This window comes from Falco biarmicus, chromosome Z (assembly GCF_023638135.1).
Source record: "Falco biarmicus isolate bFalBia1 chromosome Z, bFalBia1.pri, whole genome shotgun sequence".
Taxonomy (NCBI): domain Eukaryota; kingdom Metazoa; phylum Chordata; class Aves; order Falconiformes; family Falconidae; genus Falco; species Falco biarmicus.
In genome coordinates, this window is record NC_079311.1 from 81,588,519 (window position 1) to 81,802,767 (window position 214,249).

The window sequence follows — 214,249 nt, forward strand, 5'->3', positions numbered from 1 at the left end:
AAATATAGTCACCCAGTGCATACAAATGAAACAGTTTAAGACTGAGGATATGAGCACAAAAAGTCCTGCTGTAATTGTTACATACACAAAACACTGTAAAAAAGGGACCTTGAGTATTTCTGCTGGCCACTTAAGTGGGAATTTATTGACAAATACTGAAATCATAAACACAAGCTCCTGCTATTTTGCACCCATAGACCCAAACGGTCCAAAATCACCAGAAAGCGAAGGCAACGGAAACCTTGTAGCAGTTGAACTACTTCACGTAGATCATAGATAGAGCAAGAATCAAAACCCACAGGTGTTTTGCTGGTAGGAGAGTGTATGAGGCCTGAAAAAGTTTGTTGTTTCTCGTGGGGTGTTTTTCTTTTATCATTTGGCTTTGTCCAGGATGAACCCTGGTGTGCACCCCAATACCCCACCAGAACAGGAAGGTAGTGAGAATGCAGCGCTCGCTCTGCAGGGCTGCGGCTCGTCCTGCGGCTCCACCTGCATGAGGAGAAGCAGAAAAGGCAATGGGTGTGCTAGCAGGGCTTTATATACATTTCCACTCCTCGCTATTCAAGATTAAAATCCTTTTCATGGTGATCGTATACATTTATTTCCCCAAATAAGATTAAAGAACTCTTTCCTCACCTTATCTTCAAAAGCTGTAGCCAGAACGCTTAATGAATATGCTACTATGCTTATTAGAGTTGTTGTTTGTTTGCATTTAGCTAAAATAAATTTGAAGAAAGGCTTGCCAGATGCTTTAAAAAAAAACAAAAACACTTGAGCATGGATGTTTTGGAAAGAATTTTATTTGCATGCCTTAATTTATTTTTGTTTCCAGCTTGCTTTTACAAATCTTTAAAATTGCAAAGAAATCTGACTTTGCTAGGGCTCCTTCTCCAACAAGCAACACTGTGCTGAGAGGTACATAATACTTCAGCTTTGCATGTCACCATGACAGCTAGTTATAAACCACAATAAAAAGTGCATTTATAAGGAATACTTGAGCTATTCCAAAGCAGACACTGCTCTCTACCTGAACATGGAGTTTGGAAGTGCTCCTTCAGTAATCGTGTAGCAAAACCAGAATAACTGCTTGGAAATAGCAGGTAAGAACCCCTGTGAAATACTTGTGGTCAAGTGGGGTGTGATCTAGCTTGCCTTACCAGTCATCCCACTCGCATGGGCACGGGAAAGTGCAGTCTTGCCACCGTGGCAACAGGACTGGAGTCTGCACTAGCCAAGCCATGCTGGACGGCGGCCTGGCTCCTGCCAGTCATATCTAACAGCTGGGAACTGGGGGCACCTGCCCGCCTGCCCCCAGCATGTCCCCAGCTTCTGCTCCTCAGACCACTGCTGGCCCGTGGACAGCAGGGTGGCAACCTTCCTTGAAAACCTGAACCTCCCAGATTGGACGTGAAGAAGCATTTCTTTAACAAGAGGGTGCTCGAACCCTGGGACAGGCTTCCTGGAGAGGTGGTCCATGCCCCACACCTGTCAGCGTTTAAGAGATATTTGGACAATGCCCTTGACAGCGTGCTTTAACTTTTGGTCAGCCCTGGAGGGGCCAGGCAGTTGGGCTAGACCACCGTTGTGGGTCCCTTCCAGCCGAAAGAGTCTATTTATTCCATTTCATTCCATTCTGTTCCATTCCATTTCATTCCTTTGGACACCTGCCAGATGTTTTGAAGGAGGTGACAGTGGCCATGCTGCCCGCCCTGCTGTGTGTGGCAGAGGCTGCTGCTTCTTCCTTCCCTTCTCTAGTCCAGGAGATGCAGGAGACAAGCAGCAGCAGGGGCTTCATCTCCCAAACAGGGCAAATCGAGGGCACCCATCCCTCCGGGGTGCCCAGGCAGCCTCGCAGATGCAGAGTGATCGGAAAGGTCAGGAGCAAACATTAAACCTGCCTCCTGGCCACCTTGACACGTGCTGGTGGATCCTTTGCGGCTGGGAACCTCAGGCAAAACTGACCTGGCAGCCGGGACCTGCCACGTCCCCTTGACTCACCCCTGACCCACCTGCAGGGTGATACCAAGCGGGAAACTGGAGCATCAGCCTTCCTGGGTGGGGGAAAACCATGCATTTTCCTGAGATGGTGTTAGGAAAAGTGATGGGAAACAACAGCAACAGAGACAGGAGTCGGTCCTGACTGACTGTGATGGTTGATCATTTGCTAGTACCCAGATAGAATGCTGCCTACGAGATTCATCAGACTGCTAGGTCAGCACATAAATATTAAAGAGAAAAGACTAAATTGAGTTACTGTTTGATAGAGAGGATTATTATCAGTGAAGTGCGAGCAGCCCCACGTTGCAGTTCAGCTGTGTGGGGCAGGACCCGCATACATGGGGAGCCGCGCCAGCCCTCCAGCAGCCCCAGGCACAACTGCCCCTGGAAGAAGATGCCAGGAAGCAGGGCTGACCTGCGCTGGGGGGTCCGCAGCAGTTTTAGGATCGACAAATCACCGTACAAGGCTGCGAGGCCACATCAATGCCAGTCAGCGCTGGCTCAGCCATCCTGGAGCAGCTCCCTCACCCAGAGGGGCTGTAGCTTGCAAGCACGGTCCACAGTGGGGAACGAGACCCCTTCAGCCCCGGTGCCAGGAGGGCCAGGCACTGGCATAGGACACTGGAAAGGACACAGGGCAGAGCAAGGCAGAGCATCACAGCACACAGCCATCCCCTCAGTCTCAGGAAGCCCCAGGTCTTGGCTGCTGGATGTGGGCAGCCCTGGGGGGAGCACCGCCGCCTGCTCGCCCACCTCTCACGCTGTAGCAGCGTCAGCCATTGTCAGAGGCAGGTTACTAAACTGAATGCACTGCTGGCCCAGCCCTTTACAGGGTCTCCCCGTGCTCTTGCAAAGAGCAGCAATGCTATGAGCAGCCCCAGCTGCCATCACCAGGGAGCAAGTGGAAGGAAAGGGACCCAGGATGGTGCCCACAGCACCCTCTGGCCAGCACAGCAAACGTGTTTCTTCCTCAGAGATGCACTTAAGCTGCAAAATGTTTTTTTTCTCCAGAAGCCACAAGACTGGCTTAAAACTCCAGAGGCTGCTGAACTGCCCTTTGGAGAGGAGATCTATTTGTAACTGTTCTCCTGCTGTTTGAGCCTCCGTGGCTCAGCCCCTAGAAATGCTGCTGGCCATCCCCACAGTGGAGCAGAGCTCCGAGCAGTCATCTTCCCACACCCGGTGGGCACTGCGCCCTGCCCCTGCTGGGCTCCCCCTGAAAAAGCACCTGCAGCCCGAGGAGAGGGCAGACACCCCTCCTAGGACCCCCCAGTGCTGCCTCATAGCAGAGGTGGTGGTGGCACTGATTGGAGGAGAAAGGCCATTGCAGACAACTGCCAGCACTGTGGAGGGAGAAGCAAAACTGTAACACACAGCAAGAACTGCAGTCAGTGTGTGGGGGGACAGGAAAGCAGCTTTGAAAATGAAAAATTTTCATTTAACAAGAAATAAGAGCTCTAGATCCTGCTGCTAGCTATCACTGTGCAGCCTCGCTGAATTCACCGAGGGTGCAAGGGTTAAGAGAGAGCAGAATTTGGCCAGTGGCTGAAATAGATAAGCCATATGTCTGCACACTCCTGAATGCGGAACAGAAATAATGATGTGATATTCCCACTGATAGTAAACTACTGTATTATCACCAGAAATTACAGTTTTTCACAGTATTTATGTTTTCAATAAAACACATTGCAAGAAAATGGATATTACATTTAAGTTTTTGTTTCATAAAGAAAATGCAAATAAATTGCCACTGCAATGTTCATCGGCTCTAAAGACAGTTGAACTGGATGGCACGGTGGGCACTCTGCCGATGTCTCGGCATCGAGTTGGAGCCAGACAGCAAGAGAGGGGCTCCGGGGGAGGGGGGCTGTGCTCTGAGATGTGGTCACAGCCATGGCCAGCCCTGCCTGATCCCCAGGGCCTGGCGCCCAACCAGGGCGAGGGCTGGGCATGCAGGTGCATGGTTTGCTGCAGGGGTGCCTGGCTGGACTGCGGTGGACTGCTCGCACACAACGGCGAGAGCATCCTCAGACCGACACTGCAGAGGCTCTTTGTGCGCGGCGAGCCACGCACCAGCCATCACCAGCTATACGTGTTTACATTCCTTCTGCTTAATATTTCTGTAATCTTCTCTGGCATCATACACTCGTAATTTTTCTCCTCCTACTTCACACTTTTGATAAGCCTTCTGGTCCCGCAGCAGATGCATTGTGAATCTTCTCCTTCTAAGTATCTTGCATATGTTTCATTAAAAGTGTTTGTTTCTTTGATCAGCTTGAAGTTCTGATGTGAAAAAAGAAAAAAAAAGAGAATAAAAACCCCACCAAACTTTTTGGACTTTGCTTGGCAGCACCCGGCCCTGAGATGAATAGCAGCGTCTCGGTACTAATGTCACTCGGTCCTAATGTCAGTCATTTGCTCTTTGCCAATTGGTTTGCCTGTCCTCCCGACGATGGCTACATTGTGCACTGGCACCCAAAGATAGAAAATGGGCTTTTTATTTGCCACACTGTGCAACTGCACATGAAAGAACATGGTGGGAGGTGCCAAATGGGAGCAGCAGAAATCGGGATATATTTCACCCACTGTTGCTTAGTGATGGGAAGCACAGGCAGGCTGGCATCTCCCACAGAGGGGGCACCAGCCCCTGTGCTCCCACCCGGGGTGGGCCAGTCCCAGGCATGGGGGAAAGGATGCCTAGAGGGGAGGGCAGGCGCAGGGTGCCCCGGACCCCAGCAAGCGCCCACGGGGAGGGCTGCACAGCAAACTGAGGCACTGCCTGTGCTGGGGACCACCCTGCCCGTGCGCAGGTGAAAGTGCTGGCAATGCATGGCACGTGTGCTGTCACCCTGCACAAGGGGGGCACACGCGTCCCCCTGCTCCTCACGGGTGCCTGGTGCCCTCAGGGCTGCAAGGAGCTGCGGGACAAGTCTCAAGGACTGGGATAGTCAAGGTGCATCCAGCGTGGGGAAGAGACAGGAGAGCAGCTCTGCAGCACGCACCCCGTCGTGCTCAGGAGAGCAGCAGCTTACAGAGGGCAGCCCAGACCCCACATCACCACCGCCACCACCAATGCCACCGCCAATGCCACTGCCACCACTGCTACCACCAACAGCACTGCCAATGCCACTGCCACTGCCTCCCTGCAGAGCGCAAAGAAGCTGCCCAGATGAGGGGGTCTCACCCAGCCCACTCACGCTGTTTCTGAGTGCCAGTGTAGCATGTGGTCAGACCCCAGAAGTCGGCCCATCTCCCTGCTGGGCTTTGGGCTGCACTGGCAGCTGCCCTCCCTGCAGCGTTTGATCTGATCCCCGTGCAGGTACGATACCCAAGCGTTCACAGCCTGCCCTGCAGCCAGCTCAGCAGCTGGTGCCAGCTCCCTTGAGCTGCACCGTACCTCAGCACAGAGCCTGCAGAGCACACTGCCAGACCGAAGGCCAGCCTGCAACAGGTGCAGGACTTGCAAAGACCCTCTCATGCTGCAGGTCTGGGGGCTTGTGAGGATGCAGCCCCATGCCAAGGAGGACGGGAGCTCGCTGTCCCTGCTGCACATTGCAGTGGGGCATTGCTGCCAGTCCTCCAGGAGCAGCCATGGCTGAGTGGCATTGTCAAGGCAGCACCTTTCCCGCTGCCAGCATCGCCCTGCCAGGTGGGAAGCGCAGCTGTGCTTGCGTTGTGGGTGCTCACCTCGGCACCACCAGCCCCGTGGGGGAAGTGCTGCCGGCACAGCATGATGGTGGGGGACAGGGCAGCACTGCCCCATGGGGCTAGGGGCACAGCTGGGGCACCCACAGACCCTCTCCCCATCCCCTCCTGCAGCTTTCAGGGCACCTCGTGGAGGTCCTGCCCCATCCCAGGCTGTGCCAGCAGCCTGGCTGGGCTGTCGGGCAGGGCCCTGGGGACGGGGTCTGCAGGGTGGGGGACCACCCTCTGCCTGCCACACAGAGGCACAGAAACTCACCCCCCACAGGTTTCCAACCGCACCATGAAGCTGTCACCTGGGGCTTCACGCCTTTGCTCCCCAGCAGGAAATGGGAGTAATAATTACAATAATAACAGCCACAACAACAATAATAATATTTTCCTTTATGCCTGTACCACTCTAACGAGTGTGGCGCATGCAGGTGCAACAGCCACACTGCTATTAGCCTTAATACGACTGCCTGCTACTTGCCCCACGTGATTTATTTATTGCCATTGCTATTACCATCCCTTTCACGTGGTGCAGACATAAGTTATTTCCAAGACAAACTAACTGTAAAAATCAGTTCTTCCAATTACTGCTAAAAAAGGCACAATTTAAAGATGGAAAAGGGTGAGCATCTTTTTTCTGACTCACTGGCAGAGACCAATGTCTCCCCATACCTTCAACTAGGAAGAGTCAAAACACTTTCGCAAACCTCCCCTCAGCAGTGGGAGACCAGATGGTCCCACGGGTTTCTGCAAGGATGCGGTCCAGCTAATGCACTGTGAAAACAGCCCCCTTAAATATTCCCGGCATGTCAGGAAAGCCCGGCCGAGTTCCGGCTCGTTCTGAAGGCCAGTGAGACACAGGCTCGTGCAGCGTGAGTGCTGAGGGCTTCAGCTCCACTCCAGACACCCTGCACAGCGCCAGCAAAATTCCTGCCTGGATTAATAGCACCATGCACACATTTTTATTGAATCACTCTTGACACAGCTGCCATTCATAAAATACCTAAGCCTGTACTTTTATTCCTGTTAGAAAACATATTTAGTTACAATTCCTACAAACGTGTGGATGTTAAAAATAATATAGTATCCTGCAAGCCCTAACACATACGGTATTTTAACTTCCACTAAACCACGTAAGACTACCCTAGATTATCTAATTCTGCATCCCTTTATAAAAGCAGTACTGCACATAATTTTGGGATGCCCAAGGTGAGGAGCGTGGGGCTCAGCCGCAGAGCTCAGGGCTGGCAATGCCCCAAGCCCTGCAGCAGCCTCCTCTCCTGCCCCATGTCCCTGCAGAGAGTTGCTGCATGGGGGAGTTCATGGTTTCTCACTGCTCTGATTAACTTTGCACGGCCTTGTGTAGCACTACAGAGCAGTATGGAAAAGGAAGCGCAGAGCACCTCACACAATCTCCCCTCTGTTTTTAAGCCCTCCAGTGCCCTGTGGCTGGCCAGCAGAGGATGCCTGCCTTCCACAAGACTGGCAGCATGGGTGTAAGGCAGGAACGCTCCTGTGGCAGATGACCCTACACCCACAGCAAGGTAGTGCAGACCCAGAGCAGCCAGGCATGCAGGCAAAACCCTGCCTGGCACAGGCAGCCAGGGCCAGGAGAGGAGCTCGCTGCCTCCCACTCCTCTGCTCAGCCCTCTACGGGGCAGGGGGCTTCCCTCTGGGGAGCAAGGGCCTTAGTCCTCTGTTTGCCACGGGAGAGGACATGTACTTGCATTTTTCCCACTTGAATCCAGAACCGCACCTGGCAAAACCCTGCCCTTCACCCAGTCCCTACCAAACCAGTTGAGAGACCCCACCAGTTTTGGCGGGCGTTGCACCAAGCCGTGACTCCCAGCAGCTCTCTTTGGGGCAAAGCAGAGCCTGCAAACCACCGCCCCGCTCCTGTCCCCAGGCAGGCAGCCCCGCCAGCGTGGCCATTTTTTACATCAACTCAATCTCACCTTGGCTTCCAGACAGCAAGAAGTTAGGAGGGAGCTCCATTCTTGGCAGTCCATCATCGTGGCTCTGGCAGGGAGGAACAGATGCTACTTGCTGCTCACGCTGTCCTGGAGGTTGCTGAACAATTTGGGCATGATGGATGTGGCACTTGGAGCTGATTTCCAGCCGTGCCGTGGGCAGCTCCAGGAAAGGGCTCTGTACCCGCTGGGCCACTGCCTGCTGCAGGCTCCCCCAGCATTTCCAGCCAAAGGCCCCTGGACACCGCTCCAGAGTGGACCCAGTGGTGGTCCTCACTCGGTCCCAGCAGCAGATCTAGAGTCTACGGCTGCTCCTTGGTGCAAAGACCACAGTCTCCTTTGAGCTGTCTGTCCCTGTTGAGGCTGTCCAGCAGCAGCTCCAGTAAGGGCTGCCCCATCCCCTTCCCAGCTCCACTGCCCACTGGAAATGACTGCTTTCGGATAAGGCTGGCTCTGTATTTAAAAACCAACCAAACAAAAAAAATCAAAACCAAAACCCAGATATACTTACCTCACAATATTTAAGACCCAATACAATACTCAAGCTTAAAATTAACTGCAATTATTTGCACAGAAGTCAACTTCTCTATTCCCATCCCTAAACATGTGAGAAAATCCTTTTTAGAAGCAAGGCCTTCATTTGTGCAGCACTTTTTGCCTGTCTCTGGTTTTCAGCTGCCCATTTTTAACATGTGCCTGGTACAGCTACAGGTGGTTTATGCCGTGAAATGTCTCCTGCCTGTAGCTATCCCATTTACACCCCGGACTGGGTGTTAACGAAATGCTGTGCCCGTGACTCAAAGCCCAAATGGCCAAGGAAAAGGCAGGAGAGAGCAGTTTGACACTTGCCAACTGCTCAGATAGAGCCCTCCTTGTCACTGAAAGTCATCATGCCCCCAACTGTTCAGAAGTTTCACATTTACTTTTTCTGATGCCTTTCATGAAAAATGATATTTCCTTACCCATCACAGAAGATATTTTCCCCGGCAGGTATGCTGTCAAGCATGTTGTATTCACAACATGACACAAAGTCTAAAAATCACAGAGAGACTAATTACTGGAGGAAAATTACACCAAAAGACCAATTTCCTGGTGATGGAGATGACAGCCTGGCGCCTGGCCCCCTGGCCAGTTTGGGCAGCTTGCCCACGAGATGCTGTCACACCCTGATGCCCTTGCACTGCTGTGGAGCAGGGCCCAGCACCTGAGAGCACCCCGCAAGCCCCCGCAGCCGCACTGCACCCATCGCTGCTCCCCAATGCCTTTGAAGCAGGAGGTCACGCTGGGATGGCTCCTGCTCCACCAAGCACCTCAGAAACTGGATTTTCCTAGTACCTGCACCCAAGGGCACTGCCGCGGCTGTGCTCCCCCCGCCCCCCTCACACAAAGAGTTTTCAATTTCCTTGTGTTTTCCCACCTTTTACCTCTTGAATTCCAGTGATGGAAAATGAGCGGTGACCTCAAGTGAGCACCAGTCCCCACGTAGCTCTTCCAGCGCCATGGCCTCGTTGGCAGTCCTGCCCCAGGCTCAGCGTTCCCCACAGATCCATGAACTGGGAATCCCTGGGAAACCCAGTGGCACCAGCATGACCAGCGGGTTGAATACATCGGGGTCTCTGTGGCAGAGGAAAGCACAAGGATTCAGGCTCCCCAGAGGGAGACCGCAGCTCCGCCACCACCTGCAACATCCAGTCACCCAAAATAAATCTAAAAATAGTCAAAATTAAAACCTGCCATACCTCCTTTCTCTCTGCTTTCCATACTTCTTATCATAATTTTAAATCTTATGTAGAAGTGCAATTAAATTAATGCTGCAATAGTTACAAATATAGTCAAATAACCCTTCAACTGTAAGACTTTTATAGGAAAGCAAAAATGCCACAAAGATAATTTATATGAAAGCTGAGGTATGGCTGATGAATTAGTTCATATTTACCTAGATTATGTATAATAAATGTAATGTATATCATTTATATCTATATAGTTCTAATTTCGTTGGAATAAGAAAATAATGCAACAGGAATTCATATGAAAACCAATTTTGTACAGGAAAATTAAAATGGTAGAGCATATTGTTTTATATGAAATATTGAGCTGTGCAATCATATTTGTTATATGCTTTAAGCAGACTTCAGTAGGAAAAACATATTTGTTCCCTTTGGAGCTTCTTTATAAGTGTATAAAAGCTTTAATTTCATATGGTCATAAACGGGTGGAATTTCACAAAAATGCCATCAACTTTTTTCTCCCTTTCTCCATCAACATTAAAATGTGATAAACAGATATTCAGAAATCCACACCACCCTGAACGTTGTTTCTTTGGCATGAAGTTATTCAGAGAGCTATTCTCACTTGCTAATAAACAGTAATTATTAAAAACTACTGACAATGCCTAACAATCACTTTCATAAAAAATCCCAAACCCATGCATTTTGCATGCTCTGCCATTGCACCTGAGGTTTAGAACCCACATCCATGCACTTCGGCATGCCTTTGGCCACGAAGAAGCGAGGAGCAGGTTGCACCCACCACCGCTGCAGGGCTGCAGCCCTCAGGACACGGTGAGGCTCCGCGCCCCCGCAGCCCTGTGCCCCCTGCCCCTGGCTGCATTGCTGTCTCGTGCTGCCACACGGCCAGGAGACCCACGGCTTGGGAAAGGGGGGGCCCAACAGAGACGGGCACCTTTTGAACTGGATTACACGGCTAGTTCTCAGGGGGTTCTGCTAGCTCCATTAAAGCAAACGCATCCTTCTGCCCTGTACACGTGCACTGCATCATTCCAATGCTCCACTCCATGAGATGCCTGTGGCCGTGAAGCTGCTGCAGAGCACGCTGTGCCCCTCGCAAGCCTCGTCAGATGCTCCTCAGGGCAACCCCCTCCCTGGCTGCATGAACAAGCAAGAAGCTGCTGGTCACCATCGGCCACCTCGCAGAGCTACCACCAGAGATCAGAAAGAGCCCACAGAGCCTGGAAAAATTTTGGAAGTTGAACCTGGGGTTTTTAAAATTTGATAGGGAAACTATGGCAATATTGCTGGTTTCTGGTCTGCTTGCAGTTGAACAGAAAATAACTGGAACCACCTGAGCTCCACACGCCCACCAGTGCTTTGGGCAGACAGAGCCCACCTGGCCACGTTCAGGCTGGCCATGGACATAGGGAATAGCTGTGCTATGGACCAGCCTGTGCTGGGGACACCACGGTACTGAGGCACCGGGGGATTTGAGGGCAAGGGGAGCTTCTGCTGGGGCTGCAACTGATACCAGGGCTGGCATGAGCACTTCTAATCCAACCCAACCTCCACACAGTGCTGGGTCTGGCTGCACAAACCCAACAGAACAGCCCACGTAAGCAGTCCCTGCAGGACTTAGCTTTGAGACTAACACTATTTAAAGAAATACTCGGATCACCTAGCTGTTCACCCTGCAGTCACGGCACCTGGGACAGCTTGCACGTGTGGGCAGTTCCCAGGACATCACCAGACCCTGATAACCAAACCCAGCCCCTGCAAAGAGACAAAGCAAAAGCCACCCCTGTGAAGGACACCAGCTATGGAAACCCAACAACTAACAAAACTGCCAAGGTACAGCCAGAGCCTTCACTACTGCAGATCGGTGGGACAAAGCCAGTGAAAGAAACTGCCAGGAGAAGGATTTTCCCCATAAACTCCATTTTGAGACCTCACCTTTTCCCCTATTGCCCTCAGGGAATATTGCAAGTATTTTAGAAACAAGGTACTCGGATGTTGGTGAGATAAGGGGTGGCTTCCAGTATTATGTGGTATAAAAAAAATACTAGAAAGAGCGAGCTAAATCAAACTGCAGGCCAAAATAACACACGAAAGTCCCTAATAGGACCCAGCGATTTGACTTGTTGGTCCCATGCACACCCTGTCAGGCAGCCTTTGGTTGTCTCTGGCCAAGGCACATTTCTCAAGCGTTGGAGGTAAATGCACCTCTCTGCTCCCTACAGGGGACAGGGGCAGCCCAGGGCACCAGACACCCAGGACAATGTTGTTCCTCTCCCCGGGGTGCAACATCTCACCCTAGCCGGCCAGCAGCCCCCCGCACACGGGGCAGCAGGTGTGAGGCGTACCCAGGGGAAACGCTGACTTCTAGTAGATTTTCATGAATTCTTGGTAACATAGTATTTAAACACAGGGGGAAAGGGAGCTGGTGTCATTGTTACAGCGCGGTGTGCCAAGTTGCCAGGATGCTGCCAAAGATAACGGAGTCTTTAAGATATCTTTAAAAACTCATGGTATTACGAGGTGCAGAACTAGCCCTGTGCAGAGGTAGAAAGTAATTATGCAATTCTTCTGTAAAATATGCCAGCTTATTTTCCAGGAATGATGCATAGCCTTAAGATGACATCTTGATTTCTTCCCATTCTAGAGTGCACCGGAGATGTCTCACTCTTCCAGCTCTCCAGGGCTAGAGTTGGCTTTTTCCACCACTGAAAACCAGAGCCAGGAGGACTTGTCAGAGGGAAAAAAAAAGTAACTCTTAAACCTGCATATCTGTGTGCAGTGCGTACAGCCGATCAAAAACGTGTGTGTGTACACATAACACATAAGATGAACTTGAAAAAGAATAGTTCCATATTAAAAAAAAAAAAAAAAAAAGGATTAACACAGATGAAGTGTTAAGACACTGAAAGAGCACTGAGTTCAGAAGTGCCACGACCAAGGGCCCAGGCTGCTGAAGCACAGGCACTGTAGCTGCTGTGGGAAGCAGCACAACACCTGTTCCGCATGAAATGGCCGGTGCCCCCGTTGGCGGAGGGCACTGTACACCCTTTACCTTTGCTGGTGCCACAGCGATATGCTTGACTCCTCACGTCCAGGCTGTGATGGGTTCCCAGCCACCAGATTGAACTCCCATGCTCACAGCCTGGCGTTGTTCTGTTGAGCCCACACACCTCATCCTTCTGCTGGGGTTGTGGTCTCTGCCTGGACAAACACTGTCCCATGCGCATCCACACACATCCTCCATCCCTTCAGAGCCCTCCCTGGCCCTGACACAGGCTGTAACCTCTCAACGCAATCCAGTGTTCCACTCCTCCTCTCTGTCCGCCCTTTGGGCTGTTGCTGTGGACATGGGGTAGCGGCTGTCCCAAGGTAGGGTCGGGTGGACACAGGGCATCGCCGCATTCACGTTTTTCAAGCCCTTCAGGAGCAGCATCAGACAGGTCAATAGCTCCTTAATGCTGTCTGGCAAGAAATGGGGAAAAGAAGTGATGTAAGGTACAACTCACCATGGAAATATGTGCTGAACCTGCCCTGGGATCTTTCACAGAAAGTGTATTCCCAAGCTATCACTTGGTATTTTAGACCATAAATAACATATGACCTGATTGTGAAGAACACAGTTTAGCACAAGGCACTAACCAGAGTCACACGGTAAACTAAAACAATGTATGAAACCTGTTTCAGTGGGAGTTGCAATAAAGATTACTTACAGTTGCAACCTCTTCAGAAAAATGGACTAATAAAATACATATTTTAGATTTCCAAACAGATCTTGCCAGCTCTCAAAATAGTCCACAAATTAATCCCACAATTATGAATCCCCTCTTTTCTTTGATTTAGCACCATCCCCTTCAGGAAAAATATTCCCCAGGTTAAAACATTTCAGAAAATACTCCACATACATGCTCACACAATTATTTTTTGCTCTCACCAGTGCCTCCTTCATCCAATCAGTTCTCCTCACTTCTCCAGGTTAGGTACTTTCCTCTGTCAAATATCCCTTTGAAATCCATTTCATCTGAAACACCAACACTTTTTAATGGAGTAACAAGGGAAGGATTGGAGCAGGGAGACGGGTGCAGCAAGGGCAAGGCACAGCAGGTTAAGGTGCTGTGAGAGGACCTGACCATATGCAGGGTCCTCCGCCCAAGTCACAAAGGTCTGCAGAGAGATCTCACAGCCATGCAGAGCAAACCCCACTGCAAGTGGGCACAGGAGTGGGGGCTTTGAGTCCCACGTTGGGACATCAGTGGCCATGCTCTCCTCACCCCCTTCAGGAGCCTGTCGCATCAGCACATCTTGGCAGGCTGCAGTGTAGCCAAGGGGTACTCAGCAACTACAACAGATGGTTGAGAAAGGGCAAACACAGCAAAACCTCTATTAAGAAAATTAATAAAATTAACAAACATTTGTTTTAAAAAGTTACTTGCGGCTTTCACATTTAAAGTTAGCTACTCAAATAAAAATCCTAAATTGTTCTGCTACACCATCTCCTCCTCTTGCTAACTGCCATTTGTAAGAAGTTTCTTCTTGTTCCTTCTCCACTTGCCACTACTCACAGTTTTGCAAGGAGAGAACACAACCTGTATTGTTTCTTGCTGGTGTAAACACTGAATATAAGCAAAAATTATTTCCACATGCCTCCTAAGTGAAGCAATACAATAATAGTCATAACTGTAATATGCTCCATGGAACAGTATTTCCATTCTGAATGGAGCAGAATGAAAACTAACATTTTCTTTTTTTCAGTTGTAAACCATCCTCTTCCAAACTCATTGTTTTTGTTTTGTCTCATAGACAACTTTTTAGCTGCCAGGTTTCTGTATCATTAAAGTCATATGCCCTGTCCCAGCCCTAGGACGAAGATTCTTTGCCCATCAGTGGGATGCTGACACTTCTGTTTATTGACCTTTTCTGGCTCAAGAAGCAGCCCCCAGACATTAGACTTCCGTAATAATCAATTTTGCAACCAAGTGCAAACTGCCTTTAAGTAAGAGCCCAGTGGCAAGGTGGGCCATGGAAGGAAGCCAGGTGGGACAGGCAGTCACACAGTTGGGGTCGTTGTGCTTGCGTTCAGCTAGTTAAACTTCACTTTTTGCAGGATACAAAGCATGTCTGCACTTTGGTGATCTGATCAATGATCAGCTGTTCATCCCATGGCCACACTTGCCTTGACACCTACATCCCCACGCAGGGCTTCAGACTTAGGAAGATATTAATGATGAGAAATGAAAGACCAAAAGATTAAAAATGTGAGAAAGAAAAAAAATCAATATTTCCTGAAAGTTTACTTGAGGAAAGGAAAAAAAAAAAAAAAAGAAAAGGCATTTTCCCAGTGAATGGCATACTTATAATCTCTCTGTTTCACTGCCTGAGACCGCAAAGTGGAGAGGCAGTGGTCTTGGTGAGTAAAATACATGTTACAAAGGTTAGAAAAAGTCACCAAGCAATTTTTATTGTCTGTTTTTTTGTCCAGATGCTGAAAGTTGAAAATTTCCCTCAGTGTTAATAATACAGTATTAGTTACACATGACTGCTTTGCTGGAGTTAAACCACCATGACTCCTGCTCACTCAGACCTGCATTTCTCCAGCGGGCAGCTATTTCAGAAAACAAAAGCCTTCACCATCTGCAATATAGGTCAGTACTTCGTATGACAGGAGCCTTAATGCAGACCAAGCGCTGTTTGAACTCTGAGTATTTGCAAAACATACCACAGGAGTATCTGCTCCGAGGGGGTACATTTGGGAAAGCGTGACTTTTTATAAAACGTGACTCAAATAAAACTCTTAAAGAATTCCTGCTTGAAAATAAACCACATCCCAGTAGCAGACTGGCATCCTAATGCACAGATACTCATCTATAAACCAACGCAGCTCAGGCAGATTCAGATCATTTGTTTTGATGATCTGGGGGTTCACGAGTGAAAATCCACTGCTGAGGCTTTGTCCTGCTGGCAAAACAGGGCCAGGAGTTTTACTCGTAATGATGCCAGAGCTCTGCTTTGCTGACCTGGGATTTGGGAGCATTTACGGACAAGAGGCGGGAGCTTTGATGCTCAGAAGTCATCTGTTTTCATCCCTTCACCATACACCGGCATTTGCACCCGGTAAAACTCTAAAAACACATTTGCTCATCATTAGCCCTGCTAGTCCGCATGGAATCCCATAAATTACAGCTGCTGCTAGAAAATTAAGATGTATATAGGGAAATAATTCACAAACCCTGTATCTGTTGCATCTGGAGGTTCTGGAGTGTTGATTAGTTAAATACATAATTATGAGATAGCCTTAAAGGCAAAAATTGTAAGCAGTGACTTTTGCTAAGGAGTCTCCTGTTGGTGTTATCATACAAAATATAAAATGGTGCAAGTCTAAAGAAGAAATTTATCTTAAAGAAAAAAGTTGAAAGGCTTGTGCTGAAGATACAACTTCTTCAGAACATTTCTTCACAAGTTAGATAATAATTAAAAACAAATTAATTACTCCCACAAAGCATGTCATTTAGGCAAAAGCCTGCATTTTTGAGGACTGTTAGCATCTTGTTCTGCAATTACACAGCTTGGAAGCACAGAGTTTGTTTTCATTTTTGTACTAACACATCTCGACTCTATACGTTCACAGGGGTTTCAAAAGAAACCATTCCTTTCCACATGTAACGTGTCAGCAATGAAAGTAACATGTTGGCACAAGACAGACCAAGAGGGACTGAAAAGCGGCAATCCAGTTTGAGCATTGAGAAGTGATCAGAAAGCCAGTGTAATTGAGACGAATCTGCCAGCTCCCCAGTATGGGCCAGCACTTACCCAGGTACGATGATGGAGCCCCATCAAGGGCAGCAGGATGACTGACCAGCTTGATGTTACATCCATGCTTACACACTCCCTCAGACAGAAACCTAAAGCAGCAACATCAGTTGTTTTTAAAGTCTTTCTTGATTATTTTTTTTTAATAAAAAGCATACTAGGAAGACAGATTTTTTATTTTTCCTAAGAGTGCTTGCAGAGCAGGGGTCAGTAACCACGTAATGGCAGTCCACCTTGCGTTAGCCTTCAAAGCATCAAGCCAAGCAAGACTCACACAATGTGTGCATGAAGGGTAGGCAGTGTGACACCATAATAAATAAGTGCATCCAGAAAAAGTGACACTTTTGCCTTTAGAAGAATTCCTCCATGGCAAAATTTAGCTTTGCATGGAATCAGGAAAATCGAAATACTAAAACTATTTGTGTCATGGAAACTGCCAAATATTTCAGTTTGAAAATATCAACATGACCTTATGGAAATGAAGCACTTTAACCATTATACGTTATTTTAGATAGCAGAAAATGCAATCCTAAAATCAATCAGAAAGGTAATTTTCCATTTTGTGAGTCCTTTCGAAATTCTTTCCCTGAAAATTTTATGAGAAGTGCAATGTTCCCATAAACTATTTCAGTTTCATCAAAAGTGTATTTTCCAATGAAAAATTGTTCAAATTATTTCTTTTCTGCCAGCTTTAACTGCTCTGACTTGCTGAAAAAAGCTCTGGGAATTTCTTGGGGATAATCGTTTTAACCATTCAGCCTCACAGCTCATTATCATGAGTTCTTTATGTAGAGGAAAATCTCTGCTAAAACGAGGAGTCACCGGGAACTCTCAGGTGCTTTGTGCCTTTGAAAAATCAAGCTGTTTGATTGAATTTCTGAATTTAGCTTTTCTTTTTTCCCCTCTGCCTCCTGTACTGGAAGCAGAAATATATTTAATTACATCACATGGTAATTTATTGTTTATGCATGATATTGCAAGTGCTGATTGAATATCCAAAGTATGACATCTGAAATCACATCTTTATTTCACTCCACAATAATAAAGGACTACTGTACCCTGACACACTTACAGCCTTCAACGGAGGATTCTGTGATGTGCCAGGTAATTGTTTATCAGCCCAATCCACAGGCCCTGAGACTTACAAGCCCGAAGCAAGACGCGTGGATTAATGCAAAGCATGACCCGTACCTCACATCAGCAGACTTCGGTGGCTGCTCCAGCACCAGCCCTCGCTGCTCTCAGCCCCTGGCTTCCACCTCCCTGCCAGCACCTGGGGGAACGGTGGCTGTTGGCGTGAGCATCCCAGCAGCAACCCCCCGCCCCACACACACCTCTGGGCGCTGCGGAGAGCATCACCTAGCCTATGGCAGAGGAGCATTGCTCCATTGCATCGAAACAGTACAAAGTGGACATGAGCAGGAGGTTCTTGCCAAACAAATGAAATCACTGCTGAAAGCTTATTCAGTTAAACGAAAGACTCACAAAATGGAAGTACTTTCCTGTCTGTATTCTTCTTTCTTTCAGGGATAACTGACATTTTCAGCTTTTCCAAGCCAACAGCTTTTCAAGACATATTTAGTTAATTTTTTTTTTTCTCTAAAAGTCAAAATTCAAATTAAGTGTGACAGGGTTAATACAGGCACATTTTGATAGCTTTCAAGATTTTTCTTCTTCAGTTTATTGATTCATAGGAAATTTTTTTGCCCTGATTTGGGCTAACAGCATTGTTGGAACCTGGAAAACCGCAGTGGGACCAGAAGCATGTTCCCTGCCCAGGTCTGAAAAAAATTCACAGCTTACACCTGCAGCCAGGCCTGTAAAGGCACTCACTAGAGCACAGAGACAGGCAACAAGGCAGGTACCTCCTACCTTGTATTGAAAAGAGAGGGACCGCACGGACAGTGACCAAGGTTGCTACAGCTGACATGGGGCGGCAATAATCCCCCACCCTGGCACCACCAGAGCACCCCACGCTGCCTCCCTGGAGGTGAAAGGGGGGCTGAGCCCTGCTGCCCCCATGCCTCACCAGCCACCCCTGCAGAAGGATGAGACGCTTCCATGGGCAGAGATGCTCCTGCAGTGCTTGACATGCAAGTGGATGTGAAGAATTCGATGAAGTGCTAGATTAGGGCTTTTAAAATAATTGTGATAAATGATAGCATCTGCATGCACTAATTTCCCTCAAGATGTGTTAGATTAATTTTATGAAATTAACGTCCAGAATAGCAAACATTAGCCATTTGCATGACCAAGGCTTCAAATCCATTTGAGCTCTTGCAGTTTTGCTTGGGCTGTCAAACATTGTGAATCCAAGGAAAAACTCAGATTTAGGGGGAACACACAGAGGGAGCCCAAAGCTGGCCTCCTGAACAGCTACTTGGGAAATTCACGTCACGTGTGTAAACCAGTAACTTGGGCACTTCAGTGTCTACTGGAGCTGAACTGATGATCTAACCAGGACACCCACATTTCAGGGCTTGGCACTAATATATTGTAATATTATTCCTGTGTATTAGCAGACTGCAGGTTGTATGCCATCCTGCTCACACAGAGGGGTGAAGGATCTTTTAATCATGTTGGCTGGATCCTGTGAGCAATTCATGGCTGAGGACAGGCAGTTCTCAGAGCTAAATGGGACCTGACCTGGGCTTTTCAGCACCATGCCTATTACTTATTCCCACATAAGACACAGCTGAAGAGGATGGTTCGGTTCACTTCCCTTTTGACAGACTGCAGGGAACAGAAGATGATTTTTACTGTCCAGAGACGTGTGAAGTGCTGCAGTCCCCTGCTCCTCCTCCTTCTCAAGATCTGGGACTAAATCTCCAATGCCACCAAGTTGACATGGGTGTTTGAATACACACCATCTTCTCATCTGGTTCAACGAGTTTCATCACAAGTAACGAGATGTCTGTGAGATACGAGCATCTGGAGGAAGAAAGCTGAGCTGAAACTCAGCCCAGAGGAAATGGAAGTTGGAAGAAATATGGTAACACTTAGCAGAGCAAGCCAAGACCACGACTCTCTCCTCTGCTGAGGGAATCCACACTCCTGCTGCCAAAACCTAGTTACTGCAGGCAGCCTACTCTGCTGGTAGAGCTCGACTATCAAGGAACAAAGAGATGATCTGCATATTAGCCCCATCCCTTCCAGACCCACCAACCCTGGCAACTCACCCAACATCTATGGGATGAATTCCAGCCGGTCCTTCTACCTGAACATCAAACCCGCCAGGCCTCTGCTGAACGGCAAGCACAAGGGAAGCAGAGCAGAAGGTAACTTTACCAAAGAGGTGACCAAGGCCTCTTTCCCTGTCCTGCTTCTGGACCCTGCCAGATCCTCTCAGATCCCTCCAAGGAGGCATTTCAGTGCAGCGACTCGGACAAGGAGGGGCTGCAGGGCAGCCACAGTCAGGGCTTCCCACGAGAAGACAGGGAGCTTTCAGCAAGAGGCCAAAAAGTGGTTTCTCTGAAGAACCCCACATTTACCCCATTACCCTTTGAAGTGCTCCTGTCCCTGTGTATATCAGCACTCAGGTTAAAACCAAAGTTACCAGGAGCTCACCTGCACAGGTACCTGCTGCTGGCTCTGTGGGTCGCTGAGCATTACTGCGTGCCCTACAGCCAGCCGCTTTACCACCACTTCCACATAACTCCTCCAGAACCAAGGACACAGAAAACTTAGAGGAAAGGGAAAAGAGTGAAAAATATGAAAAGACACATTGACACACCAAGATGAGAGACATACTACAGCCTTAACTGCATACTGCAGATGCACATACACCTAGAAGCAGCTCCACGTTCCACACATTTGGCGTTGAAGGGGTTATGGCCACAGCCGCCTCCTGAATCACTGAAGACTTTCCAGCTGGACACTTTGTTCTGAGAAAGAAAACACACAAGGTACCAGGATCATTTCATCTGCACTCACATTCACACCTCCAACACAGACCCAACACGACATGCCTCGGATTCAACATGCTTGTTTTTTCCTGCCTGCTCTGTATTACAAAACTCAAGATGAAGGAGACTGCTTGCTCAGGCAGAACTCACCACCAGTGCAGGAGAGCCACAGCGTTCAAAAAATAATGCTTAACTAAGATTATTGGTGTCTGATAACTGTATTGAATGCATTTGGGTTTATTCATGATTTTCAAGTATTTCTGTAACTTGACCATAGGGATTTTTGTTCTGTATATATATTACACACACATAAGCATTTATATAGATACGTGTGTATATATATGTGTACACACACATGACTCTCACACCTGTGTGAGCGCATTATTGAGGTTGCGCTATGATCGTTGTCAGCTCTTGCTTCAGTTCCTGGTTGGGATCTGAGGCCCTGACCTCTCCCAGAAATGTCCCCATATGGTCCCCAACAGCTGCAGGGGTGTCTATTCAGCAGAACTCCCTGCATCCAGAAACATTTGCTAATAAATGTTGTGGTTTATCTGTTGTATCAGCACCACACAAGTACTCTGCTCTTCACAAACTCACGCATATGTACCAAGTTAATTTTCATTTTGCTAATTTTGAGGAAAGGAAGGCTGACTTCTATTGGAAGAACTTGGGTCTGGGAATGGGAAGTAACAGGAGTAATACAGGTTTGTGAAGTTTTGGGGGTTTCTGGCTGGATTCAGCTAAGAACACACTGATGGCACAACACAGTGACACAGGGACCTGACCAGCCCCACTGAACACATTTGTTTGGAATCTGGCTCAGAGACGGCCTGACTGGATGGACAATTTGCTGTTAGCAGTGACAGCGTGTGGCAGTGAGCTGCTGGGACGGGATCCAGTGAGGGCCAGGCATCCAAACCAGCAGGTCATTTCACAAGGGAAGAGGCCTGTGTGCAGCACAAAGCACTGACACGGTATCTGCCAGCCCGTTTGCTCCATGGCCGGCAGCGCTCGGACTGACAGGAAGGCAAGTTTGCTTTTCCCCTGCTAGCCTGGGCACGAGAGGAGCTGCAGGGGAGAGAAATCCCCTAACAAAACTGCACGGGTAGCCGTGCTAACCAGGGAGATACGTGGAGGGTGCAGACAGCTCCTGGGGAGCAGGAAGGATAGAAAGCTGCAGCCTATGGAATTAATCCTCAGCTTTTGGGACACTTGGAGTTTTTTAACAAAATATGTACTTTGCTGAAGCATCTATGACTGTGGTTAAAAGTGCATTAGGACAGGAGATGCAGAGACAGAATTCAGAGTGCCCTGACCAGGCAGAAGGATGAGGGTTTCACAGAGGCAGTAGCCTAAGTGCATCAGAACAGCCACTGCCTGCCTGGGTTTTTAACCTTCCCTTCACAGGCTGCGGTGCAGGAAGCACACGAGTCCAGCATTGGTCACTTGTGCTGCAGTCTAGTATTTGGTGGCCCTTTACAGCCCCAGCTGCTCCCATCAACTGATCTTTAATATGTGCTCACGGCACAAAGAGAAAACATTTAAAAATGGAAGCTTGTTCTACAGGGCCAAATACAACAGAGCACGTGGGTTTTAAATGCTACCTATTATTTATCAACCTATTGCTTTCTAGGGAGTGCCTCTAACTCAGTTTTTGAATGCTGGGAGCAGCAATACCACAGCAAAGAGCTTTCCTGCTTGGCCAAGGAACAGCTTTCCCTTCTCCAATGCAATTACGATGCCGACACCAGCAACATCTCTCTGACAGCCTTGGACACACCAGCTTTCAGCACTGGAGCCAGGAAGGTGTTGCCAGGAACCCAGGAAGACCTTCCCCACCCCAACATTGGTATCAAGGCACAGAGCAAGTTACACACCTACCATCAGTGCTCCGGCTGCCACGGAGCCTGCGGAGCACGGGAGTGGCAAGCGGGAGAGGCTGGCTGCACAGGCAGTCACCCTTCAGAGGAACGTGCCAGGATTAAGCTGTCAGTCTTGCAGGGGTCTGTTCAAAACAGAGGTGCAGCCTGCAAAACAAAAGGCAACAGGCAGGCTGGAAGGGATCAGTGGGGAGAGCTGCTCTTCATGGCTACGTGTACAGAGGAATAAAAAGAAAGTTATTCCCACCTCCACCTCACACCAGAGGTCCTGCCAACAGCAGGCAGGTTTTGGGTAATCCATCTAAATGTAGATTCACACTGGCAGTTACAGATCTGAATGACAAAAAACAATTAGGCAATCTGTCAGAGCACCCAATAGAGACACATAGTTCAGACACCTCTGAAATTCCGGTGAATTAATTTAAAACAACATGGACATGCAAAATCATACAAGTTAACCTTCTTACTGGATATGTATCATTTGCTCTCCTTTTCATGTCTCCAAACAGAGCAGAAATTTGGGGGATCAAATGTAGCTGCTACAGCACGGCTGAAAGGAAATACTATGGTAATCAAGCCAGAGCTAGTCACATTCATTCACTGATAGCAACTCTGGCTTTCCCTGTGCCGTATTTTTGAGGACTTCCATAGATTTACCTGCACCTCCCACTGTCTTCACCCCTGCACAGAACGCAGGCCCTGAATAAAGCACCTCTGCCATCTCCCTCTCCTAAACCGGGTCCTTGTTCTGTTGGAACAGCAGTGTCAGCCCCTTCTGTATGCTGAGAATACTGGCAACACAAATCAAAAAACAACATTTTACAGGTGTGGAAGGACACTGACGATGCAGTCAGCTGGGGGTCTGTGTGTGCCATCCTTTCAGTCCCAGTGGAACCCAGCCCGGCTAGAACCCAGCACACATTTTGGTTTTGTCTCTGTGTTGTTTTCAATTAGAGGCATTTTTTTGCATGTGATGCACCAAGGGAAAAACAACACTTAGAGTTAGAACCAAGGTACTCCTGGAGAAAAATATGATTAATGGGATAATCTTGTAGATTACAATAGTTAGAGGCAGTTCCTGCCATTTCCCACTCTCCAAGGACTGGTTCTACTCGCATCCAATACAGACAGCTGCAGATTCCTCAGCATCATTAGTATCCAACATAGGACTACGTTTGACATTTTAAAACTCCTGTAATGTGCATCCTCTATAATTGTGTATTGTCTAGACTGAGTTTTATGAATTTAATCTTACGCAGCATAATTTCTTGATCGCAAGAATTTTTGTGGAGCCAGTTGCATATGTGCTCACCTTTGCATAAATATATGCACACACACATCCACAGCGCTCACACCCATTGTGAATAATGTCCTTAAGTTAATCGCATCCTAATTAAACAATGATCAAATCTTATTTAATAACCCCATTGCCACTGAGAAGAGGTGTACCTGATGGGTAACAGCAGCGATGGCTCCTGACTTCCATCTGCATCTCCATTCAAGCAGAGGGCTGCAAACAGGTGGCAGGAGGCACCTGCTGAACTTCAGGGCAAGTTTCGTAAGCTGTACAAGTGGACACCATGGGAAGGATTAACTGGGATAGCTTCTGTTTAATTAAAACTCAGGTTTCTACTAAAAGAAATACAGGCAAAACCTTCTGCTACTGAATTCAGGTTGGTTTTCTCCAGACCTTTACATTCTGCAGCACTCTGAAAATAAATGACAAAAGATAGAACACGCTTTATCAGGGAAAAATAATTTTGGCAAGTATCTGGCAAACCTCCAATTTCTGATTCTGGCATAAGAATACAAGACTAATATTTCCAGTAAGGTGATCAGCAAGAAAAATCTCTCTGTAAACACTGGCACACCAATTATCTGTGCTGGGCTTCAGTCAGCAGCACAGCAGCAAGGACTGAAGCAGAGCGTTTGTTTCAGAGGTTTGTTTCTGATCATAACAACGCCAGCAGTATCACCCACACATAGTCACTTGGTGGGACGGGTTTGGGGCTTTTTTTTTTTCCTTTTAAGTGTTCATATTCCACCACTGGCAGTAGTGGGAAAAGGAAACAACAAACCAGTGCAAAACTCAACACAAAAGACAAACTGAAGACCAAATTTCACACTTGCCAAGTTCCAGAACATACAAGGTTCAGATTATATATTTTAAGGTTGCATAATTAATTGAACTTAAATTAATCACCTAAGCCTTTGCAACACCCTGCTGTTCCAACTGAATGCAACAGGAACATGATTTATGCACAAGCCTGGCAGGATGCTGAGCAACTTCCAGCCTTGTCCCAGCCCCTGCTTGACAGGGAAGCACTACACGGTACGTATTTTTCAAATCTGAGCACTGAGTGCTAATTTGGGGTATTTTGATTATTTTTTTTATTTGATCAGCTTGCGTAAACTACTTATTCCAGTTGACTATAATTCACCTAAAGCTTTTTTTTTTTTAAATTATATATGCAGACGGAACCTTCACGTGGCGCTAGACAAGTCACACGTTGTCCTGCACCATCCGTCACTTTCTGTGACTGTCCCTCTCAAATCAGAGTGCAGAACCATCGTGGATCTCGAGCTGGGAAGGATCCACAGGGCCCGCTGAGCCCTGCTCCATGTGTGACCCCCTAAACCAGCCTGGTGCACAGCTTCAGCCCAGCACCGGCAAGGGGTGCCGGAGCACAGGGGTGCCCGCACACAGACGGTAACAGCTCTGGGTTTCCTCCACCTCCCCTGCAAAAATTGGTGGGGTGCTAGCTAAAGTTTCACTTGAAGTTATTCACCTGCACGTAGGGTCTTCTGGCTTTCACCGTTATTTATTTTTAATCAACGTACTTTTCTTTTTCCCCCATCTTTTTTCTTACTGTTTTAGAGCATCGAGTATCAGGAACCACGGGGTCGCTGAGATCCCAGCAGCAGTGCCCAGACAGGAACTCTGCCCGGTGGCCCTGGGATCACAGCAGGGCTCGGGCCGGGAAGCACCTCTAAGGCCCCCCGGCCACCCCCTGCCCCAGGCAGGGCCACCTCCCCCCAGCCCAGGTGGCTCCAAGCCCCAGCCTGGCCTTGGGCACTGCTGGGGACGGGGCACCCACAGCTGCCCCGGGCAGCCGGTGCCGCGCCGCCCCCTCGCTGGGCGCTCCCGGTGAGCGCTCCCTTCCCAGAGCCCGGCCTCGCCGGGAGTCCCCGCAGCCCCTGCCGGGAGCCTCCGCCGACCGTCGGGGCGCAGGCGGCCGCCACACGGCGGCTCACTGGCCGCTCCGCCCGCCCGCGCCCGCACTCCGGCGCCTCAGCACCGCTCCCGGGCCCAGCGGAGTCCGCCGCCCGCCTCAGCAATTAGGGAATTTTTCTTGATTGCCTTTTCCTGGGGTCCGTTCGGAACAAGCCCCAGCAGCACCTCCCGCTGTCCCCCCTCCGCCGGGCCTCAGGCCCGCAGGCTCCGCCGGGCCGGCAGCGCCACCTGCTGGGGGTGGGCGGCACAGCCGCGACGCGGCCTCGGGCCGGCGGGGAGGGCAGGACAGGGGCCTCCACGTCCACCGGAACGGGTCCATCCCGGCGCCGCTGGCCAAGGCTGCCTTACCACAGCAGGGCTCGGGCCGGGAGGGACCCTAAAGCCCCCCCGGGCCCACCCCCTGCCCCGGGCAGGGCCACCTCCCCCCAGCCCAGGTGGCTCCAAGCCCCAGCCTGGCCGTGGGCACTGCCGGGGACGGGGCACCCACAGCTGCCCCGGGCAGCCAGTGCCAGTGTGTCACTGCCTTCACAGGGAACAATTTCTTCCTAAGATCCAGTCTAAATGTCCCGTTCCACTTTGACCCATCGCCCTTGTCCCGTCGCTACAGCCCCTGCTAAAAACTCTGTCCCCAGACAACACGGCAGGGGCACGGGCCCAGGCAGGCCCAGCTGCGGGGCGGTGGGGCTGTGGGACCGGCACCCAGGGGACCCGGAGCACCCCGGGGCACCCACATCTGCCAGCAGAGCTGCCCCCAGCTGCTACCCAGCAGCCAGCGTGCTGTGGAATAGTCTGCTGCTGCAAACAGATTTCTGGTAAGAAAAAACCCGCTGCTTTTCACATTTGAACGAGGCCAGCTGCAGTACAAAAAGCTGTAGCCACTGGACTGAGACCAGCAGCACCAACCCAGCACCATGCATGGAGAAGTAAGACCCCCTTCTAGGCCAGCCACAGCCGCAGGTAGCTGTGCTCATGCAACATTTCACCAACGCAGCAACAAGCGGTGCTGTGGCACGTTATCCCTGCACCTTCCCTGCGCATGTTTCAGCAATACCCTGCATCTCAACAAAGAAAGACCAAGTGAAAAACTTTCAAAACTCTACCAATATTCAAAGAAAACCAAAACCAACTAAAAAACACCCACAAACCAAAAAACAACAAAATTTTGAAGATTACCAAAAGTTAATGAAGAGGCAGAAGTACCACTCAACACAGATTTGTAAAAAATATGATCTTATCACATAAACTTATTACGGGGGAAAAAAAGTTTATATATACACATTTTTAGCAAGGTTCCATATTCAGAAAGGTAATTTAGGTTACTTATTTCCGCTATTCTGCTCAGCTTTCTGATAACAGTAAAACAAGTACTTTTACAAAGGAGACCAGAAGTGGCTGCAATAAGCCTCCCTGCACCCTGCACATGCTGGCGGCAGCTCCCCAGGACGGGGCCTGTACGCTGGCCCTGCTCTGTGCCCGGCAGTTCAGAGCTCAGCGTGGGGTCAGCCTGCACCACAACACCCAGGTAGCAAACAGCAGCACAAGAAAAGCACCTAAGGATAAAGCACAGAACGATCCATGCTGCTTAGTATCCAACCACTGCAGCAAAATGCTTCCTTATACAGCCGACTGATCAAACTTTCTCCAGGCATAGTTCTGTACATGTGTTTTTTAATAACACCCTTCCTTCTTTATTTCAGGCATAAAGCATGCCAAGCCTTGAAGGTGGCAGTGAGGAAGAGCAGAGGGCAGGGGAAGAACAGTGCATCCACAATGTCGTTTACACAACATAATTCTCCCATTCAGCACTGAAAAAGAAACCTTATTCCTTCCTTGAACATTTTCACACGCAATTCTTCAAGGGAGCTTTATCGGAAATTCAGTATCAAGACAACCATTCTGTAACTAAAGGCTCCAGGAAAAAAGAAGTTACACGTAATTCTGTGTTCTAAACCACCTTCGCAACATGCTGACATCAAGCAGGGGAATGCTCTCCTGCACTTTAGAAGAAATACTTGTTTTGAGAATTACACATAGAACAAATCACTTCATTTTCACTGCATGCAAAAATGCATGGTGTGAAGGCACTTTATTAACAAATAGCCAAGTAAAAAAGACCCTTCAAAGTGTCAGCCACAGGAAAAGATCTGTTTGGTATCACAGAGCCAAATCTTTAAGAAACCTAGAAGTGAGTAATTAAGATGCACAGAATGCACCTGCCTTCATGCCAAACTAAGCTAGGAATTAAATTTAGCGATAAATACTCATGTTCCATAACACAAGTTAATTTTATACTATGCAAAGGGCTGATATTTGAGTCAGTACCTAAATATTTTATTGGCATATCTCAAAAATACTCTTCTAAATCCAGTTACAAGCTGGCAGTTAAAAGAAAACACCAACCTGTAACTTTCTCAGAAGTGGAGTTTGCTGCAGGTGAAGTTGTTAGTTAATCCTCTGGACATAGGAAGTCTTCTCATTTTACTACTTCTGACATTCCTTGTACGCACATAGTATTTCGAATGCCATACCTAAAAAAGCACCACGGCCACAAAAGCAGCTATGCCAATTCCATCAGGGTGTTTCCCCCACGCAGGATTTAACCAGCACCAGACATCTGCCCCCAAGCCAAGCCTATATAAGACGTTCCTACAGAAGTGTGACAGGAAAGCAGCCACGGGTTCCTGGCCTACAAATTCCACTACGCAGCCGTTTCACTGCTCCCAGCACTGCAAAACCAACCAAAGGAAAAAAAAAAAATCCACACATTTCTGCTTCCTTGCCACCTCCAACCATACTCCTAATTTCCTCTTCACCACGTTTGAAAAGTCTCCTATTGCCTACAAAAACATCACAAGCATCTTTGGCTAGCTGTGAAGACGACAAAAGTAGGAAACATGGTATTTTGAAGGAATCGGGCAGATTGAAGATGCATCTCCTTGACCACAAGCACTTTTTCAGGCTTTAACTTCTAACCATAGTTATTTCTTATACTTTCTCCCTTAATTTAGAAGCCAAATGCTATTTGGAGGTTAGTCTTCTAATACCTCAAACTCTTATCAGAAATAAAAACATTGAGAACTACAAACATGAAAATAAACAACTTCCCTAGTGCTGTATTTGCTCTCTCTAGCAGTCTTTAGATCAAGCCCAGCAGCTCTCTAGTAATGTATACACTTAATAATCTCAATACACAAGTACCATAAAGGATGAAGACAAGCCTGTATCAAATGCTCCCAGCATACAGTATCTGCTCAGAATTCAAGTTCCCCTTCTCATTCTCCTTAATGCACCCACACAGAACACTTTGCACTACAACACTCATTAAGGTATCACACAGCGAATTAGTTTTGCGAATTGTTATGCAGCCCCCAACCTGATATCCCGGCCAAAGTGCTCAGTCCTTGGGAACCCCACGATAAATGAGCCTTCTGGCATGTAAAAGACACTAAGCAGATCTCACAGCCCGCTCACCAACCCCAAAGGAAGCGAGAGAAGGTGCCAGCTAAAGCTGTTCTTTAAGCTACTGGTTGAACTACGATGTTTGCTATAAAATACACGTGCATCCAGATTTTCGGCAACCTTACAGTATTTCACTGAAAATTCAACAGATCAGCCTTTGCTAGAAACAAAGCAGCAAGGGGTGGACCTGCTGAAGGGGACAAGGGGACAGGACTGTGGTCAAAGCCACGCCAGACCTTGCTTGTCCATCAAAGCACATAAATAATTTCACCCACCTATCCCAAACAAACACAAGCCTTAGGATATATAAAAAGTAGTGAACTGAGCAGGAAACCTATTTAACCTAAGGACAGTGATGTTAAGTCATCAGCAGCTTGGACCTCCAACAAATCCCAATTACCACAGCCCCCACATCACTTGACCACAAGCGCATTCTGGTCCCCTTTTAGGATGCCTACCCAGTTATGAAACTGATCAACTTGCCAGCATGACTTTCCCCCCACCCACTCCCCCCCCCCAAAAAAAAAAAAAAAAGCCTCAGGGTAAACAGTTGCCTTGCAAGCACTCATCTGTTGAGATCCACCTGCACCTGAGAACACTGTGCAAGGGTAACACCACTTAAAGACATTTTAGTATTGCATCATAACTTCAGTTTTGTGATTTTTAGCTCCTTGTGCATAATTCTACCCTCTTCTCCATTAAGTGAAACATGTGACAGTTACCTCTAAACATTTATTTAGATCTATGTACACAGTATTGTTACGGAAGGTATGCATCATGCAACCAAGGAAATCACAGAACACTCTCATAAACAATGTAAATTTGACTAATCTTTTACAAAGATGAGAATCACTAGGTTATCAAATCTCTCAGGTACAAATATTATGAGGTAAGCAATACTTAAGATGAGGCACTTAACCCAAAAGGTAAACAGTGTACAAAATTATAAACAGGAAGTTATTCATATTGCCCTCTATTATATTTTAAAAATTATCTATATTCTATATACAGTGTTATATGCCTTATGCCCCCCAATGAAACAAAACATTGAGAAAGTATGAAAGAGACCAAGTCATCATCACATGCCATCAACTGTAACGTAAGTAAGATGAGTGTCCTAAAGCACGCAGTGATACAGTGATGAAAAAAACATGGTGCCTCTCAAAGCATGTTTTTCTAGCCAATACCCAGTTTTCTGTTTGGGAAAAAATATCTGTGCTAACAGAAAGTTAACTTGGTATTAACACACAAATCTGCCATGCCAGAAGAGAACCACCCTACTGTGTTCAAGGAGGGAATGCCAATTAGGATGGGATTTAAGCCTTAGTAGGATTTATGGTAATTAGAAATGTAACAAATTTAACTTTACAAAGAAATTAATTATGCCAATTAAAATACTTAGCAAGTTTTACTGGGAATTTATACAGTATTATATGTATATGGTGCTGATCAATGCCTGATTTATTAAAATTACTTGGGGCACACTTCCAAGAAAATTTACCAAAGTAGCATAGGAATTCCAATTAAGATCTAAAATTAATATTTGCATTAAACATTTCCTTATCAAGATCCAGAGACAGAGAAAAACACCCAATAAAAGAAGTAAGGAATTTATGTTCAGGTGGAGTGCACAAACATCTAAATCTCCATAACTGCACAGCTTGCTAGAGTCTGCCCAGGAAATGAGGTCAGTATTTTCTAATAATATTAAAAAACCTGAACACTTTCAAAAGACTCAAGAATTCTCAGTACCAAACAGCTTGCATCAGCGTGCTGTTTGTGACAAAGCTGCAAGTTAATGGAACAGTAACTTAAAAACTGCTTCCTCTTCCTATGCTTTTTGAGGTGGGGAAGGAAATGGAAATTTCCAACAGAACAAGTAGTTATTCCTGTCTTGAGATATAACTGTGTTTTGTGGGAACAATGATCCTAAGTTCCCTCAGTCATATAACAAAGTAGCTCAGATTTTATTTTTAGATGGCCTCTAAAGGCCACCTATGCTTTACTTTTATTTGACATTTAAACTCCCTGAATGAATGCAAGCTACATTATGTCTTCCGTTTCTAAAGATAAGCCAGTTGAGTTTTTAATTTAAATGGAACAAAAGGAGAGCCACAGTTACTAGAAAACAACATTAAACTTGGCAAAAGTAATGAATTTTATTTACAAATACACGTACGAGGATTACAACAGAAACACTAGGGAAACTCCATCTCAACAAAAGCAATGGTTTATTGGTAATGGTATTAAATGAAACAGATTGACGTCTCTGGTTATGGTCAAGCAATTATCCAGGAGTTGTAGATAAAAGTGAAGATCTCTTTGATTGCGATAAGGCCTTCCAGTGTCTTTTGCATCCTAGTGGCTTTCTCCCTTTTTGCCAACTACCTGATAAGAGAAAAAACCACAGAAATAAAGTTTAACCAAAAAAAGTCCTGTCACGTATTTTAAGTCAGTCTCAAAATAAACAAGTGCAACTGAATTTTCAACTAAGTTATTGCATTTAAGCATGCATTATTGTAGCACTTGCAGAGGCTGTGAATCCCTCTAAATGGTTAAGAGGGACGGCAAGACACAAGAAACCTTGTACTTTTACAGACAGCAAAACACCAGTCTCATTTTGAGAGGAGTTAGAAGACAAGTAACTGCAACAGAACAGACCACACTTAAAAATGTTATATACCAAACATTTAAGCTTAATATACTATATAAAATAGTACAGTAGGAAGAACCACTGGGTGCTCAACTATCAGTTTGCTCATTTCCTTTGGTATCCTTGCCACATACCTCACTGAGAGCATTTACCTTATAATGCAGCTCAAACCCATAAAGAATCTGGAAGTCATCTGATTTTCAGTTATTCCTTGTCAAAACAGTATTCCTTACCAAGTCTCCTTCCAATCTCCAATCCTGTAAACTCCACCTGGAATCAGAGTCAGCTTACTGCTTCCCTTTTCTGAAAAGATCACCACTGCAACCAGACTTTGGTGAGTCGATTTGCCAGCCAACAGCAAGTGCAACTCCAGCACTCTGCAATGCTGCTACGCAGGTTTAAAGTTAGCGTAGTTCACTGCAGAAGGGTATCCAGTCCCCTTCGTTAAGAAAACTGAACGCAAAATCCTGAGAGCAGAAAATGATGCCATTTTAGTCACTTTTCTGAAAAGATTCAGATATAATTCTAGGGCTCTTGTGGAAAAAAAAAATCATTTATATGCCAAACCAAAATAAAAAGAAAGTCTTAAAGTTTAATACCTCAAACTGCAGGAAGGACCTTGAGCAAGGCACTAATTCCCAAGTCATTGCCATCTAACTAGAGAGCAGCACTTACGGCTCTGACAAGGAGAATTCTTTGGAACAGGGGTTTGGAGATCACACTAACGGAGCACAGAATTTCCCAGTACTACTCATAATAGGGCTGAAAACGAAAAAATAAAACCTTTCTTGTATTCCAACCAACTGAATGCTATGGTAAATGTGTTAAGCATCAATTACCTCTGCAGTTAAGTGACAATATATCCCCCAAGATTCATAAAGTCAGTAGTGAAATATAGAACTGGGGGGAAAAACACAACAACAACAACAACAAAAAAAACCCTGAAACACCCACAGTCCTGACTTAAGAAATCTCATTGACCCTCTGGAAGTATTCTTCCTCATGCCCCCCACCCCCATTTTTTGATTTATTTTCAAACTTCAAGAGGTAGAATTTTTTACTGTCCAGCTGCTTTTGGTCAGCTGAACTACTACTGTCACAAAGCAACTGAAATCTACTGATGAAAAATACTTTTAAAGATCATTTTCACCTCCAAGGAACCCCTGAGCAGGTGTATTTCACAAGCTGTAAATTCAACCTAATGTTTAAGGTCAGAAAAATTCCAATTTTACAACATGAGGAAGGAAGAAAAAATAAAAAACAGAAGCCCAAATACTCACATTAAGATCTAATTAATCAAGTTAAAAAAAATACAGTTAAACTTGTCAAGAAGCAATATTTACTCTTTGTGTGTTTCCAAAGCACCAAACTGTGTTCACACACAGATTAAGCACAGAAAAAAAGGAAGAAAAAACACAGTTAAAAGATTAAAGATTAGTGTTAGCAAGTGTGGAACATCAATGAAAAATATTGCTGTACCAGTCTGAGGCAGAAATTGACAACTCGCCCATGTGAATTATCTGTGAAAATTGATCACACCGATATGGACACTTTGTTACTACAGGCCAAAGAAACACTTGCTGACCATCCCACTCCACCTTCCCAAAAGGAAACAGGCTATTTACACTTAAACCAAACAATTGTCATTTTTCTCTTCTCAGAAGTAGATCCATTTTCCTTCCTTTCATAGAAACAACTGCCATGCAGTGCATTTGAAGGTAGTGGTTACAGCCTGTAATTCCCACGCCAAAGATGATGCGTTTGGAGCAGGCTTTTCTTCATCTGTTTGGCTTTTTCCTAAGCATCAGCCCAGAATCTGACAGTGACAAAAACACAACCACCTCTGCGGTTCATTACCAAGAGTAGCACTGGGAACACTTTATTATGAACCTTCTGGAGCAGAGTTGGTTTTGTTTGTTTTAAATACATACAAAGAGGTTTAGCAAGTAAAATTAGGAGGATGCTGTCAGAGAACCCTAATCAGGCCACATGTACAAACACTCACCAGCTCCTTACAGTGTCTTCCCTGAGCAGGTGCCCAGTGCCACTAGAGTGAAAATGAGAGTGCAGTACTTTGCAGCCCATTCTTGCTTCCCTGCTACTTACTGAAGGGTCACAACAAATAAGAACACTAAGCTCCACGAAGACACTAAAGAGTCAAGTCTTGGTAGTGCATTTCACAAGATGCATCTCAAACAGCTTTACAAAATGCAACAGAGGCTGAAAAATTAAGTTACAGAAAATAATTTGTGAAAGTACTGCATGGTATGCCTTTAAAATGTCAAGTTCAGCTAACAGGGGGACAGAAATTTGGTAAGACTGAAAGGTACATAGAACTGTTTAAGGTAAGATTTGGAGCAGGGAGTGGAGTGGAAAGATGATTTGATGAGTCAGAAGGCAGGGAAGGCTCTTCCTGATGGTAGAAGGTGCAGAGAAGGCAGCTCTTGCATCAGTGCTGAGATTGTGCAAAGGGTGAAAGAGATACTAAATGAGCAGAGGGAGCAAGGAAGGGAATAGTGCAAAACCACTTCAATCTGATTATTACTTTTTAATTTCTTCTGCCTTTTTAGTTCTTTAGAAATGGGAAGTTAAGCTGAAAAACAAACAAACAAAATGTTACTAGAAAAAAAAAGCAGTGGCATGTAGTGCAAATAAGCAGTTCTGAGTAGAAAGCAAGCATTCATTTGAGAGAGCACCAAAAAATATCCCACAACCTGTCAATATTCATCTATGCCTCAACCTCAAAACTGAGAAGCAGTATATTTCTGGTATTAATGAATAAAACAAACAAGAACTATATTGAACACCAACAGCTGCATGCTCTTCCAAAAACAAAAGCATGTTTACAACTTCACAAGATTCACAGGAACCTACACACACTAAGCTATCATCAATAGTAAAAATACCCACAGATCTTGCACCTTTACTCCACATTAACTGTCTGCCCAGCAAAGTAGATGAGCACCAGAAACAAATCTCAAATGCAATCTATTACAACTCAAATGCAGTCTACTGTAGTAGTTTGCATGATCAGTTATGCCTTAAGTCAGACAGACCCTGTGTGGCCAAGAAACAGCAGTATAAACACTTCAAGTGTTAAGAATATTTTTTAGAAGACAGACTACTTTAAACTTTTCCAAACACATTTCAGAATATATTAAATACATATAGGAAGGGAATATTCATCCCAGTCCTCTACTGTTGAGAGCCTCTTCATTTAAACAGGGTAAAAATAGGTCTGCCTACTACTCTCTGTGCTTGTCATGACACTGCAGTCAGTTCCAAGCAGAAATTTTTCCCTTGGTCCCCCTTTTCCACCAATCCAAAGACTTCCCTCCTCCCCAGAGAGAAAAAAAATCAAGCTGTGCAAGGAGCAGGATACACACAACCTATTAGAACAAGCCTGAAAGCAGCTTTTATAACTTCACCCACTCAGTCCAGCAATACCAACTACATGCAAGAAAATGAAATACACTTTTTTTTACAGCAAGACCAATCACTGGAACAACCTCCACAGGGATGTGGCTGAGTCCCCATTGCTGGAAGTTTTCAAGCTGCAACTGGACAGGGTGCTAGACAATCTCACCTAGGCTCTCCTTTGTATGTAAGGATGGATCAGGTGATTTTGTGAGGGCCCTTCCAGCTTGGGCTGTTCTGTGATTCTACGTCTGTCTAAACCAACTTGAGACCAAAATCACTAATGAAGGACTGCCCTCACTACACCCACTTAGTAGTTCTGTTATTTTTCAGAGTAGATCAATTACAGCTTTCTGTTTGACAGTGTAGGTACCAGAAACAATTCCTATTTATACTAAACATGTGAACTGACTCCCTGATCAAGAAGAGGTGATTCTCCTTACAGCCTGATTGGTGTCTGCAGAGCACCACACGAGCAAACATGAGTTTTCCTCAACTGTCTGAAGGACACAGGACCTGCAGTTATGCACCTTAATACTCAACTGCTGAGTGGTAAGTTCTCTAGCTAAAAGCATTCATTCCAATTGCACCCCAGTTGGGAAACAAAACACATTAGCCTGATCCCTCACAGAAGTGATTCAAACCAACGCGTTGGTTTTATTTTTTACTTCGAAGCTGAACACGTATACAGTCAACTGATCAGTGATGTGACTAATCAAAAACATGACTGGAATCACATTCATGTCCACTTCTTTATTCAAGCCCTTCAAATAAGATATTCAACAGATTCTTACACACACTTCTCAAACTCCAGGAAAAAAGCATTCCCCCATCTTGTTAATCATATTGCAATACTCTTTCTATCATAATTAGAAGAGAAATATGAACAGCAGAGACAGACTGAGATGAGGGAGTGAGACAGATGAAAGCGGTAAGGAGTAGTGTGGGTAACTACTCAAGGAGATGAAAAGAAAAATAAGGTTTCCCCAATTAATCTACAAACCTAACTATAATTAATGCTCAACGCTATATTAAGGTTTCGTAACTGACAAGATCACGGGAAGATAGAAACAAAAGTTAAAATTCCTGAGAGCACTGTAACTCTGCCAGACTACACATCCCATTTGTTATGATGAAATATTTTAACAGCCTAATATTAAAACTACATGTTCAGGAAGCAAAATAGGAATATTACATATCTGAATTGAGACAGGATTAGCCACTTCATAACCCAGTAACTCCTCCATCTAAGGCCATTCTGACCAGATCCTTAACATCCTGATTACCAGCACAACACTAACACCATGGGACTGTGTGGTCTATACATATTCTTGCAGGTTTGCACACCCTTCCCTTCCATTTAAACGGATGTCACAACACAAAGGCACACTCCTTGATGGTGCCAAACATTCACCTGCAAACTTTAAGGAAAACAGAATTTTTAACTGGCAATTGTATTTACCAGGCCATACAGCAGCTTCCAAGCAGCCACACTGCATCTAGAACTGAGAGATCTGTAAATCCTCTCTGACTACAGTAGAGGGATGAGATGCTTGGAGACCCACGCTAGTTTTAATGCCTTTATAGGATTGTGTGAGGGCATGTGTATATTAAAAAACCCACTCCCCACACAAATGCTGACCAGAGCTCAGATTGTTACAGCAGTCAGTTTCAGGCCAAGGCAGTACTTCAGAACTCTGTTCATGAAACTAACATTTTATCCACACAACTTGAAATACTGTAGGAAACACATAGTGCAGGTTCAACGTTGGTGTCAAATTCATGTAACATTCTACAAAACACCTGAATTACTTTACCAAATGCACCCCAATCAGGATTATAAATTAAAAAAAAAAATATCACTGTTTTAAACCTGACCTTCCGATAGTTAAAGAGTGGACTTGTTGAAAATGAATTTTCAGTACTTTTGAAAGCAAAACTAATATACAAAGTTTACAAAGTGAGGCAGAGATCAAATGCTCAGTCAGAATCCCACTCCCACTCAATACCAGAAAGTACTGCAGATTAAACAAAGTTAAAATAGTAATTGCACAAGTAACGGTATTAGGGAATCCCCTGCAATAAGTACTGACAAAATAGCTGCATAAAACAAAATATGTAAGCAGAATGTAAGTCAATTAACATATTTCTAGTTTTGGGAGAACTGGAAGCACTATATTAGGGAAGTCTAAATTGATAACCAGTTAATTTTAGTACATTAGAACAAATTTTGGAATGACTTCAAGTTTCACTGAAAGGCAGCAAAACCTGTTAAATTTCTATTAACTTAATTACTACCTGTAAAGGTAGTAAGTTTTACATGTATAAGTTAAGATCGTAGACAGGTTACAGCAGTATTTGCCCTTTTACAAAAGCTGCTAAGTTTTAAAGCAGTTTACTGCAAAAAGACTTACTACATATTTGAAAAAGTTGCAAGTAGCTTTAAAGTTTCAATCCTTTCAAACCCATTTCACATTCTCAAAACCACAACAACAAAAAAATCACAAATTGAGAATGCCTTATTGCCCAAACTCATACTGTAACAAGTTGTTTGCTTAATTTCCTCTTTAAAAACCAGATGTTTAATGTAACAGACACCTTGTGACCAAGTATTTTTCAAGCCTCAAGCTTACTTGATGTTGCCCAGTGAAAAAAAATCCTTCAAAGTAGAAGTCAGTCACAAGGCATCTAATCTGTACATGCAATTGCTTCTCTACTTCCTCAACACCATCAGAAAGCAAGTTCCAAAATCAAGACATAAGTCACAGCTGTTTAAAAAAAAACAACATTGTCTATAGCATATGCAACTTGACAGACACTTAGGTTCTCATATATACATTCTTACCGGTTATTTTTAGAAAGTTCATGAACAAAAACTTGTAAGCAAGACCAAAGATCTTAAGATAAAGCTACATATTTTCTTTTGGATGCCAAAACTACCAATAATTTGTGGAACTGTAGTTACAACCAAGTGTACTTGTTCCGTCAACACATTTTTAAGTAGGTTTAAAACATTCAAAAGTACTTTTAAGAAAAAGGACTCACTCGCTTGAAGTCATTCATATTTGTCGCTTGGACCGGAGTTCCAATAAACGTGAAGTATGTAATTCTTGTTGTTTCTTCATCACCATGATTGGATTGGACAAACAACTGAAGAAAAAAAACACCCAAACACAAGAGTTAAGGTAAACTGTCCATCTCTGAATTAATACATGAAGTGTTAGATACCTGAAGTTTTTGAACTAACCAAATTAATGCTTATTTCAATTATAAAGGCCCCTAACCCTTAGGGAAGCTACTGTCCTTACTTAAAATGATTATATAGAATGCTTTTATTCTCCTGATAGTTTGTTAAAAAACCCACACAGCTTGTATTTTTCCAGCTTCTACTTTTGACCCAAGATCACATTCCACAAAAACAACAGGATCTAAGAAGTCACAGTTCACTGAAATCTGACTTGAAATGAAGTTAAATATCAATTTAATTATGCTTGCTGAAGCCCCCAAGACTACTCATGTTTAATTTACTACTACAGCTTGCATAATTATATGTTTACAGCATGAATACTAGATCTATGAAATTATTTTAGCGTTTCAAACAAATATAAAGCCTCTTTTGAAATATAAGCTAAGGAATCATTGCTGGAACCACTACACTTTTTCAAGTGGACAAATGAAAGAACAATTTTTTTTTGCATAAAGTAGTATTAGTAAGGAAACTGGAGTCAGAAGAGCAACAAGGTATTCGTGGATCTTTCCACACTTTGTAAGCATGGAAAAAGGAGGAATGAGAAAGACAGTAGTGACATCAGACACAGAGGAAAGGAAGGAGAGAGAGGACAACAGGTTGGCAAGGGACAGCACACATCACGCCTTTTCCATAAGGCCTAGGCAGTTATCTCCGAGACACCCCTTCTGCCTCAGAAATTGCCTGTGCCACAGACCACCAAATGCTGGAGGTCACCAGCACACATGACTGCATGCTTGCCCTATACTTATCAATTTTTTTTTGTGACAGCACCGGAGGCTTGCAGGTATTTGATAAGCAAGATGGGCTGCTGATCTAAACCAGTACAGATATTCACCCCTCCAAGCAGCTTCCCTGTAGTTGGAAGACACTGCATTTTCCTGTACGAACAAGATATATGCAAGGTGAGGGTTGAAATGCTGAAGAAAGTACTCTTCTGACAGAAAAAAAACCCGGAAGAGCATTGTCAAGGACTGTCTTTTGTTGAAGTCCACAACAGACATTCTATCTCAGTAATGATTTGAAAAATTCAGCAAGTACAGAGAAAAACAAAAGCCACTAAAGTAGCAGTAATGAAGTGAGTCACAACAAATGGGGAAAACCAGCATTAGATATGCTGAATTACATGGATTAGAAACTACAGGGTATAGAATTAATAAACCAGGTAAGTTAAAACTAACAAACATAGCAGGGATATGTATGTATGTATATATATGAATAAATGAAGTATGAACTTGCCAGCACTGAGACTGAAATGTACAGTAAGTGTTTCTGATTAAGCATAGCAGAAAAGCAGGACAACCTGTATATGACAACTATGCCTCCTCCAGGAGGAGCCAAATGGAAGACTATTATCCACAGGAACATGTAAGCAAGCAGAACTTCATCACCTGCGCCAAAAAGCCAGGTGGTGGACAAAATGACTGGCCATCTCATTTCTAGGAAGTCTTAAATACAGAATTCAGGTTTAGCGAGGGAATTAGGGGAGCGCTATCGCAGTGCCCATGTACAAAGAGTGCAAACAAGCAGAACGTTTAATCATCTTATCACTTGTCCAGTGTTTGTACATCATCCTGCCTAAAACTGACATAAGATTTTATTAAATAACAAAGACGTAACTTGTATTTGTCAGCATAGCTTTCTAGAATATAAGCCTATGTGACCAATCTCTATTTCATTTGGGGGAGGATAAAGCTGGTCCAAAGCTTTACACAAAGGTAAATCCATAGAAACAGACATAAAAAGGAGTGATTTAGGCTCATCTCCCATTACCTTTAAAACAATTGCTAGTAAAGCATTGCTAAACAAGAAAGTAGCTGACTGATCTAAAATGCAGTCCACAAACAGTGATTTAGAAATTTACTATGTGATGAAAAGACAGAGTGGACCAATGTTTTGGAGTTACCTGCAATTCATAAAGAGCCGGCAATTTCTGCAGCCAGCACACTAAAACATAGTTTAATACAATCACCTATGAAGTCCCTATATTTGCAAATGCATAATTCAGGCTGTGAAAAGCATTCTTACAGAAAAGAATTCAGGGGTCACATTGGAAAAAAACGTTCAACACAATACTGCAGGAAGCAGGACTAGCACAGTACCAGGACGATGCCAAGCACAAAGCAATTCCAGCATCATTTGTCATGACATATATTGCTCTAGAACCTGTATTTTTAAAATGGAAGAGGACAAACAGCACCTGCATTTGAGTCAAAAACCCTACCCAAAGCCTGTGGAAGGTCTCTTACAGCAAGAGAATTAGAGGGCTCATTAAAAGACACAGGTGATCCGATTACAGCATTTAAGAACCCTCACAGCAAGCAGACACTGAGTTTAAAGACGCTGCAAGTACTTCACCTGATACTCAGAAATCTCTCATTTCTGCAGATTACTGAGAAACTGGATTCCTTTAACTTTTCACATGAAGATGCCCTTCAAGAAGGTATGTTAGTGAAAACGCAAGTTGTGTTAAACTATATGCTAGCTCATGAAGAGGTGAAAGCCAACTGTCTCATATTAGGTCAAAAGAGACATTGCATGCACATGGCCTTGTCACACCTTAAATTCCTTCAATACTTTTAGCATAAACATACAGTATGTGATCAGCAGACAGAAACTTGCAACATCTGCAATGAAATCAAACATGCCCAGTGCTTTAAAAGCCTATAAAGTTGTCAGTCTGCGCAGATCTCAGAACAGAAACTTTACTTACAGTTACACTGTTAACATTCTGAAATTTTACATAGCGAAGCTGGACGATACCATCATCTTTAATATCATCTGGTGTCAGCTCCAGGGCTTGAGTTGGTTCACTTCTTTCTGCTTCTTCAAAATCCATAGATCGAGGAAGGTTGATAAAGATTTTTATGTATTTTGGACCTTGCCCTATGTTAAAAAACAGGAGTGGTGTTCCATTATTTAAATACATTTTCAAAATGTTGCTTGAGAAGCCCTTGCTTATTACAGTCTCTAGACACCGCTCAAGGAAAGCATGAGCTTTTATAGTTCTATTACCTTATCTGACAATCCTACCACACCACCCTGGCTATAAGAAGGACATTCAAAGTTTCGCTACTTGTCTACATGTCAGAGAGTGAATTCCACATTAATTTTCTCTTAGCAGCATATCAAGCTATAGTATGATATCACATTTTATCACACCAAATACCTACATATGACATCAGTGAAAAATGAGGTAATTTATCACATAATTCATTTACAACAAATTCACTGAAGCTGCTGTGGGATTCTCAGAAGGTTCCAGGGAAAGTGTCATTTTTAGAAAATTCAGCTAAACATGGGCAAAGCTTTGGTTGAAAATATAAAAAGACAATTCACTCACCATTATCTGGCCCCTGAAGTTTCATAGAATAAAGCTTGACAGGCTGACTAAAAGCTACAGTAATGAGCAGCTGTGGAATTAAAAAAAAAGTTCTGTTAAACACTTGTTTTCTTTCATAAAAACAAACATAGCACAATAACTAGAAAGAAGTATGAGTTTTGAAATAAAATAAAGTATTTACTTTCACTATATTCTACACATGCACTAGTCTGTCACTTCAAAGCACCAAACGCTACTCCACTTGGAATTTTTTCCATACATAAACGGATGTGAAACTGGAAAAGACTACAACAATCTTTGTGTATTAATTTTACTTACATCCTACTATCATCTCCCTCCTCTTATACCACCCATAAGAAGTAGACAAGTTAAGTAGACAAGTTCTTAAAATAGTGCTTGCAGACCAGGCCATCACTGAAAATATCTCACTTAAAAGTATCTACTGTACCTGCTCGTCACAGTCTGATTCCAAGTAAGTAGAGTCTTTACGTAAACAATTATCAAATCCATGCTCATCACTCTCATTAAGACATTCACAGCCAGCTTTATTGATAAATGGCATTAAATCCATCTGAAAGTAAAAGCAAGAGCGTTGCTGAGTGCACGATAAGTGTGGCATGAACTTATCTGGGATTAGTAAACATTGGAATGAATGAAATTCTTCATTCAACAGATTAAAACAATGAGACAGAAAACCTCAGGGGTTTATAACAAAAGACATTACAAACAAACTACAAATACTATAGTACTCTGATGCACCCTGTTCATAACTGAACGACATTCTTCCCCTCCATTCAAAATCATGCACCCACCCCTGGAACACATGCTTGCCATTCTGAGAGTAAGAAATTGGGCACAGGGAGAATTTTCAGATACACCTTTGATAAACAAGACTGCAGCACTGTAGGTCACACTACAACACAGCCAAACTGACATTAGCGTGGAGCTACGATCAGCTTAAGGGGGGGGGGGGGGAAGGGGGGGGAACAGGACACCCCTAAACCAGAAGTGGGCCTCCCTGAAAATTACTATATATTACAGAACAAATTAAAAGACCACTATAGTTCTTACCAGGCTTTATATGCAAAGCTATTCTTATTTTACTTCTTCAGCACTGTATACAAACTAACTTTATGAAACCTTTTCCTGCTCCTTTCTCCATATATTTTGGTAAAAACAGAGCAACAGAAAACAGAAACTACACTATTCTCCACAAACCAGTCTGTCTCACTGCTCAGCTCTTTTGTAAAGACAACTAAAAACTTTAAAAGACATATTCTTAGATTAAAGCATATCACTACCCATGCTCTAAGCCATAAAAAAGGTGGTATTATTGCAGAGGCATTATTTATTGATTTCCAGATAACCAGAATTTTTTGCTCGCAACTAAAACAAACTAAGTCTAACTGAAGCACAATAAGCCAGGCCAAAAATTAAGTGTTTCATATCTTAAGGCCTAAAGGCAGAGTATCAACATCTCAAACCATACCACCAAAAATTCAAGATCAGTGTACAGTCCAGACATAACACACCAAAGGAACTCTTAGGATGACAACCTGAAATACCCTTCTTAAAGGCATATATTAGGTCCCAAAGGATAATATACCACTCTTGGAAAAAAAGCACACGCTAGCTTAAAAATTACTGCATACAATAACTCAGGCTATAGCCTTGTGGTGCAAACGGAATCCAAAAAACAAGCTGCTGAGAGAATACGACTCATTTCCTGTATGTCACTTCCCTTAGCTCTTCCAACTATATGTTATTCTGAGCAAGAAAATACTTATCCTCCTGCCAAAATCTATACAAAGGCTTCACTTGAAACTCATGTGCTCAGCTACAATATAAGAAACAAGAAGGAACATGCAGCTGCGCCAGAGAATAAGGATACTTTACTGAAGCCAACAGCAGCCCAGTTTGGGTCAAGCATATCCTAAAACAACATTTCAGCCTACCACATACAGGTAAACTGGAATTCCTGCTTGGTTCATACAGCCCTCAACAAACTCAGGACTTGATTTGTAGGGTAAGACACCACCTCCTACAAGATTAACTTTTAAAAGACAGTGCATTCAACTCAAAACCAACCTAACTTGCCACATGAATGATTTTCAGTGTGTTAGGACTCCAAAGCTAACAAGCTGAACCTTAATCTTTTGACGTTCCCATAGTTCCACACAGAATTTCACAACAATTATAAATGTAAGTGTTCATATATGAAGTGAAGTATAATGCATGGAGCAGTTAGCAAGTAGCTGAACTACTAGAAATTCAAGTGACCTGCACCCTTGCAGTTTATTTAAATGATAAATATTCAGCTAAATTTGCAGCCTGCCTACATTCGCCTAACAGGATACAGCTAGCTAAGATTTTAAAATATTTAACCTCCAAAAAGCCTGGTTTTGCATTTAACAACATAGTTTTGGGTTCTACAGACTCATCACTGCTAAGTTTAACGTATTAAGATTTGCTAATGCAAGTAGTGTGCATACTACAGTAACTAGCTAAGCACTGAACTGTGACATATGATTTAGGAAAATGTAGTAACACCACTTAACTGTGTTTATACTTTTGGTAGAACAATAGACAATCTCATTTAAGGAGTAATATTACACCAAGGATTGCTTGGAGAATACCACAAAAGACAACAGCTCTAGGAGAGTGTTTTGTCACATTAGAGTTCTCATTTACATGTGTTTGTTAGTACAACTGTCAGACAGGCCTATCATTTGCAACACACAATTGCCTTGAGGTAACATGAGAACACACAAAGCGTGGTGAAAATAATTTCCTGAGAGCACCAATATTTCTAAGCACATTGCTCCCTTACTGAATATTGGCCAAAAATTCAGGTATTCCTACCAAGTTTTAATTTACCTTGAAGACGCGGCAAATCAATGCAATGATAAAAAAAATATATGTGAATACAAACTTTTAGATTCTTCAGAAGAAAACACTGAAGTCACATTTTAGTTATGAGAGATTTTGATGCAAGGTTTAAAAAACATTGAGAACATATTAGAAATGTACACTTCTCTTCTTTACAAATTGCTAGAGTTACAAGTTATTTAGTTCGTTTCTGTTATCTGTGAATGCCTGATCAGCAATTACTGGAGTGATATGCAGTACCCCTACAGAAGCAAAATGATACACATTAAGCATTAAATTGAAAGCAAATTTGCAATCAGAAAGTAGTAAATCTTGTATGCCACTCAGACCAGGCACATAATCTTTTCCAAGTACTCCTGTGAAATTTTCCTTGTCATTCTTTTACAGGCAAGAAGAAATCTAAAGAGAACACCATAGTACCATTCACTTTTGCAAACATTAGCAATTAAGCAAAAGTAAATATGAGACATCATTTAGCTAGCAATACCCTCCCAAAGGCATCCAGTTTCCAGGGCAAACTGCTACAGAGGAAGGTGGAGCTGAACTGTTATGAAGGTTAACTGCTTTGGCAAAAGAATCTCTCCCTCTATTTAATTTCTTTAAAAAAAAAATACTAAAGAAAGAAGGGTAGGGAGCAAGAAGAAAAGAATGAAAAGCCCAAACAAACCTACCACCACAAACAGAGAAGATTTCTTAAGGAACAACTAGAGCAACTTTTCAACATTTCTGACAACCACGTCTAATAATATCTTTTCCCATGGACATTTTTGCACTTTAAAAAACGTTTTGGGAGGACAGATTGGGATATTCAAGAAGAAGAAAAAAGCAGAACAAGCAGCTGCAGCAAGCAGTTAATCATAAAAATTAGAATTCATTATTTTAATGCCTAAGGGCTATGGCATGGAGATATTTCTTAAAACATTTTACAATTCTATAACCATGCTTACTAAGTACCTACATGCTAATCTTTTGTCTGAAAAAGGAAACCCAGACAAGTGACCCTCTCAAAGCCATGGGGAACTTGGAGTTTTACCTAAAGTAGTATTATTTGACTGAAGAGTATATTTACAAAACAACAGGTGTTTGGTTTTTTTAAACACTCAAGTTACATAAACATTTAAAAAATTAACATAAGAGATGCATACATATCCTTTTGGGATATCTGTATCTTCACTGTTTCCAGGATCATTCTCCAGGTGCTGTTTAATTTTTTCTTCTAAACCTACAGCATCTGCTCCTTGATATTGGTCGATTCGCACTTTGTTTCGGAAAAACAGAAATGTCGGTGTTGCTGATATATTATTGGTAGCAGCTGTTCCCTAGAATGCATAAATTAGTTACAAGCATTACCGATATCAGACAGAAACATCAGCTTGCTTCACCTAGATAACAATGCACACACTAGGTATTAATCAAGCTACTGTGATTATCACCTCAAACATCAAAACAGTATTTGGTATTGTATGAACAGCTTTAACTTGGACAATTTTAAGTTAATTTAAATCCTTCAGATCCTCCTAATCCTTTACAAGTTTGGGCATTCTTTGAACCAACTTCACATCATCAGCAGATTAGTTGGTAGACCATAAAAATCGTATTACTTATTTGCTCTTGAAAGTGGCAGATTGCTTAATTTAACACTTATTTTACAAGCTTTCTTTACACCAGCATTCCTTCCTCTCCCAAGACACATTCATGCACACCCAGGAATTGCAGCCTGCTGCTGTAGAAAGTGAATTCCATTTGATTTCCACCTGTATTCACACCTGTTATGCACCCATAGTAGCTTTCCAAAATTTTTTTGTAATTTAGCATCATAAGCAAACATTGTTACCACTTTGATGTTCAACCCTCTCCATTACAATCTGTAGTAGTTCCAAGACATTTCTTTCAACACATCATTGTTATTTTTCATTAACGACCCTTAAGTCAATCAGTAGCTCACCTGCAGCACCGTTGTCTGTTAAAAACAGCTGAGTAGTACTTGAGAGGAATCTAGTCCCACTAGTCATATCAGTTTACTGCATTTTTCATTTTGCTCAATAATTACACCAATATTTGTTTGGAAAATTTAAGTCTTTTTAATTCATACTGGTGCTACCTTTTACATTTAACAGTATTATCTAAGTAGCACAAGCAGCAGGAACAACAAGCAGGAACAGTTAAATTGTCTGTACACTGCTTAAATGAAGGACATCAGTGGTAGCTGCAAGTATACTTTTTTTAAGTAAAAGTGTTGGTTGTTAACATCTTTGTGTGTATCCTAATTTTGAAGGATTTCACAACAGGCTTGTTTGTGATTCACCAAAACCGTCAACAGCCACAGGATACTACTGTTAATATACTGTGCACAGTTTTTCTTCAAAGTTTCCCATTCAGTACGTTATCTGCTCTTTCTCTTACAACTGAAAGAGATGTCTTTGAATACGAACCTGGCATTGATGCACATCTACTTCCAAAAATGTTGCCTGGGGATATTTGTTACTCAGAGCATTGAAAGCTGGAGCTATCCTTAAACAAGGGCCACATCTGTGAAAACAACATACAGTTGAACTTAACCCATCTTTTTTTTTTAAAATGTCTGCCCCAAATAGACTTAGCACATTCATGTTCTTACTGATATCCTTGGTATATGTAAAAATAATCTTCCTACCTGGCTGACAGATGGTAAGCAATCCTAGTGATACAATTAAGAATGACATTCAGAAACACATCATGAAGTGTTAATTCCCACTTCCTCGGACAGCTTCAATGTCACATGATGAGCTTCACCTATTAATTAATACTAACTTCATATTTTCCATCTAATGGGTTTAGATTTAGCATCTTCTACCACAGGCCAAATCCTGTTAACTGAAGTGACATTAGGTAGGGCAAAGAGCTGCCTGCTTTTCCTAAAACAGCAAAAACCACTCTGAAACAATAAAAAACACTCTTAACAGAAAACTAGTACTACTACTCCACAGTACCTCCTGTGAAAAACATAGTATCTATAGTAAAATCTACTCTATTTAACACTAATAATGTATCAGACCTTAAGCAGGAATCGTAAGATTCTTACTACAATAAATCTCATTTACTAGAACTGTAATCAGCTGCTACCATAATTATTTGGCCCTGCTAGAACAGATCTGACTTCTGCCAACTTACCCACGTCGCCTTGGCTAAAAATATGTATTTGTTAATTATTATATCATTGCTGGCATATATGAAATGTACAGATGCAACTATTCGTGCAAAGGAATATTCTCACAACTCAGCTCACTGTGAAAGAAGCAATTAAAAAGTAAAACAGCAAAAAAAAACCAGTAGAAACCCCCTCTAAAAGCATACCAACATAGGCTGTATCTGAACCAGGGAGCTCTGTCAGCGTGAATCTGCCAACACATATAGCTGTAAAACAGCACAGGTGAGATCCGCTTCATCTTTCCTACTCTCTCCTGACAAAAAGGGTATGGATCCACAGCAGCACAGCAAGGCAAACTCACGTATTTATACACCAAGGCATCAAGCCATTAATCGAACTGGAACCTAACATATTGGGCTGTCTGAAACCAAAACATTTTCCTGGGCACACGGGTAGGCGGTATTACCAAGATCACCAACACCCCTACAGTTACAGGTGAAGTTAACTTACCTAAAAAAACCCAAAACCCAACCCCCTCATTAAGCAGCAGCAATTGGACATCAGATGCATCTGTATCAATGTTTTTTTCAGTATCCATTCAGATACACAGCTAACGATTCTCAGGACCTCTTCCAAGTATAAGAACTTCCACACCACTAGACCTGAAGTCTTTTGAGCTCCAAACAGCCATTGGAAGTGGAATGGTTCAACTGTACATTTAAATAAGAAGTGGAAAGATGAAGGAAAAAAACAAAACACAACCACCCCAAAACCCAGTACAGGCACTAAAAACTACGACTTTGACAATAACAAGGTGCACTTTGAATCCCAAGTCCCTCAACATTATTTCTATTTGCCCTAATTCCACAGACTGCTGTGAATAACTAAACTGTTGAGATTTCCTTTGGTCGCCAATTCAATCAGATTACACCACAGTTTGTACTTCAAATCCCTGCTGAGCAGGGGGAAAAGGACATCTGCTTGCCCTGGGCAAAAAGGATGAGGATCCAGTTAAGTTTTATTAAGGCGGAAGATATTTTCCACAGAAACCAAGCAAGATGCAGTGTTAACAGTGGCTTCCTGACCTGCAGGCGGGTTTTAAACCAGCACAGCATCTGATCTCCTCAGAGCACCTTAAGAATGGCAGGTTCAGAGGGCAGGGGAAGTTGGCTCAGCTGCAAAAAGGTAAATCTAACACCAGAGATAGGAAATACCATTCTGATATCGTGACTATATTTACATGCTACAGATAAGGAGCGTCACCAATGCGAAAAAAAACTTCCAAACAATTAGCTCGCAGCTCTGACCCGCAGCAGCTGGCTAGCGACCAAAATGATACGCATTTCGCTAGCTAACTGCGCTTCTCAAGCCTGAAGCCTCACCTTACCGTAAAACTTAATAAAACCACCAAAGGCCCACCGGTTGTCTGGGCCCCGGACAGCCCCCCAGCCCCGGGCCGGGCGCAGCCACCTCCCAAGGGTCAGTCCCAGCTCCCGCTCCCCGCCACCCCAGCGGGGGCGAGGCCGCGGCTGGGGGCCCGGGCGGCCCTGCCCACCGCCAAGGGCCCCGGCAGCCCACGCCCCCCCACTCACTCACCCCCGCATGGTGAACTTCACCACGGTCAGGCGGGAGCCGGCAGCGCTGAGCTCAGGCTGGAACTCGGTGTCGTTCGCGATCACCTTCACACCCACCATCCTCGCCGGGCGGCGGCGGAGCCCGCGCTGACGGGTGACGGCAGTGGCGCCGGCCTGCTATCTGCAGCGTCACGGCGGGAAGGCGCGCCCGGCATGCACCGCTCGGCCCAGCGCGCAGGCGCGCCCACCCCGCCCCGCGGGAGGACATCTTGAGGCCGCCGCCATTTTGGAAGAGGGCAGCGGGCGTACGGATGAAGCCGCCACCAGGCCGGCAGCCGTTTTAATTATGGGCAGGTGCGGCGCACCATCTTGGTCGAGGGCAGAGGCGGCTCAGGGGCCGCAAGGGGCGGGCACCATGCCCTTTTCAGAAGCGGGGAGGAGAGCCTTCGCGCAGCCTTCCGGGTTTGTTCAGGACTGGTTCTAGAAACGTGGAATTGAAAATATGCCGTGTTTTATCTTGTAAGCCTTCCGTTAACAAGAGTTGAAAGAGAGGGAAGTGGGTATTCCTGTGGTTTTTGAGGGTGGGTAGAGCAGCGCTCTGACCAATACCAGCTGTGGGAGCTGCTGCAGACTGCTAGTGCCAGGTGCACAAAATCTGCAAGGAAACCCTCTTCGTTGTCAAAACACTCCATCCCACCTCCCCAACAGGCATCATCTGCTGCTCCTGGAGCTTGCTAAACTGTGTTGGGTACTACAAAAACCTCAAACAGAGGAACTGCTGTAGCTAGAAGGCACCCTGGCAGGCAGGCTCCTGCCCTGACAGCTACAGGCCTGCTCAGCTGGTTCCAAGCACCTCCAGGGATGGAGGCCTCTCTCTGGAAAACCTGTCCCAGTCTTTGACCACCCTCCAGGTAAACAGGTTCCCCGTCAGTAAAGGTCTCCCTGAGCCTTTTCATTAACGTGCACATTGGTGACAGATGAAGTGGTACAACTAATGTTTAAAGGAACAAAATGTTTAACATTTTTATTAGCACCTTATTTTAAGAAAACTTAATACTTGTGTAACTCAGAAAACATCCTTGAGCCTTTTATAGCAGCTAGCTTAAAACCTTAAAAAAAACTCAACTCTCTAACCATGAGAACAAGATACCTACTCCTGTTGTGATATAATGCTGCACGACTGACCAACATTGGCTTCAGGAATTCATTATTATAGGACAACTAGAGCATCTCTACTCTCCCAGCTGAAAGTAATTCACATGCTAAATAGGCTGCTGTTACAGGCAGGCATCTGCTTTTCTTGGATGACGGGGTATGCATACTCACTTGCCAGGAGTCACATGGCTGTATGTAATTTGCATATCTCTTTACAGATACATTGATGTATCTCAGCATTACTTTTATCATCAAAAATATACCAACATAGTAACAATGTTTATCCATACTTTTATATTCAGCAGTTGAACTGTAATTGCTTACTAATTCAACAGCAATAAAAATTCAGAGTTGCTTGGTCTTTAGGGAACTGGTGGCATGGAATGTATCTGATACCAAGTCCCCATATAGGTAATGTTTTATGTGCCAACATACAGTAATGCAAGTTGTGTGCTGTTTTCACTACTTTAATTACTTCTGGCCAAGATAAAATGGTCTCTCTAGTTTCAGCTGCGGAAATAATTTTCCCTCTCTGTCCTTAACAGCTGTGATGTATTGATGTACACTGTTAAACAGCTGATAAGAAAAAGAAAACCCCCACTGAACTGCCTTTAGTATCAGCATCTTTGATGATCTGTACATAACTAAAACCAGTTATTCACATGTACAGAAAGCTAACAGTAAAAACATTGTTTTGGTTGCAAAGGAAATAGAATAAATTCAATAACCTACCACACCTTCTTAACATAGTCCGTTGACAAGACCCAGCACACAAATCCAGCTTATGTAGGTTGCTATTTGCCAGACCTCTGCTTTATTTCCCCTAGAAGCTGGAAAACGCGTAAGGTAGGAATTCCCACAAAACATCCTAACTTAAAAATTATCCTAGTTTTGTTATTGGCTAGTTTTTGTGACATTATGGGAGTGGCGCTTCTTTTCTGCAGGCAGAAATAATGTAAGTTTTTTTCAGTTTCCTGATACTATGTTTTTTTATAAAGCAAAGTGAATGTGGTAACAAAAAAATAGGAGGCATAAACAGTCAGAAGCAGTAAGGGGGAAAAATAAAGAGGGATTAGTGAAATGTTTGTATTAACCATGTTCCAGGATAAACTAAGTAAAAGTAGAAATTAACCCAGAACCTTGTCCACCCTGTTTTGCAATGTCATTGCTGACAACTTCTCCACACGCTTTATATTCCCTGCATATTAAGTTTAATCTTGAGCAGGTACCAGAAACAGCCTTTTTCACGCTCTGTACTAGAAGTATTTCCACCGTGGTGCCTTACAGCTTCCGTTATTTATGAAGCCCTCCAATAACTGCTAAATGTAAGTCATTCCTCACAGCTGTTCCCTTAAGTGGAATTAAGACAGACCTCCAGGAACGTGTCTCATCAGCTGCCCCCTGCCAGCCCTCCACGGGCCTGGGGAAGCGGCGGCCCCGGTTTTCCCCTCAGCGGGGCGGGAAGCGGGCCCACACCCTCGCGGGCTGGCGCTGGGGCAGGGGCGAGACCGCCGCCCACCGGCACCTGGCCCGGGCTCTCCCTGCCTGCCGCCGCCGCGCTCCCCTCACGCAGCGGTCGCTACACAACCGGGCCGCTCCGCCGCTCGGTTTCCATGGCGACGCCGGCTGCCTCTGCCTGCCGTCAGTGACGACGGCCGGGGGCTTTGCGACAGTGGTGGTAGGAGTCACGGCAGCCGGCGGTGTCAGCTGGTTGCCGCACCGGGCGAGGGTGGGGGAGCGCGGCGGGGGCGCGGCGCCCGGGGACACCTCCCCACCATCCCGGCGGGGACAGGTGAGTGCCCGCCGGCTGCCGGCAGCCTCCGGGCAGAGGGCATCCCGTCCCGCCGGCGGGCGGTGGCGGCGCCCCGCAGGGCTCGCCGCCGGGTCCCGCGCCGCCCCGGCCCCCGGCGAGCTGGCGGTGGCCCTTCGGGTCCCCCCGTGCGGCGGGGCGGTGGCGCGGGCCGCCATGTTGTGCGGGAGGGGGCGGCCGCACCTGCCTGCGGGCGGCGCCGGCCGGCGTCCCGGGGGGCGGCAGCAGGTGGCGGCCCCGCGGCGGCCTGCCGGCTTCCGCTGAGCGGCGGCGGGCCTGGCCGCAGGGCTCGGCCTGCTGTGCCCAGCCCGGGGCGGGCAGTGGGGAAAAGGGGGTTTGTGCGTGGGGGGACGGCGGTCAGTCGCGCCGCGGAAGGGACGCCCTTGCTCCGCGAGGAGCGGCAGGGGGCTCCGCGCAGCGGCCCCGGCCTCCCGCAGCCCCGGCAGGCTGCGGCAGGGGCTCGGGTGGCTCCACCGGCGTGGGCCGCGGCGGCACCGGCCCTCTGCGGGCTTGTGCTCTCAGGAAACCCGAGCCCGGCGCTGTGCTGAGCCGGCTCTGCCAGGACGGCCGGCAGGCGCGGCCGGGTGGTACTGGGCTGGGGAGCGCGCTCCCTGCTAACGGAAAGTTGTCTGAGGGGTGGCTCATACAGAAACAGGCCTTTGCTGGGGCTCGACATACTTGTAATGCCAAATTTCTGTTATATCGTGGCCTCTGTAACCTGTTCCCACTTTCTGGGGAGATGTGGTGTTACGGGCAAGTAGGGAGATGATAGAGGGTTTTTGCAGCTGCTTTGGGTAACTGTCCTTCATGTGATGACAATTTTAAACAGGAAAAAAATATGTGGGTTTAGTGTGTAATCGAATTAAGTGCTAGAAAAACCTAAAAATGGCTTGCAAAAGCATCTAGTAATGATAATGAAAAATGTAGAGCTCCAAATTATTATTTCCCCTTCTCTCTTATTTTGTAACCTTGAACATGTACAGGGAGCGGAGATTTTTTGGGGAGGGATAACAGATCTTCATATTGTTACATACTTATAAATCAGACTTTTGTACTCATTCGCTCAGCTGGGGCAAGGGGCCAGCAATAGCCTTTCACTGGATTGTCACTGTTATTGCCACCTGAAGATCAAGGAAGAGCTTCTGTCTGAACTAGTTCATCAGTCAAGTTCTGTTTTGGAACACAAGTTGTTGAATTTGATTTTGATCTTGGGTGTATTGGAAAGGTTTGACGGTAACACAGTCTTTTTGTTTACTGTAGTACGTAATGGCCAAGACATAGAGCCTGGTGAGAAGTATTGTCTCGCAGTGCTCGAAATACAGGTGTGTTACAGGATGTGGCATGGTGGTTTGGAGACAGTTGTTACAGATAAATGGACTTAGGGGGACATGGAGGTGCTGGCTGCACGGTGTTAATGGAGAAGCTTCCCACAGGGAAAAAGCAAGGACTTGAGGTGATGAATTTTGAACAAAGTACATGGGGATAAAAGAGGGCCAGGTGCTGTTAATTTTTTAATCCTTGATCAGTATAACGAGAATGATGGTCTGGTTTGTTAGTTGTTATTACCTGGATTGAAATCCCCTTTTCACTTCACATAAATTTCAGCGTAGCCTAACAGTTTTGTCCAAATTCAGAATAGTAGGTTAGTTCACTCCTGCAGATATGCTTAGTTCTGTTGTAACAGGTAGGGTTAGTGAGGTCAGTGTGAATATTCATAGTTGTACAATTCTGTGCATTGTGTTTACAAAATTGGGGCCTTTGAAAAGTCCTCAAGGCTCTTGGTTATGTAGGATTGCATCAGTTCTCCCTGATAGCTGTTGGGGGGCTCTTTTGTGTATATTGAAACAGGCAAAGTTGAATATCAAAATGAATGTAGTTGCCAGTTGAACTCCTAGCTGCTATCCCATTCTGTGTTTGTATTTGTGTGTGCACGGGGGTGGCATTAAAACTACTGGTTTACAAACCTGTCCTTTTGGTAAGCCAGCTTCCTGATTTTGGTGCCATCATGAACAAATTGTTTCTCAGTTGTACAGCGAATAAAAATTGTTTGCATTCTTCACCTGTTTTCACTCATAATACTCTCTTAGTGAAAAATTACATTTTTAAAGTACTTCGTTTTACAAGAAGTCTTTAGCATAGTGTTGCAGTAATCTTTTTGTAGTTGCAAATCAGAAAGGTGTGCTGTTGATTGGATAAAGGTACATTTATTGTTCTCTTTCATTTTGTATTCAGTGCTTATCAGATGCAAGCTGAAATGATAATGATTTGCTACGTGTGTCAAAGTGTAAGACCTGACAGATAGCTTTATAGTATTTAGTATCCTGCAGGAATGGTCCAGAATTTCTTTTAGCTTAAAAAAAAAATAAATCAGGGATCTATTTGCTGAAAAATTACTACCTTTTTAAAAGGTTTCTCAGACTTCTCAGGTGGCATGAATTTACAAAGGGCAAGTTGTGCATAACCAACCTGATAGCCTCCCACGATGAGATGACTGGCTTGGTGGATGAGGGAGATTGGCAGAATGAAGTCCAGCTGGAGGGCAGCTGAGCACTGGAACAGGTTGCACAGGGCAAGATTGTGGAGTCTCCATCCTTTGAGATACTCACAGCTCAGCTGGACATGGTTTGGGGCAACCTGCTGTAAGTGACCTAGCTTTTGCAAGGGGTAGGAGGGAGGGTATGGTCTTCTGAGGTGCCTGCCATCTCAGCCATTCTGTGATTCAAACTAATCTTGTTGGATTAATAGTCTCTTAGGAAAGCAAAAATATTTTATATTTGATCCCTTTGTAGTGATTTAGAACTAATTCCAAAAGACTCTGAAAATTACTGACAGAGCTTCAGAAACATGCGGGATTTAATTGACCTAGCAAACTTTACTGACCATTTGTATTTAATAATATAATTCTTTATTTATTGACCATATATTTAAAGAAAGGTGTTATTGTTTAAATACGTGGGTTCTGATAGTGAAAGATTTCTGCAAGTCTGGGTGAAGTACTTAATTTTCTTCACCCTGCCTCGTTAATCCTTCTCCATCCTCAAGCATTAAATGGAAAAGGTAATTTGTAATTACATTTAAAATAATCAGATTTTTATAAAATGCTTTGGGTTATCCAAATGGAAGCCATAATGTAACAGAAAAGAGCCTTTACCATGAGTGTATGATTGGCTTTATGTAAATGATTTTTAGGAGGGGTGTTACAATGCTTAACTAATGTCTTTTTGAATGAAAGGTTCTGTATGCGTGAAAAATATTAGGCATAAAAATTACTGTTCACTTGAAAATATGCAATCCACTTAGAGGGTTTGTCCTGATGTCATGGATGGCAGCCATCTCTGTACTTATTGGGGGCAAATCTGAATAATAACATAATTTAAATTCTGCTGAAAACACAGAAAAAATGTATTAACGTGTGGTAAACGTTGATAGGGAAAGAAATGATTTATTCTTAACCTTTTTGAGTCGCTTTGTTTGAACATCAGCAGTTACATTTACTTAAAAACAGATGTTCAATTGGCAGCCTTTAATGGTTAATTTTGGAGCTGTTACATGCTGAGATCATAAATGATAAAGAAACACTCAATTTGTAGATATATATTTTTTGGCAGATTCTTTTATTGTCCACACATATCCTAAGATTAATACTTTATATGCCTGTGCTTTAATTGAAATAAGTGTGTTTGGAAAGAGCTCTTCTTGGCTTTTGCTGTGCTCTGTCACAACAAAGGTAGATTTACTAACCTTTTTACTTCTTTCCCAAAAGAAGTGTTCCTTTCTCCTGGCCTCACATCTTTCCCACGTGCCCCCAGGAAACAGCTCAAGCACAGCACAGGGCTTACTGGGTGGGCTCAGTCTAGGAGTATCATACTGTAGTGGGACATGAAAGTACTGAAGTATTCCATGGATCTGGCTGGGTTTATGTACAGCTGATGCTCTCTGTCTGTTTGGGAGATACCACTGTGACTTGCTGCGGACCAGAGCAACCTATAGCGCTCAGACGTGCTATGCTTCCAGAAGTGCCCAGGTAACTGAATTCCAGTGGGGTCACACATGGCAGATCAACAACACGATGGTTGTTTAGTGTTTGTGAACATAGACTAAACCTGAAACAGGTTTCTTTTTTGGTGACAGAACTGAAGTTGCTCTCCTGGTTTTGTAATTCTAGCAATATTACCAACGTTTTAAAGTTGTGTGTGCAAACTGTAAGGGCTTAATGCTGTAAGAGGTGAAAATCTGTGCTTCTGTCTGCCTCATCTGTGTTGTCAAAGTCATCAGGAGATCAAATGAATTGGGTAGTGTGTTTGGTCAAAAGACATATTCTGAAGGATGACATTAGTTGTATCTTCTGGTTCTCTCTCCTGGAGACACCGCCAATCCTGTGTTCTGTTCTTCCTTCTTCTCTTTTAACTTTGTTTTCTACTTGTGTGGTCTGCAACTTCATTATTCCTGCTTCTTCTTAAACCTTTCCTCATATATTTACCCACTGAAATATATGAGGACAAGGAAATCTACAGGTGCATCAGATGCTATACGGGCAACAACTGTTTCCCTGCACACAGGGCATGGAAATACTACCAGCTAGAGGATTTCATCCACTTGCTAGTGACAGGCATGAAAGGAATCTGGTTTTATTGTCCCCAGGCAATGGAGAGGGGAGGAGTTGCTCTCCCTAGCTGCTGGGCTTCCTACCGTGAATACATTTTGTTTGGGTGCTTTTTCTCGCTGTAAAAATCCTTACTATGGATGCTCTTTCAGGGTAAATAACTTGAGGCTTACAAGGTTTAATGAGGTCTTGAGGCTTCCCATCGTGACTGAAAGTTGTGGGAAAACTTGAGGAGACTGCCAATGTTCCTGTTTCAGGAACAGTTTGTATACAGGCCGAGGAAGGCTGCTATAGAACACTTTCTAATCTGTTACAGAAACAGTTGTTACAAAGCTCTGACCGTGTGCCTGACCTTTGTCTTTACACCCGTGGCTATGCTACCTGGTGATTCCCCTGATTACACTGAACAATGACCTACTGTTTACAATTTTCTATGCATCTGCTTTGCAACTTCATCATGATACTTTGATTTGAAATTACGGTTATGATTTGTGATTGTAATTTGGTTCAGCAAGTTAGCTATGAGTAGTTTACCATAGCTTACTAGTCCTGAAAGTGCTGGTTAGTGTTTAGGGGACTATGGCTTGATAAAGATGTTTATCTGAGTCTTTATTCAGTTTTTAATACATTGTACTTAATAAATCAGTTTAATAGCTTTACTCCAATAGGAATTTATCCCAGTTTATGAAATTTGCCTAAATGCCAGCTTTAAGCAGGGCACTTGAAAGAGTCACTACCAGATTAGCGTATTATTTTTAACTATTTTTTTATCATCTGCTAATCTAAAGAATCACGGTCTCTTTAAACATAACTGAGATGTACATGTCTATAACTCTTAACTGGTTTATATTTTGGCGATACAGTGGACCTAGTAATAAAAGTGTGAAGAAGGCTGAAGTACTCTGTGCCATTTTTACCTTGTTTTTCATGGGGAAGATAAAAATCCACAGGACCAGACAGTGGCTGATGTGGTGTGTTCGGAACATTATGGTGATGGGGGGGAAGCTCTGTGGAAAGTCCAGCATCTGAAACAGCACATAGGCTGGGGGACAGTGGGCTTGACAGCAGCTTTGCAGGAAAGGAGCTGGGCATCCTGGTCAGTCAGAAGCTGTGTCCTGTGGCCAAGCATCACGTGCTGGGCTCTATCAGCAAGGCTGTAGCCCGCAAGTCAAGGAGAGGAAGGATTACGAGGCTGTACTGGAGATCTAAGATAGTTTAGTTTGAATGAAAAAAAATGAACACTTCTATTTTATGTTTTACTGCTCATTGTGTCTGGTGAAGCATGCCTTGCTGCTCTGGATGTTTGGGTACATCTTCAAACAGATGGCGGCTTAGGGGCGTGTGTAGTGGTTTATCTGCCTTAGGTGGTGAACAGAACAGCCAGCATTATTTAGAGGGAATACAAGAGACTCTATAGCTTGGGATACTAAGTGGCACCTATCTGGGTTATGGAAAGCAACTGAAGAAGAGGGGCTTTGTGACTCCAAAGATGTGAGTGGAAATAACTTCCTAATGCACTGCAAATGACAGTGGTGCTGTGTTTTGCGCTGCAACTCTTACCTTATGAAAAAGCAGGAGGGAGGGGAAGGATCCTTTCTTGCGTGGCAGAGAATGTGTCTCAAGTCTTTTCAGGAAGGTATTTTGCCATATACCTCCATCTGTGTATTTGTCTTTGATGGGTAATTTGAAATAAAGCAAAATAAATGCAAGTATGCTCTTTTATATATATGTATGTATGTATGTGTACATACACACATGCCCCTACATATGTGCAATAACACAAACCCATTCTTTTATTGTATGTTTGTGGGAAGGAAACTGGGGTTCTGGCACTTGTGGAAGTGATAGACAAAGACTTAATACCCCTGGGATTAAGCAGGAAGAGCTCTACTCAGTTTGATGCTTCCATTTTCCAGTTCCCTTTTCTGCAAAAACAGTTCATTCTGGAGAGTTATAAATAATTAGAATGTGGGAATTCTTTTGTAATGATTCACTGCGTGCTTTTTGGCCATTTGTCAATGGTACAGTGTTTATTTGCTACTGTAGTTTGTCATCATTGATGCAAAAAAAAATTATTGATTGTTTACAGACAGTAAGTGAGTTTTGGTTTTTGCAGGGGATGTATTCAGTGTTCGCCAATGATAGAGAAGGGTTGTTCTTTGTAGATTGAATTCTTCAGCTGTTAAAATGAGCTTGTGGTATTTTCTGAAAATGAAGTTTTTAATGAAGGCGTTGCGGTACCATAATAAAAAACTAGAAGGAAAGAGGTAGTTTTTCTTTTTGCTCTCTCTTCCAAGGCTTAATACTAGATCTTACTAGTACTGATATTCTACTAGATAGAAAATAAGAATTCTCTTTCTCTTAGATAAAAGTTTTGAAATGTGAATATCTGTATGCTTCTAGAAAGTATTTTGCTCTTAATGTTTTCAATGCTTTCATGTTTTTCTGCATGGAAAATGTAAAATACCTTAGGTTACTTATATGTGCTAATACTTTTGTATGTTGTTATGTCCTATGCATTCCACTTGAAAATTCAGCTTAAGTATGTATTTATAGTCTTGTTGATTTTTACTTTTTTTATAAGTAGTTTGGCAGAGCATTAAACTGACTGCAAAGTTTCAAGGAACAATTTTGTGCCGTGGTAGGGGAGCTTCTATATTTATTCAAAAGTGCAGCTGTTTGCATCATTGACACAATCAAGTGACATGTAAATACTGTGATTTTGTCCCTCAACTGGGAGCAATAGGAAATGAAAGAAATGAGATTTTTATGTTGCTTGTCGGCATTTTTACTCCTAGATTTTTCAGCTCTGAAACTATTGGTGGATTGCTTTATTAACCATTAAAATTTAGTTCATAGATTACACTGATGATCAAATATGATTTACTGCCATAGAAAAAAACCCAACAACTTGGAGGAACTCTGATCAAACTAGTGTTTTTGAGATCGCTCCTAAATCTGTGTGCCTTCTAGCCAGGGGGGTGAGAGGAATGCACTGTGTGTGGTACCTGCAGGGCTGTGGCTGTAGCATCTTTCAGGACTAGTTTGGGCATAGTTTTGCATTTCTAGTCCACTGTGGTGGAGCTGCCGAAGGGAGCTTTTTGTAGGTAGTGAGGGAAGAACACTTTGTAAAGAATGCTTTACCTTGACTGGTATTCAAGTTCTTTAATATATATAAAGCAAAGAACTTCCCATCTCTCCCCACCTTTCCCAGTGTGTCTTTTGTTTTATTTAATTATAAAAATTGGGTGGTAAAATAGTTAAATAGGTATTTTTCTTTGGTTTTGGAGATTATTTTTTGTTGTTGTTTACATTTTTTTGTATTGCATCTGAAGACTTCATGTTTGTTTTTCAGTATATAGTTCTGACTATTTCACTGTAAATTAAGTGATTTTTGGAATCGTAGCTCTTTAGTAGGGTCACTGTATTCTTTAATTTTTTTCAACTATTTTATGGCTCTGTATCATGATCATCCAGACAGAACAATTGATCCAGCATTACATAACAATTAACACTACGTTTACAGGTGTGTTTTGCAACTGCTAGTTTCAGTGTAGCTTGTAGTGTATTGCAATAGATTAAATGCTTAATTGTTGCTCTTTATTTATTCTTGCTCAGTAAATAACGGCTCTTAATAAAATAGTTCTGAATGAAGATAGTGGAATGGGATGCAAGAAATGAGTTGGCATAAAATGGCATGTCTTAGTAAGTGATATTACTGCTTTTATGATACGGATTTTGTGAAAAAGCACAATGCATCTCTCACTTTTCCGAAGTCTGAGGCTTGGTGTGCCCAGCTAGCCCTGTAAGCTGTTTTACAGTTTGTAATACTTAGCTATTCATTATTCTGTTCTTGCTGTCTTCCCTTCCCCCATTTTTCCATGTACATTATCATGTTCGATTTCTCTGGCTGCTGAGTTTATTTGCAGTAGGAATATAGGCAGAAGTTGTCAAAATTAATAAAAAAAATTCTTGAAGAAATTGCATGTAGTTTTTATACAGATGAGAGATGACATTAATTTATGTTGAACGCCATGTAGTATAGTAAAAAACCCAGTGTTTTTAGATAAAGGATATTTTTGATGCAGAAAGTACTTGTTTAAGTGTTGTGGGAGTCACCACTGGGATACCCAGGGCAATATAAGATCAAAAAGTCAAGTTTATTTTTGGTGCAAGCAGGATCTCTGTGGTTGCCTCTTTATATCAAATCTGAGTTTGGCTCAAAGGAGTGACATTAAACCTCGAACAATAGCTTTCAGTGGAACTGAAGATTATTAAATTGAGGTTCCACGACTTCCATGGAAATCTGCAGCTCATGCTTGTGCCTCCTTTGGAAAAAGGGCCGATGAGACTGTGTTGTGGTGTCTGGCAGCAGCTGTGCAGTGGGTCAGTGTGACTCTGCTAGTTTGTTAGTTGTCTGATTGGAGTACCATGGGGACACAGGGGAAACTGTGGTTACCGCAGTGGGGAAGTGGAAGTGGAGTTGTAATGAACCTTACTTAGATTCAGGATGACCTTTATTTTCCCTCTGTCATAATTCGGAATTGTTTCCCTCTTCTGAAGTGCTGTAAAATAGGTTTACATATCTGTGAGCAAATGCAAATGTTGCTGGATTGCTCAAGCTAGAAGAATATGTATGTATCCATAGAAAGACAGGAAAATAAGTGTTTTTGAAAAATTTCCTTGGTGACTCCTGCCTGCGTTTGCTGTGTTTATACTTCTCTACATCAGAAATTCTGCTGTAGTTTGAGCTGTGTTAAGTTCAGAACATAAATCCCCGCAAGGTAATACATAAGGAGTGTTTATTTAACACAACCATTTCACCTGTTCATTTATCACAGTGCTTCAAGCAGTAACTTCCCATGACTCAAACTGTTACTGCAGTGAAGTAGCGTAACTCCTACAGCTCTGCTTGAATCCAGAGTAAGATACCAGTTAAGAAAACATCAGTCATTCTTGATGTATTTTCTCAGCCTGATGGTTACATGGTTGTTTATGAGAGAGTAGTAGTAACTGGGATGGATCTTGTGTATGTCTTACATAAACTTGCCATTGGTACAATTGAAATATAACTTAAATTCTAGCATTTTTATTTATTAAATGCCGAATATACCCCAAAAGTGTACTCAAAGCAAGCATGAGCTCAGTTGGCTACTTGGAAAGCAAAATAAAGTGTTTTAGTTAAGGGTTCCTTTTCCTGCCCTGGCCTGTCTGGTGTGCCCTGTCACTGGGGTGCAGGCAGACAGCCCCCCAGCACAGCTGCTTGCATCCCCCCTGGCCCAGCCGGAGAACTGACAATGCACCGACAAGTTCAGTATAAGCAAACTCGGATTCAAAGATCATACATTATAAAACATTCAAGTGGTTGGCAAGCTCAGAATGTTGCTAACAAAAACAGTGGTTTTGTTTTGGTGTTTAAATCTTGTGCTAATCCTCCTAACTGTTTATTACTACAACTTGAGTTTGTATGATGTTTTTCTCTCTGAAGTTATGATTCAAACACATTTGTTGTTCTCTCCCAATCATAAAGAAAATTTTGGCTTTGTGACAGATACAAGTAACATGGAGAGATTTTTGTCAATATGCTTCGAAGATACTAAATGTTGCTATGAAGATAGTGTTGCTTGTGTTTCATGTTGGGTAGTGGCCAGAATCTGACTCATGACAAATCATGGTGATCGAAACTACCTTTGGTTGTTCTGTAAGCACATCTAGTGCTGCTGTAGTTCGTCAGCAGGCTCTTCTGTTGGAAGAAGCTGGTCAGTTGTGGCTTTCTATTTCAATACAAACTAACTCTTAAAAAGAAACAGGAGAAAAAGAGAGAAAAAAATTTAGGTCCACAGATGAACTTCACAAAAATTGTCAGATCTGCTGAGTCAGCACATCTGGCCGCAGTCATACTGCGGTGCCACCGAGTTTTACCTGTGGGTTTTTTTTTTCCCTTGCCCTGGGTTTCAGACGTGAGGCAAGGCTCCCCAGCAGCCTGCTTGTTGTGGCGCCGTGCCACACTCCCCTCGTGGGACCTGTGGCCAGCCCATGGGACAGCCCTTCGCTCTGCAGCTTGGAGCTGGCTGGGGTCAGTGGGGCTGGTGCTCAAGGGCTTGTGGATACTGGGGAGGGAGAAGGGGGGTCAGTTCTCACAAAATCAACAACAAAATGACTGGATTACATGGGGCTGTCAGCTTTTGTGCAGAATAAATAAAAACAGCCTTTATTGAGTAAAAGGCAACACCGTGGATTCTGAAGTGCCATAGCACAGGGGGTCACAGGACTAAGTCAGTGCCTGCTTGTCAAGTCTCAGTCTCTAAATCCCTTCTGTTCCCATCTGGGATCCAGCTCATGGGACTTGGCAGCAGTGGAGAAATGAGAGAGCGTAAGAAGTGGCCTGTACTTGCTGTGCTTCTTTCTTTCCTAGCTTTCTTTAGTTCCAAATAGCATTGATAGTGCTAGTAAAGATTATTTCCCGCCCCACCCCCCCACCCCCCCCCCCAAACCACATCTTTTGCCTTGCATGTTCTAATTTCCTTTTTCATCGCCCCATCTAAGCGGCTTTTGCTTGCATGTGGCTCTGCCTGCCATCAAAGGCACTGATATTAGAGAAGTGATGCTTTGAAAACATTTACCACTCAGGCCTAGAAACCAGAAACTGAAAGGTTTGAAACTAACTTGTATATCTTAATTAGGCAATTTCTAATTAGCTTTTGTTTGGTTAGCCTCTTTAGATGTGTGTGTGAGGTGGTATGAACTACCAGAGTAACAGTATAAATTAAGGAATGACATTAACCTTGAAAATGGTTTCTAACTCTGATTTCACCTGATGCAGGATGCTATATATTCCAACACAACTATCTATTTAAAAAAGCTGTGTTGACATGACCCTGTTGTAACAGAACAGGATTTTTGAAAAGTGTGTAGTTGTCTGTAGAAGGCTCCAGAGCCTATTTTTGACTAAATGTAGTTGCATTTGCAAATGGGGATGAACTTGTCTATCAAACATATAATAGCTGCTGCAGCTCCACATTTGTTACTTCAAAATTATTCTAAGAAGAGTGATTTTGACAAAATTACCTCTGTATGTAGAGGTTTTGTTAGTTGGTTGGTACCTATATGTGTAGGGAAATGCCACTTTGAAAATTGTCTTTTGCAAAATGTGTAAGAAATCAAAGTTGTGAAGTTGTAATATTACCACAGGGTACTGTATTTTTTGAGTGACTGTTTGAAGAATGTTATTTAGTCTGTATGTGAAGATGAACATATTCCCTGATGAGAGGAGAGGTGAGATTGTATACTGTAACTTACTTGAAGAATGACATATATAGTTACTATGTTTCTTTTGTATAACGTGTATGAAGTTACTTTAGACCTCCTGAGACCTAATATTTATTATTTTGATTAAATTGACAGGTGTGAGAGCAAAATGGCAGGAAACAGCCTTGTTTTACCCATTGTCCTGTGGGGCCGTAGGGCCCCCACGCACTGCATATCCACCCTGCTGCTCATGGAGGATGCCTCAATGATCGTCACGGGATGCCACGATGGGCAAATATGTCTCTGGGACCTTTCTTTGGATTTAGAGGTGAGACTAAAGTCCATATAATCTTAAATTGCTTTGTGTTTGAAGCGTGTATCATTGTTGCCAGTGTGATTCTTGTTCTTCCATATGATAATAGCCATTCTGGTCTTCAGTTCTTTCTACGCCCTCTTTGCTTGTCCTTTCTTCCTCCCTCTCGTGAGGCCTGGGTTGACACTACATGCTTCCTGTAGCGAGTACTTCAGATTAGGAGAGGTTTATGCTCTTGAACTTTTTTGCTGTTCCTGCAGTAAATTTTTAAAGTAATTACTTCCTCTTTTCTGGAGCTACTCTAAACTAGTTGTTACTTCCAAGTTTAGCTGCTTAATACTGTTTTTTGAAAACAGATTCCAGTCATCAGAGGACTTCCTAAGGTTATTTTATTCAACTTTTTTTTTTCCTGTGAAAACTGAAAGAGAAGAAAGGCTAGTAGCAGAGATAAAGGTTGATGATTAATTGTTCTATGCCAGTAGTGGCCCTGGGTTGAAATCTGCAAGCTTCTGTTTTGAATATGAACTCACACTTTGCCTTGATATTAAGAATTTTAAAATCTTGGAATGGAATAGCAAAACAATCCTTTATTATAAAAAAAAAAAAATTTAAAAAAAGGGCAGCATGCTTCAGGAAAAGTTTATACTGAATACCTAAAAATCTCAGTGTCTGTGAGTTGCCCCCATAAATTATGTTTATATCTGGTATACTTAAAAAGAAAGAACAAGAGAAAGCAACTAGTTCTTTCTAGAAAGGACAAATAAAGGGCAAGGGTTTTTTATCTTCAATCTATGCATGGACTTGATATCAAGTTATTTATGAATATATAGGATTGTGAACTGTACTTGATTGGGAGAGGAACTGTTGTCGCAGTACAAAGCAATTATTTTTTTTTCATTCAAATTGGTCTGAATTCAGATTATGATTTAAAATATCGATAGCATGAGTTTGATGCAAAATGCTCCCTCCCTCCAGTTTGCTTTGTTAGGTAGAAACTTCTTTTTTCCTCACGTATTGTAGCAGCATTCTGTGTGAACTCTTTCAAGACTGTATATCTGCTGCTATCCTAATTAAATGTGTGTGCATATATATTTTAACACATGTATTTATATAATATATAAAATGGAAATCTAGAGTATGTGTATTCTGGTTAATTAATAGTGCCTATATTGTTTTTACTTCACATTTTATTTCCCTGATTCTAGATTAATCCCAGAGCTCTGTTGTTTGGTCATACAGCCTCAATTACTTGTTTATCAAAGGCCTCTGCTTCCAGAGAAAAGCAATACATAGTGAGTGCATCAGAAAGCGGGTGAGTTTCCTGAGGATTTATTAATATGCAGATCTGTTAAAGAATGGAAATTGAGGGTAGAGGAGAGATCAGGTTGTTTACATACATGGTAGTTTTTGACTTAATAAAACATCTGTAGATATTGCAAATGGTGGGATGTCTCCACTGTAGATGGTGAGTGTGGTGTGAATTTTGGTTTTGTGGCCTGAAAGGAGCATAGGGAAGTGCCAGAGATCCTGGAGGGCGGCTTCTGATACCTCGTGTACCCTGGGAGTCAGCAGCAGGATGCCACGCGGGTGTATGTAAAGCAATATGTGGAACACTGGATGCAATTTAAGTTTGGATGGGCAGTGAAATGCATGACATTGTTTCCTTCAGTCAAGGCACTTCTGCCACTTCTGTCATCTTTTTGCTTGTATGAGTTTGTCAGGTCAGTTGACAGTAGATCCATATTTTGCTCCTTTTTCTCTGCTTATCCAAGATCTGTTTCTTGAGTGAAAACAAGCTTGAGTTGTAGTGTAGCTCCTTGGCAGAAAATGATTACTAATACATACCTTAAAACTTGGAAATCTGTTACACAATTTATCTATATTTCTGTTGCAGTGTTTCATGTTTATCCTTAAGAAAAAATATGCCAGCAAATACATTTTATTTCTTGAGTGGTTTTATTTACTAATCAGAGCAACTGTTTAGGGGGAAAGAGAAGGATTTCTCATGCAATTGACATCATCGGTGAATGCAGTCAGGTAATTTAAAGAAAAAAAGAGCACCATCATCTGCAAGTTTTAAATAAAATATACTTTATACACTCATATTTTGGGCTAATTTATTGAAAAGATACACAGTTTGATAAACTACAGGTCAAAGCTTTGGGGCCAACTAGGTTTGTCACTCATAACTCACATGTGTTATTTCCTACCTCACCTCTTCTTCCCGTCCTCTGCCTCAGGCTGAGTGCAGGATTTTTGGTAACCAACTGTCCTCCACTGGGCAAGCACTTCCAGCTGGCTAAATGACTTTTTCTGCTGTGGTTTCATGCTGTAGCTTTTGCTCTCTGAATTCAGTTCCCCTCTACGCTGCAGAGAGCTTTTCCCCCATGCCCCTCTGGAGCTGGGGGCCAGGTTGGTGCAGCCAGGTGGGCAGCACAGCATAGCTCAGGCAGGACAGGGAAGAGGATCCGGCTTAAAGAGCTTGCAGAGACAGGGAGCCCCTGTCAAGACAGCTTCCAGTGCTTTCTCAGAAGGCCTTCAAGGCCAGACAGTGACTTAGCAGAATTGGCCATGAGCCCAGGCCAGCCCCTGCGAGTGGGGAGGATGCATTCCCCGTATCCTGTATCCACACTCCTACTCTGGTTGGCAATATGTAAGAGTCCTCATTACCAGCAGTCTAGGAAACGGGCCATATACTTCTTGTTCTGATAGTGTCGTTCTGGAAGGCAGGAGCTTCCCCCCACCCCAGAATATGAATCTAGTTTTGGTTCAGGGAGTGGGACTAACTACTGTTGTTATCAAAAGCCTGGGATAGCTTCTGAGTTTCTGAGCAGAGGTACAAGCATTTCAGTAACAAATGTATAGTCTTCCTCCATGGCCTTGCATTCAACAAGGTGGGTTGCCCTTCACTTCGGTCCTATGGCAGGCATCTCATAATACTGCTGATTTTGAGCATCTTTTTCTTGAGTCTTAACAGCACAGGGAGTGCTACATATTGTGGTGCAGTGTAGGTTTAAAATGGATTATCTCTTCTTGTGGAGACAGTTACTTTTATTCCATACTTAACAGTATTTTGGGAAGAAGTTGTGATTACACATCATAATATTCCTTCTTAAACTAGTGAAGGTTTAGATTTAATCTGGTATGCGTGACTTGTTTTTAAAACATGCCTTTCCACTTTGCCTTTTCAAAGTTTGCTTTGCAGATATAGCATTTTTAGTTCAGTTGTCTTTCATTAGCTGAAATACCTTTGCAAATACTTTCAAGTTAAATATTTCTTCCCAAAGCGTCAGTCTGTTTTTGAGAGTTGATTTTTCATTCATGTACAGAACTTACTGTTTGAATGACAAACTTCTCCGTTATGCAAAACAAGTTTATAAAAGGAAAAAGAAGTTTGTGAGTCTGGGTTTTTTTGTTTGATTTGTTTTTAAAAGGCTGTTTACCAGAAGATGGCCCTCCAGGCTGAGGCCTATTTGGTGAGATGGGGTTGAGGAAGAAATGCCTTAACCTCTGCCTGTATAAATGTAGCTGGCCAGGTATAGGTCTGTGATGTATCCCAATAAAATAAAGAAGGTTTTTGTCTGGAAAAAGCAGGAAACAATATGACTGCATAACCTTTTTAAACATGGGAGTCAAGACTAGAATGTGTCAAAACTTTATATTTTTTCCTTGCGCTGATTTCAATACTAAGTAATCTTTTGCTTTTGGATTTAGAACCAAAATATGTTTTCATTGTGAAATTATGTATCATCTGATAAAAGGTGAGAAAGCAGCTGACAGGTTCTGTTATGATTAAATTTTCATATAAAATTATAAAGCAAGTTATTTCTATTATTTTAAATACTGTAATTGGGGTAAATGCCTGCTAATTTGAATGAATTTATACAGGTAACTGTAATCTTGACTTATAAGACAAGTCAGAGAGTACCTACTGGTACTGTTTATGGTTTGTTGTTCAGTGCTGAACAGTACCAGGTGATGCTTCTACTTCTTAACAGCCTGGGCCCTCAGAAAGACCTGCAGCATTCGCTGCTGTCTGACACAGTTCTGTAATACTGTTTCTTTCCTCACAAATGGGGGGAAGGCAAGCTAATCTTTGGGTGACTTAACGGGTGCAGTAGAAGGGTATTAATGGCTTGAAACATTTGTGAGAGAAGTGAGAAATTCTCAGTTACTTACTTGTGTTTATTTTATTGATTGTGGTGAACCTTGGCATTTCAATTGTTTTCCTTTATCTTTGAAGGGAAGAAGAGGTTGTGTAGACTCAGATAGAAGGACTGGAAATTCAAATTGATTTTGAGTTTCCCTTATCTAAATACAATTCATATAGTCACTAACAAAAGGTTCAAATAGTTGAGTTTCTCCCAATGTAAATGTTCTGTGTGGTTTTAATCTGCCTTTTGTATTTTAGGGAGATGTGTCTGTGGGACGTGAATGACGGGAGATGCATAGAGTTTACTAAACTAGCCTGTACGCATACTGGCATACAGGTTAGTACTTGGAGGTCCTATTCTATATTGCGAAGTGTGGATAACTATAGATTAATTATCAAAACAAGGCTATTTTGTTTCTTTTTAAGCTTAATAATGACATCATACGCATACTGAAGTGTCTCATAAATAGTTTATGCTGTGTCATGAAATGCCCTAGGGCTGGAAAATCTGTGCTGCGCTTCAGCATTTGAAAAAATGTATCATATTTAATGAGAGAGGCTGGAAAGTAAGGAGGAAAAGGAGAATGTTTTCAGAGGAGTACTGCCAGGAGAGATGGGAGCATGAGGATGGTCTTGGCAGGGAAGGCTGAGCCAGGCTCCTGTCAGCTATAGGAGCTAAGTGTATGGGGTAAGGATTGCCTTGGGAAGGTAACTCTGCAAACAGCTCCCCTCATCAGTGCAGAGTAGCGATGTTTAAACATATAGCTATGCTTTAGAATATATTTATAAAATTACGGGATTTATTAGAAATGAAATGGTATGTCTCACAGAGTATAATTTCTGTATTTTGTTAATATCCATTTAGTTCTATCAGTTTACAGTTGGGACTCAGCGTGAAGGGAGGCTATTATGCCATGGACATTATCCAGAAATTCTTGTTGTGGATGCTACCAGCCTTGAAGTTCTTTATTCTTTATTATCAAAGATATCTCCTGACTGGATCAGCTCCATGACTATCATTCGATCCAATAGAACACAAGGTAATTATTTTTTTTGCTTTTATTACAGCTTTGCCTGCCTGTAAGAGAAGCACTTTTTTTCAAATTTTTCAAGAACCTGGGAAGGAACTAGTATGTTACTACTTGTGATCTTGGGCAACACGCAGCAAGCTTTCCAAACCTTTCCAGAAAGCAAAGTATATGTAGTTGTTTCTAGTCCCAGGAAAAGAGGATAGTTCAGTACGCAGTATTGTCTCTGGGACAGTATCAAATGGGAGTTTTGGCTCTGGCTAAAATGTAACTGCTTTCTCATCAACCAAACCTAAAATCTAGCCAAATCACTCTGTGTGTGCGCTTGGCAGGATCCAGGCTCGCCTAGTGAATAGATTCGGTTCTGTCATCTGCAGTGTGTGCATGCGCTGAAACCTGAAGGACAAAGAACCTTCCTACAGGAAGAGTGGTTTGTTGTTTTTTTTCCACGGTGTATGAAAGTGTTCCACTAGGGTGATAACTTATTTTCTTTTCAAGAACTGAGGAGTTCTGCAGAGTACTTTGACAGCGAGAGCCAGAAAACTGGCATAACGCTGAAGGAAGATGTGTAGTATACATCGAGAGTATTTGGCAAGCTATACATTATAATTTTTGACAAGATATATACGTATTATGAGTATTTCTTGTGATTAGTAGCTTTATAAAAAACACTGTCATAACACTTTCAAAGGTATTATTGTAGGAAATGTGTTTAAGGAATGTGCTGATTAAAGTATGCAATAGGGTTTAAAAATCTGAAGACTGTAGAGGGAGGAACTTCTGTAAAGTGATGACAGGCAGTATAGTGGAGAGGTATGCGAAGTAGGCTTGTGTTCGGTGGTGAATTAGTTGACATGGTTTGCGGTGATACCTGTCCACACTCTGTTTTGCTCTGCTACTTTGTGTTAGTTTGCTAGGCTTTAAATTCTGGCGGCTGAGGCAGAGGGGTGTCACATTCAGGTTTTACTGTTGTGGAGACTATAATTCCTAAGAGGTTTAGGGAATGCTAAGGAAGAAGATCCTAATAAAAGGAGGGGCTTCTATCTCTAGTTAGGCTCACAGCAGTTGTAAACTGGGCGTTCCCAGCATCCTGGAGTGGGAAAGCTGCATTGCTCTCCCCACATCATCTAAGTTGCTGAAACAACTGGAAGTGAAATCTGGTATTGTTTCCTGATACTACTTTTATTTTTATTTTTTGTTTTGTAATCACTTTTAACATTGTAATCAAGACGTTACTCCCTGGATTTTGGTCTCACACCAGACTGGTCTGGTAGGAACAGGAATGTCTAGAAAGTTCAGCTAGCACTTGATACACTTCGATTTTTTGTGAAGGTAATAACTCTCATGGAGTAATTTTGCAAAGATGCCCTTTGGGAGCCCACAGCCAAGAGATGTGTGGGCAGCTGTACAACTAGAGTGTGCTTCCCTTTAAACTTCAGCATCCTTACAGGCTGGTGTGGGCAAACAGCTAGGCATAAGCAACAAATCTCTCTTTTTGAGAGAGTAACACCTTGCCTTTGGGGGAGAGTGATGGGACAACCTGCAACGTCTGATAGCAGTACTAGAAGCAACTGTGACTTCCCTTCCTCCCCATTTAATTTGAGCCCTGAGTATTAATTGAGAGATGTAAACACAACCATGGAATCTGTGTATACGTATGCACATGTGCTTCTGGAATACGGCTTTGCAGATAAATGTTTGATTCTGAAGCAAACACTTCAGGAATGTTTTGGTAAACTTATAATGTTGAGGTACTCTCAGTATATTTTTGTACTCAGATATGCACAAATGCGCCACAAAATGAAGATGTCCTTGTACTCATCAGCCTAATGTTTGTTTTTCCCCAGAGGATACTGTTGTAGCAGTTTCAGTGACAGGCATCCTGAAAGTATGGATAATAACCTCTGAAGTTAGTCGGATGCAGGTAAACAAAGGCTTCTGAATTAATGATATTTCCTGTTGAGATGAAGGAGGAACTTCTAGTAATTCTGTTCCCTGTTCTTTCAGCTACTTACCTAATGGTATTATGGTTTTCTTCCTCTTTGCCATTTGAAAATCAACTTCAATCCTGCTTTACTGATTCTTCAGGTTATCAGCAGAACTCCTAATCTTTCTCATGTTTGACTCAGAATTAATTTCAAAATTAAGAGTAGAATAATCTCAGAATTCTACAGATCCTTTTTTTAATTTGTACCATGTAATGATTTGTATTAATATACAAATGTTCTTGTTAATACACAAATGTTTTTCTTTTAATTTTTCCCTCCTTTTTAAAAGTCCTATTCTTTCATGAATTCATCTTGTACTACCTTCCGCAGGAGTTTTGAGTTCCAAAGAGCATTTAGTAACAGAGATTGCTGCACTAATGTGTAACTTTCCAAACTGATACGGATGCTGTACTGCATGCATAACTTTATTCAGTACAGGCAGAACTTACCTATGCAAGAGTTTGCAGTATAAGTACTTGCTAGTTGAAAGAGATGCTGCTGCTAAATACATGTTGACTGTGTATAGTACAGATAGAAGAAATAAGTCAGAGTGAAAGTTTGCCCTGTACTGCATAGGGGAAGTGTGTGCCTTTTAATGTGGTGGTGGCATTATAGAAATTACTTTATCACAGTACTTAATTTTTTTTAAGATTAAGTTCTCCAACTGCATTTCTTATGCTCTTAAAATATCTGTGCTTTTAACAATTTTCATTATAGTTTATTATATCATACTATATTGTTATTAAATTTAGTATTTATTGTTAAAATTTATTATTCAATCTGGCGTTTTCTTTGAGAAAGATAAGTGAGATGGAAAGATGCCTGAAGGGTCTGCTGAGCCAGGAATAGTTTTTTTACAAATATTCATTATTAGGGATTGCTATAGCTCCCTGTTATTTGGCAGTTCTTGCCTTCCTGTATACTAAGGAATAAAAGTCTTAAAGGAGATTTGCTACATGTCTCGTAGCAAATTAGGTATTCACAGAAACCTCTTGTAAAAGATACACCTTACTATAGATGTTCAGCAACTATGGAAAATAACCTTGTGTTATGTAAATGAACTATTTTTTGATGAACTTGTTTATTTCCAGGATATTTATAATGCAAAAGCAATATGATTTGCATTAGCTTGGAAGACCTTGCTTTTGACCCCATTAGGGGACAGAGGTGGTATTCTTGTTTCTTTGTTTCATAGTTTCAAACTTGACAAAATTGTTTGCTCTCAAAGAATTTTCTGGAAACCCTTGTCATATAGCTAACATCACATTTAACAGTTACACTTTAAAAAAAAAAAAAAAAAGCACCAGTGAAGAGTATTGGCTATTATAAAAGTAAGAAATGCAAAGGCCTAACTAAACAGGAGCTTATCACAGTCTAGTCTATTTTGGGGTACGGGGAACCTTGGAAGAATGAACTGTGGGCTGAATCTGCTTAGTTTGAGCTGATGTCTGGATGCAGGGTAATTCACTGATAGTGATGATACTAAATAGGCACCACTAATCTGTCCAGCTGGTGAATTTGTAGACTTAAGTGACGAAAGAGGATACCACATGCTCTTGCAGATCTTCTTACGAGGAATAATAGAATAAGATCTGCTACAAGTGTTTGGTTTTTCCTTAGAAGTTGGCCATCTGGTGTCTTATGAAACAGCATAGTCCCTTTTCCATCACATGGTCTCTGTCATGTTCCTAAGTCCAATTTGAGCAGGGAAAAAAAAATCAGCTGGGTATTTTCTTGTTATCTGATTTCCATCTGTATGTTGCTCTTTGTAGAGACTCTCAGTTTCAGATGCAGGTTGCTGTCACACTGAGCACTTAAATGGTTTCTGTGTAGGACAGAATGCTTATTTCGCATCTTGAAGACAAGGAAATAACATTTCAGGAAAATCCCAGAGATCTGTAACAGAGTAAAGAGCTGTGATCTAGGACATCTGAGTCCCCACTTCTGCCTTAATTGCCTGGCTATCCTGATTTTTGTCTGCCCTGTCACGATAAGGTAATTTATTATGAAAGTGGAGGGCTCTGTGAAATCTGTTGGAGTGACTAGCATTGCAGAGGGCTCTCTGTAAGTCTCCTGTTCATACATGCAGCAGGGCATCTGCAGCCTTCCATTGTTTCAGCCAGGTTTTTACAACTGTCAGCTAAACTGTTCAGATGATGAATGGCATGGTTGTCCCTCCTTCCTTCAAGGTAGGTATCCCAAGTCACAGGGAAGAGGGACAGTCAGTCAAAATGAGGATTAGTTTGGCAGCTAGTTCGTGTGTGTTCTGGATCTGGAAAGGTTAGCAGCGACCACCCTCAGTACAACCAGAAGAGAAAATTTTGCATTGAGGTGGGCCCAGATGAATTAAGGTACAGCATCGATGTCATAGATCAGTCTGGTACTGGCACTCGGTGGAGGGCGTTTGGCCAAATGGTTAAGAACGCATGCTATCTGAGAGTACTAGATTGAACGTCAGAAGAACATGGTCAGCAGTGACTGAATCTTAACCTCTGGCCAGGGGTCAGTCTACAGCTGAAAACTTTGAGGTGTGAGCATGCTAGTGGAATGAGGAAGGGAAGTCTTGTGTATTCAGCAGTCTGGCACTCTGCCTCCACTGCTGTGCTGGTCACTACTTGCACCTGATTATGGCTATGTACATATGCTCTCTAAATGAAAGTGATAACCTTCTGTCAGCGTCATTTTTGTCTGCCTCTACAAGCCAATTTCTTACCTATCACTTCTTCAGTTCTGCTTTTTCGCACATTTGCTACTCTTGTATTTGTGACAGAGTCTGCTGACTTGACTGTCACAGGGAAGATGGAATTTAAGATGCGATATGCCCATAGGAGTATCAAAATAAAACACTGACAAGCTCATGACTTGAGCAAATTTAAAACCATAGAAATGCCTTTCTTGAAGATGATGTTATTACAGAAGGTAATATTGGGGCCATTTAATTTCAGATTTATAATTTTAAATTAAAACCAGTTAATGTTGTGTGTGTTTGTTTGTTTTTAGGATACAACACCAGTATTTGAAGAGGAGTCAAAACCTATTTATTGTCAAAACTGTCAAAGCATTTCTTTCTGTGCGTTTACGCAGCGGTCGTTGCTGGTAGTGTGTTCCAAATACTGGAGGGTAAGGCAAGCTAGCTGAACAACACCTGGCTGCTTTTCACTTTTCACAGTAGAAGCTGATTTAATTAAATTGCTAGTAAGACCTTTAGATCAAGATGCTCTAAGTCCTTTTAACATGTCTATATTGAAACTGAAATTAGCTGCTGTCTGGGCATTTTAATCTGTAATTGGTTAATGACAACAGACTTCCCTGTTTCTTTTCAGGTTTTTGATGCTGGAGATTATTCCCTCTTATGTTCAGTCCCCAGTGAAAACGATCAGACCTGGACTGGTGGTGACTTTGTGTCAGCTGATAAAGTGATTGTATGGACAGAAGATGGACAAAGCTTCATATATAAATTACCAGCCAGGTACTCAACAATGAGATACTCCCATTTATTTTTTGAGATAAAACCATGAGCAACTGTGAAGAAATACTGAGTGTCTTTGGCTTTTTGTTTTGTTACAAGAGCATATGGATGTTGCAAAAACCAGTATTCTGTGAGCGTATTTTAAAGTGTGTCCCCTAAATGTATGACATTGAAGGAATGCTTAGTAACTTAGATTGCCTCAGCCAAGATTGCTTTGCTATTTTCTGATATGACACTAACTCTTTTTCACTTCCTAATGGAGCTGAGTGTTGGGAAGAGGTGTGTTTTGCTGTGGAAAAAGTGTCATAAATTAAAATATAATTCAAGTATTACCTTAATGATGTCCAGATAAGGAAGAAATTATTTTTGCTATATGGAGTGGAATGTAAATGATGATTGTATTATTCTGACAGAGTACTTTTTTAGACCATTAAGGGAAGGCATGAACAGCTGAGTTTGTGCACGTAGATGTGAAAAAATAAAATTTATTTAAAATTAGATATCCAAGAGGTTAAATAAATGTAGAATGACCAAAGTAAAATCAAAAGCTTTTCTTCTGGTATGCTGATGACATGCAAACACCTCTTTGTTCTGGGTGGAGATGCAGTTTTGTCTTGGAGATTCTTGAATATTCTCACATAAATCATGCGAGAACTCCTTTCTCACCCTCTTATGTGATTAGAGTACAAGGATGCGAGCAGATCTGTCTTGTGATCTGTCAGAGGAATCCTTGGGTCTGGTGTGTTTTGGGTGAGTCTGAGGCCAGATGTATTGAAGTCCAAAACAGACCTAAAGCCAGGTTTCCTTCATTCTTTTTTCCTTCAGTTCTGAACGTGTAGGGGGAATGAGCTTGACACGTTTGGAGCAGTTATTAATTGACAAAGCATATCCTGTACATTAAAATTAGAGTAACAATTGTGCTATACACTGTATAACAACTGGATAAAATGTAATGATTAAGGGCTTGGGGGTTGATTTTGCTTAGTATTACTTAGTTAGCTAGTGCTGTAGTCAGTCACTCTACTAATACAAGGATTTTTACTCCTTTCTCTTAAACCCTAGCTGTCTACCAGCTAGTGATTCATTTCGCAGAGATGTGGGGAAAGCAGTAGAAAATTTAATTCCACCTTTATTGTACAGTGTGTTGGACAGAGCAGATAAACAGGTAAAATATATTTTTAATGAGTTTTTTTATGAACTGTGTTTCTCCTTTAGAGAATTGAAACATGCATACATGATGACCAGTTCTTCTTTTCCAAAGTTAGGCTTTTAGGATTTCTTCTTTTCCTAGAGTAGATGGTGCGATTTCTCTGCTGTTTTGTTTGGTTTTCAGATAAATACAGAGGTTGGTCTCTGGTCAAGTGAAACTTCAGTTTCTATGTACTGACAGTTTATCATTCATCAGTACCTGGAGAATTAGAAGTCAACTCATGATGTGCATTGTAATTAGGCAGTAGCTGAGCAAGAGCCTTTGGAATCACAGCTTTGAATTGGAAAGTTTAAATCCTTGCAAAGTAAAGAAAACAAGATTTTGTAGACAAGGTCTTTTTTGAGCTGTGCTTCATTTTTATATCATGCTGTGAACTGTATCTGCTATAAACTAATACATCTAGGACTGCTGTATGATGTATCTAGCACTTCTACCTATAAGCAACTGTCTGATTTATAAATGCTATTATTACAAGACTATTGTAGGAAACACTTTTTTTATCTTAACAGTTTAATCTGTTGCCAAATTTGGATATTGAAACACTTAACTATTTCTTTTTTTTTTCTTTATGTTGTCAATAGATACTAAAACTTTTTTGCTTCTGTTGTGGACCATGTTCCTCACTGAGTAGTGTAATTTCAGCTCGCCTTTGCAGTTAGAATGTTAACAATTTTAGAATACGCACACACACATATAAAAATTATTCTAAATATGAATATTTAGAACAAAACCAAATATATACAAAAATCTTTTTTCCTCTCCCCTAAACCTTATTTTCTAAGTAACCACAGTTTCTTCTGATTAGTATTGCTGTATTTATTCTTTGTCCTGTAAGAAAGATAAAGCATGAAGTAGCTAGTTTTTGTCCTGCTTCTTTGTAAAGTACAGTGGATTATGTGGGGAAAGTAAATTTTGAGGTTTGTACATGGTTTACGTGTATTCAGAAGTTGTTAATTTATCTTTTTTAACAGCTGCTAATATGTCCTCCAGTTACTCGATTCTTCTGTGGACATAGGGAGTTTTCCTATAAACTGTTAATCCAAGGAGACTCTTCAGGGAGACTGTGTATTTGGAGTGTGCCTGATACTCTTGAACAGCAAGGTAGTGCAAAAGGTATACTTAATTGTCAGTCTTGTTGCAAGTCTTTTAACAGGGGTGTCTAGGTTTTTTGTTACGCATTTTGTTACTGGATAAAGTGCTGCTGCTTTTCCTACAGATCCATGAAGTTGTTTGGGTTTTTTTAATTGTTAGCTTCTTGTAGGAGTTTTAGTAACTTAATTTTTTCATAAATGATCAAAAGCTTAATTTACTCTGAATATTTTTCAGGTTTTTAGCTTTGACTGCTTCATTCCAAACGCTAGCTATGGCCATTGCTGTCTGCTTGTGTAACTTCTTCTTGTAGCTTAAATCATGTATTTTTCTAGTTTCCACATATACCGTTTTCATGTGTTGCTGTAGCTTCACTTACGTAGTTAGTGAATTTATCTCCAGTATGTACCTTTTACTTTGTTCAAAGTGTTGTGATACGGTGTATTTAAACTTCAAGATCTTTTCAGAAAAGCATTTATAACGTCTGTTCTTGATTATTTTTTTTATTTTTATTTTTAATCCTCCTCTCACCTCACCCCTTCCTTCTTTTCTTTTTAAACAGGACTGCAAACAACAACTTCAGTATCCCTCCAGGAAGCTTTTGATAAACTTACTCCTCGCCCTGCTGGGATTATAGACCAACTAAGCTTAATACCAAACATCAATGAACCACTTAAAGTTACAGCCAGCGTGTATATCCCAGCACATGGGCGTTTGGTTTGTGGTCGTGAAGATGGAAGCATTGTTATTGTGCCAGCAACACAAACTGCTGTAGTTCAGCTGCTGCAAGGAGAGCATATGCTCAGGAGAGGTATGCAAGTAAGCTTTTGAAAAGCACAGCTGGATTACCCTGTGCACCTGTCATGAGATACTGTGAAGTAAGAAATAGATTCACAAAGTGAGCATTAAGTCCTTTTACAGATAGAATTCATATAACAGTTTTCTTAACAATTCTGATGCTCGATTATGTAATGAGAAACCTAAGTAATAAATTAACTGTAGCCAGTTTGCATCAATTAGGAGGAAGGAGCAGGAGATACAGTATGTCATGAACTGACCATAAACCCCATTCCCCGCCCCCCTGCACTGCTGGCAGGAGGAGGGAGAAAAAATGGGGAGTGAAGCTAAGCCTGGGAAGAAGGTCTTAACTGTGGGGGGTTTTTAAGATTTGGTTTTATTTCTCGTTATCCTAATGGATTTGATTGGTAGTACACTTGACTTGGGGAAATTAGTTTATTTTGCCTGTGATGGCGATTGCTGAGAGCTATCTAACCCAGTCTTTATATCGACCTGGGAGCCTTTTGTTACGTTTTCTCTCCCCTGCCCAGCCGAGGAGGGTGGTGATGGAGCAGCTTTGGTGGGCACCTGGCCTCCAGCCAGGGTCAAACTGCCACAACAGGGAAAGGCTTGGATATTTCTCCTGGGTTTTTGAGATGCAGTAGCAAAGATATGGTGAGGGACATCTCTTCAGAATCATCCTGGGCACTGTGCTCAGCTGGGTTATTAGTGTGCCTGTGAAGAGCTCCTTGGGAAAATCATACATCTAACAGAGAATTCCTTCTTCTATATTGTGTAGTTAGTTGCCTGCTATAGGTTGGCCTGCTCTTGTATATTTCTGTTCCAGATGTTGTTAATACTTTTGTGATCATAGCTGCAAAAAAATATTTGGGTTTTGATGTTTCTAAGTGTTGCTAAATCATGTAAATATTTTTTCTGGAAATACACATACGAGCTTGTCAGTTATATACAAGGCTGTTGGTTGTGCTGTTTCCATTATATGAGTTACTTTGTATAACTTTCTACAAATACTGTCTTTTTCTTCATGTGAAGTTGAATTGCCTTGAAGCTGATGCATTATTCCACAAATAAGCATTGGTGATTCCTACACTCATAAAAACACAGAAGTGCCTGTATGTATTCTACTTAAAGTTTGCTCTGCTTGGTAGAAAGCATAATCACGTAGAGGAAAAAAATTCCACTACACCATGCAGATATTGCATAGAATACTTGATCATGATATTTAATTTACTGGCCCATTTTGTTAAATTTGCCATCTGAAAAGACAGGGTTTTCTCATATCTTTTGCTGTAGTTAACACCTTACAATGAGAATGATATAACTGATGTATTTGATCTCAGTGAACAGAAGTCTCTCCATTCTTGCTTTGTGTTCACAAAAATTATTTTCCTTTTTAAATTTAAATTTGATGCCATTAACTTATTCTGCACAGGCACCAAATGCATAACACTGCAGACCTGCATGTTGCTGTTGTGGCCAGTGCAGAGTAAGATTATGCAATTTTGCTGGTTCTGGTCCTCTTGGTTATAACCCTGGATAAATTAGTGTTTGAGGGGGAAGGGAGTTTACTTTTTCACACCTTTGTGGCCTTTTAAAGTATTTTTTTTCTGGGATGTTTTTGGGGAGAGGAGACTTTTAAGACAACTGAATTACTTTAAAGTGACTTTGTACAGTAAGGCAAAAGGAGTTATTTGGTCCATGTCCAGTAAGAAAAAATATGAACACTTCAAAATATATGTCTAATCCTCTAAGAGCTTCTGTCAAAAAATGCCGTATGCCTGTATTATTTTTTTTTCCTGGTTAAATCAAGAACAGTGTTTCGGATCGTTACTGAATTACATCTTTTTCCCTCTTCTTGTCTTTTCCCCCTTTCCCCCATTCCTCAGGTTGGCCACCTCACCGGACTCTCAGAGGCCATCGAAACAAAATTACATGTTTGCTGTACCCTCATCAGGTTTCTTCTCGTTATGATCAAAGGTATTTGATCTCAGGTGGTGTGGATTTCTCAGTCATCCTATGGGATGTATTTTCTGGAGAGATGAAACATATCTTCTGTGTACATGGGGGAGAAATTACACAACTTCTAGTTCCACCAGAAAACTGTAGTGTAAGTTTTACATAATATGTCTGATAACCTGTTTTGCGTTTTCTGTAAATGGTACGGTTCCTCAATTCCGTGACGATGTGAGTGAAATATGAAACACTGAGAAGGTAGCACTGACCCAATGCGTAACTCTTGCAGACACTTAAAAAGAGCTTAATTGTTCTGTTAATCTTGGCTTTTTTTGCATCATGTATGCTACGTACAGGATAAAAATTGTGGAAAAAGTGGGTATTAAAACCTAGGTAGCTAGGGAAATGCTTAGCATTTTAATACAGCATTAACAGTGAGAGAGGATTTCCATGACGTGGAAGCAGTCTTTCTCCCTGAAGGTGCTGGCGAATGTGGTAGGCCATGGATTTTAAAGGCGATTTTGTATCTCATAACTTGGATGAGTAGAATTGAATGAACTAAATGACATTGATTTTCCATGGTTTCTCTTCTTTGATCAGCAAAACAGGTTTTAACACCTGTTTGCTCTTTATGATCTGCAAGAGGCTGGATTCAAGAGAATTTCTGCAAGTGCAATTCTGTTTCTAGTGACCTCAGTGGGTTTAACCATAGATTTGTGTGCCTAGCTTTTGTTTATAAAATAGGTTGTTGATCGCCATGCTTGGTCCAGTGAATGAGAGATTATTAAACACAAACTCTGCATTATGATTAAGATTTCTTTTTTTTTTTTTTCTTTTACTAGGCAAGAGTCCAGCACTGTATTTGCTCTGTTGCCAGTGATCATTCAGTAGGTCTTCTGAGTCTGCGGGAAAAAAAATGCATCATGCTGGCATCCCGTCACCTTTTCCCTATTCAAGTAATAAAATGGAGGCCTTCTGATGATTACCTCGTGGTAGGATGTTCAGATGGGTCTGTGTACGTTTGGCAAATGGATACTGGTAAGGTTAAGTTCAAAGACATTGATTAAACAATTTTATATATATGGTTATAGTTTTGTGTAAGTTGCATCTGAGAGAAGAGTTTCAAATTTTTTGCACACTTTCCACATTCCCAAAAATCTGTAGATTATGTAACCTTTTTTAAAATACATATTTCAGTATTTGGAAGAACTCATTTAGTTTTGGAGAAGTATAGCTTGCTGTGGCTGTTTCTCCTCCTACATGTTTTCCTAGTCATCTTCAGAGAAACCAATTAAGATACTGGCCTGCACTTAGAGCGTCCTCTCAGTGTATTAGTAACTGTGCTTCCCCAGCAATTTTCCTGAAAGCTTGGTGTAGAAGTGCAGCACCTTGAATCTACAATATTTTCATCATCTGCAGAGTGAAGAAAGTGTTTGTCTGTTGTTTTGTATTGTTTGTTTTGTTGTTTGCTTGGTTTTGTTGTGTTTTTAAAAAAGGGACTAATGCTTAATTTAGAAGAAACTGAAAATGAGTCAACAGAATGGACAACATGGAATAAAATATAAACAGCTTTGTTGGAGAAAAATCTGTGATATTTGAAAGGAAGACAGTGAGGGTAAAAAAAGCATCAGAATATATGCATTATGTAATTACCTTTTAACTCCTTAACTCACTGTAGTTTTGTGGTTAAAAAAACCCACAAACCTACGATAATGTCTGAATATTATTTTCAGCTTATTGTGAAAACTAGATGAGAATGGGTTTTGATTCAAGCTCTAGGAAGCAAAGAGGAACCTGAGATACATTGTGGAAAACTTAATCCATGCAGGTAGTTGGGTGAGAAAGAGAATTAAAAATGATTGAAAACAGCCATCTGCTAAAAATGTTGAGCAACTGTAGTCATTGCTCTCTGGTCAGTACAGAATCACGTCTTGGGTTTTTTAAACTCGTCTTGATTTTTTGTTAATGTCTTTTTTTCCTTACACACTTCAACTTCATGGAAATTTAGGGAAATTCTGTGCCTTTAGGAATATTAGTTCTAAAAATAGCTGTTAACACAACAAAGTTTTATGCATTGCATCCTGTGATGTAAATTATTTTCACCATTGTTGTACTTGAGATACTTTGGACATTCTGAACTGCTTCTGCTTAAACTCCATGCTTTTCAAAATATTTGCAGGTGCGCTGGACAGGTGTGTGATGGGAATAACAGCAGTGGAAATTCTGAATGCCTGTGACGAGGCAGTCCCAGCAGCTGTGGACTCCCTGAGCCATCCTGCCGTCAACCTGAAACAGGCAATGACTAGGCGTAGTCTGGCTGCTCTGAAAAACGTGGCACATCAGAAACTACAGACTCTTGCCACTAATCTACTTGCTTCTGAAGCATCTGATAAGGTAAGCTGTGTATCAGTTTGTTTTTAGTGCAGTACCTGAAACATTTATTTCCATAAATAATTGAATGAAATATGGGAATTCTTCATCGTTGTAACGGAAAGGTTATTATTCAAAGCTGTGTGAAATTTTATTAAAGACATAAACTAGCTTTGCCTGGCCTTGGGTCAGTCCTAGGAGTTCACTGTCCTTGAACAAAAAGTATCAGCTGCATTCAGCATTGTTGTGCAGCTTCCAGTGCAGGTGGTATCTAGAGTTATATTTTCAAACCACATTTTACTTACATTTTTTTCTATTTTCTGCTTTCAGTTGTTGTGGTTTTCCTTGCTGGAGTCTAATGCTTTTAAGCTTCCTCTTCACTGTCTCTTAATTCTGTACTGCTTTCACTGTCTTAACCTCTAGTTCTTACCGAACCTGGAGAATATGCACCAGATATATTGCTACCTATCTAGAAAGAGGGGAATTTATTTTTAATGTCAACCAACACAATCTCTTCCATACCTCTCTGAATATCGTTTCCCATTAATGTTATGTTCGTAATGCTACCTGCCTCTTCACATGCGTTCTGCTGTTACGGGTTTTTTTCAGGTTCAGTTTATTTAAAATCTGACTTCAGCAGCATTTCACAGAATCAGGAATATTTGCTCAATTATATAGGTTCTGTTAATTTGTAGTATTGATGGGTAGACAAGAAACCAGCCTGCGATCTGTATCAATCAAAAGCAAGTCTCACCCTTTTTGTTTTGTGCTAACTTTAAGGAATGGAACTGGCATTGATTTGTTTTTTACCTCTTCCCACCCACCACGTTGGGCATGCTTTATGCACTCGTGCAAATGTTCCTGAAGGTGGAGCTACAGCTTGAGTTTATTTTACTTTGATAACTGTTGCTGTGACAGTTCAGAAAAAGTATTACTGAAATATATATACAAATAGATATAAATGGAGCCAAAGTAATTTCAATGCTAAAAAATAATTACAGTTTGAGAAAGACTTTTAAGTGTTTAATGCCAGAATATATTGAGCTGAGCTTAGCTGATTCCTAAATCACAAAACATAATTTCAAAAGTCCTTGAATATTAAGCAATGAAATATTTACAGATGGTTCCATTTGAATTCATCACTTAGTAACTTGTTAAAAGCACTCATTAGCTGTTCATGAGCACCATATGTCAATGTATAGATAAAGTGTATAAGCCATGGTATGTAAACATGTGTTCATTCAACACAAAACTTGACAGTGTGTGTATATGGATGTTACAACTGGCTACTTTCCAATCTGAGCAATGAGCAAATGCTCATATTAAGAACTCTGGTAAGCAGACCCTTCTGGTAATATCATAATGTAAGAGTTGTTCAGGTATTAGAGCAATAGCAGGATGGTGAGCCTGCATGTTGATCTCTGGAGGCAGAGGATGATTCTTCTCTACTCAGGTTGTTATTGCACAAGTGGGAAGCACCTTAAATATTTTGAGATGCGGGGGGCATTCCTTTTTGAAGTAGGAATGATCTCTTTCTCTGAATCGGTATCTCACAATAAGAAGTAACTTGGATTTCAGATTGTTATTAAGTAATTTTTACGTTATAGCATTAATTTTATTATTCTGAAGAGCAAATGGAGTGCCATATGACATGTACCCCAGGAAAAGATAGTACCATGTAAAAATTTTAAGGAACTTCACTATGGGAGTAGAACAGTGCAAGAGTCAGTTCTTAATATCCTGTTAATTTTAATGTGCCACATTTTTTCAGTTTGGTGGACTTGGACTGACCATTTTGAAAACTAATGCGCAGCTGACAGCATCACAGATCTGGTAGAGATGGGGGGAAAAAAGCCAAGAGTAACTTTTAGAAATAGGCTTAAGTATTGATGGTGGTTTAGCTGGTGGGCTCAGTACCGTATCAGTGCAGATAAGAGAGCTGAAGGAAGAACTTTCTCTTGGTCGTCATGTATTTTTTTGTTTTGGCCAAATGTGGAGAAAAGTTGTGACCTTGTGAGGGTTTTACAAACTTTGTCACAGAAAGAATGTGACCCCCAACATATAAGTTTTTATCTTTCTGTTAATTTTGCATTTCCTTCTATTAATCTTTATCTTGAAGGAAACTGGGAAAAATATCCTTGTAGCTGTGTGTTAAAGGAGTATGCAAGAGGCTTTCCTTTCCCTGAGCCCTTTGTGCTGGTGGATCCTGCTCTGGGCAGGGGAGTGGGTTAGAGGATGGCCAAGCTAGCCGTCCTGCGGCTGTCTTGCTTACAGTTCCTCTTAGCAGCGATTCCAGTACACTGCCGTGCATCGTAACTTTTTTCCTAATAAAGACCTGTCAGAGCAGACGGGTATTAAGTTTGTTTAGTGTATCAATGCCATTCAAAAATGGTGGCTGAGTCCAAACAAAAAGAGCTTGTGTTTCTGTCACCTTTCCCTTCCCGTTCAGGCAGTGCTAAGGCAGCAGCAGCCTGGGCTGTGGCCAGCAGGGAGCAGCAGCACCCTGCCCCCAGCCACTTGCTGCCTTGGCTTCTGTCACGTCTTCATTTCTTTTGCCACCTTCTGTCACATTCGGTTTGGAAAAGAAATGTCACTTAGGGAGAGCACACCTCAAAATACCGCCATCATGGTTCTACAAATAGATGAATAGACATGTGCTCAGACTTGGGTGCAGCCAGTGTGGCTGTGCACGTACATAAATATGAATGTTGCATTTGTACATGCTGTGCAAACGTACATCTATGTGCAGGTTCCTCACATCCAGTGAAGGTGTTGCTACCTGCAAAGGCACGATACACAGCACAGAAAAATGTGTTCTGTACCATGATGATGTTCATGGTATGGAATATAGTAGGTCAGTGGTGATTAATAGCTAAAATATTCTGGTTATGTTGCTGCTTTTAATTTTACTATTGTGCCCGCTACCAGAGACGATTTAATAAAAAGTTACCTGCATTACACTCAGAGAAAATAACTAGATTTTTTTCTATAAGGAATGTGTGAATAAATCAGTGCATTGTAGAACATAACTTGCAGCTGTAGTTTATTGATACTTAATTATTTCTGTTCTGGTTTCAATTATTCATTATTAGCTTCTCATGGCAAATTTATGTAATAAGCATAGTTTATTCATTCTCTGAGCTGACCACTAAGAAAGGAGCAGAATTTGGCTAGTTCCTTTAGTTCTGATTGTGTTAGGCCCTGGCTGTTTGTCTGGCATGGTGAGCTAGACCACACCACAGCTCCTCCGAGAAATGCAAGGACAAGGAGTAAGGAGGATGGTCTCTGTTTAATTTTTTTTTCATAATCCCTCTGACCAAATGTGAATTTTCATTCCGGTAGTAGCTTAACTTCATTACATAAGTGAAATTAATTTTGAGGAAAGACAGAAGAAAAATCATTTGATTCTAGCAGTATAGCAGATGATATTGAAGACTTTGCCAGGTCTGCATTCCGTTGTTGGAGAGTCTTTTGATATGTTTTGAATATTGCTCTCTGTGTGTGTGTATGCTTTTCATATCTTGTTGGTTTGTTACAAAGTGAGTGCATTGGAATAATGTAAAATATATACGTGCATTTGCTGAGAATCATCCTCTGAAAGTGAACAAGAACTACTGAGTGCAGCAAGCAAACAAATAATTGTACTTGCTCTTCTCCGCTTCAGCTCCATACAGTAAAATACACATGGGTATTCATTCTAAGCAAAATATGAGCAGCCTTAAGAGCCTGCAAATTAAAGTATTAGTGTGGCAGAAAAATTAAGATTACGATATCAAATAAGACTAACATAGTGGATTGCTTTAGATAAACACACTTTGTGTATATTATGTTTAGACAGGTTTAAGGAGCAGTGTCTTGCTCTTCATTTTTCCCCCTGAGCCTTTTGGTGTGAAACAGTCAAAGGCAGAGGTTATTCTTGCATTGCTCCAAAGCAGCAGTCAGAAATGAATCGCGAGGAAGCTGTGGCTCTATCATCAGCTGCTCTTGATGGCAGGTCAGGGTACTAGAGCCTCCTCTGAGCCCATCACTTTCCAAATACAATGTAAAACTTTGGAGAGGTCAGGTTTTCCTCTGAAAATGTTTTACTATAAAAAGCAATCTTACAGTCTTCAGGGATGTACAGCAACTAATAGCAACAGAAAAAGCAGAGTGCTTTATGAGAGACAAATCTGTGTGACTGAGAACCTTGAGTATGCTAATTTCAAAGCAGGTACAGACAGCGGAACAGCAATTGAACATGTGATGGGTAATCTTTCATGCCAACAGCATTTTGGGGGTCTTTACAGTTACAGTGGGAAAGGAATATATAAAAATTACTTATGTTTTTAAACATGTGCTATGAAATTTTTACAAAACCTAAAGCAGCCAAATAGTTGTAGGACTACAAATGCTTACTGGCTTGACAGAAGTCCTTGAGAAATAATAAATGGTACATATGCATGCCCAATGCATTTCTAAGGTGTTAAGCAGAATATACATTTGTTTCTATAGTAGAATATTAATTTGATTCACAGTGATAAGTACATTTGTTAGTATTCAGAAGTAGAAGGAAAGGGGTTGAAAAATACAAGATAATGGGTGTTGGTAGAAATAATGTAGTTTTGCAGCTTGGCAGATTCCTCAGGAATGGCCATTCCTACTGATGCAGGGTATTTAAGGCTTCATAAGATGTGCTTCAGGTCAGGGAACAAAGGAAGCAATATATCAGGGTACATATAGAATAGGGGGAAAACCTATTAGGGATTCAGGTATATATACAGTAAGTTCAGATTTTTGTGTCATATATAGTGTATTATTTATATAGACTATATGTATTTATAGTGTATGTGTCTATATATATGCATACCTATTTGTACATATATACAGTGCATATATAGGAACTGCAAGCCCTGTTAATTTCTAAGTAACTATCCTGCTGTAAAATGTGCTTTTGTGGTTTAAAAAAGACCCCAGAGAAAGGCAATTTTAGACTGCCAAACTGAAAGAGTTCATATTAATGTTAAGGCTGTTGAGTTACAGATGAGAAAAGATATAGGAGCCTTGACTGCATTGCTTTTATTGGTGATACATTAACAACTTTTGGGTTAATTCTACTTTCAGTAAAGGCTGATGTTTTCGAAACAAACAATTCAGCCTCTGTAAGTTGTAGAGGAAGTACCACCTCTCCTGCCGCTCTTGTTAAGACCCGTGTAGGGTAATGGGGTTTATGTGCTCCCTTAGCCTTAGCTGCCAGGTGAGCACAGGGTTTAACTTCTGCAGTGACTAACGCAACACCGGGAACATTTCTTCATCACGGAACCTGGGAACTGCTTCTCCTGGATGGTTTTCTTGCTCTGACTTTGTATTTCTGTGCATCAAACATGATTGGTCAACCTTATGCCTTTCAGGCTGTTAATTCTCCTGGTTTGCAATGAGTATTTTACTTACATCTCAACAGAGGTTATTTCTGTTGAAAGATTCTCTTTCACTGTTTTGGGGAAACCAAGGACTTGAGCGTAACTTTGGTTAGGAAGAGTAAGGTTCTCACAATACTTACATTCATTTTGTCCAATCGCCTCTTCTGACTTTTTTCTGCTTTTATCCCCTTACATTTACTTTTTTTTTTTCTTTTTCTTCTCCCTTGGGAGGAGGGGAAGGAGGAGGAAGATGGACTCAAGTAGCGAAGTGAACAAGCAACAAGCTAATTACATATCTGGACAAATTTATTAGTAGATTATTTAGTAGATTATTCATTTTCCAATGGCTTAAATTGATACTATATTTCAGTATCTACATATGAAATACTTAATGTGTTTTAAGTTTCATAATAAAATAATGACATTTTATTGTTCCTTGGAGTATAACTATTATCTTCTAGAATTCAGGAGAAAGAAATGCGAACTTCCGTCTTACCTAGAGAGCTCTATTTTTCTCATAAACTTCTGCAAGTAAAATTTCTGTATTTTAGGGTTGTAACACTTGATCACAAATCTGAAATTCCTGACATTGTGGAAAGTGCTGTAAAATTCTTCACTGAGATTCTCATAACATGTTTTATACCTATGTGAGTTTTCAACTTTTGATCATTCACAGCTTCTTTAATCTGTGAATTAAGTTTGTGAAAAGTGTTAACAAAGTAGTCCAATTGAAATTTCAATTTTTTTTTCCTTTTTTTTTTTTCTTCAGGGGAATTTACCTAAATATTCACATAACTCCCTTATGGTTCAAGCTATAAAGACTAACTTAACAGATCCAGATATACACGTGCTCTTCTTTGATGTAGAAGCCCTGATTATTCAGCTGCTGACTGAGGAGGCCTCCAGACCCAATACTGCCCTCATTTCTCCAGAGAATTTACAGAAAGCCTCTGGCGGGTCTGACAAAGGAGGCTCCTTTTTGACTGGTAAACGAGCAGCTGTCCTCTTCCAGCAGGTCAAGGAAACAATCAAAGAGAATATAAAAGAGCATCTTCTTGACGATGAAGATGAGGATGAAGAATCGATAAGGCAGAGGAGAGAAGATGGTGACCCAGAATATCGCTCTAGCAAATCTAAACCATTAACTTTGTTAGAATATAATCTAACCATGGATACAGCAAAGCTTTTTATGTCCTGTCTTCATGCCTGGGGCCTGAATTCTGTTCTAGATGAGCTTTGCCTTGAGCGTCTTGGGATGCTGAAGCCACACTGTTCAGTGTCCTTTGGCCTCCTGTCTAGAGGAGGCCACATGTCTCTGATGCTTCCTGGCTACAACCAGCCTGTAGGCAAACTGGCATATGATAGTGTGGAGTTAGGAAGGAAAATGTCCATTACGGAAGGACTGGGAAAGGGGACGTATGGTGTATCGCGTGCCGTCACCACTCAGCACCTCCTCTCTGTTATCTCACTGGCCAACACATTGATGAGTATGACCAATGCCACTTTTATTGGAGACCACATGAAGAAAGGTCCGACCAGGTATGGCAAATACTCGTTTAACTTGTGATAAATTCTTTCAGAGTCTATGTTTTAATACAGCATTTTATTTTGTTTAATTTTGCTGTGGGGTTTGACGTATTAAATGGATATGAAAACCTTTGGTACCTAGATGGAATTGAGTGTTTTTCTTCTTTATTGAACATAGTATTTTTTTATGCCAAGATAACCATGTTGCTTTGGAGTTACTTAACTTACAACGTTAATAGAACATGAAGCTGTATTAACATATGCACCACTAGGTCTGAGAGGCAATTCTTGTTCTCCTTTACAAAGAGTTTTAATAATGTATAGGTCACATTCTAAATAAATCAAAGCATACAGATGAACGTTTTATCACCAAAACATAACCTTGCCTAGGAATTACAAATTAGAAGACTTCTGTCAAACAAACTGTTTATAGGGTTGCTTTTCAAAGTTTGTTTAGTTACAGAATCTTTAGCAAATAATATCTTTTCTTTTTTTTCCTCTTCCTGTATCTTCCTTCTCCCTCTTCATATATGTTTTGGGTTTAGGCCACCTAGGCCAGGCACTCCCGAGATGTCAAAAGTGAAGGCACCCTCTTCAATTTCAAGTCACGCAGCCCAAGGACAAATTAAGCAAGGTAAAAATCCACGTGCTTTGGAACAATTTGGTATGTCATTTCAGTTCTTGACACTGAAATGATCACCTTACTATCAAGTGCTAAAAATATCGCTAGCTTCTATGTGGGAGGAAAAAGTAGTGTAATATTCTAGATAAAAATTTTAATGACTCAGACCTTTTTAAGAATCAATGTAAGATGCTGATACTGTCATGAAGTCAGTCTCTGAGAATGATTTTTTGCCTATTTTAAGGACTCCAAGCATTGTGGTGGTGTGGTGATAGTAAGAGGTTTGAAGTCTGTCACTGAGGGCTATATGGACAAATACAAAAATGTTTGTTATGAACTAAAGCATAAACACATATAAGTAGTATGTATGCATTTCCCCTCCTTTTTTTTGAGGAGGAAGATATTATTTTAACCGTACCTCTGCTGCTGTTGCTACTTTTATCACTCCCAGTTATGAAAGGTGGCAGTGGATGATACTGAAGACCATCTGATAGTCTGCATTGTATCTTTCTTTTTGTAAATATAATGGTTAAGTACAGGAAGCAGAAAAACATGGGATGTAAAAGAAGGATGTACACATGATTAAACATTAATTTTCTGCTGGAGTAGAGTGGAACAGGGACTAGGACTTCTTCTGGGCAGCAGTAGCATGTGGGAAACAGTCCTGCTGGGACTGGAGACACGGAGGAAGGGGTGGTGCCTTCCTGCCTGCTCTTGAAAAACAGAGCTGCCGTTTGATGGGACAAATGAACTACCCCTCTTAATGCCAGAAATAAAGTAAATGTAAACTACTGTGATGTGGCCAATTATGTCTTGAGCTCAAAGCTAAGGAGCAAGGGAACTGTTGGGAAGAGCATGGGGGCACTCATGGGGAGGCAGCCGTGCAGGCTCACGGGGAGCGAGGGTGATGCAGCGCAGCATGCTGGTGGTGCCCGAAAGGGGAAGGGTGGTATGTGGGATTTACCCACTGGCAATAACGGGGATACAATCTGCATGGGACCAGTTGGAGGTTGTGTATGGCTAGAGGGGAACGTATGATTGTAACCTTTGTCATACGTGTTTTGCTGTATGATAAAGAGGAAAAGTATATACATCATTGCTCTTCTTACAGTTCGTTGGGATTTTTGTGGATGTGAGCCCAGCTGCCTGAATATGCTGCAGGGCAGAAGAGGAAAGGGTTTTCTTTTTTAGATGATGTATTTGGTTATTGTGTTAACTAATCTATAAAGCAGATATCATTTAGGATTTATTTAAAGTTTCCTTTGAAAATGGCAATTATCTTCTATTTTTAACTTTTCCCTGTTAACTGTTAAAACTTTGTCTTTTCAATCTATATGAATACAGAGAAACTTGCAATATGTAAAATGATTGTATTTTGCAGAATACAAATACTTTGTACATTGCAGTAAATACCACAATGACAATCTTGAAAGATGTACATTAAAGATATATTTAAGTCTTCAAAAACTGCACTTACGTTGTGCTTGCTAGCTCTAATACAAATCAACTGTGGTTTTCTTCACTCACATGAAAAATAGGGGATGTTTATATCTGAGGAAGAAACTCGCCCATCAGCAACGTTTGTCTATTTGTTCCTTTCTTAAATAGAAATATTTATCTGCTGTGATCTTGGCTGGAAAGGGAAAATAATTTCCAGGAGTGGTATGTGTGAAGCTTCTTTCATGATCAAGATTGCTACATAAATAGAGAAGTAGCAGTCAAAAACAGAAAGCAGAAATAAAAAAGAAGCAAGGCTCTTGTTTCAATATGTGGGACTTTTTTGGTTTTGTTTTTGGGTGGGTTTTTTCTACAGCCACTTACTTTTCCTCTTTCAAATATAATTAATTGAAATGTCAGGATTTCTCAGAGATGGTGTCTACGTAGCAAATTCGATGCAAGAAAAACGTATTCATCACAGAGAGAGTCTGTGTTTTGATAAGATACAGTTCCATTGTAGTTTTTCTTTCCCAAATGAAAACTATGTAATTTTGTGTTGAAATAGCTTTGCTAATTTTGGAGATAGACATACTTTAGTTACCTATTGGAAATATTTATAACTTCTTGAGACAATTGTGTGCTGTCAAAAACAACAGAAAAATCCTCCTGTTCCTAAATCATCATTTTCTTTCTGTTTGGTGACATGTCTCACATGCTTTTGGGGAAGAATGGGTTGGTTTCTAAGGGGTCCTCTTAGGTCATAAGTTTCCTTAGTGTCTTGCCTTTACATCCTGTTGCGCACTACTTGCGGTATCTTGCTATTTGTAAATTTCTAGTGCTATTATTCTTAAAAATCAGTTAGATACACAATTAATGTATTTTATGACATGCTTGATCCCCATCAATTTGACCAGTATTTGTTGTGAGACGAGCACAGCTCTATGCTGTTCGTCTGCAGGGCCAGCTGCTTCCATTACAGTCATTGTTGTAATTACTGATACTGGAAGAGCACAAACTACTACAACAAAATAAGGCAAAAAAAGGAGCTTCAGAGTGAGACTTCAGTTTGGGGTAGTTTTGTGTTTTGACAAACAATCTTTTTCATAAAGTAAATAGGTTTTTTTTATACATCTACTGAAACTAGGTTTTGCTGTTATGAAGTGATTTATGCTAGTCATCCTGTACACATGCCATCATGTCGCATTTCTGTGGGAAGTATGGAAAAAGTAGTTTTGATGCAGATGTCCCACAGTGGCAAAAGAAGTTCACTGCATGAAAAGCAAACAGACCATTCAGAAGACAATGCTTAATCTGTTCAGGAGCTTGAACCCATTGTTGTTCTGCAACGGAATAAAAGAGGGAGATTAATTTGAAGATGCTTGTGCATGACATATGGTAATTTCTCTATAGGAAGGAAGTGTCAGATAGTGACCTCTAAATCTCCACGTTGACCTCGGGTTGTAGCATTTGTATGCCATAAGGTCTGCGCGTCTTTTCATGTGATAATATTAAGTCATGAAGCATTAGTGGAAGTATAATGTTTAGAACTGCTTTTAAATTACATTTGCACCAAGAAATGATGTCATTTACAAAATAAATGTCATGGATGCTGTTTTGAGTAACATGCTTGAACTGTGCTCTTCTGTGGTTGCTTGCCTGTAGTCTTACATTGTATGGTGTGTATGCTTCTGCTTTAAGTTTTTAGTCCTTTCTTTGGTATACGCTTAAAATTATTTGAATGGAGATGCATTTAAAATGAACTTATATTAAAATCAACCATCAGTAATACGTTCTGTGACATTTTAGAGTGACAGATGGGGCAGCCCAGGTTTAAAAGGGGTTGTTACTGGGGGTTTTAATGAGTAGTGCAAATTTCTCATAAGTATGGGAAAAGCAAAAGAACAAACAGTGAAACTCCTGTTTTTAAAATTCATAGTTGAACATGCTGTCAAATCAAATCTCACTATCTAAAGACATGTTTGTAATTGCTTTATTTATGAGTACTTTTGTCTTTTCAAAACATGCAAGTTTCTGTTGGTGTATCTGTGTTTCTCTGCAGCTGCATGTCTTCCTCTCACTGGCATTGCACTTGTAAAGCCTAGAATTTTTTTTAAGTTTAATATTATCACAATTTCCTCCAGTTTTGTTTTTCATTCTTCAGTGATACTAATCTGTTCTTCAGAAGCTGCTATCCTCACTTTCCTATTTTTTTTTCTCTTTATTTCTTCTTACCTCTGCAAGTTGCTCCTGCTGTTTCTTCTAGCACTGAAGCTGGTCACTCTGGCTCTGACACTGCTCCTACTTTACATACCTGTTTCTTAGTCAATGAAGGTATTCTTTCCTCACTTTTCTATCTATTTGTCTTTTACTTTCAACTAATGTCCCTTATCATTGTTATGACATGACTTTAATTTGATCTATGTAGGAATTTTTCTTTGCAAAAACAGAGGCAATGAGGGGGTTTTATATGTTTTGCATTTAATGCTGGTAGAGGGTGAGCAGATCCAGTTTGTGTGTCTAGGGCTGTCTGTAAATTCACTTCTCAACTGGTGTACCAAAGATGCTGTTTCGGATCTTGTTTGGGTTCAGTGTTGTCTTTTGACAAAAAATCTCGGCCTTTTTTAAGTAGAGAAAAATACACATGCCTTTACCCATCATATATGAAGGAGAGAAGCCACAACACGTGCCTTGCTAAGTTATAAATTCCCACTTTCCTGCAACTCAAGTAGAAACAGCACTCTTAAACTGGAAATGCCTCTTTTTAATCCATTTTTCTTTAAGGAAAATCGACATAATGATTTCTTTTCTTGGAGCACCATTAAGAGCTTTATTACTTAAAATATTTTGATTTTTATGCTCAGTTTTACTGACAGTTTTAAAGTATAGATCTATATGCTCACCTCAAGTATTTCTTCAGTTTTTCAAGTCAATGTAGAGCATAATACTAAAAGAATTCTTCTGTGGAGTACTTTACAAGTGTTTTTACAAGCTATGTTGTTTGAGCTTGATATGCTTATCTTTACTGGTTTTAACTACACAATATTGCAGGCTTGTCGTATAAATGCACCTGAAGTAAGCATGTTGAAATAAGATTTAGATGGAAAGATAGAGGTAGCAGACAAACGTGAGCTTGTACGTATTTGTGTACCTTTTGAAACAGGCCAGAAAACTCCACATAAACTTTCCTAGTGGTAATTCATATGCCAAGTTTTCTGTAATAGAATTATGTCACATTTGCTTTTAGGACATTAAGTATAATTAAATTAATGCTCGTTATGGTTTGAAGAGGTCATCTAAATCTTGAACTCAGAACCATGGCTTATGCTTTTGATAAAAATTGGGGACTGGGGAGGAAGAGGGATGTTTCTGTTTAATCAGGACTGATTTGAGCCAGCCTTCTGCTGATGTCTCATTGCATGTGTTTGAGATCTGACCAGCTAGTTCATGAGGCATGATTTATGCCTGGAGAGCTCATTCCTGTCCGATACATAAAGCACGTGCACTGTGCAGCCTGCCCTGAGGTCAGCTGGTATTGGTAAAACCGGGGTGCAGCCCATGGTGGGGTGAGCCCCAGGTTCCCATGGCAGAAGGAACAATTCTGTTGTTCTGCTGCAAAATTGATTCTATTTTTTTCCTCTCCCCTCTTTCTCCCACCATCTCCTGAATTTACACCAGGCCAGTAGCCAATGTAAATTTACTTGATGGCATTTTGAACTTTAAATTGCTTTGGTATTTATTATGTTTATCTTCCTGTTGTGATGTGTTTTCGCAGGGTGGAGCCAGCTCGCTGCTATGCACTGCGTAATGCTCCCTGACCTGTTGGGACTGGATAAATTCAGACCTCCCCTTCTGGAGATGCTGGCTCGCAGGTGGCAGGATCGATGCTTGGAGGTGATTTCAGTAGTAATTTTGTACTCTAGGTTTTTTGGGTTTTATGTTCTTTTCTACTGATCACATTTTCCATTAATATAAAAAATACCTAACTGTTTTCTGACACTAATTCCTGCACTTCTTATTTCAGATTCAGGAAGTTAATTTTCCAGGTAACCTATCAAAATGTTGGAAATGTGATCATATATAAATATATACATATATATATATATATATATATGTTGGGTGGGGTTTTTTACCTTCTGGATGATGTACATACCTTTTTAAGGAAATTACTGGATTAAAAACTTCTGTGATTCCATTAAGAAACTTAAGAGAATTAAAAATCTACCCTATATTTTTCAAGACACTGATGAGTTGCTTTGTTTTTTGGAGTGTGTATACAGTAGCCAGTAAATGGTTTGTCACCAGCTGTTTGATAAATGACTAGTGGGCCTTAACACTACACCTGTGCTGTTGTGGCAGAAAAATCTGTTGACTGTGCAGCTTTTCACGTAGGAAAGGAGTGACAGAGCTGGGCTGTAGACTGAAGATCCTCAGCACTCCTGTAACTTAACTGGGAATATGTTTTTTGCCACCTGATGGCTTATTCTTTTGCTTGGAAGGATATACTGTGAGATAATTACCTGACAGGGTAATTACTTTGAGACTCATTAAGTAAGCAGCTGAGCTCCAGTTACTGGATATCCTTAGGTGTCAGGGTAGCGTATTTATGTTCTGTTTGTCCACAATTTTTTATTTTCCCTTGATCAAATCACTTCCTTGTATGTTAAATCTTTTAGACCAAAAATGTGTGTATTTATGACCTCTTCAGGTGGAACAAGTGATATTAATGAGGGACAGGTAGTTCCAGATAGTATTTGGTATTTGTTGTGTAAAAACTCAGTTTGGGGGTGGGGTGGGGGGTGGGGTGTTGGTTAGTTTTATTTTTTTAGGTTTTGGGAAACATTTTTATGTACATTTTGCTCTGCTTTCATTGTTCAGTCTTCCATGATAGGGAATAAATGAGTAAGTCCCATGTGAAAAAATATTTTAAAGTGATTTTATTTTTGTTTTTATATTGCAACATTCCTGACATTTAGAAAACTTTGTTCATTGCACATTTGGATTTTTGGACCCAACTTTGGAATTGCTGTAGAGAAGGGTGATCACAAGCTGCTTGTAGAAAACTAGAATTTTGGTGGCCTTTTGATGCATCAGCACAGACATAAGGTTTAGCCTCATCTCCTTGAATGAGAAACCTGTCTTGCTGTTCACTTTATGGGATGGGAGGCTGCCTCGGCCAGCCTTGCCGTCTGTGCTGAGAAAGGCACGTCCACGAAGGCCAGGAGGAGATGGGACAGCTGTTTGGTTTATGCACTGCACTCATGCTAGGGGCTGAATTGTGACCTTCATCCCCTGGTTTTCTCGTGGGGCTGCACATCTTTGCTGTGTCCTGTTGAGAGTCATCACAGTTGGGTCATGTTTGTGGTTATTTTGCATCTGTGTTGAAGGTGGAGAGGGGTAGGGCAGAATAAAGGTCTGCTAAAAGCTTCATTTCCTGTAGACTTTTTAAAGTGGTGCTTTTTGTTCTTGCTAAATTAAACTGAAAACATACTGATAAGTATTTGTTATTGGAGTTTGTATGACATTCCTGTGGATTTTCTTTACAGGTAAGAGAAGCTGCCCAGGCCTTGTTGCTAGCAGAACTGAGAAGAATCGAGCAGGCAGGTCGGAAAGAAACTATTGATGCGTGGGCTCCTTATTTACCACAGTACATTGACAATGTGATATCACGTAAGTAATGCTGTGTTAAACCTGAAAGTAACTTGATTGTTTAGTTAAAGAAGGCATTTTGTACACAAAATTATGAATAGTGCTACCAATCTAGGGGAAATTCTAGGGGAAAAATCTAGAGTTATATAGAAAAATTTCTTGACATTTTCAAAGTAATTTTGCAATCATGAAATTACTTAACGTCAGTGATGTTGAATAAGTAGATTGAACGCTTCAGTACATCTCATTGGGATTGGAGTGTCTTTTGTGAAGGCTGGCCCTTCTGTTGGGACTAGCCTGTAGTTTGGAGTTTTTAGGGAAGAAACCCCCTATGAAAAGGGCTGATAAAATTACAAGGTACTGGTGGTAAAATGTTGACGTTCCTTTTCAAAGAATGTATAATTAGATAATAGAAATTGTTATAAAGGGATCCTTTTGCATCCCAAGAGTATAAAGGGATTCTGAAAGGGACTAATGCAGGGTGGTGCAGTGTATGTCCATCAGAGTCTGTTCACCACTTGATGCAACAGCTCGTGCCCAGTGGGGTGTTCAAAGCCATTGGTTACCAAGTGCTGCCAGGAGCTACTGGGTAAAGATTATTCTCCTGATAAATGGTTATGGACCCCTATTTAATTAGTAGTATTTCTCCCAAAAAATACCTGTTTTCATTTTATTCATTTTTGTCAAAGCAGGGATGGTACAGACTCTTAAGAGCATATTCTTGGAAGATCTGTCGTCATCATGAGATACTCCATTCAGTTATCAATCTAGAAACTTGCCTTATAGAATAATGTCCAGATGCATCTGTTGTATATAACAAACCAGTAAGAACTTATATTTTGATGAATGAGAATGTTTGCTTTAAGTTGCAGGTGCTCATCTTTCTTAAAATGAGATTATTTTTCCACTGAAGAATGTAGTTTCTATTCAGAGAAGGATCTCTATTAAATACCGATTGATTTTTGAGATGTGTAATAATCTTATTAAATCTAAACTGAATGCATAAATTACATGGAACACAGTACTTCAAAGTGATGTTGAGAATTTGTTGGTAGGGCTAAGCTGTTGTTAATTACAGCCGTCAGCCATGTAGCATTTGCCTTATTATGGGAATGTTGTTGCACAGTTAGATGTGCAGCCAAGCAGTGAATAATAAGTGAAAGTGTATTGTATAGACATGTCAAAGAGCCTTGATTCATACTGATAGATATTTGTGCCATTTTGTATATTAGGATGTATTTTTTAATTGATTTTCTTAGGAGATCAGTTATACTTAGTTTGTAGAATACAGCTATAGTTGCCCTTTACTCTCAGGAGTAGCTGCTATAGCACCTGTTGATGATTACTAATTTCTTTTCTCTGGAGTGATACTGGAATGACCTTGCTGGGTGTGAAATTATGGACGTAATTGTGTGGGTGAAGTGTATATAAACCACTCTGGAGTGCCTGCTTTAGCCAGTTGACTGTTTCCAAAATAGGAACTTCTTAATGTACTTGAAAGCAACCAGTAATTTGTATTAGTTTCAGTAATTTGCTACTTCTGGTACTCCTTATTACTTAAACAGTTGTATTTGAAAGTTTTAGGGAAGAATATGCAGTTGTGTTTTATGTGTGTGTCAGGTGGAAGCATAATATTTTGCCTTGTGCCTGTGTTTGTGCTCAGGTGAGGAGCATGGCATGCATTTTTAGAGCAATAGCGAGGGACTGACTGGTTTAAGAAAAAACCTTGAGTATTTTATATGCATTCAATTCAAGTATGTATACAGCAGTATTTTGGCCTCTGTTAATCAGTAGCAAATCAAAGCATATAATTGAGGATGTGCTATCTATCAGAACAAGAAAGTTTTAAATTACTAGAAGAAAATATAAGATTGAGCAATCAGCTGAGCATGGCTGAACAAATGACTTGATGTAAATGTTCAGTACTGTGAAAGCGCTGATACTGAAAACCTTTCAAACGGGCCATGACTAACACATTGGAATTAACTTTTTTATATTAACATAACAGCGCTGAAAACTATGTGATTTAAGGTTGCAGAGTCTGTGGTTCTCCTGAATGACAGGGCTGAGAAGGCATTTAATAGTGTTGTTGTCTGTATAAACACACACAAAAATGCTGACGCTCTGAAGAAGAATTAGGATTTTGGAAATGAGAAACAAAATAAGCAGCTACAAATGTTGCTGTTGTGGGGAGAGACTAAAGTGCATATATTAGTTACTTTGTAAGGCATAATTTAAACATTACATGTTTTTGAAGGTCTGGGGAGGAATTGAACACAGTAAAAATTACTTAGGATTGTCAAAATGGATGCAATGGACTTACAAAAAGTATAGTTTTATGCTAGAATGGTAAGGAGGAGAAATATAAAAAGTAAAGAAATACTTTTTTGATTCCTTCATCCTCCACTTTTCCCAATTTTGCCTCTTGATATAGAGACGTAATTTATTAACAGCATATTTTTGTGTCCAGCATGTTACCACTCTGCAGTAGTTCTTATATGCATGATGTAGACATAGTGCTTCTCTTACACATTAACAGATTTGTTTTAATTAAAAAACAAGTGGTAATCATAACAGAAGCTTGCTGCTGATGTAAGATACTTTGTCATATATGCATTTCGTCGCCTCTTGAATGAGTCAGGTGTGTAGTACTAGCAAACAGAGATGAAATTTTCTCCCCTTTTGTATATTCGGTGCTCGGATCCAGTAGCAATTTTGGGACATGACCTTACTTGTACAGATCAAGCAACTGGCACGTCTCCCAGCGTTTTGACAAAACATGTTCGGCAAACTTGAAAGACAGGCAAATGTGCACAGGTTTATCTTTTACTAATCTTTTAAGTGATGAAAGAGAGATTATTGTCCCCCTGTAGATGGTGGGCTGGAGGAGCAGGGAGAAAGCCAAGCAGATCTTATTTTCTCCTTTGTGGGCCTGCCAGCACACCACCAGTGTGCGCTGCAGGGACCACTGCAAACGGGCCCACTGTACCGTCACTGCTCAGAGCAGCTTGCTTCGGGCTGCCAGCACAGCTTCTGCATCACACGATTTGCAGTTCAGATGTTCGGACACATTAGGCTTCCTTTCAAAGTGCCTCGTAGGGGGAACAATAAATCTTTATTTTATTTGGACCTTCAAATCCAAAATTGGCACGTCAGGTTGTTGACCTCACATCAAATGGGGATGGATGTGTAAGTGATGCTGTGAATTAAACCTAGGAGAGGTGTTGCAGGTGTTGGTATTTTCAGACTCCCACAGGGAGTAAAACAGTTAAGCTTTCAAAGCGTCATCTTGTATCTACTAAGATTATGTCATATGACTGTAAATATTTGCTATGGCCTTGTCTGCTCCTCATTTGCACCGCATAGGATTGTTTCTGAAATGCTGCATAGTCTGTGGGGCAGTTGCCACAAGGATGCCTTTTCAGCTGAAGTACAAAAAGGGAAAAAATGTTACTGCTTTTTTCTCCTTGTTTATTTTTAAGAGCAAGGGCTGTCTTCAGTGTCAAAGGGATTCTGCAAATTAATTTCTCTTTTGAAAGGGATTTCTTTGGATATTATGTTTATGTTTTGCTGCTTCTATTTATTTATTTTACCTAGGTCAGTGTAAACATTTTCTTAAAATGTTGAAGGTGTGGTTCTAGGGATCTGTGCAGTGGGACACCTGCAAGCTTTTGGTGGTAGGGCTGTCCACCGAGCCCTGGAGGGACAGAAGTATTTTTAAGTATGTGACATTACTGCAGATAGAAAAATGGCTACTGTGGCTTTAATGGAAAGCAGAAGGTTATCTTGCCCCAGCCTTTGTGTTCGTGTGGGATGCGGATGGAGCCGGCAGACAGGCAGCGCACACGAGGTGGCTGAGAGCTGCACAGGATCGATCAGAGTGGTGCGGAGTGAATTAATGCAAGGCAGGCAGGCTGCCCGTCATGGACTGCCAGGGTGCAGGCAGTGCTGCTCAGGCTCTGTAGAAATCTGTTTTCAGTATATTCTGCCCAGAAATAAAGTATAGGCACTTCTCTTGCTTCCCGTATTGCTAAAACCCAGTTCATTCAGGTAAACGCTTGTATCAAATTACTGTTTCTTTTTAAGTAAAAATCTTAAATGTGGCAGTGCGAAATTAAAGAAACTGAAATAGCTATCCTTAAATTGTGTCTCTTTTTAAACTTCTTCAAGTAATAATCCTTATGACTGAAAAGCAAAATAAATATAAAAGGTCTGAAATAATGAATATGCTGTTGTCAGTTTTTGTGACCGTGTTTCTAGTAGAGTTAGATTTCTGTTAGAAAGGCCAGATTGAGTAAAACTTAATTAAACTTCCATCGATTTAAATGGAAGTTTTCATCAAGTAAGGATAGTTTGATTGGACCCCAAAGACTTTGCTATTTATGTATGTAGTTGATCATCTTACTCATGCAAGGTTGGACTTAAGAGAGCACAGAGAAGCAAGGCAAATAATTTGGTGCTGCAATATTTTGATGTATTAAATGAATAATGAGTTTAGGATGCTGCAGTAAATAGTAAACTGTAATAATGGCATAAGTTTGTAATACAAGTATATCTTAATTTTCCAATATGTTGACTGGCTTACTCCTAATACATTCAGGCCTTTGATCTTTTCACTTCTAAAGCATGTTTCTAAGACATTTTTGGTGAATTATATAGAAAACACTTGTGTCCAGGAATACATGTTCCCTCTTACTGTATTTCCATTGAGAGGAAATGATAATTTATTACCCGACATATTTGCATGGTAGCTATTTTCCTCCCCTTTTGATTCTGTCCTTTCACTGTTTTGGAGGAAATGTGTAATCATTCTGATTAAATAGATTTTTACTTACATTTTTATTTTAATTGTATAAAATTGTAATAAACTTTTCTAATTTTTATACACTCTACTTAGAATCAACTCATGCAAAGGCACTTAGTTCCTTCTGTTGGTTATAACTAGTCTTGCTAAGGTCTTCAGAAAGGTGTAATATTGCATATGGAAAATAAGCCTCTTTTTCAGTGACCCAGGGCTAGAAAGCAGGTAAAGAGGTGAGGTAATCACTAAATAAATCAAAGGCTTTGAATTTTGGCCCACCCTAAACCTACTGTTTGGAGACTGCTGGATCCTTGGCTTCTACCAACAGGTGTTCAACCACAGAAGATGCTCCCTCTGACATGAAGGTCAGGGCCTTCATACTGTAAATTTCAGAAGGCATGCAAACTGTTCACCCTTCCCTGGGTGTGGAAAGAAATCGAAGAAATTTAGACTACAGAAGTGATATTTAGGCAATAGCTAGACGTTTTCTATGCCTGCAGAGATTAGCAGCTGCTTGTACTAACTGCAATGCAGAATGTAAAGCAGTATTTAAAAAAATAACCTCTGGTCTCCCCCTCAACATACTGGCCAACTCCAGTGGGTATACCCAAATAAATAGTATTAAAGATAGTTGGTGCTTGAAGGTGAAAACCAAAGTGTATTTTGGTGAGGTGGTGCTGGAGTCCTGATCTTTGTGTGGACACCGGTGAGGACTCCTGGAGTGACACCCACAGACTGCAGCAGCCATACCATAACAGCAAACTTTATTTTTAAAAGCATCCTGAATAAGGTTTGTGTGCAATTTGTAATTGCATGTGATCTCTGTGCAATCATGCCAGCATGCTTAATGAAGTGATTTGCTATTGATTGGGTAGTGTGTTCCAGTCCGGTTGTGTATCTGTTGTGTCAATGCATATAAAACCAGTGACAACTAGAAGGATGTTCAGAAAGTTATTAAAAGGTACTAATTTCCTTGTAAAGAGATTATGTCAGAATAAGGTTAGAAACCGCTGTCAGATGAAATCACTGTGTTATCACTTTGATATCACAGATGATATCACTATGCTGTGAATACTTAGTATTTAAAAACAGTACTGAAAAACAGTAAAATCTGGAATACTCATGAGAATGTTAATTTTTCTAAACTGGTTTAAAGATGACCTGAAATTAAGTGACTTTCAGGTGCAGATTCACAGACCTTGCTGTACACAACTGACAGGTTCCCCCATTGTGATTTACTGTGATACCATTGTCTTTTATTTATCAATCACATTCATGTGTTTGGAGAAGACCAGCAAGTTATTACATAAAAGCTACTGTGAACTGAAGTGATGCACATTAACGACTTCGTAAGATGGTCTAAAACCAAGAGGAGCAGCAGCAGATTGAGTGGGCAGCTCTCCACTGCTCAGTGCCCAGCCCTTACTGGTGCTTGTGTTGGGCCATGAGAGATGCCTGCCATCCACAAGGCACAGTGATTTACAGCAACTTTAATTTCTTGTTGAAACTCGTTTGGTGCTGACTAAGGGCTGGGGTACTTTGTTTTTTAATGGGGACTTAATGCCCCTGCAGATTGCAAACCTAATGCCACAATCAGTAAAGCATCAATCTCTTTGTATAATAAGATTTTTGATAGTATAGGGTGATATACAGAAGATGGATTGGGGGAAAAGCAATCTTATCAGGGCTTCCCTTCAGTCTGGTTTTTAAATTTTGTAAAGCTCTTTGGGAAGAATATTTGTGACGCTGTACTTTGTCACCGTTAGCAAAACACTTCTTTTGATAATGACTTGATTGAATTCTGGTAAGGCTCATATAGGGAGCAATTACCGATTTTAACTGGGCAGAGTATAAACCAGTGAATTGAAACTTTAATCACATGGTGTTATTGGCACAATTTGGCGTTCGTTGTCATTTTTGATAGCAGCAGATGCATCCCAACCCAAATGACATGGAATGAGTCAGCTGAATTAATATACTCTGAAGGTCACCTGGAAAAACAGCACCTTTTCTTCTTTCTGCAGAAGAGATGAAGCATTGAGAGGAGATGTAAGAGAAGTTCTGCTGGAACTCTGTATTTTGTGGCTGTATAAGTTGTTAGTGTGTAATGTGTATCTAATAGCTTTAATGATACTAGAAGACAGCAGAAAAAGAAGAAAGTATGGAAGAGATATTTACAGCATGGAAAAGGTTTTTAAAGGATAGGTTTGTGAAAAGGCTGCATACAGTATGAAGGAAAACCAGGCAATAGTTGCTCTTTGCTTTATCTGTGTTTCACAGACTTATGTTGCATGGTTCAGAATACCAACAGATAATTACTTCCCCCCTGCCCCCTGGTGTAAGGCTGTTGCCTACCAAAATTGCTGACTCTTGTGGACATTGGTTTTTGCAGCTGGAGTAACCACGGAAGCCATTCAAACTGGTGGTGCAAGCCCGGATTCATTGGGAACAGAAGCAAAAGTTCAGGAAGAGGAACATGATCTGGTTGATGATGACATCACAGCAGGTAAGCATTAATATAATGAATAGGTTAAATTTTTTTACATACAGGGTACTGTGCAGAGGAGATGGAACACTTTCTGCCAAATAGCATGTTTTTAATGAGAAAATGAAATATTAAGGCTGCTTATGAAGTGTGTGCTATCAGAAGTAGTTATGAATAGTAGGAAAGAGCCGTAGCAAAAAACCTAAATACCTGTTTAACTGTAACTATTACAGTATTATTGTGTTACTTCTAAATCATTAGCTGTATTTTAATTTGTGTGTGTTGAGCTTTTAAGTCTGCCTGCAACTGACCTGTTTAGCTTGTAGTTCTTGAGTAAAGGCTTTACCCAATTCTTTCTAGTTATTCCTCAAATTATTTACCTTGGTGAAAGAGGTCTGATGTAAGGGTGCTACCATCAGTCTGCAAGATTAAATTGAGGTGTTTTGGGTTTTTTCGACAAGTAAGCACTGCTAGTTTGCACATGGAATTCAAGTGTATTTCATTTCTGCAGTACTCATACAGCTTTATAATGTTGCTGTAGTTTATTGCATGCTGGCAGGTAAAGCTGAGTTCTGGTCCATCAAGGCATGTTCTGAGAGAACAGACCATACAGAAATATGCATTTAATTATAAGCAGTTATCTTTTTACTCTTTTTTCATGTGTATTTATGCAGTGTCATAAGGAAAATATCTATATGCTTAATATCTGTGTCCTTGGGATTGGAATGGTTACAGTATGTATTTTAGCTTAGTGGCGATTATATCATATCTCACATGAAGAGTATATCATACTCTGCAGATTAGAGTGTAAAAGCCTTTTGGTTGGTTTTTTTTGGCTGAGCTTTGTATAGATTTTTTTTTGAAAGTCTAAAAGAAAACTAGTTATTCTTGTTGACCTGAAGACAGTTTGTATGATAGATCTAGTTTTAGGTCAGGTCTCTAGCTGAAGGTGCCTGAGACAGGATTACTGCTGGTGGGTGAACAGCTTGTGGGCAGTAGGGAGCATTAACACAGGCTGGGGTAAAAGGCCAACTGGAAATAGCCAAGAGGGAGGAAGGATGCTGGGAATGCCTTTAGCAGCTAGGGGATGATGTGGGACTTGTCAATAGACACCAATGAATAGACCCTCGGAAAAAATAAAAAATAAATTGATAATGGGCTTGGCATACCCTGAAACAGATTTCCTCAGCATGTACATCAGATTGGCATTTCCTTCAGGAACATGTCCTGTCTCCTTGGCTCCACATCTGTTAGAGACCTTCTGGTTCTTTTTGTGGAAGTTTTAGCAATGGCAGTATTACAAAAAAATGTTCTAGCTGGAACAGCTTTCTGCCCCTTTGATATTGTGTGTTCTTTTCACGGGAGAGATTGAAGAGGAGGCACTTTAATGGAGTAAGTTCAAAATCAAGTGTGTGTTTTTCCTGTGTGCTAGACTGAGTTTTGAGCTTTTCATAAAGCTATCCACTGTGTTGCCAGAGGCTGGTGATAATAATTTTATTTGCAGAGAAAGTGTTTCTGTTATGAAAAGCAGTTGAACTTAAAAAAAAATATCCTGAGTAAAAATGAAATTTCAATCTACAGTTGAATACAGTTAGGTTTGTGTTGGTAGAATAGAAAAAAAAGTTTTGAGACAACTTAAACTTAACCTTGTCTTAAAAATATGATGCAGCATCTTTCTATAGTGGTCCTATGAAGGCTAATATTTATTGATTTAACTGCACAAAGTAATGCTGGCGTGCAGCGGCCAACAGGATAATTTTTTTTAGTTCAAATTGAGCTTCACCAAACGCTTTTATTCATCCAAATATTTTTTTAAAAGGATCAGTTTCACATCAGAACTTCTAGAGATTAAAGCATTTTAGTTTAGCTGGCTAAAAAGCACTGAAGCCTCTTTCTGGAAAATACTTCAGTAATACAGTACGGTGCCTCTTAAGCATTTAAAACCACACAGGCAGGAGTTATTTAGAAAATGGGGTCTATCTTCAAATGCTCTGAAAATATGTGCACAAATAGTCTTCCAATGTAGTAGTGGTGTGTATTGTTATCTTTAATGCCTGAAGGGCTTTTCTGGATAAAAAAAGCAAACATTTTGCTTAAAAAATTCATATGTGGACAACACTTTTTCCTAGTTGCACCTAAAAGCTACTGGCTTCAGTGGTCATAATTTTCCACTTCATCATGATGGTAAATTGACTTTTTCAATTTAAAAAAAAAAAAATGTAATTCATAATCTGCCTGTATTTTTATCATAACTTTAGGTGCCAAAAGAACATCTAAGTTTTTTAATTTAGAAATGCAAATATTTTTTTTTCAAGAAAAACAAAGGAAGAGCAAAATACTTTTAAGAAAAAGAAACCCAACATAGCGCTGTTACGTATAGGGGTAGTAAAAGAAGATCGTGGCTGAGCACATAACGGGGATAAAGAGTCAAATGTCACCAAACTGTGAAAAATGTCAACCTCTGACAGATTTATTTACTTACTAAAAAAATCATATAATAGTGTAAATAGGCTGCCTTTAGAAATCCACTGAATTTAGTTTATGGAGCTGTCTTGGAAATGAAGGACTTCAAGAAAGTAACTTTTAGGTTGCACAGTGTTTGCCTCCCAGCTGTGCAACATTACCTTAGTAATGGAAATAAGTGACATATTGGGGCATGATGTGAGATATGTGTCCTGAATATTGTATGTATTGTTCTTATGCCTAATCAACAGAAACTTCTAGCGAGTTTAGAATTAATTTAGGTCTAATTAATTCCCTGGGTAACTGTAGATGTTCCCAGACTCACACAACTGTCCCATTGGTGGTGGTTGGTGTTGCTCGTGGTTGGATAGGAGTGCCAGGTTTCAGTCAGGACCTTGTTGCTGGTGGTGCCATGTGCAATGGAAGATGACTCTGGCCACGAAGTGCTTGTTATATTTTCTGTTCTGCCAACTAGGATGAAGCCGCCAGCCTCTTCAGCATTGCACAATGTGAAATTTTTCCCTGGCAGTCACTTTTTGTAATGATGACCTTGGCCATGTTAGTATTGACAATGACACTTGAGCACAAACCCATCCTGATTCTAATTAAGTACGCATTTTTTAAATGGTTTTCCCCCTCTGTAAGCACTGAATGGCATGTACAGCCACGTCAGCTGCAAAGACTTTAGAGATATGGACTACCTCGATTTTGTAGGTTAAAGTTTTCAAAAATATACCACTCTAAGTTTGTTAAATATTGTCTGGACCGCTCCACAGACTTGTGCTGCGCCCCGCAGCCAGCTCAGCCAAAATGCTGCTGCAGTGCTTTGGTGGAGGGGGAGGCGTGTGTTGGAATTAATCTGGAGCTTTCTCTAGCCGTTGTATCAAGCAGTGGTGCCATGTACATGTGTGCAAGGTGGACACAGACCCTAAGAGTTCTGCTAAAGGTTTTCTTCTAATTCTGGGAGATTTGGAGGAGTTTTATGTAAGACACACATGGTGCTCAGGGAAGAGGGGGTTGGATGTCCCTGGAATGTTGTTGTGACCTTAGTGAAGAGATCTTGTGCCCCCTAATTGGTTTGATTACAAAATTTCTTGTCTGCTATTAAACAGCAAAGAGTTTATGGTTTTTCTACACTTTGTTTTTAAAAGCTGTGTGAAAATAAAATATCAGTGGGTGGGAAATTCAAGGCACAGACTGCTCTGCCCACTCTTGTGCCTGCTCCTAGGAGGTAACACCACCCTGGGAAACAAACATAGCACTGCCAGCTTGCTTAACCTGGCTTGCTTGCAAAACAGTAACACTCCAGCAGGTGAACTGACACGTAACAGATAAATACACTTATTGGACCAATTACTCTGGCATTTCCGTAAACAAAACCACTGTGATATAGCATAGTCTGTTGCTGTATCAGGATAGTGGGGAATTGACTTGAAATGCAGTTTATTCCTAAGGATCTGTCATTCCAAAAGGCTGGCAGATAGGGAATGTGGACTGCTTTAGCTACAGAGGTGAGGCTTTACTATTTGGTCCAGTCCATTTTGTCCTGCATGCTGCCTTGACACATTAGCGCATGGAGCAGGAATAAACATTGGTCAGCCTTCTCCTGGTCCCTTTGTGATCCCTTACACAGAGAGGGAAAGATCTGTTTGATAACTTCTTGTAGCAGGATAAGGCAGTAAATAGATTCTTTAAAACACTCACTGCTGCGTACTCAAAATGAGTCTTGGTCAAGCAGACTTACATCTGACTTGTGCATTGCACAGACACTGTTATTTCTGATACGAGAGAGTTGCAGCAGTTGTAGTAGCGCACTTCCAAAAGTTTGTACCAAAAATAAAATCTAGGAATGCTACTGATAAATGTTAGTCAACTTTAAAATTTAGTCTTTTAAATATCTTCTGTCAATATTTACACATCTATTTTTGTGCATAATTAGTACTTTTTAAGCAATATCTATCCTGTAACTGGCAAAGTCAGAAGCGAAAAATATTGCTAGATTAACCCATACTCTAAACTTAAAAATGCTCTTTAATCAGTGGCAGTATTTGTCAGTGTTGAAGATTCAACAATGTGAGGGCAGGGATTGTGTTTATTGTGATTAATCTTGCATCTTACCACACCATCATGGCTGCTGGAGTGCAGCAGAGTGTGGAATGCATTTGCAAACACTTTTAACTACCAGCATTTTCTCATCTATTGAGCACTTCTTATTTTACACACCCTATTTAGACTTCTGATTTTGGTGCCATCTAACTATTTGAAGTAGTTTAAAATTAGTTCCTAGGTGATGTTTTATTTTTGCCTGTGTGTTATTACTTTTTTTTTTTTTTTTAAACTCAAAGGCATACTCCGTAACTGAAGAAAATGTTTCAACAAACTACTAACGGAAGGTTGTGGACAGTCATCTGTTAAGTTATATACTGTGCCTTTTTCCTATTTTAAAATTTTGATACTGTATTGAGTTTCTGGACTACTTTGGTGCTTTTTCTGCATTCTCTTTCTTACTGCTAGAGCTGGACTAGTTTGGAGGGGGAGCGACAGGTGCTGTTGCCTATTGCGTCCCTCCCATTACCAGCCAGACTTCCACTGAAAATTTGGGGTGGAGTGGAGGTACACAACAAGTGAAACCATCTGGCATTCCCAGCAAACAAGCCAGTGGCCCACTGTTCAGCACAATGAGGGTGCCAAAAGAGTCAGCCTCTGGATGAAGTTCCTGCTGGGTTTCTTTTAAGCAGGTTAGACTGAACCTGAGCACCTTGTACAAACCCTGTCACATATGGCTTTGTATCTCCAAAGCCCACCATAGAGAGACCGAAAAAGCTTTTAATTGGTATTTAATCACTCCATTGAAAACAGTCTACCATATCACGCACTGACTATTGTGTAAAACACCAGAAAAGTGAGGTTTTATAATCTAAAGCAAAATCTATCCCCTTTCAGATGCTAATGAAGAAAAATAGGGGAAATACACCCTGACTCATCTCTGTCACATGGTCTTCTGCCCAATCAAAAATGCAATATGAATTCACAGACAGGTTATTTAACATGTAAAAGTTAATTTTTAAGGGAGTTTTCATGTGTACTTACAAGAGTTCTGAAGCAACTTGAGAAATATGTCTAATAGATAAATGTATACCAAGTTAATTGAGGAATAGGTTCCTACACTTTGTAATTAGCTGTCTACAAGGAAGCATGAAATTATGGGTAAAATTGTGGAGAGTTTTTTTTTTTAAGGGACTCAATTAATGTAAAAACACGGGGGTTTTCAACAAAGCTGCATGTATTTGAAAACATACGGGCATCTGCCAGTCAAGCAGATTCACCCAGTAAATGCCATTAAAAGCTCTGCCCTCTGTGAGGGGGTTATGGGCTCGACATCTGTCTGAATGGCATCTGTCGGTGTTGGGAGAGTGCTGCATGTTGTCATTAAGGAAACAGTAATTCAAGAGAACTGGTTTGTTTGGAGGGCTGGTGGGTGGTTTCTAATGAAGAGAGAAGCGTGGAGCAGAGCCTCTGTGGTATCACGAGCTGTGGGCTGTGTTGAGCACTGCCTGGTGGCAGCATCCATCCTGGATAGGGGCTGCCAGAGCCAGGTATCAGCTGGGCTGTCAGCTGGTGTCTAGTCATAATGTTTATATTGATTGAGAAATACCTGACACTTCAAAAATTACTGTAGATTTAAAAAAAAAAAAATAAACGAAGTGCTAGCTTTTTCAACCATGACAAACTTGCATAAAAACTTCAGAATTATTTACTTAACAAAAGGCAATATGCATAGGTTTTAACCTCTAACTTGGATCGCAGCATTGTTAAATGTCTTTGTGGGAGGCAACATTAGTTTTTCTTCAGCTTGTGAGCCACAGAGCTGAAAATGGAAAAACTTGGGACACCTGGACCCATTTGCCAGCTTCATGTTGTTGAGCAGCTGGCAGGTGTTGCCCTGGGAAGCAGCCCCAGAAAGGGTGTGCAGAACTGATTGCAGTTACCCGGGGCTGCATTCCTGTGTAGCTGGGACAAGAGCTATTCAAAGGTGGCTGGCTGGGGGTGCAGGGGGACAGCCTGGCCTCTCTTCCTACCGCCTGCAAGGGCAGCAGATCTGCTGAGGATGAAAACCTGCCAGAGCTGCTGTGTCTAGAGGATGGATGTTTCAGTGTGTTAAGTTTAGCGTTCTCTCTATACCTGTGTATTTACACCATGTCATACTAATTTGGAGGCCACAACTTATGTCACAGGAGCATGTAACTAATTCTAAACATTTACTTCATCTGTCACAGATTTCAATGAAATCAGAAAGCCATATTTGCAGACAGTGCGGTTTTGAATAAAGGCTGTTAAATACAGATTTCTTTAGTGTAGCACAAGTGATCTTTAACATGCATTCATCTACAGCTGTTTGCTTTTGTATATGAAAATGTAACTCTTCAGTTTTGTATACTTTCTGATATCTATACTTATTTGATGATGTACAGCTTAATATTAAACTTTGCTTAATTGTTTAGTATCAGTTCTTACACAGTCTTATTTTGTGCGTCGAAGTGGGAAGTCTGCCTCAATGTGTGCTGTAGATGTCACTACTTTGTGAAAATCAATCTGGGACTCTTGTCTGAAATTCTTGTGTTGTTGTGGTGGCAGATGTCTTCCTCCAGCACTGCACAGTCTTCCTTTGTGCCGCAGTTACTCTGAAAAATCGTGTTAACTTGGGAAAAGGTTTTTCTCTTTGTTTTAGAAAAAAATTTACCTCAATTGTATTCTATTAGCTGCTCATTTTCTCTGTGCCATGCGGCAGAAACACTTCAGCGTGATGTTTTCTTTAACTCAATCAAAGACTTTTGAAAGATTATTACAGTCAAAAGAATGATTTAGAATAATTTCTTCAGGTATAGAAGTGGGGTTTTAAAGAGGCATAGGTTATAAAAGCAGCATATTAAAATGTGGTTTTCTAGTATTCTTGAGTCCTCATTTTTTGTTTTCTTCGTGTTCTGTTACATTTCATTTTTGGTTAGCACTGCAACCAAAGCTTCAGGGTTTTCTTTTTTTGGTTCCAATAATAGTGTAATGATCTTAAAGCATGTGGCAGGAATATGCTTAAATCTCTGCATGGTGTTTGCTGGTGGAGGCACAGAAGTGTATAAACAGGTCCTGTTTTACTGTCATTGCTGGGCAGTGTGTCTGGGACATGGCAAGGCCACCAGCTTTGTTGCAGTGCAGTTAGCCAGCTTCTTTACAGCAGTTGTTTTGCCTTGAAAAAAAAAATCTGTATCCTCATGTTTCTTGCACTTGAAGAATTCCTTCAGAGGCACAGCAGGTCTCTGTGTTTGCGTCCACCAGAGGAGTTTCACTGCCCACGTGGTTCCCTGACAAGGCAGCAGGCAGGGGAGTCCCTCGCAACGTGTGGCACAGCCCTAGCAAGGAGTGCAGCAGCTCTGAGGCCTTTGGTAGGACACAGCTATTGCCTGTAATGCTGCTCCCAGGCTGTCTTTGGGACGTGTGACATCATTGGACATTAGAAGGAGCCATACCACCATTTCAGAAGGGTGTGCGGTGACAGCTGCAAACACCCCTCTGATTTCCCTTAATCCACCTCAGTAAGTTTAAGCTTAATTGTATGTGCTAATAATAGTGCTGGCAAGGTGTAGGTGTCTTGGGATGTTAGCTTTAATCATGGACCAAATGCTTTAAGAAGGTGTTCTGCTGTTAACATGCATGGTATGTATGGCTTTTAGCAGTATTTACTTGCGTAAATTAATCATTTCTATCTGGAAGACTGTTCTTACAAATGTTGCTGTAAGAACTACTGGAGTCTAAGAATTTCCATGCAGAGATTACTTTCGCAGCAGTTTGTGCCAGTTGTTACTATGACATGAATCATTTACTTGACAACCAATATATTGTTAAATATGACATACAACTGCTTTAACATTTCCTTTAGTCTTGGAAGCAACTTCTGGAATTTGCGAAGGTTTTTGCTGTGTTTATGTTTACTAGACATCTGTAGTTTGAGATCACTGTCTACAGTTTTATGCAACAAGTGAGCTATTTTCCATCTGTAGTCCAGTAAGTTCATTGCAAAATACTGCTACTTTTTTATTTTTTTTGACTTGCTGGTAAAAAAATGACATAAATGTTAAATAAGATTTAAAATGTCAAGCCACAATGTCATTTATAATTATGTACAGTTTATTAAAAGAACCAAGCATGGGCAGAGTTTACTTGTGTGGGTCTCAGAGTTAGACCCTAAGGTACCAGCAGTTTGCTTTGATTTGTGAAGGAAGAGATAAGGTCTGCATGGATCCAGGGGTCTCCTCACCCCCGGTGCATAAGCTTTTCATGTGTTGCCTGAACACTTTCTGTAACCCTGACAATACGTAGACTATGTTTTTTTGGGGGTGATCCTTTCAGAGGTCCCCATTTCATTGGTTTAAAACACATTTGCTCTGTGTGCTGCTGTTGTGACTTTAGTGCCTTATCACCTCCTGTGACCTATTTTCCTTCTCAAAAATATGAGGTGTTGTATCAGCATGAAGTAAGTCTATGTTGGACTTGGAGAAACATCCTCTTTTTTGTGTTGAAATACCAGACCCAGCTACGGACACTCAGTAGCACAATAACCTGCTCAGTAGAAATTGACCTGGTAATTGTTTGTGATAGCAGGACTGTGGTCTGTACCAGGCGGCATGGTATGCCAGGATGGGATCATAAATACTCACCATAAAACCCCCAGCCTTCACCTTTCTGCCCAAGGAAGGTCTTGTGTGGTCACTTGGACATAGTGAGTAGCAGTTGTATCTCATTTGCCCTCAGCATTCATCTTTCTTGCATGAATTGAAGTGCTCTGTGGAAACTCTGCTTCTCTCTCGGGAAAATCCTCCTGGCCCATCTCTTTTCACACCATGGAATGAGCTGTGTGGCTCAGAGGAGTAGGAGGTGGTCACAGCAGCATGAAGCAGGCAGGTCGGCTGGTGCCTGTGGGACTGTCCTGGGCTTCGCTTCCCGTGCTTTCTGCAGCCAGCCCCTGTCTCCCCTTCTCCAGTCCCCTGGAGCCAGGGCAGTCACTGTAGCAGTGGCGCCTCTCTCCTGAGCTCCAGCTGGACTTCCCTCATGATACGTGACAGCTTAGTTACATGCAGACATTAAATGAGAGGTGTAGTCACAACCACATCGTTTTCTTACATGTGGCCTCTTCCAGTGCTGGAAGAGTAAACTTCTCACACACTTAGCTTTGGTTACTTTTTTCCATCATTGGTAAACTTTTTCAGTACTTCTCGATAGTTATTTTTGAAAGTGTTTCTTCACTATGCATAATTCTTCAGTTTCTATATGCAAACCACACTTTACAACAGTTTTGCAGGACCCGACGATAGGAAGAGCATAAAACATGGAGGGTTTTGACTGAAGTCAATGTTGAGTGGATAAGGGAGCTGTTGCCACAATTTCAGATTGTGAATCTTTCCCCAGAGTGATGGGAGCAATGAAAAACAAAAGCTGTACAGGGTACTGCGCTGGCATTTAGAACGATTAACAGTGGGTACCAGTGTGTACCTTTAGGCTCCTGACTTTGGTGTTCTAAATTTCCTTCCTTACCTCTTTCCAGCAAGTCCAGGAAACCAGGGTCCTGGGTTGTCCTTCAGGTACCTAAAACACGTGATGTGATTCCCCCCAGGACATCTTGCTCCATGAGTGGGATTTAGAGTCAAAATCTTGCATCATTTAACAAGTGAAGAATTGCAGCTGTTTGGACTATTCGTGTTTGAAAGCATTTTCTTGTAGTTGGTTACAAAAAGAGGAATTGTCCAATCCCTTGTAATATTTCTGGACTATATGTGTATGCACATATATGTATGTATGCGTTGTCTTAAGAAACTATCGGGACTCTTTCCATGGTTAACTGTGTCTTTTAAGCATATGGATATTATTTTTAGAACTAATTAGTCCAATTGATACATATTTTTTTTTAAATGGTACTTCCTTAGTCTATGTTGCAGGGTTTTTTAGGTAGATTGATGAAAACAACTTCTAAGTTCTGAAGACCTGTTCCTGTGGGTGCTGTCTGATGTCATTTAGTTCTGAACAAAAGCATTTTTTATTAAGACAGAGGTCTGGTATGAAATTTGTAGCAGTTCTTTGTAATGTGTTTTAATAGCAGCTGGTTTTATAACGTTTTATAGCATTTTTGTATATTTTCTTCTGGATAGTTAGGTTTTCAAGCTAGCAGGTTCAAAACATCAGTTATCTACTTAGTATATGAAAAACCTGATGGAAGTTAAAAAAATAACAAACCAAACAGTGCCGCATTGCATTGGAAATCACTTGTTTTCACATTTCAGCTTAGTTTGGACAGCTGTAACTATTCAAAAGTAAAATATAATGTAAACATATTGAACTGTGTTAAAAGATTATAATTTCAATAGCACTTCTCATATGCCAAAACTTTAATTTTACCTACTTACGCAAGAAAGATGATTAAAGTTCATATACTTCATTCTTTTACCAGTCTTTTTGCTTTGATAAATAAATAGATCATCTAAGATTCAATAGGCCAATTGCAGCATATAATAGCTATTCAGAGGCAATTAAACTGCCTTTTTTTCATGCCGGCATGTGAGCGTGCCCTTTCACAACCTTCAACTTGATTTGTGGTGATTCAAAATTAACTTAAAAGTCTTGTTTGCTGACAGCTTAAAGCTTAATTGACTGAAAGCCAAATAGAGTGTGTTCTGTATTCAGCGCCGGAGCCCTCGATAAAGCCATGTGTAAATGGCGTGTGCTGGAGGGCGGCGCTGGGTCCTGCTCTTCCTGCACCCCAGTGAGGAGCACCGTGCACCCGCTCAGCCCCGGCGCTCCCCATCACTGCCCCAGTGCCAGCATCACCCCAGCACTGCCCTGGGGCTGCTCACGCAAACCTGTGCCTGCTGGGCGGAGATGCTCCGTGTCCCAGTTTCTAGCTGTGTTCCAAGACAGTGAATCAGAAAATTAGAATTAAGTGGTGTTGGTTTCACTCTTTGATTCAAATGATCCCACTGAAAAGCAGAGTCTCCGATAGTTTCAATAAAATTTAACTATGAAAGTGTTGTCTAAAGACTATATTGCTAAACAAGCAACAAATATATAGTATTTATGTATTACATATAAAAATATATATTTAAAACTGTTTCAGGGTATCTACAGGATTCATTTCCATCTGTAAGCATGGAAGGGGATCTGAAATGCGTTTGTGTGCCTGTGCTGTTGTAACAGGCACACCCGGAGTGCAGAGCTGTGTGGGAAGGCTCTGGAACGTACCTCCCAAGGTGGTTTTTTGTGGGTGGGTTAGGGGAAAAATTCCTGGTTAAATGTTACCCCCATCTTAGCCTGAATTCTCTTTGTTATGCTGCTTAAAAGCTTTCCTCTGCCCCAGCTATTTCTGCACAGAAAAGCCTGGTTTGCTGTGGGGTGCTGCTTGACGGTACCCATCGTGTGTGCCACAGCTTACCACGTGCCCTCCGCCCTCCCAGCAAGCGCTGATGTGGAGCATCACAGGAGGTGCCAAATAAATATTTGACAGTGAATATTATTTTGTGTGTGTTACAGAATATGCTGAAGGATGTATTAAATAATTTCAGATCTTTACACAGTGGAATGTATTTTAATCTGTCAAAGTCAAGAAAGGCCTTTAAAAGGAAAATACCTTATATTGTTCAGACATGGCGTGATGGGTATGTCACACACATATAATGGCACCTCACGTGTTTTCCCCATAAGTTTTTAAAGACTGTTCACATGCAAGTTGAATTTTAATGTATAAAAGTTAAAGAACATGGGTTCTGATATTGCTGTATTTCTTATTGATTTCTTGGCAAATCATAGCTATCTAATTTCTTCTGCCTTCCTATTGATTTCCAATAGGAACAACATCTTTTCAGAAAACATAAAAAAAAGTTGCCATTCATTTAAAGATGACTATAAAATAGTTTACGTTCCTTTCAATAAAATAATGATCATACTTCAGAATGTAAAGTCAAGATTGTACTGGTTTTGTTGGAGTTTTGCTTATGTCTAGAGAGATCTGGAACTCAACAGTAAATGTCTTTCTCTCTTATTAACAGCTTGTTAAATGCTGATAAAAAAATTACCTTGTATACATTTGTTTACACAAATGTTTACATGTATCTGGCTTTAGTTATATGCAAACTAGTTATTTCCAATACAAATGTTAATACAGTCTTTCAGTGTTCCGTAATAGGTGTTTTCCCCAATGGAATTACAAATTGTGTATAACTTAGCGGTAGAGTTATTTATGTGCTCAGAGTTTTCAGACATTAGAAAGCTGTAAGAAAGACATCACCCTAGTTTTCATAAGGCTGCTGGGCTCATGTAGAAAAAGAGTGAGGACTTTCTGCAGCCACCGTTCTGATCTGTTGCAGCTTACCGGAATTTTCTCTTCTGCTGTGCTGTTCCTTTTATGACAAGAGTATTTCATTGCTGCAGCATCAGGGAACACAAAATGGGTGAGGATGCTGCTTCCTTGCGGGGCTGAGAGCAGGGAAATAGTCAAAGACAAAATGGAGTCTCTGCTGTTCAGATGGGGAAATACCAGGCACAGTTTATTCAGTGTAACTTGCTGTTTTTAAAGCACTGAATTAATGCATCAAACCTTCCTGTATTAGAGGTGAAATAAAGTGATGATTAATAAAAAATTTGAGAAGGTATGATGAATGTTTAAAATACTTTTATTTATGACTCATTTATGTAGACAGCAATGAAGAGAAATTCAGATTTTTGAAGACTCCAGCATAAAATTGCATCTAAAAATGGAAACAGCAAGGTTAGGGGACAATTTGTACTTAGATAGCCGACGTTGGTGGGTTTTGGATAGGGTATGAAACAATCAGATGTCACTGTGGTAAAATTTATTCTCACATTGTTAAATACTTTGGTCTATTACGGCTTAGAACAGAATTAAATTAGTTTAAGATGATGATTGCTTAGTTGAGCTTGTTGGTGAAAACACCTGTGTGCCAAAGAGAACAGCTAATTTGTTTGCTTTTTGAAAGCAAACAGATGTTTTCAGCACAGAGTTCATAAAGCGTAGGTGGAAAAAGGAACGTTTATGGCTGAGAGAAAGCAGGTTAACCTTTATGCCTGTATATTCCAAAAGTGAAAATTACTATTGTTTTCCTTGCTTCAGGTATTCGGTAACTATTAGTCTCCTGGATTTTTATTAGTAGGTTCCAGACAGAGAGCAACTGCCAACAGCAGCCCTCAGTATCTGCCCTTACACAGATGACACCAGGTTGCTGCTAATTTCATATAGCCTCATTATAAACTAATAACTGGCACTGAAGTCGATGTTTCTGACTTCAAAAAAAGTTGCAGTGAGGCCAGATAAGAATTTATACCTGAATGAAAGTGATTAATACACGTCATCTATGACTAGCTTTAACCTGACTGCATGAAGCAGTCTAGGGTGCAAGCAATGCTGGTCACTTTTTCCAAGGTACAGAACGTTTTAGTGAATCCTGAGTGCATGGGTAAACACAAACCCACCATTTGTAAGATTTTTTTTAGGGTGTGCTTGGCATGTGGGCAGGCTGGGAGGCGTGTGAGCGCAGCGTTTGTGGTGGTGTGCTGGGCAAGGTGGCGTGTTGCCAAAGAGCGGTGCCACTGTCCTGATGGGCTCATGAGCACCAAACAAGTTTAGGTGTTGAGCTTTTTAGGAAGAATGAATGATGGCTAATGATTATTTAACGACAGATCTCTGGGCTGAAAGGCACTTAGCACTCAGTGTGTAGTGCAAAGCCTATTTCTCAGAGCTTCCGACAGGTTTATTTGGTCTCACCTTGAGTAGAGCAGTGTTGTATTGATTTCATTGGTGTGGATTTAAACACACTATTGGCTTAAAATAGCATCACCTATGCAGAAGAAAATCAGTGTCTTAACCCTTAAGGCTGCCAGTGGCTACTGTGTAAGGCTTTGATTGAAGGCTAACAGATTGCTGACAGGTTTTGTTAGCCTGAAAACTACTGTTTTTAAGTCACAAATACATTGCCATTTTTCAGGAGCACATGTTTCTGTGTACCAGGTGGATAAACGGTGGGGGTTTGTGTGGGCTCTGACCTCCCTGGGTGTCTGACCTGAGGCTCTCAGTGGGGTCAGACCCTTTGATTTGAGACAGGGTCTTAAATGAAAGACTTAAAAAAAAAAAAATTTTAAAAAAGAACTTTTTTCCCCCCAGTTTTTGTAAATCTCTTGGTGGCTGAAACAGTCTTTTCTAAAAACAATGCTCAGTACTCACCTAATAGTAATTATCATTCCCCATGGGAGGTTTTTTAATTCTCCTGTCTTTCAAAGTTGCTGCAGCCTCCTTCCTGTATGAAACCATATTACTGGCATCACACAGGGAAGATATTCTCAAGAAATAAACCAGAAAACGTCCTGCCTTTAATAATACAAATCTATGTGACTTACTGATATTTAACAATTAAACTTGTCTGTTGTAAGATGTCCTATGAAATATTAGAAAAAATAAACTTAAAACACTTCCATTTTTTACAGTAGTAACAATGCTCCATTATTTCAAATACTTCACTGCTGACATGAAAAGAAAATAACAAGGCAGGCATTACCAAATAAATCAGCTCAGTGTGCCAATAGGGAGGAGACCTTTGGGGGAGGAAGAAAATGCAAACCAAAATAAACGAAAAAACCCAACATCCAAACCCCAGATTTTGCTTTGATTCCAGAGCAATTCTTTTGCACATCCTTACCTAAATTTATTTTCAAGTGGTGTTATCAAGTCCTCTTTCATTATCTTAACATACACATATATATATATTAAAATACATGTACCTTATCAGTAAGAATAATAAAAATGTGCAGGAAATTGTCATAAAATGTTTTGGTTTCATCTTGTGTGGCTCTCTTCCCTGTCTGATAGTTTGAAAGCAGATGTCTTTATAAAACACAGCAAAATATTTAATTTAAAAATACTAATTGTAACACCAAAATGCCTGTACTACTACTCTTGAGCAAATTTAATTCACACAGTATGCATTTGAACCAGATAATGCTCCAGCATAATTTGGGTTTAGTCTTTTATAGTTCTGGTCTCAACTATAGGAATAGTAAAAAGATTGATTACAAAATGTGTTATGTCTGTATGAGCAAGCTAGTGTTTGAAATCGGTTTGATTCTCCATCTCTTATGTGCTTCCTGGAACTGCCCAATGTGAAGTACTATGAAAAAAGCAAAAATCAAATTGATAAAAAATGCTTAATAATGATAGAAGATAAATATTAGATGTTCAGAGTTAGCAATCACAGATATTCTCTTTAACTTGCCACTGTATTGCCAGATTTCTGTGTTGTGCTCAACTGCCACATACCAATCAGTTGGTTGGTAGATAATTTTTTTTTCATGTGGGAGGAAAAAAAAATTAATTTCACAAAATACGTGAGCTTTCTGTCTGCACTTATGTAAAACTCAGAAATATATTGAAGATACTGGAATTGCTCTGGTTTATAGGAGGTAAGCATCATAGCTTCAGGAGTGTGTCAGTTTTCCGTATTTGCAGGTAATTTTTCACTATCAATGAATAAAAGACTAAAAATAGAAGTAAGTTACTCTGAAGAGAAGGCTTTCTGCAGAGAAAGCCCGGAGCAGAAGGCTGTGCACAGTGAGAAGGAGTCAAAGAAAAGGTAGCCTTCGACACAGGTTTATTTTTCCATCTATTGGACCAAATTTTATTTTGTGTATTGCACTGACACTCTTACAGTAGGAACAAATAAGAAAATGTAACTTGGATTACCAGATGTGTATTCCACAGAGACCACTTGTATGCAAAAGACCCATATCTAAAATCCATGCTCTCTTTTGGGGGGTTTAGGGTTTGGTAGTTTGTTTTTTTTATTATTATTTGGGGTTTTTTTGTTGCTGCTGCTGCTGTTGTTGCTGTGATGGGAAGGTGCTTAATTTTCCTCAAAACCGAGGTGATTATTCCAATATATAGAGATGAGAAGAGATGGTACAGAGTTCCTTAGTATCGTTGAGTAGGATCTGTATTCAGGAGCCCCACCGTGTGGGATGGGTCAGACCCCCGTTCGGGTCCCAGAGCATCCCTCATCCCTCGCCGCGGCTGGGCACATGGAGGACCCCTCTCGGCTGTGCCAGCGGAGGGAGCTGTGTCTATAGGAATGGCTGTGCTTCCAAGCAATCAAGATACTTTTAATAATGTGAGGTTAGTAATGGGTAACTACAGTTTTCATAAGGTTAGATCAAACAGATTGTTTCCTGTCTTTCTGCATTTTGCTAGTTGGTCACTTTCTGTTATTGTTATTTCTTCATAAGATTTTTCAGTTTTGATTTATTGTGAATGCTCTGGCTTTACAAGCTTTCAGGAGGTGCTGAAATTACTGTAATTATTCTGTTGTGTATAATCTTAAAGACTAGAAATGTAAGCAAGCCCGTAGCATGGCTTTGACTGGTTTAATAATCCTGGACAATTAAAGGAAAGGTTAAGTATCTCCCATAGGCACACTTAGTATATTGTTTTTTTAAAGTTTTTTTCTATTTCCATTTTAAGTCACAAGCAGAGTGTTATGTAAATTTATTTACTGTAAGAAAATAGTACAATTGACATAAAGAAATACTTTAAATTATTGACAGCCAAGATGAATGTAAGCAGAATTGCATTCCTTCTCTCCTAGCTCTTGTGTGTGCTTTTCTAATATCCCGTGTAGCACTGAGAAACGATTACAGTTGCAAATGTGAACGGTTCCAGTGGTGGTTGCAGTAAGTTCTGCATCTGCTGCATTTTGGTGTGTGCTTCTTCCCTGGCATCTGCTGGGAGGACTGGGAGGATTCTCTGAATTTAGCTAACTATTTTTTTCAGACCTGAAACGGAGAGAGAAAAGGAAGGATGGATAGAAATCCTTATCCTAAGCCTGCCCAGTTACAAACCTCCCCCTCATAAATAAACAGAAAACTTGTAAGAAATGCAGCGAGAGGGATGCGGCAGACAGGAGGGAGAAGTGGTGATGCTTTTCATGGAGTTTGGTTTGCAAGCTTTCAGCTGTAGTTAGGGAATTCCAACTGTGGGCATTCAGTGCTGGGGAACTGACCTGTGACAAAAATCAAGAGAGCTTTGGTTGTCGCTTTTCTTTGTACTCTTAAAATACCAGGCTGGCATGCTAGGTCTGAGTTCTCAACCACATTTGATTCCAAGTATGTTTGTGGTCTTGAGGAAATTATTTTATTAATTGCAAATTATTATATATTTTCAAAATATGTATTTTCATGGTCTTAACTGCTGTCAAAAGCCTGTGGACCCTTGCTGTGGCAGCGTACCTGCTGCTGTGTATCTGCTGTATTGGAGCTCAGATGAGGTTTCTCTCGGCTGTTGGAGCACACAGCAATGGAAACAGATCTACTGCAGCATCTCTTCTACACTTTTTCACTTTAAAGAATTTTGTGCACATTAAATATTGTGACCAAATCTCAGCGATGACCTTTACATATAAATTAGCAGACATAATTACAACCCCATCGTTACTTGTGTTGGCTTGTCGCTCCCGTGCTGTGACTGTGTGGCCCTCTGTGACAGTGGCCATCTGATGGGGCAGGGCTGGGCATGGTTTTGGTGGACTGGGGCTGCCAGAGGCCACCCTTCTGCACTCGGAACCACTGCGGCAGCGCTGCAGGGTCACTCAGTGTGTTTTGTAATAATGAATGGGTCTGGCACCTACTTCTGCAAAGGCTTTAACACTACAATATGGGAGCACCATCAGTATGTGCCTAATAGCAGCTAGGCACTATCTGGTAGCAGTCCATCTCTCATAAAACTGCCTTCAGCCTTAATTCAAATCCATTGATTCCTATTCCAGTTAAACCTAGAGAACTTAATTTGTCTTTTAATCCTTTTATTGTAAGATAGGATAAAATTAATTTTACCCAAGAACTTTGCAAAGCCAATTAACATGATCTTTTGAGTTATTTAGTAAAGTGCTTCAAACTGTTAAATTTATCCTGACCTCATGGCTGCACTCTCTGACTGCTTTTTAAATGAAGTAATCAATATCTCACAGCCTTTTAAACAATTAAAACTTCTGAAATATTTTATCTATATTTTAAACACTTCATAAATATGCTTTGTGCTATCTGCAAAGCTGTCTCCTCTAAGCAGTTGTGGATGTTTAATTCTCAAAAACTGAAGTATTTTGAAATATTTAATGTGGTCATTTTGTCTAAAGAAAACCCAGCTGGGCAGATGCATGGATGTGATAGGTTTCTCTTTTGGTGTGTGGATCTGGAAGTGTGTTTTACAACTAAAATATAGAACATTTTTGTCCTTTCACCAGTGTAGCTTCTGTTTTCCACATAGAGCTATTTGAGGTTATTAATTTTCTCACTGTGATAGGGTGATCAACCGTCCTGTCAAGAAAATGGATCTCTGTGTCACCCTTTAGCATGATTAAATGGAGGCACATCGCTGTGAGAAAATACCAAATTTTCATGAGACAAATGAAACTGTAGAAAGGACTACTTTTATAGACATTATTTCATTTTAAAATCTCCCAAATGGCTGTCAGTTTATTTGTAGGAAATCATTACAATTAATTGTGTATTTTCTGCTAGTAATTTGGGGGGGGGAAAGGGGGGGGGGGCAAAATATTTAAGACTTTTTTCCCCTCTCATCTGGAGATTTGGGGGGAAGGATGTTGCTGGGACGGAGGGTTGTAATTTTCTTGTATTGGGGGGTTTGGCGTTTGGTGTTTTTTTAGGTTTTTGTTTTTGTTTTGTTTTGGGTTTTTTTAAGGTAGGAAATCCTACACTGCAGCAATGAGCAGGGTAAGGGCTGTCGTATGCCAGATTGCTAATGAAACACTCTTAAGAATATTTCCCACCCTGCTCTGGTTGAAATTTGTTGTTAGGTTAACAAAGAGTTATCTCCTTGACATCTGGGTGCTGGAGGTGTGGGGTCAGCAGTAGGAATTAGCTCAGCCACTAGCTGCTGCCGAGCACGCAGCACTGTGCCGCTGCCAGCCCGGGAGTTTTCCTTCTGGATCCGGTATTAATTGCAGTTCATCGTGTGCTGTGCAAGGACAGCCTGCTCCTGCCTGTCCCAGGGATGGCAGAGCTGTGAGTTGGGACAGAGCTTGTGGATGCCCACTGGTTCGTTGTTTGCTGTTTAGAGTTGCAACGTGGAAGTTCTGTGGAAGCAAGCCTGTAATTTGAAGGATACTCTTGAAATCCGTCCTTGGGGATCTAATGAAGGGTTAACTTCATATTGCTGTAATCAAATGAAAGGCAGGCGGGGGGAGGGCGCAGCACACCGAGTGCCCCCGTGGTTTAATTTCCTACTGGAAGCAGCACATGTGTTCGCTCTTCCTTTCTTCCTCGCCTGGGAGCCGTAGCCGGCGCGGGCGGCGCGGCTGGGGTCAGCGCCTCGCCTATTGATCAGCATCCCGCCGTCCCCTGCACCAGCATCTGCTCTGCTGCCTGCTCCCCGCGCCTGCTGCAGCGCATTAGAATAGAAATCCATAACCAGAGCTGTGCTCATCCAAGCAGGGGAAGAAACTAAATTAAATGGTATAAAACAATCTTGGATCAGGAGTTTGTGCCAATTCATCTTGATCTAAGATGTCACACCAGGCTCTGTCTGAGCACCTGGGCGAGAGGCGGCTGCTGGGAGCAGGGAGGGAGCCGCCATCAGTCACTCGCAGGGGTGCCCTTCGCCGGGGTACCCCAGGAGATGGGGGGTGTTGGGCCTTGACAGGAGCTGCTGCCCACCCGCTGGCTCCAAGCTCCCCGGGCATGAGGCAGGGAGGCTGCAGTAAGGCAGAACCTGCCAGCGCTCCATATGCAAATGTTAAGGAGATTATGGTGGCTGCAGAGGGCGGGAGCAGGATAAGTGAGTGCTAAGCAGTTAAAACTGTTACATTTCTTGCTTTGTCTGTTACAGCCCATTTTCATCCTCCTTCCTCCGAAGGCAGTTCCTATTGATTTTTTTCCTTTTTTTTTTTCCCTTCCCCTACCATTGTTAAGCTTTCCGTTGTTTTTCTCTCCCTTTTGGCTGGCACATTGCAGTCACAACCAAAGCATGGTTGCCTGAACATGGATAGTCTTCAAACACAGGTTCTAAGATGTGGTTAGTTTTCTTGTAGGTGATGTTTCCTATCGAGCCATGTGAATGTCATTAGCAGAAAGAGACGTACAGTGCGACTCGCTAATTCACCCTTCATTAATCCGTAAGCCCAGTAAGTCTCATTCAGTGCCAGGTGGTGCCTTCCGACTTCTCAGCAAAGGTTTAGCAGCAGAATGCTGTAGGAAGGATTAAGACTTTGTTATTTTTGTAGAATTTATGGTAGGGCATTTCCTAGTACGCCATGGATTAGTCTTATAGGTAAAAGTGAATTGTGCTTGTCAGAGTAAGTGAATACAGTGTTTCCATTCCAGTCAATTTCTTCTAAAATTTTATTTACTCAAAGAAAAATAAACCAACCAACCCAAAAACTTCCTCTGCTTAGTGAAATCCAAAATCCCTGGGCTGTATTACACTAATGATGTAAATCTCAGTTTTATTTGAAATTAATAATACAGTGAGGGTTTTTTTCCCACTGTTTTTAAGAATGTTTGTTAAAATAGCGTACGTAACATTCTAGTGTACAAAAATACTAGTTTGGTTTAGTGGCATATATTGTAATGCTAAAATTTAGTGAGAATCTGAATGTGACAATGGATCCTAAAATAAAAAGGTGCTTTTCTATAACCAAGTCAGTTATCCTAAAAATCTGTCGTCTTTAAAAAAAATATTACTGGTTATGCAAATTTAAGATGAACAGGAAGCAAACCAAAAATCACCTTTCACAAGAACTAAGAAACACAGAATTCCACAGATCTTTTATCAACTCAACACATAAAACTATGAAATCAGACAGTTTTCTGTTTTTTCTGGTGATTCTTTTTTCCCATAAGATCTTGACAGTTTTTGAAAGGTGGGTCTCGTTGAAGGCAGACCTTGCAATAAGTGGTTTTTAGACTTTTGTCACGCATTGTAAGTTTTGAGAAGTAAAATGGAATCATCTCTGCTAGCCGAAAACCCTGGTAAGGGCAGTAACAGTCCTGAAGATGTGATTTAAGTTAAATGGAAACCTCTTATTTTCTCTGGGAAACAAGTGGTTTTTGGAGTAGTAAAGAACAACCCTGCTTTTAATTTTTCTCATATTTCTTATTTTTCATTTTAGGTTGTCTGTCTGGTCTCCCACAAATGAAAAAAATATCCACATCCTATGAAGAGAGACGGAAGCAAGCCACGGCCATCGTTCTGCTGGGGGTGATCGGGGCAGAATTTGGAGCTGAAATTGAACCTCCGAAACTTCCCACTCGGCCACGTAGTTCCAGTCAAATTCCTGAGGGATTTGGTTTGACTAGCGGTGGATCAAATTATTCCTTGGCAAGGCATACATGTGAGTACCCTGAGTACTGGGTTCCCTCACTGGTGTTGAGGGCAGAGGGGCGGGGAGGAAGGGGTGTTACTTAGATTTCAGTACAAACTGGTTCATTTAAAATATCCTTTCACTGGAAAAAAGATGAGAAGTTTTGAACGTACAATAAGCCACACCACAGAAAGAGGTTGCAAAGTGCTCATAGAGTGAGTGGGACAGAGCGGTGGAGCTGGTTACTGGGTGTGGGGTTTGCAGTGGTGCTGCAAACCAGTCTGTTGCTTTCTGGTAGTGGCTTGCTCTTCTGCTGCAATTCTGACATCCTTTATTCTCCTCCCAGTTAAACCAAAACACTTGCATTTAGGACTTCATTTATGTATTTCATTCTTTTTTTTTTTTTTTTGTCCTGAAAACATCCCTTGCATTAGTAGAGACGGAGGAAGGAGACTGTCAGCACTCATCCTGCCTCCTCCATTGACTAATTGTCATTTCAGTGCGTGGCAGGTCTTGCTCTTAGTAGAGTCGTTCCCCCTGTAACTAAGCACTGGCAAGTGTGCTCACTTCACACGTGTACATTTTGAGATGTGGATCAGTAAGCTATAGAAAAATATACTTGGTGATGAGGAGCGTGTGTAGGGGAGAGCATGCACAATGTCTGACGTAAAAATCAAAGACAGATTAATGGAAAAATAGTGGAATTCAAAGTGTGCTATATAAAATGTAGTGGTCTGGTCCTATATTAAAATCAGTACTGTAGTGTTGATTTAATTACCCTTAGTATGGATAGTAAACATGATCTTATCAAAGATGGTTACATATCTATGCACTGAGTATCTGATGTTAATTGTGAAAAATCTACTAGAAGCAAATGCAACTACAGGGCCCTGGTTTGTACAATTATTTTGGCTGGGTTCCTGAGTGGGCAGGTACTTGGCTTTTTTATGTGGAGTCTGGCAAAAGTCCCCTTTGTCATCTCTGTAAGATCCCTCCGAAGCGCTACAGACTTGTTGCCAGTATTGCTTGAAAAACCATCTGCTATCTGGTTAGCTATAAAATAATTCCACAGCAGCAGATTTCTCCTCCTGCACTAGTTCCATCTTCACCTGATGCCCAAGTGCCTTTGAGGAAAAGTGAAAAACACAAATAATTGAAAAGCGGCGTATTGTCTCAGCTGAAAGCTATTACAGGAGAGGACTGGTAGTAATGATAAAAGAGGGGGACTGTCCTGTCTGAAGCCCTGGTTACGTGAGCTGTACATGCTTACTTCCAAAGTGCACTGTTCAGTGCATTAAACCTCAAAATGATTTGGAGGAGCTGATTGTCTCACAGGGCAGTATTCTGTCCCTTTAGTACAAGAAGTCTTGAAGGCCTTGTCTGCTGCAGCATGATTGAGGGCATGCTTTGTGTATTCGTTTTGCTTGTGTTTGTGCTTGCTTGTACTGGAGAGTAGTCTCAGTCCTGGGGTCTGTGTCAAGCTGCAAAGACTTCTGGTCAGAAAAGGTGCAAAAGTCATTCTGTTCGTTGTTTGTTTTTTGTTTGGTTTTTTTTTTATGCCTTTACTCATTGTTCACTCCAACTCATCTTCCTACAAAATATGCAGATAATGAGTTCCATTATTATCCAACAATGATAAATTTTGTATTTTTGTTTTAATGAAGCACAGGGCAAGTGCTGCCTTCTTAGTTACATGGTAATGTAATACTATAACAATAATAGACAAACGAAGCTTGATTACTGTACTAATAGGGTCAACATTGTAGACCATTCCCTTCTGCTGAGCCTGTTAGGACGGGGTGGCCTGCAGCCATGCTGATGAGTTCCCTGAGCCCCCAGAGAAGGTGGTGCTGTGCAGCCTGCCCACAGGGAATGGTCCATGGCCCATGCAGCCCCAAGCAGTGCCCAGGAGTTATGTGAGAGGGTGTTAGGTGGCACACAGCAGCACTGAGCTAGCGGCCATTTCAACTGAATTGTAGAAGAACATGGTTAGAACCTCAAAATCATCATGGAGCACTGCTTGAGTCACTGGTGTAGGCACAGCCTCCGTCTTCCACGTGGTAGATGGTTGAAATTCATCTTCTGTGAAGCGTGGTGCTTCCTCCACTGACTTTTGAAAGGCCGAGGAAAGGCTGGTTGAGAGAGCGTGCACATAGCACAGTGCTCAGATCTGAGAAATGTGTGGTCCTGGTTGTGACAGTGTGGAAGTGCAGGGTTGGCTGTGCAGCACTTCACAAACCAAGTCATATTTCTGAGAAAACTAGCAAAATGTTTGATTTTATTTTTTTCCAGCTGACATGTTCATGTAACTCATATGTAGTTCCACTGCTTTAGTAAGCAGGAGTATTCTGTCAGCCCTTTGCAAGCTGAAATAAAAAGTCTGGCAGTTCTCTGCTTCCTCTTTGTTGGCAGTTTCTTGCACATATATGGAACTCTGCTTTACATACTTGTTTGTTTGGTTTTAAACTGGGGTTATTGGGGGGGGGCGGTATTTTTTGTCTTTATTTGGGTTTTTTGTGTTCCACTTCATTGCCCATTTTGAGTTTCTAAGTTATTTGTCTCTTCAAATGGTACCAGGAGAATAAAGGGTGAAGACGACTTCCCTGTGTCTCTGGGTGAGCCAGCACGAGCGATTGTCTGTCTCCCAGTGCACAAGACAAGTTCTTCCTTGGTTTTCTGTTACAGTACGAGGCTGAGTTAGGCTTCTTCCCAGATTGACACTTGGGCACAGAGTCAAAGTAAGGTTTGTTTGTCTTTTAGAGTTTCCTAAAATAACAGGATGCTGACATCTTTCTTAGACTCTAAGCAGTGCAGAGTGCTCTCTACATCGTTTGGAAGTTGTCAGTGATGCAGAGATCAGCTTTGTCTTCTATCTTCCAGTGGCATGCTCCACAGGTGAAATTAGGTTTATTTCTGCTTTGCTTCCAAAAGGCTATAGAGCCTAGTATTTGCCTAATCTTCCATGGAAAAGAAGTTGGGTCACTTCCATCGACAGTGCCTTGTCTTTGCCATTCTCACGGTTATATAGGTCTGGTGTGAGCCCGTAGTTGATTGTGCTGCTTTGTCAGTTGCATGGCTGAGACACTCGGACCCGTCTTTGATCCTCCTGAGTTCTTTCCTCCTGCATCTTTGTTTATCTATTTGCATGTTATTTTTGTTATGTCAGGCTTAGCAAAGTTGTAAGCTCCAGCTTTGGATGCCATTTAATCATAATCTCAGAAACACTGCACAACTGTCTGGCTGACTGATAGGTTGAAATTCAGTCTTTAATGTAGATGAAGCTTGACACATTAAATGCTGAAAATTTAGATCAAGGCTGTAAGGTAATGTCTGAAATAGACGAAGAGCCAGAGGAATATCAGAAATAAAGACTGCTGGGAGGGAAAAAATGCAGGTGATACTGGGTTATGCTTTTGGTTGATGATGGCATTAGCAGTAAACTTCTTTATCAGGTTTTACATACAGCGTGCCCTTAGGATAAGAATGTGATGTAAGTCAGTATTGCTGTCTTGCTGGTGTGACCTGCCCTGAACCCACAGTACAACGTTGCGTTTTCTGCAGAGTTAAGAAGTTACTGTTTTCTTAGGTGTTTTGTTCAGGTCGAGCACAATATGCCAGTACCTCGGACAGCAGGAATGGTACTGGGAGCAGCATTGTTTTGAGGCATTTCCACCATACCCCTCTGTGCCGCATCTCACCTAGAGGGCAGGTGCTTTGGATAACCATGAAGCAGAAGGGTGTCGGCGTGCTGCCCCGGGCTGGTGTTTGCATTTGGCTATCTGCTCTGGTTCTGTGTGAGCCTGGTCCCCAGCACAGCTGTGTGGGGACTGACCTTGGAAAGGGGGCAGGGTGGGTGAAGCCTTGGCAAAATGGAAATACCGCCATGCCACAAAATGCTGTTCTCGAGGTGGTTTTATCTGTGATCGTATTTGTTAAAAGACCCTTCTCAACTTTATTCCATGTATGTGATAGTGCAGATGAAATTACTTTAAAAACTGGACAGTTGTTCAGAAATTCAGTTCTTTGAACAAGAAAAAGCAAATTCCTAGTACACGCTCAGAGTTACTATTTTTCTCTCTGATATGTGTCCTATTATGGCTTTCAGACACTGTACTAAAATACAGGTTGTTTCTTTTGTCTTACAGTGATACAGAAAATATTTTTGGCCCATCAGAACAGATGCAGATTTGATAAAGTATAGTCTGATCACATTATAACTTACTGTATTAAAGAAAATAATAATTGTGATAATGTCTTTTTTTGAGTGTGGAATTCTCTAGAAATCCACGCAGTGACCTTGCCTGACAGCCTGCATTAATCTCTGTTGACCTTACGAATAGTTCACGAGATATTTAATTATAAAATGCCACCCAAAGAATTTCTTATTACAGATGCACCACATCACACTTAAATTGCAGCTAATGCTGTTTTTATGAAGTTAATGGGCTGATAAATCTGAATGACTGTTCTATCCTGAATATGGAAATACTTGATTCTGTTGTTAATGCAGTGTCTTTTTCAAAGCATCTGCCATCAATGTAGTTATAAATGATAAGCGTTTTGCCCTTTAACTCAGTGTCATATGCAACAGCATGTTCACGGCATTGAGTTATTTATATTGGTTTTGCAGGCTACATGTATGTACTTCCTTCCAAAATGAATTTTAGGGTTTCCACATTACATATCCATGGCAGTCACTCCAGTTTTGCTAGCTTCTGGATTAAATAAGCTAGCCAGCAGTTAGGTTCTTAACACAGACTCATGATACCATTTTTCATTTTTTAATTGTGATGTCCCAAACTCATAGCAGCTGACCTTCTTGCCTGTTAAGCAGGAGGGGAAACAAGTAATATTTCTGGACAGAAATAGAAATATACCCGTCTGCATAATTGCATAGGGTTGTACTGCCTGTTGTTAAGACACTTTTTTTCCATTACAGAGACATGTTTGTAAAATGTTACACCTTTGAGCAATTACCTTTAGACCGTTTGGCCATTGCTCTGGAAACCCTCAGCCAAAACAATTAAGTCATTAGATTAGGATGAAGAAAATATTTTTTTCAAAGTAAATACAATTTCAATAATATTGACAGTTTAGCACATCTGTGTTTGAAGTGGGGATTTGCCATTAAGGAAGCACGTTTCGCATTGGCTGTGTGTCTGCCTTGGCCTTTTCTGCCCTCTCCCAGGGATGTCCCTCCAGCCAGAGGGTGGCAAACCCGCTGCAGTGAGCTAGGCATATGGGAATGGGGCTAGAACTGGAGGAGGGTGGGAGAGAATAACCAGCCTGTGATGAGGGTTGCAGGTCAGGTCTCTAGTTCTGGTACAGGACCATTGCCTTACAAAGTGGCTGAGATATTGCCCGTGGTGGTGTTTTCCTCAATTTTGGATTTTTGCTCTCTTGCAGTATTTACTGCCTGATAGTCAGGCTTCGTCACTCAGTAATATCTTCTAAAAGTTTCAGTACTGCAGTGTATGGAAGCCTTTCCTAAGCAAGGTATTTGTCTTAACATTAATTTCTATTGGAGTTGTGTCTGCGTATGTTAGAGGTTTACCTTTCAAGATGCGCTATGGCTTTGCAATCCATTCTTACATGCGTAGGCATACAAAAAGCAAGAAAGCGCAAGATTACTTGGGGTGTGCAGCCAGGTATTTCATGTGTTTCGTTAAATGGAGTTTCCAGCATTACAGATTTTTGTATAGACCCCAAAACTGTTTCATCTGAAAACAGAATTTAACACAGGATAAACTCAGGGTCTCAGTGAACACAGCTCGGTGAACAAGGTAGGCTCCATCACCTACCTTGAAGCCTTTTCTAATGTCTTGTGATCCATTAGTTAGGTACTGTGAAAATATTACAGTTGCCACTCCAGCAAGGAGAAGGCAGCCCCTGGTGAGGAGGAGGTGACTCCCCACTAACTGTATGCACCCACTGGAGAGCTGATAGGCTGAGCCTGCAGCGGCAATTAATACAGACGAGAGAGCACTTGGGATCATCACTTATGGAAGCAATAAATCAGTTGTACACCTGAACAGCAGCCTTTCAGAGCAAATTAGGCAAACTGGCTCAATAACTTAATTTAAACAAAAACAAAACCACAACAGCATGATTAAAGCAAATAAATGATTTTATTGTTCATAACGAGCCTGCTAGCAGCACATGCCATTCCATTGGCGGTGTTTTTATATCAGTTATGCAGAAAGCTGCTCAGATTTGCATGAATCCTGTGGTTTGTGTCATTATTCTCCTTCTTTGGATCTGTACGTTTCAGTAAGCATGCTGTGAAATCCAGTGTACTAGTAAATGTAAAATGTGCTTTTTTCCTTGAGCTGGTGTGATTAGGTCAGTGTGTCAAGCAGAATTTTGTCCCTGAAAGGGGTGGGGGGAGAAGGAAAAATGGTGTTTATGAAAATCCATATGTTATCCTCAGAGATAATATTTAGAAAAAATAGTCAATCTGTATGGCAGAAAATGGTCAATCTCTGTGGCAGATGTTAAGCCCTAATTTAAATCTGGGATTTTTTTTCTTTTTGCTTTAGCAACAAAATCAAATCTTAAAAATTGTATTTACCTTTTCCCCCAAATCCTGTAAGGGCTGAGTGATTTAAATTGTGTATTTTTAATCAGAGATTTCTTTTTCACATATTTAATAATCTGACTATTGTGATGGGTTCTATCTCAACAAACTAAAATCTCTTCTTTGTGTTTGGGTTATGAGGAATCCTCAACACCAAGTAAGTCACTGACAGTTGTGTTTTCTACTGGTCCATGCACCGTCTGTAAGTGAAGGCTCAACTTTGAGACTGGTACCCCATTTGGGGGTAACAAAAATTCAAGGTGCTGTATTTTTTCCTCCAACTTCAGCCTTCCAGAGCCCTGCAGGCTGTTCAGACCTGCCCCGGGTTGTTCCCCAGGAGGGTGCCAGGCCTGCTGAGAGGTGTGTTGGTGACAGCTGTCCATAACCCTCCTTGTGTCCGTGGACTTCATCTCTATCTGCTTTCTGTTTCCAAAAGGTCAAGCACAGGCTTTCGTATGAAATACTGGGTAAAATGCAAACACTTCCACCAGAGAACGCTCACACTTTCATCTCATGTGAAAGAAACCGAAGCAGCTTGGTTTCTTCAGTCTGCTTGTAGGGCAGCAGCACCGCAGGACCCGTTGTACGGCTGCATGTGAGCAGGTGGAGCAAAGCCTTGTAGCTGGGGCTGGGGGAGGCTAAACCCAGCGAAGGAAGCTTGGGAAGGTGTCCGAGGGAGAGTGAGCCCGCCCAGGGCTGCGAGAGCCACTCTGCCCATGACAGCAGTGGTCTGCACCAGGGTGCAGTGCAGAGGAGGCACAGGCTTGTTGGAGGGACAGCCCTGTTTTTAATTCCAGCGGTTAACGCTCAGCCTTCAGCCCCAGTCCTCCGGTGTCACACCCCATTGCAGGCTGCAGTTTTAGGGTAACTTCCAAGCTCACCCAGTCAGGCACGGGGGGCCGGGGCAGCAAGGCGTGCCTGGTGTGCAGAGGGGCATGCTGGAAGAGGCTGTGTGCCCACACAGCCTGTGTTACCTGCAGCGTGAAGCATGTGCCTGCTCAGTGCCAAGGGCCTGGCTGCCCCGCAGTCCTGTGCCCCGCTCCGGCTGATCCCCGTCTCCCGCAGGACTCGGGTCTGCTCGGCCAACAGCCAAGTGTTTGCAGGTGCAGCTGGTTTTGGGGAAGCTGTGGATTGGTGGTCATATAAGGGTTAAATGTAAAAGGTTCAGTGTTGTAAGTATGCTGAAAAAAAAGCTGTAGAAATGTGTCAGATAGGAGTGGGGTTTTTTAAAACTTAAAGGGGCAATATTATTCCCGTCTTACAAATAAGGAACGGAAGTTTTTCTTGTAGAAGTATGTGAGGTATATCTCAGATATCTGAACAGAGTATCACAAGAGATATACAATTAATCACTTCCTAAGAAAACAAAATGTGTATGAATTTGCTGCTGATCTGATCATGCCATCCCCTAGTACCCTTTGAAAACACTGCTGATGCCACCAGAGTCAGAGATTTTAGTTTTCTGCAGTTCTTGTGAAACGGGGTGGTTGCACAGGTGCAGGATCGTGTTGACGCCCGGTGCGAAGGTATGGAGAACACAGCCCCGCTGGCTCTTGGTGATCTGGATACATGGGGGTTTATGGTGAGAGGCAGTTAAAGTGGGATTCTCTCTTTTTGGTCCAGACACACAAGCTCCTTTCCGACACCCTGGAACCCCTTCCCCACTCTAGTCACATCTCACTTAAGCCCCCAATTCCCCAAAAAGTGCCTTGCACGACAGGGTGCTGCATGCTACACGGGGTACCTGAGGGATCAGCCCTTTGGGGTTAGGTCCAGTCCCTCAGTGGTACTGTTCCCATTGCTCTTCACAGCCCCTGCTTGAGCTGGGCTGAGAGATGCAACATTGCTGAAAACCTCACAGCATTTGTGAGCTGTATAATTGCTGATTTAAGCTCTTACGACTTCAGGCTTCCAGCCGTGTGTTTTCATGTCCTGAGGGAAATGTATGTACAGGAAGCGGCTGTAGCTCAAGAGGAGAATACCTGCCTGAGTAAATGTAATATCAGGCTAGCGGGATGTACCATGATTAATTTGAATGTTTTTTATTTCCAATGCTTGCGAATGTGTATGCGTTTGCACCCCTTAGAAATGGCATTTATATAAAGATCACAGTCCAGCGGCATTTCTCAGCACTGAGCAGAGCTGCCAGGGTTGCTCCCTGTGCCATCCCAAGGCAGTAGCAGATGATACCCACTGCATCAGCTGGGCTCGCCTCTACCCACCATGTCCCAAAGGGACTGTCTTTATCAACAGTCCTTGCCTATGAGTATCTGGATATTTAAAAGCACTTTCTGTAATACTGGTTTTAGCGTTTAGGTGAGAAATTCAGAAAAATAGATATATTCATTTTTTTGTTGTTGTTTATACAGCTATTTTGCTTATTTCCTATAAAGAAATTTATTGTCAGAAAAACAGAACTGATGTTTGCCAGTACTATGCATATCTGAAGGAAGGGATAGCTTCAGCTCTGGGGACAGGTAATGAAGAGAACTGAAAGCAGTGATGCTTACCTATTTGTTGTGCTAGATAATTTTTCTATTTTGCAGCTGCTCTTTTCCCTGTCTCTTCCCCCAGGCTCACTGGGCTACTCCAGCACCAAGCACTTTGGACTGGCCTGGGGAACTCATTGCTTGAAGATGTTTAAGGGTTAAGCATTTATGGAATGACAAGGAGTAATGAAAACTGCAGTAAATATAGGGTATGTTGAAGGGTCTAACCCTTAATGCGGTCCAGCCTGCTGACAGTCCAGGGGTGGGAGCCTGGGGGTTTGGGGGCAGTTCCCTTATCTACTCATCTACAGTGGGAGCTTTTGTAACAGCTACTCTATCAGTGGCTAACAGCGAGGGGACTGGCGAGCAGTCCTTCATCTAGTCCAGAGTGGCATGTTCTATCTTCACATGTATGTGAGTGCGTATGTGTGACCATAGATTTTGAAGTATTTTATTTTGCACATACTATATCAGTGTTACTTTCCAACTTTTCATTATATATGCAATCTTTCCATATAGGCATCTGAGTTGCGTCACTTGTGCAACCGGCTGGACTTAGCACTTACAGTGTAAAAAAAATCTTGTTTACATATATACTTCCCCTGTTCATTAACTTCAAAATTTCTTTAATTTTTATGTTTTATCAGCATTTGTGTTCATCTTTGTGAAATGTCATAGCATAGGATCACATTATCAACTCAAACACGTATGACTTGAGTATCATATTTGGGATTATCTCTGAGATGATGGTCTGCAACTGGCTGGAATAAATTGCTGTGGAGAACAGCAGTAAAACTTACAGAATCACAGAACAACCCAGGTTGGAAGGGACCTGGAAGATCATCTGCTCCAGCCTTTCGTGGGAAAGGGAGCTGAGCTGAGATTATCTAGCATGGTGTCCAATCAAGTCTTGAAACCCTCCAGCGATGGGGACTCCACCATGTCCCTGGGGAGGTTGTTCCAGGAATTGATTGTTCTTATTGTACAAAAACCTCTTTATGTCAATATGAAACCTTCCATGGTGCAGCTTGTACCCGTTGCCCATTGTCTTATTGGTGTGGCTCTTTGTGAATAGACAGCTTCCATCCTCTTTGTAGCTGCCCTTTAAGTACTGGAACATTGTGGTGAGGTCCCGCTCAGCCTTCTCTGCTCCAGGGAGAAGAAACCCGGCTCCTTCAGTCAGTCCTTCAGCCAGTCCTTGTGTCCCCTGCAGCGTAAAGACGATGGCACATTGTCTAGGAGTACAATTTCAAACTGTCTAACACAGCTAGCTGCTGCCAGGGAAGCAATCCATCAGCACCGGCAGTGGGCTGACGCTGTAGTAAGTTGGTTTGGAGATCTATGTGTTAGAAAACTAATCGCTGCTCGTGTGGTTATCTTTCTGTTGCTGTAGTTACCAGTTTAGCATAAGAGATGGTGTTGTCAAAGTCTCTGTTTCAAGCTATAGCTTGGATGGGTTGTAATTCAGAATGTGTAGCGATAGCCAAAAAGAAAAGGAGCCATCTTTACCCTGCATCCTGGCCTTTGGAGAGCTTTGATTTCATCTTCAAAACTACTCAAGTACATGCAAATGTAACCCCTTGCTCCCGTAATGCCTGGTCACTCAGGTTTTATTTTCTCCAAAGATAAATCTGGTTGAACCAATTACAGGGTTGCCCTATGAAGAGCCTAATGTCGATGACATCAGCTGCAGCACAGACCCGGCTATAGGTGTGCTACCAAGACTGAGGGGACAGGCACCGCTGGGGTGACAGCCTGGGGAGAAAGGAGCAACTTGAAATAGCTGGACTGCCCTGAGATTTTGCATTGCTCACATGGCTTTGCAGCAGTCAAGAATAAAATACACATCACTGTTGGTGTGGGTAAGTTTATGTATTGGACAGCAGTGCTATGGAGAAGGTTAAACTGTGACCCCTGCCTCCTGCAAGTTGCTGCATTGACTTGACTTATTTCGTTGATATTGTGCATCTTCTGCTGTCATGGGGTCACAGCTTGTCCAAACTGCTTAAGAAAACTCATTAGAATTATGTGTAACAGGAGAAAACTTCTGAGATTAACAGGGTTTGGTCAGTGCTGTTATGGAAAAAACAGCTACTTCCTATGAAACTATGATCATTTTAATGGAAGTAGCTTTATTTAGAAAACATTATATAATTTATATTAAAATAAATTACATGGTTTAATAGAATTATACAATTAACAGAAATGAAAATACAAAGTTTAATGCACAGTTATGACCCAAGTCATACTGGCTTTCTCCTTCCTGCTGGATTATAAACAAATTTTGGATTAAAATGATGATAGTTTACTCTTTCTATAGTACTGTAGTAGAATTTCATATTTAGGGGAAGAGTGCATTTAAGGCAGCATAGTTGGGTTCTCTCCATAAATTGAAACAAGTCTGATCTAAAACTCATTTACTGTCTTGGAACAGAATTGATCTTGCTTTTGCATTTGATTCCCCCACTGCAGATTTTAAGAGGAAGAAAAATGGCATTGTTAGGTCAGTTGAACTAGACCAGAGTTAGACAGAAAAGACTGGGAAACCAGCTATTACAAACATTTTCTTCTTTTTTCCTTTGTCTCCCTTCCTAATGAATTATGCGAAATCTTACTGAAGTTTAAAGCAGCTTAGGGCAGTGTTTGTCTGGCCCCACTTAGGAATATTCTTTGCTCTCTGTTCACGTAATGTAAAAAGCAGTATGTATTACACTCTTTAATAGAAATGCTGGGAATTTACTGCATCTTGGGTTGGCAGTTCTGACCTGTTAAACCTCTGCTAAATTTCCAGAATTTACATAGATAATTTACATGGGGAAAACATCCCCCTTAGCATTAAATAACATTTCTGGTGGTGGTAAGTCTTCACAGTGGATGAGGACGCTTCCTTTCTGATCAGATATGAGGCAAAAAACCCTATTTTTTTCTTTTATTGCTAAAACTCAACATCTTAGCTGCCCAAAAAAGCATCAAGGTGTCTATGTGCTGCAGAACCACATTCAGTTAGGAAGCACTAACTTTTCAAACCCTTGAGAGGTTGTTACAAATCTCAGGACAAACTTTGCTTCCCTGTGCAGCGGCAGGGTGGCAGGCTGGGATGGCGGAGTGAGCTGAGAACGGCATCATTGCCTCTGCTGTGCTCCAGTGCCCATCTTGTAGCGTTTGTACACTTGCAGATGTTCACCTTTTCAAATACAAATGCAAAAAAGGACTTAGTCGTTCATGTTGTTTCAAATGTTCATTTGCTAATCGCAACTTTTGCTCTTTTTTTAGGTAACGGGAGCCTCAGGTGACAATTTAAATTTTACTGATAAAATAAGCAGGGACTACCTTTCTCTAGATATTTTTCAAAACTGTTTTACTTCTTGCATATTTGTGATAGAAGGGGCTGTTGCTCAGCCCCGGGAAGAGCAAAGCCAACACTACAGTGGCTGTGTGCGGAGCAGCAAGCCCCACGAGTGGGAATTGTTTCTCTCCTTTGCAGCGGCCGGGAGGAGCGGGTGGGCGCTATCGATTGCCTGCACAGTGAATGTCCTATTGTTCTTGGCTGCTGGCAGGTAGGAGCAGCCTGCGCTGCCCCTGGAAAATCTTGGAGCATCAGGAGTATTGAGAATTAATCTTGAATCGTTGCACAGCAAGTGAAATGACACAAAGTGACCGACCAACGACGGAAGCCAACGGTCCTTGCGTGAGCCACAGATGGAAACCTGGCAGCTGTCTTGTCTGCCCTGCAGGACAAAATGGCTGCACAGCGGTCAGGCTCACCCAAGCTGTGGCTCTGCCTGTCCTGCCCCGGCACCCCCTCAGCTGGTCACGCAGTGCGCAGTGATGGCGCGGCTGCCCCGCGCTGCAGCTCGCCTGCCGGGGAACTCCGTAGGGTTATGGTGCTTTCCCTCATCCCACGTGTACAAGTTGGGGACCGGTTCTCTTCACCCTCTTTGCTTTTCTCCTTTTATGCTGGAGCAGTTCAAATTTAGTTCTAAATTGTTTTTTACTTTGTATAAAATGCAGTCTTGTTACCGTCATGCACAATAACTACTTCGCTTCTTAATATACTCTAAGACCATACTTTTCAAAAGAAAGAAAAAACCTACTTATCCATGTGAATTCTGAAATTATCTTAGAAGTTACAGGCATTGCACCTGTTGCAAGAATGGTACTTAAATGACTTGAAGTCATCAACAAAAAGTCTCTTCTAGCCCACATTCACTTGAAAAAAACCTGAGGGTCAAAATTACATTAAAGGCCAGAAAAAATGCTGAAAACGGATTCTGTAAAAATTAGGAAATTTGACATTATGGTAGGGGAAAAAAAAATCTTTTCATCACTAAAACTTCAGAAAAAAATCTTCAAATAATATGACTAGTTAATCATTCTCCAGTTTTTATACCTGTCTTGAAAGATGAGAGAAGATGCGTAATAAAAATTCACTGCACTAGAAGTAGGAAAGGATTAAGGGATACGGATTTTTAACCCAGCTATCCAATTTTTATTTCTCTTTCTGTGGACATTTCTTACAGGTAGATGTCAAATCATCCAGAAAGGGTCACAATTTGGTTTACATTCTTGCAGAAAAACATTCTGCCCACAGACACAGGGAGAGAGGGCAGACTGCAAAAAAAAATATGGCTATGATTCTTTACTTCTTTCTTTTTTCCATAAAACTGGAAAAAAGATGCAAAGCAAGTTAAATCATATGCCTGGAGTCCATCATTTTTATTTAGTTGGATACTTGATCTCGTGGCAAATTATGAGAATGGGCATCAGTGTTATCAGTGTCTCGTTCATGCCTGTGCTATTGATTTTCCTGAGCAAATTATTTAATTTTTTTAAATCTATCAGCAAAATGGGGATAACAATGCTGACTGATGTAATATGGTCAAAGCTCTTGAGATTCAGCAAGGAAAGACGTTTCAGAAATTGAGGGGCTGTATGCATTGAAAATAATTTACAAGCTTTGGTATTCATGTCACATTTTCATTAATAAAAATGGCAAAAGGAGCAATGACTCAAACCTTTATTTTAATGTTCAAGTAAACACATGAATTAGCAGGCAGACTTGTACCAACGCCTCAGTCTGCTGGATGCAGCTTTTTGTACAGGTGTCTGTGTGCTGTCACGTAGGGTGTTTCTTGTGAGGATATACAGAAATCATTTCAGGGAACAGGCAGATTTGCTATCTCTATCCTAAATGTTGAAAGTACTTCGATACTTGTGTCTAAAATTTTATCCTTCTCCACTGGCTGAGAAAAATCCAGTCTGGTTCTGGTACTCCTGGTAGCTCCCTGGTACTGACATGAGGGTCAGCTCGGTCCAGGGACAAAGTCTGCGCTCTGGGTTACCTCCTCTGCTGCTTTTTTTTTATTATTTCCATATTCTTGTAGCATAGGTGTACCAATGCAGAATGAAACATTTAGAACAAAATTTAATACAAATTTTTATAGGAATGGCATTTCCTAAGCTATGTTTCTGCTAAATTACGGCTTGAAGTAATTCTGTCTAGCAAGTCACACCCCGGTCTTCAGTGAGAGGAGTTTTTGTTGGTTTGTTTCTTAATGACGTTTTATAGCAGTAAATCATTAAAGCTTAGTGTTTTTCTAAGGCAGATTTTAAAAACTTTTTTGTTTAAAGAGGGTGATACTATTTAGATTTCCAGCAAGAAAGACTGCACCCCCTGCTTACAGTAATTTCAGAGCCCTTCCAAAAGCAGGAGGAGCACGTTCAAGCAGAGTCACATCTGCATTCTGGTCTGGTAGGATCTGTTCTGCCACATCACCGTGCTGGCCCAGACTTCTACTAAAATACCTTCATTGCCTGTTTGTTGGCAGCACAGGTGTGTAGGTTCACTAAAAGATGCTGAATCAGCACCAGGCATGACAGGGACCTGCCCTGGCAGCGCAGGCAAGGCTGCGGGTCCAGGACATGTTAGTGTGGCTGCTCCTGGTCCTGCTCCGCATAATGGACTCAAAGGTTAAGAGCAGAGGGTCTCCGCAGCCCCAATCGGCAGAGCTTTTCCAGGGCTAATTACCTCTTTACTGCACTGACTCTAATGTGACATGTTTATTGCCTTAACTAACAACTCATTAGCTTAGTTGATGTTTTTGTCAATATTAATTCATTCATTTAAGCCAAGTCAAAGCTTAAACAAAGATGTCCATGCTAAGAAACGGGCAGCAGGATGACTTTTGTTTAGTTCATCTTTTTCCTTAGCTCAGTTCACACAAGGTGGGTTTCAGCAGGAGCAATGCTAGGAGGATTCCTATGAAATTGGTAGGCATGTTTCATTGCAGTAATGTTTGAGTAGTCACTTTTTAATTAGGTTCTTAATATTTGAGACAATAAAATTCACACAAACTAGAGCTTCGTGGCCTGCTGTCCACTTCAAGAAGAAACTTTCAGGTTTTGTTACACATGTATAAGGGGTTAGCGTGAATGGACTAGAAAAACGTGTCAGTTGTTGGCTTTTCTGAATGCTTGAAATGACAGGTGCCTGGCTTATTTAATAAACAAAATGAGCAACTTGTAGAGGACAGTTCTGAAGACTAAAGAAAAACCTGTTAAAATCAGTAGTTATCACAATAGCAAGCTAAATGAACATTATTAAGAGGTTAGAATGAGATAACGGTAAATTATCTTGAAGTGTTGCTTGGTCTTGCCCTCCTACCCATTTTTATATATGTAATTATTTTTATTTAAAAATAATCTATTAAATTAAATTATTAGTCACATTTCCTCAATAAGTGGAACCTGGATTAGAATTCAGGTATGTTGACATTTTTGGGGACATCATTTCTCTCTTTCCCCACTACTCCCTTAAGCTATATTTCTTGCTAAAAGAATAAAAAAAAAAAAAAAATTGTGGAGAGGAGGGAGAGAGTTACTGAGGTTGGACACAACGCTGTGAAGCAGTTGCAATGCAATGCGTGTGTTACGCATGCAGCCCTTGGAAGGGAGGGGATGGAGCAGGTACCTTCCATGGCACCCCCAGCCCCCACCAGCTCCCTTTGCTGCCTATGGTCCTCTGTAGCCATCGTAAGGGTGTGTTGTGAAATCGGGGGGAATTACAGATCTAATATTATAACAACCCTTTAGGGAAAAATACGATATTTGTTTGAATATTCTGCTCTCTGTAATTTGTCTTGTTATTCTAGGTTCTGCTGCCACTTTCAGTAGGGAGGGGGATCGTTGCCAGCTGTGGTTTGTTTACAAAGAGGTGACCTGACGGGACAGTGCTGATGGCAGAGTCTCGTAACATAAGTGTCTGAATGGCCAAGACACTAAAACGTAACACAAATGACCCAAAATTCAGTTCCTTCACCTGCAAGAGATAAATGTTTGAGCTTGCATCTCTAACGGACCTTAAGCACCAAACGCTGAGTCCTGCAAAGGTGGGAGACATGTCCAGCAGTTCCTGCTGAAACTCCGCCACAGCTGTTCTTTCAAAACGGAGTTAGAGGTGGCAAAGCGAGCCCAGCTCTTCAGTCTGGGGCTGCGGAGCCTGCACTGGTACCGGGCACCTCCTGCCCTTTCTGGAGAGCTGCCTCTCCTATCTGCCAGTGCTCGGCATCAGCGCAAGGGCAGGGCTCAAAGCCAAGCGCAGCGCTGCGGCAGCCCTGCCCCAGCGCCTGGGAGCACTGCGTCGGTCACGGCAGTAGTTGAATCATCATGTGTAGGACATGCATGAGACAAGACTGGTGGTGGGCCTAGAAAGAAATGGGCTAAAGCACGCTTTCCTATATGAGAGCCAATTCTCAGATAAATCTTGTAAACTTTCAGGCAACTTTCTCAACATTTATTTGTGGGCCCCACTCAGGGAGATTTCTGCTCAGGTGAAGCAGGTGGTGCTGTTAAATGCTCACATGCTGTGGAGTGTTTCCGTACCCGAAGACCCAGGCACGGTTCTGGAGCTGCTGAGATCTGGGAACAGAAGTGGTCACAAACATCCCATTGTCTATCCCAGGATGGAGTGATATGGAGGCCTTACAAAGTTCCCTTTCCCAAATCCAGCATTCCTAATCCCTATGCATCTGATGTGGCGGAGGAGGTATCAGTAGAATGTATATTTTGCAAGGAAGAGAAGCCCTTGCTGTAAGATGGGTACCTGGCTCCCGATTCACCCGCACCCGGGAGCCAGCGCTGCTGAGCATCTCGGTGATGGGCTGGGGACCTTTGCCGGGCTGTCACCAGTGCGCTCTGCTCTGTCCTTCCCCCTGCTCAGTTTGTACTGGGCCAAGAGCAGGAAAAGTGGGCAAATCCCCGGAGCTCCTGGTCCCAGGTTATCAGCTTGTCCATGCGTGTTTTTCTTCCTGTGTTGCGGGCCAGAGCTGCCTGCCAAAGCACTGCTGGGCATGAGCACCAGGGCGGCCGCTCTCCTGTGGGCAAGCGGCCACGCTGCTGGGGTCCGTGCTCACCCTGGGCTCAGGGAAGGGGGCACACAGCATCGCTTTTGCAGCGTTGGTCACTGCAAGTCCCCAGATGGACAGTTCACTTGGATTAAACATCACCTCTATCAGTTACTGAGGAGATGTCATCGTAGTGCAGCGCAGGATTTTGTAATTAAAGAGCTGACTGTGCCACCTCTCCTGAGCCCTGCGCCTGCAGGCATGTGGCACGTTTGGAAACAAGAAGTCGTTGTGGCAACTTTGGTGACTGACTTTTGCTGTTTTTCACTCAGTTAAGCCCATCTAGCCTGGACTGCTTCTGGCTGTGACTGAGATACTGATGAAAAAGTTTGTAATCTCAACATGGTTTATTTCAGCTGATGTTTTCCCATGTTTAATCTTTTAAGCTTGTTTTTCTTAGACGCCCTTTCAAAATGATCTACCTTTTTTTCTGAAAGCTTTTATTACATATTACTACAGATTTTCAGGGTTTTCTTAGCAAACGTCTATTTAAGGGAGGAGTTTTATTTAATAGTTTCTTTTTGATTTTGATGTTTTGGTTTATTCTCACTTTTTGCAGAATTTTCAGGCAGAAATATTTAGGCATGTTAGAGAACTTACATGTTTTCAAAAATACATTTAGTTTTATTTCTTCTGTAGTGAAAACACTGTGTTTAAGACTCACCACTGGCAATATTGGTATGGGTCTGTTTGATTCAGATCACTGTACTATGCAGACAGATTCATTCCAGTAACAAACTGGTCGTTGGTGGGATAAAGCCAAAATACTGTAACATTTGAGCAGGTTTTCATAATATGTGTTTCTTATCAGTATTTGCAAACAAGGCCAAATCCATTCTGCAGCTCGTTTCACTGTCCCATCCTCTCCCATTCTGCACGACAGGCAAGGCACTGACGTTCCTGCTGCTGCAGCCGCCCAGCCCCAAGCTGCCCGCACACAGCACCATCCGCAGAACTGCCATTGACCTTATCGGCCGCGGCTTTACCGTGTGGGAGCCCTACATGGATGTCTCTGCCGTGCTGATGGGCCTTCTGGAGCTCTGTGCAGATGCGGAGAAACAGCTTGCTAAGTAGGTATTGCTTTTACTGGCTTACAAACATTTACTTGTGTCGTTTCTGACCTACGCATCTAGGTTTTGCAGCAGTTGCTTCAAATCCCCATGGCTGTGGTACTGGGCAAGGAAGTGGGACAAGGAATAACTTCTTGTTTCAAGTTTTGTTTTTGAACCAGTACCACGTAAATTACGATTTCAAGCCTGCTTTAGCCTGGCTCAGTTTGCAGTCTCAGGCAGCTCCTGTGGGCGATCGCAGAAGGGAGAAGAGGGTTTCACTGCAGCGGGAGAGATGGAGCACTGCGGTGCTGGCTTCTCCTGGTGCTGTGGGTCACCACCTCTGAAACTGGGAGACACCAATCACTTGGTAGGTGTTGCTTGGGGCTACACAGCATTCATCTTCTGGTCATATTGCTAGTAATTTTGAGAAAAGAAGAGCATTAAACGTTTTTTGTATCAAAAATATGTCTGTCCCTTTAACATATTTTTTTAACCTTTCTTAACTGTAAAAATGGTATTTTCAGAAGGTATTTGGTATTTTTCACCGGTGTGTCTGAATATATGGATATTTTTTCCCCCATGGTTTTACAAGCCATCCCATCAGGATGTGAATTGTTTTGGAAAAGGTAGTTATTTTAGGAGCGCTATTAATATCATCAAGGTAACCTGTAGATTCAAGGATTGCTAAGAAATCATAAACACAATAGACCACAGCCTGTCTCTAGGGTCAGAGAACAACTTATTAAAGTCTCTCAAGATTTATATGGTATGCTGTCTTGTACCTCTGTTCTAACCTCCTTGAAATAAAATCTTCTTTAAATTAGGTATTTGGAATTGGGGTGGGGGGCAAATTTCAAGAAGAAGTGTGATGCTTTGACATAAAATGCACAGCAAAAAGATAATGCTGGGTTTTGGCGGAGTTTTTTGTGCATGAACTCTTAAGTACCTGTTTGTTCCACTTCTTCAAATTTACTGTAACTGTACAACTTCTAGTTATGTGTACACAGGTACGTACACAAGTTGTTGCACTTGATCAGGCCACGTACTATCAATCACACCATCAAATAATTATCTCTAAATGGGTAAGTGAAGTCATTAAGATGACTTGTGTAATAAAGGTAGCATCTTGCCTTTTTTTAATGCGTTTGGTGTTAAGATAATGGAATTCTTGAATATTAGTGCTTGGGATTTATTCAATGTCTGCAACTTTGCAGGAAAGGAGTGGCCTTTTTGTTGAGTATCTGTGATTTTTTGATCTGAGGGCTAAATGTAATAAATTTTAACTGCGGCCCCAATTCTCACATGAACAGTCTTTACTCACACCAGTAATCTGATTAGTAACAACAGGCTTGTTTGCACAGGAAAGAGTTTTGCAATATAGTCCTTATTTTTATTAATGTTTGTTGTGAAATTGATCATCCTGTCTGAAATTTAGTTTAAATCCATCTGAACAAATTTTTCTGTATTTAGTTTTTATAAAAAAAGCAAACCACTTAAACGTGCAAGTGGAGAGGCTCTCATTTCTGTGTATAAATAAAGAACAAATGAAAAATCACTGTAAGAAGCAACCATAGTAGGCTGTTTATATGAAATAAAACAATGATACTATGCTTTATGTAATTGGCTTTGAAAGCTATTTCAAGCTTTCTGCTTTTAATGGAAAACCTTGAAAAATATAAGTGGATATACGTTAGTGCTGCTGAGACAAAATTTTCATTCGTAGGTACATGGCTCTTGCATAAGACCAAATTAGTCCTCCGTTTGGACATACAAAACATGTAGCTCCTGCTGTAGGTGGAGAATTGCCTTGAGCAAATACAAATTTCATATTTATTTTGTTGTCAGTACGGATTAATACTGTAGTATATTAAAGTTCTGCAGACATCCACTTGGAAAATTATGGTTAATAAAAATATTTAAATTTAATAATAATCTTCATCACATAACATCGATATTTGCTATATTTTTTTTCTAATAAGACCTCAGCATGTTTTTATTGTGAAGCACGTTTATGTTCTTAAATGCATAGGCTGTTAGAGCTTCACAGTCCTGCATTCTGCATCGGTGCTGATGCAGCGTGTTTCCATGCAAATACAAACGACGGGGTGGATCGCGACGTTCAGTTCAGCAGAGCTTTCCTCGTCCACACCAAGCACAGTCCACGTGCTTTCTCGGTCTGGCATCCCAAGTACTGTGTGAATATTCCCTAGCTTTTTTAAACATGTTTCATGCTTAATTTTTAATTTATGTAGTGCTTTCTACATAATATTTTAATTAGTGATGTTCCTTAAGAGTTAATCTGTAAACCACTTGGTAATTGATAAAGAATTCATTAACAGCGAAACAATTTCATTCCAAAAGGAAGAGGACTGACTGGTCTGTGGCTTCCTTTGCAAGGTTTTTGCTTGGGGAGGGGGGGAGTTGGGGGAGGTCTGAAATAGTGTCTGAAATTGCCAAGGTCATCATAATTGATTATTTGAGAATTAATTTTACTGTATTTCTTTTCATAAAATGCAGAGGCTCATTTTAGCAGCAAGTAATATTTTGCTTGATGGCATTGCTAACATCTGACGAGCTTTCTGGGTGTACCCTGAAGTGCGTGGGAGAGGAGAGTATTACATGAAAGCAGGAGGAGATGTCTGCAGTACCTTAAAACTATTTAAAAACTGCATTAGGCCTTCAGTGGTCAAGTGAATATTCATCTGCATGTAAAACAGTGTGCTCAGCGGAAGGAGGGGGTTTACTTAGCTTACAGATATTCTCGTTTGCAGCATTGCAGTAATAATACCACTTTAGGTATTAAAAAAAAATAATCCTTAAACAATTAGGTGGTTTTCCATTCTATTCTAAGGCTATTGTTTGCTAAATCACAGTAAATACTGTTCTTCTATATCTCACTGCGTGAAACTATTGAATACCCTTCTAATTAGAAAATAGTGAGGTTTTTAAATAATGTATGTATATTTTTAGTTACTTTTCTATTGTTTTGCTGGTAGCAATGGCATTTAATGCCGTGATCACTTTTACACACCCATAGCATGTAACCTTTGCATTTGGTTTCAAATCTTACAATACTGAAAACTGCGCTATTATCAATTAATTTTATTTTACAAATGTACTTACAAATACTTGCTTATTAACACACACATTTTAAATGCTGTGTGCAGTAAGGAACTGACCAGGGTTGTCTTAATAAGATGTATGCATTTTATCATCCATCTGTGGAGGTGTTAAGGTTTCTGACTTTGTTTTATGTGATACTAAGGCAGATTTTACCACCTGTTTTGTGTACCAGTTTTAATTTCCTCAAGGTTTGAAAAGAATGCATGATTGCCGTGTGGTGGTGGTGGTCGTGTGTTAGTGGATCAATATGTACAAACTGGATTAATATTGTTATTTGTCTGAACTCCAGTTATTTCTTGTGACAAAAGAAACCAAAATGTGTTACCTTGCCAGAGAATCTCCTGAGCCCTATTGTATGTAAATACAGACTTACAGAAGCCAGGTGAACACGGTTCTTCAGAAAGTCGTTTTCATCTTGCGATTACATCCTTAGCTGTCATAAAGATTAGTATGGCTCTCTATCCACAGAGCGCTGAATAAATGAATGTATCAGCATGTAGCCTTGAGGAGCCCAATGCAATTTTCATCATGATAAATTGCATAATAAGCGAGAAAGTGTTTGCTTATTAATCCATAACAAGATTTAGATTGAAAATGGCCTGTTACATTCATGACAGATACAGTACTGACTGCAGGCAGATGAAGATGGAAAGAAATAGAGCAACAATGTGTGCAGGGGGTTAAGTGTGCATCTTACCCTCCCGGTGCCCTGCTGAGCTGCCCCTTTTTGTGCCTGATTTACCGTGTACACAATAACAGCGCACAGCTGCCTGGCTTCTCTCCCTGATGTTAAGAATGTTTTATGAAAGAGCTTTTATGTCAAAGCTTCTGCTTTTTTTTTTAAAAAAAAAAATCACTTCACATTTATTGACACAAAAAAGCAGTGTTTTTCTTTATTCCCTTCTGAATTAAATATCTGAGCTGCTATCCAAAACTCTAGTATCTATAAGTCCTCCACTCTCCCAGTTGATGCTAGTCCCTGAAGGTTATACTGTGCTAGCCTGCCATGCTGAGTGAAACTGCTCAGTTGTGAGGATTAAGTGTATTTTTCTGGCATTTATTACGGTTTAATTTCTTGGCATGGATGACGGTATGGATCATGGCTGTACGTTATTTTTGCTCTTTGAATTGCAAGCTACAATTTGATATAATTATGATATAATATGCTACAGCTGGCAAGTTGTTTTCTAATTGATCCATATGTTTTCACATATATGCACGCACTAAAATAATTAGGCTGTAGGAAAACTTTCCTATACTTTTATGTTCTTACAAATCGTATCTGTGGAGCCGTAGGATATATAGCAGGGACATCCCTAGTCTTCCAATACAGCGTAACGTTTTTAGAACACAGCCTAAAAAATTGCTGAAGTCGAGGGTTTTAAAAGAGAAATGTGAGCTGGGTACTTGGTCCTAAAGGTGATAATGACATGCTACCACGTGCTGCCGACAGAAATGATTTAAACCTGGAAACAGCAGGGATATGTGTCCATGTCAGTTCTGGTTTAGACCCTGGATTCCAGGAGGCTGGAGTGACCTGCAGCTGTATCACACGATGGGCAGGGCTCTGGCGGCACCCACAGCCCCTCCAGGAGCTGAGGAGGAGGAGGAGGAGTACTGTGCTTGCTGGCTTTATGCCACAGAGGGGCTTTGGTTCCTCCCGTTCGTTCAGCCATCACTTCAAGGCTGCCCATATAAGCAACGGTGCTTTTGAAGTGTATTGATGTAGAGGTTTCTGTTAAATGAGCTGGGATATACCCACCTTTCCTTCCCCCCCCCCCCCCCCTTCCGCTCACCTCAGAGCATCAAAGCAAAGTCTCCAACCAGAGGAGAGAAAAGGGGCTGAATGTCCTTTGTGCAGAATAGCAGCTTTCTCGAAAGGTGAGAAGGCCCCATGTCTACACCCTTCAAAAGATCCCTGTGGAATCACATCCTTTGTGAGTTCCCTCTTGCATCTCTCTGCAACCAGCTGGGTCAGCTTCCTGCTTTGAGTCCAGTTAGCAAAGAGATCCTAATCACAATCATTAGCTTATATGCTGAAATTTCGCATTCTTAGTCCCATGAAGTTTTTTATCTGGCACTGCTTTGTGGAAGTCATGAAAGGTAGAGATCCAATTATTACATTTTCTATTCATTGCCCTTAAAAACTTTTCCATTTACCTTCAGCTCTTCACAGGTAGCTTGTTGTTTTCCACTTCTTTTAAGAATCAGCTTTTTAAATATACCTTCCTTACTTTTTGTAAGCAGTGAAGTACATAAACATGACTCTAAAGTTGTAATAGCTTGTGCTACACATGTAAACAGGTTACCTGTTTTAAAAGTCTGTATTTCATTGGAAGCATTATTCAAATAGTGTATTGGTTTCCAAAAAACTGAAGGTGTTCAGATCACTGGTGTGGGGGAGGTTGATGATGGATTTGGGAAAAGAGAGGGCATCGTTCCCTGGTGATGCAGGATACTGGCCACTTGGAATCAGCCTTCTGGAGCTAAAAGGCATAAATCAAAAGCACAAATAAAACCAGTAACAAATCCAAGTTTTTTACTGCTGTTTGCAGGTAGAATATTGTCTGTGGTGTTAAAAGACACACGTTACAGGACAAGCTGCATTCACTTTGTGTTATGTGTACAGAAACAATTCTTCAAATGTCCTCATCCTGCCCTCTGACTTCTCACTGCACTGTAAGCTGACAAGAGGGAAAACACATGCTGCTGGCTCTTGCTGCCCATACAGAACTCCTAAAACTCGTCAATATAAGAATAGAGGTCTGGGTGTGAAAGCCAGCATTTCCCTCCATACATTACTTTTGCATCTGCTTTGGTTTTGTTCTGGGGTTCGGTGCGGTGTGCCCATTGCGCAGGGCTTTGCTCTGACAGGGGCCGTGCAGAGCAGCTTGCCTGGCCTCGGAGGGGGTTAATCTCTGCCCACATACTACCACTGCTGAGCCATGCTAATGAATTAACAAAAAGCCTGTTGCTTTTCAGGAAAATGCAGCTTTACCAAGCACCCTGTAAGGAAAAATACTGCTGGCAGAAACACGAAGCCTCTTTAGAGAAAAAAAGTACTGAAGCGCTGGGGGATTTGATTGCTTTTGGGAGATAATGAGCCCCCCTGAAGGCCTGACTTCGATACCACTTCCTTCCCGGTTTGTCACTTCTGTCTGTAACATCTGTACAGGATTTTTTAACTTATATGCAAATGTGGTTTTACAAGTAAAAGGCCAAGGAGAACATCTTTATTGTTGCAGAAACTTTATTGGTTTTCAAATTCGGTAGTTTTAATGCATACAGTGGAGGTGAGGAATGGGGAAGAAAATTATAGTAAACTTTGGTTTGTGAATTCAGGTCTGTAGAACAGTGACCGATCCATACCTCATCTTGTTGTTGCTCTGGAAAAATGGTTAATTTGGTAGAGAATGCTTTAACCACCCTGAAGTTCTTTGTTGCAAAGGATTCAATTTGTAAGCTTTCACAATATTAAATCAGATATTGCATATAGAAATATTTTTAAAGACACTTAAAGAAATTCAGAGAATGTGTTGTCCTCTATAGACATCCACACCACACATACATACCCGTCTCTCTCTCAACTAAGTAGTGTAATTGTTCAGTTACCACATGCTGCCTAAATCCTCTATAAAACCATTAATAGGCTTTGCAATAAGCTAGGTGGCTTTGTAACTTCCGTTACTCTTTGCTCTTCTACTGAATTTTTTTGTACAGGGGAGGAGGAACCCCTTCAAATAGTGGCTGAGAGGAGATTCTCAGTTGTGCCCAAGGAAGTGCTGTTGTCACATTTATTTTCTCTTACTCACATTTGAACATGTGGTCTCGTGTTGAAGTGTTGGGGGGGGGAAAAACCACCACCTCTAGTGCTCTCCATCCTGGCTCTGAAAATGTAGATTTCCTCCTGCCTCAGTTCCAGAGAATGTCATTATGAAGTTTGCTATAGGAAACATCAGAATAACTTCTGTTGAAGATAAATATATTTTTCTGGTTTAGCCTGAAAGAAGAGAAGCTCTCAAATATTAATGTCACAAGGTGAATAGATAGATTAATTCAAATAATTTTGGAGTTTAAGGTAACTGATGCTTTTGCTTGCCATTTTGAGTTAGCGGGTTTGGACTTCACCTGGGCTTTGTGGCACAGCATGGTGGAAACGCCACGCTGTATTGTTTGGGGTGCCTGGAAGACAAGATGTGTGCTGTGATTTCCATGTCTTTGGGGTTGTTTCAGTTTCTTCTTTCCCTCATTTATTTTCAGAGCAAGTTGTGTCTGACTCTGTTTCCAGAGCAGAATGAACTTTGTTGACCCTGGTAAAAGTTGTAGCCAGTTTGAAAGCACATAGAGATGCTAAAGGGATAGAAGTGTGGAAAGATTATACTGTTCTCCGTGACTCTGCTGTTGTTTTCTGTGGCTTGCCCGCTACAGAGGTTGCTGGCAGCTTTCTGGTTGAAAGAAATCTCGAGGGTCCCCTGAGGTGCAGGTGAGGGCTAAGCCTGCCAGCCCAGTGGGTCCGGAGGAGTGAAGAGAGCGATCTGTTGGCCCTTGGCCCTCAGGTGTGCCGAGTGAAGCAGGCACAGCCGAACCTCCCACCAGCAGCATCCAAACTCCAGTGAAGGCAGGTGGGGGTTTGGAGCAGTGCACTCCCGTTCAGCCATGCTAATAGCATCACATGTGTAAAATGAATGCAGCAGGAGAGCTGGCAGTGGCAGCTCTTCCTTAAATGAGTAATCCTCGGGCAGTGGTGGGGCAGCGCAGATGCGTGCAGGCTGTGGAGTGAGAGCCGGTTATGGCTGCTGGTGGTGCAGAGCAGCGAGCTTCCTGCTGCTCAACTGTCACTGTTGCGTGTTGCAATGAGCCGTAACTGACTGTCCGCGGCATTTAGAAACACGTGGTGTTCTTCTGAAACTGCAGATTCTAGATAAGATTATTTCACTGGACTAGTACTCATTGTATTGAAGGTATTTTTATATCACGTACATCTGTCAAAGTATTAAAGCATCTGAAATCATGTTGATAGCAAAGAAAGCTGCAGATGCTATCTTCTTTCATGTAATAAAACTATCTTGTTAACGTGTGCTTGAATGACATAGTTGCTTTAGCAAAAAGCTTCACTTTTATTAACATTCAGCATTCACATGTACTTGCAATGTCACCGGCTAAGATATTGGAACGGCTTTAAAACTCAATGCCTCTGCTGTGTGTTGGCCAATTAGTGCTGTTCACTTCCACATATCTGGGAGCACACCCCTTCTGTGCAGCATGGAAGGATCTGCTCCCTCTCCGAGCCTCAGGAACAGCAACTGCTGCCCATCTTGTCTGCAGAAAAGTATTTCCTTTCCACAGGAAAAGGGTAAATCTGTAGATGTTGTTTACAGGTCAATGCTTTTTTTTTGTGCGTGTTACTTAATCGCTAAGTAAAATAACAAAGAGAAAGGATAACTGAAGGAGTGCTTTCAGTGCATTCCCAAACACAGCTTTTCATGACATAGTAAAATCCATGCAGAATTGCCACATGCTCAAATGGTGCACTGATGCCAGGGGTGAGCAAAAGAAACTTACCTTTCTTTTGTTTTGTCTTTATTGAAAAAAACAGAACACTTCTAGGGCTCCTGCTTGGTTGAAGTGTGGTCCATGGCAGCAGGATTGATCAGACTATATGTTACAGGAGAACTTTACAGTATTTTAGACCTGGCAAACTGGTTTGTGATCTCTCTTTCCATGCTCGTAACAGTCACGTTGGAGAAGCTTTCCTTTGTGGGGTAGGTGGAGCACATCAGGGTAATCCCAACACACGCTGGTTCCCAGGTGTTCCTCCCCTTCTGTAAAAGCCAAATTCCATATCAAAGCACGTTCACCCCTGATCTCCCCATAGCTCTTTCCCCACCATTTCCTCCCCCTTCACCACTGTAGTTTACCTCTGTGAAATGTCCTCTCCTGGGGAGACCCGTGTGCCTGCAGCGCATCCAAACCAGCGCTCAAACACTGCCTTGCCACCACGTGACTCTTCCCAAACCTGTAACCCTCGGCTCTGAGGGCCTTGCAGTGCTCTTGAATTCTGTACTCTCGTGTTTAGATGCACACCGGATGTATCATTATGTATTAGCTTAATTTGTTGAAGGCACGAATTTGTTAGCTTGGAGAGGTACCTGTGTCCTGGGCCCGGGGGCTGGGACGCTCTGGGTGGCTGTGGGAGGGGGTGCAGGAAGGATTTGCAGAATTGCTGGATAATGTACAACTAGCCTAACAAAACAGGGCTCTGCTGTGATGTATACAACAGTGACAGTTAAACTAGTATGATTTTAAGAAAGCAAGTTTTCAGACAAAAATTAGTCGGTGTGGTGTCTTTGTCAGGTACAGATGCTCTCAATTACCAAGTACCCAATTGTGGTTTTGCTCGGCGCAGTTACTGGGTGCTTCCTTGCTTTTCATTTGCTATGACAAGATAAACACAAGAAACAGTATTAAGTACAGAAAATTTAGGTGCCGCTTGATCCCTTACTGTTATTCAAGGAACTGCTGTTAAAACCTCAGTGTTAGAAATTCTGAAGAGCTTTTGAATAATTTCTGCCATTAGGAAGCATAAGGTACGGGGCTGTCTGTCATCTCATCATGCTGCTGTAACTGAGTCATGCAGTGAAGAAAATCAAACCGAATAGATTTGGTGGGTTTAGTTCTTCAGGAAGCTTCTTGCTTTCCTCTCCTATAAGCAGTGCTTGGCCGAATTAAGGGGAATGAGTATGAACAGGGTATTTTTCGTCCCGTGTTTAAAATATCGTAAAAGAGTAAACCATAAATTCTTGGGAAGACGTTCTGTGTTTGTGTTGTCCTCAGTTGGGTGATATGTATTCAGCACATACAGATAATTTGTTAACAAGGCCTTTTTAACACTTTGGACAGATGCACATACTGTTTTCAATCTTCATGGTTAATTATTCGATTTTGTATTTGATGATAGAACACCCTGACTCCTAATCACTGCTCATTGTTGGAAGTCCATTATATTCTAACTGTTTGAGTGCTCCTGTTGACCTTGAACTGACATTATAAGCTGTTTCTAATCTTTTCACTCTATATTTCTAATGCTCCTTTTCTTTCTCCCCTCTTTGTCTGGTGCCCATTTAGCATCACAATGGGGCTGCCCCTGAGCCCAGCCGCCGACTCTGCCCGCTCAGCGCGGCACGCTCTCTCCCTCATCGCCACAGCCAGACCACCCGCCTTCATCACCACCATCGCCAAGGAGGTGAGTGGGGCCACTCGGCAGCAGCTTTTCCTCCGAGCTTTGAGGCTCCAGGCTTACGAACAGCAATAGAGAATTAAATCTCTCCCTTCCTCCCCAAAAAGGGAACCAGCAAGTGTAATATAATTGTGCCTGCAGATATCAGAATCACCCGTAATTGACGACAGGAGCAATATTTACCTGAGTGCGATGAGTTCTGTCTTAGCTTGTTGTATTCTGGTTACATAAACTTCCAATAGCGATTTGTAAAATCCTGCCTCCTTTGAGCAGCACACACATGACCCCATTAGGTATGAATTAAAATTGAGCAGAGACTTAGCCATGGGGTTTGCAGGGTGAGGAAGAGGAGACACTGCTGTGAGGTTCGTGTTGGCTGGGCATGGTAGCCTAGATACAGCCCGGAGCTTTGGCTGAGCTAAAGCAATAGGATGGGAGATGGTCAGTGGCCAGCCAAAAAGAACCCTGTTACAAAACAGCCACTTAATACCTAAAAAAAGATGTACAGGTGCATGGAAATGATGTAATGAAGACCCAGGCATTTCCTTATCTTGACCTTTAGTTTTACGGGATTAAGATTTACTTAAAGGAGATGAGTCCTTGTTGAAAAACTTCCTCAAGGATAAACATTGGTGGCTCTACTGATGATGAGTAACAGGGGAGGGAGAAATAATCCATAGGTCTTAAACTAAAGCCAAGCATTCTGCACGGTACAGGCTTCCTTAATGTAACCCTGCTCTTTGGTAGGTGCACAGGCACACTGCCCTGGCAGCAAACACGCAGTCTCAGCAGAATATTCACACCACCACCCTCGCTCGGGCTAAAGGAGAGATCTTGAGAGTCATCGAGATACTTATTGAGAAGATGCCTACCGATGTTGTGGACCTTCTGGTGGAGGTAAGGCTGTTCTGCCAGATCTGCTTGTGGGTTTGATGCAACAGTAGATAATGTGTCAGCCTGGAGTCAAATTGTAGATTTTCTTTGTGTGGACCATAAACCCTTTTGTGTGTGAAGAGGATTTGTTTGTTTTATACCATTCTGCTCATTTTTTTGAACTGTAAAAGCTTAAATTGAATTTAAATTGCATTAAATTGCATTGCTGGGGAAAAAAAAAAACAAGCAAGAGAGCTTGTGCTCATCGCCTTGGTACTTGAACGTGCTGGATGTTTTTATCTGTTGCGTTCATTGGTGCTTACGAGTATTGTCGAAGAAAGGTACAGATGGTGTAACAGGTTTGTAACTTTGATACTGTTGCCCGGAGGCCTTTTTCACACCAGAGGTACTTACAGAGCTCCAATAGCTCATGTTTATGGGCAGTTTGTTGGTTTATATCTGTTCATGGGTACTCTGCATGGTTCCAGTTGCCAGTACCATTGCTGTTGTGAACTCTTATCATGGCAGGACAGTTCTGGTTTGCTTCATCCCAATTGATTTTAAAGTTAGGTATCAAAGATGCAGTGGAGCACAAAAAATCTCTATTTTTGCCTATTAGAACTTTTGTTATGAAACATAAAATACCATATGTCAAATTATTCTAACTTTTGTTTCCAAGGTTATGGACATCATCATGTATTGCCTTGAAGGATCTTTAGTTAAGAAAAAGGGTCTTCAGGAATGCTTTCCAGCCATCTGCAGGTGAGCTCTTCCTCCAAGAATACTGTGAAATAAATTGCAGGGTCACCAGCAGGATGTGTTTCTTACTTAAGAATGAAACAATCTTTTACATGATGTTTGCACCTTAAAATAACAAATGCGAAGAGTGTTTTTAGCTCACCTATAAGCATTTGTAGGCTTTTAGTTCTCTACCACATCTGACAGAAATGCATATGAGCAAAGAAAAGCATTAACAACTCCTTGAAGCTGGATGTTTTAAAAAGTCCAAAAAGAGGAAAATGTTGTGTAATCACATGAAAAACTCTGTCCTGCTACCACTCCATATATCGTAGCTATACCATTGGAGCAGCCACACAAGTTGAGCAGCTTCCTCCAAAGGATTTATCTCAGTCTGTGTTGTTACAAAAATGAGAATAATGTACTTGAATAACAAGTTAGATTCCAATATGCACAATCTGCCTGGGTGAATTAATTGTTACCATCAAAGCAACTGGGGAAAAAAGAAAACAGAGAAAGCAGAACACAAAGATGTGGTTTGGGGGCTGAGGTGGTGTTCCCAGACACTCCATGGCGTGGCTTGCAGCAGGGGGGGCTTGCAGCAATGCCTTGCAGCCAGCTGCTCTCCCTTAGTGCATCCAGACCAAGCCACAAGCAGCCAGTGTAAGGTGTGTGTCAAAGCGAGATTTCCCAGGGCACTGAGGACCCAGGGCTTGTCAAAGCTGGAGCCCTTTACTTGCGTTTCAAGGTCTGTTTTTAGGAGCACAGTGCTTCAGCAGAGCATGCTCTCGTACCAGGAGTTCAGCCAAATAACAAACACACTTTTCATTCATAGAAAGCTTAAGCCTAACTCCGTTTTGTCCTCCAGAACATCTTCTAATGGAGAATTTTGGGAATAAGTATTATTTCCTTTGTGGCAATAGCTAACTGCTGTAATCCGCCTAGTAGCTGGCAGTAGGGCATAGTTATCGGAGGAGACCATCTCCTGACCAGGCACTTCCAAGTCCTCCTGAGCCATTTGCACAGGTGGATAGCCATGCCATCCCATAGGAAAGGTCAGTGAAATTGAGATAAGAAATAGAAAGTACCAAATGCCTTTGTGGAATAGAGCCTTGGTTTTGCTGCCCTGTCACCGTCTCCCAGGCATCCTCCAAGGGAGCAGGCTGTGCACAAAAGCTTTTGTTGTAGGCAGCGAGTAGCACCCTCACCCTTGTGGTAGGAGCCTGCCCTCTCCCTGGATTTTAGAAACTTTTTTTGGATGCTCACACTGGATGCAGGAGATTCAATTGAAATTAAACCGCACAAAGCATAGAGAGCACTGCTGGTGACTTAGAGCTGCCCTGCACTCTGCAGCATGTGGAAATGTCTTGGGCAGTGTTTCAAACTCTGTGGTGCTGGGCAGCTCTGTAAAATCACAAGGATGAATTTGCACAAAATGATAGGGAAAGAGAAGCACAGTGGCTGTCCTGTGCTCACGTCGTCCATGACCTGGCAGTTCGGAGGGTGCTGAAAGGCACGAGGGGCTGTTCAGATGCCGGCCTCTGCTAACCTTCACTGGGAGTTGAGCATCGTCAGTTGTCTTTTGTCTTGGGCTTGTTCTAATTCACTCCGAAAATGGTACTTTCAAATAATAAACCATGATTGATAAAATGGGAACATTTACAGTATCTTTAGACTACAATATATGTCCCAGTTATGCTATTAAACTGGTACAACCAATAAATTATAATAATCATCTGTCAACCATTACAATTTAATTTAATGAGCTATTAAAATATTGAACAGTTTCAAGAAAAGGAACAATTACCCTGTTGATGGGTAGGACACTGATAGAGGTAATCTTCCTTCTTCCTGATGCTTTAAAAGGCTTACCTTAAAGCATAAATGCAAGCGTAAGTGGGAATTAGCGCAAAAATCTCCCTAGTCCTGTTGTATTTTTATAGTGATACATTATCTTAAAGTTTTGCTAAAGTACTAGTATTTCCTATTCTACATAGTTATAGCCATTGTAAAAATGATGCAGCACCCCACCAATGCGATCATTCAGCCCAATGGAAAATTTCGTCAAATTTTAGCAAATGGTTGAATCTCTGGAGAGATTCCCTGTGGAAGTACTTTGACATAATCCAGTTGTTATTTCTTTTAATATCCCAGTGCCCTTTCTGCTGTACTGAGTTATTTGCGCACCCCTGTTGTGGCCAGATCATTCGTGTGCCTTGGTGCTTGCTGCGCAGGCTCTGCTCCCTCAGAGGATGTTGTGGAAGTCCCTTACTTGGGGCTGTAATGGCAAACGTTTGTTGTGCCTCTGTGGTCTCTTGGAAGTGATTTTCCCGTTTCAGCAGAACATTAAACCCAGGGCTGGGAGCGGCACTGTGCTCGGTTGAAGTACCTGATTATTATTCCTCTTGGGTTTTCAGCTTTTTTTCACTGTTGTACAAATGTAGCAGTCATGCCACTATTTGCTGTGAGCATGACTGACTCAGTCCTGATGGCTGGCGCTGAGGTAAATCCATCGCTGCGGATGGTTTTGGATATCGGATCTTACAGCATAGGATTATGGTGTCTATTTAGTTTTCCCTTAAGTGTTATTCTTTATAGAGAATTGTACTGCCTTTTGGCATGCGCTATACAAACCCATTTCTTATCAAAATAAGTACTGAGGTACAATGCAATGACTATGAAATATTTCTCAATTTCTTTAAAATTGGAAAGGGTAACATTGAAGGCTGCAAAATCCTGTTTGACTCAAACGTTTTCCAGATTCAGCAGTTGGCATTGCAGCTGAGTGGTCCCTGATGGACTCTGCTTGGTCAGGTCATGTATTTAGTACAGGCAGCCGAGTTCAAGCAGTCTGTGTCATGGCATAGTCTCATACAGGAAGACAGATTAAATTAAAAATAATAAGTGGTTTTAATACATCTTTTTACTAGGGAGTAGCCTTATAGGAAGAGCGCAGATTTTGAGGATTAGGCAAAGTGAGGTTGTACAACAAATTTTTATGCCCTGATGATTTCTAGGATTTTGGAGAGTATAATTGAAGGAATCAGGGTCCATCAGCTGGAGGTGCTGTTGTGATAATGCTCAAGTGAGCCTGAAGCGTCAGTCTGTAGAAGGAAAAGAAAAAAGAACAAAATGTGAAATAGGATGAAAAGAGTATCAAAATTATAATCCAGAACCCCTCTGCCTATTGCAAGATACTGAAGTCTGAAATTAATGAAGCTGTGATGTTAATGAACAAATTCCTTTTGATGAACATTTAGCATTTCAACTTAGAATGTTAATTTTTTTTAAAAAATGTTGTATAACCTCTTAGATACTTCAGCAGTCACTAATTCAGGTTTTAAAGCAGTTGGTGAGCTTTCACTGAACCACAGTGTTGCTGCTGCTGGCTTTTCTAGTGCCAGCATAAACCCCAGCCAGCCCAAACAGCCCCATTCCCAACTGGCCAGTGCGCTCGCTGTTACTTGGAGGGAGTAGTGTCATTTTCCTGCGAAGCCCTTAACCCAGTTGCTCACACCAAGTTTCTCTGCAGAGCAGTAATGGGGCAGCACCCAGGGCAGGGTCTCCACTAAGATGCTGCCGGTGGCTGTGGCTGCACCAGCCAGGCTTCCAAAAATGAGTTTGTAGCATAGTCTAAATGTATGCTGGCACGTCATTCTATATTGAACTTGACCATATGGAGGTTTAGAAAGGGGTGCAAGGGCTTAAAATATTTAAATCTCTGTGAGCTTGTAGCAATGCTAGGCTAACTAAAAGATAAAGAATTAAGCTAAAGAGCTGACAACTGTATGTCAATTTAAGGAGTAATTTTTTAGAAAATTGAACTGAAAAGCATCTATTTCCTTGAAGCCTTTTCCCCCCAAACCCTCTGTTGTTATGTGGTCTGATGGATTCTGCTTTTCAAAGAAAATTACTGACTTGGCACTCTGTCTAAATGGGCATTTAAATGCAGTAAGGAGAGAAATGCTGTTTGCTTACATATAATAGTATGTGATATTCTCTTTCTAAATCTATTGGAGGAGACAAGCAGACTGTGCCCATTCAGTAGTGTAATAGAATTAATGGGGATGTAAAACAACTTATATAGAAACTTTCTGTTGTAATCCGTTTTGCTTGTAATGATCAAGCAGTGTGTGAGGTTTTTCTTCTAAGTGTGTATATAAATCCTGAGTTTGCTGGCTATATAAAATAGCCTTAAAAAATTAGCCCCCTCCCTGTTCACTTGGGGCACCACTTTAATTGTGCAGGTGTTTGCAGTTTGACATGAAATAGTGAAAAATGTGAGACTATACTAAGAGAGCATTCACCCCTTATTCACCGTGCATGGGGGGCTCTAGACCCTCCTGTTTGTACCTGTTTGCCCTCAGCATTATCGCTGTTCTCATGCCTGGCTCCTGCCTCTCCTGCTCCCAGGCTATTTGCCACAGCTTTTGATTTTTTTCTAAGTGCTTCTTTTTGTCATCTTATTAATAAATGAGAAACTATTATTATTACTGAATAATAAGTAAGCTGTGTCGGTGCCACTGACCGAAGGAATATGAAAAGCAGATTGATAAGGCAGGTGCTGGCTGCAAAAGAAGGTAGCGGAGATGGTTTGTGGCCTGGAAATATTTCCATATGCCAAGAAGAGGGAGCATTAAAAAGCTGCCCATCGTCATCCTTGTACGCTCTGGGAAGGGAGGGTTTTGTGCTGGCCACAGCACGTGGCCATATGGGCTAGTATGTCTGGTGGCCTGTGGGCTCTCATCAGGGGCTTTGACATTCACCGTTGACACTCTGGCCGTTCGAGGTAGGGTAAGAGTTAGGTGAAATAACTGGTATAGCCAAAGTGGGGTTTGTCTTGTCTTGTCCTCTCGAGTGGGAATTACCAGCAGAGCTGTCAGGTCTTTCATGGTCGGAACCTTCCCTTTGGTCTTGCCTGAAGTCATCTACACCCCTCTGCTGCAGCACCTTCCCTGCGCAGGGGCAGGATGCAAAAGTGCATCCAAGCTACTTACTCTTGCCCTTTCTCCCACACAACAACTGATTTCCTTTATTTTTCTTTTTTTTTTCTGTAACACCATGTTTTGTGCTGTTTTTCTTCCTGACTGCCATCCTGCACTGTAGAAACAAGTGTATCACACCTGTGTGAGAGCAGTTGCTATGGTACTCTGGGAATCCTGAAGAACAGGGAGATAGATCACTGCAGGATTTGTTGTTTGAAGCCATAAATATTGTCAGCAACGTATTTTTATAAACTGATTCTGGAAATCTCTGGCAGACTTTATTATAGTAAAATCTAACTGTAAAATTAAAATGTAATTGAAGTGTGGTCAGCAGTTTTCACAGGTCTGCTCTCCCTTTTCTAAGAAAGGCACAGTGATCTTCCCAAAGATTTGAATTTGAAATAAGGATTTTGACACTCTTGTGCTTCAGGGTGTAGAAATTCCTTGACTTTTGCAATTGTTTGAATTCAAATTGATGTCATACAGCCACGCTGGACATTAAGGACAATTGCAGGCTTCTCGGATCCTTTTCACCTGAAGGATGTTACTGGATTAGAGAGCATTTGATGAATTTTAATTTGCTTTTTTTTATGCCAATCAAAAATTTATGAGTTTGCATATTTTTCTCTATACTTTCTCTCAGTCTTTCTCATTTAATTTTCAAGGAAAAGTGCTCTGAAGTCATTCAGGGTGTTAGATTATCTTGTTTAACCATTTGACATGCAGCATTACTGTGGTGTGCCACTATAAACAAGATATGCACATGGACATTCAGGGAATCTGGTGATAATCACAGATTATTCCCAAACACAGTGGAGGTGTTGAACACTGTATAATAAAAATAAATAAATCTGATCTGATTCTGTGGTGATGCAGCAAACATCAGTTGGCTTTGCTGAATGCCAAGTATGAAAACTGGCAGCTGATGGATTTTTGAATCAAATCTCCATTCTAGCACTAATGTTAATTACCCAATGGCATTGCAAATTAATTTGAACATCATGCAGGCAGATCAGATCTCACCTGTTACTTGTTATAATGTTCAATTCAGGTTCTACATGGTCAGCTATTACGAGCGGAGTCACAGAATAGCAGTGGGAGCTCGCCATGGTTCAGTGGCCCTCTACGACATCCGGACTGGGAAATGTCAGGTAAATAAATCATTGTGACTTCCTCGCCATAAAGTGTGGAAGTTATTGAAAGGAAAGAGCAGCAAGCTCTGCATCAGTTGACATGCTAAGCTGCTGGAACATTATGGATAATGCTGAGGGGATCAATAGTTTAATGAAGGACTCCAAGTATATAGAGCCCTACTGTCTTCATTCACTGCAACTGAATGAGTGCTACAGATGGGTTAATAATGAAAGCCTAAAGTTAGGTGATACCCCTGCTCTGAAATAAATGAAAAATCTGATTTTTTTTGAAGTTAGGGTTTATAGCAGGATACTTGCCTACTGTAGGAGTCACAGAGAAAATCCACTGAGGGGTTGTTTTTTCTTTTCCTAAAACTCCTTTCTGCAAAATGTTGTGATGCTTATGTTTGAGGTATTTACAATTTTCTGATGTTAAATAAGATACATATTTTCTTACCAGTTACCAGTGACCTAGAAGAGGATATACTTAAGGATAATGTTGAAATGAGTGCCTGGAATTAAAAATGTTTAAATGACGAAGTATTTGCCTTCTCTTTTCAGAAAAGTTCATTGGTAATTTTCTTTATTATTCCTTGTACTATGTGATCAGCTATTATTTCTTATTGAATTTCAATAGTCCTCATGTAAAGCTTGGGTAAAATATCTGTATTTTTAATCTGCCTCGGTGTGTGTGTGTAAATATATTTTTTTTGTTGTTTCTAAAAGCTGTTATCTTTAGTCCTTAGAAAATCTGCATTATAGAGAAGGCAGCATAGATTCATTCCTACTAGATCCGTTGGTAGAACTGCATGCTTAGGTGTATGTGGCTGGTTCACTTCCTGTTCTGAAATTTTGGGGTTTATTTCCCAAATCTAGTAGCTGACAACATTGTATGTTCTGGTATATTTTGTTTAGACAGCACTCCTATGGAAGCTAAGATGGCCAGATTTGTTTTATAAATAGCTGTATAATGCAGGCAGATAGGAAGTATGGAATGCTCTATCTTGTTTTATCTTAAGTCATTTGGATCATGATTTATTAATTGAACTACAAAATGGGTCCACAAGAACAGCTGTGTATTGATATATCCGATGTCACTGATCATCTTTGCTGTCCTGCAGTCCTAGCCAAGATGACCACGGTGCTGCAGAGCTGTGCGTATCCCTCTTTCCAAAGAAGTTTCCTTGATTGTGCAAGGAGCCTGCACGTGTTGTGTGACTTTTTTCTGCCTACTCAGCAGCCAGTGTGATGAAGCAGCTAACATCCCCCTGGTCACAATTCCTTTTGGTGGGCATCACCGCACTGAAAGTGGAGAGTGCAAAGTCCAAATAAGTCTGTGAAGCTTTGGCATCTCAAAGCAATAGCTAATTCCTGATGCTGTTGGAGGGGGAGAGGTAAAAAGCACAACTATACACTGCCTTACATCTCTCTTTTCAGAGCATAAGGAGAGTTGGTAACAAAACCCCTCCTTCCATTTGGCAGCAGCATTTAACCAGTGTTGTCATCCTTGTGCTTTTAACTTTGTCCAACGCATACTTCAGCTACCGAGCTGGCTCCTGGGTGAGCAGAGGAGCTGTTAAGATAGCGGGTAATTCTGGCATGGCTGCCTGTGGCACGTGAGCTCAGGTGGGTCTGTAACTCCCTTTACACAGCCTGGGACCCACGGCAGCTCGGCAGAAGCCCGGCGGTGCTGGTGGGCAGGACAGCGAAGGTGCTTACAGCTGCACATGTGTATGGGGCTAAACCTTCTACAAAAATCACCCAGCTGGCTTGGTTTGCCCTTGGTTTGGCAGGCTGCTAAAATACCCTATTTTTCTCTTCTTTACCTTTTCCTTTGGTTCTTTTAAAGTGAATTCTGTCTAATAACCACTGGCTGTTTGAAGGGGATTGTGCATAGCTGATATTTGCCAGCCTTTTCTCAGAAGCACACTATGCTCCACGTCAGTCTCACCTCTAACTAACTCCAGTTTTCTATCGGTAGATTGTTTGCTTGCATAGTTTGATGTGTTGGTGAATATTCACAGCACTTGTTTTCTTACATTCTTCATATGCTTCCATGTAGATCATGGAAAGCAGAGATGGGTGTGACTGAACGGACTTGCAGGATAATTAGGGCAGGGTCCTTTGCAGGTTTTATTATTATTCATGAGATAGAAAAATTTGGTGACTGCCAGATATATGATTATTAGAGGGCAACGCCATCTATTGGATACAGGTTTCTTATTCTAAATCTGATATTTTAAGTTATTTCTCACAGTTGCAGATTTCAGCTGCTCAGAAGATTTGAAATAGCTTCAGGATTGTATAGATGAAAAAGTTTTGAAATTGGAAAAAAGCTCAAATTTTTACTTTACATAAGTTAAAGCCTTTCAAAATGTTTATCAAAATACTTTAATTGCCTTGGTATGTTTAAGTCGAGCACACATTAGGACAGGTGCCTGAGGAGTGCTGATGAGGGTCAGGGGCCCTGCTGTAAGGCAGAGTGAGAGCTGGTGGGTGAGCAGTCGCCCACGCTGGGACAGTAGCTGGAGCCCTTGGCCAGCCTCCTTCCATCCCGCTCTCGTCTTGGGACCTTCTCACTTTCTGTACTAGCTGCGGCTTCATTTCTACTGAGAAAAATGTTTCTCTAACACCGGCCATCATCTAGCTTAAGCTCATTCTGTTTGTTTATAAAGTTTCTTGAACAATGTTGCCAGAAACACACTATCAAAAAATAGCTTAGTCATTCACTATTTAAAAAAATAAATGATTCTTTGAATCATTTCCTGAAGCCATAAACATAATTTTGCAGTTAGTAAATATGTTAGTGTTTTGAAAGCAGAAGTTTGAAATGCATATGGAAGTTTTATTATTTGCCCCATCGCACCTCTCACATAAGCTGGTTTTAGTCAGGCATCGGAATTACTGATTGGGTAAGAAGAGGGGGAGCTGCTTTCCCCATTCATACCTTTCATTAAGGATATATGTTAAGTGAGATTACCTCAGAGATAAGCAGAAGGGAAGAGGAGTGGTAAGTGTGGGTATTGCAGGTGGGATCTCCTTGGGACATGAAGGCTTGTCCCTGCTGCAGCAGGCATGGGAGCTTCTCTTGTAGCAGCTGAGCGAGCAGCATCTGAAAAAGCCTTGGGTTTCTCGACGCCCAGTAGCAGGTTGTTCCAGAGTATTGATGGGTTAAAATATCATGGGTTGGAAATATTATTTTTATTTTTTTTATTCCCAGACTGATGTAGTTATAGCTATCTAAGTCTTTGTACCACCATTGACCTTTGGCTTAAATAACTGGTTCCTCTCCTTGGTTTTTGCACTTGTGCCTTATTTACAGGCAGCCTTAATGCTCACTTTCAGCCTTTGTTTTGAAAGGTGAAAAAAACAGAGGACTCTCAAAACTCCTTCTCCACAATGTACTCCCTGTTTTTCTTAATCCTCCTTAGGCAAAATGCCAGTTTCTGTTGTAGGCTGCACAGACACTGTCTTCAGTGTTTATTTCAGTCTTGCTGCAGAGCTTCCCCAAACCTTCTTTCCCTTCCCACCTTCTATGAAACCACACAAAAGCAGAAATTTGAAAGGTTTCTCATCCTAATATCATTTTGCCAGGTGCAACTGCACATCAGAGCTCACGTTTTTGACAGGTCCTTGTCGCACCCTGTTGTGTGCGTTCCTGTCGTACAGAACCTCCTCTTCTCCCTTTAGCTTTGTTACTCACTCCGGATGTGGTTTTTGGAGGTCATTACTAAATTACCGCAAAGGCTGTCCCTTAGTGTAGGCTGTGGGTCTCGGGTCGCTGAGCCCCCACAGATCAGGAGCTTGCATGGGGAGGTGCATCTTTGAGGTTTTCTTTTCTTTGACACCAAAGCCAGTCTAAACCACCGTCACCTTCTGCGCTCCCAGGGACTATTGGGAGCAGCAGCTCTGAGAAGCATTCAGGAATAAAAGTTCTTTATCAATTAAACCATTGCAGCTTACATTAAAACCTTGGCTTATGGCAGTAGGCGCTGTAGACAGCCAGCACCCTTCTCAGCTGAGGGCGTGCATGTGCTGCCCTGGCCCCGCTGAAGCCGGGGGTTGGTGGCTGTGGCCAGTGGTATCGCCGGGGTGTCACCTGTCCCCCGAGCAGGAGGGCTGGCGGTATCAGCGTGCAGTCCCCCGGCTCAGTGCCCTGTCTGCCCCCCCGCCTCTGCCCCCCTGCCTCTGGGCTCCACAGATGCCTCTGGAGAGCAGCACCAGGGCACCTGCTGGCAGCGTTTACGGAGCAATGAGTTCTGTACGTGGTGCATGTAGAAACCAGAGTTAGGTATGTTACCACTAAAAACATGTTGTTCTTCATGCCTCTCAAAAAGCTGAGTGAATGGTAGGTTTCTCTGAGCTCACCCCATGCTCCCCATGCTCACCCTTCCCAAAAATGGGCTGGGGTGGTTTTACGGGCTTGATGTGCAGTAAAGGACTGTGCTCCAGCAGCCATCTGACTTATGGGCGTGAGACTGTTTGGGAGGGCACCTGTGCCTGCACCAACATGCTCCCATCCCTTTGAGTCACATGCAAAAGTAGGCAATCCCTCCTGGAGGTGGAGAAGGGCTTTCTGCTCCCTTTTTCCTGGAACTGCACATCTTTTCTTCCTATTTGGTCTGCACAGCATCTCTGCTCTGGTGCTTCAGACTGGAAACCTGCTCTGGGGGCAACGTTTCTCATTTCTGAGATCAAGAGAGCAGGCTCAGGTGAGCTGTGAGAGCTTGTGGCAGCCTTGTTTGCCATGGGGTGTTTGAGCCCCATCTTCCGGGGCACTGGGGATGCCCCGCACCGGCTGGGGAGGCGGGGAGCAGCTGTGCGAGCTAGTGGGCAGGAGGGCAGGCAGGAGGGCAGGCAGGCTCTGTGGTGCCAGCTCGAGGCAGAAGCCAGATGAGCTCTTCACTTGGAGATCTTTGCGCCCAGGCCCCGTGGGGGAGCAAGGCAGCCAGGTATCGGGGCGTCACTGCCACTGACGGGGTGCTGCCCTGCTGCGCTGAAGCCGTGTTGCTCTGGAGATGCCTGAAGAAAATACCAGAAATCCCCATACAAGAAGGAGATTCTTTGCTTTGCAATTGCTTTTGATTTTGTGATGTTTGCATTGAATAATTCATGAAACTATAATCTGGTAACTTAGCACCATGCATACTAGCATAGTTATGGTGATGAAAATAAAGCTTAAAATGTTAGTTTTTCATATCACACAGCCATGCTGAAAAAAAGAAAAAATAGAAGTCCCTTTTAAGTTCAGCTGATGGCAGGATCTGAGCAGTGTGGGGTTTGTGTTACTGAAACTGTGTACAGATTTAACAGAGTTTATAGCTGGTGGAAAAATCTGTAGTAATTACCAGCAGAAGAGCAAACTGCTGGCCCAAACATGCACTCTGATTGTGGTTCCTTTATTTTTACGCTATAGGTGAAACAGGGTGCTAATAACCTGGATTTTGTGATGTGCCTGTAGAAAAAAGGGAGGCATTTTAACTGTAATAATAGGCAACAAAAATATTTTCTAGGGTTTGGTGTTTTGTTACTTCCAGCACATTTTTATTTGGTATATAAGAAAGGTGGTTGTACGTACTGACTGAGAAATTACACCTAATGATTAATAGTTTTTTCTGTAACTTAGTATAGAGGTTAGATATTCTCTCTCTCTTTCCTATTAGATTATTTATTAAATATTTTCTGAGTGTTAGGTGGTGTTGCCAGTGCCCAGTGTCAGACACGAGCGAAGCTGGCATTCATGTGGTTTTTCAGGTGCTTTCCTGCCGTGGTTGGCGGTGTGTTGCAGGGAGCAGGGCCGGGCAGTGTCCTTCCCATGGCTGTATTGATTTGCCCCTCAGCTGTTTGCAGCGCAGAGAGAACCCAGGGCCTTGTTGTTGATTATCTACACAATGTCTCAGTGAACAGTATTGACCCATTGCCACTCACTGCCTATGGCTCTTGATTTTTCACACCGTCTCCATGACACTCACAATAAAACATACTATCTTATTGCTGTGTGGCTCTGGAAGCCAACCGATCTGCCCATAGTGCAGCTGCTGCCTTTCTGGAGCGCGTGTCATTAGGTGGGCAGCAAGGTGCTGGCGCCCTTTGGGGTGGTCTTTGTGTACCCCGTTTTGAGGGGTCCCGCGCCCTGCACTCAGGCCGTGTCCTGCACAGCGGCATGGGGCTCATTGTGCTTCGTTGCTGCAGATCTCAGAGAAAGGTTATGCAAGGCGCTCTCAGTGTGGCTTTCGAAATGTTTGAATAATCTAAAGAATTAATGAGATTTTTTTTTTTTAAGGAAAGAGAAAAACCCAACCCACCCAACAAAAAAAACTGTTAGGAAAAGTGAGATGATATAAAATACCAAGATCACTCTGAGAATTTTAAGTGCTTTGATAAGTTTCAAAATAATCATGAAAAATAGAAATATCAGTTTAGCTGGGCTTTTTGCAAATCTGTTTAATTATATTTTACTATAAAGTAGCGTAGCCATATGTTGGGGGAAATTATGGGAATTACTCCTTTGCAATAGTTTTGTCTTTTACAGTAATTGTATTTGTGCTGTACTTTGGATTATTACTCCGAACTGCTGCTACGGGGGATTTCTTTGGTTTTTTTTAATAAATAGAACTGTTCCACAAGAAGTTCTGTTCCACTAGAATTTTCTAGTCTTAAACTGCACTAGGAACTCTGTTCTGAAGCTTGATTAGAATTATGTAGAACACTGGCTGAACTTTGGCATATCAATTCATACAGTATTTACTGTTGAATCCATTTAGCATTTTCTGTTGTTGGAGAAGCAGTGGGTTTGTGACCAGAATATTTTTAAATCCTTCAAAAACAAGGTATGCAGAGACAAGTGATGGGAGGTAAAGGCTCTGGAGGAGGATTCCCCATTCCGGCGGTGCACGGAGCAGCCTTTCAGGAGATGCTGAGCCCCCTCCACACCTAGGGAGGACCCAAGTTCCCTGTAAAAGCAGATTTTTTTTTATTATTTATTTTTTTTAATGGTGCCTGGTGCCACATCCATCAGAGTGACATCGGCGGTCTCCAGAGCAGCATTTAGCAGTTCAGTGTGTATTTATCACGGATGAAGGCTCTCTCAGGAAAGTAAAATTGTAAATGGAGGGAGCTGATGACTGGCGGCTCCCCGGCAGAGGGAAGGAGAGAAGTGAGAAGGGATCTCTGTGATCATCAGGTCTGACCTCCTGCAGGGGGCAAAACCCTTAAATCTAGCATCACTGGGCAACGTGCGTCTTGAGAAGATCATCTCACCTTAATCTTAAATTTTCCAGTAACGGAAAATCTGCCAGAATCATCCTAAGTTGTTTCATTAGTTAATAATTTTCATTATTAAAGCTATATTTTGTTTCTAGCTTGACTTTGCTTTAGCTTCAGCTTCTGACCAGTAGGTCCTGTTTTACTTTTAACTGTTCATTTGCATAAGAAATTGTTCATTTTGTTTATGCGAGTGAGTGCTCTACACATGGTCAGAGTTGCACCACCGTACTTGACAAATGGAGGAGATGAGGCTGCTCTGGGCTGGAGGGAGGCTGGCAAGCCCGGCCAGCCCAGGGTGCTCCCAAGGCTGGTGCTCTTCGGGTCTTCCCTCCACAAGCCCAGACCCTCTGGGTGTTCTCCTCAAGCTGTGGCAGCAGCAGCTCTTGCGCAGCTTCTGGGTTTAGACGGGCCCTTCTGGGACCCCAGGAGAAATGCACTAATTCAGCACTTTTTCTGTTTAGAGCTGCATTCCAAACCACATCGATTAGCCAATATTTAATCCACCTAACAGCCAACCTGTTCGTTATGTATCACTTTCATTTCTCCCAGGAATGTGTAAGACTGCACCAAACACCTTTCAGAAATGTTGCCACATGAGGGTTTTGACTTTTATCATTAAAACCATACGTTTCAGTAAACTTGCTTGATAACACCTCTTTTCTATAAAACTACATTGTTGACAAGGGTTATATTGTATGTAAATGTTTTATTAGTGCCAAGTTCATATGAGACATACCCTTCTTTGGAGAGATTTGCATCAGGGAGGTGGGCTTTTAACTATTCAGGTCTTTCTCTTTGCTCCTTTAAGGTACAACTGTGGTGTAACTGATGCCATGAGCTCTCTCCCTTCCCCAGGAACACCCTCATTTTTCAAACGCTTGCTGGGAGTCCATGTTAACAAGCTGTGAGCGCTTTGGCTGCTTCACTCGAAGCTCCTACTTTTGGCTACGATTATCAGTGCACATTTTACTCAAGAATTTTTTTTGTTTGGAAAAGCAAATGTTTCTGTTGCGATTCATTCTTTGGTCTGAAGAGAAATTTCAACAGTTCTAAGCCAGGTTCTGAAAATGGCTGGTCGTGGGTATAAATAAATAAGTCTTTAACCTTGCATGTCAGTTCTGGTTTTGCCGGGAAATAGACATTAATTATCCTTTTAAACCTCCAGTGCCTTCATGAGCCTCCTGGAGGTTGACCTGAGATCTTGAAATGAGCTAAACACCGTTTGCATGATAATGCAGAAGGGTGTTGCCGGGTCCCCCGGAATGTGTTGCAGTTTTAGGAAGGCTTTCCAGCTGTCTAAGGAACATGCCCGACACTTTTTGCGCTGCTTGCTCAGTCCGACCAGCAGCAAACTTCCACAGCTGCCTTGAATGGTGAGAAAGCTGCTCAGGGCGGTGGGTTTGTTTGGTTTCGTTGTGCTTCAGGGTTTTTTTAAGGTAGTGACCATAAACACAGCCATAACTTTGTGCTTGCATGTGGTTTGTCTGGTGCCCTTTCTGTTTCCATGTGCTGCCCAAAAAACTAGAGATGTACGTTCTTGAAAGGCGCGTTCTGCTTGTTCACGTGATTTTTGACAAATTTCCTCAAGTTTCTATTTCTGGAGAAACTGAAGGAGAGCTAAAAGGGAAAATGTATGGCTGAATCACCTCCCCATTCTTCAGAGGGAGGGTTATATTCAGCTTGCAGATTACTCATGCTATGCTCAAAAATGAAAATCTGGTACAAAATGTTTACAGCCTTATTCTATCCCTTAATTCTATTTTGAAAAGAAATTATCATAAGGAAAGGGCTGAGTAACAACTTTAACAGAAAGGCTGCTATGCAGTTAGCCTAATGCATGCATGTTTTTATGCTTCCCCCCCTCCCTTTATCCGTGTGATCTTGTCCCAGTTTTATTCTGGATAACAGAGAGCTGCCCACGTTTAAACAGGCAGAGGCTTGCTGGCAGTTTTTCCCTTGTTGCTGTTGGTTGTTATGCACAGGTTGTCCTTTTTAGGCTGACCTTTTACTGGCACAGCTTTAGGGCCAAGTGTGGTTCAGCCTTCTTGGAAGACAAGGGGGGGGGGGTGTTTGTAAAAGTCCCTGGAATGGGTTTGGGGTGGTCCTGGCCTGTGCCGGCTTGCTCCGTGCAGGGGGTGTTTGAAGGCAGGGAGGTGCGATCCCCTCCAGCCAAGCAATTGCAGGGGGCTTTGAGGAGCCAAAGCTTTTAAGCGTATGCAGAGCTGCCTTTAACTGAGTCATAGTTATCAGGTATTGCAAAGGTTAAGCTTTATCAGCTGCACAAAAAAAGGCTGAGGTTTCATCAAAAACTTCCATCCTCACAACCTGTCGACCACAATTTGATGATGATTATTGATTATTTCACAGCCTTTCACTCACTCTGGCACTGCGGCCAGCCTTGATATACAGATAGGACTGCAGTCCAGCTAAAATAAGACTCCATCTTGATAATGGACTGAGATGAGATACTGTTATTTGATAAAGATAATTGATGTTTCACAGTGAATTGGAAAACAGTTCTGAGTGCAGCAGATCTGTGGCCGCCTCATCTGCAAATGTGGCCTTTGTTTACAAAACACAGCAGAAGACATACCCTTAAACCTCCCTGCCACCGCTGGTTTAGCATGGCTGGCAATTTCTAGCCAAAAATAAACCACTTAAATGGAGAAGCGCTATTTGTAATTTCGCAGTCACAATGAAGTTTCTCAAAGGTGTATGTAGCTTAGCGTGCTTCTGCTGAGACACCCTGGAGATCTTGCTGCTTCTGCTTGGGATGCACTTGCTAATTTATTTCAGGTGAGCTGGTATCCTAAAATCCTTCTGTTGGTTGTTTGGGGTTTTTTTCACTAGTATTTATACATGGCATTTGAATCAGGCAAAATGCTACTTGAAAAAGCTGGAATTTGTCTGGGGCAAATAAGGCCTAGTGTATGTCCGGATTTCTTTGTTCTCCTGAAATTTTAAGCTCATTAATTGAAAACATAATGCATGCTTGCAGTCTCCCATCCACGCCTTTGTTGACTACACATGTGCAGCCCCCAGTTTTGAATTGATTAAGGTATCACTCATTGCAAGTTGCATTTGCCCAAGTTCTTTTAGTCCTATTATAGCCTTTGTAACCTCTAATTAAGCAATAGGAGATGGCAGGGAGTGAGGTTATCTTGAGCTAATGACACCCCAAGTGTGTTGTGTGGCACAAGGTTCACCTGTGTGCTGCTAATCCTCTGGGGGAGTGATTATCTAATGATAAATGTGCCACATTGCAGCTCATTGATGCCGCTGCAGTGCGCTCCTGCCACTGCTGGCGTGGCTGAATTACGCTTCCCATTCCAAACGTCATCTTTTCCATTGATTTTACAAACTGACAGTTTTGAGGTTTTCTGAAGTGACTTACATACTGTGCAAAGTCATGACCCAGGAGACGTGCTTCTCTTTTCCTATTTTTAAAGTAATATATTTATTAGGAATACAAGGCGAAAAAATGCATAGTCATTTTGCTAGGCTAGAAGCAGTCCCAGCAGGTGGGATGCAGTTAAAGGCTCATATTAAATTCAAAACAAATTATTAATATTTTGCATAAGCTTGTAAATTATCGTCAACATGCAGCTGAAATTCCTGTATTTAGAGGTGCAATAATACAGAAGAAGAGTGATACTCTGCTGTTTTCTTTTTAAAATTGAACGCTAAATCAGCGTCGGCAGACTGTAGAGATATATTTCAGGTAACTGGATTTTAGGATACATGATTGTTGTTGACCTTGGAATGATGGGAAAATATTAATGTCTGAAAGTTGCTTAATGATATTTTGCGCGTCAGAGCCTCTAACACTATTTTATAGCCGAAACAGATTTAGTGACATTATTTGTTAATTCTGATCATGCTAATCTGTAAGAATTAACTCACCTACATTCTTTCTTTGGGGGCGTTTCCTCACCGTGCAGGTGAGCAGCAGGCATGGCACTCAGCTCAAATAAGGGCTGTCCCGCAGAGGGATGTGTGAGCTCCCGCGGGAGGCTTCCAAGGATCTGCTGCCCTCACTGCCTGTACATGCAGCCCAGGAACCTGGGGTTGGTGTGATTATCTCTGTTTAAAGTTACGACAGGTAAATTCTTGCGGAGTAACAGAGTCCAGTCTGGAATTCCCCCATTAATTCATACATACAAGCTGTTTGATAATTTTTCTTTTCCTGTAGAAATGTGTTTGGGTATGTAATGAGAGACTGGCCCTTACAGAGTCACTAATTAAAGACTTTCATTAAAGCATGAGAACTGAAGCTGCCTGCTGCTGTCACATCTTCTGGGTCCCTTACTGGTGTAAGAGGTGGAGCCTCATTCAGAAAATATATCTGTTCTTCCCACCGAGAGGGCTCAAACTGAGAAATTCCATGAATTTTGTGGGAAAATATCACTGTACCTCCAGTGCTGTTCTCATTTTTAGGGCATTTTGGGCCATTGACTTCAGCCTGGGTATTTTGCATGTCTGTCCGTGTGTTCCTGTTGGCTGGTGGCTCCAATCTTGGAAGAATGGAGAATTCCCTCTGAAAACAGAAACCCTTCCCCAGCATTGAGCTATAGATGATACAGGGTTGTATATGCAGCTGTATATTTTGATGCATAATTTATGAAAACCATGTCTCCTGTAAAGGAATCTGCTGAAGCCAATGTCATTGCTGTTCCTGATACATTTACCGGTACACTGAGGGGTTCCCAGGATCTGGGCGCCAGCTGGGACTTGCAGTCGGGTCTGTGTTCCTTGCAAGTAGAGAATGGCTTGGTAAAGTGCATGTGGGGAGAAGCACACAGTACAGTCAAGGAAGCCATAAAATATTCTATTTTCATTGATTAAATCTTGGCTTTCATCATAAATATTTAGAACTGCATTTCATAGAGATACTTGTAACTGATATTGAAGTGAGCTGTGCTTAGTGTAAACCTGCTGTAAACCTGTAGTACTGGATGTGTAAGGAGCTCGTCATGAATACAAATGGTTCATTTAGCTGAGCAGTATTGAATTCTTTAGCTATTTTCTTCTACAAGTACTCCCTTTACCCTGGTGCTTACTCCTGCTCAGGTGAGTGTCCATGGGAAGCACAGCTGGTGGTGGGTGCATAGCCAGAGGAGCCCCCAGCCCCCTTTGTGGGATCACTGCCATGAGCATCACTGTGCTTTGCCACCTCAGAGTGCCTCCCCAGGAGCATTCTGCAGATGATGCAGATACGAGCCTTTGTATGCAAAAACTCTGCGGTTTTCACTGGAAGATTAAAGAGAAGTCTGAGTTTTGGTTCAGTTTATTTCAAAGCAAAAGATGCTTTTAAACATGGGTTAGAATCGATGCTGTTTGGTCCGAGGTGCTTTTATTTGGCTCACTGCAGAATTAAAGTTGGAGCTTTAGCAGTCAAAGCAGTAATGGAATTCTGCATAGTGTTATTTTTTATTTCAGTACCTAGGTGACTTGCAAATTTTTATTCTTATGTAAGGCAGAAGATTATTTCATATTATATTTGGACCGAATAGTTGCTGATGTCAGATGGCTTGTTTCAGTTAAGTTTGATTATTGAATAAAAGACACTGTACTCAAATACGGTATTTTAAAGACAGAAGAAGAAAGATAGTTATCCTGGAATCTGAACCTATATGTGCATTTACTGACACTGTCGCACCAACAAGTTCAGATGAGGCAGGAAAACTTGGTAGCAGGAACACACACATCCTCAAATTGCAGATAAAAGATAATTACTGAGTATAATCTTTTAATTTCATAGGCTTTTTCTCACTGGAGGCAGGAAGGGAAGCTGTTAGGCTGCAGAGCAAATGCCCCCTTGCCAGCATCCCGGCACACAGCACGTGTGGAAGCACATTCAGTGCAGCGTACTTTGGCTGTAAAAATACTCTGATGTGCCCCGTCCGTGCTACAGCCGTGGTAAGGTGCAGAGGGGCTGGGGTGCTCTCTGTTTGGTTTTGTTTAGAATCTGACTTGCACGAGCAATAGCAAAGTTCACAAGGGGAAATCCATCGTAATGTAATACAGGGTAGTAGTAAGTGCATCGCTGGCAAATGGGGCAGGAATTTAAGGGGACATGCTTCAGCTGCACCAGCACCTGCATTTGCTCATCCTCATTGATACAGATACAAGCCTTGCTCTTGAGTTCTGTTTACATTCTGTTCCCAGTACGAGATGACCATAGAGAAGGCGTTAGGCTACCCTGTGTGATGCGTGCCCATTTTCCCTATAGGCTGCGGTAGCTTTACCCCGAGCTGATTTTTGTAAATATACCAAATAATACAGTTGAGGGATTTTATTCATTTTTACTGTAACAAGAAATGATTGTAGCCAATTGACAGCAGATCCCAGCTATGTTAGGGATGCAGTAACGAAATAGTCACTTTTTTCCAAGTTTCTCAAAAGTTCTTTTAAAACCAGTGTTTAATTATGCACAGTTGGTTGGCTGGTGGTAATTTAACAGTATATTTTATGAGAGTAAACTGTCCTTATATGCTTCTACATGGAAGGCTGGTGGGGATTTAATCAAGGTGCATATTTACAGAACGCTAACTTCTCTGCATTAACTTTTCCCTGGCATATTGTTGATCTGCACCAAATCTGCCTCTGTGCTTTGCAGTTAAATCTATTTTGCACATATAAATATATGCATTAAGCTACAAGTAACAAATGCAAACTGAAAGTCCTCACTTAGAGCGTAGCGAGTGCACCATAAATTCATACCATAACTCCATGCCAACTTCCCAGCCTCAGGAGGCTAAGTAATGAGGCCTCTGGAGTCACTAAATTTGCTTTTTAGGTCATGCTGATTAGGAATGCTGGTTTGCTAAAAGACAGATTTTTTAAAATTTATTTATATATTTTTCTGTACTACTTTTCTAGTTGATTTGGAGACTGGTGGTTTAAAGGAACTTGCCTATTCCACCTTTGCAGGCATGCTGCGTTTGCAGAAATGGGAACATCTTGTTAGAAGTGGGAAGGCAGGGACAGACGCCAAGCGAGGACTGTGAGTGCAAGAGCAGAAGTCAGGACTGCTCTTGAATAATCAAAGTTAGTAAAAACTAAATTAAAAACTCATTCAGCTACAGCTTCCTACTTAACTCTTACGCCTCGGCTGTCAGCTTCCAAAGTGGAGAGCTGACAGTGTAATCCATTCCAGTAAGGTTTTTTTCCTTTTTGAAGTGGTACAATTTGGTATACAAAAGTCAAATAGACTGGAAAAAAGACATAAAACTTCCTGACCAGCCTCAGAGGCCACAAGCCCCCTGCTGAGTTACAGATTTCTTTACAGCACTGAGTTAGTAGCATCCCCAGGAGCAGTGACAGAAAAGCACGTATACAGATTTTATACTGAGATCTGCAAAGAAAATTGAGTTTCCATGTATCTACAATTATTTCTAATTTAGCTGTTGCTTCCTATTCAGACACTATTTCCTACACAAAAGGTGGCCTCAATGCTGCTTTTTCCCTTCTATAAAAAGCTTTTTTTCTTCAGATGCTGCTAAAGCAGTTGTCTGGAGCTGTCCAGGGAAGCACCTAGCTGGGAAGGGGAGTAAGGATTTATGTTTTTTTACATTGCTTTTACAACTTATTGTTAAAGAGAGAAATCCTAGATTACCCCAGACAGATCTGGCAGTGTTTAGCCAGATAAACAGCTGTCAGTCACCCCAGTGTAAGAGCTGTCATCCTTTTTCCTAAGGGACTGTCACTCCCTTTAAAGAAAAGCTGAAAAAAGAGTGTATGCAAATACCTTTTAAAAACAAATTTTAAGTCTAACTTACAGTTCATAACTTGCAAAATCACATTTAATTTATATTCCATATTTCAAGTAGAAATAGAGCACTAATATGCATTAAATGGTGATGGTCAAATCTGGGTTTCCTCCTTTAGGGTTGCCCATGGCCAAGCAGCACATATTTAAACACCACTTTCTCTCTCTGTAGATGTACAGAACTATTTTAAATCATGTTGGTAACACTTCTTTTTTTTACTGGCCTGTGTCTCCAATCAAGACATGACCTTTGTGAATGCATTTTTGCTTTCGGGGGTTTGTTCTCTGTTAGGGAAAAACATGGCCCTGAACTCAGGCTTTGTGCCCAGCTGCTTTCTGCTTTGCTTCTCGCATCCGTAAGTGTGAGACCTGTAGTGTCGGAGCACGGGGAAGGGCTGGAATCCCAATGGAGGAGGGAGGTGAGACCTGCTGGATCCAAAGGAGAACTGCTGCCGGGGCTGCCTTTCTCTGGAGGCATCGGGGCACCTGCTTGTGATTCAGCCCCCACGTTGCTGCAAGCAGCTGCAAAATGGCTTTTTGGCTGTGGATAGAGAGTAAGACTATCTGCAGTGAAACTAAAGCTTTTAAGGTACATTTTGGAAGGAATTGAAACAATTAACACCAAGTAAGGAAAATCTGTATCCCTAACATATTAAATAACTTAGAAAAACTTGTGAACACATCATCTCTTATACTTTGTCAGTTATCGAGTAATGATTGATTGCTAATTTGTTTTGATATTTTATAGCTGTACAACGGCATATAATGCTCCAGGTATTATTACTATTACTGTGAACTAATTTTCCTAAAATTTAGAGGAGTTGTGTGATTTAAGTGGCCTTGACACTATTCACAGGGTTTCTGAACACCCAGATGCACTTTGAACGCAAGGCCCAGAGCACTTCACCCTTCTCTCCACCCGTCCCAACTGTTGTTTAGTGATGTTTTAATTGCAGAATATTGCAGAACGTGCTGATGTCTGTGATCTGCATAATATAAAAAAGATATGCTTGTTTAATGGGAGAAAAGTGAAACTCTTGTTAGGTGGAGGACTGGTTTTGTGGTAAGCTGGGATGTAATGACAAGGAGGACTAGCCATTACGTGCTGCGGTTCTGGTGGTGCTACCTAGCACTGCTTGCAGTGACGAGAGGGTGCCACGGTGTCCTAGTGGAGATCACTGGATGTGTGTATTTGCACATGTGGGTCTAGCCAGTGTTCTCAGTTAGGTAAGGTGGGTCTCAAAAGAAGCACAAATTATTTTTTTAAAAGGGTCAAAAACCTGCTGCATTTTTCAAATGCAATGACATTGCATCACCAAGTGTAAACCATCATATGCAAATTACTCATAAGAAAGGCTTAGGCTTGTAAGAAAATGTTCTCCACAAATTGTAAAATTGAGGACTGCAGTTTCCAAGTTGCTGCTTGTTTTGATAATTTTGATGCTGATGCTGGTGACCTTTGGAAGAGGATGCGGGTGGTAACTCTGGAAAAAACAAGCAGCATCAGGGAGTTCTGCAGCAGGTGACAGTTTGCCCAGGAACTGCTAAAGATCTGGAAACATGGCTGGTGCTGATTAGAAGAAAATGAGAGTGAGGAGCAGTGAGAATCAGAAGGCTGGCTTCAAAAATGTCAGCAGAGTTGCTTTCTGAGAGTCCGCAGGGCAGAAGACACTTTTAGAAGGATAATTAAGTCCCCAAACCCCACCGACCTGGCGGGAAGCACTGATCTCATTAGCCTTTCCTATTCCGTTGGAGTTGCTGAACGCTTTTCTTTAAAGTCTCGAGTCACTTGGGAATTACAGATTTGTGTTTTGCAAGTGCATTGAAGGCTCTGAATTCAAAGGTTAAAAATACTGCGGTGCTCTAAATAGGACTGTGACATTGTTCGAACTAGTGTTCTTTAAAACTTGGGCAAGTAGAGCTGGAGCTGAAAGGGAAGAGCTGCACTTGAACACAACTGTTTGAGGATGGGAGCTTCTGGCTGTGCCAGACACCTCTTAGCTCTCAGGGTTTCATCTGTACTGAGACAGCACGGGCGGCACTTCAGCCAGAGGGCACCTTGGCGAAATGCACTTTGACTGGGAAGAGTGGGAAGCGTACGGGAGTGTTGTGCTTGGCTGCAGAGCCCATGACAGTTACTGGAATAGGCAAGGGGGAAAAATGGGATTGCAGTGACCACATCTAGCGTGTTGCCAGAGAAGTTTGAGAGGTTGGAGTGCTTCGTGCTCCAGCCACCACACACTGATGACCGGCTCTCAAATAGAAGTCAGCAGATGTAGGCAGGTGAAAAGCAGATTTTTGATCGGTTGAACTTCTTAATAAACAGTATTCATAGTAAGTAATTACATAGGAAGAGGGGGGGGCTCCATGCATTCCTGTCTCCCCTTAACTCACTTAACAATTCTTAAGTCTAATTAAAATTTTTAATAGCTTTTTCTTTCAATAGAGACTGATCTTTGATGAAAATGATGTGGTTCTGACAAACAGTATCTGTAAGAGCGCACTTTCTGTCTTTTGTCACTGGCTGGTGCTCTGAGCCATACAGGGTTGTCTAGGTGACTATTTATTTCTTTACCTAAGTTTCTTATGTTTAAAAAACAACTGTTCTATGAATTTGGTTGTTTCAGACCGTGCTATAAATTTGGTCATTTCAGCACAGGTATCAGAATTAAGGGTTTGCTAAGAAAATAACATTGCCTATACTGTCTGCTCCTGAAATCTGTTTTAGTAATACTTATTTTTACTCTGACTTTTTTAAATGGCAAATCACACCTGAATCAGGTAGCCAGGATGTGCTGTTCCGCCTGTTCGTGTCTGGGGGTTGTGTTCTCCCATGGCTGTAACGGCTTGACTGGGTTTTGCGCGGAGCACTTGCAAGTGCAGAGCCCTGGTGCTTGTCCAGATTGAACTCTTATCTATGCTTTGGGGTTTTTTTACACAAACCACTTGCAATTATTGTTATTATATCCCTTTTAATAGTGATTTAAATATTTTATATCTCACACAAATACTATTTAAAATATTAATTAATAATTAATAATAGAAAGAATATTAAACGCTTTCTTCCATTTTCATTGGTAAGGATAGGCTAACTGTACTCAGAATAATTTAACATATGAATTTTCCTAGAAATTAAAGCAAAAAGCTTAGCCTACAAGCTGTTGAAACCTCTTTTAAAACAGTAATTGTCAAGGAGATACAAATTTTAATAACAATACCAAGTTGTCTAACATGGTACTTACACAGATATTCTGAGGTTATATTACGGTATTATGAACCTTTAAATAAAGTACAGGAGCATTGGTTTCAGAGGAAAAATCACTGCTGCTATCATGGACTGTGCTTTGTATGTTCAGGGGCAATTAATTACCGCAGGGGGGTTGGAGCTGACAAGTGCATGCCTGAAGTGGGAGCTGGGTTTTGGGAAGGCGGGTGGCTTTTTGGAGGTGCAAGCCCAGGCTGTGATTGCAGCCATGGTTCTAGGGAAGAGGGGCCGGTGCTGGGCTCCTTGTGCGGCGCGGGGCTGGAGCCCTGCCATTTGGGGTGGGTTTACACTGTCCCGTAGCACCCAGGCGGCTGCACCTGTCATCTCATTTTTTTCTGGCTTAAGTTCAGTCAACAAAGAAGCTGCCTCTTGTTGTGGTTGTCATTTGCCCAGGAAGTAAAAGCAAATTGTAATGAGGCACTCGCAGCAGGAGGAGCTCCTAAGAAATGAGAGGCATGTATTGACAGACAGCCCGCCTGCTGGTCCGGCGAGAAATGGGGTTATACATGGCCTGCCAAGGCACTTCGGGCTCTCGTTGAACGCTGCCTCCCAGATGGTGCGCAGCGCATCTGAATATGGAGTAATTGTAATGGCTGATGCAAAATTGTATTACTGTAAGGTTAAAAATCAAGTTATATATTTTATTAAGTTAAAAAATGTCATACATGCGCTTTGACTTTATTGAGAAGCCACTTGAAGGACAGGAAGAAAATTAGTTTAAAGATGCAAATATACTCTTTTTCTCAGTACAGTCCTGAAATGTTACTGCAATTGTTAGTACTGCTGGAACTACCATAGAAATTGAATTAGTAAAGATACTTGAAACTGTCTTAAGTTAATAGTATTTTAGATATTTCCACCAAATTGCTTAAAAAGTAGAGATTTTATTTTTTTTAAGTGTTCATAAAAACTTTGTGACAGACTATCTTGTAAGAATTTACTTTTGGTATGAAAAATGAGGCAATGTTTTAGATACTTCTTCAGGTGAAGCCATTTAGCTTTGTAGAAGAACGCTGTTTTACAAAACCCAAAAGCTGGGGGTGCCCTGCCCCTGCCTGCCCTGTGGCCGTGGCAGTGTGGGGGCTGGCGCGGTGGCCGGGGCAGCCAGCCTTGGCAAGGACAGCACACGACTGGAGGGAAAGACTTTGCTTGCTGGCTTATTCAGTGAGGACAGCTGTAAATAAGTTCCATTTCATCTTTTTTAAACACAAAGATTAGTATATATTATTCAACACTTTTAAGCATAGGACTTTCAAGTTTCATTTTATTCAGAATCCATTATACTTATATAAGAGAATTAAAACATAACAAAAAGTTACAGAAACCCTGCACTTGTATTGGGGGCACATGAGTAGATTGTCTGCTGTGTTTAAATACTGACTTTCTACGCACCTTTGTGGGGAGGGTTCATGCTGGCTGCCACGCTCACCATAGTGCCCTGCACCGGCCATCTCGTCGGCTGCAGGTGCCAGGCACCTCCCGGCCGCAGGTTAATAGAAGGGAGGCAAAGCTATACCAGCTACCACTGGAAACACACCATCAGGAACGTGAGAGTAAGTGGGGACTTCCTACCATCTGTTGAAAATCCCTGGTACCCCCTCCATTGTAGGCACCGATCTTAAGTCCATATATTCTGAAATAAGGAAATCAGTCACATGAAAGTATGATGTGAAGAACATAGAGCAAAAGAAGACAGATGTGCGGGAGCCCGGGAAGGAGTGCTGCTGCAAACAAAGATAAGATTCACAATCTCTGAAGAAAAAAAGAAGAATGGGTCTTGGGCATAGTACATCGCAGCCTGGCGAAGGTGCTGTTCATCTCCTGGGGACTGAAGTGAGAGCAGCCGAGCAGGCACTGCAGGGGCTTGTGTTTACCTTTAAAGTGGTTGTCCTAATTATTTATTTTTATATATTCACCTCATAGGTCTGCCACTTTTATTGTTATCTCAAAGGACAGTATTTATTCCTTTGCACAGTTTGGGCTCTGTGTATGTTCTGCAGGTTTTGCACTCTACGTTAGCATTAAAACCCATCTTCTAATTTTTTAATTAAAAAAAAAAAGAAAATTTGTGTTTTGTGTTTCTGTGATGTGTAATCCCTCGGTGCCACTGCCAGGGGACCTCAGAGAGGTATATGCATGTCAGTGAAGCACTACTAACCTGCTCTTCTTTTGTGGCTCATTTCTGGTTATATTATTTGTAATACGATTCAAAAAAAAAAAAAAAAAAAAAAAAAAACAAAACGACAAACCACCTCTAGAAATGACTGATCTGTCAGACCTAGCTGTATTTATTAAGACCTGTTCTAAACTTGCATTATTTCTTTGTAGTTGGGAGGGGGAACCAGAGGGAGAGGTGCATTTTTACAGTAGGTGCCGTCAACCCCAATGATTTTCAGCTTAACATTTCAGTTGTTAAGTATCTGTTGTTAGACTTTGCCTTTAGCATAGTGAGTTCTATGTTTATGATTTATTGACCTTCTCATATCATGTTGCATTTATGCCTAAGAACACTTCTAGGTGGTTGCTGTGGCAGATCACCCCGGCTCGGTTGCTGAAGTTGCCCATGAAGCCATTGCCAGTGACTCCTCACTGATCCATGAAAGAGTTACAGAATTGCCTCCACCTTAATTTTCACATAACTGTTCCTTGCCCAGAGATTATTTGTGTCCTGTGCAGAAGTTGGAGCTCTTATTTTCCTACTGCTCCAAGCTAAAAGCAGGCACATCATTTTAGGGGTATTGCTCAGCTGTGGCAAACCTCCACTTTTGTGTGTCTTTCACACGACGGGCACCGGAAGGGCAGTGCTTCTGGGTGTGATACATTAGGCGTGAGGTTTCCTCAGTAAGTGAATTTTTTGTTTCCCTTTGGTCAAGGTACCCCTAGAGACTGGGGAGATTAATATCAAATAATAAAGGTGATAAAATATTAGTGTCTCTCTCTAGGAGTACTTAAGTTACTTTATCAATTTAAAGTATGCATTTCAGTATATTATGAAAATAAAACCGCTGCAGGGTACAGTGTTTGTTTTTTATGTCACCTTTAATAGAATATTGCAGTTCAATGCAGAGTTTACCAAATATTGGACTTGGTATTTAGGTTGCCATAGCTTCAGTATATCATGCATTACAGGACGGCAGTGGCAGGTGCAGAAGTCAAATAGTCTCCCAGGAGCATCATCCCATTAAAAAACAATTGCTTGGGCAGAGGGAGGCTGCAGACAGCTGCACTGTATCCCACCGCCTCTGCCATTCAGAATTAAGACCATTCCCAAACCAGTATCACACAGATTTTTGCATACTTTTCATTGTGGGCTAATATGTCTGCTCTGGAGCAGAAAAACTGTGGATAGTAACTTGAAAGCAATCCAAAAGACAGCATGTTTGGCATGCGTTCTCTGCTGAGGCATTAGTGCTGTAATCCATTAATGCAGTGTTCAGCACCGCAGCAAAACAGTGCCAGCCAGGGGAGTCTGAGCACCAAATGTATGGGTGCAAGCAGAATATTTTGAATGAGCAGCAATAATTTGGTTTGGTTACGCCTCGGAAACACTCGATGGGCATTGCAAAGCATACTTTAGACAGCACAAAAAAATTTGGCTTGAAAGGATTAGCATCAATTAGAGAACTACTTCCTTTAAGTAACAAAGCAGATAAATTCCCTTAAGGATTGTACTTATTGGAACACATTTTCAGTAGTAAAAAGAGCAACAAGTGCGATAGTACTATTGATTTTCTACCTTTGTATTACCAAAACATATTTTATTGACAAGTATTGCTTGTTTGTTAAGTGCTGAAGAGTTTGATGGGCCTAAACATTGGATTATCTAATTAATTGCCCTTTCAAACTTTCATCTTAGGCTGCGGTGATTACATTAAAGAGAGAAGTTTGAGGTTCTGTTGGAATTCACTCACCTTTTATGTGATAAACAAGAAACAAATATATTAATGGGTTCTTAATATACAAGGCTAACTTCAGATGCAATGTACTGTTCTGATTAGGTCTTCATCTCTGAATGTCCCGGTGGTGTGTACAGGAGCACTACTTTTATTTTCACAGCCTAATTTTGTTCCATGAATATTACAAAGTCTTTTTTCACACAGTTAAGCCCTGCCAGTTTAGAGTTGGCCCAGAGCCTCTTGATGCAGAAAGAGCTGCTGTTGTGTATTTTCAAAGAAATATTTTGTGTGCTTCTGATACTACTGTTTTCACAATGTGAATCCAATAGAAAATAGTATTTTTGAGAAGGAATTCATGTGTCAGCCTGAATTGAAATACAGATTGTGGCTGTTTAACCCTTTGTTGGTTGGCCCTACCCTCGGTGCTCATGTTTCCTTGGCTGCATTTCTTTTTCTTCTCTTGCCCCGCTTGCCGTCAAGCCCCCCAGCACTTGCCAGTGCTCACTGGATCCCCGGGAAGCCGAGCTTCCTCGGCTGGTGGGAGAGACCAGACCTTGGTGCTCACTGAGAGCCACAAGAGGGGCTTTCAGGTTTGCGCCCCTGGGGTATAAGATGCAAGGGTAGGTGGGCTGCCTGGGTTTGCCTATTTTGAGATCTCCAAAGCATCAGAGGACACAAGACAAATAAGTCTCAGTCTTGCCTAAAGCGTCCACTCATTCTGCACCTGCTAAATAGTAATCTCAGATAATGAGTAATTAAAATCTTAAGTGACCCTGAGCGTGGAATAAGTGTGTGGTTTTTCAGGGTGTTTCTGACATACATGTTTACGTAGTTGGATATTTTAAAAAACCCACATCTGTACCACCGGTGAGACCATAGCTGTAAGCATGGCGTGTGAGCAGATGGCTCTGCGAGGTGCTGGCTCAGCCAGGCTGGGGTGCTGATGCCTGCAGGGACCCCGGTGCTGGGGTGGTGCTGCATGGGAGGGTACTCTAGGGGAGGACTGGTAGTGGGGTGTGTAACATTAAATACTGTCAGAGATCCAGGAGTCTAGGACTTGGCCTTGGAAAATTTAATATGTGCCTGAGAAATGTGTGGTGCGTGCCTAGGCACCTGCGCCACGCTGCCGAAGCGTGTGTTTCGAGTAATAGTTCAAGTGCTAATCTGCGACAATAGCAAGTACCTTCTTGTTGTGTTGTTTCTGAAAAAGGAATCCTTTTTGCTTCATCTACAGCATAAGGCTTGAACTTTTAATTATATATATTGTGACAGCAATCACAAGGGTTTTAATTGCACGCTTCTGGTTGAATCAAAATGTTTGTGTTCTTTGTTGGAGTAGAGAGGGCTCTGTCAGTGGAATGGTTGCCTCTGCACACCGAGGCGCGGCCGTAAGGATGAGCCCATACAGCTGCGGGTGGATGTGATTCCCAGGCCGTCACCTGCCTCGGGCGGGGCGGGGGGGGGGGGCGGGGTGTGCTTTTACAAAAGTGCAATTATGCTCCTGTGCCATTGGAATGAAGTTTGTAGTCTTCCCATCACCGTTCCTGTGTGCAGAGTGGGCTGTGGCCATCCTGAAGAAGGAACAGTGGTGTGAGTGTGGGAGCCCGAAGCCCCGTGTGCCCAGCCGTGGGGCGGCGGGTGCTGGGTGTGGGGGTCCAGCTGTGCCTGCTGCCCAGCTCAGCACCTGGCCTTCCAGCGGCCTCCAGTGAGCCAGCGGAGAGAGCTGGGTGCTCTGGTGGGGTGATGTTCCTGTAAAGACTGTTTGTAAAGGCAGGGGAGTTGTGCCTCTTACTGTTCCCTGCCTGCTGCCGAGCCAGCTGGGTAGACATCCAACGTACAGCTTCCTTCAGGGAGTGTAAGTATCTCATTTTTAAAAAATTCCCATTAAAGACACATATTACCTTTTTTTTTTAATTCTGTTTTATTGGCTAGACAGCAATTAGAACACTTAAATTGTTGTGTTATTTAATACTGAGCAGCACGTGCTGAAGTCCCACCTGAGAAGACATTCCAGTGGTGTGCTTTCATGTTTTGGGTTGTCTGGAGGCGTTGAAGTGCCCTGAGGAAAGGGCATCGGGCACAGGTCCCCAGGGTGGCAGGTCTGCAGTTACGTTCCGTGCCGCCCCGAGTCCTCCCCGACGGGAGCCAGCCGCTGCACAAGAGCCTGGGTTTGCTGCTCAGGGGCATTTGGGACTGACACAATGATGGTCAGAAAACGAGTGCTAGAATAACAGAAGATGCAGGTGAAAATGAAGAGGCATTTCCACATAGCATTTAATTTTTGCTGACAGTAGTGGTCTCCCTTGTTTTTCCAAGAAGGGTTTCTAGAAGTCCATGTATGCTTGCATTTGTGTTTAGTTAAAAGTGTGTTCAGCAGCATCGTGGTGACAGGTGGTGAATCTTCTATGTTGCTGTTCTCTCCTGCTCTTGCTAGACTATCCATGGCCATAAAGGACCGATAACTGCAGTGGCTTTTGCTCCTGACGGCCGGTACCTCGCTACATACTCCAATTCTGACAGCCACCTCTCCTTCTGGCAGGTAAGGATACGCTCCCATCCTTCCGTCTGCAGGCACATCCTTAATGAACTCCCGTGTGGGATTTTCTTCTAACACCGTTCAGCGATTGTGTAAGATCTAAGGAAATGCTGGCAACAGGAGAGTCCCAGAAGTTAGGGCAGAAGCTAAAACCTCAAAGCAGTTTTGTCATTCACCAGCCCGATGCGCCGTGGGTCCCTCGCGCCGAAGGGAGCACACTGCTCTGCCGTCAGGGGTGGCTGGTGGGCTGAGGCTCGGTGCCCCCGGCCCCTCTCCGCTGTGTAGCTCTTCCCTCCCCACCCCTTCAGACCTGTGAAGGCAGCTTTGAGCAGCAGCATCCCTGTAAGACCGGATTTTTCTTGCTGGCATTTCTGTTTCAGCATCTCGTGCAGCTGTCCCTGGATGAGGGATGGGTACACATCGGTACATCGCTTCTGGGTAATCAGAGAACATTCTCAAATGATAAACCTTCATATCTGATGTTTAAAGTTGGGGTATGATACTGTTGTAATAGTTCAATTTCACACCCTAAAATGTCCACGGGATGAAATGTAGAGGCCGCAGGTGACCCAAGCTCGTTCTACACAGGCCAGGGCAGCGGCTGTGCAAAACTCTGAGGCCAAAGCCCCTGCACCCAGCTCCACTCTGTACCCGTGGGTGGTGGCAGCATGGGGACCCTGCGCTGGGCTCGGCTGCACCACGTGGAGAAATCCAGACTTTCCCTAACCATGCTGAAAGCTGAGACAGAAAGAATAGAGAAAGGGTCTGGAACGTGAGGAGAAACTGAGAGTCAGACCACCACTTTGTGAAGTGTCTAGAGGTTCATTTTCTTTAACCTAAGCAACCTTTTTCTTTGTAATCTCACATCGGTAGGAATACGTTTTGTCACTTGTAGGCTGATGCCTATTTTCCCCAGGCAGGTTTGGTTTGTGGGGTTTTTTTTTTACCTTCAAAAGGCTTTAGACTTAGAAAATACATTATTTGGAAGCAGCTGACTTGATCAAGCGATGTGTGCTATCAAAATCATTGAGTCTTACGGTAACGAGACTGTAAAACAGAGCTTGGTATGCCCATAAGTGCCAGTTACACTTTTTAATTAACTTCCACAATTTTCTGTGTCGTTCAGTAGTTCTGCAGGTGCCGTAAAAAATTCCTGAATTATTACCCATCACTATATCGTGTGCTTTCTGAGACAGTAAATGAGAGCAGCAAGAATCTTCATCCATCAGTTATGTTTATTCAATTTAAGTGCTCAGGGAAAATCTAGAAAGCAATCAAGCCAGATCTTTTAGAATTGGCAGGGGAAAAGAGTCAGGCACGAGTTTTAAATTGTGATCTGCCACACTCTTCCAGGTGTATAAATGTTCATGTTGAAGTGTTTTTTACATAAGGAGTTAAACATACCTACACATTTAGTTTTAAAATGTGACCTCGTGCACTAGTGATTTTTCCCTTCTGTGTTCTGTTTGGCACTATTATTAATGCAGGAAAATCAGTAACATTAGTCATCTTAAAAGGGTTATTACTCAAGATGATTTAAATTGTGAAAATGTCAGTGGTGCTTGCCTGCTCCCTGCTAGAGATGCCATGATTTACACTCTCTGACACCGCTCTGCTGCCGAGAAGAGCCAGGAAAAAGTAATGGCTTGTACTTTGTACTGATCAGAATTCAGGACGTGGCATCAGCAATAACGCGCCTTAAATGTCCCAGGATTTGCCAAGGTTCCATGGGGCATGTCTCGGGGATGGAAATCCTAGGGTTGCGACACATACGAGTAGGAAGGGGGTTAAGAGTAAAGCAGTGTTCCAGAAAGCATATGTAGGATTTTGTGTATCTCAGTGGGTTAGATTAGAGAATGTCATTTTTATAAACACGGAGCTAGACAGAACGCATCAGTGAGAACTGGCCTGCTTTCCAAGGGTGTAACTCAACAGATCTCTCCTGAACGGCTGCTTCGTCTACCAGACAATTAAAAACCCTCTTGCTGTTGGGTTTTTCCTGTTTGTACCTACCACCACGACTGCACTTTATGCGGTGTATCATCAGTGCTAGTGGTTTTTATGATTCTGATAGATAATATTCCAGCACAAAGATGTTCTTTCTGATTTTGTGGGTTTTCCTTAAATTCCGATTGTGTGTGCTTATGCTTAGTGCACCTTTCTGAGGTCCCGAAGGGAGCGCGGGATGGTGCCCGCTGAGCCTATCAGGTCCCTCACGCACAGCTGTGTGTCGTGGTCCTTCACCACCCAGACCACCCGGCACACTCCTGGACGCTCCACTGCCCTGCCAGCAAACACTGCCACTAAGGAAGTTTTAATTAAGCCTGGTTTGAGCCAGCACTGGTCCTGGGTATCGTGGGGATGCTGAAGTCTGGTAGGAGGTCTGGGTGCAAGTTGTGTGTGGTGACCCTCCCCAAAAGCGGCAGGCAGGGTGGGTCACCTGTGGGTGTCTTTGCAGATGAACACCTCTCTCCTGGGGAGCATCGGCATGCTGAACTCAGCGCCTCAGCTCCGCTGCATCAAAACCTACCAGGTGCCCCCAGTGCAGCCAGCCTCGCCGGGCTCCCACAACGCCCTCAGGCTGGCACGGCTCATCTGGACCTCCAACCGCAATGTCATCCTCATGGCTCACGATGGCAAGGAGCATCGCTTTATGGTCTAGGGTAAATCCCCCATGCTAGAAAGCTGTTCCTCATCATTCCCCCTCTCCCTTGTCTCTGGGCTCCTCACAAGGGGTGTCCTCAGCGGTGCCGGCGGACCGCGGTGGGCTCAGCCAGGCGGCTGCACTGACACCAGCTGGTTTTTCCTTGCAGCCGGGAGGAGGAAGGTGCCAGGAAGGTGCTCCCAGTGTGGCGCAGCAGAAGCAGTGACACTGTGATGGCACTCCTCGGCCAGACCCGCAGCAGCAGGAATCACACCAGGCTTTGCAGCTGGGCTGAGCCCGGCCCCTTCCTTGCTAGATGTTGAGTTCACGCAGCAGCCCTCATTAAACACATTTTTCCTTTGGAGACTCTTGCAGAATCTCAGTGTTTACCAAAAGGCTTGTGTTTACGTGTACTTTCTCCTAGTGACCACTGAATGATGGCAGGTGATGCATCCTAGAGCTAGGCACGTGTGTTTCTTGGTGCGGGGCTCATTGCCGCAGGGTGGGGAGGGATTGATTTTCGGGGCAGGGGGATGGCCTGTGTTCTGATCTGAAGGGGATGTTTCCTCATACAGAGTCTTGGTTTTTAAGAGAATTGGGAAGTGCTGCTGTGCCCAGTCACTGTTTGCTGTAGTCTGGAAGAAAGAATAGTCCACATGTAAATAAAAAAGAAGAAGAATCTCTTTAAGATGGAATAGCAAACTTGAAAAAAGGAGTATTTATATATAATGGTGTTTTTTGCTACCAATGCAGGTATTTATTTTGGAAAAAAAAAAAAAGACAAAAAAAAAAAAAAGAAAAAAAGCTTTTTCTTCCTAAAGCCACTCCTGTTTGTGCCAGGACGTGCGTGGCAGCGAGAGCGTGCACCCACGCTGTGCCACCCACACTTGTGTCGCAGCCACAGCCCTGCGGTGCCTTCACTGGGGGCCCAGGGGGAAGGACACAGGCCTTGGGGGGAGGCGGCACAAATGGCACTGGGGGGGAGCAATTCTGGCTGGAAAAATGATGAAAAGTGTGTAGAAGGTAAGTTATTTGAATGGATATATTGAAACACTTCCTTCAGTAGGAATATTCCTGTGGTAACATTAGCAGTGACTGTGTTTTCCTCTTCTTACATATCTAATTTTGTGAAATATTTAATGGTGTGGAAGTATGTTGGTTTATGCTCACAGTAAAGAAAAAATCTATAAAATACTATTTTATTTAAACATATTGATGTATATGTTTGTATAGCTTTTCCTTTGTCATTTTAGTCTGGAAAGCTCACAGAACTAAGAAGGCTGTCTTTACATAATGAAGTAAAAATGGTACTTATAGAATCTTCCCTTCCCCAAAATGGAATAAATGAATTTTAAAAATGGCTTCTAAATATAAAAAGCATTTATTTTATTTTATTTTTTAGGTGGTCTGTGTAGTACAGTGTACATGAAATTGAGATTTACAGTCCTGATGCTACATATCTGTTTGCTGTTTAAAAATAATTAAAAAAAATTAAAACCCAAGAAATTAAGACCATTAGGAATGTTTAACACAAACTGCTGTAAAGTTTTAATCTTTTCTCTGGTGGGAATGTAGTGTATAGTGGAGAACTCTGTAGTAGAATATCAGGGTCTTTTCTAAGTGAACTAATGCAATGTGCATGTACATTGTGTTTATACAGATATATATGTAACCTTGGAGATTAAAAAATAACAAAAAACACACAAAACAAAAAGAGGAGAGCGAGCAGAGACTTTCCATCCGTAGAATGAAATGCTGTAATTTTCAGTATAGGCTTATGAGGAGAGCGCTGTGTACCCGGTAGGCGTTCTCCCCCTGGTACCCCGGGATCCTGTCCGGTGGGTTGCGGCAGTCTCGCCTATGTATGTGTGTTTACTTTCAGAACAAAATGCAGGCCCAGCAGGAGTGTGGACCGTGTCCCTGCAGTGATTTCCTTTGTGGTATAGTGCACAAACATCTTGAATTATATATGCGTTAAAATGTTTGTTTCAAGCTAGAGGTGTAATGGATTTTCTCAAATGCAGAAGCGAGCCGGTAAATTTCCTCACAGTCCTGAGTGAGCTCACATAGCAAGAGCCAAGGCACTGGCAGCGAGGGGTCGGTGTGCTGAGGAGTCACACACCCCGGGCACACCAGCGCTGGTGGCGGGGCCGGCCTGGTCATGGGGCTGGCAAGGGGCCGGCAGCGATGCCTTCCCACTGCCCCAGCAAGTGCGCTTGGGCTACCTCCGCAGCCCAGTCCTGAACTGCCCAGCCTCGCACGCTCAGCACCGCAGTGAAGTGTGTATTGTCGTTCCAGTGTAAGCTTTTAGTGCTTTATTGATTTGTTAGCACTGTATTTGGACTTGTCCTTGTAAATGTAGAGATGTATGTGGCTTCATTGGCAGTTTACAAGCAAAAGATGACATGATGAGACACCTGTATGAAAATGTTGTGATGATTGAAGTCACCATGTACAGTGAATGGTTCAAGTGTCTGCCTCTCCAGCAGCTTCTCGACGAATCCACTCCCCATCCTCTGTATGTATTAAACTCCCCCGTGTAAATATGCTTGTGAAATAAAACTGAATTGTATTGAAGAGTGTCGGTTTCATGGCATCTGCCTGATGGTATGTAAGTAATTCCCTGCTGCTGATTTACTGGCCAGTAATGTGAGGTCTCGCCGATGTTTAAGAAACCTCTTCCTTTGCACTGGAGAATCAGCAGAGAGCAAGCAGGGGGAGTCACCATCAGAGGGGTGGGGGTCCTGGTAAAGGGACTGCAGCCTCTGTTACAACTGACGAAGGTAGGAAGGAGGGTGCTGGGAACGATGTTCTCTTAAGTCCCAAAACAACGTGTCCAGGCAAACAAGGGAATAGAAATCCTCCAGAAGTTCCCCACCACTGCCGTGTGCCAGACAATGCTCTTTCCTTGTCCTATGGTTTGCATTCCCCCAAACAAAATAATTGAAATAAATTAAACACTGAGATTCTTCTGAGCTGGTGTGCTGGATTACCACGGGTATTTGGTGTAACACTGCGTTTGGGTTGGAAGCTGCAATACATGTTATTTTTTTTAAATGGCAGATGGGTTTGCCTGCAGAGGAAGCCCCGTGCCATGGGGTGAGCCGGGGTGGCCAGAGCCGGGTCACGCGTGACCTAATTGCTCTTCAGAATGAAAAACCCACGAAGGAATTATGCAAAGCACCAGTCTGGGGAATGCACGAATGCGTTAAGGCGTCAGTGGCTGCGGTATTTCCTTACAGGTAAGGCAGCGGCTGGGTGGATGATGCGGCCTGCATGGTGCAGGAGGCACAGCCGGCAGCGCTGGGCGAACTCTCACCTCTCCCCTCCTCAACTGACAGGCAGAGCTCAGCCTTGAAAAATCAATACTTGGGAGCCAGGAGGGAAATATTTCCAACCCCTAACTAGAGAATGTATTTTGACAAGGCCAAGATAATCCAGGCTGCACAGGATAAGAGAAAAGAAGACTCATTTTTAAAGCTTGAGACTTCAAGGTGTTTTTGTGCAATGGTTTAGAGAGAGCATCAATGTACAAATACCAAAGGTCAAAAAGAAAATCCAGAAGAATTTCAAAAATTAGGCACGCTGGTTTTGCTGTTTACTTCACAAAATATAAACTGTTTGATCTGTGGAGAGAGATGGCCGAATGCAGGGAGCTCAGTGTTCGCTGCCGTCTCCTCATTGAATAGAAATGAAAATACACTCAAGCCTAGACTACACCTGAAGCAATTTACTTACACGAGGTATCTGCCTGTTTCCTGCTATATGTCTGCGTTCAAGGACACTGATTGGCTTTGGTTTGGCATGATTGCATTTTGATGCAAAAAGATCGATATTTCTTTCATTTATGCAGCATCATTTTTGATAATTAGCTCTCTGGCTGCATCCTGGGGTACTACGCAGAGTGGCCAGCAGCACTGTGGCCTCTCCTCCTCCTGCCTGAGCAAGTCTCCGTTGGCACTGAGCACTGGCAGTTTCTGCCGGCATGCTGGGCCTGAGGGAGCTACATGCCACCCACGCTGCCACCGGCGATTCTGCCATGCACAGTGCTGCCAGCACCTCCACATTGCGTGGGGCAAAGCCAGCGGCTGGGTGGCCCCCAGCCAGGGTCATAGCCCACCCCTTCCCAGCCGCAGCTCTGGCAAGGGGGGGATGGAGGGGGTCATCCTCCCGTGTGTGACACCGTGCTGTCTGCCAGCATCTGTCCACATCCTGGCGCTGGACATGAAACCACACCTTTGGCCAAGAGGCAATAAAAAATCACACTGAGGAATTCAGCATGCTGAACGCAATGCGGAGTAGTGTGAGCAATTAGGATGTCACGCTGGATTAATTTAGCACTGATCCAAGCAAGGAAACCACCCTGAAACGTTGTGTAAAGCTGAGCAACATCGGGCATAACCTTGGGAGCAGGAGGGAGGGCACAATGCTCACACCACAGCTGGGAGCACCAAGGACTGGCCGGGATGCCCATGGCAAGGTAAGGAGGGGCAGGGCAGCCACGTTCCGCGTTGGAGCGGGAGCAGCAGTGGCACCAGGGCCCGGAGGGGACATGGCTAGTGACAGAGCGGCTGTACTGGCGTTTGGGTGCTGGGCGGCACACGGGGGACAGATGGACAGACAGCTCCTGGCACAGAGGAGCAGAGGGAGAGGAAGGGGCAGATGAGATCAAATGGGAAGGTGCTCCTTTCTCCGGCTTGAAAGGGCATGCATTAAGGCTGAGGGAAGCGAGCCAACCTGAGGGAAGGTGATTGAGATACGGAGTGATGGACTTGTACATTATTAATTACATATGCATGATTGTCTCCGAACTGTCACACAATATTCTGCCTAAATTGGTGCAATGGAGATTGTCTGTCCACTAATTAGCGTTATTTGGAGTAAGATACTGGAAATGAAGGTCGCTTGAGGTTTATAGAAAAAAAACCTCTAGAGAAATTATACCAGGCACTTCCAATTTGCTGTTTTCAGTGGCATAAAGCAGGAGGGAGGGCCCCCCTGGTCTCCCGCGTCACAGCTCCTCGCCCAGGGGCTGGTGGGGACATTGCAGGTGACAATGTGGCTCCGCAGGCATCCTGCTTGTACCCCCTGTCTGGAGGAGCCCAGTCCCGCCGGCTGCACTCCGACTGCGGCAGCAGCCAGGTCGCATTCAAAGCGCGAGTGCCTGTTCAGTTGATGTCCTCCTCAAAACATGTCAATCATGACTAAACCAAAGCCATTTGGAAATGCAGACCACCAAGGTCAGTGTAAACTCCATCAAATGTATTGATCAGAGATTTTCTCTGAAGAGCAGGATGGTAGAATTGTCCATGGCACATGTCTTGCCGACCATCAGCATTCCTTGCAGCTGACTCAGGGCCCTGTCTGCCCGTAGCTCGCTCCCTCTGGCCCGGTGCTAAGGGTTGGGCACGAGCTCACCGGCTGCCTGGGGCATCCCCACACTGTCGCGCAGAGCCGAGCCCCCTAGGGTGCAGCCAGAGCTGGGGTGTCAGCATGGCTGGTGGTCTGTGGGTCCCTGGGATAGGCTCGCCTTGGGACCCCCTGACCGCCCAGCAGGGGTCTGCTTAGAGCAGGCCTGGGGGTGAGGGGTCCTGTCCCACCCGGAGGGACACGCTGCAAGGCACTGGGGCTGTTCCTGCTGCCCGCCCCTCACGTGCTGAGCGTGCCCCTTCAGCATGGGCAGGGCAAGGCTAGCATGCAGGATAGAAACCCTCCGGGCATCACCTCTGTTGGATTTCAAATAGTAATTTTTGTAGCCAAGTTACTTTTTCAAATTGATGAGTTGTATCCAAGGAAAGCAGCATACGTGGAAGGCCCTTAACTTGCTCAGCACTGTCTTTGCCTATTTCAAAGCCGACAGACCAGTAGCACGAATTGGAGAGGACCTGAAGGTGTTTTGTCCTCTGGGTGCCGCAGGAGCTTCCACGAGCAACCAGCATGCAGAACCCAACATTAAAGCTCTTCTCTGAGCTCCACACTGCGAGCTCCAGAAGCCACATGAGTTTCCTTCTCCCTTTAGAAAAGTGACCTCCAGCGGGTGGCAGCCCCTGCACCTCTCTGTTCCCAGCTCCCCGAAAGCTCGAGTGGCAGCTCCGCTCCCTCCCACTCCCCCCTGCACAGGGGCGGCAAGCGGGGCCACACGGGAGCTCAAGGGCACCAGGGCACATGCGGCCAGCCGAGATGGGCTGCTGCAGGGCTGCAGTCCCCAGATGCATTTCTGAGTTTTGCAAAATTGTTAGGATCCTTTGTGGGTTTTGTGGGACATTGGCTCCGCGAGACACTTGAGTAACTCAACTCATAAGCTAAACCTTGCAGATGGTGCTTTGTGCAGTCAAGGTCTTTGGGCGCGCGTGGAAGGAGCATGTACCTAACAGCATCTATGACACTGACTCATACCAGGGTCTCGGGCACAGCGTGTGGCGAGGGAGCTCAGAAGGTCCCAGCGCCAGGCAGGGACGTCACTCAGCATGCTTCCAGGGGGCTGGGGAGAAAGGAGCACAGGGGGTTTCTCCTGTGCTCCCACCGAGCTGTCGGGGCTGGGCCCGGCTTTAGCAAACACCAAAACTTTACCAGCAATAATGTTTTTGTCTGAACGAAAAATATCAGTAAAAATACGCGTCAGAGCCTCCAGTGTGATAAATAGAGACCTGATGGCAATAGTTGCCTGGAGTACTCTTTGAACAGGAGAGCTCATGGGGAACTTCCCTTTATCTCTGATGTCTGAAAATTAAAAATTAATCCTGTATAAAAAATTAAAAGGTGAAACTTTCTGCTGCAGCAGCATAGCTTTTTGAATGTTGATTTTGTTTTTAAAATGAAGGCTGAATGATATCTATGGGAAGATCATTGTTGGTTGTTACATTTAGAATATATGACTTTAATTGATTTTTTTTCTTTTAAATTGGAAACCTATTTGCAAAGGACTGAAATAGCTTAAAATGGGTTGTGGGTGTGGGGGTGCGTGTGTAGGTATTTATTTACTGAAGTAACTGACTTTAAACAGACATTTGTTCACTCCTGTAGAGCTACTGCCAATTTAGAATACAGTACAAGAAAACTGATGGTTTTATCATAAAAACAGTGGTGGAATCCGCACACCTTGCAAGTTTAAATTTGATTAATTAGGAAAAAGAACCTGAAACCAAATCCACCTTTCTGACCTCAAGGTATGCCTCCTGCCCCTCACTGTCCAGGCACATGTCCTGGCTCACCGCACTGGCAGCATCACCGCTCGGTGCCACCCTCCTGTGACCAGCCTCGTGGGACAGCCAAGGGGTGCCGGTGCCTTGGTGGCGCTGGCCACCAGGGAAGGCTGCGGCTCTTGTCGCCCCGCTGAGGCTGAGCCTTCCCCTGTGGGCACACAAACGTTGCGGGCAAGGCTGAGGGAATTCCAGCAGGAGGATTTCTCTTACAGGTTCATGCAGAGCCGAGGAGGGAGAAGCTGGCTGCAGTACGGCTTTTACCACCCTTCACGTTCTGGTCTTGCCTATTGCAAGTTAATTTAAAAAGACCCATCTCTTCATCTTCTGCATGGGCTGCAGCTTCAGCGGTGCCAGCAGCCAGGCTGGCCAGAAGGCTCCCGGCTCGGCTCTCTGCCTGGCACCGCTTACCAGCCCCCATCTGCAGACACAGCTGGTAAGAAGACTTTCAAGTGACAGAGCTCTCGGCATGTGGCAGTAGATCAGCCAGGCTGTGACTGCCGGAATACCCAAGGTCCCCTTCAAGGACCCATCAGGGCCTGACGCAATGTTATGGCATTTACACCTTCAGTATCTCAAAGACTTCTGGCTTTATTTTTTCTGTTACTCTCTAACAGACGACGTTCTTACGCCATGGTTTAGGTACGTGCTACCTGCGTTTCTCAGCTGAGACCTGGTGGCAATGCGAGGAATATGGCAACTGTGCGCAGGTACCCGGGGCCACAGAGGAACAGAGCCTTTGAGGGAGCATCCCACCCTGTCTGAAACGTGATGGGGGCTTTGTCCAAGAGCACAGCCACTGCCCCCACCATCGGACTGCCGATGCCACACTGCCCGAGGCGAAGAGATGACCAGAAGTCTCCCCGTATCTGGGGTTGCTGCCACTGCCGCTGCTGGCCGAGTTTGTGGAGGTGCATTTGATGGTTAATGAGTATTAAGGATAATGTTTTGCAGTGCTTGCTGCACCTGACTGCTTTTAGACTATATGTTACCAAATATTGTGTCACCTTATTAAATAGTGACACTGTAAAACCCAGCTGAGGCTCTGGGTCCAACCCCAGCCCTCATCCCCTTCCACTGAAGGCACTGGGGTGAGACCATTTATAAATTTATCCCAGATTCTAGTGGGAATGCTGCTTCTTTCATTCAGGTCTCATTAAAAAATTCTTCTCTAGCAGCCTGCAAGGACTGGGAGTAACAGCGAGCACTTGGGTCCAGTTTCATGGTCACCTCGGCCCAAGAATGCACCTGAGCAGCCACCCCATGATGTGTCATGCTGATTCTGAGTCACCTGGTGGCTGACAGGGTGGAGGCTCTGGGGGTGACATTTGGAGATGGGACCGTCAGTGCTGCTGCACCAGCTGCTTTGCAGTCAGCTGGCCACCCGGCCGTGTGGGTGGCTGGGCAAGAGGCTGTTTCCTACCTTTCTGAAAGATAATGTTGACCCATTTTTAATTGCCTTGTTACTCCAGGAGGATCTCAAAGGTGGCTTTTATGATATTTCAAGACAGAGGCTGTATGGTAATGAATTGCAATGAAATGCAAAAAGGTACAGAGCCAAACAGGAGCCTGCTCAGCAGTGCACAGCACTGCTGCAGAGTGACAAAAAATACTTATTTCTGCTTTAAGGACAGAGAAGGTATTAAGACAAGCTGCATATTCTCACCGTGTTTGCAGTTTAGCCAGAAAGTGGATTAAAATCCATTTTAGAGCAGTCACATATTTATTGAGGAAACAAATGCAACCATGGTTCTGCCAGCTTGCCCGACTGCCCAGCTCAAGGAGAAGGCAGGTGAGGGGAGGACGGGGAGCAGCATGAACCCTGGGAGCCAAAGACTCTGTGAGAGGGAACCAAACCATCACAGAATGACCACAACCCATGGGCAGCTGAGCTGGAGCCTTTGGAGTGAGCACCAGATGCTCCGGGGTCAAACCCAAACCCCACCACAGTCTGCCGGCCACGCAGAGCCATTTCTCTGGGCTCGCCGAGGTGTGTTTTCAAACCCGGGTGAGCAAACTGCTAGGCCTCCTGTTCGCTCTGCCAAAGAACTCCAGCCAGGCAAAGTAATTTCAGGAAGTCATTGTTTTTCTGGAAAACACTGTTCCCTGCAGCCAGGTTATTGAGATGGTCAATGTGACACTGGTGAAGAGCACTCACCAGTGACACCAAAGGCAGAGGCAAGAGCAGGACCGCCGGCACGGGGTGCTTGTGCCGGGCAGGTACGGGACTGGGAGCAGGTGTGATGCTCTGGGTTGGGGTGGGCACTGGGCAACAGGAGCCCTCAGCCTCCCCCGAATTTGGAGGGGATGCTTGGACTGCAGTGTGCCATGTAACAACGTGGGAATGGAGCTGATGGGCATTCACACATTTCATGTGGCTGGAACATTTTCAGGAGACAGAGGTTCCCCCTCAAGGAAAACCTTACCTAGTGCTTGCTCAAAAATACAAGGCATCATTGTCCCTCGCCAGGGGACATGGGGGTCTGAACCCAGGTGTCACATTCAGGTGAGCCTCTGGCCAGCATCTGGTTTCAGAAGGGCAGTGAAGGGCAAGGAGGTGGCTATGGGGGACCTCAAGCCCCCGCACAGGCTGCCCTGGCAGGCAGTGCTGTCTCCATCCCTGGAGATGCGCCAGACCCAACTGGCCATGGCCTTGAGCAACCGGCTGTCCCTTTCACAGAGTTGACACTGGGTGGCCCTGGTGCTGGGTTTTGGGGCAGCTGGCCCTCAGGAAAGAGTGTCTGACAGTGCCTGGGGAGCTGGGATGGGCAAGGTAAAGGTAGGCTACAGAAGGACATGAGGCAGCTTCTGGATGAAGACGTGCTTTGTTCCGCGGGTGATCATTCGAGGTGGTGACTCAAGAGGAGCCATCGCTGACACGAAAGCAGTGTGTAAACGTTAGGCAGCGCAGCCACAGGAGAGGGCAGGTGAGGGCTCCATGGCTGGGTAGCAGGAGGGCAGGAGCTGCCACAGGAGCCCAGGCAGTGGCTGTCATGGAGGGGTCAAGCTGCAGATTGGATCTCAAGTTGACGGTCACCTCTGACCTCCCCCAGGTCCTCCACCGCTGGTCATCCATCTTGCAGCCACTTTCCAGCAGCCCCTTCTCCGTTCCTGCAGCTCGCAAGCATTCACCATCGATCTCATTGATTAAAATCTGCATCTGCCCCGCAGTGAAGGAAACAATCAGCATACCCAGGGACTGCAGGCTGGGGTTTTCTTTCCCCTCCTGGGGTGTTTGTCAAGAACAGATCCATTTTCTGCCCAGAGACTGCATCTGAAGAAAATTTGTTTGGGGGTGTGAACGGTATGGTACATTGGGGGGTCTCAGTCACTCGAGGGGCTGAGAAGAGGCAGAGTGCCAGCGTTGCCCCTCTTCCAGAGGTTGTTCAGCAGCCCCAGGGAGCAAGGGACTACCCAAGGGGTGCAGGGGGGTCTTACACCCTGAAACCATCACTCTTAACCCTTCCCAGTGCATGCCAATGTTTAGCCATGCATGTGTCCAAGGTTTCACCCTGCTCTGCCCGGGCAAAGGCGGTGGTGGGAAGCCCATCCCCGTGCCCATCCAGCCTCATGGCTGCAGGTAGCCCCAGAAACACTGGTTAAACACAGACCAGGGACCCAGCCAAGCCCAAGCAGCTGGCTGGGATGGGAAGGCTCGCTCCTGGGATGGGGGGTGATTTGGAATGAGGCAGGGAGCAGAGCTGGGGGAGCAGCATCTGCCTTACATCGCGAATGCCCATCTGCTTAACTTCAGGGACCTGGAAAACAAAGCTGGATGTGCGGCGGCAGTTGGAGGGGATGCATGAGCCCGTGAGAGGCCTCTGGGCTGGTGCTGGAAAGGGGCCTGGGGGCGGAGGGCGAGAGGTGCATGGTGGAGGGGATGGGGCAGAGGAGGCAACATCGGGGGCGACAGTGGGGGAAGGTGGTGAGGTGGGGGTACACCCCCCCCATGTGCTGCAGCACAGTGGTTATCAGTGTCCTCCACCTTTTCCATCCAAACAGCCTTCCTTCTTCTGGCTGTTTTCTCCCCATCCTCTGGAGGAGCAGCGATGGTGACGTGGTCCCAGCCTGACTCACAGGCGTGTCAGCAGCAGGCAGGGAGGGTCAGCAGGCAGGAGCCATCTGCCTGCGTGCTGTCACATGCGTGAGCGTGTGTGAGGCTGGAACAGCATTCTTTAATCACAGTTATTTTAAAGAATGAAGTGGACCAGAGCAGAGATTAAAAGCTAACCTAACACAAAACCAATCAAAGTTATCAGCAAACCATTAAATTGCTTCCAGAAATAAAACTCCACTCATGTCAGCAGGGAGAGAGGTGAGATGGAGGTGCTCCTGCCTTTCCCACCCCGTCCCTGCCATTGTGGCCAGGGATGCCTCCTCGCTCCCACCAGTGCCTTGCTGGACCAGCCCTGGTGGGGCAGTGGCACCACCAGCCCCCCTGGACCCCTTGCCACGTCCCCAGTGGTGCAGGAGCCTCAGCCCCGGCTGAGATGGAGGTCATGCTTTCAGCAGGGTCTCGCTGCCGTTGGCCTCCTCAGAGGCAGCATCGCTGGCTCCCTGAGCAGCCACCTGGAAAGCCACTTTCCCCAGGTCCTTGGGCCTTGGTGGCTCTGCCCCATGCTCAGCACCGCGCAGCTTGCCGTGCCATTTCAGGTTCATTGTGCTGCCGGCTCTGCCCAGCCCAGGGTGCGCAGGTCGGGGACCTGCCTCCACCCACCAAACTCGCCTGCACTGCTGCTCTGGCAGAACCCTGCTGCTCCTGGGGAATCCTGGAGCACTGCCAGCAGAGCCATGTGCCACAGGGCTGCTGCTCCTGCTTGTTCTCTCCGGCACCGTTGTGGTTGGTCTCGTGTGGATGCGCTGTGGCCTGATGGCACCAAAGACTGAACCAGGGAGAGGAAGAAGCCAGAGTGCTGGATCTCAGGATGCTGCGGCTGCTGCAGCCCTCAGCTTTCCTGAGAGACCCTCCGTGAGCCCCATTGATCATTTGGGGGATGTCAGGTGGCATGCAGATGGGAACACAGGCCTATTGATTTTTACTAGCTTACTAAAAATTGAAAAGGGGGAAGCAAACACCCTGAAAAAGCTGGCACGAGAGCATCGTTTCCTGAGCCATTCCCCAACACAGGGTTGGTGTTGAAGGAAACGCAACACAGGTGCCTTCCGAGGGTGATGCCGGATGGCAGCAATCCCAGCGGCGAGGCTGCCTGCTGCGCTGCGAGGGATGGCAGTGCACAACGACACCCATGGCCCCAACCCCAGCTCTGCGAGGCTGCGCAAGCAAAACGGCTTCAGCCAACTCTACATTGGCAGCAATCCCACCCCTGGCGATCCACGGGGTATGTAATCACAGGGAGAGCGGCAAGATGAGTTCCCATCAAGTGCATTGGCTTGGAAAATGGGGAAGCTTTAGGGTCAGACGCACACATTCCCGGGGGAAGGCTTACCATGGGAAATGGGAAGCAGAGCAAGCCTCAGCCAACGCCACTGTTATTACTTGTTTCAGTGTCAATTTTCCGTACTTTTCAGTTTACTGAAGACATCCACCTGCTCATGAAGTGTTGCAGAGCTCTGGCTGCGGGAGGGAGATTCTTCCCTTCCATCAGCCAAACATGAATTAGCAAAGCCCATGCGACCCTCGCCGTGGTTAACATACGTATCCCACCCCAGGGTTAATGGGAGCACATCACACCATCTGCGGATAAATTAAAGGAAAGCGTTGCTCAGTGTTCTCATTTTCCTCACTTGTATCCCAGTGTTGTTTTTCCTGCAGAAGAGATACTTTGACTATGTACAGCAATTCATCTTCGCTTATAAGCCTGCAGGTAAGGCTAATATCAACTCCCTAATGGTCTGCTGTCTTACAAATGATATAGGGTACTTGGAATGAGCGCAAATGGGACTTGTGAACTTGGAACCACAAGCTGCCTATCAGGGACAGCTTATTTATTCCATCTGCAATGACTGGTAATTATTCTGTCTGGGAGGGAGCGATCACTCCGGCTCTGTCCGTGCCTGTCACACCACTTGTAGACCTTCAGTTCCCCAGCTCTTGCCACCCGCAGGGCCTGGACCAGGCATGGGCCAGGCTCTACCAGAGGCTTTGGAAGAAATCCCCTTTCCCCTGACTTCAGATGGATGCTGTGCTATGAAGAGCACACAGGAACAAACGTGGGAGAAAAACCATATTGTGCCATCTTTTGTTATTTTAAAAGAGATTAGCCTAAAATTTGAGTGATTCTTCCAGATCTGGGGAGGGGGTGAGGAACGGACAGGTCCAGAGCTTTTACAATCATTCATCAAAGCCTGGGGTTTGCCAGCTACAAGTAGTAAGCCCCTGCCCTAGCTCTTTAGCTGAGCAAGCAGAAGGCAAGCAGAAGGCTACACGAGGAAATGCATGGCAGCCCCCGCTCAAGTGTACCTGGGTTTATTTTGCACAAGGTGATGTCAGCCATGAGTTACATAGGTGAGGGACGATGCGTGTCCTTAGAATTGATGTCAATGATACAGGTGATATGCCGCGAGCAGGGTGTGTGCAGCACCCATCAGCTTCCAAATCCTCCCAAAGCCGTTGCTCGGTGGGTGTTTGGTGACCGATGCCCAGAGCAGCAAGCCCCCAGCCTGCACGTCTCCTGGCTGCACAGGCAGCAGGGGCTCTGGGGCTTGGCAGGATCCATGCTAAGGCGTGTCACTCGCTTCCATCTTATATTTTTAAGAGCCCATCTTGTGAGGCAGCTGACAGCAAAGCTTTCCTGGGCAATGCTCCCTGGGATTTATGGAAGGATTGTTTACAAAACAACAGTCCTTCATTCAGTTCTGTCCCAAAGGAGGCAGCGTGGGATGCCAAAGGTCATAGTTTTCAGGTCAGAGGTCTGAGTCACAAGGGATTCAAAGAGATTAAATATCTTCTTCTCCAAAACTGGAGGTTTGGATAATTAATTGCTCCCTAAACGTGAAAGCTTTAAATGATTGGCCTCCATATACGCTACATTCATTCTCCTGCCCTCGTTATTTGTCTCTGCAGGGAAAAACACATGCGGATGTTAAAAAATATTTCTTTCTTTGTAAAACATGGTCAGCATTACTCAGAACAGGGGCTGACTCCAGAAAGTTAAAATTTTGCTAGTTATGCTTACTTGATTTTCCAGGTAAATCAATATTATGCTTAAAATTAAGAATTCCTACAAATTCTGTGCAAACTGCTGAGGAGTGGCACTGCAGAACAGTGCCCTGTGAAGGGCCAAGGCCAGCAGCCCACTGCCGGGTGGGGGGACACCTTGAACGCCTGAACCCTCCACCCTCCCCAGCATCATCAGCACCCTTGCACCTCATAGACCTCTTCCCACAGGGAAAGAAGAAAAATTCCACCCAAAGGGCGGCCGGCTCAGGGCTGGTATGGGAAAGACAGGAACCCCGTGCCTGGGGGTACTTCCAGGGAAGGGCACAGAGAGAAGCCCCCGGGAATGGAGCCCGCCTGGTTTGGGATGCTGGGCACTGCTGGGAAGGTGTGCTGTGAAGCACACCTTGTCTACACAAACAAATCCAGAGATAAATATGATGCAGCGTGGCTCAGATTTACTGAGCTTCATTCCTGGACCTCTCAAAGTAATCCAGTATTTTGACAAGAGATGGAGCCTATCTCCCCACCCTGTTTAGGGGCTTCTCCCTTCGGGTTTCCCTCCGGAGCCGGGCAAGGCACAGGAGCAGGGCAGGATGGGAGGCAGGCACAGTGGCCATCTGCTCAGCCCCTGGGAGCCCCCACGGCTCCAAGCATCTTGTCCAACTCTGTTAAGGATTTAAACACATGTGGAAATTAATCTGCTGGATAAAACATTTTCTTCATAGTCTTTCATTAATCACCCATCCTTCCCATATTTCCTCGTAGGAAAACAGATTTTTAAACCTGTCAGATGTGGTTTTGTGGGATTCATTTTGTGCCTTTTCTGTCTGTTCTTCTGTGCTGCCAGGGAGAAGGGAGACAATTAACCGATGTTTTAAAAATGCAGAGCACTCATTACTGTACTTAGCTAATAGACGTGAATTATGTAACTATTGGATGTGCTTAGGGTATTAAACAGATTTTTATTTTGGGATATTAGGTTTCCCAGCAAGGCAAGGGATTGACATGGCTGAAAATTTGGTTTCCAGTCATATAGGTAGCTGCAAAACCTGGACCCAGATTTGGTGGCGGGGGAAGGAACACCCAGCAGTAAAGCTGGCATCAGAAAGCCGTATTGACTTTTTTCGGGCAGGGCAGTCCTGCAGCCAGTGCTGGGGCAGCTGGGGCATGAGGTGGGAACAATGGTGCTGCGGGGAGTGGGCAATGCTCTGTGCCAGCCCCGAGGCCCCCAGCGCCCCCAGCGTTACTGCTGGGGGCAGGTGCGCTGCTCCAAGGGCTTGGGAGAAGGGATGTGGCTCCCCCCGCTCACTCCCGACTCCTGTGCACATCCTCCCACCGTGCTAGAGTCCCAGTGGCAGACAGGTGCCCATGGCCACTGCCAAGGGTGGCCAGGCTGTGGCCACCCATGCTTCTGAGACGGGGGCCAGCTGGCCACCATGCCGCGCCTAGACAGCACCAATTGCAGCCCGGTGCCAACATTGGGGCCATGCCTGCTGAGCCTCCCAGCAGCTGCAGCACCCCACGCATGGCCCCACCATGGGGTGCCAACACAGAGGGGCTGGTCTGCCAGATGTGGGGGCTTTTGCTTTCGGCCAAGTGACTCCATTCACTTTTAGACCAAAGTTTGTCATTTTCAGCTGCAGCACCACAGTTTGTCCCAACCATTCTTTCTGGGCTAAACTAAATCCTGGCTGGCTTAAACTGCCCCGACCAAATGCCATCTGCTCCACTTGGTGGGGCCCAGGGTTCGGCAGGCATGGCAGTGGGATGTGGAGGAGGGCTGCCCCTCAGTGCCACTGTCCTGCTAGAGAGCCCTGTCCCTGCGGCCCTGCGTCGCTCTGCCCTTGCCTTAGGACATGTGGCTGGCAGGACACCCGCTGTCACCTTGGAAGGTGGCCCTAGGGGGCAGCTGCCCTGGCGCAGGGGTGGTGGTGCCCCATTTTTTGCTGTCACAATATCCCCTGGAAGTGAGACCCAAGGCTGTGTTAGGCACAAGGTGAAAAAAGTATTTCTTCATGTTCGCTCACAGCCCGCTATCTGCTAACCTCCCCGAGCCCTTGCAGGGTGAGGCGTAGCCGCCAGTGGTCCCGGTGCTGATGCTCAGGCCAGCAGCAGGGTACCCTTTACCCTGTGCCTTCCCCATGCTGGGACACCATGCCCATACCCGAGCCCTTCTTCCCCACAGCACCAGCTCTGCCATGTCCAGCACCTTCTGGGTCCGTCCCAGAGCATCCCCGAGTCAGGCCTGGACTCGTCGTGGGTTGTCTGCCTGGACCACATGAACCACAAAAGCTGAACACCAACCCACCAGGGTCCCTCGGGCACGTTGGAGGCTCTACCACTGTTCATCTGCCCTCCCCGCGGCTCCCTCACTGGCGACCCAACATGCACATCTCGGGGTACAGTGGTGCCCTTCCCCCAGCCTCATCACTCCCACCAGTCCGTGCCTGTGACCCGTGTCTGTAAAACAAACAGGGTGGGAAGTTGACGCAGGTGGTCTCTGGGGTCAGGCAGGATGCGTTCCATCGCTTGGGCTCTCCAAAGCGCACACGCAGCAAAGCCCAGCTCAGGACCCTCAGCACCTCCGGGCGAGAAATCACACCCTGGTATCAGTTACGGACTGATGTGAAAACACAGGGGTCGGACGGGGCAGGGGGGACAACTTCCAGGGAAGGCAGCACTGGAGCCCCCAGGGAGGGGTGTGATGTGAAGGAGTGGGGGTGAGTGTGTGCTGTCACTCACTAATGAACAGGGAGCAGTAAGATGGCTGTCGCTGACGGGAAGGATGGCTGCTCTGCCAAGCCGGCATGGTATCAAGCAGCTTTAATTTGTCAGGAGTGTGAAGCCACCCCCTGAATAAGCTGAGGTGGACATGCTGGGGGGGTGTGAGGGGGTCCCAGAGGGCGCAGAGAGGGATGGAACGGTGCCTCACAGATGTAGTGATGCTGGGTGCCTGTTTTACTGCTGGCCCCCTGGACTGGGTCTCAGCCACCTTGCCAGGCATTTTACGGTTATTTGTTAACCCCGGAAATCATATTTCTGCAAAGCAGAGCTGAATTTGCATTTCCTAGAGAAAAAAGCTCAGTTTTGGGGCAAGAAAAGGCTTCAGCACTATTGATAATCTTTGCTACTTCCCTGCATCCCTTGCAAAGAGCCTCTGCCAGATGTGTGCCCTCGGGGAGCAGACAGCTGCGCTTCTGGCTTGGGAGAAGCCTCATCGCCTGGGAGAGACGTCATGAACGAAGACCCTAACGACACCAGCAGAGGTGGGCCTGTGGTGAAACACATGGTCCCCGCCCTGTGAAAACGTGCACCTTCTTCAATACAAAATCTGACTGCAGAGGCAGAAAATAATGCCAGTAAGCACAGGGGGGGTACGTACCCGCTTGGCTGCCCAGTACATGCTCACCTCCCGCTGGCTGGTGCTTGCAGAGCGATGGAGCCCAACCAGGGGCCAGGTCTGGTGCCGTGCTGTGATGCAGGCACACCGCCGTGATGCGGGCACAGCCTCCAGCCCTCCTCCTCTGTGCCACTGCTTGGTTTCTGGCGTGGTTCTGCTAGTTGACGTTTTTGAGCTTGTCCATGCAAAATCTGTAATTTGTGGTGTGGTAGCCACAAATCTGAGTTGTGACTAATTTAAATCACATGAAGAGCTCGGCGTGCAGGCAAGCCAGGAAAATTGGCTGTCCTTCGGCATCTCTGCCTATGACAGAGCTGGAAGACAGCAGGATGGAGACCACAGTCTGGAGAATCCTCATGTGTTATTAACCACTGGGGAGATGCCAAATGCCCCATGAGACTAAATATCTGACACAAAATACGAGCCATATCTGTCTTGCAGAGGGTGTAGGGCAAAAGAAGTACAGAGGCTGAGGACAGGTGGGAGTACAAGTGGAAGGATGGAGATGGCAGGGTGTGACAGAGGTTTCAAAGGACCCCAGGTCCATGGTGATTAATCGGACCAAGAATTAGAACCAAACCAAACCAAACGAAACCTGGCTGGCAGGAAAAAAGGAGCTAAAGATCCAGTAAAGCTGGATCTTTTGGGATCAGAGCTGAGAAAGCACATCGCAGAGGCTGGCACACACCATGACAACCAGCAGTCAGGATCCTGAGCGTGCCATGAGAGGAAAGATGCAGGGAGAGCCTTGTAAAGGTCTATGAGCATCTTGCAATAGGAAAAAATGACATTATGGCGGTTACAGTACCATTAGCCAGGAGGATTTGTTGCTGTACACAGCTGCAGCATCAAACTGGAGTGGAAGGGATCACGCATCCATTTCAACATGCGCAAGCCCCTGTGTAGGTGGGAGCAGCAGCGTTGTCAGGAAAGGAAAAGCCATAGGTAGTCAAGGGTAAAGAGAGGGCTCTCACCATGGGGTAGTGATTCCAGCTGAAGGAGAATTTGAACTAATTCAAGGAGGAAAATAAGAAACTTCCTGTTCTGGAATAAAAGTCAGCATGAGAACCAAGAAGAAAGCATTTGCTGCATAGCAAGCCAAAGCCTCAGCCAGAAGGACTCCTTTTTGGGGAGAGTAATCACAGAGGAACACAGGGACAGCAGGAAACCCTCAGCAGGGCATGGAGCTGAGCCCAGGTCCTCACAGTGGGAGATCCTGCCCTGAGTCACAGGCTGCAGGAGGGCTGGTACCCAGAGTGGCAGAAGGAACACAGTGAGGTGTGCAGGGGTGAGAGGTCTTGACACACACCACCGCTTGCAGGAGAAGGAGCAGACCCTTCCCTCCGCTGTGTTGCGAGCAGAGCACAGCAGTGTGTCAGGAGGAAGGGTTCCCCAGGCTTACAGGCAGTCAGGCATTGTCTGTGCCAGTGCTCCGGAGCCACATCGCCAACAGCCAGTGCCACCACTGCGGCCCAGGGCGGCTGTAACATCATTGTGTCCTGCTTTGCTCCATGCACTCCTCTGTTCCCCACAGCCGAGGGCTGGGCCCACCCCTTAGGTTAAGCTTCTTTTAATCATTTTTTAAAATGGTACATGAGGTAGAACCAAGACGTATTTATTTTTACTCCCCCACAGGAAAGGTAGGTGGTGTGGAGCATCCCTCAGGCTTGGCTACTGTGTAGTGAAGGCATCCAAAAAAAGAGGAAGTTTTAACCTAATTAACGTACTTCTGGCACAGCTCTAATAACTAGCACATGTTACTGCCTGATTACTGTTTTGGGTGAGAGAGGGAATCCAAATCCTCAGCAAGAGCAGTCGAAATTTGCCAGATAATCAGTGATTAGGATTTGTTCAGCTTTGCTAACCATGGTGGTGCAGCCTGGGATGCTGCCCTGCACAGTGGTTCAGGGACAAGAACTAGAAGGGCAAAGGAGTCAGGAGCCCTTTACAGGCCTGACCTGGTCTGACTAAGAAAATGTAAAAGTTTCTAACACAAATTGAGATTTAAAAATAAAGCAAATTTAAAAAATTAGATCTTGAATTGTAAATCAGCAAAATAGAGCAGGCATGAATTTCAGTGCATCTGCCCTACAGCTATATTTAGGGTGTTAGATGTAGGGCAGTTAACCATGCACCTGGCTTGCTTATGCCTTACCTAGCAGGAGGAATACCACGCTTTGCAGGAATGGGGGATACACATGTGCATGGCGTGTGGGGGACCTGGCCCCCTGGGAGCATTAGTAGGGGGCAGCCAGTGTGCCCACAGCTTCAGCACTTCCCGGGAGAAGGCTGAAGCCCACCTGCTGATCCTGCCCTGGGAGGCAGCGTGCAGAGGCCAGGGCACCCCTGCTATCACCCAGGGCCAGGCATCTCGTCAGTGCTGGGCCAGCAGCCAGCAGGGTCAACCTGGGTGGCCGGGGGCACTGCGGGGTCCTGGCCAGCCCTGCTTTGGGTGGGCAGTTGGGCTGGAGGCCTCCAGAAATCCCTGTAAACCTTGAATTATTTATGAAGCTATGATTTCAGCTTTGCAGCAAGAAGGTCCTCTCAGCAGTTTTGCTTCGGCCGCAGCAGGGGCCGGGGTGGCCGGCTTCTTGGCTCACCAGTTTCTCCAGGTGGGCACCGCTGGCTCTTTGGGGTGGGAGATGGTCCCTGGTGTGGACACAGGGAGAGCTGCAGCCTGCACTGAAGTGCAGCTACAGCAGAGGCTGAATGTGCCACAGGGGTGTAAACGTGACCTCTTGGGGGTAAAACATCCTCGCACCTGCAGCTGGCATCGATGCCCTGCGGTCCCAGGGCACCAGGCAGTTTCTCCCCCAGTGCCTGCACAGTGAGGTGGCACCCCATGCATGCACAGTGCCCCGAGGGAGCGGCTGGAGAGTTTAGATGCCCACAGAGGTGTTAGATTAAATATTACATCTTTTGAGGTGTAAACTTTACAGAGAGGCATGCCAGAGCGGGCTGTGGCTGGCAGGAGGCCCCAGCAACAGGCGTCTGTGGCCAGGAGCAGTGCAGTACCTGCGATGGTGCGACACAGCTCTGCAGGCTGGGCAGACTCAAGGCTATAAAAAAACTCCCACTAGTATTGCTGGTGCTGAAGGACAAACTGCTCTGTGTGGTGACACCCATGTTACAATGTCAACTGGTGAAGGGGTTTGGCGGTGAATTGTATGATGAAGAAAATGCCATGATTCAAAAGCTGTCACCAAGAGGAACCTGTGCTCTGTATAAATAGTGCACAAGTCATCCGCTTTAATAGGATGCAAACAACGTTGTCATCTACCAGATGCGACAGGTTGCAAGACAAGCTGTCATATTCTAGGACAATTGAATTGATTTGTGTTTGCTATCTTGTTTTATTTCTAAATGGTTTGCATGGAAAAATATGAGGACCCCGATGCTCCCGCACGCTGCAGCAGTGCTGGCTGCCACGGCCAGTGGCTGCAGCAGGGCTGGTCGATCCCACCAAAAGCAGGGCAGAGGCACTGGGCGCCCTCGCTGCATTCAAATACGGCATTTGGCCAGCACTGAAACACACTAGGAGATGGGGGAAAAACTGGTGCACAAATTAATCCAGAGAAACCTGTCCCACTCTTCAGTCTCTGAAGAATGAATGTAACCCTGCAGCCCACACTGCCACTCGTCACCTGGCGGCTGCAGGAGGACAGGAGATGGTGGGAGCTGACGGACGGCTCCAGGGGCAGCATGCAGGGCAGAGGGGGCAGGTGAAGGTTGCAGGGGGGGTTTGGGGAGACTGAGGAGCCCAGGGCATGTGCCGATGTTCAGAGGAGGTGCAGCCTGCCCGGAGGGGCATGGCGGGGTTGTGCCCCACGCCTGCCTTGCAGAGCAGCACTGCCACAGCTCAGCCACTGGCAGCACCTCAGCTCCCCAGCTTTCAGCAGATGTACCAGGCTACATCAGGGCTTTCAACCTGGGGGCACAGCCCATGCCCCAGCAGAGCATCGCTGCGCAGCTGAGCCCAGCACGGGGACGTGGCCACTGCAGCCACCAACCCCGACACCTGAGTCCCTTCTGCAGGCTTGTACTGCAAAGTCCAGGATTGCAGTTAACTTCTGAATTTCTTGGCTTTCAAGTGTTAGAAAAGCTGCCTTTTGCCTGACAAATGTGTAAACATCCATGGGTGATGCTATGCCTTTACATTTTCAGTCTTGGTTTAACTGCACTTCATGCACCAAATTATGCAGCTACCTGCAGCCTTAATTTACACTGTACTTTCTATTTGTGTGTTTTCTGCCCTAGGTAAAGACATTCTGCAAAAATCTGATGGCAGGTAATCCCCCTCAAGCCCCCTCTCCTTCTGCTGGAGGTGCAATAGTCAGGCTGGGATCATGGTGTCTATCCATGTCTGCCCCCAGGGCCTGGAGGTTCTCACCCGGGGCCAGGGGCTGCAGGGTCCTGAGCTCCCTCGCTCTGGAGGACGAGCCTGGGAAGGGCTCCAAGGCTGCCCCGGGAGAGAAGTAGCTGATCGCTGCACTCGTTTTCAATAGAGAGAAATCTATACACGCACGGTGACATTTTTAGGCCACGCTATTTTTGCCTTATGAGTGGGCTGGAAAAATCAGAGTGGCTTTCAAGAAATGAAAGCACCTTATTTATTCTGAGAAAATAGCTTTTACTGATTAACCTCAGGCTTTTCCACAATGTCTCTCATGACATAAGACTTAATCCCATGAGAACTAAGGTTAAAAGGACAGGTTTAGGGGGTAAGTTTGAAGATGCTGTGGTGGAGGGCTAAAATGAGTTTTACAGCTGAAACCTCTCACAGCTGCCAATGTGGTGATGTTCTGTAATCCTGTACAATGGGTATCCTGAAGAATAAGCACTCAAAGCTGGACCTAGGTAGGTGTTCATCAGCAAAGAGCAAGTGACACCATAGCACGAGAAGTTATAGAAACATATTCTCTGATGGAAAGTAACTGGGGATTTAGATAGATAACTGAAAATGGACAAAGGGGCAAAAGGCAGAAAATAAATTACCCCAAACTTCTTCTTACACTTCATTTGCTCTGGAGTTTGCAAAATTTCTCATGTGCATTGATTTTTTTATGCATGAAATTCCATGAAATTTATGACAATTCTCGGAAATGAAAAATGGCACGGATCGCCCATCTCTGGGGGCATATATACAAGCAAGGGGAATTTAGCTTTTCCAGTCTTCTCGCGATGCAGAGACATACAAACTGTGGTGTGAAGAGACGCCCAGACTTTCTTTTTCTCTTTTCTTTTCTTTTCTCTTTTCTTTTCTTTTTTCTTTTTTCTTTTCTTTTCTTTTCTTTTCTTTTCTTTTCTTTTCTTTTCTTTTCTTTTCTTTTCTTTTCTTTTCTTTTCTTTTCTTTTCTTTTCTTTTCTTTTCTTTTCTTTTCCTTTCTTTTCCTTTCTTTCCTTTTCCTTTCTTTTCTTTTCTTTTCTTTTCTTTCCTTTCCTTTTCTTTTCTTTTCTTTTCTTTTCTTTTCTTTTCTTTTCTTTTCTTTTCTTTTCTTTTCTTTTCTTTTCTTTTCTTTTTTTTTTTTCAGTGGGGATAATAATAACAGTGTCAAGGACACCATTCAAGTTGATGCCTGGAGAGCTATTCAATATAGACCTATTTACGACCATTATAAAATGCCTGTGGATAGTTCAACGACTGATTTTCAAGAGTCTTTTTCTACCTTTTGAAGGATCAGGAAAATCTATCAAACTGGAGAAATTAAGCTATTTTTCTTCAGGGGAAGAGAAACAGAGTAGGGAGCTTCTCACATTAAAATGCTGCCGTAGATTCCCGATAAATGAAAAATTGGTCTGCATAATAATGAGCCGGGAGATGGATTTTTAAACAGCTTAAACCCACTCTTCACAGCTGTTGCGGCAGCGTGGGGGATTTGGGGAGGCCTGCCTGGGTTTTGCTTTATGAAGTTGAAAGATCGCCCTTCTGCGGGTGGCTGGCAGCAGACTTCTCCGCTCCCGCTGTCAGTCCGAGCAGGCAGGGAACAGGCAGGAGCACAGGCAGCGTGCAGGGGCAGCAGGCGCGGGCAGCCACCACCACATAGCCTGTGCCAGGGCTATCCTTCACACCGTGCAGGTGAAAGGCAGCTCCTGCCACGATGAGTCTTCTCAGCTGTGGCAGTGCTTGAGCAGCTATTGCTGATTGTGGGCTACCGGCGGGCTCCCTGGGCAAAGGCCCGTGGCCACAGGGAGGGAAGCCACACCTCGCATGCCTGGGCACGCACGTACCTGTGTCTCACGAAGGGCAGGTATCCTGAAGGTCATGAAGGTGAAGCACATCTCGACATGTCCTTGGCACCACCCTGCCTTCCTCACATCTCTTCTTGCTGCTGCTGTTTCCCTCCTGCTCTTTGCTTGTGCTGCCAGCTGCTAACACGCGTCACTTGAAAATACCATATGAAGTAGTTTGCTTTAGAAAAATGTGGAGTTTGAGTAATGCGTGTTAATTACTTGCACGATAAAAGTCGATCGATATGCTAAACAAACAACTCTCCACCTAAATGGACTCCCATCACGATTTTGTTATCAAATGCTTGCCCTCCTGCCATCCTGAAGCCATAAATGGAAGCCCGTTTTCTTTTCCAATGCCTTAAGTTACATTTAATTGAGTGGGAAAGACATT

General features: G+C 43.0%; 2 protein-coding genes and 3 long non-coding RNA genes across 13 annotated transcripts; 2 read left to right on the top strand and 3 right to left on the bottom strand.

Moving 5' to 3' along the window:
• Positions 1-707: 707 nt before the first annotated feature.
• LOC130143101 (uncharacterized) lies at positions 708-14,641 on the bottom strand. Of its 3 annotated transcripts, none has more exons than XR_008819637.1 (6): positions 13,341-14,641; positions 12,693-12,871; positions 9,086-9,277; positions 8,624-8,693; positions 7,647-8,114; positions 708-4,281 (listed from the first exon to the last, which is right to left on the bottom strand). It is a non-coding gene; the product is annotated as an uncharacterized LOC130143101 (long non-coding RNA). The 3 variants fall into 3 exon arrangements; XR_008819636.1 differs by having other exon boundaries at positions 9,086-9,340; XR_008819638.1 differs by having other exon boundaries at positions 12,462-12,871.
• A 98-nt stretch (positions 14,642-14,739) lies between these two features.
• Positions 14,740-23,698, bottom strand: LOC130143162 (uncharacterized). Of its 3 annotated transcripts, XR_008819661.1 has the most exons (4): positions 23,451-23,698; positions 22,003-22,148; positions 17,405-20,097; positions 14,740-16,305 (listed from the first exon to the last, which is right to left on the bottom strand). It is a non-coding gene; the product is annotated as an uncharacterized LOC130143162 (long non-coding RNA). The 3 variants fall into 3 exon arrangements; XR_008819660.1 differs by having other exon boundaries at positions 14,740-20,097; XR_008819662.1 differs by lacking the exon at positions 23,451-23,698 and adding an exon at positions 22,249-22,373 and having other exon boundaries at positions 14,740-20,097.
• Positions 23,699-30,829: 7,131 nt separating this feature from the next.
• On the bottom strand, positions 30,830-49,168 carry TXNL1 (thioredoxin like 1). 2 transcript variants are annotated; one of them, XR_008819619.1, is made up of 9 exons: positions 48,968-49,167; positions 46,677-46,773; positions 45,390-45,563; positions 41,804-41,926; positions 41,356-41,425; positions 40,726-40,898; positions 37,811-37,915; positions 31,582-31,815; positions 30,830-31,083 (listed from the first exon to the last, which is right to left on the bottom strand). XR_008819619.1 is itself a non-coding variant. In XM_056325608.1 (8 exons), the coding sequence occupies exons 1-8, from the start codon at positions 49,063-49,065 to the stop codon at positions 31,054-31,056; spliced, it is 870 nt and encodes a 289-aa protein (XP_056181583.1). In that variant the 5' UTR covers positions 49,066-49,168; the 3' UTR covers positions 30,830-31,053. The 2 variants fall into 2 exon arrangements, 1 of the variants encoding a protein (XP_056181583.1); XM_056325608.1 differs by lacking the exon at positions 31,582-31,815 and having other exon boundaries at positions 48,968-49,168.
• A 105-nt stretch (positions 49,169-49,273) lies between these two features.
• WDR7 (WD repeat domain 7) lies at positions 49,274-192,485 on the top strand. 4 transcript variants are annotated; one of them, XM_056325607.1, is made up of 29 exons: positions 49,274-49,856; positions 63,918-64,089; positions 65,280-65,386; positions 68,486-68,564; positions 69,093-69,267; positions 71,103-71,179; positions 74,244-74,363; positions 74,567-74,712; positions 75,775-75,877; positions 76,894-77,035; positions 77,574-77,822; positions 79,696-79,916; positions 80,605-80,800; positions 81,942-82,156; positions 88,298-89,067; positions 89,601-89,689; positions 93,356-93,445; positions 94,887-95,005; positions 96,658-96,781; positions 103,954-104,067; positions 125,730-125,951; positions 144,273-144,459; positions 154,690-154,807; positions 155,549-155,698; positions 156,354-156,436; positions 162,449-162,548; positions 187,163-187,267; positions 189,723-189,927; positions 190,078-192,485. In XM_056325607.1, exons 2-28 carry the CDS (start codon positions 63,931-63,933, stop codon positions 189,924-189,926), a joined length of 4,464 nt encoding a protein of 1,487 aa, XP_056181582.1. In that variant the 5' UTR covers positions 49,274-49,856; positions 63,918-63,930; the 3' UTR covers position 189,927; positions 190,078-192,485. The 4 variants fall into 4 exon arrangements, with proteins under 4 accessions (XP_056181582.1, XP_056181581.1, XP_056181579.1 ...); XM_056325606.1 differs by lacking the exon at positions 49,274-49,856 and adding an exon at positions 51,760-51,892; XM_056325604.1 differs by lacking the exon at positions 49,274-49,856 and adding an exon at positions 52,374-55,934 and having other exon boundaries at positions 76,894-77,023.
• Positions 167,384-183,989, top strand: LOC130143050 (uncharacterized). The gene is made up of 2 exons (XR_008819620.1): positions 167,384-177,943; positions 179,386-183,989. It is a non-coding gene; the product is annotated as an uncharacterized LOC130143050 (long non-coding RNA).
• Positions 192,486-214,249: the final 21,764 nt, after the last annotated feature.

What these genes read in the sequence shown, in the direction of transcription:
- TXNL1 (XM_056325608.1), bottom strand. Translation starts at nt 49,065, where the DNA reads ATGGTGGGTGTGAAGGTGATCGCGAACGACACCGAGTTCCAGCCTGAG. An exon ending in TAGATGTGCATCAATGCCAG is followed by an intron (nt 45,564 to 46,676) that starts GTTCGTATTCAA and finishes TATGCATTCTAG; the next exon opens with GGAACAGCTGCTACCAATAA. An exon ending in ACTTCAGGGGCCAGATAATG is followed by an intron (nt 40,899 to 41,355) that starts GTGAGTGAATTG and finishes TTTTTAACATAG; the next exon opens with GGCAAGGTCCAAAATACATA.
- WDR7 (XM_056325604.1), top strand. Translation starts at nt 55,840, where the DNA reads ATGCTCTCTGTCTGTTTGGGAGATACCACTGTGACTTGCTGCGGACCA. An exon ending in TGTGTTCCAAATACTGGAGG is followed by an intron (nt 74,364 to 74,566) that starts GTAAGGCAAGCT and finishes GTTTCTTTTCAG; the next exon opens with GTTTTTGATGCTGGAGATTA. An exon ending in GCGGAGAAACAGCTTGCTAA is followed by an intron (nt 144,460 to 154,689) that starts GTAGGTATTGCT and finishes GTGCCCATTTAG; the next exon opens with CATCACAATGGGGCTGCCCC.